The sequence below is a fragment of the Amia ocellicauda genome, chromosome 9 (assembly GCF_036373705.1).
Source record: "Amia ocellicauda isolate fAmiCal2 chromosome 9, fAmiCal2.hap1, whole genome shotgun sequence".
NCBI classification, from domain to species: domain Eukaryota; kingdom Metazoa; phylum Chordata; class Actinopteri; order Amiiformes; family Amiidae; genus Amia; species Amia ocellicauda.
In genome coordinates, this window is record NC_089858.1 from 32382580 (window position 1) to 32654644 (window position 272065).

The 272065-nt window shown below is 41.8% G+C and overlaps 14 protein-coding genes, 2 long non-coding RNA genes and 1 pseudogene across 20 annotated transcripts; 12 read left to right on the forward strand and 5 right to left on the reverse strand.

Moving 5' to 3' along the window:
- Nucleotides 1-4223: 4223 nt before the first annotated feature.
- terfa (telomeric repeat binding factor a) lies at nucleotides 4224-10683 on the forward strand. Of its 2 annotated transcripts, XM_066714117.1 has the most exons (11): nucleotides 4224-4444; nucleotides 4898-4993; nucleotides 5240-5370; nucleotides 5890-5976; nucleotides 6311-6451; nucleotides 6722-6837; nucleotides 6945-7541; nucleotides 7841-7945; nucleotides 8286-8356; nucleotides 9179-9234; nucleotides 10077-10683. In XM_066714117.1, exons 1-11 carry the CDS (start codon nucleotides 4240-4242, stop codon nucleotides 10233-10235), a joined length of 1764 nt encoding a protein of 587 aa, XP_066570214.1. In that variant the 5' UTR covers nucleotides 4224-4239; the 3' UTR covers nucleotides 10236-10683. The 2 variants fall into 2 exon arrangements, with proteins under 2 accessions (XP_066570214.1, XP_066570215.1); XM_066714118.1 differs by lacking the exon at nucleotides 4898-4993.
- Nucleotides 10684-10727: 44 nt separating this feature from the next.
- tmed6 (transmembrane p24 trafficking protein 6) lies at nucleotides 10728-13791 on the forward strand. The gene is made up of 4 exons (XM_066714120.1): nucleotides 10728-11410; nucleotides 12528-12654; nucleotides 12775-12929; nucleotides 13134-13791. Exons 1-4 carry the CDS (start codon nucleotides 11198-11200, stop codon nucleotides 13365-13367), a joined length of 729 nt encoding a protein of 242 aa, XP_066570217.1. The 5' UTR covers nucleotides 10728-11197; the 3' UTR covers nucleotides 13368-13791.
- On the reverse strand, nucleotides 13671-16081 carry nip7 (NIP7 nucleolar pre-rRNA processing protein). Its single transcript, XM_066714122.1, has 5 exons — nucleotides 15935-16081; nucleotides 15603-15689; nucleotides 15154-15292; nucleotides 14597-14737; nucleotides 13671-14104 (listed from the first exon to the last, which is right to left on the reverse strand). Exons 1-5 carry the CDS (start codon nucleotides 15988-15990, stop codon nucleotides 13985-13987), a joined length of 543 nt encoding a protein of 180 aa, XP_066570219.1. The 5' UTR covers nucleotides 15991-16081; the 3' UTR covers nucleotides 13671-13984.
- A 214-nt stretch (nucleotides 16082-16295) lies between these two features.
- On the forward strand, nucleotides 16296-20913 carry cog8 (component of oligomeric golgi complex 8). Its single transcript, XM_066714116.1, has 5 exons — nucleotides 16296-16840; nucleotides 17512-17719; nucleotides 18036-18854; nucleotides 19073-19241; nucleotides 19749-20913. Exons 1-5 carry the CDS (start codon nucleotides 16512-16514, stop codon nucleotides 20039-20041), a joined length of 1818 nt encoding a protein of 605 aa, XP_066570213.1. The 5' UTR covers nucleotides 16296-16511; the 3' UTR covers nucleotides 20042-20913.
- On the reverse strand, nucleotides 20379-25641 carry nob1 (NIN1 (RPN12) binding protein 1 homolog). Its single transcript, XM_066714119.1, has 9 exons — nucleotides 25471-25641; nucleotides 24944-25076; nucleotides 24489-24622; nucleotides 24332-24403; nucleotides 24061-24195; nucleotides 23373-23651; nucleotides 23149-23246; nucleotides 22852-22996; nucleotides 20379-21839 (listed from the first exon to the last, which is right to left on the reverse strand). Exons 1-9 carry the CDS (start codon nucleotides 25537-25539, stop codon nucleotides 21570-21572), a joined length of 1335 nt encoding a protein of 444 aa, XP_066570216.1. The 5' UTR covers nucleotides 25540-25641; the 3' UTR covers nucleotides 20379-21569.
- Nucleotides 25642-25906: 265 nt separating this feature from the next.
- Nucleotides 25907-43943, forward strand: wdr59 (WD repeat domain 59). 2 transcript variants are annotated; one of them, XM_066714114.1, is made up of 27 exons: nucleotides 25907-25977; nucleotides 27297-27346; nucleotides 28195-28330; nucleotides 28858-28943; nucleotides 29574-29654; nucleotides 29830-29867; nucleotides 30024-30112; nucleotides 30559-30675; nucleotides 31465-31542; nucleotides 31997-32153; nucleotides 32617-32696; nucleotides 32994-33132; nucleotides 33518-33648; nucleotides 33750-33914; nucleotides 34100-34195; nucleotides 34746-34902; nucleotides 35390-35459; nucleotides 35729-35882; nucleotides 36673-36729; nucleotides 38016-38149; nucleotides 38618-38699; nucleotides 38907-39019; nucleotides 39374-39524; nucleotides 39705-39777; nucleotides 40587-40710; nucleotides 41893-42035; nucleotides 42393-43943. In XM_066714114.1, the coding sequence occupies exons 1-27, from the start codon at nucleotides 25924-25926 to the stop codon at nucleotides 42626-42628; spliced, it is 2991 nt and encodes a 996-aa protein (XP_066570211.1). In that variant the 5' UTR covers nucleotides 25907-25923; the 3' UTR covers nucleotides 42629-43943. The 2 variants fall into 2 exon arrangements, with proteins under 2 accessions (XP_066570211.1, XP_066570212.1); XM_066714115.1 differs by lacking the exon at nucleotides 36673-36729.
- Nucleotides 43944-44056: 113 nt separating this feature from the next.
- LOC136759219 (cilia- and flagella-associated protein 20) lies at nucleotides 44057-48727 on the forward strand. Its single transcript, XM_066714121.1, has 5 exons — nucleotides 44057-44882; nucleotides 45235-45314; nucleotides 45774-45885; nucleotides 46741-46929; nucleotides 47666-48727. Exons 1-5 carry the CDS (start codon nucleotides 44799-44801, stop codon nucleotides 47780-47782), a joined length of 582 nt encoding a protein of 193 aa, XP_066570218.1. The 5' UTR covers nucleotides 44057-44798; the 3' UTR covers nucleotides 47783-48727.
- Nucleotides 48728-49172: 445 nt separating this feature from the next.
- LOC136759222 (mixed lineage kinase domain-like protein) lies at nucleotides 49173-60961 on the forward strand. Its single transcript, XM_066714123.1, has 11 exons — nucleotides 49173-49277; nucleotides 52240-52689; nucleotides 53909-54004; nucleotides 54507-54678; nucleotides 55479-55579; nucleotides 56372-56507; nucleotides 56956-57040; nucleotides 57906-58045; nucleotides 58452-58501; nucleotides 59124-59264; nucleotides 59772-60961. The coding sequence occupies exons 2-11, from the start codon at nucleotides 52242-52244 to the stop codon at nucleotides 59819-59821; spliced, it is 1419 nt and encodes a 472-aa protein (XP_066570220.1). The 5' UTR covers nucleotides 49173-49277; nucleotides 52240-52241; the 3' UTR covers nucleotides 59822-60961.
- Nucleotides 60962-65597: 4636 nt separating this feature from the next.
- Nucleotides 65598-75620, forward strand: rfwd3 (ring finger and WD repeat domain 3). The gene is made up of 13 exons (XM_066714124.1): nucleotides 65598-65814; nucleotides 67216-67522; nucleotides 68189-68460; nucleotides 69033-69091; nucleotides 69949-70164; nucleotides 70430-70521; nucleotides 71100-71214; nucleotides 71421-71652; nucleotides 72177-72327; nucleotides 72481-72657; nucleotides 72772-72986; nucleotides 73141-73358; nucleotides 74033-75620. The coding sequence occupies exons 2-13, from the start codon at nucleotides 67224-67226 to the stop codon at nucleotides 74174-74176; spliced, it is 2190 nt and encodes a 729-aa protein (XP_066570221.1). The 5' UTR covers nucleotides 65598-65814; nucleotides 67216-67223; the 3' UTR covers nucleotides 74177-75620.
- Nucleotides 75621-84536: 8916 nt separating this feature from the next.
- On the reverse strand, nucleotides 84537-97088 carry LOC136759224 (Golgi apparatus protein 1). The gene is made up of 10 exons (XM_066714125.1): nucleotides 96660-97088; nucleotides 91942-92004; nucleotides 91295-91408; nucleotides 90674-90762; nucleotides 89840-89957; nucleotides 89599-89691; nucleotides 88831-88968; nucleotides 87784-87907; nucleotides 85835-85942; nucleotides 84537-84657 (listed from the first exon to the last, which is right to left on the reverse strand). Exons 1-9 carry the CDS (start codon nucleotides 97086-97088, stop codon nucleotides 85887-85889), a joined length of 1224 nt encoding a protein of 407 aa, XP_066570222.1. The 3' UTR covers nucleotides 84537-84657; nucleotides 85835-85886.
- Nucleotides 97089-97165: 77 nt separating this feature from the next.
- Nucleotides 97166-102081, forward strand: LOC136759225 (uncharacterized). The gene is made up of 3 exons (XR_010820015.1): nucleotides 97166-97251; nucleotides 97985-98144; nucleotides 101768-102081. It is a non-coding gene; the product is annotated as an uncharacterized LOC136759225 (long non-coding RNA).
- A 4815-nt stretch (nucleotides 102082-106896) lies between these two features.
- On the forward strand, nucleotides 106897-163222 carry LOC136759226 (Golgi apparatus protein 1). The gene is made up of 26 exons (XM_066714126.1): nucleotides 106897-107652; nucleotides 138353-138382; nucleotides 140214-140300; nucleotides 141327-141542; nucleotides 142561-142764; nucleotides 143525-143596; nucleotides 143981-144167; nucleotides 144607-144821; nucleotides 145360-145481; nucleotides 146389-146490; nucleotides 147072-147225; nucleotides 148255-148392; nucleotides 148811-148897; nucleotides 149724-149786; nucleotides 150253-150366; nucleotides 150758-150846; nucleotides 151568-151685; nucleotides 152011-152103; nucleotides 152767-152904; nucleotides 154177-154300; nucleotides 154523-154665; nucleotides 155457-155558; nucleotides 155961-156068; nucleotides 157218-157338; nucleotides 157612-157718; nucleotides 158227-163222. The coding sequence occupies exons 1-26, from the start codon at nucleotides 107335-107337 to the stop codon at nucleotides 158392-158394; spliced, it is 3420 nt and encodes a 1139-aa protein (XP_066570223.1). The 5' UTR covers nucleotides 106897-107334; the 3' UTR covers nucleotides 158395-163222.
- Nucleotides 107322-109113, reverse strand: LOC136759228 (uncharacterized). The gene is made up of 2 exons (XR_010820016.1): nucleotides 108019-109113; nucleotides 107322-107705 (listed from the first exon to the last, which is right to left on the reverse strand). It is a non-coding gene; the product is annotated as an uncharacterized LOC136759228 (long non-coding RNA).
- Nucleotides 163223-163372: 150 nt separating the features above from the next.
- On the forward strand, nucleotides 163373-165898 carry LOC136759227 (uncharacterized; annotated as a pseudogene).
- Nucleotides 165899-168516: 2618 nt separating this feature from the next.
- Nucleotides 168517-191827, forward strand: pdpr (pyruvate dehydrogenase phosphatase regulatory subunit). 2 transcript variants are annotated; one of them, XM_066714128.1, is made up of 18 exons: nucleotides 168517-168957; nucleotides 169671-169967; nucleotides 170066-170199; nucleotides 170711-170792; nucleotides 171884-172047; nucleotides 173607-173728; nucleotides 174210-174327; nucleotides 177512-177661; nucleotides 178010-178202; nucleotides 178502-178626; nucleotides 178864-179019; nucleotides 181449-181582; nucleotides 182977-183125; nucleotides 184537-184649; nucleotides 188688-188782; nucleotides 189155-189244; nucleotides 189485-189667; nucleotides 189965-191827. In XM_066714128.1, exons 2-18 carry the CDS (start codon nucleotides 169699-169701, stop codon nucleotides 190355-190357), a joined length of 2670 nt encoding a protein of 889 aa, XP_066570225.1. In that variant the 5' UTR covers nucleotides 168517-168957; nucleotides 169671-169698; the 3' UTR covers nucleotides 190358-191827. The 2 variants fall into 2 exon arrangements, with proteins under 2 accessions (XP_066570225.1, XP_066570224.1); XM_066714127.1 differs by having other exon boundaries at nucleotides 169688-169967.
- A 7105-nt stretch (nucleotides 191828-198932) lies between these two features.
- Nucleotides 198933-215480, reverse strand: LOC136759230 (fibulin-7). Of its 2 annotated transcripts, none has more exons than XM_066714130.1 (8): nucleotides 214989-215480; nucleotides 207737-207893; nucleotides 203484-203654; nucleotides 202826-202951; nucleotides 201594-201731; nucleotides 200962-201099; nucleotides 200546-200681; nucleotides 198933-199976 (listed from the first exon to the last, which is right to left on the reverse strand). In XM_066714130.1, exons 1-8 carry the CDS (start codon nucleotides 215052-215054, stop codon nucleotides 199616-199618), a joined length of 1293 nt encoding a protein of 430 aa, XP_066570227.1. In that variant the 5' UTR covers nucleotides 215055-215480; the 3' UTR covers nucleotides 198933-199615. The 2 variants fall into 2 exon arrangements, with proteins under 2 accessions (XP_066570227.1, XP_066570226.1); XM_066714129.1 differs by having other exon boundaries at nucleotides 201594-201734; nucleotides 214989-215478.
- A 5404-nt stretch (nucleotides 215481-220884) lies between these two features.
- Nucleotides 220885-238990, forward strand: LOC136759232 (C-type lectin domain family 18 member C). The gene is made up of 12 exons (XM_066714131.1): nucleotides 220885-221235; nucleotides 221743-221834; nucleotides 229635-229865; nucleotides 230179-230276; nucleotides 231129-231250; nucleotides 231772-231879; nucleotides 232208-232300; nucleotides 233409-233515; nucleotides 235017-235146; nucleotides 236688-236784; nucleotides 237218-237309; nucleotides 238220-238990. The coding sequence occupies exons 1-12, from the start codon at nucleotides 221091-221093 to the stop codon at nucleotides 238255-238257; spliced, it is 1353 nt and encodes a 450-aa protein (XP_066570228.1). The 5' UTR covers nucleotides 220885-221090; the 3' UTR covers nucleotides 238258-238990.
- The last annotated feature ends 33075 nt before the right edge of the window (nucleotides 238991-272065 follow it).

A 272065-nucleotide genomic window follows, 5' to 3' on the forward strand; every position in this document is an offset into this window, starting at 1 on the left:
ATGTTTACCATTTTCTAGTGGGCAATAATTGAAGATAAGTTGTAAAATCACTGTAAAAATATCTGTATATGTCCTAAAACAAAGGCTTCAAAAGAACATACATTTTAGATTGTTTGTATGCATTGTAAGGATAACAGTGACCAAGAAATGTTCAAACATGCATTTACACACATCGATCAATTGATCAAGATACAGCTGACTACATATTTTGGTTATATATATATAATGTATTGTGGTATAGTCCTTGCGGTACAGTTTGCATTCTTACCCAGTTCCAAACCTATGCACAATACACCCTCGGCCTATATATGAAATATAGATGTTTTTGTTCCTTTGGCCTATATCTCTGTTGTCTAGTTTTGCAGGTGCTGAGTGACACCCTATGGCTTTCTCCACCCAGCACTGGCGTCACTCCTGCTACCCTCAACCTTCTCTCCTTTGTTCTCCCCTTAGCCTCTTTATAGCCTAATTGACCGCGCCTGTGTTTTACAGCAGGTGAGTTGCATGAGGTATCAGGGAGTTTCTGCAGACCGAGGCCCTCAAGAGGGATTATACTGGTACTGCAGGCCTCATAAGGGGAATAGGGCTTTGGACAGGCGTAGGCTGACATACCTCCCTTGTGTCACCAGTCCACACAGTGCACCACAGTATTTAATGTATATGTGATGTACTTTTGACAGTTATTTCAGTTGTAGTCAACATAAATCCACTTTATAGGATCTGCGTACTTGTGTGGATACGAGTTGCTCTGTAAATGGGTTTTATCAATGCATGTTGTCATATGAGTATACAAATATGTTTGAACGTCATTCATACGCTTACGACACCTATGAATATGTAGTCTTTTACACGCATACAAATATTCAATTCTATTGTTTGGCTGCCTATGGACCGATCTCGCTCAGCGCTTTGTATATCTTAGTGGTGCCTAGATGCTGAAATGATGGAGTCAGATAGCTGTTCCACAGGGAAATAAATAGGAATTTCAGGCTTGTTTGGGCTGTTTGTAGCCATGCCAGTTTGAATCAAGGAAATCAGGCTGATGTGACTGCAACATCAGCTGAGGCCAGCTCATCTGTGCAGAGGAACATCGTCTGGGAAATGTTCCATGGTGTCAGTGCCAACTTTATGCCCACACCTGGTTAAAGCTGGGGAAAGAGTGCTGCTGCTGCCAGAAGTGTGAGAAAACCCATGCACCTGCTGCTACAATGGATATAGGTAGGTCTGCTTATAATTTTTGTCTATCTAATGCCCTATTTAATTATCAAGCAAATATAACACTATTTGTACTAATTTAGGGCTTTTCTTTTCAGTAATGTTACTTGTTTGAATTAAATGTGTGTGTGTATATATATATATATATATATATATATATACACTCACCTAAAGGATTATTAGGAACACCTGTTCAATTTCTCATTAATGCAATTATCTAACCAACCAATCACATGGCAGTTGCTTCAATGCATTTAGGGGTGTGGTCCTGGTCAAGACAATCTCCTGAACTCCAAACTGAATGTCTGAATGGGAAAGAAAGGTGATTTAAGCAATTTTGAATACTGCTGCTAGAGCTTTAATAAAACCAAAGAAAGGTGCTTGCATTAATTCTATGTTTGCTTCACTGCACTGGCTTCCAGTAGGCTTTAGGAATATTTTTTTAGTTTTGTTTTTAACATATAAAACACTTGATGCCCCTGATTTTTTAACTGAATTACTCATTGCAGATCAGCCTATGCACCTACTGAGGTCTTCTGACAGGGCCCTACTTTGTGTGCCAAGAATGAAGCACGAAATTAAAGGAAAGGCAGCTATTACAGTGAGGAAAAAAAGTATTTGATCCCCTGCTGATTTTGTACGTTTGCCCACTGACAAAGAAATGATCAGTCTATAATTTTAATGGTAGGTGTATTTTAACAGTGAGAGACAGAATAACAACAAAAAAATCCAGAAAAATGCATTTCAAAAAAGTTATACATTGATTTGCATGTTAATGAGGGAAATAAGTATTTGATCCCCTATCAATCAGCAAGATTTCTGGCTCCCAGGTGTCTTTTATACAGGTAACGAGCTGAGATTAGGAGCACTCTCTTAAAGGGAGTGCTCCTAATCTCAGCTCGTTACCTGTATAAAAGACACCTGTCCACAGAAACAATCAATCAATCAGATTCCAAACTCTCCACCATGGCCAAGACCAAAGAGCTGTCCAAGGATGTCAGGGACAAGATTGTAGACCTACACAAGGCTGGAATGGGCTACAAGACCATCGCCAAGCAGCTTGATGAGAAGGTGACAACAGTTGGTGCGATTATTCGCAGATGGAAGAAACACAAAATAACTGTCAGTCTCCCTCGGTCTGGGGCTCCATGCAAGATCTCACCTCGTGGAGTTTCAATGATCATGAGAACGGTGAGGAATCAGCCCAGAACTACACGGGAGGATCTTGTTAATGATCTCAAGGCAGCTGAGACCATAGTCACCAAGAAAACAATTGGTAACGCACTACGCCGTGAAGGACTGAAATCCTGCAGCACCCGCAAGGTCCCCCTGCTCAAGAAAGCACATGTACAGGCCCGTCTGAAGTTTGCCAACATCTGAATGATTCAGAGGAGAACTGGGTGAAAGTGTTGTGGTCAGATGAGACCAAAATCGAGCTCTTTGGCATCATCTCAACTCGCTGTGTTTGGAGGAGGAGGAATGACCCCAAGAACACCATCCCCACCGTCAAACATGGAGGTGGAAACATTATGCTTTGGGGGTGTTTTTCTGCTAAGGGGACAGGACAACTGCACCGCATCAAAGGGACGATGGACGGGGCCATGTACCGTCAGATCTTGGGCGAGAACCTCCTTCCCTCAGCCAGGGCATTGAAAATGGGTCGTGGATGGGTATTCCAGCATGACAATGACCCAAAACACACAGCCAAGGCAACAAAGGAGTGGCTCAAGAAGAAGCACATTAAGGTCCTGGAGTGGCCTAGCCAGTCTCCAGACCTTAATCCCATAGAAAATCTGTGGAGGGAGCTGAAGGTTCGAGTTGCCAAACGTCAGCCTCGAAACCTTAATGACTTGGAGAGGATCTGCAAAGAGGAGTGGGACAAAATCCCTCCTGAGATGTGTGCAAACCTGGTGGCCAACTACAAGAAACGTCTGACCTCTGTGATTGCCAACAAGGGTTTTGCCACCAAGTACTAAGTCGAAGGGGTCAAATACTTATTTCCCTCATTAACATGCAAATCAATTGATAACTTTTTTGAAATGCGTTTTTCTGGATTTTTTTGTTGTTATTCTGTCTCTCACTGTTAAAATACACCTACCATTAAAATTATAGACTGATCATTTCTTTGTCAGTGGGCAAACGTACAAAATCAGCAGGGGATCAAATACTTTTTTTCCCTCACTGTACTTATAATGCTCCAAGTCTATGGAATTCTTTGTCATGTTTTATTAGAGATGCACCCTTGGTGACTATGTTTAAAGCTGCTTTCACACTATAGACGGAGCGAAAATCAACTGCTTTTACCCGAAGCCGGGGTGAACTCACCCCTGATAGAGACCAGGGTTGAGATTTCCAACCCGTGACGAAGTTCTCACCTCAGGTTGCAACACACTGTTGTGAATCGTAACCCTGTATTGTAAATCAGGGCCAATGTGAATGCAAGTGGGGCTGAACTCAGGGGGTGAGTCACCCTGGGTCCACTCGGTACTCCCTTAAACTGATGGTGTTTCTAATCCTGATAATATATTTTTATATTTTTTAGTTTTCTTTGTCTTTTTCTGTATGTTTTGTTCTCTATCTTAATTGTATTTTAATTATTCAGTTCATTTTATTTTCCAGTAAATTATTATTATTACTACCCAATTTCTTAGCAGACACCCTTATCCGTGGTGACTTACAATTGTTACAACATATCAAATTATTTTTACATGTGAACCCATTTATACAGCTGGGCATTTACTGGAGCAATCTAGGTAGGGTACCTTGCTCAAAGGTACAACAGCAGTGGGGATTGAACCCACCACCCTCCACTCCAGAGTCCAGAGTATTATTATTATTATTAATATTATTATTAATGATGATAAGAATTGAATACAGTAAAAATAAGTCTCTGCGGTTGAACTACCTGACCTCACCATAATGGCCGCCACAGCGCTCCGCGTCGACAAACGCTGTCGCACATCTATGACTTCATTTCCAGTGCGACGTTGTCCCCCGACCTCCCACAAACCCTCTTAAAGAAACATGGCGGAAATTGCTAACAGACAGGATGCTGGGTCTCAAAACAAAACAAGTGATCGCCAGACCTGTACACAAGAGCCCTGGCGGCAGAGTGACCTGGAAAGTGTGGTGACCCGCTGGGTGGTGGATTATTACGTCCACTGCGCGCTCGGGGCTTTTCGCGATGGGCTGTATAAAGACTTCTGCGAGATCAGGGATGTACTGCAGAGTAAGTATTAGAAAGTTTACCTTCGTGTTTTTAGCCGAACTTATTTTCTTCTTCTGCTGTTTCAACATCAAACAAGGCTTTTGCAGGTTAAACAATGTCCAACCGGGTAACGGTTATGTGTTGTGTTTCTCAGGAGGGCGATATTGGTGAATTCCGCGGGAAATGTGCGAGCCGAGACCGTCTCTGCTCACGTGTGGATGTCTCGTGTCATTTACATGTCAATACAATTATGATATGACAAGACCACAACGGTGGCCAAAATGCATGCATTGAGAACAGTGCAGCCCAATCTGTGCACTTTGCTGTCAGAAGTTATGTTTGCAAGTGCAAGGAAGAGAGCTGCTGCTGCTGCTGCGATTGGCACGGTGAAGACGAGTCGTCATACACGGCAGATCGTGGCTGTAATTCAGTGTCAGCTGGTGTATGTTGTGTAACGCGGTGGTGCTGTTGCAGGCTTGCTGGTTCGGCCCGTGGAGAGCTCGGGGGACATGAACACGAAGCTGCGAGTCATGCAGTTCCTGTCCCGGGTTAATGATGGAGAGAAGCTGGGTGAGAAAGTGGTCGCATTCAAACGCCTTGCATGTGGTAATTGAATCTGCTGGTATTCACATGCTCTGATAGGGAGAGACTGAAAGCTTGTGATGTGGCTGATTGTTTGGTCCAGCTGTCGTGCCCTGCAACAATCCAGTCATAGAGAGTAGAGCAAACCACAAAGCTGTACAGCCACAGATGGACATCGTTTAGATTTGGATTTGCGTGTTTGGGTGTGCTCAGTTTCTTCTCTGTTGCCCTCAGGTTATGTGTTTGATGTGGATGGTGCCCTCACTCCCCTGGAGTCGGCCCTGCGCCTGCTAGGCTGCATCGGTGAGGAGGTAGAGATCCCCCAGAAGGACTTGGAGAGGGTCCACAAGTCAGTCAGAGAAATGGTGAGATCCTTTTACATATTTGCAATCTTTATAGGGAACATCTTTTTCCATCTCTCAATCTGGGGAGTAACCATTTGTTACGTGGGCTCTGCCTAATCAAGAAAGCATCTCTTTTCATGCTGTGTGTCCGAGTGCCTGGGACACTATCCCTTTATTGTGATCGGAAGGTGAAAATGAGAACCTTACTGGACCCTGGAGACAAATGTACCTGTCTAGTTGATAAATGTGTTTACAATGAGTACAATGTATTTATTCCAGCAGAATAAAACTGAAGACATGTTTAAGATAGAAGAGACGGATGTCCAAAAAGAATAGCCCTTGGAGCATATGTGGATAGCCAGTGCATAGAAACATAAGACGTTCTCTGCTGTTAGGCAAATATTGCATTTTGGATGTTTGGATTATTATTTATTATTGGCAGATGCCCTTTGCAGGGTGCATTACAGAAGTGTATGGATGGTGAATATGTGCTTACAGACTCATGGAAATGCAACTTTAGGCTTTATTTTTCTATTGCAGGCAGTGACCGTGTGTATTAAACAGAAGGAGTATGAGAAGGCCAGCAGGATACTGACAAGACATTTCCCTAAGGGCGTGAATGCAAAGGTCAGTTCCCTGACCCGAGCAGAGCACTAATAAAGCACACGGACCAGAACTACGTGATTTGTGTTTGACACAAATCCATCATATTAAAATAGACACCCCCAAAAGTAGTGGCTTTGTACAATTGTCCTGTACAACTATTACATATCTGCTTTCTGGAAGACTGCTTGTTACACATAAGTAATAGTTCTCTGCTCATTTCTGCTTGTCACCATTGTTTTAAATCTAGATCAAAGCTTACAATCCCCTTTGGAAATGACTTGCTTATTGGATTTCTAGGTGGTTTCCTGAAGTTGTGCTTGATTTCTAATCTACCTGCTGTGTGTGTGTTGTTCAGAAAGCCCTCTTCATGGGCCTAGTGGACCAGAAGAGCAGTGTCCACTCGGCACTGGAGCAGGTGACCTATGGAGAATTCTGCTTGGAGATGTTCAAGTTCGCAGAGGGTTTACTCGTGGACTCGGAGCCTTTTCTGCACAAGGTTGGTACTTCAGGCATTTAAAATCTGTTTCTTTAAATCAGACTGTCAACCTGACTGGCATCCTTACGGGGAGCAGGTTGTCCAATGTGAGATTGAGAGCTTTCTACTTTCTACTAAGCCCCTCTGTAAAGATTTCACAGCAGTGAGGTTTAAGGGTGATTCTCTGAGCTTTCACTTGTGTAAGTGGAATGAGTTTTTGGAAGCAGCACTGTCATGTTGGAGTGTTTGTTTGACATGGTTGAAAGAAAGTTTTAATTTATACATTTACAGACCGCAGAAAAGATCCTGACCCTTAGGTGCACGTTGGAAGACTGCAGCGCTAAGCCATCGAGAGAGAAAGGGAGGTTCTCGGACGGGCCTGAGAGGACAGTAACTCCTGTCACAAGGTATGCAGATATCTGTTGACTCAGAAGACTGTCTTGCTGTGTGTTTTGACTGACTGCACGGTTTTTGACTGCGAGATCCTCATGTCGTGATGTGTCTCTGATTTAAGGGACCCTCCATGGACCACTTTCAGCCGCTCAGTTCTCGCAGTGGCCTACGCTGCAAAGGCTGAGGAGCTGGGGATCAGTGTGATGTTTGAGGAGCTGGAGCAGACCGACCTGGATCCCCCCCCACCGGATCAGAGGCCCGTTTCCCTTCACCTTTCCCCCTGTCGCAAACTGGGCTCCCCAGCTGGAAAAGGCCCCCACTCTGCTCATCCCAGGCAAAAACCCCACGCAGAGGAAGTCCCAGAGTCCTCCTCAAATTCGGGCATTCTTGGCCCGGTTTCCAGTGCAGACGAGACGGCCCACACACCTGGCGATTCAGGGCCAGCCAGGGCGGCGCCCCACGTAGAGGAAGGGTCTGTTATGAGAGAGAGCCCACAAGCCCCCCAGAGTTCTGACAGCCCCAGAGAGGGGTCCAGGACAGACTCCCCAGCCTCGAGAAAGTGTGCAGTGATCACAGTGGCCCGGCTCATCATGGAGGAGGACAGCACTCAGACTGGGGAGGAGAGTTCAGGCAGCCAGCCGGAGCCCATGAGCCCCCCGTCTCACCACAGCCTGCCCACCCGCAGGCGCCGCAACCGGCTCCTCAGCCCACAGAAAAGGCAAGCCCTCATACCTACAGAAAGACCTCTCTCTGCTATATTTCAGGAATGCTGGGTTCCTGCTTCACACTAGTCTAGCTCTCAGATTCCCCTGAAGAATCATTTGACTTACTTCACTTTCATTAAACATATCCCAGGGCCCACACCCTGGGGACAACAGTAAACTGAAATAAGCACATTCTGGTGAGGTCGATAGGATCTCTCATGATGGCGTTCTGTGGAGGAGGTGTGATGCTGTTTCCTCATTGCTCAAAGTGTGTGGATGGATGGCTGTATGACTGACTCTCTCCTGTCCCCAGGGCCCTTGTGGACTCCAGCCAAGACTCTTCTGATGACTCTGATGAAGCTGTGGAGAAACATATATTTGCTGGTGGCCAGCGTGAGGGCCAGTCCTCCAGGAAAAGGTGAGGCGGCCCAGAGCGGGATAATACGTGGCATTACATTCCTCTGTAATTCGGTCTCTTCATTCAACTGCCAGTTGAAATGTTCCCATAGTTTTCCATTCAGTGTTCCTGGTATTGTAAGGTGTTACGCACCAAGGTCAATTAACTCATTAAGGTAAAAAACTGCTGAATGTAATACTAGTTGCTACCCAGCATTATTTTGAGAAGGGTAGCCTAAAATGTGTGCAAATGCATGTCTGTGAAACCAGCTTGAGGGTCTTTTTTGCAAACAAGGGGTCTCTCTGATGCTTCAAGTAATGGTGGTCTCTGTGCGTCAATTCAAGAGTGTTTTTCTTCTCAGGCGCAGGATATTGGATGTGAAGGAAGAGGAGAAGGACTGCTGGGAAGAAGAAGATTACTTGTTCAGCCGTGGTAAGCGATGCAGTAATCGATGATCATACATTATTCAGTGGCCTGGAGCAGATACCCGCTCTAGTGGAGCCGTGCTGAGTGAGAGCTCCCGAAAATGTGCCCCCGGGAAAATGGTGTCAGACATCTATTCCGGTGGTGAGCGGCCCAAGTATGCTGTACTCCTGCTGAAGGTGTCTACAACCGCACCTGCTTACAATCTGAACGGTCTCGGTTTAGCAAATAAAGGGTTTTTTTCAGTAACTGAGCGATGAGGTGGATGATAAACAACAGGAGGCAATGTGGCTCTCTGGGAACAGGGTTGCCCACCTCTGTCCTAATGGAGGAGGCTGTTCTTAGAAGACAAGTGAAAGCGTTACTCAGTCCCACGCACAGGTCAAGCCAGGGCGCTCAGCCGTGGTGCTATGAGGTGTCAGTAAACGCTCATTGAACAATTAAGTTGTGCAGAATAATTGCAACAGATTTTGGAGTAAGTCAATTGTTGGTACATTTTGTAAATTAAGCTGTATTCTTTGTTGTTCTTATACTTTAGCAAACGTTATGTTTGGAGGAGATTCTGGTGGGGATACAGTATGTTTGTGCGCAGAACACAACACCCTGATTATTAATATTCACCATGCTCAAACCTCCTGACATGCCCACCTAATGGTCAGCGAGGCCGTTCCTCAGACCTGTAGACCTTTGACCTATAGTCACAAACTGGCCATTCCATTGCAGTGGCATGGAAAAGAAATGGCAGAGTGGTCTAGAAAATGGAAAGTGCACTTGCTTTTACCTCTTACATAACAAGTTTCCTTTTTGCATCTTTTGCATGTTCTTTATCAGATGCCAATGGAGCGACTTCAGATGGAGAGAGTGTTATTAGCCGCAGTTCAAAGAAGGTAAGGATTTTTCTCCACCACCTGTACAGAGGTTCTTATGCGTTCTTTCACAACTTGGGTCATTTGTCCAACGTGCAGTACGTGGTTGTTCTGCTCACCATGCCCTAATGAAGTATCTGTAGGCCTGGAGAACACAGGATTTGCCTTTTTCAGCAAGAGAGTCCAGCTCTAATCCAGCTGCTTTTACAAATCTCCCTTAAATCGTCAATATTTAAAGAATTAATTCTGATCAACTAGGATGGAATCATTTTAGTACATTTCAGTAATTTATAGATTACAGATAAATATAATCAGCCCTCTAGGACTAGAACTCCATTAATTATGGAGGTCTTTCTTAATTGATCAATAATGAAAATGTATTCCACTTCTTTATAAATAGTTGCTTAAGGCTGGCCTATAAAACAGATTATTGGGGCTGTAGAGGAACAGGCTATAGGTATGCTTAGTAGAGGGCCACTCCAATACACACTCTGTTACCAACTGCCATCTTTAACTGTAAGGTTGGTCACAATGTTTTAATGCACTAATCAGATTCCCTGGTTAGGGACGCCTCAGTTCACAGCATCCCAGAGCCACTGTGACGTACTGGGCACCAGCAGGTTCATTGTGTCAGCAGTAGCTGGTGGTTGTAATAGGCTGTGAGACTTGATAGCTTGCAGGACGGAGAAGAAGCTGGTGGCAGGTAATTGGGGTGATTTTAAAGTTTGGAATAGGGAATTCCAAACTAATGTGAAAAAATAGGAAAGTAATTGGAGGTTCCTACAAAAATGTTTCCACTTACAATCTATAAAAATCATGAACTCAATGCATCACCAAGTATTCATCTTGTCGCACGACTACAGAGGTGGACCGTGGAGGAGAGTGAGTGGATCAAGGATGGCGTATTAAAATATGGAGAAGGCAACTGGAAGTCAATACAGAAGAACTTCCCCTTCGTGGGGCGGACCACCGTCAATATCAAAGACCGGTGGCGGACCATGAAGAGACTAAAGATGGTGTGAGAGGCCATGGAGGGTCTTCATACAGACCTTCATAGAGACAGTCAGACGGTGCCATCTCCTGTGTCTGGAAAGGCCTTCTTCCAGGGTCCTTCTGAAATCATTTCAGCATTAAAATCACTCGTGTTTTTGTTTAAGACTCAAGATGAGACTTGTCTTCCAGTTTTCTGGTTTATTTACATTTTGTCATGGTTATGTTTATAGTAAAGCTGCATTAAAGCTTTAATGGTGATACAGATTGATTACCTGCAGATATGTTACACGTTTGTATGGATGTCCTTATCCAGCATTGCATTTAAACTAGAAATCCTCCAACACGTAATCTTCTCATTATTTAATATCAACAAGACGAAGGAGTAACAATGTTTTTTTAACTGTAAATGCAGTGGAAGTTTTGAAATTTTTTTACAAACTGTATAAATTAATAAAATGTATTCTGTATATATTCATATACCTGCATCTGAATTGCTTTCTTAAATGTGTGCTATTGGATAACGCATAGCTATAGCATATAGGCAGAGAATAACGTATATATTACAGCTTTCAAAACCTAGCATCATCATCTCAGTGGTACACTGTCCTGTTATGAGTTTTCAGTCTTCATGTGCCATTGAGAACAACTCACTGTTCTTAGTTAAAACCGGGATTGTGAAATGTGTTTTAGGTGAATATGTTTCATGTCAAAATTTCCTCCTGACAAATGTAGTTGTTCTAATCAACTAATGGGCAAGTCAAACTCGGACGCGTTTCAGCTGAGAACGGTGGCAGAATGGCACACGTTCCCACAGCCGGGCTGTCGGTTTATCTCTGAGCTGGGGAGTATGGTCTTATTAGGAAGGGTGGTGAAGGGGAGGTATTGAAAAAGTTAATCATTCCCCAGGGTTTAACACCGTCAGCGTTCAGCTATTAAGTTGAGTAGCTCCTTCACTCTCCTTGTATAGGTGAGGCAGTTTCTGTTGGAGACCATGCTGAAGAGCGGGGTGCTGGGATGTTCTGTGTTTCTTCTGTTGCTGGTCGGAGGTAGAGGGCAGAAGAGCGAGATGCTGGCTTCCCCTGGGGACGAGCCCTTGTTTCGGGGCTCAGACCAGTATGATTTCAGCATAGTGGTGCCAGCCTCTGGCTTGCAGTGCCTCTGGCACTTTGCCCACCAGAGTGGGCGTTTTTACTTCAACTATGAGGTGAGTGGGCTCCCCTAGGCTCTAATGGGGAAACATCCCTCCCCACAATCAAGCCAAAATGATTTACAGGTCTAAGTGTGTGTGTGTGTGTATACACAAAAAAGGGTTTTAGATTTCTGTATAGCAGTAGATCTGGTAAAACATGTATTAGGGGTTAAAGCTTTTGGTTATTTTTGATCTGTATATACTATAGAACGACCAAAACTTTTCCCTCCGAACTTCTGATTGTTTCACCTGTCGTGTTAATCTATACCATGAATGGATTACCCCTCGAATTTAATTGGCATTTTGTTTTTGAAGGAATGTCTGAATGACAAATTATTAGAATTAAATCCCATTAAAGCCCAGATCAAGAAGGAAATTAAAGAGAATTCCTTAAAATAATCCTGTTGTTTCCTCCCCAATTCCCCTGGATTCTTAAAGGTCTCTGACAACTGAAGAATGTAATAAGGTTGTAGTGCAATGAAAACAGCTGCTACCTGTCTCAAATGCTATTGGTTTTCTGTCAATCTTAGCTTTATGGTCTTACAGTAATTTGCATCTGTTTGCTTTGTGTGTATGTTTTAAAAGTGGATTTGCCATACTCTTAATACTTTGATTAAGGGACTGCATGTGCAAAATAAATGATACTTCACAGAAATTAACACTGAACACAGGGATTTTTTTCTTTCATAAAACTAGTGTTTAAATATGTACTTTATAGCAATTGAAATCATTAATCTAAATTACATGGTTTTCCCTATAAGTTTGAGTGATGTAACCCATTGAGGGGAAACTTGAAGAGGGTAACAGAAAATAGTCAGCCCTGGGTGGATGCCTCTTTATGAGCTGTGGGAATCGCACATGTGGTCTGTAGCTGCGCTGGGCAATGCTGCGGTCTTAAGCCGTGCTTGAAAAAATACTCACAGGAGTAAGCGGACGAACACACGATTAAGATCGCAGAACTAAGTAAATAAAAGCGAGATACACATGAATGGTGTTTTAAAGTTGGAATAAATCTTATCTTTTGTGCTTTATCTGTGTTCCAGGCTATCACAGCCTTCCATTAACCATGCACTGAGTTTTCTATACTGCAGGCACAATGTCACAGCAGTTTAATCCAGTGTTTTGTGTGCAGGTCCAGTGGGTAACAGGCATTGGGAAGGACAGACACATCTCTGCCACGGTCAACTCTCCCAGAGGCTTAATACTGGGAAGCTCGCAGGAAGTGAGAGGTCAAATCAACTTCCACACTCAGGAGACTGGTAGGGTCGTCACCCTAAGCTTTAGTATTCAGTAGACCGTATGTTGGCTGGATAATGACATCAGATAGATTTTGGATAGATGTTGACTTCTCGGATCCTTGTCGTGCTCCCTCATTGCAGGTTTTTATCAGATCTGTTTGAACAATTTCCACAACCGGTTTGGGAACATGCAGGTTTTCCTCAATTTCGGGGTGTACTATGACGGCTACGAGGAAATGCAGCAGCAGAAAGACGAGGAGAGAAAGCACCTCAACGACACGCTGGCCACCATTGAGGTCAGAGTTGGCACATTTAAGTTTGCAATAGTATCCAAATTAGTCTCCAATAGTCTACTTGATTGATCAGACTGATGTTTCTATAAATTGGTGAATGTTCAGCCCTGGTCTTGGATAGCCCCAGTCCAGCAGTACCGGTCAGTCTGACACTCCTGTGTCTAACGTGATGAGCTCTTAAAGGAGATGTTCTTTGCTCCCCCCCAGGCAAGCACGGTCAAGGTACAGAGCTACGTCTTCCACATGTGGCGGTACTACAATTTCGCCCGCATGAGGAAAGGGGCCGACTTCTACCTGCTGCTCTCCAACTACAGCTACGTGACGTGGTGGTCGGCCGCCCAGAGCCTGGTCATCGTCGCGGCTGGATACCTGCAGCTGCACTTCCTCAAGCGCCTCTTCCACACCAGGAGCACCACGGACACGAACAAGCCCCGCTGCTGAACTCCAGGACGAGTCCCCCTTCACTCTCGGTCAAACCCTAACGCCGAAGCACATTATAGTGCCCAAGATCTACACAGATTCCTTCAACCAGGTGCTACATGCTTTCACCCTAGCAGTTGACCCCCGACACATTTCCCAAGTGCACTAAAATGCTTGTGTTTCAGAATTAAATAAGCAAACCTAGAGGTTGACCTTTTTCAAAACCACTGTTCTAGAGAAGAAAAGATTGAACCTATGAACCTAGACAGCGCTTACACATTCCCTTTTGGCGATTACTGAATGATGATTGCAAATAAGAACTGCTTATTTAACTCCAAATATGTTTAATATTTTCAATTAACAAGAATAAATGTGATTTACAAAAAACACAAATGCATGTCTTCAACTTTCAGAAACTTTTTTTGTAAGTATTTGTGGCCATTACTGTTGTGGACCTCTGCTGGCAGGGGGGTGGTGGTGGGCTCCGCAGTTCTCGGTCCAGGGATCCTCGCCGATGCAAGGGAAAGGCAGCACTCTGTTTTTCATGTTGCTGAGGGCGTGTGTTTTCGGGAAGGGGCTGCCCCACCCCATCCCTGCTCCTCTGTACAGTCTGTGTTCAAGATGGATGTCGATTTGCTTTATGTGAGTGTGTCCTCGCTCCTTATGTATTCCCCAATGTCCGTCTGGTGGAACACTACAATGGACATGGGATCCACCCGTCGGCACTCCTGCGTGGATTTAGCTGCCACTCCGAATCCCTGCAAAGACACAGACACTGAGATTCACTCCCTTAGCTTAAACAAAACCACACTGTGTGGAGCTCTTCTGCTCTCTATCTGAGGAGTCCTACTATTCCTTTTACATTTGATTTAGGAATGCTCTCTTAAGATTTCACAATTTTGCTCTTTCCTTTTGCTATACTAATCTAGTCAAAAGAACAAGATTTACTTTATTGCATCCAAGACATAGATTTTTTTCTTAATAGAAAGAATAAAGAATATTGTAACATATAGAGGTTAAGATGGGATATTGGAAAGTGTTTCCAACTATGGGTTCAGCATTTCTGAGTTGCAGGAGACGACTCTGAATTGCAACGTGTCCCTAAAGATTGAGAGCCTGGAAATTACCTTACCTTAATTCTTGGTCTTACTATACTTTTTGCATTGCTCTTAATGTAGTGTAGGCCATCTGCCATGGGCTGAATGGGCCTGCAGTTTGGATATGCATCAGAAAATTGGCAAAACCCTTACCAGTGGCACATCTGCCATGGAGTACACCACCACCCCCTGGTATTGGATGGTATTCTCTGTGATCCGGCCCAGGCCTGACTTCAGGATGTGGTTCCCATATAGGAATGACTGCTCTGCTCCGGGCTTCACCCATACCTTGAACTGAACACACACACACAATATGGATATATTATTTAAGTTGGACTTATGTTAAAACACAATAACTCACAGATATGAGGCATTTCTCATTTATGTTTGATGGGGAGGCACAATTAGGCCTAACCTGTAAGCCATAGACCCTGAGAGAGAGATGTTCCACTATAATAATCTGCCATCCTATAGGAGTTTGTTTCTCTCCCCTCTGTGCCTACTGGTTTATTTATTTATTTGTCAGTTTTCAATTTGTAAAGCACTCTGTTGTTATATGCTATACAACATAAAAATGTATTGATTTCAAAATAATGTAGTACATACAACATTACTTGAAAAGTAGGTGTCCTGCTAAATGACTTAATTATACCAGGGAATCATAATTTGTCACGTACAGAAAGTAACTCTTCCCAGTATATGAATTTTACCTTTGCGTAGGGAGCCAGGAAGTCTAAAGCTGTAATGTGCAGGCGAAACTTCTGAGTTTTGGTGAACTTCCCAAAGCATGTTCCCAGAGACACAAGCTTTTCCCGAGAGATGTTTGTTGCCAGTTTAAGGATTTTTTCACTAGAGAACAACAAAAAAAGCTAGTTGCAATGTGTTGAATCTATACATATTTACATGAATGTACACAATATGTATTAAAGGCATTAAAATCGAAGTTCTTCCATGGAAATGACAGTGCTCTTACAGTATATGAAAACTGTAATGTGACATATCCGTGATGTATTAACAGACTAATATGGGATTCCATGAGTGAGTGGTTCCTTTCAAACTACGTATTTTGTGGTGAGCATGATCTCAAAGCGCTTTACAACGGAGCACCAAGTACTACAAGCAAGTCATCAAGCTCTCCGAATACTGATATGCAAGTTACCTTATGTAATACACACGATCGTTGTGCAGTCTGAAGCAATAGGTCCCGTCTGGTCGATCAACCAGGAGCTTAATATTCTCTCCGATACTGCATGGGGATAGAGTATCAAATTAGAACATAACAATGTCTTAATAGCAGGGCACAAATTTAACTAAATTATTGAAAACGCAATCTTGAAATACACTTTCCAGCATGAAATTAGTTGCTTTTAAATAAGGTCAATATAAACCTCACTTTCATGCATGTGCTTAGTTTTCCAGATACTTCGCTATCAAACTATATCTTCAACCCTTAGGGACGAGTTTAGTACTTAAAATATTTAGGTTACTTACTATTTCGAAAGTTTTTCAAACATCGTTTTTGTTTCTTCTTCTGTAAGAGGCCGCATCTTTATATTTTATAATATTCTACGTATGGTTACAAAATGCACTAACCCCAAACACACTGCGCGACAACACGTGGGTAAACTACACCGGAAACAGGAAATTCCAGTAACAGACGAGATCAGTGATTGGTCGCGTTCGTGTAGCGCAGATGTCCGCAGATCTGCGCAGCTCCACCAATGGGATCGGTGAGTTCTGCAGATCTGCGCAGGACTGCCGATATCTGGGCTACAAGAACGCGACCGATCTTAAATCCACTTTTGTAAAGTACAAGAAAATAAAACAGCGACCTCTATAGTTATTTTGTTAATCATGATAGCGATTTAAGCATGTTTTTTTTTTATCTATACACCGTAAATATTTTTTAAAAGAATAACGAGATACGCATTTTATATTCGTGTGTTTTGTTTTACTTATGCGTTTGAGGAGTGCTTACGTGCCACTGTAAATACGTTTCCTCGACGTTGTATTTCAACTTCCTTTTCAATAAAGTTTATTGAAGCCAGGTGAGGTACCCTTCACAAAGATGGCGACCGTGGACGTGGAAGACGAGAGTATCTTGGCTTCAATTTTTAAGGACAGCTTCCCTGACAAGTGGCGGGACAACCCGGACTTCGCGGCGTATTTGTCGGAGCTGAGCTCGTATGGCGTGGAGAAGCTCACCCGGGAGCCGGAGAGGCTGGCGGAGGAGCGGGCGCAGATACTGCAGCAGACCCGGGAGCTGGCCTTCTCCAACTACAAGACGTTCATCCGCACGGCCGACTGCACCAAGGAGATCTACAGAGACTTCGGCCGTGTGGAGGGCAGTGTGTCCCGGCTCCTGGACAAGTTGCCCAGCTTTGGGGAGAAATGCAGGTCGGTGGAAAGACTACGTGCATTTGGCTGCGGGATAAATAGCCCTTCCGCCTGCCTGCTGCACTGTACTGTCATGACGTGTTTGTGTCATTCATTAAACTTCATCCTTGTCGAAACAAGAGAATACAGTGATAAGCATTGTTGATACTAATTCAGTTATATCACTATGTCTGACAAAAACCTTGTATGTTTGATTTTGTTAATATTGAATCTGTGTCTGGCGTTAAATGGAGACGTGTAAGATGGAACAGCTGTGCACCTCAAGTTGTAATGTGTGGTCCATATTTAGTGCCACACTGAGATCGTGCTTAATAAAGACAGCTCTGTGTCCTAATTCATGCACAAGGGAGACTCAATGAAGCTCTATGCAGTTTGTAGTATTTATTAATTGTTTGGAACAGCAGCAATTTAACAGAAACATTATAACATATTTTCACAACATGTTTGCAACTTCCTTGAAGACAAAAAGACAAAAGTTCAGGTCTTGGAACATATTTTAGATTAAAAAAAAAAAAACCAAAAAAAACAGAATTGTAGAGGGAGAGGAGAACATTCTTCAGCCAACCAGTTTCTAGGGTTGAATGTGTCCCTCGGGTTCCTTGGCTTCTTCTCAAAGTGCAGATGAGTCAGTACCAGCTCAGGTGAGATGAGATCCTGTCTGTGTGCCGCAGGGCCTTTGTGACCGAGGCGGAGGAGATCGGCGTCAGTCGGCGGATGAACAGCCTAACTCTGAACCGCCACACCGAGATCCTGGAGATCCTGGAGATCCCGCAGCTCATGGACACCTGCGTCCGCAATGGCTACTACGAGGAGGCGCTGGAGCTGGCCGCCTACGTCAAGCGGCTGGAGAAGAAGCACTCCTCACTGCCCGTCATCCAGGTACCGACACTTACCAGGGCGCTTTAATACAGGATGGGCTTTTGAAATGGCTTTCAAATGGAGAAACATGACTATTATTTTAAAACATATATCTAACAGAACTGATTCACTATGGGAAATAAGAGATACAAAAAAACTCTGTCCTGTGCATAATTATTGAGAAATATGTATCCCATGTACTCGGTAGATAATTTAAGGCTGGTTACTATTTTCTTTAATATGTTCAGTGAAATTTACTGAATTTCTTAAACTCAAACTCTTATCTAAAATCGAGTAGCATGTATTCCAGTGAGTATTTGCTGTCTGCTCTCTCCAGGGCATAGTGCATGAAGTACGCCAGTCTGCCCAGCTCATGCTGAACCAGCTGCTGCAGCAGCTGCGCAGTAATGCCCAGCTGCCAATCTGCCTGCGCGTCATTGGCTACCTGCGGCGGATGGACGTGTTCACAGAGGCCGAGCTGCGGGTGAAGTTCTTGCAGGCGCGGGGCACCTGGCTCCACTCCATCCTGAGCGCTGTCCCTGAAGAGGACCCTTACTTCCACATCACCAAGACCATTGAGGCCTGCCGCGTGCACCTCTTTGACATCATCACCCAGTATCGCGCCATCTTCTCTGACGAGGACCCGCTGCTGCCCCCCGGGGGCCAGGCAGTTAACGAGGGCGCCATCTTCCATGGCTGGGTGGTGCAGAAGGTGTCCGAGTTCCTGGAAACGCTGGACAGGGACCTGCATCGGGGGGTGGGCGGCCGCCTCGACTCGCTCCTAGGCCAGTGCATGTACTTCGGCCTGTCCTTCAGCAGGGTGGGCGCCGATTTCCGTGGTCAGCTGGCACCCATGTTCCAGAGGGTTGCAATAGAGACCTTCTGCAGGGCGGTGGAGGAGGCAGTGGCGAAGTTGCAGGAGGACATGAATCTCTACACTCTGATCTCCATGCCCACCATGATGGGCAGTTCCATCCCCCCTGTGATGCCCAGCACCCAGCCTGGCACCCTACAGCCACCCATGACATTGCTGGACTTCCCTCCGCTGGCCTGTTTCCTCAACAACATCCTGGCAGCCTTCAATGACCTGCGCCTGTGCTGCCCGGTGGCCCTGGCCCAGGATGTGACCCAGTGCCTGGAAGGGGCTCTCCTCAAGGTACTGGAGCTCTCTCCTTTCCCTGTCTCTCTCTCTCTATTTTGCTTTCAATAGCAGGAAAATAATTTGGCAAAAGCACTTCAGCACTTCTCAGACTTAACAAACTAGGTAAACAATTACGACGATGCTGCTAACCCAGGGGTGTTTGCTGTGGGTTGTGAGAAGTGGTGTCCGGGTGTGTGTCTGTGCAGTAATGTGCATCTGTGCTGTGGCTGCAGGTGACCCGGCTCATCCTGGCGTTCCAGCGGGCTGAGGAGACGGCGTTCAGCACCCGGGAGAGGGAGCTGTTCGTTCAGTTCTGCTGCGCCTTCGCCGAGGACATGGTGCCTTTCCTGAATCGCTGCCTGCAGGTCCTCTTCCCCCCGGCCCAGATTGCACTCATACTGGGTAAGCCTTCACCAGGACCATGTCTGTTCACACACCGTGCACACGAATCTGGATCTTGCATCCGCTCTTGCACCTCATTAATCTTCGCTGGACCAATTTATCTTCATTCACACTTATTAAGGTGCCAATGATTGAGAAATCTGTTAAATTAAAGCAAATGGTACATATCTTATCTTTTTAAGTAATTCTAAAGTATTGAAAAACAAATCATTAAATAGCCCAATTTAATAATACATTGTGTTGAGCAAAGTGCTTACATACAGTATTCACATCTTCTGAAATATACTCTATCTGGTTGTACTGGGGAGAGTGGTAGTCCTGTGCTGGACTTCGGCACATCCAGTACCTTATTTGTTATCTGTTACTCGGTTGTCCTGTTCCCAAATAGATTGGAAATAATTTGATAATAATTGCAGCTCTTTTTCAATTCTGTGAAATATATCCTTTTTTATGTACTTCTGTAGATGTACATCACTCAGTTTATATCTGTTTCATCTGTGTGCTTAGGAATCCCACCTACCCAGGTCCACAAGTACAGCTCTCTGGGCTGCATCAATATAAGCACCATCCTGCAGCCTCTGGAGCTCATCCTACCAAAGAAGGAGGTGCTGCCCACGGTGGCAGACTTAGCCAGCGACTTGGACAGCACAGTACCCAGCGACCCCCACATAGAGCCGGCCCCTAGCCCCCGCCAGGATCTGTCCCTCCCGCAGCCAGAGGCACCGCTTTCCCTCTCCATTGCGCCTGGGACAGAGGAGGGGGCGTCACCGCAGACTAGGGCTGAAGCACAGCTCCCATAGAGGCAGCCCACCGCCCTCCTCTCTGAACATCTCATGGGGGTCGTCTCAGATTCTTTAAGGACTCTAGAATACAGTAATTTGTAACCATAACGTCACCTTCTGTGGCTTCACCATGTGGTGTAGCAATGCCTTGATTATTCATACCTGTTTAAAAGACAGATGTTTTTCCTTCATGTCTGATCAGATTCATAAACCAGGCCCCAGTTATATTAGTCTGCAGAAACAAATGTGAATAATATGTTTGAATGTGTAAATACATCAAACAATTTTCATTAGTGGACTATAAGAAATGTTTAAAAGTATATCCTGAATGAAAAAGAATATCGCATTGAAAGAGTTGGGTTCAAATTAACAAGTTTAATAAAAACAACCATAATCTCAAAATACAGGAGGTCCTGGAGGGGCTGCATTTCAGTAGGTTTTATAGTTCTGTTTGAATTGCCAAACACCCTCAATTAATCTCTTTAAGACAACTTGAATGAAAAGCTCAAGTGAAATTAAAGCCTAAAGACATTACAGTCCTCAACATATACATTTAAAAGGCCAGGAACTGGTACTCTAATGTCTACACTAAACAAAGCTGTAATTTGCAAAGGATAAGGCTTAGATGATGTTCATATGAAAATAAATCAATTCCACTGTAGGTTTTAGTATTATTTTATAACAAGTTCAACACTGGTGTCATCACTTTTATTTGGAAGGTTTTATGTGGAAGTTATAGGGTTGAGGATTTTATTTTTATTTCAAGGCAGAGCATGTTCTTTAACTTTATGTTGTTTTTTTTACTGGTAAAAGGTGTAATTTATGTACATATAAATATGGGGGGAAACAGTTGTAAATATGAATAAATTTATTTAACAGTCCAAAGCCAACTGTTCTTGGCCTATTTCAGACAATGTTTGTGCAATATCTGTTTCAACAGTATTGTCTTTGTGTTCAAGGTGTTGTGTGTTTTCATTCTGATTTCAACAGCGAACAGTATCTTGATGTAAGTAGTGCTTTATAAAATAAGCCCCTTTCAGCACGTGCACTCAATATCTAGTAAACATAGCTCGACCATTGTCTGATTAACTGCAAACACCGGCAGGCTGTTAATTATATAAACTATCTATGCAAACCACCCATTTAGTCTCTTAAAAACAAATCGATAATTATAAGCACTTTGGGCAAGGCTTAAAAAGATTTATTGCTTGATAATGTTCGGTCAGAGCAAAGTGCCCAGGCTAATTGATAACACCATTTCCCTTACCCCTTGGATATGCACTTAAAAATGTAGAAACCATAAACATCACTATATTGTTTAGACTTAAAAAATATCCATAGAGTTACCTTGAAATAGGATCTCTACTACTGATGCCCTTTATGTAGCTAGAGATAAATACAATAAGTCTGTTAAATTAATCAGCTGTATTTGGCATCAATTTATTTTTAAACCCAGCTACATTAAGGGTGGTGAAGGAAGCAGTCTCGGCCCTCGACACCCCGACCCTCGGAAGATGCCCCTGATCGTTCATCTTGGGGTTGGTCTTCATCTCTTCTTGACGAATTTTTTCCTGGCCGCGTTGGGGTTGGTCCGGCGGCGCCCCCCCCCGCTGTGGCCATCGCGCAGGTTGAGCCCCGCCGACCGGCTATAGATGTCATTCTCGGCGAAAGGGGAGACGCCGGCAACGTAGTCTGGGTCGAACACGTCCGTCTTCTGCCTCGCCTTGCGGGACAGCCGCTGCTGGGGGAAGTGCTGGTCCTGCACCAGGTGGGGGTTGTTGGCATGTTTGCCTCCTTGTGGCAGGGGCAGGGAGTACTGCAAAAGATGGTAAGGGTGGGTGGGAAGGAGTCAAACGATGCACCAAACTGCAGAGTTCAGCTCACAACACCCCTTTTTCAAGTCACTATGCTATTCAAAATGAATTAACTTATTATTGCATACAGTAATATGGAGGTCCCTCCCTCAGCTTAACAGTTCTAGTTGCAGTAGTTTAGATATTTAAATAATTAAAAGCAATGTGTACCTTGACCCACAGCTCTGCATGTAGGAAAACCAATATACCAATAATTAAAAAATAAGTAATTGCTCCAGTCTTCAATTTTACTAATTATCCCCCCAAAATATTTTAAATTAAAACCTAGTTTTGGGGTAGAGCAGAAAACACAGGACACTGCAGAGCTGCCCATCCCTGCTATAGACAAATTAAAGGGGAACACACAGTTTGCAAAAACATTATTTCTCTAATGCTGGTGGAAAGGAGAAAATACTCTCTCTGCCTTCGCTGTTTTTCCTGCAGCCGTGGGCAAAGCAAGACATGGAAACTATAATTATTATCAAGGAGAGAGACTGTTAAAAGCTAACACTCCGGTTGACTTGGTAATACGTACTCAAATTGACACAAATTGATGACAACACATCCTGAAACCCTAAAAGAGCAAACATGCTGGCTTTTGACATTTGCCATTATTGTTATGTTTTAAAAGTGATTTATATGATAGAAGCAACCAGGAAGAGTGCTACACAGCTTACATTTACACTAAATGTAAAGCTAGACTGAGCTGGTGTTAAGATATGTATTTGTCTTAGGAAAAACTGCAGAACAAAATGCATACTTCTACAGAAAACTACCTGATGTACTGCAATCATACCCCCATTTTAAGATGCTTTTATTAGAACTTGCATAAAAAAGAGATTTAGAATACTCTTTAATTGTAATAAAAATTAGTTGTTTAGTAATACCAAATGGGTCATTCCTTAAGGTGGTATCAGTTTATCAGATTGGATCCTCTCAGTGGCATTAATACCCCACCTCCCCTCTCTGGCTCACCTTCAGTCCCTTGGGGTTCAGCACCTTGGGGTTCTTGGAGAGATGCATCTGCAGACTGCCATCCTCATTGACCGTCACCGCGATCTTCTTCAGGGTCTTATTCCCGCAATGCGGACAGAACACTTTGGTCATGTTCGTTGTGCTCCTAAAAGGACAACAGCATATTGCCATAGTCCATAGTTAGCAGTAGGTATCACTTTTTCACTACACATTGTAAGATGCAAAATGTAGGTAAAAATCAACAACACTGTTTTCCACAATTCCAAACAGTAGAGTAGTTTGCTCAGACACACTCACTTGAAGCAGGCGTGACATCGCAGGATGTAGTTCCTGGCCTGCTTAATAAGCATCCCATTGACTGAGAGCACGTGGAGCCCGATCTGAATGAGGACATTCTGTTTGAAAAGGAAAAAAGATATTGAACACCATAAAATTTCAGGATTTCTTCAGAATTATGTTGTAAAAAACTCATCCTAGATATTGTTGTTTGTTCAAAATAAACAGCCCTAGCAGAGTGTTACCTGCATGGCAAAGTCTGTGGTCAGGCAGCCCACTTTCACATCTGCCGGAGTCTCGCAGGTCCCCATGTCCACCTGGAGCTGTTTGATGTTGCTGGGAGTGATCCAGTCTCCGCCACTTTCATCTTCCTCCTCCTCGCTCCCTCCATATGTATCACCCTCCTCCTCCTCCTCTTCCTCACAGTCCCTGGTGGTCTGAGACTCCAGCCGGGCTTCCTCGCCAGAGAAGACTTTCTCAGTGCCTGCCTTGGAGCCGTCCACGACTGAAACAGCCTCGGTGCCCTGCAGAGAGACGAACAAGTCTCTCAATACCAGAGGCAAAGTGAGCCGAAAACTGAAAACCATTCAAACTGTAACCAAAAAACTGTACAAAACAAAAGTGTTAAGTTCTTTACCAGCACAACACATTTATTTTATATATATGAGGACACTATCGATAATTTAAAATAAACATGCAAGTAAGGAAGTGCAATTTCAGTGCATAACTATATTTCAAACATCTATTTTTTGGCATCCACTTAAATTTGAGTCATACTGGCTTCTTTTTCCTATAAAAAAGCGCACGCACACACACACACACACACAAAGAAGAAGCAATGTTTGCTGACCTCTCACATGCTGCAAGGATATAAAAGCTTTGGCTTTGTGCAGTGCACAGGGTAGGAGATACTGGTGTTATGCCACTACTCACCAGTAACTCCAGCAGCTCGGCCTCAATGCTGGGCAGCGGGTTTCTCCAGAACTGGAAGGTATTGAACTCTGCAGGAGTGGAGCTCTTTGTCCGAGAGGAATTCCCCCGGACTCCAGCTGGCTTCTCTGAAGTCTTCTGCTTCCATTGAGGGAAAAAAATATATTTAAATCAAATTCTTAATTGTGCATTGTTTTAAATCACTGAATCTGGGCTATCCTGTATATCTCCTTAGACTCTAGTTGCATTCTTAATACACCCTACCCTGACTCACCTTTGACGGCAGGTGGAACCCAACGATGTTGACAGGTGCTTCTGGGTGACGCTGAGTGCTGCATACTTTTATCTGATAAGAATAATAAATACATTATCAACTTATATTCTTCATATCAAAGCACCAATAATATGTTTAGGCTCTTTCATCTGCCTACCTTTACTTCTGGTTCTTTCTTCAGGTGTGTCACCCCGACTTGTTCCGATTCCAGCTGGTAAGTCAGGGCCAGAACTTTGATGTCCGTCGCCGAGAGGCTGGGATAGTCCCCAGTCTTCTTGGAGAACTCCGTTACTGGAATAAAGGAAACATATGTTTTATAGAGAAGATATTGGTCTAATTCTTTGATATAGTAAATAACAGTGAAGCATCAAAGTGTAAATATGCCTTTTCCAATTAATTATAAAGTATAGCCATTTACTGTTAATCAAGTGAGATTGTGCTTTACTAATAGTAATCGAATGAGTGTCTTTTGCTATTATTATCTGTTTGCCATAACCACTTTGAAATGGAGTTGTATTTGTACACAGTTCATGGGTCAACATGCAGAACTACATCGTGTAACATGAACAGAAATACATACATACATACATAGATGGATAACTGCAGTCTCACCTATTTTAACAAATTCAGGAAAGGGCTCCTTGAACTGCAGAGTATACGGTAGAAAAGCCAAGCTCTTTCTGGTCTCCTTGTCGCGGATTTCATTCACAACTTCTTTTATTGTGTAAATGTTCTTCCCGATCTCCTAAAATAAGACAAACATATAAAACATTGTATATAAATGTATATGGTCTATTATTAAAGCTGCCTTATTCGATGTGTAACAATTAAGGCAGCAACATTTTATTCGTTTGTCACAATGTAACCAAGAGGCTAAATACTTAGTCCCACGTATTTATCACGAAAGTATGATGCAATGAAATGTATACAGTGTGGTGGAATAACATTGATCATAATGTTTCTCGGCAAAAACACATTTGTGTTGACAGTGATTCTACTGCACAGTGCGACACAAACGGCCACTATTAAATAGATTATGATTTTAACACTCAGGTTTACATATATATATATATATATATATAGAGAGAATATTTTTAAGGGAAAAGGAGACCCGTTGCTCCGATCACTGATTTTCTCACCTGTAGTGGTGCTTTCTTCAAAAAGGCCCCAGCATCAGCAACAACATGCTCCACAGTGGCGGCAGACATCTTGAAAAATACCAATCACAAACCTCTCGAACGATCACTATAGTTCGCGTTCTGGCGGCGCAGATTCCAGCACAGATGCGCAGATCTGCAGAATCCCACAGACGCCATTGGTGGAGCCGAGCAGATCTGCGAACATCTGCGCCACACGCACACGACGTATACTCCAGATGGACTGCCCCCTACTGCCAAAGTGTCGCACTACAGTATTTGTTTATGTATCTTAATTCATTAAAAATATTGAATATAAAATGTCAAACACAACTATATATTTTAGCACATTTGCAAATATCGGCATCCCCCCCAAAAAACAAATGAAACCCCCCACTAAACGTATATGAGGTGACGTCATGGTGTTGTTGTGATGATGCGCAGGACGGAGGCAAGATGGCGGCGCGCTGGAGCAGTGAGAATGTAGTGGTGGAGTTCAGGGACTCGCAGGTACCGGGCGGGTCGGGTACAGGGTCAGGGGGAGCTGGGAGGCGATATCGACATTACTGCTGCAGAATGTGTCAAAGTTATAATTACGACTTCACAAACGAGTGTGGAAAGGATCGCGGCGTCTCCCAGCACTAGTAAACAAAGTTCATATTTTGTGTTTTTCTTGCTACAAACCAACAACAGAAACCGTATTTATATTGTTTAGTAAACGGAGGCGCAATGCCACCCAGATTGGGCTGTTGTCACTGCTGCGTGGAAATGCCGTTAATACACACATACCTTCTCCCCTAACTTACTGCAGTTGTCCTTTAACACCCTGTTCACTTTTGGTAGAGCACCACAGCCTGGACTGCACAGGAAAGGGGTTGACAGTTACCCAACACTGAAGCCTAGACTTCGCTGTAATCGAGTGGAAAGATCTGTTAATAGGGCGAGCCTTGATGCCACTGGACCAGTAAGGAAAATGGGCCGAGTTTCTGCCAGTTCCCAGAGTAGTGATGTCAGATAGGCAGGTCCGCAGAGTATTAAAGTCCTGCTCAACACATAGTTATAGCTGAGTGTCATGGGCATATTGGTGGAAAGAAAGGACATGTGCCCTAAACACCCCCCCTAGCAGTGGCACAAATGTTAACAAGTGGAGGTAATAATGCAGACCCTTGTTGGACTACACGTTTCATTGGCCAGGCTGAAGATTAATAGCATCCCATTGTAATGTGTTCAGGCAGGGCAGAGACGTCCCTTGTCTCTGTACAATTGAAGGGTCAGAATCCAGATTTTATAAGCAGTATTGCAACTCTTGAGCAATGTGCTTTTGTATGAGATTGGGAAAAACGAAATTGAAAAACCTAACTTTGATGTTGGTGTGGAGTTATGAATGGTGCAGTCCGAGTTAGCTTTTACAGTTGAGGGGAAACAAATAGGTTTCAAGTTCTGAGGGAGGATAATAGGAGGTTGACCTCTCTGTTTAACCTGTGTCGAATGTGGGTCACTGTCGCAGGAATTGGGCTTAATCCTGCCATGGATGTCTGAGAGTTCACGTTGTGAATTGTCTGAAGTCTTGATGTTACATGTTTCTATGTAATTAAACTATTAAATAAATGACAAAGTAGACCAGAAAATAAGAAAATCTTAAAAATAACCAATTGAAAATAATGTTACGTGGATGTTTCAGACTCCTGGTGCTTATAGTTTTGTGTATCATTGTATTTATAGTTTGATTTGATCCAGCTAGTTAATATAATTTTACATTTGTATTTAGAAATCCCCATATGCCAGATGTAGTTTTTTTTTTTAAGTTTGTGTCTTTCTTTTATTTTCAGGCCACTGCCATGTCGGTGGATTGTCTTGGCCGCCATGCAGTGCTGTCCGGGTAGGATTTCTAATTAATCACCCAACAAAAGAACATCCCAACAGCCACCGAGTCTCTATGTGAAATGTTTTGCTGGAGATGGGCTGAGCATTCAAACTGCAGCATATTCTAAATGTGGGATTTATGGTCCAATTACTACAATTTTTTAACAGACTGTAATAGAATCATCACTACCGTTTAATGTAATATGTATGTAAAAATAAAACTTACTCAAGGAGTTTTAAAATCATGATTCCAGACATTTTATATTTAAATAAGATTTTTTTGAGTTAATGACAATATGAAAAACACATCAACTAAGAAGTAGCACTGATGCATTTTAATCATGTCATTATGAATTATGTATTATTCTAGACAAATGTATCCAATTAACAATATTGAATAATTAATTAACAATTGAATAATTAATAATATTACAACGCGTAAAGTGTGATGTATTTATTGGTTTTACATGCCCCCAATTGAGACCAGCAGATCTCCTACTTGTTTTGGGAAAAATAAATCATAAACTAAAAATACATATTTTTTTTTACCAAATAACATTATGTCCCCTGACAGGTGAAGTGAATAACACTGATAATCTCGTTATCATGGCACTTGTCAGTGGGTGGGATATATTAGGCAGCAAGTGAACATTTTGTCCTCAAAGTTGATGTGTTAGAAGCAGGAAAAATGGGCAAGCGTAAGGATCTGAGGGACTTTGACAAGGGCCAAAGTGTGATGGCTAGACGACTGGGTCAGAGCATCTCCAAAACTGCAGCTCTTGTGGGGTGTTCCCGGTCTGCAGTGGTCAGTACCTATCAAAAGTGGTCCAAGGAAGACATAACAGGGTTCTGTGTGTGTTTCAGCCGGAGATTCCTGTACATGGTGAACCTGGACACCCCCTTTGAGGCCCTGCGCAAGATCGGGCGCCAGAGCAAGTGGGACGTGGGCACCGTGCAGTGGAACCCCCACGAGTCAGGGGCTTCCTTATTTGCTGCCTCGGTGAGACTCCGCCCACATTCCTGTCAGTAATAAATAAAACGTGATCAGATTACATGTGTATATATATATATATATATATATATATATATATATATATATATATATATATATATATATATATATATATATATATATATATATATATATATATATAATCTCCTTCGAGCAGGTAAACATGATTAAAGATGCTCATTTTATTTTATGGTTTTAACTAATACTTGTATATCCAAAATACAACCAGCAAATTAGTTTCAGCAGAATTTTCCAAGTTGTAAAGGTCTGGCAGAACGTTAAATTGCTTCATATCAGCACGCTGAAGTGAAAATATTAAAACGTGTTAAAAATTCGAGCAATTGAGGGCTTCTGCTCTGGTCATGCATGTTAACTCTCAGGTTGATGCTCTTATGATATCATACATATGAGGTTTTCTTTCAGCCTTTATATAAGTAATGCAGTTGCCTGTTGCTCCATGCTGGACAGGCCTTCCTGGTACACAGGCTGACACTAACAGGTTCTTATTAATGCAGAGCAACCAGCGGGTGGACCTGTACAAGTGGCAGGATGGAGCCGGGGAGATCCACACCTCTCTGCAGGGACATACTCGGGTCATCAGGTACGGAGGGATGGTCTTAAATTCTGCAGGACAATAAAAAGAGTGGCATCATAATGTAAAGTGTTAATGTCTGTGCTCTACAGTTTTACATGCTGTCTTTTATTTAGTTAAAATATTATATGATGATCTACAGGAAATAACATTATATAGCACTACAGTGTAAGATAGATTACGGTCTCCTTGAAATTGAAAATATTTAGTAGGTAATTAGAATGAGTTATAAGTCTACAGGAAACCATTTTAATTTTTTTTGGCATTCTTGGCTTTTTAAGCATAATGTCTGTTAGTGTTATAATCATAGTAATTAGAATGTGTTTGTCTTGTTGTGTGTCTTAAATATCAACACACACAAAAAAAAACTATTCTGCCCCTATACTAAGAATTCAGATGACACTCGCTGAGTATTGAGTTATTTTTGTGGATAGCAATGTAATGATTGTATATAAAATCATTGTTTCATTGCACAGGACATGTTCCATTACGTTATGCCTAAATACAAATACAAGTGTAATACATTTTATAATTAAAAAGCACATTAAAGCCTTATCAACTGCCTTTTGGCAGTCATACAGAGTGCTAAAAAATAAAACTAATCAAATTTGACCATTATATCGTGTCTGTGCCATGCAGTGATCTGGACTGGTCCTGGTTTGAACCCGAGTTCCTTGTGACCAGCTCTGTGGACACCTATATTTATATTTGGGACACCAGGTAAGTGTAGTTTTTCAGTGGAAAATTATGAAATCTGGACATCTTTTGCTTTTGTCACTTAGGAAAAACTATTGAGACCTGAGGCTTGTCACAGTTCTGAAACCTATAACTCTGCTTTCTTGCATTCTCTCACCTCTAACATGGCTAAGATTCATATTTTGCTTTGATTTTTCAGAGACACACGAAAGCCAACAGTGGCTCTTTCTGCAGTGGGTAAGAAATGTTGTGTTCATGCAGTTAATCAGATTGTGATGTATTTCTCCTCTCCTGGGTCGTAATCTCTCTCTTTGTATGTCTTAATTCTGTGTCTCCTATATGATTCTCTTTCTTCTCTGTGATCTCTCTTTCCTCCCCTCTCTCTCTGTGCAGCGGGAGCCTCCCAGGTGAAGTGGAACAAACGCAATCAGTACTGCCTGGCCTCCAGTCATGACGGAGATGTGCGCATCTGGGACAAGAGGGTAAGCCAAGGCAGGCAGCTAGCCTGTCCCTGCAATGCTTTAGCAACAGAAAGTTAATATAAGATTCTACCTATATTTCTTTGAAACATAAAATCAAAACCGGGAAAGGATTGTAGTTTCTCTTGATTCCTGATCTCAAATACTTAATTGTATTAAGTATTAAAACCCACAGTTGGCACAGTTGACCATGAGGATTAAAAAGTGAGTTGAATAAAATTACATGTACATAGAGTAGTGTGAGACTAGTGCTAATCAAGGTCTGTGAAACCAGCTGTTCAGGTTTACTGCAAAAGAGCAGAGCATTGTGTTTTTTTTTTTAAAGGCTTTATAACCTGTATTTCAGTCCTTCAGCAGCAAGAGGCCCTAGTGATGAGCATAAAACTCTCATGTGAAACTAGTAAAGCATGCCTACCTGATGTTCAGTGGTTAGTCTTTTCTTCCCTCAGAAACCCAACACAGCGGTGGAGTATGTGGCCGCCCACCTGTCCAAGATCCACGGCCTGGACTGGCACCCTGACAACGAGTTCATCCTCGCCACCTCCAGCCAGGACAATTCAGTGCGGGTGAGGTTTTAATAAACTACTTCTCAGAAGAATAAATGCACGTTTAGGAGCCGCAGCTAAATCGGAAACACATTGGCAAACGAGACCAATATAGTTGCTTAATTGCCACAACTTGGAGAACAAATGGTTATGGTCCAGAAATACAGCATTGGCTTATGTTTCCACATTTTGACAACCTGAGATTGATAAGTCACTTTCATTATTAACTCAATTTCAATCAATCAATTTTTTTTTAGTATAATGCCCTTCGCATGGTAGCTGTGCCCATTTTAACGCAGCCATCTTTAATGTAAGCATATGTGTTACCATATTTTGACAACCTTTCTATAAAATTAACTGTTGTTATTAAATAGTGCAACTTTAATGCAAACGTAATTAATTCTGCATATGCATACTTTACTTGCTAGCATGTCATAGGAATAATTGAATTAACAAATCCCATATTGTGTATGCTTGGTCACTGTCTTTAAGGTGTTTTTTTTCATTAATGTTTGTGGCAATTAAGGAGTAAATCGTTTGCTTTCCCTTACTGTTATGCATTTGTTTCTGACTGAATGGTTGACTTCAAGCACTGAGTCTGTTCCAAGTTGGAGCTGGCCTGAAAACAGTAAGAAGAATTACTACAGGAATACAACAACAGCTTTTCAAATAATTTATTGATTTTCTAATTTGTGATGTTGATGTCTCGGTACTTTGTGTGCTCTGGATTTCAGAAGGGTCTTTGGGTCTATAAGGCAGAGAGCTGTGTTGTATATTCATGATACTGACTGGCCCTGTCTCTCTCTGCAGTTCTGGGACTACAGACAACCTAGGAAATACCTCAACATCCTGTCCTGCCAGGTTCCTGTGTGGAAAGCCCGATACACAGTGAGTGTCCTCCGCAACGCATGTCCCGGTCCAAGTCCTGGAATGTCCTCCAACACAGGGGTCTCAAACACAGCCGGTTTTTAAGGGTTACCTTTGGAAACATTTCATTTTCATGACTTATGTATGTTTTTTGGTTAATTAATTAATTTAAGCATCAGATCCAGGCATCAGACGTAGATGCCTGTTTAGTTTGCAGTAACCTCCAAAAACTCAAATTGCATAACATGGAACCAAATTATAAGATTGTTATTCTTCAGGGTCACAGTTATTTTAAACCCTTTAAAATCCTGCACAATCAGTTCACTTTTCCAAATACTTGAAAACAACAATTGATTGTATCCAGTATAGACCCAATGGTTCCTCTCCTTCCTCCCTCTCATGAATGTGTAATTTGTGGTGTGGTCTTTCTGTGACCGCCCCTGATCGAGTTCTCCTCTCTCTCATTCCCCCCCAGCCGTTCTCCAGTGGGCTGGTGACGGTCATGGTGCCCCAGCTGCGCAGGGAGAACAGTCTGCTGCTGTGGAGCGCGCTGGACCTGAACGCGCCGGTGCATGCCTTCGTGGGCCACGACGATGTTGTGCTGGAGTTCCAGTGGCGCCGACAGAAGGAGGGTGAGTGGGTCTGCTTCATAGCATTTGCTTGTCCTGCTTGTGTTTGCATTGTTGCCCGTGCATACCATATTTCACATTTGTGTTAAGAATCGACACAGTAAGCAGAATGGAGTCCATCTCTGTGCAATAAAAGTGGTTCACATGATTTATGGATAAACGCACCTCTGAACGTCTCTGAAAGGTCCCACAGCAACTCCGGGATGAATGTGGGGATCAAGGGAGGAGTATAAAAAGATTTGAAAGGCATTGAATATCCCTTGAAGCAAGGTCAAATCAATCATTATGAAGTGGAAGGTGTACGACATCACCCAGAATCTGCCTAGAGCAGGCAATCCTCCCAAACTGAGCAGCCAAGGAAGAAGGGAGTAAACGGAGTATGTATAGGGATCTCATTGGCAGGCATGCCCATACAGGATTAATGTGCTGATGTTAACAAGAATTTACATTTTTTCCTGACCTGCAGGTTCTAAAGACTATCAGCTAGTGACCTGGTCTAGGGATCAGACCCTGAGGATATGGAGGGTAGATTCACAGCTTCAGAGGGTGAGCATTGTGGCCACATTTTAAAGTATGCGATGGTATGGATTTAATTCGATGTGTGTTATAATATAGTGTCCGTTTAAAGTTTAGAATTGTTATAATAATGTATCAATCTATGACTAACCGTATTTAAACACTTTAAAACCTAACCTTCCTTACATTTTAAGACTGTTAAAGTTTTGCTAGTGGTTGCATGTTTCACTCTAAAATGTGGCTCCAGTTTTGATATCTGGTTTCGAACATGGGTTTCATCTTTTATTGAGGGCAGCCTGCAATACTGTGTTTTCTTGTGTCCTGCAGCTTTGTGCCAATGACATCATGGAGGGAGTGGATGAGTTGATGGAGGGGATGACGCTGCTCCCAGAGTCAGACAAGCCCCTGCACTCACAGGACCCCGAGCCCCAGCAGACCCCTGGACATACCACAGAGGAAGACGAGGGTGAGGGAGAGTGGCTGAGAGAGGGGGGCTAAACATAGATGCAGGCAGTGTCCGAGAGCTGCATTATCCTGTCCTACAGTCCAGTGTTACATGTGTATAATATGTAAAATAGCCAGATTAAGTAACTGACAGCTCCAACTGGACTGAAAACCATAGAACAATGTTGCTTCAAGAGCTGAGCTTACATCCCTAACTTAGATGGTAGCAGTGAGCCATTTTGATTAACAATGTTCTGTTTCAAAAATGGTTTAAGTTTGTGTGATTGATTGTAAACCTTTCTGATGTATTCCTCAATTTTGTCTGCAAACTGTGAATCTCTGTAAAGTTATACTGCCTGACTGCAGTAATGCTGCACTGTCCGAACACTTCATTGCTGTGTCCCCAGACCAGCGGGACAGCCTCCAGGTCCGCTTGGTGCCCAACACGACTGCAAAGCAGGACCAGCCGGGCCTGCCACAGATCCTGCAGCAGGAGTTCTCACTGGTCAACCTGCAGATCCGCAATGTCAACGTAGAGGTGAGCGAGAGTTGCTCTTCGGAGAAATGGAAGCGCAGTTTACCAAGGAAAAGGACTTTATTTAGGAAACCCTGAAGTTAAGAGGTTTGTGTTCTGTGTAGATGGATGCAGTGAACCGCAGCTGCTATGTCTCGGCACACTGTGGCAGCCACCGCGTGCGCATGGTGGTGAAGTTCCCAGAGCAGTACCCCAACAACGCTGCTCCCTCCTTCCAGTTCGTCAGCCCCACCACCATCCCCTCCTCAATGAAGACCAAGATTCAGAAGGTATGCCACATTCCCCCTGCCCAGGACCTAAAATTATTAATCATACCCTCAATTAGACTGCCATTTAGATAAAAAAAAAAAAAAAAAAAAAAAAAAAAAACTATATATTTCCAAATGAAGTTTTTCGGTGCCACATTACTGGATTACTGGAACTGGATTTGAGCACCTCGTCTCTGTGGTTTCAGATCCTGACAGACACCTCCCTGCAGAAGGTCAAGAGGAACCAGAACTGCCTGGAGCCCTGTGTGCGGCAGCTGGTGTCCTGCCTGGAGTCCTGTGTGGTGAGAAATGCCCCTTCCAGCCATCTCCTCTTGGTACAGCTTCACCAGGACTCGGAGAACAATGAAAACCCATTTGTTCCTATAACCAGCATCGTTTTCTTAGAGAAGTGTAACTAAGCAAATTGTAATTCTGTTCTTTCCAAAGTGCAATACATTTAACCATTGTGTAATTTATTCTTAGTACTCTGCATGGATTGAAAATTGAGACGTTGTTGTGCAATTTAAGCTTTAATTGTGCCATTATATGATTTCCCTCGCCTATTAACCTATTGCTGTCTGAATGATGAAATGTTTGACCTGTGTGCACCTGAGACTGAAAAGTGTAATTTGCACAAGAGTGCATAAGATTATCCCTCTTGTGGTCAGTCTATAAAGGGTCACTATTGACTTGAAATGTGTCCTGATTTTTATATTGTTTTGCAAAAATTGTTCTCTTACAGCCCTATTTTAATTGAAGAACTATGAAGGAAGTTATATAATAATTCAACAATCTACATTTTTAATCTGTTTCTCCTGATTTATTTCTGTGTGGGATTTGTTTGCTCCACAGACTCAAGAGGATAGCAGCTCTGGCAATCCCTATGTCCTGTCTAATTCGGTGAACCCGACTCTGCCGGCTTTCCCCCGCGTCACTAACACCTATGGGTCTTATCAGGATGCCAACATCCCCTTTCCTCGCACCTCAGGGGCACGCTTCTGTGGGGCAGGTCAGTCGTTCTTGATCTCTTCCTTTTCCTTCTTAGAATTATTAATGAGTTTTTTTTTCTCTTGTTCCTACGTTTGTCACTCTAATTTCTAACATAATATTGAATAAGACGTATTTGTAATAGTCTGTAGCTGACACCATGTCAATGTGTCTTAATAAAATTACTAATTGAGATGATTAATGGAATCCTGAGATTATTAATCGATAAATGGTTTAATTAAAAGACTACAAGATCATCTTGCTTAGGGAGGAATTCAGTGCAGCATTCGAAAGCACATCACATAGCTTTAATGACTGCATAAATGTATCTGGATCAAGAGCTGAATTACAGAAGACTATTTAAAAAGAATCACTTTGTTCTGAGTAAGAGTTTCTTTTAAAGTATACAACAATGTAACATGTTTATTCACATTGGAGATTGAACATTTGAATATGTGAACATACAGCTTTGTTAGCCTGTATCTGATTATATATTTTTTTCTGCACAGGCTATCTGGTGTATTTTACAAGGCCCATCACTATGCATCGGACTGTTTCCCCCAATGAACTTACACCCAGGTAAGACTGACAACATCTCCAAGATCCTCACTGTTCAAACAGGCCTCTGATAATACTCATTCACAAGAGTCTATTTTGTGCTCAGTGTCTGAAGGAACCTTAATCCAAATGCTCTCAAACTTCAGGTCATGCCCCCATTTTCTCCTTTAATTTCTATATTCCTCCCCCCACCCGATCCCCCTACCCACTCATAAAAAAGTACAAATCGATAAATAAACGGTAACCTAACGGACAAAATTGTGTCTGTGACGTGTCATTTCTCCCCCCAGGTCTCTGTCGGCTCTCTCGGCCTATCACAGTGGCGTCATGACGCCCATGAAGATGCGCAGCGAGCCCCAGGGGACCCTGCGACTGTACAGCGGCAGCCCCACGCGCAGCGAGAAAGAGCAAGTCTCCATCAGCTCCTTCTACTACAAGGAACGGGTAAGGCTGGGAGCCTGCTGGGGACCGGGTGCACTGAGGGTTGAAGGGCAAACTCCCTTTCCAGCCCATGAGCCGAGAAACATGGGCATCCTGTTGGGACTTCTGTGTCCACAATTTTATAGTTTGCAAAGAGACATAGATGCCTGTAGAGTTGATCTGGTTTTATAACTGGGATGTGGATTCAGCTATGGCTATAGTCTTGGTAAGGCTGTGCTCAGTCCAGCTGTTCATAATTATTTCACTATAAGTTCATCTGAACCAAAAAGGTTTGGTTTGGAAAGCGGTTCAGCTCATAAATCACATAATCAACTGCTGCTGCCTATAGTATCCGCTGTGCTTTTCTATTCAAACCCAATCTGCTCTTTTACTGACGATTGTCACCTCTTCTCATGTTACTTTAAACATTTTAATCCCCACAGCAATTGATTGGTCGTACCTACAAAAGGGAGCACTTTTTAATTTTTTAAATTGTATTTAATGTGTATCTGCAGTAAATGCCTGGAAAAGAATGAGAAATGCATTTTGCCAGCAGCTAAAGGACAGCTGGTGATTTGTTTCAATTGAAAGCATTCAGGAGACAGAGGCAGCCCCTAATTGTGTGATTTTTAGAACTGCACTGCCGTCAGTTTAAATGTTGGATTGGAGGAAAACGAACCTCTACTTTTTCTGCCTTCTTTTCTGTGCCGTCACTTCCCTGCTTGTCTCTGTGTTGTTAATGGCTCTTTCTGTTTTGTGTTTCTTGTGATGTTGCCTCCATGCTTGTTGCTGTGGGCTGTTCTGTCCCAATCAGAAGCTTCCGTACTCTGGCTCTCGCCGCTGGTCCATTCAGGCCATTCATGACTGCCCGGTACTGATTCCACTCTCTACAACACCCCCGACTCCCTGCACCCCGCATACCTGCTCACAGGACCACACTCTCAACGGCTGTTCACCCACTTAATGCAATGGAAACTGCATGTGCACTGGGGTGCAGGGGCCAATCCAATAAACACCTTAAGTTTATAATTTGGCAGATATTAAACACTTTAAGTGTTAAGGTACTACACAAGGAACACTTAACACTTGGAAGGAACTTGAGGCCCTGAAATCTGTGATCGGTTACTGATGTTTTTATATTGCATATCGGCCTTTCCTGAAAAAGTACCCATTGGCTAAAGGGTAGTAGCACTAGTCTTGCAATATTAAAATATCAGTCTTGCACAAGAAATTGGTGTCAGAAAGACCTTAATGTTGTGATGCATTAACAGTCTTGGTGAAAACAAATATGACCCAAGGGATGTATCTGGGGCATAGATTCTGCTGAAGTGCTTCTCTGTGTGTTTAGTTTTCTCTGTACTAACTCCCCTGTCCCACTGCTGTCAGTGGGCTCTGGACCCTGGTCACTGGGCTTCACTAGGAGGATCCACAGGTGCGAGAAATACTCTTTTCCTCTGCTTTGGTGTTTTTCTAAATATTGAAATGAGGAAGTATGTGTTTTGTGGTTTTAGTCATTTTCACGAGAACTCTTCTGCTTGTGAACAAGAAAACTGTGATGACTAGGAATACATACCCCTTAATTAAGTATATATGTTTGTGTGTATATACATATATATTGTGGTGTATGAGCCATGTCTGGTTTTGGTCATAGCTTTGATTTGCTGTGGTACCTGGTTGTTTAGGAGGATTTAGCAGTCTCATAGTCCGTGTCCCTTCCTGGTTTGGTTTCCAAGGTGGGTTGCCTGGTGGGGTAGGTTGTGTGGAGTTTCTAGTCGATTACTATGTAGTGGCAGTCAAACATTTACACACCCCTTGCCTTAAGTCAACTGGATCTTTAGTTTTCTCTAGGCTGAAGCAGTGTTCAGCAAACTGCAAATATATTGAGATAGCATTGTAGTTTAATGAACAATATTGATTAAGCTAAATCAATAATTTAATCGCTAGTTTCAAATGAAGAGTGTGAACTAGAACTGCTGTGTGTAAGAAAGTGCTGAGGACTAAATACAGGTTAGCTGTTAGCTGCTATATTTCTTCTCCTTGGTCTCATCACCGGCAGATCGGTTCTCCACGGAAGGCACTGTTGGCACCTGACTGGTTAAAATCAAGTTAAACTGTCTTGTGTCTCTGTGTGTGTGTGTGTGTGTGTGCGTGTGTCAGAAATCTCGACGGTGGAAGGGAAAGCGAGAGGGAATGGACTCCAGCAACCGGCCAATCAAGCTGGCAGGAAAAGTCATCATCCAGGAGATCTCCTGCCTGCTCCCGGTGCACAAAACCCTGGGGGAGACGTACATGTAAGGCCTTGTCTCATTCGTGTTTTTGATAGTCCCACCTTCTGGTCCCATTCCCTCAGCCGCAGCAAACTCCTTCATGGTCCTTGATCCCTCTGCACTAGACCTCACTGTCTGCCTCCCCACTGCTCAGCTCCAGCCCCTGGTTCCTCATGCTTGCCTTGTCCCGCAATTTATTTATGACCTTGCACTTCCTGTTTCCTCTTTCCCCTGTAATAACCCTCTTTGCTGTCTTGACTCTTACTATTGGCACAAGCAAGTCGTCCAAGATCTATACATTTTTGTATTTTACTTTTTAATGTATGCATTATTTATATGCAGATTTATCTATTGTACCCTCCCAACATAATCTGCAGTTGTTAACAGCTCTGCTCATTATTCTGACGAGTCTTTTACCAGAAAAGCTATTTGGGAGCACCTATCTCTTTGCCTTCCCCTCCAGTCCTCTACTAAGCATGTCTGTTGTTTCAGCCTGAATGTGAATGACATCCAGGAGACGTGTCAGCGCAATGCGGCCGCAGCTCTGGCAGTGGGACGTCGAGACTTGGCCAAGGTGACCAGCCACAGCTGCCGTACTCTTATTCCGCAGTGCTGGTCTTCAGCCTGGGTCAATTTTTTTTTTTAAAAAAAAGGACATTTGGTCTTTGGGGGCTGAACTATATTCAGTTTATTTGCTCTAAATCGTGTTTACAAAAGTGTACTGCAGTGGCTACAGCATGGCATCAGCCTATTTAAAACGCTGCTGTTCCCCTGTTTGTAGGTGTGGTCCCTGGCTGCCTCCGCCACTGGCAGTGACCTCAGCCCCCTGTTGGACCCTGATGCGGGCACCCCCTGGGCTCGGCACCCCTTTGGACGCCACCTTCTGGAGACACTGTGAGTGTGTGTGCATGACAGACAGAACCACCATCCGACCACAAACCACTGCTCCTGTTCACAGTGCACTAAACGCCAAAAATAGAAAACAGACTTGTCCACACAATGTACAGCAAACAACATTAACTGTTATGTAGTAGTCTATGATAGAAACATATCCAGTTCAGAAATAAGGCAGGTGAAAGACCCCAAATACTTAATTATACATTATAATTATAACATAACTAATTTACATAGTGAAATAGTTTTTTAGTGTGTAACTGCTTTTTAAATGCTACACCAGCATTAAACAGGAAACAAACATGGGCAAACCCTTTGGCCTCTGTATTGCTGAGGAATTCGTTTGTCCCCCAGACTGGCGTATTACAGCAACATGCATGACATCCAGACGCTGGCGATGCTGTGCAGCGTGTTCGAGGCGCAGTGCAGCCCCCAGGACTACTACACCCTTTTTGGACACTTCCCTCACCGCTCCTCTATCTTCGCCCCGCACCACTCCCGATTCGTAAGTGTGCTCTCCATACGCCCAGTCCACCGTGCTGTACGCCCTCGAACTGCATCTCAGACTGACAGAGATACCACGTCATTCCTTTTTTCACTTTAAGTTCTAATAAATGCATTTGCTGGGGGATGTTAGCTGGTGCTGTTACCTCACACCTCTGCTCTTACGATCTCTGTCCCTCAGCCCAGTTACACCTCCTCTGGCTCCTGTTCCAGCGCCTCGGACTCTGGTCTCAACACCAGCGGCTGGAACATAGGTAAGAAAAGGCGACTCTCCAAACCCCACTGTCATGCCTACAGATAACCTGAGATCATTGTAGGCATTGCTGCCAGGTTAAATAAGTGTAGGAACACTTGTGCTATAATGTATTTTATTCATAACATCTTACGGGATCTGTAACCCTGTTCATTGTCAGATGAGGACACAAAGTATACACAAACAAATACCAGTAACGCATTACAGCCACAACTACTCATTTAGCCATGTTTGTTTAGCAATAATATATTTTTGTTTATTGAATAGTGTCCTCATTTTTGCAACATTGCATTTCATACTTATTCAGAAAAAGTAAGTCATAAATGCATACGCTATAGTAATACTCAAATAGACAAAATATGCGCCTCAATTATCCAGAAATAAAACCACATAATTTAATATGAACTTTATTTAGCTTTTATATATATTTAGGAAAAGTAATTGAATTGGAATTATACTAGTCTATTTAGTTTTTTGTTGGAGTATAATTGAAAAGCCATAGACTTGGGGAGGACAGTTGATATTGTTTAAGAGCTTATTATCCTGCTTATCAGCATGTTCTGCTACAACGCATATATAGGAATTTATTATGATACAGTGAAATGACCATTACTCTTGGTAGAAGATCTTGTTCAGTAAGACGACTCTCGGCAGCAATGGTTGTCATTGGATTTTCAGTTCATATTTCATGTGAAGTCTCATACCATTTCTATTGCTCTGTTGAAATCCAGACTGCTTTTACCATTGATACCAATCCCACTTTCCTGGCCAAGCCTGACCTCTCTCCCACTGTCCGTCTGACTCTCGCAGTGGGCCGAGACCCTGAGCATACTGCCCCCTGGGGGGAGTCCTCCCCTGATGACTACCGCTATGGGAACCAGGTGTACACAGACCCCCGAGAGCGGGAGAGGGAGCAGCATGACAAGAACAAACGGTAATGTGGCATCCTGTCTTGCATTGCGGTGTTTCTGGTTTGCTGCTTAACCGGGTATGGTTTAACAATTGACCTTTCACAAAGCCCCGCCCCCAAATGGTGCTTGTCCAATCCTACCTTAGCAACCGGTCACTGCTTGAAGAAGGTCCGTCAAGCTCTCATCATTCAGGCTCACGATGGTGAAATGCTGTGCCAACAACTACAAATCTGACAGCAGGTACCCCAGAAGTTTAGAGGGGGGATATCTTTGCTTTTGTCAACATTTATACATAATTATTCCAACAGTGTTATCTAACGCTGACATTATAGTTATTAGTGCTAATGTGACCATTAATACGACTAAATTGCTACTACTAACGTTAGGTAGATAGCGAGCTACCTGTAAAATTAGCTCGTCGGGGCACTCGTAGGCAGGGGCGTATCTGGGGGGGGGGGGGCTGAGGTGGCCAAGCCCCCCTGAAAAGAGGCTGCTCCCCCCCAACGCCCCTCCTATGAACACCGTCAGCCCCCCCGCCAGCGAGAACAAAACAGCCACCCCCCAGACCCCCCCCACCTGCTAGTGTAAACAACACTCCATCAGAGCGGTGCTGATGGGATGGCCCCCTCAGTTTGCCCTGTGCCCCCACTCGGCCACCCCGTTGAACATTTTCTGGACATGCCGCTGCTCGTTGGCTTAATTTTAACAGGTGACTTTCTGCTGAGGTTGATAGGATGATGCTGACTTACAGAAGATTTCTATAATAGCTGTATAAACAGAACTGACCCGGCAGTGCAAGAGCATGGCTGCTCCACAGGGCTGTGCTGGTCGCATGTTAGGATGAGTTCATGGGGTTTCTCATTCTGATGGAGATCGGTATGCTTGTGCTTCAGTTATTGTTGTGTCCCCTTCCTTGTTGATTTGAATATTCTGAACATATCCTTCCACTGCATATCACAATCCCTTTTGCTTCGATCTGGAGGATATCACGGAGGTATTACTCCAGAAAGAATCGCTTACACTGAGCGGTAACGTGCTGCTTTTCCCCTCCATGCTCAGCTGGCGTAGTTAACAGTAGTTACCGCTTACAGAGCAGCGCAGCTTGACGGGCATAGCAACGGTAACTAAGGTGGGTGGGGCTTTTGCAAAAGGTCAGTTTTCTTCTTTACATTGCCATTGACATCTGCATGTGTGTCTCCTTTCAGGCTTCTGGACCCAGCGAACATCCTGCAGTTTGATGACTTTAAGAAGTCCTATGGCGAGATCCTGTACCGCTGGGGTCTCCGGGAGAAGCGGGCCGAGGTTCTCAAGTTCGCCTCGTGTCCCCCAGAGCCACACAAGGGCATTGGTGAGGACTCCAGTCTGATCTTTAGGTGGAGTAGAGTGTAGGTTGTTGGAGCCTTCAAAGTATGTCTTTTGGTGAGATGTCTTTGACTGCAAGGTCAACAGCTAAAATCCTGGCCTCTGTTACTTACTGTGGATGAGGACTGTGGTTGAACTGGCAGGAATCGAGGATGAATACGATTTTTTTTTTCTTTCTCTTCGAATTGTTCTAGATATTAAATGACACTGAGCATTCAAAATCCACACATTTTTGATAATTTTGACCAGGAGTCCACTCCATGTGTGAAGCTTAAGATTTGGGTGTTGCTCTTTGTGTGTGACTGTCCATCTCTCTTTCTCTCTCTCTCTATCTCATCCTCAGAGTTTGGCGTGTACTGCTGTCACTGCCGCAGCGAGGTGAGGGGGACGCAGTGCGCCGTGTGTAAGCGCCTGACCTTCCAGTGCGCCATCTGTCACGTGGCCGTGCGCGGCTCCTCCAACTTCTGCCTGAGCTGCGGGCACGGCGGGCACACCAGCCACATGATGGAGTGGTTCCGCACCCAGGAGGTGTGCCCGACCGGCTGTGGCTGCCATTGCCTCCTGCAGAGCACCTTCTGAGCCGGACGGAGGACAGACGCCCCCACCCACAGCTGCCTCCAGCACACTGTCTCCAGTGTGTTTCTCCCTCCGTTTCCCAGATTGCACGAGCTGTTCAATGCACCCGTCTCCCATGAAAATGATGACTGTATTGTAAATCTGGAGACCATTATGAGGGCTTTTTGTCTTCCACAACAGAAGTGTCAACCAGTGGGTGCACTACAGGAAAGCCAAGGCATTACTCAATCGTCCATGAGAGGAAACTTAATCCAAGCCTGTTTTAATTCCAGCTGATATAAGGCACTTATTAATATAACCTTGCAACTCCATAGCAGATTGATCCATTTGACTGAAATTAAACCATTAGATGTTTATCTTACAGTATTACCAACCCAGGACTGTAATTTTGAAGCCAATTAATTGCCTGCAAAAAAAGACTGTCTGACAGATCATGAATAATAACTGAGTAATAGCAAAAGATGTTACTTCCGACTGTATTTTGGTACAATAATATTAAGTTTGTCTTCTGTACATCCATTGTAATGTGGTGTGAAAGCCTGAAGCATCGATGTGGAAATTGGGTAGAGACATTCCCAGGCCCTGTTAGGAAGGGAGTTTTAAACTTACGTTGTGCTTATGTTGTGTGAAAGTCCATTATTCCCACTTTAATTGCAGAGAAAATTGCTTACTGGTATTTCTCTTGTCAGACATCATACAAAACTCGAATCACACAACCAGCTGTCTAAACTCATGTTTGATGCACAGATAATACTATGAATACAGGGAAACCGCAGGGTTTACATGACACTGTAATGCAGGATTGATGGTTGCGATAGGAAGCTTCGATTTAGTCAGAAAGAAGAACATATTTTGCAGTTTGTGTCTACTGTGGGTTTGAATTACAAGATCAGGTTTAGGAAGTGGGGTGGGATTAATAACCCAGGCAGCTGTTTGGTCTGTGAAGCATTTCTGTGATCTAGAATGTGTAGGCTTTTGTCTGAGCCAATATAATGGGGAACTAGGAGTGACCTGGCTTCAGCTTCTGTTCTTCATTTCATCATGAGGACAGAGGTTGGACTGTAGCTTTAACACCCATTATGCTTGGTCTGAACTCCTGCTCTGAGCCTGAGCCCAAAGCTGTGCGTGGCGTTTCATTACAGTAAGGGGAATCGCATTTGTACAGGGTTGAATTCACACTAACGCTATGAATGTGAACTTTGTCAAGATTATGTTCAAATGTAAACTTAACCAGTTTGTAAAGGAAAGATGAAATGTATGTATATACACACACACATATATATCAAAATGTTTAAAGAAATAAATGCTTTTCATAATACATTTTTCTTCAACACTCCTTCACAGGGCAGGGTGTGTCCTATAGGCTCCAGTTCATAGCAGTGCTGTTTTCGGTCAACAGTTGCCAGGCAGGGCGCGATCGGCTGAGGACACCTGAGGCGGTGGGGGTGGACGCTGGCTGGGGAAGACTCGGACTTATAGCATTGTAGGGAGGGCTGATGCAGGTGTCACTGGCAGCTCTGCAGCCTCTGTCACCCAGTGAGCCAAGAAATACCCAGGCTGAGGTGAAACCCTCCTAAAACACATGCCGGTGTGCAATCTTTCTGAAATGTTTCTTGCAGGCCTACAAGTAATTTTAAGTAGGTTAAAAAAAAAAGCAACACAAGCCACCAATGGTAACATTTATAGTAATTTACAGATTTGTTATGTGGTTACAATGAAGTGAATATGTAGAAGTATGCTCTCGGGGATTTCCCTGCACTGGGTGTAAGGGTTGCAGTCCCGCTGTGCTGCGGGGATCCCAGCCTGCCGTGCGCCTCGTCTGCTGTTATTGTTCAATAGCTCCTTAGTAACGCGGTTTGTGTGTAAATGTCATTGGCAGACAGTAACTGCGACACCCAACAGTGCTGTGCATTGACGTTGGAGCAGCGAGGGATAGTGTAGGTGCTAACGGCACCAGCCCGCTCGTCCTGGCCGGTTGCGCTGCACAGTCCTGCGAGTTGGAAGGGTTTATTGCATTTAAATGGTCCGTCTGTGGGAATTAAATAACATTTAAGCGGCAGTATATATACATTTTGGCTGTTTGTTCTGAGCTGCACCAGAGAGCAAGATATCGCGGCGAAGCGCTTGTTGCGATCAGGGTCACTTCACCCCGCAGCGCACAGCCAGTCACAGCATGTTCAAAAACACGTTTCAGAGCGGCTTCCTCTCCGTCCTGTACAGCGTCGGCAGCAAACCCCTGCAGATATGGGACAAGAAGGTGAGAGGACATCCGCTGTCCGGTTTTTCAGCCGTTTGACCTTGGTGACCGGCTGACCCAGTGCATGCTCGTTTTGTCGCGTACTCTTCTTTTCACTATGTACTGGTGAATTAGTCGGTAAATGTTCAAATGTTCTGTATTTGTACTGCTGTTAAGTGTAGTCAGCATGGTCTTGCTAATTGCATATGGTTTTCCTGGGGAAGTTTATAACCTCTTTTCCAGCAGTCTACCTGATGTTTATAGGCAACATCAATATGTTATTTGAAATAGTCTGTCCAAGTCTGCTTGCAAGCTCCTCTTGGAGATAAAGGCATCTGCCAAATCCCTAAAAAGTCAGATTTTGTGTTGTTAGGTCCGCAATGGCCACATCAAGAGGATCACGGACAACGACATCCAGTCCCTGGTTCTGGAGATTGAGGGCACTAACGTCAGGTACTACTGGAGACCAACCATTCACCTGGACATTGTCGCTTACTGCATTTGGTTGTATACTTTAACAAAACTAAATTGTTGAATGAACGTATGAGTCACATGTTTGAAAAATGTAATTGCATAACCTGGTGCTTATTGATTACTCACAGGGAGCACACCAGTCAACAGCAGAACCTATTGGGAGCTTTGACACTGTTGGAAACTTACTGAATAACTTGCCTTTGAAATTCTGTATTGAACTAGAGCACTTTATTTCAAAGGATTTATGTTAAAAGATTGTTATATGGTGTATTGCATTGTTTGTGTTTACTCTTATACAAGAAGTAATAACCAACAAATCTTCATGTTTTTTCCAGAGTTTTTTCCAGAGTTGTGCAATGACTTTGACCTTGTTTTCCTGTTTTGCCCCTGTTGAAAATCAAGCCATGTGCTTCTTTTGTTGCTCCTCTTTCCATCCAGTACAACATACATCACGTGCCCTGCAGACCCAAAGAAAACCCTGGGCATCAAGCTGCCCTTCCTGGTGATGATCATCAAGAACCTGAAGAAGTATTTTACCTTCGAGGTCCAGGTCAGAGACTTCTCTCCCCCTTCAGGCACTTCTTCTCACTGTCACAGTCGCGTCACAGCCTTTCCTACCCCACAGGATATATTAAAGGATAAAAGTACATTGCAAGAGAAAGGTATTCAAAAACATATTTCAGTTTTTAGTTCTGCTTTCCTCCTTTCCGTGTAATCTCACAAAAGTGTACATGAAGATGTGGATTGAGTCACAACTTTGACCAACCCAGCAACTGAAAATGAGCAACATTATGCTTTAAGGCAGGGGTGCACAACATGCGCCCAGCAGGCGAGACACTTGAATACATGCTTTGTTAATTGTATTCCTTTCATAAAGTGTGGACTAGACTGTGATTATCAAACAAATACAACATTTAGGCTACCTCGACTCGGTGGTAATATACAGTGAAGCGTATAGGTCGATGAAAGCCTGCGGTTCACCCTGCGATACCAAATTACATTTTAAAAAGTTTAAAACAACCCATTTGTTCTGGGTAAAAACATGCAACGCAATCATCTTGTGTCTGTCTAACAACGCCATGTTGCTGTACCTTTATTCAGTGCAGCAATTACACGCTAATTAGCACTTTGCAGATTGGTCACACCTGCTACATAATGGTAACCCGCCAGGTATTTAAGAACTGGTATGGCAGAGAAGTAAAGTTTCGATTTATTAATTGTTCTTCTAGGGCCTGTAATACAAAAACCAAGAGGTAGTACATTCACTTCTTTGTGTAGATAACCCCACTTATTGTACAATTTATACTTTTTTGAATTATGGAAAACACAGCTGTTATCTGGGGTAACATTAATATAACCACAGAACATGTACATTCACTGTATGGCTGCGTTTGTGTGCCTGCAGGTCCTGGATGAGAAGAATGTGCGCCGGCGGTTCCGTGCCAGCAACTACCAGAGCGCCACGCGGGTCAAGCCCTTCATCTGCACCATGCCCATGCGGCTGGACGACGGCTGGAACCAGATTCAGTTCAACCTGTCCGACTTCACCCGCCGCGCGTATGGCACCAACTACATCGAGACCCTGCGTGTGCAGGTCAGACACAGCACTGTCCCCGGTGCGACTCGCAGCACCTCCAGCCTTGCAATGCAAGTCCTAGGTTTGCTATCGAAGGAGTTTACATGCATTGTTTTTATGCATGTGCACATCCAAAATAAACAGCCACGGAGAAGGACAGGGTCAATCTTAAAAAACACTCCCATTTCATGTGTAAATGCTAATGAGATAATATATGCTTTAGTGACCGCATTTGTGCTGTTTATAGCTCAAAGATCCAAGAGTCTCTTCCATCCTTTTCTTGAAGAGAAGTTTGTTCCATCCTTGCTTTTATAAACAAAAGAGTTGTCTCCTGTTTTTAGTTTTAAAGGCACCTGCTTTTACTTCTCATGTCTTTAACTATAGCACATATTACATCCCCAAAACCGTGCTCTCAGTGCAAACCAGGCTGCTTGGCTGCCTTCATCTTTTGCTCTGAACCAGTGGTCTCTAGCCATATACTCCTAGAGAGACCCAGACAATTGTTCCAAGTAATTTTCAACAGAACTATGAGTCGGGTTAATATTTACTACTTAAGTCAGTCATTGGTTAAACTACCATACGAATCGATGTATAGGTCACACCCTTGCATGAGTCGCCCCCTCTCTGAGAGCACAGTTTCAGGACTACAATGCAATTGAGGCCTTTGAATGAAAACCAGAAGATTTCTCTTTTGATGTACACCGTTCCTGCATTTGCGTTTGTTCGACAACCGTTCTGTGTCTCCTGTCTTTAGATTCATGCCAACTGCCGGATCAGAAGGGTTTATTTCTCTGACCGACTGTACTCGGAAGACGAGCTGCCAGCAGAGTTCAAACTGTACCTCCCAGTCCAGAACAAGTCCAAGGTATGAAGAGGAGGACGGGGAAATAGTGTTACACAACACTTTCAGGATCACGAAGAATACTTTCTACAGGTTTTTGCTTCTGCTATTGTGTGGATATTAAAGTCTAATCCGAAATGTTTCCCCCTTTATTTTCTGTTAGTTTTGTTATTGAAGAGTATACGCATTCTCTGACTGATTTTTCAGTTTCCTTCGTCAGCACTGAGCATGTAACCCACCCCAGTCATCTGCACGAATTACAACCTCGATCAAGAAACGTGTGGAACACGGTCTGCAGATTAGTCTAATTTATACATGTGAAATAAATATTTATATGTTCAGAAAAAAAATATATTTTATTTTTGTATTTATATTGCAGTAGAATTACAAGCATTAGTTGAGGCTTGCTCCACATCAGACACTGCAAGTAAATGTGTTTGTGTCTGTGATGTTTAAAACGCACTGCGTTTACTCGGGTCACTTTACGCCAGAAAAGTTTAGTTCTGTATCATGATTATAGTATTTATTTAGAAACGTACTGATATAGTTTGATAGCTTAGAATTGTCTGTTGGTTATAATATCCAACTTAAAATGTAATCAACCAAAATAGCCTGTATTTTTATTTTAAATTTTTACCTTGAAAATGCAAGCATTGCAAATGTTTTTTACTTTAATTTTGTAGAGAAATGACTGAAAAGACACTCATATGAGAAGATTAGGTGTTGAAACACTAATGAATAAAATGCACATGGTTCCATTTTTTATTTTATTTATTTTTTTAATCTCAGAAAACGATTTCTTGCCAAACCAGTCAGCTGATGTTATGATGGATTACAATGAACAGGTCTGGTGGGGTACCGGGTGATTCCAGCTGGTGAACGTCTACCAATTAATACAATTGTTTTGACATGTTTTCATATATACAGGGATGCTGCACAAGTTTTCAACAGAATCAAATAAATTATATTTCCCTACTTTTGGTGTGCATCTTATTTTTATTAATATTATTTTCATATAAGTTGACCCAAACCAAAACAACACACTTACGTACAGACACAAAGAAAATGAATAGGAAACAGATACAAAACCAAACAAAAAATACAAAGTTTACAGTGACTAATAAAGGCACTCTGCAAAACAAATATGTGCCTCTTTTTAAGGAAGTCATGCAAATCCTACAGCTACTCTTACACATTATCCACTGCAATACTGGTATTAATTAAAGTGAAAGTACAGAGCTGCAGTTGCGCCACAGCACTATTGGACGAGCTGGGAAGTGCCACAATGGCAATGTGGGATTTCTGTGGGAAATCCCAGTGCTGTTGAAGAATGCAGTGACTCATGCAGTATTGGATAAGGACCTGGCCGATGGGCTGCCACTAGGACCTTGGGGAGGGTTTGTAAAAGAGGAGGAGTCTAGGAGGACCAGATGTCTTTTTGGTTTGAAGAAAGCGCAGGTTTCAGTAGAGCTGCAGAAGAGCGAGGAGCAGCATCTTGAGCCGCAGAGCTGAGTTACAACAACAGGTAACTTTTTAAACGAGACTTTACAATGTGTCCAGAAAGAGGTCTAATATAGTATAATATTAATGTACTTTTTGGGTGTATGTAGTCTTAGGTATAGGGGTTTATGGGAATGGATCTTGGAGGATCTCTGTCTGTAGCAGGATCAAATGACGTCAAATACAGAAAGTGAAAGGCACTGGCATGGTGTAACTGACGAAAGGTGTTATCCTATTGTTTGGTGGTGTTTTTTTCCTACACTAAAGGAAAGGATAATACTATGTTCCTGTGTGGAAAGTAAAGTTTACATGTCCTGGAAATGAATCTTCGTGTGATGAATCTAATACAGTGATTACTAAACAGGCAGTGGGGAGCAAAGATAGTCTGTAGCTAATCTGTGCACAGACCCTACCTTAAAGCAGTTACTCTTGACTCTATTAAAGCTGTGCCACTTCTCATAAATCCATCAAATCTGAAGGTATTTGGACATGTTTTATCAAATGCATTTGGAAAACAGTGGATTTCAGTTATGGGTATTCATTTGGATACCTGTACTGTACATGAAACCTATGTAATATTGTTAATTTGTTTGCCCCCCATTTTTGCAGTTGTAGTAATCACATTGATTTTAAGTATCTTTCTGTACTTCCCATTTTTGACGGTTGTCTTGTGATAATCAATGCTTTGTCTCACTTGCTCAGATTGTGTAATTAGGTATATTCTTGTACATGCTTCATGGTGGTTGCACTTTAGCACTTCTCATTTTATGTTTCTCTTGCGTAATAGCTTAGCTGTGATTCTGCTCTTAGCCTGTTGCAATTTGGTACATACTCAGGAAGTGCTGCCTTTTGGATAACTTTTGTATGTTTAAGATAGAGAAGAGAAACTGACAGCAACTTCCTTTAAAATCTCCTTACTCACACTTGAAATAAAGCTATGCAGGCAAATATTTTGAGAGTGTGTTACGTGGCATAATTTTCACCATGTTAACTGCTGATTACAAGTGTGATCATTGGCTGACATTGATATTGATATAATCATGACAGGTATAACTTACTTATGGGAATAAACACCTTCAAGGTAAACATTGACAGACAACCATAAATGAATAATGGCAGATTTAATGAGACTGGGCATATAATAACATCCTATGGCCATTCATTATTCATGGTTTTGGGTAGTTTTTGTGTTTTGTTTGGAAATACCTCATGTGGTGAAGTATTCTGTATGTCCTGTTGCTCTGTGTAGGGTGTGATCCCTGTGTCCAAGATGTGGCTGAATAAAGATGTTGATGTTCTGAGCAGGAATAAGGGAAGTCTGGAACAAACTGCTCAACCATAATGTTTAAGCAGACTCGGGTTTCCTTCAAGAAATGGCTAAATGGAATTCTGCGATTTTTACATTGCATTTAGAACTGCTACATGACCCAGATTTTAGAACATAAGAAAGTTTACAATCAAAAGGAGGCCGTTCGACCCATCGTGCTCGTTTGGTGTCCATTAATAATTGAGTGATCCAAGGATACTATGCAGTCTATTTTTAAATGTTCCCAAATTGTTGGCTTCAACCACATCGCTGGGGAGTTTGTTCAGATTGTGACGCCTCTCTGTGTGAAGACTTGATTCAAGTCCCCACGTAGTCTCCTCTGTTCCAGGGTGAAAAGGTTCAGGTCCTCAGTCTCTCAGTAGGACGTTCCCTTCAGACCTGGAATAAGTCTGGTTGCTCTCCTCTGAACTGCCTCTAGAGCAGCGATATCTTTCTTGAAGTGTCAAGTCTTTAGTCAAGAATTTGCATTTAGTCAAGGCTCCCAGATCAATTCCTTGAACTAGCACCAAGGATAAAGAAGGTCTGAAAGTAGGTACTAGATGAATAGATGGTAACTCAGAACAGGACACACTGGTATCGCTCAAACATTGCACTTGTATAAAACAAATTTAGAATTGATATTTATAATTTTTTATATTTATAGTCTGGATAGTGGACAATAGGTGGCTCCTTCCTTACAAGAAAGGGTGACTAAAACTAAATGAATGACACTTATGTAATTGAAGCTCAAATCCAAATCATGAAGAGGCCATATATGGTCTTAGAATAGCGAGCATTGGATAATTTAACAATCTGACAAGTTGCATTTTACATGCAATACAAAATTAACATAAGGTTAGGGGTAAGGGGATTTGTAAAGAATCCTACATTATCCTCTGCTTGCATGGAAATTAGACCAGACACCAGGGGAATTCCAGTGGGAAACTCCCAGCTAGTGGCAGAAGGAGATTGCTAGCTTTGAACAGGCCTTTGTGGCACTTACTGCACATGACGTTATTTATACCATGGTAGCCTTGGGAGGCTGAAACGTATGACATAAGCCTTAAAAAGAACCCTGTATATACTCTCCTGTTGAACAGTGTAATACATCTCCACATTTTGGTTTTCAATGTGTGGTTTAACCGTTCTATAAATTATGCCATCAGCTTTTTTCGGGTCTAAAATGTTTAATATTATGTGCTAGCATACATTTTTGAGGGGAAAATTTAGATTCTTTCCTATTAGGAGACACTGCTTTGTATTCTTTATGTTCTATTTATTTTAAATGGTTTCTTTAGTTAATAACATGTATTGTTGACTTTTGGATGTGCTCCAAAGATGAAATGCATGTTGTGCAAAATAAATGAGCCTATACCCATCGGCATTTTGATTGTGATGTCTTTGACTCCATATCTAGGTTTCTGATTTGTTCTTTTAAAACATCAGCTTATTCAATTGACATTTATAGTCATGATAATCAGCTTTTATTTTCTAATCAAAATGTAATGTGTTGATTTCTTAATTGTGAATTTGCTTACAATCGAATGAGTGTCTGCAGAGACATTTAGGGCTTAGCAGTGGAAATGCAGGGTGCTAGTCAGGTATACTAATTGATTATAGTTAATATAAAACCTGTTACCAGTTTAATATCGTCCTATCCAACTGTTTCTCTCTGTCACAGACATGGACTTTCTGGAACCAATCCTGGGCATCGCGGAGGCGCTGTATTCTCTTTGCAATGAGGTAAAGGCGAACAAGAAACGTTGCTGTCGGCTAGCAGAGCGGGTACAGACACTAATGGTGCCAGTGAAAGCAATCAAGGTTAGGGGGCCAGGGGGGCTGCCAGAGACTGTGCAGTATGGCCTGAGGGAGCTGAAGGGAACCCTGGAAGCAGCGAAGCAAGTAGTTCAGAAGTACACCTCGAGCAGCTGGCGTAAGAAGATCATCCGAGTCTATGACCTGGAGGAGGAATTCGAAATGCTGAACGAGAGACTCAACGATGCGTGGCAGGTGCTTTCGCTAGCCCTGCAGGCCGACCAGAAACAGAAGCTGGAGAGTGTCTTCAGAGAAGTGACCCGCCAGAGCCAGGACAGCAAGGACAGAGAGGATGACCACAAGGACCTTGAAAGATGTAAGATAGTGAGCACTATCACACACTTACAGTTTAATAGGGGTGGTTTCTGGCCCACTACTATGTCAACTTAAATGAGTAGTTTCATCAATGTAGAAAAAGTGCCAGTGAGACTGAATTGGTGTATAAGCCTTAATGACAGGCCACTTATTCTTTCAATTTAGTCTGAAGATCCCTTTTCTGGGTTGTACCAGCTATGCATAAATACGTCCCAAATTTAATTAATAAAGTCTCTACTAAATTCATAGCTGTTATTAGTTAGTTTATAACTAAATGCTCGCTAGATTCAGTTGCATTACACATAATTATGTTAGAATGTAGTTAGTTTATAACTAGAAGGAGATACAAAGTTGATGTGTTTGTTTCACAGTAGCCAATCCATAGTGAGGATATTGGAGACGACATCAGAATTCGGGGATCGCATTAATAGAAACATTTGATCCCCCCCAAAATAAAATAATTAGATTATCAGAATATAATGGGAAAATTGCTTATTTTCTTTCAGATTTTTTTTATTTAAGAATAAAAAGCTATAATGTAGTTTGATTGCATTAAAACATACAATTAAGCTTTTTTATGTATAATTTGAAACTATTAATATATTAATATATATTATATATTATCCACAATTCTTAAATATGGTTTAATAAAACTTTGCCAGCACAAAATACCATTTGGGTTCAATCAGGGGAAAAAATCAGAGCATTACTGCATAATTTGAAATAATACAATTTTTAGTTTAAAATAAAACTTCTTGCTATACTTCTTGTCAGACTTCAGTCCTGGAGGACCCTTAATTGGTCTAATTAAACCATTAACTGGTTACATTCAAAACTCCTCTCCAGATTCTGAAATCTTCTGTGGATTCAGTGTTTTGAGTAATCAACAAATTGCAAGGTTGCAGCTACACAAATAAATTTTGATTTTTAGACAAGCAGACCTAATTAGGAGCTCCTGTTAGAACAAAAACCAGTAGACACTGTAGCCCCCAGCACTGGCGTCTGATACCCCTGCACTAGCCCTGACCGCCCACTGACTTCCTGTGCATATTTGTGAAGTGTTGTGTGCGGTCTGTGGTCATTGCTTGGCACGCAAGGAGGCGGCACATGCGTCAAATCTGGTGTGAAAGTCTCTTAATCTTAAATACAATAGTCCATAAATTCACACTCGGGGTGGATTAATTCAGCAATTGTGCGATAATGTTGGTGTTCATCCACAGTGCTGTCCATGGCTGAGGAGACGAAGGAGGAGTTGGCCATGGTGCTGGAGACCGTAGACTCCACACACAGAGAGGTGCGGCAGATACTGGAATATTGTGAGTAATAGCACTTTGCAATTGATTTTTCTTTTTAAAATATATTAGGCAGTGATTCCTAAACCAGTCTTAGAGTACCCCCTGCCCTGGTTTCTGTTCCAACAAAGCGCTTAATTTCACCATATATAGTCAATTAAGGATTCAATTAAGCAATTAAAAGCTCAGCTGGACAGGACAACGTCGAGGGACTGACTCTCTTCCTTTCTCCGTCTCCCAGTTCAGGCTGAAGCGCTTTGGGAAGGCAAAAAGTTCTGAGAGTGTTATTTCAGACAGATTTCTGTTTGTGGAATAACATTTTTGTACTTCGGTAGGCATGTCACTTACAATGTATGTATTTTTGTTTTATTAGGTTGTATTATGGCAGTGTGAACTGCGGTTAAAAAAATAAAGATTGAAAGCCTGCCTGCTAACAGTACAGTTCATACAGTACCCTGTGTTGGGTCAGATATACAGTACCTTGTGTTGGCTCGGTTGTCCACTATTGTGTCTTGTGTGTTGGCAGTGAAAAGGCCCAGTATTCACCTCCAGGACATCAGGGAAATCCAGGTAGATGAGCTGACCTACGACACTGAGCCTTTCATGAAAACCAGCAACTCCGTAGTCTACAAGGGAGAGTACAACAAGTTCACTGTGGCCATCAAGAGATACACCTACCCACTGAACACCAACCCACAGTAAGCACTGGAGCAGACGCACATCACAGTCTGGGTGATGGCAAATGCAGGATTATCCACGGACAGATTTAGTTCGCCCTTTCATTTTTCATATTCTGAAATTTAAAGTTGGATGCAGTCATGGAAAATATTGAACTTGATTCATGCAGGACATGAGGGGTTTTTAATTTCTCTTTATTCCTCTCTCTCTCTCTCTCCACTCTTTTGAGTTGTATTTCAGGAATATGTTTTAAACACTTTATGAACAAAAGTAATGGGACAACAGGGATTTTTATGTTGATGGCCTAAAGCTTTAACCTCCCAGATCAAAGTGCTGGGAGTAGACTTGCCTAATTAATGTAGTCATTTGATTAAAATCTTTAGCTGTACCTATTTGTGATGTATACAGTAAATTGAGTTGTAAACATCCATAACAGATTTTAAATCCTCATTATGCGGCTGTAATAAATTCAGAAATTCACATTGTAAATTAGTTTGTTGTTTGGTAATTCGATCAAATAACAATGAAGATGGATTCAAAACAAATGTGCATTTTACAGTCAAATTTGGGGTTGAAATATAGATTTTACCTAGTTATTAACCCTATTTATTTAACTTAGAATACTGTACTTTTTTGTTTTTGGTCATGCTTGAGATCTCTTAAGCTTGACAGAGCTTAGGGCCTCATTATGTCATAATTTGACCCTGTACAATAGGCTGATGAAAGAAACGTTTCTTGTGTTCTTAATCCATTGATTCCATTGTGGCAGAATCATTGTCTGTGGATTCATTAGTAGGTGTGTATAATCTTTGTATCACAGGCAGGTGAGGATGGTCTTCAGTAAGGAAGTGGAGACCATGAAACGCTTCGAGTCGCCCAATATCCTGCGTATGTTTGGGATCTGCGTGTTGAACGAGAACGGTGAGTGAACCCTCCCCCTGTACTGTCATTATGAGCCAGTGATGTCTGTAAGTAAGTTTTATTTTACATACACTGTGTGGAGCGCCGTCTCAGTAGACAGTAGATCAAAAAGTGACATGCTACAAGATAAACTCATGAATACAGTGGTGAGAAATGTTGTGAACCCTAATGATGATAACAGACATTCCATAGTTTTAGCATGATAGCCTTCTTGAATCAAAACCAGTTTTAAGTAAACCATCTTAAATAGGGCCTGAATCAACCAATTCAGTGTCTTTAGAAACAAAACATGTATGAATTAGATAAACCACAAGTAATTAAGAGTTCGGGTTGTCTTTATCTATTATTAGGACTTACATTTAAGATATACAAATATTTTAGGTTTGTAATATGTGAAATATGTAATCCTGAGAGGTTCACAGTCTTTTTCTTACCACTGTAAATCAACAGTTTAAAATGTACAGGCTGCTTATAAATGTAATTGACCTGTGTTGAATCAATTGTATTAAAAATTGCACTGTCAAGCGAATCAGTTCACTTCATTTGAGCTTTGAGCCAAAGGAGCTGCACCATTGCATCTAGTTAACATTAATTAATTATGCAGTCACCGTGCTGACAAAATGTTTCAGAATAGATGATTTATGATCTGTTCCATGGAGTGAAATCAACCTAATCTGGGTTCTAAATAGGTGAAATCAACTGCAATAATGATGGAACTATATCAGGAAGGGTATGTTGAAGTAGCTCATTAGTGTGGGTGTTTCCGTGTTGTGATGGTGTTTGTCTTGACAGGGCCCAACCCAGACTACCTGATTGTAATGGAGTACTGTGAGAGGGGCAGTCTTCGCCAGGTCCTCGATAGGCAGCAGAAGCTGTCGTGGGAGAGGCGGACACAGATGTGCCTGGATGCTGCGCAGGGATTGTACAGGTGAGCCCGTCTGCCTGGGCTGAGAGGTCCTGCACCACAGGAACATTAATTCTGACCAATTAAGGGGGTCATTTAGAGCTCATGTGGAACGAATGCCAAAATACCATTCAACCCTTAAGGATCTGAGTTCTCTTAATTAAACTAGTGACCTGCTTAATTGATTAATTGATGTCTTCTCAGTCTTTGGAAATTGGTGATTTAGAATGAAGTATAAAATCTCTATGAAATGCTTACAAAAGTAAACTGTACTCACTATAGCGAAGTCAGTGTGATGTTTTGATGATTGATTGATTAATTGGCTGATATTGGTATTGGAAGGAATCCATAATTCATAAATGGATAACATCAACATTATTTTGAGCATGAATAATAAAGTTAAGTGCAGCTGGTCTAACGGTCAGCAGGATGAATTGTGATGGTAATCGGTGGCTGTGTGGTTGTGTTGCAGGTTGCACCAGTCAGAGGAGAAGTTTAAAGTCCATGGCTGCATCAGCAGTGGGAAGTTCCTTGTGGATTCTGGGTACAGGGTGAAGGTAGGTCATCCTCTGACCACACTGACTGGCTCCCACCTCCATTGCACTGCAGATATCAGAAATCATTTTTATATTATAAATTATAGGCATAGTTTATTTGCCTAAATGAAGTTTGAACATTTTGGATACAGATCTATCATTGACCATGAAACTTGGAACGTAATACACAACATCATGAATGTAGTTCATAATATGCAGGAATAGCTAAATCACACAATACATGTTATTATCCTTCCCTAGTGGCACAGGGCTGTATAATGTGTGGATATGATCCAGTAACTCTTTCCTGAGTTAGTGACTGGGAATAATTACAGGTACTGGCAACTCTGCTGCCAGTCTGTTAGACAGAGTCAATTGTATGGGACATTTTTACAGTGTACAGTATATTGACATTGTGTTATTGTAGCCAGTCATGTGTGTTGCTAGCTATTTGGGAAATTAGTTATACAGAGCTGATGTTAAAAGCTGTTGTCTTCTATCTATCTAATTGGGCTTCAATAAATTCAAGACGGAAAACAGGAGACACTTCTTCACACAGAGAGTTGTCACAATCTGGAACAGACTCCCCAGCGATGTGGTTGAAGATAAAAATATGGGAACATTTAAAAGGATAGGATAGGATGGGATCCTTGGATCACTCAGTTATTAATGGACACCAAACAAGCACAATGGGTTGAATGGCCTCCTCTCCTTTGTAAACTTTCCTATATTATCCCAGATCATATGATAAAAAAAACGACTATAACTGTAATTTTATGTAATCTGGATTGAAGGAGTAGGAACTTTCTGAGATGCTTGGGGTGAGAAGAGCTCTAGGGGCTGCATTGTTTAATTGAGACTAACGTGGCTGCTCTCCTGTGTCTAGCTGGGTGGGCTTGAGCTGGCTAAGACTGCGACCTCCCTGAGGAAAAACAAGAGCCACTTGTTCAGTTCCCTGCACTACAGCTCTCCACAGCAGCTGGAGAGCATCAACCACATCTACGACAGACCCTGCGAGATCTACAGGTGAGACACTTGGGCACATCATCCTACTTTATGCATTAGAAATGTAAATCATAGGGAACAATGCTTTTGTTTATGTAATTTAGCATTTTCTTATTATCATCCTAATTCTGAATCGTCAATTTGTCAACTTAGCTAGCACTTCATCTTTGTTCAGGAGGAGACAAAGTGAAAAATGTGCATTATTCTCTGCATTGCAAAGCCATTGCTAAGGCCAGCTATAGCATAGGCAGGATGTTACACCAGGGTCTGTGGCTGGGCTGCTGTCTGGAAACACACCTGCAGCATCCCTTTCACAATCTGTAACAGTTTGTACTTAAATGATCAAATGGCACTCATTGGATTTTTAATATAGATTAAAGTGTGTGTATTGAATGTAACCTTACTCTTGTTTACATTTTCTCTGCAGTTTTGGCATTGTCCTTTGGGAAGTGGCAACAAAACAGAAACCCTTTGAAGGTAAGCAAGTGACTGAGCTGCATGGTGTTCATGATGAATGGTCGTAGGGGAGCACATGACCCACACGACTCCCCAGATTGGCCAGGCTCCTGTTTAAAGACAGGAAGCCAGCACACCATGTTTGTTGGGTGTGTAGGAACGGAAGAGTTGGAGAGAAGGAAACAGTTACATGGAGATGACTACACCAGTTACTGGCCTTGTGTTTGGACTTGGACTTTGCATGTTTAGAGAGGGACCAGTAAAGAAGTTTAGTTGGACTCCGTGAGGAGCTAGGGTTCTGTTTTGATGTGTCTGTATGTTTTGAGCACAGAGCACTGTAAAGTAAATTAACTTCCTTGCCCCAGGCACTGTGGTCACCCCCCCAAGTGTGAGGGGGAAAAATATATAATAATAATATGAACTAAGGTTACAGGCCAAAAGATACTTATAAGGGATACAAACATACAAATTTGTTCCCTTTTATATTTTGAGGGGTTGTGTGGGTGCTTCTTTACACTGCTGTATGATGGCTATATAAAGGGATATTGCATCTTGTTTTTGATTGATTAATTAATTAATCAATCATATTGCACTCCCATTACTGACATTAAGGTTCACTGCCTAACCCTGTGCATGTCTCCAGGCTACAACAACACACAGATCTACCAGAAGGTGTGTAAGGAGCGCGATAAGGAGCCCCTCCCCTCAGACTGCCCACAATTCCTGGCTAAGTTGATTGATGCCTGCCGCTCCTATGACCCCTTCCTCAGGCCCACAGCAGGAGGTACAGTATACGGCAACAACCGATGATCTGGACTGCCTACTGGAGACAACTGTAGTGTCGCCTAATTAAGGACACAGTTCAAACAGTTATTGCAATACCATTCAAATGCATTGATGTACAATTCCAATAAACCAGTGCTGGCAGGTCTTTAACCCTAATCCTGGAAATCCCTGAGGAAGCAGGTATTATAGGTCAGCCTTAATCAGCAAAATATGATACCCTGTTTCCACTGTCCACGCTTAGGTGCACCTCGGCATGTCTGTGCCGCACCCGTACATCCAAACATGGCTGCCTGTGCTTTCATTGCATTTTAGTTATGGTACCGTACAGCTGCCCCAGGAAGTGAATGTGAGGCACCAAAGGTCAAAACACATTCTGGGTCACTCTGCATTCTGGGCTTTAGTGTTCAAAAAGTACAGGCTGAAAACAATTCATACATTAAACCTTATAATGCAGTAAACTTTGGACTTTTGCATGTATTTATGGTCTTGCTTTCTCTCCTCACAGTGCTGGTGGACAAGTTGCGGAAGGCAGTGCAGGAGGTGGAGGAAGACTGAGGAATGACGTAGATATCGGCAATAAGGCTTGTCAGAACAGGCCCCCAAGAGAATACCTCTGCAGCGCGTCACACACAGCCAGAGAGGAGTCCCTGCAGAAACAAACTCCCCTCCAGCACTTCGTGTGTGTCGTATGCCACAAACACGACTGCAAACAAATCCTTCCTCAAAAAGCATTTCCTTCCCCAAACATTTTATAACTCATTGTATCATGCTGGTATTGTTTTTATAATTTATTCAACTAAATGAACCAGTAAATATTGCCATTTCAATTGAAGAGTGTGAATACTTCAGACTGCAACTGGATATAATCCCAAAGACTGCATTTAAACAAGTTTTACCTTCATAACTGCATCTGAACCTGTTTAATCTTTCTTACTCGTAAATGGCACTCAGTATTTTTATTAATATGTTCTTCCTCATTGAAAAGATGCTCAGTTCACAGTGAAAAATATATTATGCACAAATAAGAAAAGGTTTTGCTTAGTTTTTTGTGTTCAGAGATTTACATTTTCAAAGGTTAGTAGCATGTTTATTTTGATTTGATCTATGTTTCGGTAATTGATAGGGACTTTAAACCCTTAAATGCTGGATCCCTTTCTGAAATTAACCAAATTTAAATCCCATTAAAAAAAAAACAGAATTTTATTTGTCTGTTTGAGAGTCCTTAGCATTTAATTGAAGTACATTAAAAATCCTTGAAAATAAATATTAATTGTAGTTTCATATGAAAAAGTTTGGTCATGTGGTATAAGCTAAGGAATTGCAAGTTTACACACCACATGGATTCTAGTAACTATGCACAATACACACAGTTTTTTTAGAAGATTTGTCCCAGTACTTATGGTAACATTGTGTTTAACATGGGGTATGCTGGGATAGTTTTATAAAGACCAATGTTACATAATAAGCTAAATTACATAACAGAATATTTATAAAATTATAGGAAATTATAAGCCAGATATTTTCAGGGAGACTTTTTTTTCATGGTGGATAAATTATAGCTAAAATGTGCTGTCAGTTATCCCCACAGATAGATATTTGTTCTTCTTTAATTATTTTTAGGGTATTGTTTACTGACTGGTATTCCCACAGGTTTGCACTTTATTGTAACTATTAAATGCAAAATGTTTTTTATCATTTCTGTGTGCGCTTTTCCTTTTTATGGTGCATCAATGTGATTAACCTTACAGATATCTAGTGTTCATCACTTTATGTTTCCAAAAAGTTATATTTATGGAGTAACCTAAAATACACACACCATTATGACATATTCTAAGGTTTACTCAGTAAAGATTACGCGGTAAGATTGTGATAGTACTGACAAATTGGCACTGGCAATTGATAGATTACAATACTAGGACAAGTTATGACTAGTTTGTTAAAATGTTTTGCCCTGTTGTGGAATTATGCTGTAGCCACGTCCTTATGATACAAAAGGATTGATTGTGGGCATGTTCAGTCAAAGCTTACCATTCTCATTTGGTTCATTTTACATACAGACGGGTGACACAATAAAGGAAAAACCTGAATAATTGAGTGGAGGAACATAAGGAATGCAGATGCCTCCAAAGAGGTGTACTGCATGGTACAATTAAGCAATTAACCCCCTATCATGCTCTGTGGCATGTATACAAATGCTGAGCAGGCCCAGTTGACCTTGATTTTGGAAAAAGATGACAAGAGGAAAGGATCTAAGTGACTTTGAAAGAGGAGTCATTATTGGGGCACGAATGGCAGGAGCTTCAGTCACACAGACACTCAACTGGCTCGTGTTCTCGACAAGGGGGTGAGTGCATGTGTGGGACACCAAGAGAACGGGACAGGCCTGACTGCCGGACCCCTACAGTGAGGGGGTCCGGAGGCTCTGTTATGCTGTGGGGGGCATTTTCCTGGCATGGTTTGGATCCACTTGTCCCCTTAGAGGGAAGGGACACTGCAAATCATTACACAGTTATTCTGAGTGATCACCTTTATCCTATGGTGACACATTTCTCTCCTGATGGGAGTGGTCTCTTCCAGGATGACAATGCCCCATCCACAGGGCACGAGGGCTCACTAAATGGTCTGATGACCACCACCATCATCAAAACACCAAATGAGGGAATATATTTTGGAAGAATGGTGTTCATCCCTCCAGTAGAGTCCAGAGACTCGTAGAATCTGTACCAAGAGCATTGAAGCTGTTCTGCCGGCTCGTGGTGCCCAACACCTTACTGAGACACTTTATGTTGTTTTTTCCTTTAATTTGTCACCCATCTCTATATACCCAACAGCAGTAAGCATAAACCAAAATAACTGACTCAGTATCAGAAATAATATCAACAATTTAAATATTGCTTATGGGGCGTTTCAGAATTAAAAATGGTAACTGAAAGCACAATACAATGCAGGCATGTATTCTCAAAAACGCAGGCCCATTGCCCAGTCGCCTGTAAACATGGCTGTGTGTGTGTGAGTGAGAGAGAGAGTGTGTCAGAGAGAGTGTGTGTGTGTGTGAGAGAGAGAGAGAGAGAGTGTGTCAGAGACAGTGTGTGTGTGTGTGAGAGAGAGAGAGAGAGAGTGTGTCAGAGACAGTGTGTGTGTGTGTGTGAGAGAGAGAGAGTGTGTGTCAGAGACAGTGTGTGTGTGTGTGTGAGTGTGTGTGTGTGAGAGAGAGAGTGTGTCAGAGACAGTGTGTGTGTGTGTGTGTGTGTGAGAGAGAGAGAGAGTGTCAGAGACAGTGTGTGTGTGTGTGTGTGTGTGTGAGAGAGAGAGAGTGTGTCAGAGACAGTGTGTGTGTGTGTTTGTGTGTGTGAGAGAGAGAGTGTGTCAGAGACAGTGTGTGTGTGTGTGTGTGTGTGAGAGAGAGAGAGTGTGTCAGAGACAGTGTGTGTGTGTGTGTGTGAGAGAGAGTGTGTCAGAGACAGTGTGTGTGTGTGTGTGTGTGAGAGAGTGTGTCAGAGAGACAGTGTGTGTGTGAGAGAGAGTGTGTCAGAGACAGTGTGTGTGTGTGTGTGTGTGTGTGAGAGAGAGTGTGTCAGAGACAGTGTGTGTGTGTGTGTGTGTGTGAGAGAGAGAGAGTGTGTCAGAGACAGTGTGTGTGTGTGTGTGTGAGAGAGTGTGTCAGAGACAGTGTGTGTGTGTGTGTGAGAGAGTGTGTCAGAGAGACAGTGTGTGTGTATGAGAGAGAGAGTGTGTGTGTGTGAGAGAGAGTGTGTCAGAGACAGTGTGTGTGTGTGTGTGTGTGTGAGAGAGAGTGTGTCAGAGACAGTGTGTGTGTGTGTGTGTGTGAGAGAGAGAGAGTGTGTCAGAGACAGTGTGTGTGTGTGTGAGAGAGAGTGTGTCAGAGACAGTGTGTGTGTGTGAGAGAGTGTGTCAGAGACAGTGTGTGTGTGTGTGTGTGAGAGAGAGAGTGTGTCAGAGAGACAGTGTGTGTGTGTGTGTGTGAGAGAGAGTGTGTCAGAGACAGTGTGTGTGTGTGTGTGTGAGAGAGAGTGTGTCAGAGACAGTGTGTGTGTGTGAGAGAGAGAGAGAGTGTGTCAGAGACAGTGTGTGTGTGTGTGAGAGAGAGTGTGTCAGAGACAGTGTGTGTGTGTGAGAGAGAGTGTGTCAGAGACAGTGTGTGTGTGTGTGTGTGTGTGTGTGTGAGAGAGAGAGAGAGTGTGTCAGAGACAGTGTGTGTGTGTGTGAGAGAGAGTGTGTCAGGGACAGTGTGTGTGTGTGTGAGAGAGAGAGTGTGTCAGAGACAGTGTGTGTGTGTGTGAGTGTGTGTGTGTGTGAGAGAGAGTGTGTCAGAGACAGTGTGTGTGTGTGTGTGAGTGTGTGTGTGTGAGAGAGTGTGTCAGAGACAGTGTGTGTGTGTGTGTGTGAGAGAGAGTGTGTCAGAGAGACAGTGTGTGTGTGTGTGTGTGTGTGTGAGAGAGAGTGTGTCAGAGACAGTGTGTGTGTGTGTGTGTGAGAGAGAGAGTGTGTCAGAGACAGTGTGTGTGTGTGTGTGTGTGTGTGTGTGTGTGTGTGAGAGAGAGTGTGTCAGAGACAGTGTGTGTGTGTGTGAGAGAGAGAGAGTGTGTCAGAGAGACAGTGTGTGTGTGTGAGAGAGTGTGTCAGAGACAGTGTGTGTGTGTGTGTGTGTGTGTGTGTGTGAGAGAGAGAGTGTGTCAGAGACAGTGTGTGTGTGTGTGTGAGAGAGAGTGTGTCAGAGACAGTGTGTGTGTGTGTGTGTGTGTGAGAGAGAGAGAGAGTGTGTCAGATACAGTGTGTGTGTGTGTGTGTGAGAGAGAGTGTGTCAGAGACAGTGTGTGTGTGTGAGAGAGAGAGTGTGTCAGAGACAGTGTGTGTGTGTGAGAGAGAGTGTGTCAGAGACAGTGTGTGTGTGTGTGTGTGTGTGTGAGAGAGAGAGAGAGTGTGTCAGATACAGTGTGTGTGTGTGTGTGAGAGAGAGTGTGTCAGAGACAGTGTGTGTGTGTGTGTGTGAGAGAGAGAGAGAGAGAGTGTGTCAGAGACAGTGTGTGTGTGTGAGAGAGAGTGTGTCAGAGACAGTGTGTGTGTGTGTGTGTGTGTGTGTGTGTGTGTGTGAGAGAGTGTGTCAGAGACAGTGTGTGTGAGAGAGAGAGTGTGTCAGAGACAGTGTGTGTGTGTGTGAGAGAGAGTGTGTCAGAGACAGTGTGTGTGTGTGTGAGAGAGAGTGTGTCAGAGACAGTGTGTGTGTGTGTGTGTGTGAGAGAGAGAGAGTGTGTCAGAGACAGTGTGTGTGTGTGTGTGTGTGTGAGAGAGTGTGTCAGAGACAGTGTGTGTGTGTGTGTGTGTGTGTGTGTGTGTGAGAGTGTGTCAGAGACAGTGTGTGTGTGTGTGTGTGTGTGTGTGTGTGTGAGAGAGTGTGTCAGAGACAGTGTGTGTGTGTGTGTGTGTGTGTGAGAGAGAGAGAGTGTGTCAGAGACAGTGTGTGTGTGTGTGTGTGTGTGTGAGAGAGAGAGAGTGTGTCAGAGACAGTGTGTGTGTGTGTGTGTGTGAGAGAGAGAGAGAGTGTGTCAGATACAGTGTGTGTGTGTGTGTGAGAGAGAGTGTGTCAGAGACAGTGTGTGTGTGTGAGAGAGAGTGTGTCAGAGACAGTGTGTGTGTGTGTGTGTGAGAGAGAGAGAGAGAGAGTGTGTCAGAGACAGTGTGTGTGTGTGAGAGAGAGTGTGTCAGAGACAGTGTGTGTGTGTGTGTGTGTGTGTGAGAGAGTGTGTCAGAGACAGTGTGTGTGAGAGAGAGAGTGTGTCAGAGACAGTGTGTGTGTGTGTGAGAGAGAGTGTGTCAGAGACAGTGTGTGTGTGTGTGAGAGAGAGTGTGTCAGAGACAGTGTGTGTGTGTGTGAGAGAGAGTGTGTCAGAGACAGTGTGTGTGTGTGTGTGTGTGAGAGAGAGAGAGTGTGTCAGAGACAGTGTGTGTGTGTGTGTGTGAGAGAGTGTGTCAGAGACAGTGTGTGTGTGTGTGTGTGTGTGTGTGTGTGTGTGAGAGTGTGTCAGAGACAGTGTGTGTGTGTGTGTGTGTGTGTGTGTGTGTGAGAGAGAGAGTGTGTCAGAGACAGTGTGTGTGTGTGTGTGTGTGTGAGAGAGAGAGTGTGTGTCAGAGACAGTGTGTGTGTGTGTGTGTGTGTGTGTGTGTGTGTGTGTGTGTGTGAGAGAGAGAGTGTGTCAGAGACAGTGTGTGTGTGTGTGTGTGTGTGAGAGAGAGAGTGTGTGTCAGAGACAGTGTGTGTGTGTGTGTGTGTGTGTTTCAGCTGGTTTGTCATGCACACACGGGCCAATAGAGCCGCGCACGGCGCAGGGGGCGGAGCGCCGCGGCTGGCGGGGAGATTCGGTTCTGTGAAGAGGCGGCTGGACGGTGTGTCTGCACTGACGGGACCGGACACATCGGAACCGCTGTGCATGGGATCCTTCTGAGCTTCAAACCATAACAAATACACAAAGCTACCCTTTAATAACGCAAGTGGAAGGACTTTCGCGGGAGATTTTGACGCAAGACAAAACGTAAATAGACCTGCAATGCTGCTAATATTATAAGTATCTATTGCAGGCACTGGTATTTGTTTGTAGATGAAGTATACTGTTGTATCGGATGTAATGAACAGGCTGTGGAGGAGGCAGACAGCGGCCTTTATTAATAGGTTAACAGGCCGTCATGTAAACAACCGCTCTTCTCAAGCGAAGCCTTTCTCGAGTTCAGCTAATGGAGGATCCCCGGCCTCGAGTAGACGCGCTTACGGCATCGGAGGCCCCTGATCCGGGGAGTCAGGCAAGCTGTGTCCCGCAGTTTTTGCCCCGTGATTGTATGCATTTAGCGCTATACTATAGCTATGTTCTTGAGTTAACTTTTTATACGTAATGTAAATATGAAATTTACAATAACAATTAGAAAGCTAAATACTATTATTTAAAACCTGGTACATCCAGAACAATACCCGTGCGTTGTCATAAGGTTTAAAATGACCAAATTGTTTTGTTTTGGTGTATATACAGTAATGGAAGCTCTGTATATCCTACATGTTGTGGAAACAAAAATATCACGATTAAAATTATCTGAAACGAATGTGACATAAATTGGAGTTGGAGAAATTTTAAAATGCATTTGAATGAAGACGCATCTTTTCCGACAGCACTTGTAATACGAGTCCTCTATCCCTGCTAGAGAGCACTTCTCAGTTTTATCATGCTTCTTGTGTTTTGGATTTGTTTTCCTGCTTGCTCCCTTTCCCGTAGCCCTTGACTGTGACCCTACATCTTGACAGCACTTAGCTTTTACCGTCCAGGATGTAGGGCCTCATTTACTGTACTTGCTTGTTTCAATTATAAATTGGAATTTGTCAAATGTATTTTGAATTGCTGTTTTAGCTGAATTGATTTTGTAATGATTGATGCCTTTTACATAACTGTAGTCTGCCAAAAAAATAAAATAATAATAATAATAATAATAATAATAATGTAGCTTTCGAATTCCTTTCAAGAGATGTTGAAGTAATTTACACATCTCTAAATATTAATTTGTTTTGCTAAAATCTGCAGCGATCACTCATTAATTTGCTTGAATCATACTATTCGCCAGCACCGTTATGTATGATAAAGGATAACTATAATGGTTTCCAAAAGTTGAATATAGCCAAATATTTTTTTTTTAATGAGCTCTCATCATGACGTCATACACGCACTATATAATTTTAGGGACTGCCAACCTGTTACGCACTAGTATAACTACATATAGTTAAACATAACTGGTTTTACTTTTTGCTATTTTTTTTTTTTTTTTTAATTTTCTTTGAGGTGGAGTATTCCTACAAATATGTCTGGTAAGTAATATTTTGACTTTTTCAATAGTATAGTACTGTTAGTTTTGACCACTGCCCCTCTCTCTCCTCCCCTGGTCTCTCTCCTAAGGTGATCTAATGGAGGCAATGGAGGTGGATCTGCAGTTGGGCGGCATAGAGGCTGTAGTGAGGCAGGACGGACATAGTGCCCAGTTCCCCGTAATCATCCCAGACTCCGGGAGCAGCACCGAGGTGGAAGAGGAGGAAGAGGTGCCCCCCAGCCCTGGTCACCAGCAGGGCTTGACCCTGGGGCAATCGCAAGAGAGGATCCAACAGCAGAGGGTGGTCCCCCCCCGGACCAGGTTAGCAAGAAGACGCACCCAGCCAAGCCGCGCCGCTGCTCGGGCCCGTAGAGATGTGACTGCACGACCCCCGAGGTACAGCCTCGCTTTTCTCCATTTCTGGCCTGTATCTTTTCCTTTTCTGTGGTCCAAAACAAATCTCACCTCAACTGAAGAAGTAATCATACCAAATGACAAGAAGATGCCAATGACTTAAAAAGTCGTCCGTCCTTCCTTTTTTATTCCGGAAGTATTCCCTAATTTAAGTACCGTAACACAGTAATAGTCAATATACCAGTTAATGGAATTGCTGCTCTGTTTACTACTGAAGTTTACTCAGCTCTGTGCGTGCTTTTTCTGTGGCCTGTATTTCAGTGCTCATGAAGACATTACTTGACCATGTGTGAAAAAAGGGTGTTTCAGTGTTACAGCTGCACTAAGGGTTTATTGTAATATTTAGCTTTGGTTTATCAGCAGGAGTAAAAATGATTAATTTGGAAGTTTAATTTTATAACTACTGTTGATTATGTACAAGAGATGAAACATGAGAATGTGTGAAGAATTCCTTTTCCCTCCTGCCAGGTGATCTGGGATCTTTCTTTTCCAAGTAAATCAGTATAGATGCTTGCATCTCAGTCAGTGTATTCTGACACTCCAAGAACAACCGCCAAATAACAGTTTAGTGTAACTGTACAGTTTATCTTGGTGACATGAGGTCAGTCTATAAAGATGATCTGTGTGGTGTCTTTGTGCACGTGACAGGTCTGCCCCTCCGCTCCTGCCCTCCCTCGGCTTGCCCCCGCAGTCGCACCAGAGGCTGCTGGAGTTCTTAATGCGAGTGCCGGCCGTCGGTGGAGGTGAGCCCGTCACGGAAAGCACCACTGAGCAGAGCGACTCGGAGGACAGTCTTACTGAGGAGGAGGGAGAGGGGATGCCGGACTCAGGACATGCTGTGATCCCCGCTGTGCCCACCAGCCTGCCAACTGATGCAGGGCCTGGAACTAATGCAGAGCTGGTTGATGCCTCTGCTTCAGGTAACGATGTTAATGTGGAGCGTGATGAGCTGCGCATTTGGTAAAATCCTCTATTCAGTGCAGGATGCATCCCACACCCTGTGTTGAGCTGGGCTCCTATCCTGCCTATAGCCTGGAGTTCCCAGTGTGCGAGTCACTGCTGTCTCCAGTGTTGCCAGTGTGGTGTGCAGGATGAATCCTGGCTTGCATAGAAGTTGTCGGAGTGATCCTCCGTTCTCCACTGACCAGTGACGCCCTGTGGCTTCTCGGGTGCCTGGAGGTTCAGGCTGATAAAGCAGCATGTATATATTTGCTTTAGTCCATTTCTAATCTGTGCTTCAGATCGGTTGTTGTGTGCAGCCCATTGCCACTTAAAAAATCTTAATTGATGTTGCTAACTTTTGTTTCTTGGATCCATTTATAATTTTTTCTGTCTTGTGTTGTATTATTTATGTATGTTTTGTTGTCATTATTCTGAAATGGAGAGTTTGTCTGGAGGCAGAGGTCAAGCCCTGAGTTCCAGCAAGCCTGTGTATTTGGAGAGATACTCCACAATCCCACTGACGTGTGTGTATATGTGTGTTTGTGTGCAGAACCTGCTCCTGCAGTAGAGGAGATGGTGGAGAATGAAGGGGCAGTACAGCACACCGAGGCAAGTCTCCTCAATTTCCCTCTCTACAGCACAGGTCACAGGGCAAGAACTGCAAACTAATGATGTCTTGCAATCTGCTGTCTTACAATTCTGTAGCCGATCACCTAGTAGTACCGATTAACGATCAGTTGTAAGCGGTTATTTCAATGCTTGTGAGTTTCTCGTGACACATTTTTACTGAGAAAGGCAGAATGTGATGGACAGATGTGATGCATGACCTCCCCTCTTTTGTCCAAATGGGCTCTCAGTCCTACTCCCAATAAAGCAGAAACTGGAAACGGGATGTCTGATGTACTTTGAACAGTATTTCCACAATAATCATATTTGAGAACATGGAATTAAAGAATACTAGATTGCTCGCTTCCTTGTCTTCATTCAGTTTTATATTCAAAAGAGACCAGTTTATGGTTAGTGATCTTTCTAACACATTATTTTAATTGCAATTAATAAACTAATTACTACATTGAAAGTTGTAGAAAAGTTTAGGAAAGGGCTATGCTGTGAAAGCTGATTTAGCTTTGAAAGCTGGCTAATCAGTGTTTTTGTGAGTAATGTTATAGAAGAGCAAGGGGTGGTGTTTATTTGCCTGAACCGGTAAGATGAGCTCAGCATAAACCGGGGCAAGAGGCCTGTGTAAATATGTATCTGGAGTAGGAGGCCATGTGCAATATTACCAATTTAGTTTCTTTAAACATCCTTTTCACTTTTACACAATTACAGAACTGATATGTAGCTTTTTTGACTATTTTTCAAAAATAAGACATCTTTATTGTAAATGGTTTATGTAGGTTTTAAAATGAGCCATCCCCTGCACTAACATTATATGTGTTTGTAACTTTTTATTCCTGTCTCTCTAGTCCATATCCTCTACAGCTATCTGTGTGCTCGGGGAGAAGGCACTAACACTCATTGAGAAGGAGGAGGACGGGGCAGAGGGGGAGACCTGCTCTATATGTTTTGAACCTTGGACCTCAGCTGGAGAACACCGGCTGGCTACCCTGCGTTGTGGGCACCTATTCGGGTTCACCTGCATTGACCGCTGGCTCCGCGGGCAGGGGGCCAAGTGCCCACAGGTCAGCACTGAATCCTGCACATAGTGATCTACTCTCCACTAGACTGTGCACTTTGGTTGTTTTAAATATGGAATATCCAATTATTATGTACATTTCACTTGATACATGTAAACTTGTAATCTTTTAAGACTGGGCTGTATTCGACTGTGAACTTTGGAGTATAGCTTGTAGTATATCCAGTATAACATACTGCAGACATTAAGCCCAGACTCTTGTACACATGCCACTGGTTGTCCATTAACCCTGTCTTGCCGTCTCCTTGCAGTGCAATAAGAAGGCGAAGCGCTCTGATATTGTGATGCTATACGCACGCAAGCTGCGAGCCCTGGACAATACGGAGCAGGAGAGAATGAAGAGGTAGTATGCATGTATAAATTACCGCTAGTAAAATGTAACCCATTCATCCTTATTACGTTGTGTGTACAGTTTTAGATGTTTGCCAATTTTAGTCTGTGGTTGCAGACTTGTGCCTAATTTGAATAGTGTTCTGTGGCAACATTCTCCATATTTTTTTATTTTTATTTCTCACAACCTCCTTCAAACTACAGTTTTGCTTTGAATTACAATTACTTGCAAATATCTTATTTATGTCTTGGTATTTATTCATACTTCTCTACTTTTTACTTCTAGTTTTTCTGTATTTCCTACAGAATCTTTCCTCATCTTTGTATTTGAAACAATAGGCACCAGCTCTACTTGTTAAGGTCCTGACAGTAGATCTCAGACTGCCAGATAAAGTGGCTTAAGTTTGTGGATGTCCTGATAGGTCTTGAACATTTGATTGCCAGTGATTATTACTTTCTCTTTTGTAAGTGTGTGTCAGTGTGGTTATTGCGGTTTGGTGCCTTTTTGATAACTTGTCACAAGAACAGCAAGTGTTTTGAACGATGCTTTATAGTACTGACGGATGCCATGGGGCTTTTACGCATCTCCAGATGTCTGGAGCAAGAACAGAATCAACGCAGGAAGGCAGAGTTGGAGTCTGCGCAGTGCCGGCTGCAGCTGCAGGTGCTGACAGATGAGTGTAGCCGGCTGCGCAAACAACTACAGGTATGTGCTTAACTAGGAGGACAGTGTCTCCTGTTCCCACTCAGTAACTCTACATGCATTTGTCTAATTCTGCATTTCCAGTTACTAGTTTAGTCTTAGTGCGTGTTCAGTTTTGAATAACATGCCCTTTCCTGAATGCAGTCAGTAAGCAGACTGACTGTATTGAAGAATGAAACCTAATTCACTGTGCATGTGTTTGTTTTCAGGAGTTGAAGACCTTGATGTCCCAGCCGGGCTGCACCCCCTCTCAGTCTGCCAGGGGCTTTCGCTCAGGCCTGTCCCTCTCTCAGGGTTCCAGCCCGGCTCAGGGGCGGCACTATGCTTTCGCCAAAGCGGTGATGGTGTCTCAGGTGGGGGGCTGTCGTGTGCTGTCCTACTGCGAGCCACTCAGCTGCCTGCTGGCCTCCCAGCCCTCCCCCCAGGCCACACTTGTACCTGGTGAGTCGTCCTCCTTCATCCGTTCAGTCACTGTACCGGGAGTTCCTGTAACTCCTATGAAAGCTCTTACTGCAACTCCTGGATTCGTTTGCTATTTCACTCTTTTGTAGTAATGTTTGTGATGAGCTCATGCAAAGCTGTATAAAGAGGAAATTAATGCCTGGTTACTTTTAATCAGTGGGTCTCTGCAGTCCTACAGCCTGCCCACTGAACATTGATTGGTTTTCTAGCAACATCCCTTTCAGTCATATTTTTCTGTGGCTCAGATGCATTGTGGGAATTGATTGTTCAGCATCAGAACCAGCTATAGCATTAAAGGGTGAATGAGGTGTGAAATTCTTCAGGAGGAAAGAAGAACTTGTTGCAAGGTGTGGAATTATAAGCAAGTAGAAGGAATCTCTAATTCCAATCAGGCATTTAGATTTCCATTTCAGTAGTTGTTACTGACCTGCTTCTTTAAGACTTCTGAAGGCTTATGAGAGACTACACATATTAATCTCTTATTCTCCATCTCCCACTGCCAGGCTGTGGTGTTAAGAAGATCAGCACGGTCAGTATGAAGGCCTGTCAGTACGTCCCCATCCATGCCAAGCAAATCCGCGGCCTGGCCTTCAGCAAGCAGCCCGACAGCCTCTTGCTTTCAGCAGCACTGGACAACACCGTCAAACTCACCAGGTAACGGAGTAGCAAACGGGCCTTGGTCATTCTAACCAGGGCTTCCTGTCTGTGCCTTTAAGTGGGGAGGCTTATCCTGGAATACGGTGCATCTGTTTTTTTCACAACCGTGAATCCATTTGAGTTGTCGGTTTCTTTCTCTCTCCCTTGTAGCCTTATGACAAACACTGTGGTTCAGACCTACAACACAGGCCGGCCAGTGTGGAGCTGCTGCTGGTGTCTGGACAACAACAACTACATCTACGCCGGCCTGAGTAATGGCTCCATCCTGGTCTACGACACCCGGGACACCAGTACCCACCTGCAGGAGCTCAGCCCCCTGGGGTCCAGGTGAGACAGTGCTGGCTGCACTCCCATCTCTTGGTTTCACATCTGATCTTTTCCTCCACCCTGCAGCAGCTGCGGTCATGGCTGTTCTGTGAGATCTGTGGTTTCTCTCCCCAGGTGTCCAGTGGCTTCCATATCCTACGTCCCGCGCGCTGCCTCTGCTGCCTTCCCCTGTGGCGGCCTGATGGCAGGGACCCTGGAGGGGGGCTGTTTTTGGGAGCACGTTGACGGGACATCCTACCGCCCCCACCTCCTCCCACTGGAGACGGGGGGCTGCACTGACATCCAGGTGGAGCCCAGCAGTCGTCACTGCCTGGTGACGTACAGGCCAGGTAAGATCGGATGAAGGCGTCAGCGCTGTTTGTAGTGTTAAAAGGCATTTGAAACGCTGCAGTGCTCAAGGTCAGCTTGGCCAACTGCCCAGAACCCACAGCACAGCCAGCTCCACCGCAGTGACGGCCCGTGCTGCGGCTCCTCTCTCCCCAGGCAAGTCGAACCCCTCGCTGCACTGTGTGCTGATGGAGCTGAGCCGGGCCCCCCAGCAGGACTCGGCCCATGAGCCCACCTGCAGCTGCTACCCCGTCCAGACCTTCAGCGCCGGCACCTCTTGTAAGCTGCTCACGAAGAACGCCGTCTTCGAGAGCCCCGCGCGGGATGGATCCATGCTGGTGTGTGCCGGGGACGAGGCGTCCAACTCCGCCATGGTAAGGGCTGTGGATTCGGCAGAGCAGGGACTTGATCGCTGCCCTACTTCAGTACACGGGGAGCCAGTCGATGTGATCGGCAGCAGCGGTTCTCACCCCTGGCGCTGGAGTAATCCCCTCGGTCTTCTGCTGTGTGTGAATCATTAGCTGAACAATTTCAACAGCCGACCGCATGGCTCTAGGACTAGGGCTGAGAACACAGGGGTGCTCAACTCTGGTCCTGGAGAGACCAAATCCACTTCATCTTCTAGGTCACACTAAATCACCAATTTCTAAACACTGGGAACACACGCGAGTTATTAAGCAAGGGGATTCTTTCCTCAGGAGGCTGCAGGTATTCAGATCATTGCTCCAATAGTTTCTAAAGGACTGATTTCACCACCTGCTTCAGTGATCAGAATGAAATACTTCCAGGTGTTTATAAATTGGTGATACAAGGGTGACCTCTAAAATCTGCTGGACAGGGTCTCTCCAGGACCAGGGCTGGACACCCCTGAGCTATAGGATCTGTGCTTGTTTGTTTTCTGTGGATCATGCTGTAGGTTTGTGCGTTTTATATTGGGGTGAAAAGCTTTCCAAAATATCATTATTCATAAAGTGAATGTATCCTGTTGCACAACCTGATGGTCAGTTTGAAACGAGGCATGTGAACTGAGCCCCCCCTCTCTCCCCAGCTCTGGGATGCCGGCAGTGGGGCTCTGCTTCAGAAACTACAGGCTGACCAGCCGGTGCTCGATATCTGCCCGTTTGAGGTGAACCAGGGCAGCTATCTGGCCTCACTGACAGAGAAGATGGTGAAGATCTACAAGTGGGACTGAGTGTCCAGCGTGATGGACTCGGAGGTGAAGGGCCTGAGGGTTTGATTCCAGGACACGTGGGGGAGAGAGGTTGTGTGCAGTAGGCTATGTGTGAACTTATACACAAGCTCATGGGTTTCCTTGGATATTGAAAGTCCTGTTCACCAAGTTCTGCCCTGGCAGGCATAGATTTCCTTCTCTGAAAGCCAAGACTCTTACTTTTTAAAGACTAATTAAAAAAAAAAATACATATAAATAAAACCTTTTTAATCAGTCAGGTTAAACAGAGAATTTATTTGCAGAATGGTTGGTTGTGGTGGAGGGCAGTGCAGACATTAGGCCGGTGGTCAAGAATCAAAGCAATCTCCCATTTTTAACAGCCGTTATCTCTACAGGAGGTTTGTCTGGCCATTCTCGCTGCAGTGTTTAAAACTGTATTTAGAATCAGAGCGTTCACACAGGAAGATAGCCTGTCCAGTGGTTTACAACAAAATCACAAGTGACATCTCTGAAGGCAGGCTAGTGGGCAGCACGAATGTGCAAGAGGGCAGAGGAATATGGGAATGTTGCAAATCTTGTGTATTTCCTTTTTTTAATTCCGTTATAATGGATGGCCAATGCCTTTATCTGTAATAAATGTATAAATGCATCAGGGAAGGAATTAAACATCTTTATGCAGAATTGATTGTTGCTGCACACTGGAACTCGTATTCCAGAGTCTCATGACTCTTCCACCAGGTGGTGCCATTTTCAATGTGAAACCATGTTGCATTTTTGTGTGATGTCAGCTTGCCAGCATGTGGACTGTTTGTCTCCAGGACTGGATAGCACTTGTGAGGTTTTCAAAAGCAGGAAATTAAATGTGTGGAAAAGTCTGCAAGCCCTGTGATCCAGCATGAGGCCATTCGCAGACACGTTTAATTCTAGTCACAATTTGGGACGTTGCTCAGAAATGTGTGCAAATACCTTCTGTAATCTGTGTGGAGTGGTTGTCATTCCATGGGTAATTTTGTGTTTTGTTCATACGTGACTATATTCCAACACCCACATTCTTCTTAGTTTTTTTTAAATAATTACACTATTCTCCCTAATGTGTAATTCATTAATAATGTCGACAAGCTGGTCTGAAAATCCCTTTTGGCTCCTTAAAATGTACTGAGCACAACCCTGCAGCATGTGAGATAATGTTCTAGGATGGATGCCTTTTCAGATCAGATCATGCAGAATGTTAAAGAGCCACAATATCTTAAGATCTGTAAGTATTTACAACAGGTAAAGTTATGAGAACTACTGTCTTTTGTTATATTTGTTCTATTTATGTGTGTTTTTTAATAGAAAAGTGATGCTGTTCTCAGAATTTCTGCAGGTGTGTATACATATTTCTTTTTCCAGATGGTCTATTACAATTTTTCACAGTTCATTTGTTTAATTTTCATAATAAAACAAATATTTAATTTCCCTTGAATTTCTCAGTTCAGTTTTTGTATGGAGAATAATTCTGACAATTTTCCTCCCCCCATAAATGAATTAAAATGTGAAAGTGCATTTGTTTATTTGACAGGGACAGTGTACATTTAAAATTACTCCTTGCTCAGAGTAGGAGGTAGAAGTTAGTCACAAAGTCTTACACCTACTTTTAGCTGGGATTAGGATCCAATTGTAGGAAAATCTTTTAATAAATTTTCACAACAGTTTAGGTAAGAATATGACTCACTGTGATGTATTTTCTTCATTTTTAAATCACATGTAGACAAGCAGAAGCGAAAAGAGAAATATATACGAATATGCTAAGAAAACCAAATGTATGTTTTCCCCTCATTCTTTCATTACGAGGATGTTAAGGTGCTAGATGGAATTAAAATTCTACATTAATTTCACATTCATAATCACAATCCTAAAATATACATTAAACATCTTAAATTGAACACTTTGCTATTTCAGACACCTTTTCTGTACTGAATTAAATACAAATTAAAGTTAACATGCATTTGTCACCGTACATAGTTTATTATGAATATGCTTTGTATGAGTGGATCATTTTTGATTCATTTACATTTACTCATGTTAAAAATAGTCCTAGAATCGGTGTAATGTAAAACCCTTGATGAATATAGACTAATATTGATTAAATGGGTATAATCATTGATTATGAATGTGGCTTGTTTTGGGGATATTTGCGCACAGTGGTGGGGAAATCAATTAACTGGCTGATGATCTCGGATGCTGTTAATGCCATTATGGTTTGATGGGAAATTGTGCTTATTGAAGCCTTTGCTAATGATCTCAAATCATCACTGCTACATTGTTGCATTTTCCCTGTAGCCAGACACCACAAAATTGTCACCTGTATCTCTGCTGACAGTGCTGCATTTCTGATAGTAGGGGAAGAAACTGCATTTCTGACAAATGCAAATTAACAGAACAAGTAATTTCTTTTTAAATAAGAGAGAATGAGATATTCACTTCACTAGAGTTAATTTGATCCAACGGAGTTCTTCAGTTCAGCTGAGCTTGGCCTTCAAAAACCTCACGGTCTTGACCACCATCCTGCAGTCGCTCGTGTTATGGAGGTGAGAACTGCGCTCCTTGTCCTGCCTCTTGTAGAGGCTGGCGTACACACTCCTGGCCGCCTCCAGTGTGGCACAGAGCTGCTGTTTCTCCTGACTCTGCCGCTCAGACACCAACGCCTGAATTTTCGTCTTCAGGCTGCAGCTGTGCTCTTCTCCTGCAAGCCGGCTGTTCTCTCGTCAGGCTGTCGTGAGAGGAGAGCCTGGACTGAGCAGTGCTCCTTCCCTGCAGCTGCAGAGAGCTGCATGGTCCTCTCTTCATCCAGGGCTGCTGACAGCCTGCAGATCTCAGACTGCTTCTGCTTCTGCTCATTCTCACTGCTGAGCTCCCTGCAGAGAGACTGCTCGGACTTCAGGGCCATCGTCAGGTTGCTCTCCGCCCCCACCCGCTGGCAGATCCTGACGTCCCTGTCCTTTACCTAGCCCGCTAGTTTGTGGCAGTGAGCCCTCTTGGCCTTGACTGCCTTCTCCAGTTGATTGCAGGCATCCTTGACCTTCCTCAGGACCTCAGCCAGCCTGAGTGTCTTGCTGGAGCTGGAGGTTTTCTCAGAGGAAATCTCATTCTTGCTCTTCAGGACCTGGCTGCAAGATTGTTCAATCAATAGTTTTTCCTGCATGCACTGGTTGCTTTCCTCTCCCTCTCCACCGCTAAGGTCAGCCTGGCCACCTTGGACTCCAGCCTCTGCCTTGCCTTCCTTTGACAAGACACTCCCAGCAGCAGCAGGATACAGGCCTCCAGCATGATGCTCCAGAAGAACAAACTTACCCACATCATCTGAACTCTGCTCTTGGTGACACCAGGAAAAGGCAGGAAAAAACTCAATGGGGGGGCTGCCATCTCTCACTGGAGATAATTTACTTGAAGATTCAGGTAAACTTACAGGTTATAGTTTGAAATCAGAGCAGATATTAAGAAAATTACTGTTTTAAGGACCTGATTTTATTTACATATTTGGTTTAATGATAAACTGTTTGGTTTTGTACTGTAAGCATAGTCAATCACTTGCAAGTCTCTTTTGTGTTTTACATCAGAGCACTGTGTATCAGTGTGTCTATATTAGGCAGTTGCTTAAAATAGACACTGATACACAGTGCTCTGATGTAAAAGTCAAATCTTAAATAAAGAAGAGACTTACAAGGAAGACTTAATTATACCATGCATATTAAGCAAGACAAACTTGCTTAATATGCATGGTATAATTAAGTCTTCCTTCCTGACACAATCTACATCAAAATACAATTCACAACAACGATGAAGAGAGAAATCAACCAAAGACTCATTACACATTTGGCACCCATCCTGCCCACGGCACACACACATTCCTCCCTCTGAAATAAAACTAGTAGGGTCACCTCACAGCAATGTTTACTGATCTTTGGGATGATGTCAAATGACTATTTTAAATAAAATATATATAATGTGTATCTCACATGAAAGGAACATGAAACAGGGAAAAGTGCTTCAAGCCGACAGAGGAAAGCACCTTCTGATATTCATACAGAATTATTTTGTTTGCAGGCATCTGTCTCCCAGGGTGTGGAGGTAGAGGCAGCCGTCTCTGAAAAGAAGACTGGACAAACTTGCTGCCACTGCAATGCCAAGGCCAGCAGACATCCTGGGGGAGGAGGGGGAAGGCTGACGGGTACAGAGGATACACCAGCTCCTGCACAGGTATGCTTTGGATAATGTGGAAACCCCTGAAAATGTACGTGTACACGCACGCACACACACACACACCAGAAAGGGTAATGCACTTCTGTAATTTTGTACTGTATTATTACAACTATTGTATTGCTTTTATATCCTGTACGTCAGCTCTGTGTACAGAGAGCAAACGAGCACGTCAGTTAGCCTTAATGAATGAGTTTGCCTGCTTGCATTTATTTACCCAATCTCACTTTCAGTAAAAGGAAAGAAAGAAGCCCTAGCTCCCCAGTCTTGGAGCAGCAGAAGCACAGATGCAGTGCAGACAGGACACACGAGGGCTGATTCACAGATCAGTCCCAAACAAAAGGGCAGGCAGTGGTTTTATATATGTTGAACTAAAAAATACCTACATCTAAATAAGTGTTCTACATCCTACATAGATCTATAACTTGGGAAGAAAAACACAATCAAAACACCAACTAAAATGCATATTGTCAACCAATAATTTTCTATAAAACTCTCTCTCTGTATGGCACATACTGGCATTCGAACTTTAATGCGCTTTACTGGAACTAAAAACAAGTGTAAAATAACTAACCGACTCATATTTATATACATCCCCACCCCCCTGCCACTTCCACAGATGCCTGTATGTACGCTGAAGGAATCTAATTATAAGCATGTGCAAAAACAGTTACTCCCTGAGTTACGGCAGAGCATTTTAGAACATATTGCTCAAAGGGTTAATGGTTAAATGGTCATTTATCCAACAAGCAGCATGAAAATCAGAAACGTTTAATTGATGCTGCTGTCTGTGGTCTTGTGTATCGTCAGCTGCTGATGGGGAGGTATCTCATCTTTTGCTGGAAGACAAAAGGAGAGATTGCGATCAGCTCCAGTAGACTGCCTCACAGTGTACAGTAACAGTAGTTTGTTTCAAGTTATTTTAAGGCAGTAATGTCAAACCTTAAAAAATGAAAAATAAAATAAGTTGTTTTGAGCAATCAATCAATTGCAGATCTGCACACCCAGACTTTTGGTAGATCTAGATATACACACAGTCATGCTTTTTCACATTTATTTTAGTTGATTTAACTTTAAAACATGTATGTATAGAGATTATATTTTGAATGATTATTTTCTAACATATGTGTGACAATAGTTAGCATTACATACATCAGCAACCTGTTGGTTCATCAATTGCTGCAACTACATTATATACAACCTCCACCACTGTTAACGACGCAGTCTGTTTTTGCATTACAGTCACAAACCATTACGTTCCCCCCCTTTACCTGTCCTTGAGTTCGTGTGTAAATGCGCTTGGTGATGCAGCCACGCAGCAGACCAATCAGCAAGAGGATGCACAAGCCTGGCACAATCATGAACAGCATGTAGTTATTTGAGGGAGGGGTCATCACTTGCATGGCCAGGTCTGAGAAACCTTCAGCTGGGGCCACCTGGGAGAGAGGGACAGACAGATTATCTAGGGTACCAGAAAACCATGAATCGAACTGGGCTTAATAAGAAAGATTAACAAAACAGGCTGAAATGGGAGTAGAATGGATTTGAGTGGTGCCGTCTTGGTACAAATGGCAAATATTGAATGTCCATGTGATTCATAGGAACTTATGAAGTGAGGATACAATTGCTGTGCCTGTAATGTGTGTTTACTTGCAGTTATTCCTTTATCAGTTTAAGGGACAGATATGGCACAGTGTATTCAAAGGCATACAGGTTCAATGTGAATAATTAAAAATGAGACTCTCAGGAAACGTGCCATATTTGTCTAAGTAGTATGAACCTATGAGGCACCCATAAATGACAATACACGGTCTTACATTTTCACATGAGTAATCAGAAAACTGTCAACAAGGGTTACATTGAATCGGTTTTTATTCACATTTTGTTGAAGGTAAACTAAGAAAATATATATATACAGTGAGGGAAAAAAGTATTTGATTCCCTGCTGATTTTGTACGTTTGCCCACTGACAAAGAAATGATCAGTCTATAATTTTAATGGTAGGTGTATTTTAACAGTGAGAGACAGAATAACAACACAATCCAGAAAAACGCATTTCAAAAAAGTTATAAATTGATTTGCATGTTAATGAGGGAAATAAGTATTTGACCCCTTCGACTTAGTACTTGGTGGCAAAACCCTTGTTGTCAATCACAGAGGTCAGACGTTTCTTGTAGTTGGCCACCAGGTTTGCACACATCTCAGGAGGGATTTTGTCCCACTCCTCTTTGCAGATCCTCTCCAAGTCATTAAGGTTTAGAGGCTGACGTTTGGCAACTCGAACCTTCAGCTCCCTCCACAGATTTTCTATGGGATTAAGGTCTGGAGACTGGCTAGGCCACTCCAGGACCTTAATGTGCTTCTTCTTGAGCCACTCCTTTGTTGCCTTGGCTGTGTGTTTTGGGTCATTGTCATGCTGGAATACCCATCCACGACCCATTTTCAATGCCCTGGCTGAGGGAAGGAGGTTCTCACCCAAGATTTGACGGTACATGGCCCTGTCCATCATCCCTTTGATGCGGTGCAGTTGTCCTGTCCCCTTAGCAGAAAAACACCCCCAAAGCATAATGTTTCCACCTCCATGTTTGACGGTGGGGATGGTGTTCTTGGGGTCATTCCTCCTCCTCCAAACACGGCGAGTTGAGTTGATGCCAAAGAGCTCGATTTTGGTCTCATCTGACCACAACACTTTCACCCAGTTCTCCTCTGAATCATTCAGATGTTCATTGGCAAACTTCAGACGGGCCTGTACATGTGCTTTCTTGAGCAGGGGGACCTTGCGGGCGCTGCAGGATTTCAGTCCTTCACGGCGTAGTGTGTTACCAATTGTTTTCTTGGTGACTATGGTCCCAGCTGCCTTGAGATCATTAACAAGATCCTCCCGTGTAGTTCTGGGCTGATTCCTCACCGTTCTCATGATCATTGAAACTCCATGAGGTGAGATCTTGCATGGAGCCCCAGACCGAGGGAGACTGACAGTTATTTTGTGTTTCTTCCATTTGCGAATAATCGCACCGTTGTCACCTTCTCACCAAGCTGCTTGGCGATGGTCTTGTAGCCCATTCCAGCCTTGTGTAGGTCTACAATATTGTCCCTGACATCCTTGGACAGCTCTTTGGTCTTGGCCATGGTGGAGAGTTTGGAATCTGATTGATTGATTGCTTCTGTGGACAGGTGTCTTTTATACAGGTAACGAGCTGAGATTAGGAGCACTCCCTTTAAGAGAGTGCTCCTAATCTCAGCTCGTTACCTGTATAAAAGACAGCTGGGAGCCAGAAATCTTGCTGATTGATAGGGGATCAAATACTTATTTCCCTCATTAACATGCAAATCAATTTATAACTTTTTTGAAATGCGTTTTTCTGGATTTTGTTGTTGTTATTCTGTCTCTCACTGTTAAAATACACCTACCATTAAAATTATAGACTGATCATTTCTTTGTCAGTGGGCAAACTTACAAAATCAGCAGGGGATCAAATACTTTTTTCCCCTCACTGTAGATAAAAGTATATGGATTTAAAGTATGAGTGCATTAATGTCAAAGCTATGTTCACAAAGTATTTTGTAATATATAGGATCCGTATTTGTCTCCTAGTCTGGTAAGGGTTGTCTTTCTTTGCAGGTCTATGAAACACTATTTTCTATATTGCCATAATGCCATGTTGTACATGTATTTGTATATAGGCCTACCATGCAATACATTATTATTCAGTTATGTTTTTATTGTTTTTTGTACATTTAATTATTTTGCATTCACAAATACTGTAAGGAGCAAGGTACTTTGTCAAGACAATTTTAGTATGTGTTAACGTTACAAATATTATTCTCAGAAAGGTCCTCAAACTGCTTTTTCATATCATACCAAATAATGCTTAATTATCAAAACATATTTAAAATGCACTTATCTGAAGAAGTATAGAAAGGAGTATACACTCACCTAAAGGATTATTAGGAACACCTGTTCAATTTCTCATTAATGCAATTATCTAACCAACCAATCACATGGCAGTTGCTTCAATGCATTTAGGGGTGTGGTCCTGGTCAAGACAATCTCCTGAACTCCAAACTGAATGTCTGAATGGGAAAGAAAGGTGATTTAAGCAATTTTGAGCGTGGCATGGTTGTTGGTGCCAGACGGGCCGGTCTGAGTATTTCACAATCTGCTCAGTTACTGGGATTTTCACGCACAACCATTTCTAGGGTTTACAAAGAATGGTGTGAAAAGGGAAAAACATCCAGTATGCGGCAGTCCTGTGGGCGAAAATGCCTTGTTGATGCTAGAGGTCAGAGGAGAATGGGCCGACTGATTCAAGCTGATAGAAGAGCAACTTTGACTGAAATAACCACTCGTTACAACCGAGGTATGCAGCAAAGCATTTGTGAAGCCACAACACGTACAACCTTGAGGCGGATGGGCTACAACAGCAGAAGACCCCACCGGGTACCACTCATCTCCACTACAAATAGGAAAAAGAGGCTACAATTTGCACAAGCTCACCAAAATTGGACAGTTGAAGACTGGAAAAATGTCGCCTGGTCTGATGAGTCTCGATTTCTGTTGAGACATTCAGATGGTAGAGTCAGAATTTGGCGTAAACAGAATGAGAACATGGATCCAACATGCCTTGTTACCACTGTGCAGGCTGGTGGTGGTGGTGTAATGGTGTGGGGGATGTTTTCTTGGCACACTTTAGGCCCCTTAGTGCCAATTGGGCATCGTTTAAATGCCACGGCCTACCTGAGCATTGTTTCTGACCATGTCCATCCCTTTATGACCACCATGTACCCATCCTCTGATGGCTTCTTCCAGCAGGATAATGCACCATGTCACAAAGGTCGAATCATTTCCAATTGGTTTCTTGAACATGACAATGAGCTCACTGTACTAAACTGGCCCCCACAGTCACCAGATCTCAACCCAATAGAGCATCTTTGGGATGTGGTGGAACGGGAGCTTCGTGCCCTGGATGTGCATCCCACAAATCTCCATCAACTGCAAGATGCTATCCTATCAATATGGGCCAACATTTCTAAAGAATGCTTTCAGCACCTTGTTGAATCAATGCCACGTAGAATTAAGGCAGTTCTGAAGGTGAAAGGGGGTCAAACACAGTATTAGTATGGTGTTCCTAATAATCCTTTAGGTGAGTGTACATGTTATGAATTAGTTATCACAATTTTGTTTTCATTCCTTCAATACATTGTTTTAACCAATCTATCAGTAATGACTTTCATATTATAGACGTGGAGATTTTGAGTGTTGTTAGTGTTATTTGATTTGTATGCTTCAGAATCCCCAAAACATTAGATTTTCCACTTACATTATTTTATACAGACTTTTCCTTTATGCTCAAGATGTAATGTACAATAACATGACACATGAAATGATGAATTGTAAAATATAGTTTTATAATTCAAATCAGTTATGGATACATGTTTATTTTACTAGCATCCTTGGATTAAACGATGTGGCACTGAAAGTGATGTTTTTTATTTTATTGCCGATTTACATACAAATACAACTGATCCAACAAGTAGACCTCAACAACTCTTTGAGGTGAGGACACATTTGGCACCTTTTTTTTTTTTTTGCAAAATTAAAAAATGAAATATGCAATCTACCTTATTTTCTTTAGTATTTCATAATTTCAGCAAAGAAATTCTAGCAATTCAGATTGTATGTGTGTTAATATACAATATAATGCAATATGTTTATTTTTAGATCCAGTGACTGTGTTCAGATCAATTCAGTCCTATAACAACAGATCTGTATGCTTACCTTGGCAGCGTAACTCCACATGTCGATGCGATCCTGCAGTCTCTTCTTGCACTCCGGCTGTAAACGCACCCGTTTGTCACCCAGTGCCTCCATTAGACACGACATCTCTGAGAGCGAGGGAGAGGGAGAGGGTTAGACACAGAACGGTATTCAAATATCCACTTCCATCTTTACTTTGAGAAATACAGAGAAGGGAAGAGACAGATGTCACTTTAAAATAGCTTGAATTCTGTTCTTTTTGTTCCCTGATTTGAAATTGCCATCATAAGTGGGTGTGTACATGCAGACCTGAGCTGTGGATGCTTTGTACAAATACTGTTTCAATACTGAACAGTTTGTGTGTGTGAAGGGTTAGGGACTCACGGCGGCCTCTGCCCGGTGGAATGGCTGCACAATGGTGTTTGATGTCCAGGGCGCAGGCTGTGTGCAGGACAGGGTCCACGAAAATATCGGCCTTGCTCTCCTTCAGCATGTTCAGCACCTCCTATAAAAACATGCAGGGGAAGCGGCAATTAAAAACACTGATTCACTTGACCAAATGCATGGAAATAAATCTATAAGTGCAGCAGTTATTCATAGCTGACAAATATTCTAGTGAAATGTAGGGTAATCTATGGATGCAAGGAAATACACAGTGAAGCAAAGCTAAAGATTCAAGAAGGAGAACAGAACCACAGAAACAAACATGACGGATGTGCAACAGAACACTTCAGCTGGAAAGTGGTCTTCTGTAGTGGGCAGTGAGTGTGTATGTATGTATATCATTAGCCTATAATCGATCCACTGCCTCAAGAGGTTTCCACTTACTTCGATCTATAGTTTCCCTTTTCCATATAACTCCTGTAAAGTTGATCCTTTCATCTTCCCATCTTTCACATGGTCTTCTAGGTATTTTTTTTTTCATCTCTTCTCTATTTGCTTCCATGGTCCAACAATCTGTTCTTCAATGGCAATGCGTGTACACATTTTTCTTAGTTCTCGGATCCATTCATTTCTTTTTCTTCTTGTTATTCCAATCATATATCTTTCCGTGCTTCCTTATGTCATCTGCAGTTTCAGTATTTTTATATTTTGTTTCAGAGATATGTGAGGACTGGTAGTGTGCATCTCTCTTCAGGCAAATGGATAGATTTATTTTCAAGAGCATGCGGTATGTTCCAAACAACATCTTCCATCTGCAGTCCATCTCATTGCAAACACCAAATAAGTTACAGAAAAAAAAAAAAAAAAAAAATCAAAATTAATGATGGCTAAGAATTTTGTACAGAGAATTTTCCTCATGAACATTATGAGGGGACTTAAAACAAGTCTTAAAAGCTGTGGAAGCTTTTGTTTGATAAACCTAGAGGACTGCTTTAGGATTAACCAACAACAAGGACCTGAGGACAAAATTGGAAGTCAAGAGGAAATACCATTTAAGGTACACTTCATCCAAAGGTTGGGTGGTGTCTGAAACAAGCTTGAAGAAGTTTAGTCCCTGGAATGTGTCAACAAACAGCTGACAGAAGAAGCTACCTATATCCAAAAATGATTTGTAGCCTCTGATATTCTTGTTTATAGCTCAAGATAAATAGATGAAACTGGTTCTTCCCAGTGGAAAAAGTTACTCTCAGCACTGACTGGGAGCAGGATTAAAGAGCGAAAGAGCAGCCGTATAGTACCTTCTTGCAGGCATCATTCCTGATCTTCAGCAGGTTGACCTTCAGACACTCCTCAACTTGGCCTACCTGCTCCTGCACTGCTGCCTCCTCCGCACACAGCTGCGATTTCTGACGAAAAGACACACAGATAAAAATCAGCACCACCATTTTACCTGCTCTACCTAAATATGTGAGAAGCAGCGTCTTGATTTCAAGAGAACTGGTAAATCACATACATTTAGGAAAAGGAAGTATGCAAATGAAGCAGTTCAAATGCCCAACACACTCTGCGTGTTCACTAAATGATAGTAATTTTCACCAATACCAAGTTAGAGAGAATGTTTTAAATTTAACTTGATCATGTAATTAGACCAATAAAGTAGTAGAAAGCTGGGATGAAACAAAACAAACAGTAGAAACAGCTGTCCTCCATAGAATGAGCTTGACAGCCCAACACACATGAAATGGAGGAAGATAGTGATCTTCACTTATAGACGGGTGACAAATTAAAGGAAAAACCTGAATAATTGAGTGGAGGAACATAACGAATGCAGATGCCTCCAAACATGTGAACTGCATGATACAATTAAGCAATTAACACCCTATCATGCTCTGTGGAATGTATACAAATGCGGAGCAGGCCCAGTTGACATACATTTTGGATCAAAATGGCAAGAGGAAAGGATCTGAGTGACTTTGAAAGAGGGGTCATTATTGGGGCATGAATAGCAGGCGCTTCAGTCACAGACTGCTCAACTTGCTAGTGTTTCAGTGGGAACAGTGACTAAAGTTACTTCTGCATTTAGATCTATGGGAAAGACATCAGTAAACAGGGTTGGACATTGTGGTCAAAAGCGCACATTCGCTGACCGTGATGCTCATACATTACTGCGATATGTAAGAAAAAACAGAATAGCAACCCTTTCCAAGGTGACTGAGAATATCAATGCAGGACGTGATCTGACTGTCAGCAAGAACAGTCCGTCGAGAACGACACAGAGGATATTATAGGGGAGGGGAGGGGAGTTTGTTCAGATTGAGACGACGCTCTGTGTGAAGAAGTGTCTCCTGTTTTCCGTTTTGAATGCCTTGAAGCCCGATTTCCATTTGTGTCCCCGGGTGTGTGTGTCCCTGCTGATCTGTTCCAGGGTGAAAAGGTTCAGGTCCTCAGTCTCTCAGTAGGACATTCCCTTCAGACCTGGAATAAGTCTGGTTGCTCTCCTCTGAACTGCCTCTAGAGCAGCGATATCTTTCTTGAAGTGTGGAGCCCAGAACTGTCCACAGTATCCAGATGAGCTCTAACTAGTGCATTGTACAGTCTGAACATCACTGCCCTTGTTCTCAATTCTACACTTTTGACAATATACCCTAACATCCTGTTTGCCTTTTTTATTGCTTCCCCACATTGTTTGGATGGAGAAAGTGAGGAGTCCACGTAGACTCCTAGGTCTCTAGTTCTATTCCTCCCATAGTGTAATTATAGTGGACATTTTTGTTACCTGCATGTAATACCTTGCACTTTTCCACATTGAATTTCATCTGCCAGGTGTTGGCCCACAACTGAATATTATCTAAGTCCCTTTGAATAACCTGTGCTGCCGAGATTGTATCTGCTGAGCCACCTATTTTAGTATCATCATCACATTTGACAAGTTTGCAAACTATCCCAGAGTCCAGATCATTAATATAGATTAGAAAAAGCAAAGGCCCTAGTACTGATCCCTGTGGAACTCCACTAACAACCTCACTCCAGTTAGAAGCAACACCTCTAATCGACACCCTCTGTTTCCTATACATCAACCAGTTCATAATCCATCAACTTACATTACCCTGAATGCCTACAGCTTCCAATTTGAGGATCAGTCCTACTAGGTAAACATTTTAAAAAGCCGGGTTCAAAAAACACTTCTCAGAGAGAGACTGCAAACTATTTGGTAAATCATAAACATGTAAGGGGCTCAAACCCACACCTGTGTTCTGTGTGATCTGGCGCTTGGTGATCATCTGTTTGCACTTGGGGTCCATCATCTCACTGTTTTTGTTCTGCTTAAGGCACTGTAGCATGTACTTCGCATCAGCCTCCGTACAGAAGCGCTGAAACACAAGAGTACAGACACAAAAGCACTTTGTTAATCAATAAGGGACAGAGTCCCTGACAGGGAGCAGCCCTGCCTGATCCCCCTGCACATCAGGAAAGGAGCCAGTGATCTCACCCACACTGTGGATGTCACCGTAGATTAGGGTTGAACCCAAATTTTTACTCGGGATATAATCAACAAAGTTGTACATGACAGATCGGCATCATTAGGATAAAACCGTAGAAAGGAAACATTCAATACTCCCACAGAAACAAAAAGTGTGTCACGAAGCTCAAGTTTAGAATAAATTGAGCAGATTGAAAACATCAACTCAGAACTGAAAAGTCATAAAAATAAAAATAAATAAATTTGATGCATATTCGATGGCCCATCACCCTATTTTTCCGAAAGATCCATCAGCTTGTTGTCATTTACTTCACAATCCAGAACTGTTGCTATTATTTTACATGATTATTTTATTCCAGGCAGTGCCGTGTAGGCTACAGCAGAGTGCAAACTGGTTCTGGGTGGTGAAATAAACTTTTGATGACAACAAACCAATGGATCTTTCGGAAAAATTGGGTGATGGGCCATCAAACATTCATAACATTTTATTTTGTAATGATTTTCATGACTTTTCAGATTTTCTCCATTGACTTCCAGCAAAGCAGAGTTAGTATCCCAGTGACGTCACAGCATAGTTTTCGAGCTCTAATTTCTGGTACATACAATGAGCTGGTCATGAAAAGCTCACTACATGTTTCTACTTATAGAATAACCCGAGAAAATATGGATTTTTGGTGGAGTTCCCCTCTAAGCCTCTGTACAGTCTGGCAGTGAAGTCCAGTAAACCAACCCCCACTCCCCCCAGCAGCATTGGGTAGCAGAGTCAGTCCCCGCATAAACCATGAGCAGAGTCTCCAGCGGGGGTGGGCTCACCTTGATCATCTGCTTGCACACCCTCATGAGAGTGTAGTCCAGTTCGGGGTCCATCATCTCCGTCTCCTGCAGCTTGAACACCCTCTGGTGGCAGCGGGGAAGCAGCTGCTTCTTGTTCTCCTTCAGACACTCGATGACCTGGGGGTTTGGGGGTCCAGAGACAGATCAGCAGGGGCAATGCCAGCACAGGGCCAGCGCAGCTCAGGAACATTCAGAGTATGCCAAGATTGGTCCAAATCAGCAACCATTCAAATCACTCGCTGGTCCCGAGGCAATGAGGCACAGAGCTGCTTGTTATAGAGTCACATGGCACCAAGGAAGCCCATGTTGACTTCAAGCTTCAGTCCAGGACAACACTTGGCCAATTGTAGAACAGCAGCATCATAAGGAGAAAAATGTAGGTCAACTCTTTAACAACTACCAGCCTAAGATTACTGTCCTTAATTACAGAGTTGGGGATCAATTGCTTGTTTAATTCCAATTCCTCCTAAATCAAATAGTCAGCTCCATTTTATAACCTTTTTTGTATTCCTATAAACTGAAACAACCTTAATGGACCCCAGCTCTGCTTCAACATGACATGAACAAGGGAGGCATGTGTTCCCTTTCTGTTCCAGTATCTCCTGGAATTACCCAACCAAACTTATTTAATTTAAGATTTAAATCACTAGTCAGTTACAATCTAGGTGAAAGCAGTCCTGAACAGTGTGCATTATAAAACACTGAGTATCTCCCCATCAGCCTCAAGGTTCAGTGCATTGGTCGTACCTGTGCATTTCCAAAGGCCACATTACGGCAGTGATTCCCAATGTCCTGCTTACAGGACTCATACAGCTCCGGCTGCAGGCGGATATCCTCAGACTGCAGGAACAAACAGATCACATGAGATCCCAGACAAGGGAACCGCCTGTATCGTGTGCTGCACTGACTGTGACTACACTGGACACAGCTCCTGGGGGCAAAGACTGTGTGTGTGCGCGTGTGTGTGATGCACTGAACAGGCCCTCACCATCTCCAGCTCCTCCACACGCAGCTGTTTGCGACACTTCAGAGACACGCGCTGCTCCTTGACTTCCTGCAGAGTGTCATTGCGCACTGTTGTGCTCAGACAGATCACCACATCCACCCTGCAGAGAAAGGCAGCACTGCTAAGGACCAGCACAGCACACAGCAGCACACCTACACACATGGTCTACAACAACTCCTTTTAACAGGCCAGATGTTTGATCCATTTATCTTTTATGTTAAAACTTTAATGGCTTTTATGTCGCATTTAATGCATCCCATTCTGGGGCCCAAATCAGCTGTGGAGGATGACTCACCAGTCTTTAATTTGATTACAGCAGAGTTAAGCCTTGTTATGTATAGAGCAGGATACAAGTCATTTTGCAGTTATGAATAGCAGAACACTTGATGGATTGCAAAGGACATGGTATGGTCCAGAAGTCAGAATCTCGAACAATAAACCCTGGCATTCCTGACATATCGCACTCCGATGGTACACATTAATTGGTGCCTTTCAAGAGCAGACTGACAAACTGAATGACTGAGCACAGTATTTTATTTTTTATTTTTTAGAGAATTTGTAAATAAATTACACAAAGCAGTTCCCTCAGTTCTAGGACTGGCAAACAATGGACAGAGAAGGACAGATTCTCAGCGACAACTACCAGCACTACACAACACAAAGCACAAAGCTGTCCACCTTACCAAGACCCAAACACCGCCCCCCCGTCAGACTGCATACGTGACACAGCGACGCCCGCTGAAGACCACAGTCAGTATAGAGACCCTTAGCTGTGTAATCCAGAGGCTCATCTACCCCGGCTCATTGCACACTTACTTCCTTTTGATGTTGGGGCAGAGCTTGAGCACGTCCTCCTTACAGGCCATCTTGAACTTGTAGGAGAAACGGAAATCCTTCATCTGAATCTAAACAGATAACAGGAGAAAGAGAGGGATCAGATCTGATGAACAAGATGCTTGAAAGTTTTTCACTGTTTTCAGTGTGTGTGTGTGTGTGTGGTATTCCTCTGATTAATTATAAATGGCTTTCTAAAGAACTGATGTATGTTTTCTAAAAAGTGCCTGGACTTTTCTATTCACAAATATATATATATATATATATATATATATATATATATATATATATATATATATATATAATTCCGGGATATTGGCAATAATAACTGAAATGATAGCAACAATACAATAATGTTTTGTTATTCCCTTTTCAAAAGAACACCCTCTGATTTAAAAACACAAATATATAAATATATAAGCAAGGCAGACCATCTCTTTGTTAACAGTTTCTTTCCCCATTTGGCAACATTTGTTGTGGGTCGGTATGATTTTCTCCACATAGTGAATTAATTGATGAATATAACGGACGTAAGGCAGGAGTCGCATGACCTCACGTGACCCATTTATTCATGGCTGCTGGATGAGGTTTGATGAGCCTTACCAGCTGGAAGTGCGTGACGCCCACAGCACACTTCTCATTCATCTCCTTCTGGTGCTTGTTATGCACCAGACACTCCATCAGGTCCCCGGTGTCAATCTGGTTATCAGCCACCTCCTGGGGGAGAGAGTGGATAACCAGACGGTCAAAGATGCCACATTTGGCACTTCCGTTTTATATTCCCCCCCCCACCACCACCATTTATTGCAATGAAACTGGTGGAAATTAATAATTTCAGATGGAAACCCCAGCAGATTCTAGTTATTAAAATTGAGTTCACCAAGTGAACATCAGCAAAAGCCTGCTCAGAGGTAGTAAAGCATTACTACTGGAAGACAATAGTTTTCACTAAGAAATAATGAATAGACTGGCACACTGTACAGGCTTGATACACATGGATTTTCAACTCAGATTTAACTGACTGACTACTTTCAGGGCAGGTACAATTACAGGTATCTATCTTATACAGCCGTGACAACACTGGGAGAAATGGGATGGTAGATTTTCCAAAACACAACCCTCACCTTTAAAACAAAGTGTAATAGTTAACAAGTTCAAGCTGGGGTGGAGGGAGTGAGGAGCTATTATCGGCTACACTGCCTGGTCAGACAAGACTAATGGAGATGGAGAGGGTGTGGGCAGTGACTCACATGGCAATATGCCTGGATGACTGGCTCACAGGCCCGGATCAGCAATGCCTCTATCTGGATGTCCTGTGGGAGGAAAAACGGTCAGTAAACTGCACTTTTCTCCACAAGATTATTATAATTCACGTGTTACGATAATACAAACGTATATGTATATTTAAATATATAGATACTATGTTTTGGGGGGGGATACAAAAAAAAAAAAAACATTGACAACAGCCTGACCCTCAAATCTGGTTCACTGTAACACACATGCCAGGAAAAATTGAAATCTCAGCTGCATCCAACATTAGAGATCCTTCCCAGTCAGATCAGATCAAGTAGCTTGTTTAATGTTTGATGAACTGACAATCCAGGATCTCCTACAGCAGTGCTTCCTTGTGAACAGTAGACCAGGATTAGAGACACACTTTGGTATGTAGCATGGATCTACAATTATGGTCCTATGTCACTATGACAATTGTTCATTTCAGGTTCAACTCTGGGCATTGAGGGCTGCCGTGTATTCAGGCCTTCAAATGATCTCTAAAATTATGGACAGATAGAACCATCCCACCCACCTGCCACCTGCATCCTCCCCCAACTTTGACCCCCCCCCCCTCTTATCCCTCTGTAGTCTGGATAGCAAGTGCAGCTCCAGTCTGCTAATGGGAGTCTGCTGCTCAATATGAAGCTGAATGAAGCAAGGCACCAAGAATGTTTTAACCAAAAAATAATATAAATACGCAGATTCCGTGTTTGCTCACAGATTATTGTACATTTACACTCACCTAAAGGATTATTAGGAACACCTGTTCAATTTCTCATTAATGCAATTATCTAACCAACCAATCACATGGCAGTTGCTTCAATGCATTTAGGGGTGTGGTCCTGGTCAAGACAATCTCCTGAACTCCAAACTGAATGTCTGAATGGGAAAGAAAGGTGATTTAAGCAATTTTGAGCGTGGCATGGTTGTTGGTGCCAGACGGGCCGGTCTGAGTATTTCACAATCTGCTCAGTTACTGGGATTTTCACGCACAACCATTTCTAGGGTTTACAAAGAATGGTGTGAAAAGGGAAAAACATCCAGTATGCGGCAGTCCTGTGGGCGAAAATGCCTTGTTGATGCTAGAGGTCAGAGGAGAATGGGCCGACTGATTCAAGCTGATAGAAGAGCAACTTTGACTGAAATAACCACTCGTTACAACCGAGGTATGCAGCAAAGCATTTGTGAAGCCACAACACGTACAACCTTGAGGCGGATGGGCTACAACAGCAGAAGACCCCACCGGGTACCACTCATCTCCACTACAAATAGGAAAAAGAGGCTACAATTTGCACAAGCTCACCAAAATTGGACAGTTGAAGACTGGAAAAATGTTGCCTGGTCTGATGAGTCTCGATTTCTGTTGAGACATTCAGATGGTAGAGTCAGAATTTGGCGTGAACAGAATGAGAACATGGATCCATCATGCCTTGTTACCACTGTGCAGGCTGGTGGTGGTGGTGTAATGGTGTGGGGGATGTTTTCTTGGCACACTTTAGGCCCCTTAGTGCTCAGTTTGGAGTTCAGGAGATTGTCTTGACCAGGACCACACCCCTAAATGCATTGAAGCAACTGCCATGTGATTGGTTGGTTAGATAATTGCATTAATGAGAAATTGAACAGGTGTTCCTAATAATCCTTTAGGTGAGTGTATATATATATATATATGCATATGTTCAATGTAGTAGCGGCTCATGGCTGTTAACACTGGTGGGGCGATCTCTGAATCGCTAACCATGCCCACTTTTGAAATTGTGCTTTGAATAAAGACATGAAAATGAAATGGAATTCAGGCAAGCAGAGATTGAGTCACACTGAGTTTTAGGCTATAAGAGAAAACACAGTAAATAGCCTACTTGATGTTATATATATGGAAGTGAAGTAGCCAGTTATTAGATCAGCAGGTAATCCGAGAGAGCTGCACGTCCCTACTCCTCCCCAATTGTTATTTTGAGACAGAAAGCAAATGAATGCAAAATGCAAAAACAAGGAAAGATGCATATCCATTACCTTGTATTGAGGAATCTTCGGATGCATTGAGAGAGGCCATTGGCTTTCTACTTTGGATTTGGCCAGTGGCTACAACCAAGTGGCTGTTGCTGACAAAGACTGGTCAAAGACCATTTTTTGTACACCTTTTTGGACTATTTGAATTAAATTGCATACCCTTTGGGTTGTGTAATGCACCTAGGACATTTCAAAGGTTAATGGAGAGAATTTATGTAGAACAGAGTTTCCAGTCTCTGTTACTCTACGTGGATGATGTGGTTTTGTTTTCGTCTAATATAGATCAGCAATTACAGAGACTGGATTTGGTTTTAACATGCTTGAAGACCTATGGTCTGAAAGTTAAACTGAGCAACTGTCGCTTCTTTCAACAGGTGGTCAAATATTTGCGGCACGTGATTTCCAGCCAAGGGGTAGCTACAGACTCAGAAAAGATCAAAGCAGTAGCTGCCTGGAAGAGACCAACTCAGTCAAAGAAACTGCTGTCTTTCCTTTTTGCAAGTTATTATCGTCGATTTGTAGACCTAGCAGCTCAAGGAGTAACTGCTAACAAAGACTGGTAAAAAGTGAAAGTCTCCCTAACAAATTCCTTTTCTCCAACAGTGGACTGTGGACTGTGAGACTGCTTTTGAACAGTTAAAGACCAAGCAGATTTCTGCCCCTGTATTAGCTGATTGTATTAAGCCTTTCTTCCTAGAGGTGGATGCTAGTCACTATGGCTTAGGGGCTGTCCTCTCTCAGGACCATGGCAGTCAAAGAAAACCCATTGCGACAGAGAATAATATGCAGAACTATATTGCAATGAAAGTTCTTGGGTCTTAAATGGGCAGTGACAGAAAAGTTCTGTGATTATTTGATAGTCACTGACAATAATCTATTGAGTCACCATAGCACAGCGTTGGCAGCACACTTGGCTTAATTTGACTTTGATATAGTATACCGACCTGGAATAAATAATGGAAATGCTGATGCTTTGTCTACATAGTATTTAAATATGGAACACATAGCAGGACAATTTGATGCTGAGCATAATGTTCAGGCAGCCCTGGAGAACAGTGTTGATGGCATTCGTTTACCTCCAGCCCTGACCGGAGCTGCCTGTAGCATATTATAACAGGAGATACCACTAGTAGAGGCGACTGCAGAAAGTGTCTCCTTGTTTCCTGAATATTCTATGGAACAGTTGCAGGGAGCTGACACTACCCTTGGACAGTTCCTTTCCTACTGGAAGAGGGGAAAGGTGCCAGAGAAGACATCTGAATCTAAGGGAACAATCTATTGAATCTAAGCTGCTGACACAGTGGGACAAAGTTGCAGTGCTTTGAGGCTGAACTAATCTGGGCTCTGTAAACCCTATGGCATCCAAAAGAGCAGGACTGCCTCATACCACCCTCAAGGGAATGGGCAGTGTGAAAGATTTAATCGCACATTACAAGGTCTGTTACGCACACTGACACCAGAAAGAAAGGGACAATGGACCAAGTGTCTGCCAGAGGTACTGTTCACATACAACACCACGGAAAGTGCGACTACAGGTTATGTTTTTATTGTTTGGGTGAGCACCTACCCTCCCCATAGATCTCTTATTAGGAGGGTGAGAAATGCAGTGTTCAGAAGACCCCCCTAATGACTGGATGGGGAAACATCAAAATACAATGCACATAGCATAAGGGGTGGCAAGAAAGCAAGAAAATAAACAACTTTACAGTCCCCAAATTGCTTGTTTTTATATGATTAATAAAAAAGAACAAAGGAGTGTACTACTCTGGTGTCTTCCTTAGTTAGGACTGTTACTGAACCTATGCAACACAGGGATAACAAAATACTGTGTTCTGTGTAGAGCACCACAGAGCCCAGTTTTCTCGTCACACCATGCACTTGAAAATGTCCTGTTGTATGTTTTCCCCTTCCCCTTGTTTGATGGGTAATGTTAATGTCTGGTCTGTTGGGGCCAAGCTGCTGAATTACCAACTTGTCTTTTATTTGTAGTCCTTCAAATGAAGAAGCTCCACATATAAGAAGAAGTTACACATATAACAGTGCAGCTGCATTGATCGCCATCTTTACAGTCACCTAACCGTGCGGACTGACACAAGAGACTAATGAAGGGCTCAAAGTTGTGCAGTATGAGGGGGACTAATTGTCGTATGTATGCATGTATGCATTGCCATTCAGTCAAAGAATATACTGTTTGGAACTTGTTCTGGTGCAGCACACATACAACCATATATTAAAACAGAGACAGCCCCACATTTCCCATCATTGATTGTCTGCTGGACTGGTGCTTTGAGCTAAAATGTCGCTGTTCACTGGACTGGTGCTGTGCTTTAACCTCATCCGTTTTTGTGCGTGGCGACACCTACAAATATAGCAGGAGTCACACATAAATCCGGTCTCTTCCCATATTGCCCTATGCATACAATTAAATGGTGGATCGGCACAGAATGGAATGCACTGTGCGCAAACCCTACGCAAATCACGCCCTATGTAACTATCTATCTATTTATACATTTATGTATGTATTAATTCAATTATGTATTCTTTTCTTTATTATGCTCGATAGGTAATCTATTAAATACCAGGCAGTTGATGCAGACCACCCAGTCCCCCTCTCTCTGTCTCTATCCCCGCAGGCACACCCTAGCTCTCTGCCCCGGTCCTCTCGTCGCCGCTGACGCCACCTCACCTCTTTCTTGTCCTGCAGACACTCCAGCACGGCCAGGTTGTTGCTCCAGGTGTGCTTGGGGCAGAGCCGGGTCAGGTCCTCCCGACAGGCCTCCTCTTCGGCCAGCTTCCAGCCGGTCGCCCGGCGGGGCTGGGAGGCCGCAGCTGCGGGAGCCATATTTCCACCGATCGGCCCCCCGCCCTGGATTGGATTTTGCAAAGAATTGCCAGCGCCGAGCAGGTTGCCATTGTCCCGGCAGACAGAAGAAGAGATCAAGACGGACATCAACAGCAGGAGCAGCTGAACGCGTCTACACGCCGCCATTTGTGGGAAAGTGTTTCGGGAAGGAAGCTGCAGCAGGAGGGCGGTTTGCAAGAGACGGGCTGGGAGTGCAAAGGCCCTGGACTGTGACCCAGAGATGTCCACCCAGACCCGGACACACTCCCCCATCCGCCTGCATCACAGCCATGCTTCAGACAAACATTAACCCGTTAATTTAATATACAAATGGACATCTCCGGCCAAATAAAGTAATTATTTTTCATGAGAAGGACAATACACAATATCTAGTAAGGCGGCATACTCCAAGAAATATAAAAATCGTACTTTTCTGGTAAGAATAGTTATAAATTGCTGAGATGTACTCACTTTCAGGACTCTTCAGTAATCCTTGCCTTAATCGTATCAGCGTATTTGTATTTTATCTAAAAACAAATCTCACAGGAAACAATTATTAACAATAATAATAATAATAATAATAATAATAATAGCTAGAACATATTTATTCAATTTTGTATTCAGTTTCTACGGTATGCCCTGACTTGCTGTCGCTTCTCCTTCTGCTGAACTGGCCGGGACTGGCATCCCATCATGGCCATTGCTGGCATATCGGCACTACTACCAAATAAATCGGTTAGCTTCCTGCATGTTGCTGCAAGGGACTTTACTTTTCTATTTTAATTTTTCCTCCCCACCGTTAGGGTTTTTGTATTTTTTGCATGATTTCTTACTAGATGTAAGCAATGTCTCGAGGTTATGTCATTGGCAGTCAGTTTTGCCAGATCCTTTAAAAAAAACATCTGTAAAAGATAGGAAAAACCTCTAGATTTGAATCTGAATCCTCCAAATTTATATTTTTTTAAACCTAAATATTGAGCAATGTATAAAGTAAATACATATTTTTTAAATTGCCTTAAGTTTGGGGTTCAAACTGAAAACAGCTCTTACTCTTGTTGTTTGGCAAATAAAACAAAAAATTAGTCATGAATGGAGAATCTCTGGTATGATTTTTCTGATGAGTAGGCAGTGATGAAATATGTGTGTTGTTTGCCCATCATTTACCACAGAATGCTAATAAAATATTGGACTGAGATCAGGAACCATTGGAGGGAGCGCCAGCCGGGAGGGAGTTGCAGTAGTCCAGGCGGGAGAGGACCAGTGACTGGAGTCGAGTAGTCAATGAGGAAGAGTCGGATTTGGCGTATGTTGCTCAGGAAGAATCTACAGGTGCGCGTCAGCGTGGTGATGTGCTGGGTGTAGGAGAGCGCAGGATCGAGGGTGACTCCTAGGTTCTTAGCGGAAGAAGAGGGAAAGAGTGTCCTAGATTCTGAGGGGATTGAGATGGAAAGATTAGCAGAAGATGAAGAGGAGGAGGGAAAGAGAGCAAATCAGATTTGGAGAGGTTGAGCTTGAGGTGGTGTGAGTGCATCCAGGTGGAGATGGCAGACAAACAGGAAGAGATGCAAGAGGGGATGAAGGCGTCAGAAGAGGGAAAAGACAGGAAGATCTGGGCATCATCATCGTAGAAGTGGTAGGAGAAACCATGGGATGCGATGAGGGGGCCCAGGGAGCAAGTGCAGAGAGAACAGGAGCGGGCCCAGGACGGAGCCTTGGGGTACGCCTGTGAGGAGAGGTTGGGGGTTGGATGAGGAACCTCGCCATGTCACTTGGTAGGCCTGGTCGTTGAGGTTGGAGGAGAACCAGGTGAGAGCAGTTCCAGAGATTACAAGGTCAGCGAGGCAGGAGAGGAGGATGGAGTGATCGACGGTGTCAAACGCTGCAGAGAGATCAAGGAGGATGAGGACTGAGGAGAGGGAGGAGAACAAAGTGGAAGTAGCACAGTCAACAGACAGGTGGGAAAAACAGAAAAAAAAGGTAAGAGTGAGAGCAGTGGAGGCAAGGATGGAGGGGGAGATGGAGAGGAGATTATAGCATAAGCTGACAGTGGGAGTTGGAGGGCTGTGGAGGGAAGGGAGAGAAAGGGAGAAGAAGATTAAGTGGTGGTCTGAGATGTCCAGGGGTGTCATGGAGATCGTCCAAGGGGAGCAGCCTCTAGAGAAGATGAGGTCTAGCTGGCGGCCTGCCCTGTGAATGGGGGGAGATGAGGAGAGGGAAAAGTTAAAAGAGTGGGAGGGGTTGGAGAGGTGGATGTTGAAGTCTCCCAGGAGGATGGCAGGTGAGGACAGTGAGGGGAGGGGAGGAGAGAAGGAAGTCCAGTTCATCCAGGAACGAGGTGAGTGGACCAGGAGGGCGGCAGTGAAATAGAAAGAAGAGGTGAGAGGGAGAGGTGAGTTGAACTGTGTGGAATTCAAAGCCGTTAGCTGAGATCGAGGAGAAAAAGCGGGGGACAGAGAAGAGGAGAGAAGGGGAGAGCAGCAGCCCTGTGGGACGGGACAAACAGAGAGGATAGGGCAGCAGGGGGGGTTGAGTTCTCAGGGGAGATCCATGTCTCGGTGAGAGCGAGGAAATCCAGAGATTTATAAGACAGTATTTGAGTGGAAATGTGCAATAAAGTAAGAAAAGAAACAATTCAATTTTTTTTCCAGCAATGGAAAACAGACTCTGATCCAGATGTGGCACCCACTCTGCCCAGAAAACTCTCCTCTGCTCTCTCAGCTGTGGCTTATCAGTTATAGGGCTTTCAGAGGGTCCCTTCGATTGGTGCAAATATTACCAGTCATTTTTGCAATTATTTTAAAATTACAGTTTAGGCCTAAAATCCATTACTGTTTCCGAGATGAGTGAATTTGAATTGAAATGTCATATAGCCTTTGCAATTGTATGTGAACCAAATGTAAAAACACCACTAGACCTACTCACTTGTTAATTCTGCTGTGAGATTCCATTGAAACGTATCTGAAGTGAAGTGCCTGCTACACAAACTGAATTTGTGATCAAGTAGGATCAAGAAATGTGTTTATCAGCCCGGCGTCAGTACCCATGTTGACAGCCCACCGAGGAAGCAAAGGACATTATGCTGAATAAAGCCAATACTGCTGTGTCTGCAAAAGCCAGGGAAGAAGCTTGCCAAACAACAGCAAATAAGTTAAATGCTTAAGTTGATTGTTTTTTAATTGCATCAATGTCAATGACCCCAATATCATATTCATGTATCCCAACTTTGACAGATATTAGAGCTCTGTGCTGGCCAACAGTATAGGCCTACTGTATAGAAATATATATTTATCATTTCGCCAACTATATTATTTCTAGGCTGTTGGAACATGTACTGCAGGGGTGTCCAGCCCTGGTCCTGGAGAGCCCCAATCCAGCAGGTTTTAGCGGTCACCCTTGTATAACCAATTTATAAACACCTGAAGTATTTCATTGTGATCAATGAAGCAGGTGGTGGTAAAATTTGATCAAATCTGCAATGTGCAACGTTGTTTGCAAATATTAATGTATTTAATGTATTTTAAAGTATTATTCTTTGTAAGTACTGTATAGATAATACACTTTTTGGTTAACTGCATTTATAACATTGATTTAACCCTCCTCTTATTCCCATCATTTAGTTGAATGATAAGTGTTGTTGTGGGGATAGGGTGTCATTTTAGAGTGTTGTTAAAACATTGTCAGGGGGACATTTTCTTTTCATTGCACGAAATGCATCAGGGATCAGCCTGTGAATAGAAAGATGCATAATCAGTTCTAGTTTAACACTATATGCTTGAAACCTTGATTTTCAACTGTAGATATGACAACTAAATATCCAGGTTCACACTCACAGACAGTTTCTTATCCAACAATTCCTCTTCCTTCTGCACTTTCCTTTTCTTTAAGGAACTGTAATTCAAATAGGCCTAGCCAGTCATTACATTTCAATAGGCTGTAAGCAAGATCAAACCCAGTAGAGGAATGCACTGGCGAAGCAGCACAGCCAATGCATGACTGCGGCAGGTGGGATTACTGATGTTCAGTCATAATAAATCAACTAAATAAATTATCCCTTGCTGACCGAACCTGTAATGCTCAAATACATAATCTGTATGATTTAAAGAATCTTTAATCTCTAATAATTATTTCAAGCCAAAAAGCTTGCCTTATTAAAATTGATCCCACATCTAGTGGATCTGCAAAGCTGTCATTGTTGGGGGGGGGGGGGGGGGTGCCAGCTATCATTTCATTGGGCAGGATTAAATCCATTCTGTTTCTTACCCAGCAAACTTCACGTTCATCTGCCAGGGAGCGGGTTTAAGATACTGGACATGATGTTCCGATAACACAGCTGGATGATCTTCGAGCTTGCATCGGAGAACGGAAGAGCCTGAGTTTATGGCAATTTATCCGTAAACTTAGCTGGCTAACCTTGTTATCCATGTACAAAGAACAGACCCCAGATAAATCCTGCTCTAGGTCAGGTGCTGTATTATCCGATGACATCCGATGCTATGTGTTTATAATAAGCAGCTTGTGATTTGACAACGCGTACAGTACAAAAACAAACAGTTTATCATTAAACCAAATAGGTAAATATAACAGTATAACAGTCCATATAACAGTAATTTTATTAATATCTGCTCTGATTTCAAACTGTTCAGTGCATCATGCTGGGGACCAGTATTCTCCTGTTGCTAAAAGTATTGTAACGCCCTCTGCTGGTTAGCTTTGGCACTGGTGGCTGCAACCAAATTAGGCCAGAGCAAGACATTCTGGGAAGAGGCAGCCTGACGCGTTCCGGCTGGACAAGGTGGGCCAAGGAGTTTTAATAGTGTTTATAGTTGTATGGGACTTTGGAGTGTGTCTCCTCAACAGGTGAGGTGCTCAGAGATTCCAGTGAACCTAAGAGAGGTAAACATAATCTCATTCTCTCTTTTTAAAAATAAATGACTTGTTCTGTTTGCTTCCAGGCATCGCTTTTGAACAGCTGAACTTTGATCTGGGATCTCCTTTTGTCATGTCAGCATAGCTGCATGTTCAGGCTGAGCTGCAGAGACATCCCACAGAGGATACTGCAACTCTGTAGCATCTGAGCTATGTTTTGAACACTAGATGGCACCATGCAGCAGAGAGTCAGGCATCCCTCAGAAGAAGAGCAGATATCCTGAGAGATATCAGATCGTGTCTGGGGACTACAGATAAAAATGAGCCATTTGGCTTCCTCTGGCACATTTACAGCAATGTTCATAAATGTGCACTATCCCTGTCAAATAAACAAATCGACACAAATACAAGTTAGAACTCCTGTTTTTTTATTTGTGATTCCCCCCTCTGCCCCCTTCCCTTTAGCTCTTACCTGTGTGCATCTTGTCTGCACTTGTTAGCTATTAGAACCAGGATGTATGACTTGTATTTTATATTAACTGTATCCTCAATACAGGCAAACATAAGGCCTATATTTTCTCCTATAGCAGCCTTTCATCCTAGCATTGTCTCTCCTCTGTGCCTAATGGTTTATTTATTTATTGACTTACACACATTCTTTCAATCTATAAAGTGCTCTGTGACTACCGTGAAGGGCGCTATACCAAATAAAAATCAATGGATTGATTGATTAAATTTAAACACATTTATAAGCAATACAGAGTTTTAAAACAAACTCCCCCCCCCCCCCTCCAACACTTTTTATTTAAATATTTGAGCTTGAAAGTAAAGAGTTTGGATTGGAGAGTTGAGGGAGACAGACAGGGCAGTGTTGAACTGGCAGCTCATTCATCAGGTGAGTTGGCAGAATGGTCAGGGGAAAGGCAGAGCAGGTGGCATCAGAGAGTTGGAGGGGGTCAACAGCTTTCAGGTTGTGGAAGGAGATGAGGCGCTGAAGATTAAGGATCTTATGGTCAGAAATTGTGAAAGGGAGGGATAAATATGAGCAAGGTTTAGGCCAGCAGAACAGACAAGATCAAGTATGTATCCCAGGTTGTGGGTGGGAAAATGAATGTGTTGGGTAATATTGAAACAGTCCAGAACTCTTTGCAGACCAACCCGTGTTAAAAGACATGTTCAGTTCACATGTTTCCGTTTTGGTTGTGAGTGAGACTTAATTATCAGATATGAAGCATCCTGGTGCCAGAAGTTACATACAGCACACAGCCCAAGCAGGATTGCAGTTAAAACCACAAAACAAAACCACAAAACAAAAATGTTGGATTGCAAACTAGATAGCTTTAATACAATTCACTGTATGTGATTACTCTTCGTCTTGGCTCGTTTATAACAAGCGACCAGGATAACGCTGTAACCAAAATACACACTGTGCAGGCGTATTTTCGAAGTTATGAAAAAACAAACCACGCATGTGCAAAGAAGACTACAACTTACTCATGAATTACTTGATCGACTATTGTCGTTCTGTAATACATTGTTGAAATCTCAACATATATTTTCAACCTATAAAATAAATATATGGATTACAGACTACAATATATTTAAAATACATTCTATGTATATTTTAAATATACAAAAAGGGGGCAATTATTGCATATGGAATATAGAAAGATCCCACAATTCTACCATATGTCTCCTACAGAATCCACACTGAACTGTTAATCTTTCTGTCGGTCTGTGTTTCTGGCCAAGACACCTACTGAAAATCAATATCCTATCCCTATGGCTCCACAGTTAGAGCTCGAGGTGTATGCAGCACCTGCTCCCTGCTTTTGTGTTTACAATCGATTACAATTTTCAAGTAGCAAACTCCTGAAGGAAGTAACACAATGGCCACACATCTGTTTATTGAAGACATTAAAGGGACCCGTCCCAGAAAGTAAACATCCTACTCAACACAGCAGAGGGGCTGGAGGGGTAACAGTAATGTCAACCAAACAGGTCCTGAAGCCATACTGCAGAATACAAGACCTTTCTGTATTTCAAGTTATAGAAAACTTTTTTCCTTTAACACGATCAACTGAGGTATCCCATTTAAGAGGAAAACATACTACAATAATCTTAAATATACACTCACCTAAAGGATTATTAGGAGCACCTGTTCAATTTCTCATTAATGCAATTATCTAACCAACCAATCACATGGCAGTTGCTTCAATGCATTTAGGGGTGTGGTCCTGGTCAAGACAATCTCCTGAACTCCAAACTGAATGTCTGAATGGGAAAGAAAGGTGATTTAAGCAATTTTGAGCGTGGCATGGTTGTTGGTGCCAGACGGGCCGGTCTGAGTATTTCACAATCTGCTCAGTTACTGGGATTTTCACGCACAACCATTTCTAGGGTTTACAAAGAATGGTGTGAAAAGGGAAAAACATCCAGTATGCGGCAGTCCTGTGGGCGAAAATGCCTTGTTGATGCTAGAGGTCAGAGGAGAATGGGCCGACTGATTCAAGCTGATAGAAGAGCAACTTTGACTGAAATAACCACTCGTTACAACCGAGGTATGCAGCAAAGCATTTGTGAAGCCACAACACGTACAACCTTGAGGCGGATGGGCTACAACAGCAGAAGACCCCACCGGGTACCACTCATCTCCACTACAAATAGGAAAAAGAGGCTACAATTTGCACAAGCTCACCAAAATTGGACAGTTGAAGACTGGAAAAATGTTGCCTGGTCTGATGAGTCTCGATTTCTGTTGAGACATTCAGATGGTAGAGTCAGAATTTGGCGTAAACAGAATGAGAACATGGATCCATCATGCCTTGTTACCACTGTGCAGGCTGGTGGTGGTGGTGTAATGGTGTGGGGGATGTTTTCTTGGCACACTTTAGGCCCCTTAGTGCCAATTGGGCATCGTTTAAATGCCACGGCCTACCTGAGCATTGTTTCTGATCATGTCCATCCCTTTATGACCACCATGTACCCATCCTCTGATGGCTACTTCCAGCAGGATAAAGCACCATGTCACAAAGGTCGAATAATTTCAAATTGGTTTCTTGAACATGACAATGAGTTCACTGTACTAAACTGGCCCCCACAGTCACCAGATCTCAACCCAATAGAGCATCTTTGGGATGTGGTGGAACGGGAGCTTCGTGCCCTGGATGTGCATCCCACAAATCTCCATCAACTGCAAGATGCTATCCTATCAATATGGGCCAACATTTCTAAAGAATGCTTTCAGCACCTTGTTGAATCAATGCCACGTAGAATTAAGGCAGTTCTGAAGGCGAAAGGGGGTCAAACACAGTATTAGTATGGTGTTCCTAATAATCCTTTAGGTGAGTGTATATATATATATATATATATTGTTACCTGATCAAACTTACTCTGAGTTAAAAAACAATTGTGAAGAAGCATTTCATGTAATTTCATCCACAATTTGTATCACAAAATTGTTAGAAATAAATGAATGCAGTGAGCTTTTAACACAATTTTAAGCCTATTTATTTCTATCTAAACAATCAGTGGTAACAAACAGGATCAGCATGATGGTCGGTGCAATGAAACAGAGATTTAAAATCCCTCTATAGTGCAGAATATGAATTCAATAATTAAATGAACCCTATTAACCAAAAATATCCAAAATATTAACATCAAGCCAAACAGCAAAATAAATCTATACATTTTATTAAGGATTTTATGAAGATAGTTTTTAGATTCACAAATACATTCTTCATTTCAGTTCTTTAGGCTTTTCACATTCATGTTCTCAGTTTTTAACAACAGCATGTACTCAATATAATCAATTTTGAGCCTTAAAAACAAACAGAAGATTGCAGTTTATTAATGGTTTCAACAACAATTGTTAACATGAATATTAAACTTTTAAAAATAAACTGCGTTGGAAGCGTAGAAACCCATAGTGCCCACCTATGATTTCCCTGTACAGCAGCCAGTACTATTTATAGACCAGGAATAGATGGGCCACCACCACTTTTTTATATCTAATGGTGAATCAGTACCAGGAAACATTGAGGTCATTAAGATCTACACCTCCCATATGCTGGTTATAACAGTATATGCAGTTTGAATGCAGGATTTTGTCATGAGCATGCTTTTCCCTTTTCTATAATTTGACAGTTATTTCAGAATATCTGTCTTCTAAGTGGGTGGCCACTGTGACAAGATTGTTGTCATTCCCCCTGACAAGCAGTTTTTCTCTTTGTCAGTACTTTCTGAAAATCCTCTGGATTTCTTCTCAGATTCCTTTAATGGTGTGAAAGGGGCATCATACAAACATTTTTTCTCATTGTCCCCGAGCTTCCATACCCACATCTAGTCATCTGCTCTAAAAGTGTCAGTTGACTAACTGCTCTGCACAATTCGTGTTGGCCTCCTTTGGCCTCTTTCATTAATGAGACGTTATTGACCACTGGCCTGCCATTGGCAGGATGTCCTTTGTGTGGTGGACCATCCTTGATACACAGAACACTGGCATGAACACACAAAAGCATTGCAGTTCTTGACACACTCAAACCAGTGCCTGGCACCTACTACCATCCCCCATTCAAAGCACTTACATCTTTGTCTTGCCCATTTACCCTCTGAATGGCACACATACACAATCCATGTCTCAATTTCGTCAAAGCTAAAACTCCTTCTTTAACCCGTCTCCTCCCCTTCCTCTACACTGACTGAAGTGGATTTAACAGGTTACATCAATAAGGGATCATAGCCGTCAGCTGGATTTGCCTCATTGGTCTAGCAGGTGTGACTCAGTGTAACTGCATTATTTGTTTGCATAAATCTACCTCAACAGTCCACCATTACTTATTTTTTCTCACTTGAGTTAACATTCAGTAGGGGAATAAAGGTCTGCTCTCATTTCATGGGGGGGTGAATGTGTTGAGGTGATATGCCGTATAGGTGGAGGGGGTGTGGATTATGTCCTACTCCAGGTTACAATTGACCCGAGGGGTCAGCATTTGCATAAGGTGACAGAAGCATGGTGGTAGCAACCCCCCTGCAGGGAAATGGACCCTGGTGGATACAACTGGGGGGCATAGTCAGCCTGTAAATAGTTATTATCCATTGTAATTTGCCCCTTGAGCCCCTCAGCCCCCTGTGTGTACCTTCGCCTGTCCCACCCAGGCTGTGTCACAATGCATCTATCACAGCCTCCCTGCCTTCCCCCATCTGTGCCTCTCAGTGCGCAGGCTTGTGAGCTCTAGTAAGCAGTTACTAAAATAAAATGGATCAGTCAGTTCTTTGCTGAAGTAAGCTCACAGCACAGTGAACGCGCTACAGTATGTTGTCAAATAGGGGAAGTAAATACCACACCGAAAAGACACGTTGCATTATGCAAATGAATGGATTCACACAAATAACCGCCTAAACATTTTCTTCCAAGCCGTATTAAAATTGGGCAAAACTAAAAACTACATCTACATTTTAATGTGGATGGATTTTGCACAAGCAGCGAGACATAATCGGACTAAATAAATAGATTGGCAGATCAACCATCATCATCTGAGACCTGGGAGAGGGAGCCAGAGAGGAAGAGGAGGGGGAGCAGCCCACACCGCGCACGCCGACGTTTTAAACAGGAGTGGCGTGCGGCCGTCCTGCTCGAGCGATTTCCCCGAAGATGGCGGCGTGTAGACGTGTTCAGCTGCTCCTGCTGTTGATGTCCGTCTTGATCTCTTCTTCTGTCTGCCGGGACGGAAAGCCGCCGAACAATGGCAACCTGCTCGGCGCTGGCAATTCTTTGCAAAATCCAATCCAGGGCGGGGGGCCGATCGGTGGAAATATGGCTCCCGCAGCTGCGGCCTCCCAGCCCCGCCGGGCGACCGGCTGGAAGCTGGCCGAAGAGGAGGCCTGTCGGGAGGACCTGACCCGGCTCTGCCCCAAGCACACCTGGAGCAACAACCTGGCCGTGCTGGAGTGTCTGCAGGACAAGAAAGAGGTGAGGTGGCGTCAGCGGCGACGAGAGGACCGGGGCAGAGAGCTAGGGTGTGCCTGCGGGGATAGAGACAGAGAGAGGGGGACTGGGTGGTCTGCATCAACTGCCTGGTATTCATGCGACGGTGAAAGGACGGACTCATCTGGACACTGCGCTTCCCCGGCACCATACCGACCGCATTGTGCGTTAGAGCCGCCCGAAACAGCGCCGAGACCCCGGCTGTAAATAACAGGCCTGATTAGTAATATAACGCATCGTTGTGCGTGTTGATGGACCGCTGCTGCATACGTATCTTTGTTGCAGTGATCTTTACAAATACCGTGTAAGACCCTTGTTTTATCGGTCGAGTGTGGGGTCGGTAGCGTGTACCTCTGCTGCTATTGTTCAATCGATGTGCCTGTGCATCATGTGTAGAATGAATGAGCATATCGCCACTGGAGAGCTGCGGCAGCCTGTGCGGGATCCACGAGTGTATCGATACTTCTAAGCGTCCGAGCTCGCACTGTCCTCCTTCAGGAACATTCTTACCCACAATACACCACGGCATTCGAATATTCCGTGTTTGACCAAGAGGACGTTACGATCGTTTCCCGCATCTAGTTACACTAAAGCGAAAGATGTATTGCATGTTGTGGGCGCTGCAGCGGAATAACACGGCTGTGCAAGAATGGACCCCCCAGCTCATTTGTTGATTACGTGCGATCATTTATAACATAGGTTTTATAGGACTGCGCTGGACATACGTGCAATTATTTTCCAGGCAACGCGGAGACAACCACTTTAGCTGTTATTTTGTAATGAATGCATAGTGCAAGTGCACAAACTGTTAATTGCTTCAAGTTTTTAGCCACACCAATGCTTTCCTATGTAAATTGGCCTTAATGGATATGACAATCAGTTATTCCATGGTCAAATGGACCCATATCATAGGAATGAAATCTGATGAGTTGACTACACAATTAGTCCACTATTGTTGCTGTGGTGTTTGTGTCCAGCAGCAGTGAGTCACTCTTGTGAGTTTGTTTCCCCCCCCCTTTCTTCTTTGGTCATGAGCAGTTAGTTACACGCGTGACAGAGTGTTTTCGAAGCTCTTGGAGGTCTTGTACAGTGCCAGGCCAGATGACTGGAGAGACCAACTCCACAGGGAGAGGAAATCCTGTTAAGTTTTTAGTCTTTTTCATGTAGGTTACCAAGGTAATGGCATCAAATATAATGAGTGAGCTGTCCACATCGCTGTTTTAATGAGCTGTCCTAGAGGTTTAAGAACAACAGACAAAGACATGCCACTTTCATCGAAAAAAGACAGAAAAAAGCTGTTTTCCAGCGCTTCCCTTGCTTTCCATTTTCCCACAATTTGTGTTTTTACATTTATTGCCTTTATTATGAGAAGTTATGTCAGGGACTCAATGGAGTGAATCAAGTCACAATCGTGTAAAACTTGGTAGTCTCACTAGTGCGGGAGATTGTTTGGATGACCTTGTGCAGTGGTGATCTATTTTTAATTTTTTTCCTTTTTTTTGTGTGTGCGCATGCTAAACTTGGACTGACCACAGCACAGGTCACATTTTGAGTAAAAAAAAAAAAATGCTTGTTATTTTGTGTGCTACACAGAGATCCGTTATTTGTCACAAGATTAAAATACCAACCTCCACCCCTCCCCCAAATGTCTGCAGCTCTGCCACATCGCCACTTCCCGATCTTAAACAAGCGGTTCTCCTGGTCTGTTAAGAGGCTGGAATGTAACTGCCTTCTGGTGAAATGATACAAAAGTAGCAGACCCTCACCTTTTATTTTTTTGGTGGGGGGCTTACAATTATTTGTATGTCATAACACCCCATAAAGACCCTAAAAAACACTGGACATAACATTAATTTCTTTTTAACAATCATCAATGGACTGAGGGATCGTAAGTCCCGCACAGAGCCCAGATTTGTCTCCACCAGATCAAGTGCGCTCTTGCACAAGGAAGATGAATACAGCATCATACACTGCACACGCTATGTAGGGTGGGTGCAAACATGTTTAAAAAGAAACAAAAAGGCATATTTTTCAAGTATTTATTTTTTTAGAATGTGAAATTAAGTTTAGCTTACAGTATAGATTTTCAGCAAAATGCCGTTCTTTTTCTCTCTGTAGTTAACAATGAATTTGCTTATAGCACATATTTTGAAGCAGACGCATGGGCAAAGGTTAAACTTTCAGAGAAGGCACCGCAACCAACAATTTGACAACTTATCTTCTTTTGGGCTCTTTTAGCTTTCATTGAAAATAAATTAGATCACTTTCCTTTGCCTGATAAATAAAAGTACTCAAAATTATCCTTTTTTTCTCCCTATCTGATCACATGTTCCAGCCACCTTCCCCCTCCTCTCTACTAACTGTGCTTCTGCGTTTTCATTAACTGAAGAAGCAATAATACACACACGTGTCTGGCTTCGCCTGCCCCAAGATTGCTGATTTTGCAGCCATGTGTCAATACCTTAAGACAAAGATCTCTTTACAGATCCTCAATGGGATTTGCACTGCGATGGTTTCTGTAAATTGCTGTTCACCTAATTTGTCTGGCTGTTTACTATCCTTTCCATAGCATTTCGAATTTAAACTTATTTAGTAGAACGAAAGGAAATGTCTCCCCTTGGCTGTACATAGACTCGAGCTACATGGGACTAAGTGGTCCTGATTCCGACGTAATTGATATCATTAATTGGAATGTTCTCTCTGCTGAAGGCCCTGATTCTAAACCGGCAATTAAGCTGTCAGATCATTGGGTTGCTGGTTGCGTTTCAGTGCAGAGTTTTGATGCAGTATTGTTTTGCTTAAAATGCAAGGGAAATCAAGTGTTTATCCTCTCCTCTCTTTCAATGTTTGGTCTTTTTATGTTTTCAGGTTCAAGGTATACCTAATGAGCTTGCTTTCCTTTAATGGAAATTTAAGCTAATGCGATGTGAGACTGATTTGCTTAGACCACAGCTTGAGTTCAAACAAAACAATGAGTTTTCAGTGTCATACAATTTGAATGTAAGTGCAACAGTCTGAATGGTTTTCCTGTGTGAGAATTGGCCCTTGTATCTTTGCTGTTTTGTTTCCCCCTTTCACTTTATCAAGACTGATTTGGGCTTGGCTTATTGGCTAAGGGGAAGGTTAGAGAAATGCTCAGATATTTAAAGTTTGCCGTGTAGATAAGCTGAAGCTCTTGTTTGAGGTGTTTTGCCTACATTACTCTGTGGTGTACCAATTAAGAAAATTGGTTAATCGCTGAACTGAAGAAAGCAGCCTGTTTCTGATTCTTCGATGCAGAAGTACAAAACCAAAAAGTTAAATTTCTTTAGCATGCTTTCTGTTAGTTTAAGAATGATAGTAGAGAATGTAAAAACTATTTTTTTTCTTAGAAGATGTCTTTTAATTTCTGAGATTTGTTGAAGTGATCAGTTTTATTTCAATCCCAACTTTGCAATTTCATGTGCATTCTCTGTTTGTATGTGCATTTTATTCCAGGTAATGTTTGTGGGTGTTTTCTGTTAAAGCCAGAAACGTTGCATTCAATTCTATAGAATACGGCAGCAGATCTCAGTGTTTGCTACAGGAAATTTGACGTGTGCGTGCGTGCGTGTGCGAGTGTGTGCGTGTGCGAGTGTGTGCGTGTGCGAGTGTGTGCGTGTGCGAGTGTGTGCGTGTGCGAGTGTGTGCGTGTGTGAGTGTGCGAGTGTGTGAGTGTGTTCCGAGCCAACGGGTGTGAAAGCACCACTGCCCTCGCTTATGCTAAAGTGATCCAGCAACAATGGGTTTTCCATGCCACTGTAATTACCAAGCTAAGTATTTAACTGAAACAATCTTAACATCTGTGCCTGTCTTAAGCAGTTAATAATGCCTATAAATCTTGGTGCTCAGCTTTGTTGTCCTTTCTGCTTTTCTGTGGCACTCCAGCTCTGATCTGGTCAGCTGCTTCCGCTGCAGTGTTATTTGACCGAAATAAATGTTGCATCCTGTAAAGAAATCTATGACAAGATTAAAATCTGGAAATCTACCATACTTTCTGTAGTTCAAAAGATGGATCGGCAACATGCAAGTGTCTTTGATCTGATTTGTGTTCTGATAAGAAGTCATGTAGGACACCAAGACTCAAATTTCTTAAAGTAATTGTATTATTTTAAATGAATCTCTCTATAGGCTTATATAAATTATTTTGTCTCTATAACTTAATTGTACCTTTAATTCCACTTGTCATTTAGCATTAGTAAAAGCATCTAAGGAAATCATTCAAAGGCTGCTAAATTGTGGATAGGTAACTTGACAATGTTTTTCTAGAGCTGAAAACCAGTTAAGCTTTTATGGAATTTATGGTTCAATAACTTATATTTACACAATTCAGACAGGATATCTAAGGTTGTAAAGCTCTAACTTAAGGTATATTGACTAGGCAGTAAACCTAGGAAAGTCTGGTGTTGTAATCTAATATTCTTTTTGTGTCTATCTAGGAAACCTACTGTTACTCTTTAAGCAGGTCTAACTGGCCAAGCTTGTTTACTCAAATCCATTTATTCTAACCGTTCTCTGCCTGTTCTTTGCATATGTTCAGTATTCAACCTGGGAGCCTATTGGCACTCGCTCTGCACGTTAACAGCTTGTGACTAAGCTTTGGGAGAGCTTCTCTCAGGTCTGCATTAGTAAAGCTTTCACCATTGTTGGCGTCAAAGGCTGTCGGGCAGCTGTCAAAAGTGTTATCAATAATTACTGCATATCAATAGCTGATGGTATATTGCAGTATGTTGCAATGTTCAACACAGGCCCCAAAACAAAATGTTTACCAGTCTGTTTTTCACATTTTATTTTGTTTACTTACATTTCCAATTGAAAAAATTCAGCTGCCAGTCAGTTGTTTGTTCAGCTGAGGGATTGGTGAACAAACAGTATTATCCAGATAACGGTTTCTCTGTAGGATGTATTTTTGCACATCTTTCACACAACTGTAACTTGCTGTGAATATGAAATGTGGTGTAGAATGAAATATAAGAAGGAAAAATACATAGGAATTCGCCTCAAGAGTTTAGCCTTTGCTAAACATTGTAATATAAATAGACCATTGATTTGTCGAATATATATATTTTAGATATTATCAATGGTTTGCAGATCATGTGGCAATTGCTTGCATAAAGGCTGTGGCTGTAATGCATGCCTGGCCATAATATTTTATACAAAATAATCACTGAAGTACTTTGGCATGGCGGGCTGCTGAAATTCTCTCTAACTGAAGGGGTCCGGCTTTATTTCCCCAGCAACTGTTTGCTCTATAAAAAGATGTGGTGTATGGGAGTTGCAGTCGTGAAGAGGCCTTTTCACTGTGCTACCCTAGAGCACTTTGGACGTAGGTGGCAAAGGCAGTTTTGCCTCGTTTTAGTTTTCCTTTTTTTGGCCACTGGCAATCTGGCATTTTTCTTGGTTGGGCAGTGTATCAGTCAACAGTCACAGGCTGGTTTTGCACTCATGATGTCAGAAACTGGGTTAAAGCACTTTCCTCCTTGGGACTTCTAAATTGTGAGAGCAGCAATTCTCATTTACCTGAATCTGGCTTGTCATGTCTGAACTGACAGTCACTCTATCACTCCTGTACTCCCTGACTGCCCACCTCTGGGTCTCATGCATGGTTTCAATTAATTGATCCTTCAAAGGGTCAGGTTAATTACATTTCTTAAACTCAACGCATTGAATCGTGTGTCTGTTTGACAATTGCGTGTCCTGCTGTATACGTGCTTGAATTTGATCAGCTCTAATCTGAATGTGTGCTATGCAGACATCCACATTTCTGTTCAAACACACTACCTTACTAGACATGTAGCAGGGTAAGAGGGTGTCCTCTGATTCACTTTGCACTTCCCACCAGCTCAATCCCCAGATCTGCTCTCTGATGCCTGAGCTGTACTTTGCTTTAAACTTTTAAGGGCTGTGCTGCAGATCAGGGGGTCTCAATCTCTGTTCCCAGAGAGCTGCTTAATTAATCTTATTTCATTAATCAATCAATTGCTTTTTCAGTGTCTCATGGTGCATCTTATAGTGCCTGTACCATCACACAGTAGATCCCAAGGTGGACATTGTCTTAAAGATGAACAGTCTGAATGGGGATGCTAGTTAGTGAATAATATGCATCCCTAATCTTTCTAAGTCTAACACCAAAAAAGATGCTTAAGCCCCTTTTGCAGACATTAGTGACCAAATCCTAAATCCAAAAATGCCAGCTTTCCTGTGGGGTCTTAACTTAGACTGGTTTAGTCGTGATAAAATGCACAGATGGCCTTTATGATCTTGACTGTGTGAAGCTCATTGCTGTGGACGTTTCTGTAAAACCTGTGCCATTCAAACCATTAAATTAGAAGAATAAGTCTTCAAAGTTCTCTCTTCAGTAGCGCCTGAGGTTCTCTCTGTGAGGATATAATGACTGGGTGTGCTGTGCAGGACTCTCTGGTGGTTACATCCTGTCAGGGCTTCAGCTGCCACCTCATATTTCTGGACATTTTTAAATGTACAGTAATATATTAAATGTGACTGTTCCAATTATGAGAGATTTAAAGTTTTAATTTGTAAGATAGTGAACTGAGCTGAAGTTTTCTACAATTTGGAACCATTCATCTTTTTCAATTATATAAAAAATTAAACTGCTCTTAGCTTTTTCATGGCTGTTTGTTATGTTCAGGGTTTATGAAGCAGTATACAATGAGGAGGACTCAGATCTCTGCTGTAAAGCACAAGGGGGAAAGGAGCTCCTAAGGACTAGATCTGGCAAAGGCAGCCAACTCTCAGCTTGGTCTAAACTCACATATATGCTGTTGCGCTTGGGTCATTGCACACCAGAGACTACTTTGGCAAAAGTTGCCCGACATATTGGACTTCTAGAAAACCATTAGGCATGGAGGAGAGAAAAACAACAACTCATACAGGATGACAGACTGTTATGTTAGACTGCTATGGCTTAAGGCCTAGTCCTAATGGGTTCCTCCCCTCCAGGCAATGTCAAATAAACAGACAGCACAAAGTTCTTGTATAGTGCTGCTGTGATCTTCTCTCTTCGTTGGCCTCTCTGCCCTCTGTCCCTAATTTTAGGGACTTCTAGGTAGCCAGCATCCTGGGACCAGATTGTTTGATCGGGTGTACATAGGCCTATAAGCTTGCTAAGGTATTTAGGGGCTAACCCATTTAGTGCTTTATAGGCCAATAACAGGATTTTAAAAGGGAAATATGATTTAAAATAGATATGTTTTTTTTTTAATCCTGGTAGCTTCATTTTGAACTAGATAAAGATTACACATGACATAGTTCGGACTGCCCGTGAGGTATTAAATTACAGAAATCAAATCTAGACATGACGGAAGCATGCATTTTGTTTCTTTGTATCCTAAAAACAGAACTTAATTTAGAAATATTTCGGAGCTGAAGGAATGACATTCTGGTCACATCCGTATTACGTGATCTGGATCGTAAATAACACCCAAGTTACGTGCTGATGTTTTAGTACTGCGGTTAAAACCATTAAGGATTAGGCCAGACAGTATTGCATTGCCAGTAAGTTTTGTTGACCCTAATATTAAGAATTTAGCTTAATCAGAATTCCGCACAAGAAAATTGTCATCCATTTTTTTTTTTTTTTTTTTAATATCTCAGAGAGGCAATGACAGGTTATTTATAGCTTTGGTCTTATATGGGTTCATGGATAAATACAGTTGTGCATCGTCAGCATAACTGTGAAAGTTGATTATTGTGCCTATGCGTGATGTTGCCTAGTGGAATATATACAGTGAGAAGAGCATTGGTCCAATGACAGAGCCCTGTGGCACCCCACACTGAACTTCTGATGGATAGGAGTGGTGTTTGTGGGGTTTAAACCAACCAAGAACAAGAGTTGAGAGGCCTGCTTAAGTGTTTTAGGCAGTCTGTCAGGATTTTATGGTTGATTTTGTCAAAGTCGGAGCTTAAGTCTAAAAACAATAATAGATAGGTTTGAAATAAGTCTATAGTTCTTCGGAGTATTGGGATCTAAGTTCAATTGCTTAAGGCAGGGGTGTCATACTCATATTAGGTAGTGGGCCAGATTTGTTCAAATGAGACCTCATGTGGGCCGGATAATTTTTTGCTGAAATCAGTTTGACTCTACACATGGATATTTAGGCTGCTTGCTGATTTTTTGAAATCATTCAAGAAGGCCTACAGATACCAATCATTGCATGGTTGACACATGAAAATAACACACAATGTATTATTACATAAAGCAAAAGCGAGAACTGCAACAAATACTTGTTGAACAGAAAGCATTTTCCTATGCAACATTGACAAGAATACATTTCAAGTAGAAGAGAGAAGTGCAACAAATAGCTGATCGGAAGTGCCATAGAAAGCATGTTTTCTATTAATAATTACATATTGTTTGAATATCTGTTATTCATTAATTATACATTTGAAAGAATGTAGGTTATAGTTCTAAAACGCCAAATGTCTGTCCAGAATAGCTGTACCAATCAATCAGAAATTGCATGTTGGCACATGAAAACACCAAAATGTAAAATTACAAAAAGTAGAAGAGAGAAGTGTAACAAAATTGACTATTATAAGTGCCACAGAAAGCATTTCATACAACTATTAACAACAATAATTACATATTGTGTTTGAATATGTGAGTAATTCATTAACTATAAATTTGTCCAGAAGAGCTGGTTCAGATACTGTGGTTAATGCAGCTGCCCTGTGATCAGTAGATGTAGAGTCCAGTGCACTATAGGGAGGCTGTGACATTTCCTCTTGCTGGTTTGAGCTCAGATTGAGCTGATACAGTGATTACCCGCAAATAAACACGGGTTGGAAAGGAGACTGGAGAGAGCTGGTTTTGGACATGCGTGTGTATGAGCATGCGTGATTCAGGGCCTCAGTGACGCTGGCCGTGGCAGGTGAGGTGCTGCTTTGTGCCAGTGCTGTGAGCCCTGCGAGTGAGACGCAGGTGCAGGGGCGTCGCTGGGCTGCAGGGTTTAGGGGCTGCAGGCCCGAATGTGCTATGAATCTCTGATTTCAATTTGTTTTGCTCCGGTAAGAGCGGTGGGTGCTGATGGTGCTTTCATACGATTGCAAGAAACGCAAGTAGACATCTGTATATAATCGGGCGGCAAAGCGTTATGGTCAATAATTGGAGTATAAATATATTTTTGGAATTGGATCAAAAGACCCGGGATTAAGCCCCGGAAGCCCAGGCCTGACGACGCCAGCTGGCCAGATCCACATGGCACCGAGCGCTTTTACTATAAAAAGTGTATTGATGTTATTTATAGCAGTAATATTAATGTTTTATGGTCATATTTAAATACTCTTTGTGCTATGTACATGTAAATGTTGGATTTGATATTCATGAATAAAACTTTTATTATACGAGGGTTTGCCTGTTAAAGAGCTGTCGGTTACAGTGACCGGCTTTGGCGCTTGTAGATGGTTAGAAATGTCTGCGCTTAATATTAATTAATGTATCATATCATAGAAACCTCTTACTTTGCTTATTACACATATAGATAATAACTGTATGCAAACTTTTGTTTTTTACCCAAAACATCTCAGGCCGGATGAAACCTGCTGGCGGGCGTATCTTTGCCACCCCTGCTTTAAGGAGTGGTTTTAGTAGAGCAATTTTCTGGCACAATGTCAGAAGATGGTGTTTAGTATATTGAGAATGGGATGAACAGTCATAGTTTATTATAGTTTAGTAGGTAAAGGCTCTAGTGAACATGTAGTGGGCTGTAATCTAGAGATTAGAGAGATTATTTATTGATGACTATCAGGGTGAAAGGATTTAAAGGTAGGTATGCATTGTGTAATATTTGAGGACATCAGAGAATGCATGGTAGTGTTTCCAGTGGTTAATTTCTCCTGATATCTCTGATTTCATGATTAGAATAGTAATTGCTACTCAGTAATGGTCTAGTTTAGTAATTGTATATGGAGTGCAATCCAGGCTTATTGGATGGTTCCTCCTGGTGTTTTGAGAATGTTAACCCTAAGGTAATATTGTATTAATACTTTATTTATATGCAAGTACCCGATTATTCGAACAGAGAAGTATTTGACATTTCCATCCCTTTATATAATGTATAAGTGTCCTGTTCAAATAAATGAGGAACCATATTTGTATACAAGTCATGACCTGAACCTTAGCCCATAAAGGCAAAAGGATGTGTTCTCTAAGCAGATGGCATGAAACTTTAATAGTGCTTAGTTACTATCCAAAAAACCTACTTGCATTTAATTTAATTGAACTCCAGAGAAGTGACTACAAATGCTAATCTAGTGTGAAAGTACTTTTTAATTTAGTAAATTGATGGTTTCTTCTTCAGAGAATATTTTTCTTTGCCTTCTAGAACTGGCATGCATTTTGTGGGATGAAATGTCCCCTGAAATGCATGTTGTCAAAGTCAGTTTCCGTTTTTCGCAATTTGGAGGATGTGATGAAGCTGGAACTGCTAACGTGAATTTACCGAAGCCACAGGGTGTCTTGGGAATGAGGAAAACAGAGGATTATCTGGCTACCTTCCACCCATACTGCCACCAAGATTTGAGAATAGCTGGATCCAGTCTATAGGACACATTTTGAAATCTGGGCTAGGGCCTTGTTACTTAAAAACAAATTCCAACGTGCATTTTATTTATTAACAGGAAAGACCATTAATACAGTCCTTCTATGTTTATTCCCAGTTTCCTTCATCTGCATCATCTAAAACTATCCGATTACGTCTGCACGGGGAGGTGGGGGATACTTTTGCTTAATCTGTCAGTTCCAGGAAATGCTCGGGAGGTGTCTGGCAGTCCTAATTTAGGCTATACTCGGCTGTAGAATTTAATTTCAGGGATCAATATCCCTGATTCTGCTCCTAGGTATGTGATGTGACTCAGTGTAACACAAAAATCAACATAGCCAAGAATTGTTTAGCTGCCCTTGTCAGCAGCCCGCTCTTAAATCTGATCCAGCAGCATTTTTTGGTCTCTTTCTCTTGTTACAAAATGAGCCATTTGCTTTTCTGCTTGAACACAAACACCCTGACCTGTTGTGTTTAATATAATTATCTATCAGCCAGGTCCAGATAACAGAATTTAAAGGCCTTTGTAAGTGTAGATATTAAATTGCATTCAAATAAGGAGATGATCGATGGGAAGGGAACTCGTCTCGTTCCCTGTACTGGAGAAAGATTGCCAGACGAGGCCTCATTTATCAAAAATCAGCTTCGACCCACATGAGGAGCCCGCAGTCAAATAAGGATTACAATTTTGGTAAAGCAGAATGCATAAGATAATTGCTTTGTGTTTTTATTTTGTTGATCTGATTTTATTAAAAGAAACCTAGCCAGAACACATTTCCTACTGATAATAACTGTATTCAATTTTATGCATCAAGTCATTGCCAGGCAATGTTGGAAGAGATTAATATAGTGGTGTAGAGTTGTAGTGTTGTGCTATTCGGTGTGCAGTCCGAGTATCGAGCAAGTGTTATTCACTTAAGAAATGTTTGCAGCATTCAAAGTGCAGTTTAAACCCTGGCTTTGTATTCTGAGATAAAGGTATGTCACTACGTAGTATTTTTTTCCACCTAAAAATGTAACCTCTTGATTTCAATACTAACTTTACAACATGGCAACATCACTGAGAAATTACATGAAATATGCTTTGTTGAAAAAGAAAAAGTAAAGCAAAAGAAGTATTGTGCAAATTACTGCTTGGATATTACTGTAATAATAATGTACTGGGGTCAGTCTCTTAAAGAACAGGAAACCCAAGGGCAGTACCATGATCATTTTAAATAACTTGTGATGGTTCTAGAATGTATTCTTTAGAATAGTCTAACTTAATAGGTTAATAATTGTATTTAGTGTATGGGTGTGAGCATAACCTGCTTCTCCAACACTAATTGCTACGATATGTCTGTTGTATAAAACGCAGCAGATATGCTGTAGTGTCTTTTATGGTAATGCTACATGTCTTTAGAGGGGAGTGTAAATTAAGCTATCTAGGCTGTCATTTATGATGGATCATGTTTTAATGTAATATTGCATTGCTAATATAAAACCACTGTTTATTTAAACATCTAATTGATTAACTGAAACCGGTCCAAAGCCAGGCCTCCATAGTCTAGTAGGTCCTGCTTGTTTAGTTTTAAAACATTCTTGGTTTGGAATGTGAAGTGAAATCTATAATTTACTCTGAAATGCAAAAACACTTGTTTCTTTTAATAGTGATCTGGAAAGGATGCCCCAAAAGGGATGGAGATAAGTAGACCGGACTATTTCAACATTCCCCTGAATTCCAGATCTATCTCATTGCAATCTAGCCAATTCAGTAACACCATTTTTCCAATTCCAGATCCAGAATTGATTGGGAATTGATCCAGACTCTGATTCACATGTTCCTTTCTGTGATGGTGACTGAAGCTGAAAGCAGGAGGAGGCTGCAAGACTTTGTATTGATTAACCAGTAATAACCAAAATGAGGCAAACTGATTCTCCTGATCTGACTCAGGGTTTATCTGCCTCTCTCTCTCTCAGTAGGGAAACTTTCCCCTCATTTCTTTCCACACAGTGCAGATTAATCAATATAAACTCTTGCAGTTCTGTTCAATTATGAATCCCCTCAATCAGTGCATCTTACAAAAAAACACTGTCCAAATTGTCAAATAAGATTTTTGTGCTCAATGACAATCACTGCATTCATTGTCAGCATAGTGTTGATGGATTACAGTCATTAAATGTGGGTTGTGGTGAATAGCAGGATCCTGATTCACCCCCCTGCTCCCCACTCTTTTATTTTTTGTCCAGCTGACTGATCCTTATTGGATTGGTGGTGTTAGTTCTGGGCTGCACTACAAACAATAATTTAAAGGAAAACTAAAATAAAAAGCAGATACAGAAATGCTTTGCATTACCATGATCTTTAAACTTTTTAGTGTTTAACAAATCTTCTCCAAAACGATAATATCTGTTATGTAATGGAGTACTCTGATGTTCTTCTAGTGTCAGACTACGAGAATTTTAGTGTTTAGTAATCGTTCTTGGCCTGTTATCTGTGGAAAACACAGTTGAGCACCAAACAGAGCTACTAGCCTGGCTTTGCTAAGCACACCTGTAGTACAGTTCAAAGTTGACCCAAGAACTCACAGAAATCCTGAACCTCAGATCAGAGAGAAACCCACCACAGCTGCTGGAATCCATAGGACATATTTCGAACTCCAAATATCAAAGATCGCAACACTTTTGATGTACTTTATTATATGTACAGTGAGGGGGGGAAAAAAGTATTTGATCCCCTGCTTATTTTGTACATTTGCCCACTGACAAAGAAATGATCAGTCTATAATTTTAATGGTAGGTGTATTTTAACAGTGAGTGACAGAATAACAACAACAAAATCCAGAAAAACGCATTTCAAAAAAGTTATGAATTGATTTGCATGTTAATGAGTGAAATAAGTATTTGACCCCTTCGACTTAGTACTTGGTGGCAAAACCCTTGTTGGCAATCACAGAGGTCAGACGTTTCTTGTAGTTGGCCACCAGGTTTGCACACATCTCAGGAGGGATTTTGTCCCACTCCTCTTTGCAGATCCTCTCCAAGTCATTAAGGTTTCGAGGCTGACGTTTGGCAACTCGAACCTTCAGCTCCCTCCACAGATTTTCTATGGGATTAAGGTCTGGAGACTGGCTAGGCCACTCCAGGACCTTAATGTGCTTCTTCTTGAGCCACTCCTTTGTTGCCTTGGCTGTGTGTTTTGGGTCATTGTCATGCTGGAATACCCATCCACGACCCATTTTCAATGCCCTGGCTGAGGGAAGGAGGTTCTCACCCAAGATTTGACGGTACATGGCCCCATCCATCGTCCCTTTGATGCGGTGCAGTTGTCCTGTCCCCTTAGCAGATAAACACCCCCAAAGCATAATGTTTGACGGTGGGGATGGTGTTCTTGGGGTCATAGGCAGCATTCCTCCTCCTCCAAACACGGCGAGTTGAGTTGATGCCAAAGAGCTCGATTTTTGTCTCATCTGACCACAACACTTTCACCCAGTTCTCCTCTGAATCATTCAGATGTACAGGCCCGTCTGAAGTTTGCCAATGAACATGTGCTTTCTTGAGCAGGGGGACCTTGCGGGCGTTGCAGGATTTCAGTCCTTCACGGCGTAGTGTGTTACCAATTGTTTTCTTGGTGACTATGGTCCCACCTGCCTTGAGATCATTAACAAGATCCTCCCGTGTAGTTTTGGGCTGATTCCTCACCGTTCTCATGATCATTGAAACTCCACGAGGTGAGATCTTGCATGGAGCCCCAGACTGAGGGAGACTGACAGTTATTTTGTGTTTCTTCCATTTGCGAATAATCGCACCAGCTGTTGTCACCTTCTCACCAAGCTGCTTGGCGATGGTCTTGTAGCCCATTCCAGCCTTGTGTAGGTCTACAATCTTGTCCCTGACATCCTTGGACAGCTCTTTGGTCTTGGCCGTGTTGGAGAGTTTGGAATCTGATTGATTGATTGCTTCTGTGGACAGGTGTCTTTTATACAGGTAACGAGCTGAGATTAGGAGCACTGCCTTTAAGAGAGTGCTCCTAATCTCAGCTCGTTACCTGTATAAAAGACACCTGGGAGCCAGAAATCTTGCTGATTGATAGGGGATCAAATACTTATTTCCCTCATTAATATGCAAATCAATGTATAACTTTTTTGAAATGCATTTTTCTGGATTTTTTTGTTATTCTGTCTCTCACTGTTAAAATACGCCTACCATTAAAATTATAGACTGATCATTTCTTTGTCAGTGGGCAAACATACAAAATCAGCAGGGGATCAAATACTTTTTTCCCCTCACTGTATGTGTGATAAACCTATTTCAGGTTGTAAATCTCAATATTGATAACCAATGCATATGACGATATCCTGTTGATTAGACATCCTACTGAATGTTCTTAGCTATAACAGCATTTTTAGACTTGTGAAACCGCAGATTCAGGCATTTGAAATGGGTGTTGTTTTAATTGGATTCCCCATTGAACCATGCTGCTAAACTGATTACAGACAGACAAGATCGGTGATGGAATTGCTGTACTTATAACCAGTTTTTTCTTTTTTTTTTAATTATATTAGAAATTATTGGCTGAAAAGGGTTAAAAGTACTTTCAAAGACCATATAGAAGTAATTTAGGTCAATATTAATAAATCCATGCATCAAAGTATGTGTTTATTGGCAGACACCCTTATCCAGGGTGACTGAGCAGTACAATACAAAATTCCTATCAAATATAATACAAAGAGATTAAAATTCACAGAAAAGCATACCTAATGTAACTGTAATTTGTTTGTTTTAGCAGAAGATAATTGTTTTCATTCCTGGCATGCGTATCGTCAAAACTTCAGGTCTCCTTTTTAGCTACGTATGTTTATGAACTTGTGCCTTCTAAAATCTGGGAACAGGGACTTTGAAAATTTGAGGTGCCCCTGGGCCACCCTAGTACGTGTAAACTGGGTCTAAGATTTAAAGTCTTATTGTCGTCCTCAGGTTTTCCATCCTTAAATTGTTGTTTAGACCCAGACAGTCCTTGCTGTGCTAGAAACCCTTCTGAAAAAAAATCCTGGTGCACTTTAAGACTGTCCCACTCTTTTGAGAGGCTGTACCTGCGGTAATTGCAAGATCATTGGAAGAATAACACGTGGTTACATTGTAGTTCTGCCCCAAGATTATTTTATATATTTTTTTCCCTGCTCCAGGAAACTCATGCTTTGTCCTTTCAATGAGTCGTGCTGTAAGACGCTGCGAAGTGTCTGTGCTTGAAAACTAAAACCAAGAATAATCTTTTACAGGGTTGCCTTTGCAGGGTAGCCACATAGCTCTTTACCGATTGAAAACAAACAAACCATAAATAATAAAATAAACCATTAGGCACTGAAGAGAGAAACTCCTATGGATGGCACATTGTTGTAGGAGAAAATAGATGTTAGTGAGTCCTTGAATTAAGGCCTAGGCCTAATGGTTGCCTCCCCTCCAGGCAGTATAATTTATACAGTAGCAAGATCATAATTTTCTTCAACAGTGCTGCTGGCTGTGGTCTACCCTCTGGTGGGGGCCCCTCTATGGCTCTCAGGGGGTGGGTGGAACATCAGTCCTTGGGTGGCGATGACCCATCAGCCCTCCAGGGATAGAGACAGGCTGCCTTGTCTGCCTCAGAGGGGGCTATTGCTGGAAGACAGAGAAAATTGTGCTTTGATAGTAAACGGCAATAAATTGTACATTGCATGTCCATGGCACACCGGCGGCACTATGTGTTACGGTGACTAGAAAAACAGACTAGAAAGATGAGTCTTCAGCTTTGATTTAAAGGCTGAGACGCAGGCTGGGAGATTTATTCCACAGTTTCAGGGCTCTATAACTAAATGCTCTGCCACTTGTGGTTTTCTTGTATATTTTTGGGAACACCAGATATCGGGCTTCCTGGGATCACAATGGCTGACAAGCAGTGGATTCGATACAATTTTTTTTAAATCTGTCCCTTTAGTGCTTTCAATGCTAATCGGAGGACTTGAAATTCTGTAGCGCACTGAGAGCCAGTGAATATTGTAGAGAGAAGTTGATGGGTTTTTTTTGTTTTAGTTAAGAGCCTTGCAGCAGCATTATAAGTAAACTGAAGTCCAGAAATAGCTCTGTTTCAGCAATTCCATGATAGTGATCCTGGCCAAGAGGGGAAAAAAAAATGCGTAGCCTAGATCAACAGAAATCTTTCTCAGTTTTTACTAAAAGGTGTAGATTTGTGCATGCTGTATTATTTTGGTTCACTTTGTGCTTTTTTTTAATATTACAGCCATTTAAAGTAACCGTTGAAAAACACAAAAGCAATATTTACATAAGTCAAATTTTCATACATTTTTAGGTTTCAATTTTATGTTAATGGTTTTATATTTAGTGTAAATATGTGCAATTTGAACTCTATGGGTATGTAATGGAAAGATAACACTACATTATGCTGATAAAAGGAAACGATGTTACAGCAGTTTAAAATGGTGATTTATAAATAATGCTAATGTCAAATCCATAACATTTTCATGGTAAAGTTGTATACTACCATGTATTTTCAAACTTTCTCTGCAAAACTACCATTTGTTAATAAAAAAACAGCCAAATTAATGTTTTGGACCTGATCGGCATTATGGATGTGACAGTGTCCTAAAGTAATACTAAGCCTAATGAGATGGGATTGCAAATAATGTCTTATGATGTAAATGCAAAATACATATTAAAATCACTAATAGTAGCTCATTTTCAAGCCATACTTGATATAATCTATCACACTAGAAAATCCTGCCAGTCATTTGAATAGGGGGGTTATTTATTTTTATTTTTTCTCATCTGATTATGCATCTGCTTGTGTCAACACTACTTATTTGATATCGTGGTATAGCACTTCATGAATAAAAAAAATGTGTGGAAAAAGTGTCAAAAACGAATATAATCCGCATGAGGCATAATTTGAAATGTTGTTGAATGTTTATTAGATCACCCAAACACGTTCCTTAAAACTGAAAATACATGCAATCTTATCTTTAATAAAATAATTTCACTTCACTTTACATCTTGACAATTTAGGAAATTTTTGTATTTATTTTAAATTTGCAAAAACATCAACAATATGCTTGCAACCGTTTTTTTTTGCTTCGGTTTTCTAGTACTTGTAAAGCTACTTTGATTCCCAATAGTGGTTACAGAAACTGAAGTTCATCTCGGTGGCTGTGGGGCATTTCACTGCACAAAAGAACTATATGAGACAAAGGGATTGGAGGGACAGCCCCAGATCTCTGGTGTCTCTGATTGACATACCATTTACTGCCTGCCCTTCTCTTTCGGGTGCAAGAGAAAGCAATTGTGTGGTTTCGTGCTGCAGAAACGGGAAGTTGTAGTGGCTCTCCCGATTTTGCTTTATCTGTCTCAGTCTCTCTCAGCGGCCGTGAGACATTGACTGTAAGTGTCAGTTAGCATCCGACCTTATCTCATGTGTCTTGACAGAGTCTTGCTTGTGAAGCGCACACACCAATGCTGGTGTTGCTTCCCCCTGCTTTCTTCCTTTTTTCAATCCTCTGCCTTAATCGCCAGCAGCCTAGTATTATCTCAAGTTCATTGACCTAGGCAGGCATGATGTTTTCAGCAGCTTCATAGAATCGTTTCCTTCCCATTTTAGTTTAAATAAAATATATAATTAGCTAAAACTATTTGAATTAAATGCTATGTAGGCCTAATAATGGTTCTATAATGGTTACTTAACACTTAAAATTATGACCCACTTATTTTTCATAGCATAGCTTTTTTCCTGAGACTTCATACTTCCATATTGTGTGGTGGGGGGTGTATGGTCTCATGACTAATGCTTTCCATTGTGTTTACTTCAGGTATATTACATATACAGTACTATACAAAAGTGTTAGGCAGGTGTGAAAAAATGCTGTAAAGTGCTTTCAAAAATAGACATGTTAATAGATTATATTTATCAATAAACTAAATGCAAAGTGAGTGATCTCAAGAAAAATCGAAATCAAATCCATATTTGGTGTGACCACCCTTTGCCTTTTTTTTTTTTTAGGCATATAGTCAGGTGTCTGATTAAACAATTATACCAAACAGGTGCTAATCATCAATTCAATATGTAGGTTGAAGCACAATCATTAACTGAAACAGAAACAGCTGTGTAGGAGGAATAAAACTGGGTGAGGAACAGCCAAACTCAGCTAACAAGGTGAGGCTGCTGAAGACAGTTTACTGTCAAAAGTCACACACCATGGCAAGACTGAGCACAGCAACAAGACACAAGCTAGTTATACTGCATCAGCAAGCTCTCTCCCAGGCAGACATTTCAAGGCAGACAGGGGTTTCCAGATGTGCTGTCCAAGCTCTTTTGAAGAAGCACAAAGAAACGGGCAACGTTGAGGACCGTAGACGCAGTGGTTGGCCAAGGAAACTTACTGCAGCAGATGAAAGACGCATCATGCTTGCTTCCCTTTGCAATCGGATGTTGTCCAACAGTGCCATCAGCTCAGAATTGGCAGAAAACAGTGGGACCCTGGTACACCCATCTACTGTCTGTAGAAGTCTGATCAGAAGTGGCCTTCATGGAACACTTGCAGCCAAAAAGCCATTCCGCCTACGAGGCAACAAGGCCAAGCGACTCAACTATGCACGAAAACACAGGAACTGGGGTCCAGGAAAATGGCAGCAGATACTCTGGACTGATGAGTCAAAATTTGAATATTTTAAATATCTGTAGCAGAAGGCAGTTTGTTCACTGAAGAGCTGGAGAGAGGTACACAAATGAGTGTCTGCAGGCAACAGTGAAGCATGGTGGAGGTTCCTTGCAAGTTTGGGGCTGCATTTCTACAAATGGTGATTTGGTCAGAATGAATGGTCTCCTCAATGCATGATGGATAAGTACAGGCAGATACTTATCCATAATGCAATACCATCAGCGAGGCATCTGATTGGCCCCAAATTTATTTTGCAGCATGACAACGACCCCAAACTTACAGCGACAGTCATTAAGAACTATCTTCAGCGTAAAGAAGAACAAGGAGTCCTGGAAGTGATGGTATGGCCCCCACAGAGCCCTGATCTCAACATCATCGAGTCTGTCTGGGATTACATGGCGAGAGAGAAGCAACTGAGGCTGCCTAAATCCATAGAAGAACTGTGGTTAGTTCTCCAAGATGTTTGGGCCAACCTACCTGCTGAGGTCCTTCAAAAACTGTGTGCAAGTGTACCTAGAAGAATTGATGCTGTTTTGAAGGCAAAGGGTGGTCACACCAAATATGGATTTGGTGTAGATTTTTCTTCTGTTCACTCACTTTGCATTTAGTTAATTGATAAATATAACATAACGTCTACTTTTGAAAGCATTCTTACTTTACAGCATTTTTTCACACCTGCCTAAAACCTTTGCACAGTACTGTATTTACACCACAAACACTTTTGCCAGCTCAAAATGCATCCTAAAGTATCAGTGGTAGGAAAATGTATAATTAGACGTGAGTAGTAGTTATTAAAGAAATTAGTCTTCGGCCTGGATTTAAAGGTTTTGATGGGGTGGGGCTTCCTTTGCTTGGGGTGGCAGATTGTTCCACAGTAGTGAGACCTGCTGGTGTGTAGATGTTTAAAAATGTGCTCTGCTACATGGCGACTAGCCCATGTAAAGCTTTAAATGTAAGCAGGAAATGTCTTCTACTGGGAGCCAAGTAGAGTAAGAATCATAAATAACTTCCTGTGATTCACAGACCGATGTTGTCTCTGTTTTTTTTTTGGCCAGAGCAGCTGTTGAATACAGTTGGCTGAAGTCTGTTATATTAAATAAAAATAATTATTATTGAGCTTATAGTCCAGGCAGTGTGTGATTGGGTGCTGTCATGTTGAGTGGTTTTCAATTGTCACTCAGCAGTGACCCCTGTGGCTTACTGTGTTCTGATGTAGTCTTCTCAGCGAGTGTTGTAGCAGTCCTCCCTACAATGCTATAGGGCTGACGTGGTACGAGGAGAAGCAGGTGGCTTAACTGCTCATTTTGGACAGTGATTCTCTATTTTCTGCAATAGTTCATTGAAGTTCGGTCAGTGAAGTGGATTTTTGAATTGGCAATTTCATATCGGAGGTTATAAATCTCTAGATATAATTTGTAATTTTTTTTTTCACCTCCATTTGTTCTAAATATTTTGCATCAGATCTAGTAAAATGAGAACAGTAAACTGATTCAAATGGAACAGCTGTTGCCTATGGGCTTTTCACCCAATTTTACTAATATTGGGAGAAAACTGTAGAAAAGTGCTGGATTGCATCATGCTTTGAGGAGCCAAGTGAACAAAAAGATGTGAATTTAGAGTCCCTTTCTGCAGTTCTGATTTAAGATTTTGTCTTTCACAATAAGGTGGCATACTGTAGAATAATTGGGCGACGCAGTTTAAAAAGATAAATCTTGGCCAAGTGTTATTTAAAGGCTGTATTGCTGCTTCTTGAGCATTACAAACCAAAGGCCTGCTCTGTAGTTTAATGAGTAGCATCTGCATTTTACACTGAAGGTGCTTCTTGTGTTTAAATGCATCATTATTGATTTGCTACTGAGAATACAGGCCCTCTGGCCTGGGGAGGGCAGCTAAACATCAACCACAGAAACCGAACGTGTCCTTGTCAGTTATCCATAGATATGGAGAGAGAACCCCTTTTTGAACAGAAGGGCATTTCTGAATAAAAACAGACTTAGGTTGTATTGCATGCTATTTCTATCATTTAAAAAAAAATGCATTACAGGCTTAAATGTAACTACTTCTACAACAGCACAGTGGAGGTGCTTTCAGGAAGGGACAGTCTGGTGAGGTGGCACAGCAAGTGTTTAACATAAAGGAATGTGACTCGATTGACCTAAAATGCATGTCCCTTGCCAGCGTTCTCAAAGCTTTTTAGAGACCGAGAACCTACATGTTTTAATGGAGAAATGGTCAATATTTTTCCAGCCCATGCAGCAGAACAATACTTTCAACAGTATGCCATGTAACATGTATATTTATTCATCTGTGTAAAAGTGGCATCTGTGCTCCATTCACTTGTGAACAATTTGAGAATCCTCGCTTTAATTCCCTTATTAAAAAGCAAAACCAAATAAGCACACCTACAACTTAGACAAGTATCTATCATATTATAAACATGGCCTAATTTAAATTATGAATGTTGTACTACTTCTTTTAGGAAGAAATCTGAGGCTCAGCAGCTATATTTTACAGCTGTACTTTTTCATAGCTTTGAAAGGTACTTTTGTACACAATTCAACATCTCTCAATTGCTTTATTGATGCTTCAGTAACTCATAGATACCCCATGCCTTTTCATCAACCTTATAGAGGAAATAAGACTAGTTTCATGCCATGAACAAATATTGAATAATTACTACAGCTGTCAATGTATTATGAAATGATGCCTTGGGTCATATTGTATTCACAAAAAGTATCCCATAATGCACTTTGGCTTTTGGACTGATGTAAATGGACTTGGGAAGGAAGGGTGTATTTACATTATTGCAGTATCGCTGTAATGTCTATCTAATGTCTAGGCTATCCAAAGTTGCTTTCAATGTATGCACCAAATTACAAGCCCTTTGTTGCACTTAAGTGATCTTCATGTGATTTATTGGATTTTATTCAGATGTCTCCTCAAAGATTCATGTGATCCCAAAACTGAAGTTTGAGGTGTTTCTCCCTTGTACTGTAGACCTCTTAAGCAGGATCGCCTTCAGAACACACTAGGGCTGTGCGATATGACGATATATATCGTATGACGATAGAAAAACGTCTATCGTTTCATATTATGCTCTATCGTTTATATCGTGGTGTCGCAAATTGCAATCTTTACGGCAGTATTTTTCGTCATTAGGACGCTTTGCGTTCTTCCCGGTTCTTCCACACGTGCTGGATGCAGGTAGAAATGAGCACCAGAAACACAGACGGACATGAGAGAGAGAAGTGACACGATAACCAGCACAACCAGAGACACTGTAATGCGCAGGCGCACACGCTGCGCCCCCCTCTCGTCGCCGGGCTGAACTGGATCTGCAGGCACCGCCACCCCCGCTAATATAGACTGATATCATTTGTATAAAATTAATAATAACGTTTGTTTGCATTTTAATACATTGGAAAGCAATGCAAACACATGCAGAAAGTATCATTTTCTTTTTATTAAGATGAAGTTGTTCAACAGTTGTAGTATAATAATAATAATAACTATTTTGTATTAACAACGTGCTGTATTTGTAAGTAGAATCGAGACGCGACAGTCAGGAGAAACGTCTGTCCAGCAGATGTTAATGCGCCGCTATAGACCCGGCTGCGCTCAATCTGCCTGAATCTGGACCTTTACTGCGCATGTGCTGCGTGATCACTGTTACTGGTGTTATTGTGGTTGTGTGACAGTAAGTCATGCTGTGTATGTATATTTGTGCTCTGAGGAAGAGAAGTCGAAACGCGTAAGCATTGTGATGTTCACTTTTCTCTAATAAATAATTTGAGACATCGGTGAATATGGACTGTTTTTAGACGGGAGCTGCTGTACCATACTAATATAATATAAGATTTATTAAAACTACTGTAACGCCAGCTATTTTAACGTGTGTGTGTGTGTGTGTGTGTGTGTGTGTGTGTGTGTGTGTATGTGTATATATATATATATATATGTGTATATGTATGTATGTGTATATATATATATATATATATACACTCACCTAAAGGATTATTAGGAACACCTGTTCAATTTCTCATTAATGCAATTATCTAACCAACCAATCACATGGCAGTTGCTTCAGTGCATTTAGGGGTGTGGTCCTGGTCAAGACAATCTCCTGAACTCCAAACTGAATGTCTGAATGGGAAAGAAAGGTGATTTAAGCAATTTTGAGCGTGGCATGGTTGTTGGTGCCAGACGGGCCGGTCTGAGTATTTCACAATCTGCTCAGTTACTGGGATTTTCACGCACAACCATTTCTAGGGTTTACAAAGAATGGTGTGAAAAGGGAAAAACATCCAGTATGCGGCAGTCCTGTGGGCGAAAATGCCTTGTTGATGCTAGAGGTCAGAGGAGAATGGGCCGACTGATTCAAGCTGATAGAAGAGCAACTTTGACTGAAATAACCACTCGTTACAACCGAGGTATGCAGCAAAGCATTTGTAAAGCCACAACACGTACAACCTTGAGGCGGATGGGCTACAACAGCAGAAGACCCCACCGGGTACCATTCATCTCCACTACAAATAGGAAAAAGAGGCTACAATTTGCACCAAAATTGGACAGTTGAAGACTGGAAAAATGTTGCCTGGTCTGATGAGTCTCGATTTCTGTTGAGACATTCAGATGGTAGAGTCAGAATTTGGCGTAAACAGAATGAGAACATGGATCCATCATGCCTTGTTACCACTGTGCAGGCTGTTGGTGGTGGTGTAATGGTGTGGGGGATGTTTTCTTGGCACACTTTAGGCCCCTTAGTGCCAATTGGGCATCATTTAAATGCCACGGCCTACCTGAGCATTGTTTCTGACCATGTCCATTCCTTTATGACCACCATGTACCCATCCTCTGATGGCTACTTCCAGCAGGATAATGCACCATGTCACAAAGGTCGAATCATTTCAAATTGGTTTCTTGAACATGACAATGTGTTCACTATACTAAACTGGCCCCCACAGTCACCAGATCTCAACCCAATAGAGCATCTTTGGGATGTGGTGGAACGGGAGCTTCGTGCCCTGGATGTGCATCCCACAAATCTCCATCAACTGCAAGATGCTATCCTATCAATATGGGCCAACATTTCTAAAGAATGCTTTCAGCACCTTGTTGAATCAATGCCACGTAGAATTAAGGCAGTTCTGAAGGCGAAAGGGGGTCAAACACAGTATTAGTATGGTGTTCCTAATAATCCTTTAGGTGATTGTATATATTATATATGTATATATATAATATATTTTTATATATAATGTGTGTGTGTGTGTGTGTGTGTGTGTGTAATATCTATATATATACATCTATATATATATATATATATATATATATATATATATATATCCCATAACATAACGCGTAATAGTAATCACACAACACTTGCCCTGTAATGTGTTGCATTCTGCATATATTTACCATGACAGCCTGTATGTAGTATTTGTTAGTTTTGCTTATTGAAGGATTAACAAAATACTTGTAGTTTGAATGTCTTTGGTCTTGTTTTTATCCATCAAGCCACAAAATAAGAAATATCGAGAGATGTATCGTGTATCGCCCAGACTACTAAAAATTATGAGATTATTTTTAAGTCATATCGCCCAGCCCTAGAACAGACATTTCTGGAATTCATTTGTATACCTTCCCAGCTGTACCTTTTAAAAGATCATAAGAAAATGTTATGAAATATTTCACGCAACCCATCATATCCTAATCCATCATATTCAGTATTGTATGGTTAACATACTGTGAAAGTAATGCCATTGATAGTGCTACATTTATTAAAGTTTTTGGTATGAAATATTCATTCTGGGGTTTACGGTATTAAATATGCAAGCTGTGAAATAGGGTCATTCAGCGGTACGGAGCTCTGTTCATGTATTTTATTCTAATGTGTATGTGTTCACTGAAAGGTCCAGACTGTGTCTCTCCCCAAGGCCTCAAGAGACGGTCTGATGGTAGCTTCATGCGGCCCGTGTCACCTGACTCTCATTTACCCCTCAAACTTTGGCATTTCTCCAGCAGACGCACGGGATATCAGACCTCAGCCTAGATGTCCAGCCCCAGAACCAAATGCAGGCCGACGCCCTGAAAGTGAGTCCAGTGGCTTTCTGACTTAAACTAGCATGTCAGGCTGAGAACTAGGGATGTGCATGAAGAATATTTTGACTATCGATAATTCCACAGCTGTTGTCAACTACTATTCGGATAGTCTTCCCCTGCCCCCCCCTCCCATTCAACATTAAATGACCATAAGATTACCCGTCAACTCTCGTGCATCTCGTGTCTCATCTTTTTTAAGCAGGTGATGTTTATTCCGTTATTGTCACAAGCTTTTCTGATGATTACCATTTCAAATTAACTATAAAGGTTGTGACTTTTTTTATTTTATAAAGGAATACTTGCTTATACAATATGGGCGTCTCCAGAAAATTACAGCTGAGTTGACGTGTGCATAAGAACTGAATATTTTGCAATTACATCTGTAACCTGACCAACCAGTGTTTTTTCAATTTTCACTCAATTAATAGTTGGGACCTTTACATCATCATAATGGCGAAATTCAAAATTTATTAGACAATCTACCCAATTTATACAATCCACTTAAGTACATTTCTTTTCCTACGTTTCCAAACCACACTGAACATCAAATTGGAAGCATACCTGTGCTTAGATTTCCAGTGGAGAGGGGGAAAAAAAGCTTATAGCAGGCAATAGCGGGGGGTTTGGCTTGTTAGATGGGTTAACATTGTAGATTTGTTGGCAGTTTAATAGCACTGCACATATTTTACTTAAGTGTTTTAATTTACTTTGTCAAAGTATTTCCATGCAAATTTTTCTGTGAAGAAGCTATTGTTAGCCAAGGTCCATTCCTGTTCAGTCAATCACAGAAAATCTGCCGTCAATCTTCATTATCATTACATAGAGCCAATCAATAGAATAGGCTCTAACAATATAATAAATATATAGATTTTAATTAACTTTCAAAAGTTGGATTCACTTGTCAATAGTGGCAATCGTTAATTAATAGTTGGTCTCATCCTTAGTGAGAACAACGAGACATTGGGTGTGGGGGGAGGCAAGTATAGCCATTATTTTACACTTAAGTGGTAAAGCAGTACGTTGTTTTTTTTCCTGCAATAAAAAAAGCGGATCCTGCACTTACCATAAGATGTCAAAGTCTGGGAACCCTAGCCTTTTCCAGCCTGAAGTGCTTATCATAATGGAGTGGCTCGGAAGGGCTACCTTTGTAGCCCATGCTGATAAATCATACCACTCTTTGATTCAGTGCTAGGCCCTAAATGTGGAGACCCTAGTATATCTGCCATGCACTCGCATTGCATGGTTGGATGCTGAGCGCAGTGTTGTGGCACGTCTTGAAAGCCACCTGATGACACTTGACTGCTGGTCAACTCCCTCTTTCCTGGAGTAAATTGCCGACCACAGGAGGAGTAAGGCCAACCCAGCCCTTAGGGGGAAATCCAACGCATGAGGGTGTGGAATTAAACCGCACCCTCTGTTGTGACCTAGTCTTTAAAAATAAAATGAACACTCATAACTCCCAATCGCACATCCCCGTGCACAGAACTACAGCAATGGTCCTGCCGTGGTATCATGTCAACCATCTGTAGACATCTGTTATTACAGGACAGGGGATATAATCTGTCATGTTTGTCAGACCTATTTTTCCTGAGTTGTTTTAAGTGTATTAAATCTAGCAAAATCCCCTCAGGCTCCAGCGTCCGCGGAAATTGTATACCAGCCACTTTCAAGGGCTTGCACCAGCTGTTCGTGAGACAAATTCCTCTCGGCCTCTTGTTTGTAGTGCTCTGTGCTGAATGTGGTTTTGTTTTGTGGTCCTCTAGGAATAAACTCTACCATATTAGTGTGTTTGTCCTCTCTGGGTCAGAGCATTGTATGTGGTCATAATTATAATAGATCAATAGCAAGGTGGTGTTATTGAAAAATGTAACGTGTACAGTTCTACATTTCTAGCATCTGTGATGCAACCAGTAGAATTGAGAATTTCTTAATCTCAACAGGATAGACATAGTGCTATGAAAAGCACACAATCTTAAAACAATTATGCCTAATATTTCCAGTGTGTAAATGGAGGTGTCTTTCAGTAAAAAAAAAAAAAAAAAAGTGAATAAAGGATGTACAGTATTGCTCACTTTGCTTTAATTGAGTATTGTCATAACAAGGCTGCCAACTGCTAGATCCAATGATGAAAGCTTGGCCTTTAGATTTTGCATATTGATGTGGTTTGTGCTTTACTGTAACAGTCTGGCCTTCAGAGGGAGACACTCTGCTTTCTGACAGAGCGGACAGCCCAGCTGGGATAGTTATCTGAGAGGAGCTTTGTACACTGGGGTATTTTAAAGGTCTTATTTGATGACTCAAGGTGTTTCAACTCTTTAACATTTTATCTTCTGAAGCAGCAAATAGTCTGAACATTTTAATCTGAAAATTAATTATGTACCTATCTTTTCATTGGCTTTCCTAATTGCCTATTAGGAAATTGCTAATTCCTTTTTTTTTTTTTTTTTTTTAGGACAAATGGAGGCAAACTACATTAAATGTTGAGTGCATTTTGTATTGCGCACTCAGCCTGTATTCAGGATTAGTGGTGACGACTTTGTCCGCTTGCAGTTTTCTGAAAGCCTTTTTTTCCTCGGGAGGCCTCACTGGAGAGAGGTTAATTTAATTCCTGGCATCATTTATTGTTCCAAGCCTTGCAGGAAGACTGTGCAGTGTCATTATATGAACATCATTTCCAACTACATTTGCAGTGTCTGCCTAAGCAAGAGGAGGAGGGGTAATTTAGTCTAGCCTGTGCAGATTTATTTTTAACAGACCCCCTTAAAAAAAAAAAAAAAAAAAGAAACCAAATCCACCAGACATTAAAAGTGAATTGTTTTGTTACAGAGTACAACTGGAGCTTGTGTGTGCTTTCTGACTTGGACCAGGGAGTTTCTTCTCAGTGTCATGACCTTTCATATTTTTCTTCTGAATCATTCCAGTCCATAACAATATGAACATCACCATTATTTTCATAGTTAAAAAGAAATTGTTCTCAAGTAGCCTATATAACGTGGATGGCCGTGACACCATTCAAACCTGCCAATACCATATGGAGTGTGTGTGGGATAATAGTCTGGCAGTAAATGTAAGACTACTTAATTCAGTGCTCAAGTACAGCGAAATGGACAGTAACACTCAAGCAGTAAAATACTCTAAATTACCACTCTCTCAAAGTCTTAAACTGTCAGAGATTGGAAGCTATAAACCTCACCGTGTAGTCTTTCTCCAGGACTAGGGGAGAGCTCTTCATCCATTATCTTTGATCGGTTTGCCTTGGAGAGCAGGGTTAGAGAGGGGTGGAGGTCCAAGTGAACCACAGTGCTTAGTCATCACACGTAGTATTGTCTTCTCTCTATGCATCAATCTGTGCAGTCAATTCTGTTCTTTATCTACTCGTGTATTAACTGTACCATTCAGTTGTGGCCTTTCAGACCCAAGCGATCTGCAGTTTCTCAACTGCCTCTTGCTTTTTTGATTCTCGGTTTAAATCTTTCCAACAGATGCAAATGTTTTTGATGTCTCCAACCCCACCATCCTGATCCATTTTGCTGGGGTGCAGAGCTATTGATTTTTGAACTATTGATTTGGAGTGTGATTTGCATTTATTAGTGTCCTAGACACTGATTTAAATGTTAGGTGAGGTTATCCAGCGTGCATGCTTGATGTTATCTCTTAATACTTGCTTGGCCACATCAGGTGTGTTGAAATTCCCAGTATTTAAAATTACTTCTGCCGTCTTGTCATATGGATTTTTTTAATGTATTTTTTGTCCTTGTGAACATTCCGATCATAAAGTTCTTCTGAATAGAATGACTCCATGTTATAAACTCAGATGTGATCAGCACATAATCTTAAACCCTTGTCCTCCATAATTTGTTTGCTTACCGATGAGGTGTCTGTGTGTTTACCAGACCCAGGCCTTTGATTAATGTGCTGTGATCAGCTGTTTGTAATACACAATGTCAACAGTGAGTCCCTGTGGACTGGGTGGACCAGCACTAGTCAATGCATGTCTGTACTGAACAAAGACAATCATGCAGTAATACGTATGCAGTTTGTTGAACTAGACTAGAATTGCTATTTTGTCTTTTTCTTTCATTAGCAGATGGTGTAATAATGTGCAATTCAATAGACTAGAGATCCCATTGCCCCTCTACCTCAGCATGAAGGTTAAAAAATAAACCCAGAGAGAAGCGTTCCTTATAGTTAAAAATGTATACTGGTTTCCTTTTTATTACAAATATCTTTCATTGAAACCATGCTATTCTTCTAAATTTAAATATCTAGAACATTCTGATAATAAAAACTAGCATAATATAATTATGTACCACAGTATTATTGATTGTTCCGATTTGCAGGTAGTGGTTTCATTTTGATTTTCTCGTTACGTAATCCTCTCGGATGTCTGTGGAGGTGCATAATCACTTGAGTTTTATTCCTTCAGACTACATCTCTTATTCATGGAAATCTAAATTGAAATAGTAATTTGCTTTTTGAGTCTTGTTTTATTTGTCAGAGATGTTTTATATCATTTGCCAAGTACCTTTTGAAGGAAGAATGAAGCAAACAAATTAATTTTTCAGTTCAGCTAATAATTTCAGAGATTGTCAATTGATGACTCTCACTGGAGCTAAAGTGTATTATAGAGGTCTGGTGGCATTCAGGTTGCATATTCTAAATGTGCCTGGTGATAATAACAGAGCTGTACAATGTATACCTTTGAAGACTCGAGTAGTAGGCCTTAAAGGATAAACTTGCACAGATTGTCTTTATTCCGTGCACGCAGTGTTCCGGATTAGTTTTTTCTCAAGGGACTGCTTGAACTTCGAGCTACATAGAAAGGCTCACCTTGAATCTGTGTGATTCGAGTGAATTAAAATGTGCCTCTCTGTGCCCTGCTAGGATGACATGGATGGTTTTGTGTAGCAGCATGTCTGAGACCTTGAAAAATCCTGTTTCAGCTGAAGCACCCGGAGCTGGAAGTGTTATGTTAAAAGGGCTCTTCAAGTGATAGTGGACACCCATCCTTATATCAGAGATTGGAGTCCACATGGTACAGCTAATTTGGCCTTATTGCAGATGTCTCAGTGGTGGTTATATGAATTCCTTTGTTTCTAAGTGGACATAATTAAGTTATTGCTCTTAATTAAATTTAATGACTTCAGTTACTTCAATGAATGACCTCTCGCTGACCGAGATCTCCCCCTCCAATTTAAAGACAGAGATGGAAGGTACATAATTTCTTCTCAATATTTGGGGAGAATAAGGCAATACTGCAACCTCCTGGAATTCAGTATCGCCCAATACTTAACCTCTGACAGATTTTTGTTTTCCTTTTCCTTACAGGAATCTGAGATTGCTGCGGACTGCAACCACGTAAGTAGTTTTCTTTATTTGGGGCTAAACCAGGAGTAGGCGATTTTTTTTTTTTTTTTTTTTAGTGTATACCCCAATCGTAAGGGGACAATTATCACACACAATCCTCCAAAATGCACACTGACTGGCTATCCACACATTTACCTTGCTGTCCTTGCCAAGCAGCTCTGGTGCAGCTCTCGCTGAATTAGTGCCAACATCAAAGGCACACTAATGAATGGGAAGTCCCTGTTGGCAGTGCTGGCCAATTACACTCTACTATGTGAAGAATCCTGCTTATAATGGCCTATGGTACAGCCCAGATTTAGGGGATAGTGGCTACCAGTTTCTGTGTGTATTTTGGGGTAACACTAGCAAAGGGTATACAGTTTGATATTTTGTTCAGCAACCAGGAAATCTGAATAGGAAAAATATTTGATATAAGCGCTCGGTAGCAAATCCATTTTAGCTTGGTATTGCTTTTGTAGAGCGTTGCTCTGTTGAATCGCATCTTTTCCCTTTTTGACTGTCTGAAATTACCAACCATATCTTGCCACACTTATTACAACTCACTCTTTTCTGATTGCTCTCTCCCTTTGTTGCTGTAAAGCCTGTGATTTATTCATCCCCAGACTTCTCTGAGTAGTTTTCCAAATCTGTGCTATAAGCTGGCTAGTAAACTGTACAATGCGCCTGTAATAAAATGCTGTGGGTTTAGATGCCTGCTTGACTGAAAATAGTCTTGATTGTATTGGCAGAATGATAGTCTGGAGGAGGGGTGTTTAGTTATTATTTATTTCTTAGCAGATGCCCTTATCCAGGGCGACTTACAAAATATAAGTGCAATACAAAGTGCAAAAATACAGTGCACTGCTATAGGGGGGGAGAGTTGCTACTGCGGTTGGCAGCTGTGGTGGCGCACTGTCCATTTCTCCTAAAACTTAACCACTGAATTCAAACATGCTTATAGGGTAATCCCTTTATTTTTCCTTACAATTTACAATAATGAGCATAAATTCCTTCATAATTAACATATGAATACCACAGGACTAACACACGAATGCCTCATGCATTTAATCTTACAATTAATTACATGTATAACCGTATGTTTGCATGCACAAAAGCAAGCAGACATCTTTAAAATGGTGGCACTGGACTCCAGAGTTTCCAAACCAGTTGAACCGTGACATGGAAAAATTACAAGCACGTTAAACAGTCCAGGCAACACATAATGCATAACCTGGTGATTCATGAAACTTTGGCCTTTGCTCTTTTAAAAAGTTACCAAGGACTGTTTTGAATTTTATTTTTCTTCCCTGAAAAAACTTTTAGCTTCAGTTTTATTCTTATCTATATGGTCCATATCCATAAAATGCCTTTCCTGAACCTTTACAGCTTTCTATAACTGAAAATTACACCGTTATAATATTGCACATCTTTCAGGATATTTATGCTGTAGTTTTACAGGCATCTCAAACTCCGTTCCTTGAGGACAGGAGTGTCTTCTGGTTTTCAGTTATTTTATTTTGTGGCCTTTTATAATTGAAGGGCTGAAATATGGAGAGAAGTATTTAATGAAGTATTTAATGAAGTTAATCAGCTAATTGGACCAATTAAATTGTGGATTACTGGGACACTGCAGCCCTCCAGGAATTAAGCTTCATATCCCTCCTTTAAAAGTTTGCTTTTCCATTTTCCAAAGGAAAAGCTGTAAGAAGTTGTCCCTGTTGGGGAAAACCTTTATACAACCCTGTATGTACTTAATTTCAATGGTGTGGGCAGGCAGTGCATTCTGTCATCGCTTGAAAGCCACTGAGAGCCTTGTTTTCCTATCTCTCCCCCCCACCTGCAGCTGTTATGGAATTACAAGCTTAACCTAACAACAGACCCCAAGTTTGAATCCGTGGCAGTGGAAGTGTGTAAGAGCACAATTTCAGAGGTGAGTGGGAGTGTTTTTAAACTGTTGTGATCACAGCTGAGAACCATGAGCAGCTTTTACCAGTTATACAGTGCAGAGAAACGAAATATTTCATTACAGAAGAAGAGGAGGAGAAAAATATCAGTGAAAGCAATAATGCATGAACACTTGTGTTGGTCCCAATAAAGCATACTTTTTTAGGATGTATGCCACAGTGTTCAAAGATTTCCCCGTCTTTCATTGCATGACTACCGTGCACAGTCTGTGTGCACTAAACGTTTATAAGAAGCAATTTATTGGTGCTCTGTTGCTATGGGCAGTGCTATAACCAACAGCAGCCTTTTTACAGACACCTCTATAGTACATAACATATTCTTATCAGATATATTTAAACCGTTATTGGTTCCACTCTAACCATGTAAATGGTTAATATTTGCTGGTGTGACAATCACATTTAAATAATGGCCTGTATGACTCCTATTTGACCACAACATGGTTGAGATTCACCCCCAGAGTTCGACAGTGTTGGATAAGGTCTACTTTCTTCCAGCAAGAAAACATGGTTTGTTTTGTGTCCATGGTCTTGAAATATAGTTTAATATTAGGCTTAAAGTGTATATAATAAAAACAATTAAATAAAACAATTGGCATATACCTTGTTTGTTTTTTACAGCAGAGTAGTCCTGCAGGAAAAACTACCTGCTGTTAAGATTTACCCTCGGCTGTGTATAGCTCTATTAGCGTGTGCTGGCAGTGTGCACAACTATTTTAATGTGCACACAAATGGCTCCATTAGGAACGGGGGTGGGGGGGTATCATTTATCATTCTACAATCAGAAAGCCTGGACTTTCCTTTAACATTTAGTTATTGTTAATACAGATTTGTTTTTACCCACCCATGTATTTTGTAAAGCACACATTCATACACCCTCAGTAGCCATTGGACCGGGTCAGTTCTGCAGTTCGGCCCGGTTCACTGCAGCTCTGTCCTGGGTCTGTGAGCTGGGTGGCAGTTTCTTTAGGTTGTTTGTCTGTGTGCCGGGGCAGATTAAAGAGTGTGCTGAAGAGGAGCGGGGGAAGGGCTATCTGGTGTCCTGTCTGGTGGACCACCGGGGCAACATCACAGAGTACCAATGCCACCAGTACATCACCAAGATGACCACCATCATCTTCAGTGACTACCGGCTCATCTGCGGCTTCATGGACAAGTGCCGGGAAGACATCAACACCCTGCGCTGTGGGAGCATCAGCCTCGGGGAGAAGGTGAGGGCCACACGGCTGCCTTCCCCCCCCATCCTGCCCCCGTCCCTCAGTCTGTGGAAAGGAACAACCCCCCCTTTAGTCTTATCTTAATTACACTCTTTGTGACAAGATATTAATTTAACCTTAATGGAAACTGATCTGAGATCTTTCTTTATTAGGCATTAGGCACTATGATTGTCCATTGAACTTTTTAGATTTGCCTTTAAATCCTGAAATCTAATTTGGACTGAGATGCATTTGGAATACAACAGGAAAGCAACTCCAAGCCTATTAATTCCTTTGTATTTGTTGGCCCGTTACAAGAGCTTTTAGAAACTGTCCTGCACAAAATGTTGCCTAACCAGTTAAGCAAATAGCCTGCCTCTCTGTGGTCCAAACCAGCTCCCCTCTGTACATTTACAAATGTATCAAAAGGTTTTGTTTTTTCCACCGTCTGCAGTGGTGGATTAAACTTCTGCTTTTTCCCAGGACAGAACAGTGTCATTGTTTATGATTTGACGGTTGTCCCGCCACACAATGAGGTCAAACTGTTTAAATGGAAGGATCTCACACCATTATCTCTTGATGGTTTGTGTGTACTGTCGCCAGAACACGTGCCTTCATTCTAGTTTATTTTATTTTCCTCCTCCCCTCAGTTGTCTGTGTAAAAGAGTAGGACCTTCTATATTCTTTCCTAACTCTTCAAACGCTGTTTGTGAGATTGCAGACTCCCCCTACTTTGTTACAGAACTTTTTGTTGAAGTCTCTGGGCGTCAGGGTAGAGCAGGTCTCCTAGGTGCCTTTTAGTACCAAGGGCCCATGTAATAAAGGGACTCCATGTTTAATGCACCTCTGCCCTCCATCCCCACCCCTGCCATGTACTTCACAGCTGCTCAGTGTTGTAATGTGAGGCTTGTGTGATGCTAAGTGCATTTTGTTTTTAATAGTATTTTAAATTCCTATAAACACCGTAAGACCAATTGGCCACATTGTCCCCCCTCCACCTGACCTGGATAACGAATGTCTCTCTCTTGTCCAGGACATCCACTCTCAGGGGGAGGTGATCGCGTGCCTGGAGAAGGGGCTGGTGAACGAGGCAGAGCAGCAGGAGGGCCGGCACATCATAAAGGACGAGTGCAAGAAGGCCATCCTACGTGTGGCCGAGCTCTCCTCCGATGACTTCCACCTGGACCGCTATCTCTACTTCTCCTGCCGTGAAGACCGGGAGCGCTTCTGCGAGAATGTATGTGTCTGTCTTCATAGCTGCGTCGTAGTGAGAGACTGCTTGTGTGCTGCTGGGGGCTTTATTTAGTGGTTTCCTTTGGTCTGATCACTGTTCCTCTCAATGGGGGTCGTCTGCTTGCCTGTAGACCACCGGTGGTAGCTCACACCATAAACTGCTTACATTTGAAGACTAAATTAGGGAAATCTGTGGTGGGGGGTGTGTTGGTGATGAAGGGAGAGCAGAGGAGAGAACGATGTTTTTTTTTTCCTGCCAAGCTCCCAGGTGCTGAATGGGTCTCAGTAACTTGTTGACTTCACACTTTCTCTGTTGCCCCTTTTTAAATCAAAATAACTTTAAATCATTACCCGTTACATCCCGTAATAGTATATTGGCACAAAACTGCTGTTCTGATGAGATGTAGGCCCTGGTGGTCTAAGGAGCAGATGAGGGCCGATTTGACTGTGTGAAGAGATTTGATGCATGTTATCTTGTCTGTGTGCGAGTCAATCCAGAAAGGATTTGTAATAGGAATACACCCCTTTCTCAAACATCCCTTCTGAACTCCAGACTCTTTGAATAAACTTATTTGATTTATTCTCTTTACTATTGCCGTCTGCAAATAGATGGAATTAGACAGTGAGAAGAGTCTACCCTTGCCACAAAATCCATCCCTTGATCAGTTTTCACTGTCAAACACCTCTTCCCTGATTTTGAACCCTTATTGTGCTGACCGGCAGTTTCTGTGTGTGTGGAGTGTGAACTGTTCTCTGCGTTTCAGACCCAGGCAGGTGAAGGCCGAGTCTACAAATGTCTCTTCAACCACAAGTTTGAGGAGGCCATGTCTGAGAAGGTGAGTGGAAACCGATTCTACTGAAAGGATTTTATAGTTCGAGAGGAGGGCTTTACAGGATGTACCACTCTGCAGCCTTCAGCACATTAGATCTTATGTTGGATATGAAATGGACCTCGGTAGGCTGTAAAATCCTGCTCCTGCTCTAATCGAACTTTTACAAATATGTCCTTACCTGAATTATATCAACCTCTGTAAGCTGAGCTGAAAATTTTAAGTTAAAATAAGACCATCATTAGTTCAGTTAATGGTTCAATTAAGAGACTGATGGGAAAGGAAAAACCCAGGACCAGGATTCTAAGCCACTGGTCAAGATTTGCAGAGATCAAGCAACGTGTGCTAGATGTTCTGGGAATCTGTTCTTACTCTGATGGGTCTCCACAGTGCAGAGACGCCCTGACCACACGGCAGAAGCTGATCGCCCAGGACTACAAGGTGAGCTACTCATTGGCCAAGGCCTGCAAGGTGGATCTGCGCAAGTACCGGTGCAACGTGGACAGCAACCTCCCACGGGCAAGAGAAGCCCGACTCTCGTACCTTCTGCTGTGTCTGGAGTCGGCCGTACACAGAGGTGAGTGCAGGACTGGGCTCGGCTTGGGCACAAGATGCCATTACCTTTATGAAATGACCTTGAGTACCGCACTTTTGCCCTGGATGCTGCAGTAAAACCCTGAGTGTATCAATGCAGTTCTCATTGCAGTGGTTTTGGCTGCATCCTTTGTTACGGTTTTACATGAACATGAGCATTAAACCCGTGCGAATGTGGATGTGTGTTTAGTTGCAGGTTAAGAGGCTTTTTTTTTTTTTTTTTTTTTTTTTTTTTTTTTTTACAATATTGGTCTAAACAATTGAACAAAGTAAACAAATAAACAAAGTAATTGGTACTAGATTACGCCAGGATGCAGAGTACAACCTAAAATCATAAAATTAGTTGAAAAGCAGAGTTTGAACATGTAGGCTATATGGTGGTGTTGGATCTCAGTCCAGCCCTGCTCTGATTGTTGCCTCAGGAAGGACCGTGAGCGGGGAGTGTCAGGGTGAGATGCTGGACTACCGGCGGATGCTAATGGAGGATTTCTCCCTGAGTCCTGAGATCGTGCTGCACTGCCGGGGCGAGATCGAGAGCCACTGTTCTGGCCTGCACCGCAAGGGCCGCACCCTGCACTGCCTCATGAGGGTGGGACGAGGGGACAAGGGCAACCTGGAGCCCATGTGCCAGCAAGCGGTAAGAGCACCCAGTGTGTCAGTTATACAGCTGCCTTACAGATGTCCAGCTTCACTCCTGGGTCAGGTGTCCATATGACTCCATGGTTATGAGGACACTTTGAGACAGGATTGGATTTAAAAATGACTTTCAAACATTTAACTTTAGACATTTGTTACTTTATTACACCAGTTACCATTATGAATAAAGCTTGGCATTAAATTTGTATTGTACATTTATTCATTATTCTTTTTATTTCAGTAATTGGTCTTTACATTTCTGATCTGATCAGCATGTAGTCATTCATCTACAGCTCTTTGCTGCTTCCCATTGTATTGAAAACCCTTGTCAGTTCTTATTTATTGTGTCACGTCTGGGAGTGTTTAATAGTGTCTGCTACAATAGATGAGGGTTGGCTGGGGTCAAGTACCTGAGCTGGTAGGGGTCCCCCAGGTGCACAGCTGTGTAACCGCACTGCACAAAGTACAACCCTGTAGCCAAGGTGCTGCAGATTTTATAGGAGCCATTTAAATCGTAATCATTTTTTCTCCACCCACAGCTCCAGACGCTGATCCAGGAGACTGACCCCGGTGCCGATTACAGGATTGACCGGGCCTTGAATGAAGCCTGCGAGTCTGTCATCCAGACTGCCTGTAAACACATCCGCAATGGGGACCCCATGTGAGTGCATGAACCCCCTGATCCAACAAGCGAAGTCTTCACTCGGCTGACCTAGAAAGAGAGAAAAACAATACTTCTAATTTTACAGGATCGAAAAATGTATCCAGTTAGAGATATTGAAATACAGCTGTAAATGTCCCATTGTGGTTCACATTAATATTGTCTCTTTGCTGCATTCCTCTTATCCCAACCCTTACATGAAGCAGTAGTTTAGATGTACTTTTGCCGTCTCTCCCTACCCAACACTTTGCCCCTGTGGCTGCCGGTGCCTCTTCCACAAATCTGAGAGTGTCTATGTACCAGAGGAAATCTGTTCTTGCACAGTCCCCAGTAATGACAGGGACACACCGTGCTTTTTTGAGTGCGGTGTGTCAAGATAACACCTCTCTGGAGAGGAATAATGAGACTGGGGGAGGCTTTGCTTTGAATTTAACCTCTGCTCTTCCATCAAAAGAGCTTCTTTCATCTTCTCCTCACGGTCTCAGCCATTAATTAGTCCCGCAAGCTGCACTTTTTCAAACACGTTTAAATGTCTTACTGAGGGCTGTGGGATGAGATCTGGTGCCTGGCTTTTGGTTGTGAAGCAAAGAAACCTGCTGCTGATTCACAGTAGACAGGATGCATTTTGGCTCACCTGAAGGAGGAGTGTCAAACTCTATTCCTGGCGGGGGGCTTCAGAGTCTTTCAGTTTTCAACCCAACTGTACTAGAAAAATTACTACATTCATTTAACTTTCGTTTTATGTGTTTATGAGAGCAGTTAAATTGATGCAGACACTGGCTTGGTTATTTCAAGTGCATGAGCCCTTCAGATCAGTATCAGTCCACTGGATGGTTGTTGGGGGGGTTTTGTATAACTGCCGCGTGTGTGATGTGATCTGTGCTGTCTCACCCCCCTCTCCCCGCAGGATCCTGTCCTGTCTGATGGAGCACCTCTACACTGAGAAGATGGTGGAGGACTGTGAGCATCGGTTGCTGGAGCTGCAGTACTTCATCTCACGGGACTGGAAGTAAGTGGGTTTTTCCTGTTCTGTACTCCTCCCCCCTGGCATGTTAACTCCTCTCAGTGGTTCCCTTTTCAAGTCAGTGCGCCCTCTTGAATGCTAGAAACGGGGCTTTTTAACCTTTCTACAGCCTCACCAATATGCTCTTGCTTAGTTACAAATGATTGTGATGAGTTTGTAAATGTTTTTGTCTACTTTTGGTTGATAGGCAAGTGACAGACGGTAACTTTTGCCTCTTTGATCTACCCAGTTCACTAGTGTGTAGTGCCGTTTCTCCAATAGTAATCTCAGCAAAGATGTAATACTTCATTTACACATTCATTTTCACTTTCAGGACAACTTAAAAATACTTTCCGGTCTCTTAGTTTCTGTGGGGCTGCATGGTCATATTGGCTTAAATACTAGAACATTCTTCAAATTGTTTTAATCTCATACCAAATCGTTTTTAAGAGTGCTTTAGGGCCTGCAGGTTATTGAAAACATTCAAGATGTGATCTAGTTTTAAGTTAGAATGAATCCTCTCTTGTGCCAATTAATAACTGCACTGTGTGGACAGTGTGACCCAGACTGCCCTTTCTCTGTCCCAGGCTGGACCCCATCCTGTACAGGAAGTGCCAAGGCGACGCTGCCCGGCTGTGCCACGCCCACGGATGGAATGAGACCAGTGAGATGATGCCACCTGGGGCCATATTCTCCTGCTTGTACCGCCATGCATACCGCACTGAGGCACAGGGGAGACGGGTATGGTACAGTGATTGGTGTTTGGGTGGGGCAGTGCATGACTTGAGTACCATACCCTACACACAAACTTCTCCCAAACTACAGCTCCTTTCTTTCTGGTAACTAGGAAACGAGGGTCTGTATCAGATGGTCATCTGGTTTTAACTCCGTCTCTGCTCTAATTAATCAGTTATTTAGGTCAGCACTAATTTGCCACTATATGATGTTACTTTTAGTAAATTTCAGTGAAACCATGCTTTAAACACTAGAAGCATCTTGTCAAGATGAACATAATCTTCTAAACCTCCAGGATCAATTACTGTAATGCTTTGCTAGCTGGGGTGTCTAACAACATCCTCCCCAAACTGCTACCAAACTCGAAATCACATCACTCCTGTCCTGGAAGCCCTGCACTGGCTGCCTATCAAGTTTAGAATTGATTTTAACATTTTAATGCGGATGTGTAAGGTTCTTAACGAGCTAGCTCCGTCTTATCTGTCAGATCTTTTATCTATGTACATTCCCACTCACAGTCTTCAGTCTGCTGACTTTAGACTGCTGTGTGTCCTGCCTGAACTATATGGGTGAAGGGGCTTTCTGTTGCTATGCCCCCAAATTATGGACCTCTATTCCATTAGAAATCAGGGTTTCAGCTGCTTTGTGTGTTTTTTATAGCTAATTTAAACATGTTCTTATGATTTATTGTGACTTATGATTAGTCTGTTTTTCATGATTTGCCTTTTGGTATGTATGTTGGTTATTTTATGTATTTTACTGTGGTGAGCTTTGAGATTGCTTTTAAGGGCACTATTTAAAATAGTTTATTAAAACCAAGGCTCAACACCCCTGCCTGTACACAGCTGTTTTTAATAGTTGGATTAGTCTTCATAGCCCATTCTGAGGCCTGCATGTCTTAATATCAGAAATCCCTTAGTTTATCTTGAGACTGAAGTTTCAGTGGACTGAGTTCTTCAACTGTAGGTTCTTGTTAGTGTGAGTGTCTATTTTACCCCTGTGCAATCTTCTCTTTTCTATCCTCACTGTTGCTAGCTGTCAAGAGACTGCAAAGTAGAGGTCCAACGAATATTGCACCAGCGTGCCCTGGATGTGAAACTGGACCCTGCACTGCAGGAGCGCTGCATGACTGACCTGGGCAAGTGGTGCAGCGAGAAGACCGAGGCTGGCCAGGTACCCAGTACAGCAGCTGTATAGATTCCACTGACCCAAGGTTTTATTACAGACAGATATGTTTGTGGCTGACCTTCCTAGCTGTCAAATTGCACCTATATGAAATTAATTCTGTTTTACTTTTTATGAGGGCTTATACAATAACTGAGGTAATTTAAAATTGGAAGGTCAGTTGCTTGTTTGGTATACTGTGAAAATCAAACCATACTGTGGTAAGAAATTAGAGGAGACTGATTCCCCTGGCAAGAGAGAAGGGAGGAATTCTTATCCTGACCATGTTTTCAGGCTTTATCTAGCTCTAAACAGATGGAATCGTTTCCCATCTTTTCCCCCTCATAGTGCTGATTAAGATGAGATCTGGTAATCGTGTTGGTGGCTGTGATGGTATTAATCTCTGCTCTCTGCTCTCTGCTCTCAGGAACTGGAGTGCCTTCAGGACCACCTTGAGGACCTGGTGACTGAGTGCAGGGATGTAGTCGGCAACCTAACAGAGCTGGAGTCTGAGGTAGGGGCCTGGTCCTCTGAGGCTGGGGAGGGAAAGGAGGGAGTCTGCTCAACTCAGATCCTATACACCAGTGGTCTACACCAGTGGTCTGCACCCTAGGTCCTAGAGGCCCCAATCCAGTTTCACAGGCCACCATAGATTATCTGGGAGCAGCTATTGAGAAATAAATGTTTATTTAGGGTCTGGTCTGGGCTGAAAAGTACTCAAATGTGTTTTTTTTTTAAATTAGTGTGGGTTGATGTTTTGGTCACAGTTTCATAAATTACAATACATACAATTGATACAATACATTGGAAACTTTATATTCTGGTCAATATAACAAGTGATAAATTCTGAATACACGGCAGCCCTCAGTGACCAGAGTTGAACCTGAAATGAATAATTGCATAATTTATAAATAACACGTTCAAATAAAGAACATGTTTTTCCAGTCCTTTTTATAATTGATTGAAGAGTGACATAGGACCATAATTGTAGACCCATACTACACACCAAATGTGTCTCCAATCCTGGTCTACTGTTCATAAGGAAGCACTGCTGTAGGAGATCCTGGATTGTCACTTAATCCAACAATAAGCAAGCTGCTTGATCTGATCTGACAGGGAAGGATCTCTAATGTTGTAGGCAGCTCAGATTTCAGTTATAATGCTATTTTCCCTGACGTGTGTTACAGTGAAGCAGATTTGAGGTCAGTCAGTGTTCCTTTATACAAAAATATAAATTTTATCTATAGATTTAAATAATACAAAGTTGTTTATCTTAACACATGAACTATAATAATCTTGTGGAGAAAAGTGCAGTTTACTGACCGTTTTTCCTCCCACAGGACATCCAGATAGAGGCATTGCTGATCCGGGCCTGTGAGCCAGTCATCCAGGCATATTGCCATGTGAGTCACTGCCCACACCCTCTCCATCTCCATTAGTCTTGTCTGACCAGGCAGTGTAGCCGATAATAGCTCCTCACTCCCTCCACCCCAGCTTGAACTTGTTAACTATTACACTTTGTTTTAAAGGTGAGGGTTGTGTTTTGGAAAATCTACCATCCCATTTCTCCCAGTGTTGTCACGACTATATAAGATAGATACCTGTAATTGTACCTGCCCTGAAAGCTGACTCCGCTCATCTGGAATAAAGACCAGAAGTCAATCGGTTAAACTTTAACTATTTTTTCTATTGTCTTTGACCTTTGAGCAGGCTTTTACTGATTGGTGAACTTAATTTTAATAAGTTGACAATATTAGCTTTTCCATTCCAAGCCATTATTTTTAATCTGAAATGATTAATTACCATTCATTAAACGGAAGTGCCAAATTTGGCATCTTTGACTGTCTGGTTATCCACTCTCTCCCCCAGGAGGTGGCTGATAACCAGATTGACACCGGGGACCTGATGGAGTGTCTGGTGCATAACAAGCACCAGAAGGAGATGAATGAGAAGTGTGCTGTGGGCGTCACGCACTTCCAGCTGGTAAGGCTCGTCAAACCTCATCCAGCAGCCATGAATAAATGGGTCACGTGAGGTCATGCGACTCCTGCCTTACGTCCGTTATATTCATCAATTAATTCACTATGTGGAGAAAATCATACCGGCCCACAACAAATGTTGCCAAATGGGGGAAAAAGGGTTAAGAGATTTTTTTTTTTTTTTTTTTAATCTCTGCAGTTTTTAAATTAGAGGGTGGAGCATTGCTCTTTTGAATTATGAAAAACTAGAAAACATTCTTGTTGCTATTATTTCGGTTATTATCCCGGAACTGAAGAAATAATCGCACACGCGCGCACTGAAAACAGTGAGAAACTTTTAAGCCTCTTGTTCATCAGTTCTGATCCCTCTCTCTCTCATCTCGTTATCTGTTTAGATTCAGATGAAGGATTTCCGTTTCTCCTACAAGTTCAAGATGGCCTGTAAGGAGGACGTGCTCAAGCTCTGCCCCAACATCAAAAGGAAGTAAGTGTGCAATGAGCCGGGGTAGATGAGCCTCTGGATTACACAGCTAAGGGTCTCTATACTGACTGTGGTCTTCAGCGGGCGTCGCTGTGTCACGTATGCAGTCTGACGGGGGGGCGGTGTTTGGGTCTTGGTAAGGTGGACAGCTTTGTGCTTTGTGTTGTGTAGTGCTGGTAGTTGTCGCTGAGAATCTGTCCTTCTCTGTCCATTGTTTGCCAGTCCTAGATCTGAGGGAACTGCTTTGTGTAATTTATTTACAAATTCTCTTAAAAAAAAAAAAAAAAAAAAAATACTGTGCTCAGTCATTCAGTTTGTCAGTCTGCTCTTGAAAGGCACCAATTAATGTGTACCATCGGAGTGCGATATATCAGGAATGCCAGGGTTTATTGTTCGAGATTCTGACTTCTGGACCATACCATGTCCTTTGCAATCCATCAAGTGTTCTGCTATTCATAACTGCAAAATGACTTGTATCCTGCTCTATACATAACAAGGCTTAACTCTGCTGTAATCAAATTAAAGACTGGTGAGTCATCCTCCACAGCTGATTTGGGCCCCAGAATGGGATGCATTAAATGCGACATAAAAGCCATTAAAGTTTTAACATAAAAGATAAATGGATCAAACATCTGGCCTGTTAAAAGGAGTTGTTGTAGACCATGTGTGTAGGTGTGCTGCTGTGTGCTGTGCTGGTCCTTAGCAGTGCTGCCTTTCTCTGCAGGGTGGATGTGGTGATCTGTCTGAGCACAACAGTGCGCAATGACACTCTGCAGGAAGTCAAGGAGCAGCGCGTGTCTCTGAAGTGTCGCAAACAGCTGCGTGTGGAGGAGCTGGAGATGGTGAGGGCCTGTTCAGTGCATCACACACACACGCGCACACACACAAACACACAGTCTTTGTCCCCATTTCCTCTTCTTCTACAGATCAGTTCCCTTAGGGGTCCATCTGCGCAGGGTTTCTCTCTTCTCTTGCCCAACAGTTCTGGTATGATCTGCCCTATGTGGGCTGCACAGGGTCTTGTCATTTTGACTCTTTTGAAAATGCTTTTTTAGATTGCCCCTCTGGACCATTCGGAGCTGTGTCCAGTGTAGTCACAGTCCGTGCAGGACACGATACAGGCGGTTCCCTTGTCTGGGATCTCATGTGATCTGTTTGTTTCTGCAGTCTGAGGATATCCGCCTGGAGCCGGAGCTGTATGAGTCCTGTAAGCAGGACATTGGGAAGCACTGCCCTAATGTGGCCTTTGGAAACGCACAGGTACGACCAACACACTGAACCTTGAGGCTGATGGGGAGATACTCAGTGTTTTATAATGCACACTGTTCAGGACTGCTTTCACCTAGATTGTAACTGACTAGTAATTTACAAATGGATGTAAGGGGACCTTGGATGCCACCAAATTTTATTGTAAAGTGGTTTTTTTTTAATCCAGTTTCTATTAAATGCGTTTGGTTTGGTAATTTCTGGAGATAGTGGAACAGAGAATAAGGATGCCTCCCGTGTTTCAATGCAGTTCATGTTATGTTGAAGTGAATAAGTAGAGAGAGGGTCCATTTTAGTTTGTTTATTGAGCAAAAATAGTTATAGAATGGAATTGACTATTTGATTTAGGAGGAATTGGAATTTAAGGACAATTAACCTTAGGCTGGTAGTTGACCTACATTTTTCTCCTTATGATGCTGCTGTTCTACAATTGGCCAAGTGTTGTCCTGGACTGAAGCTTGAAGTCAACATGGGCTTCCTTGGTGCCATGTGACTCTATAACAAGCAGCTCTGTGCCTCATTGCCTCGGGACCAGCGAGTGATTTGAATGGTTGCTGATTTGGACCAATCTTGGCATACTCTGAATGTTCCTGAGCTGCGCTGGCCCTGTGCTGGCATTGCCCCTGCTGATCTGTCTCTGGACCCCCAAACCCCCAGGTCATCGAGTGTCTGAAGGAGAACAAGAAGCAGCTGCTTCCCCGCTGCCACCAGAGGGTGTTCAAGCTGCAGGAGACGGAGATGATGGACCCCGAACTGGACTACACTCTCATGAGGGTGTGCAAGCAGATGATCAAGGTGAGCCCACCCCCGCTGGAGACTCTGCTCATGGTTTATGCGGGGACTGACTCTGCTACCCAATGCTGCTGGGGGGACTTAATTTATTAAATTCAGGTTGGTAACTCTGGGTTGACATGACCTGCTGTTTTGAAGGCAAAGGGTGGTCAGCGCAAACATTGATTTGATGTAGATTTTTCTTCTGTTCACTCGGTTTGCATTTAGTTAATTGATAAATATAATCTATTTTTGAAAGCATTCTTGCGTTACAGCATTTTTTCACACCTGCCTAAAACTTTTGCACAGTAATGTCACTATTGAACAGGAGATGTTGCGGTCTATAGTGCAGGTTTTATACACAGTTTTATCTATATCCCCATTCACACTGAATACTTTTTGGTGGCATTTTGTTGGCGGCAAGGTCTGTGTGAATGGGTTTTGACACCAGCAATTTTCCACCTCGGGACCTAGTCTAAATGCCAGCAGTTTTCCAACAACGGGTCTGTGTGAATGGAGCAGGAAAACGAATGCTGCCAAATCACACATCACGTTCTTGTATTGTCAACGCAGTGTGTCTGCTAACTGATGTAACTAATCAGAACAGGGGTGCATTTTCACGTTATGACCACAACAAGGCTAAGCCACCTTTGAATGAGAACTTGTGACCGTAACAAAAAATGGACCGGGTTGTTAGAAATGACGACAGTTGAAAATAATGTATTCGCACTAATTGAGTGCTATTGATGAACCAAAAGGTTGGTGACATATGTAATGCTAACTATTGACTCACATATCAGAAATTATATACCAATAAATCATGCAAAATATAATCTCTCTGCAGGTAAACATGTTAGACTGCATTACAGTGTACACTGACGATAGTTTAGAGTTATTTAAGACAGTAATGTCAAACTTAAAATAAGTTGTTTTGAGCAATCAATCGATTGCAGATATGCACACCCAGACTTTTGGTAGATAATACACATAATGTCATGTAGCAAAGTTAAATGAGAAAAAAACAATATGTCAAGACCCACACAATGCCTCTCATTACGCGACCATGAACTGAGAGCCAAGTCTCATACTGGATTCACTGGTTCAAATGATCTGTGAGTGCTGGGTCCAGTAACCACACCACAAAAACACAACCATATGACCTGATGAACTGGTCAGAGCGCGAAAACGCACCTAGATTAAAGTATCGTTTGTGTTTCCCTCCAGACTATTTGTTCTTGGTAGTGAGTTTTTTAAACTTAATATCGATTAACAGTGTTTTTGTGTCTAATATTTCAGCGCTTCTGTACGGAGGCTGATGCGAAGAACATGCTACAGTGTCTTAAGCAGAACAAAAACAGTGAGCTGATGGACCCCAAGTGCAAACAAATGATCACCAAGCGCCAGATCACACAGAACACAGGTGCGGGTTTGAGCCCCTTACATGTCTACGAGTTTGCAGTCTCTCTCGTCCTCGGTGAAGTGCATTTTGTACCTTGCTTTTTGAAATGGTTTACCCAGTTGGTAGTGATTGGACTAGAAGCAGAATGGACTTGTGAGTTGTTTCAATGCTGTGCGGGTGGTAAAGTATGGTTTCAGTTAACTTATTTCTTGAGTTGCCTGTCTATCTCTCTTTCTCTCTCAGATTACCGGCTGAACCCTGTGCTGAGGAAGGCCTGCAAGGCGGACATCCCCAAGTTCTGCCAGAGCGTCCTGAACAAGGCCACCGATGACAGTGAGCTGGAGGGCCAGGTTGTCTCCTGCCTCAAACTCAAGTATGCCGACCAGGTGAGGGCGCTTGGCACTGGACACTCTTTAGGGCGTTCTTGACACCTGTTCCATGGGAACCAATGTCCTGCTGGTTTTTGATCCAGCCCAACTCTAAATTGATACCTTATTCCCTTTTGTTTTTGTGGGGGGGAATTCAAAGGTCTGATATTTTGGATTTTAACTTGAAATACCCAACTGTTTAAAATAATCAAAACGCTCATTGATATGTCATTGATAATGTAGAACACAAACCAGCAGGGACAGGGGTACCCAGAAACATGGTGGAGAACCATTGCCTTAGGTCCTGCTGTGGGCAAGGGTTTGGGAAACCTTGATTCATACGAGAGCCACAAGACCTACACTTAGTTAGGATTATTTTGGGAAGGGATTCTTCTCCTCATGCATTCAGACACAGGTGATGGTAACCCTGACCCATCCTGATGCCCAGTAACTTATGATTTATATTCTCGCCAAGCACCATGCTCCCAGATTGAATTTGAACATATTCCTAATTGGACCTTGGACACCCTGGTTATTTTCAACTCTTCAGGAGTTTAGGATTTAAGGATCTAAGTAATTTATTGCAAGATCTTAGTCTGCAAGTTTGTAGAAGTTGAAATGCAATTCAGAAATGTCTAATGGAGTGCATGATTTGTTTAGTAGACCAGAAGATGTTGGGGTCTCCAAAGACCAGGAATAGCAAGCCTGTGTCTAAGGACTCCTCTTTCCCATTCTGATCCAAATCTCTATCATTAATGGCCAATGCTGTGGAGGTGCACGTTTCTGACGCGCCCTCTTTCCCACTGCAGCGTCTCTCCCCAGACTGTGAGGATCAGATCAGAGTCATCCTGCAGGAGTCGGCCCTGGACTACAGGCTCGACCCACAGCTCCAAGTGCACTGCACAGATGAGGTGAGTCCTGAATTGGAACATCAGGGATCTCCCATTTGGACAGGAACGGCATTTTCAGAGAGGCAGGTTAGAACATCGATGTAGAATAAAGAGATAACGTATATGTGAAGATCACTACCTTCCTTCATGTCATGTGTTGGGCTGTTAAGCTCATTCCATATATAAATTGCCTTGCTGAAAAGATTTAAAGACACAAGATTATACACTTGGTATCGGCCAGGTGAAAATTACTATCATTAAGTGAACACGCAGAGGGTGTTGGGCGTTTGGACTCCTTTATTTGCGTACTTCCTTTTCCTAATTGTATTCGATTTGCCAGTTCTCAAGTCGCTGCTTCTCACATATTTAGGTAGAGCAGGTAAAATGGTGGTGCTGATTTTTATCTGTGTGTCTTTTTGTCAGATTTCGCGGCTGTGTGCGGAGGAGGCAGCAGCGCAGGAGCAGGCAGGCCAAGTTGAGGAGTGTCTGAAGGTCAACCTGCTGAAGATCAGGAATGATGCCTGCAAGAAGGTACTATACGACTGCTCTTTCGCTCTTTAATCCTGCTCCCAGTCAGTTTTAAGAGTCACTTTCAATTTTTCATCTGGGGAAAAAAGTTTCATCTATTCGTCTTGTGTTGTAAATAAGAATATCAGAGGCTACAAATAGGCTACACTTTAATTGCATTTCCTCTTGATTTTCATTTTTGTCCAAGTCCTTTTTTCCTTTGTTAATCCTGAAGCAGTCCTCTGGGTTGTTCAAACAAAATCCTTAGTGATTTCTCAAGACTTGTCCTCTCCTCTCATCTATTCCTTATGAAAAATTTCAATTTGTACATTGATTGTGTGCCATTTAATACATTTATTTCTTTGGTATTTGTTGTTCCCCCTAGACTGTCATGACACAAGTTTACATTACACTGGTTCTCTGCTGTATACCAAGTAAATCAATCTAAGTGATTATAGTTTACTGCCCTTATGCATGATCGATGTCTACCTTGCACAACAAATCAGTGCAGATGGAGATATTCTGGAAAAAAAATTGTACATATGGATGATATTGTTTGGAAGAAACCGCCTGCTCTTGAAAGGAAATCTACCCATTTTCCTGAAGAGATGTATACTACCAGTGTTCACTTATGGCTCTGAAACCCAGTCACTAAATACAAAAATACTGAAACTTCAGATGACACAAGGAAGCACGGAAAGATGTATGATAGAATAGAACAAATAAATGAATGAATCCTGAGAACAAATAAAAATGTGACTATTGAATGTGCACTTTATCATTGAAGAACAGTTTGATGGACATGTAGGTTATCGATTTTGCAGGTGTTACATGGAAAAGGGAAGCTATAGATCAAAGCAAGTGGAATTCTCTTGAGGCAATGGATTGATTATATGCTAATAATATACATACATACACACTCGCTTCCCACTACCATTTTCCAAGCACCTTCAGCTGAAGTGTTCTGTTGCACATCTGTCATGTTTGTTTCTGTGGTTCTGTTCTCCTTCTTGAATCTTTAGCTTTGCTTCACTGTATTTCCTTGCATCCATAGATTACCCTACATTTCACTAGAATATTTGTCAGCTATGAATAACTGCTGCACTTATTTCCTTGCATTTGGTCAAGTGAATCAGTGTTTTTAATTGCCGCTTCCCCTGCATGTTTTTATAGGAGGTGCTGAACATGCTGAAGGAGAGCAAGGCCGATATTTTCGTGGACCCTGTCCTGCACACAGCCTGCGCCCTGGACATCAAACACCATTGTGCAGCCATTCCACCGGGCAGAGGCCGCCGTGAGTCCCTAACCCTTCACACACAAACTGTTCAGTATTGAAACAGTATTTGTACAAAGCATCCACAGCTCAGGTCTGCATGTACACACCCACTTATGATGGCAATTTCAAATCAGGGAACAAAAAGAACAGAATTCAAGCTATTTTAAAGTGACATCTGTCTCTCCCCTTCTCTGTATTTCTCAAAGTAAAGATGGAAGTGGATGTTTGAATATCTCTATTGTTTCATTGGCCACCGTTCTGCCTCTCACCCTCTCTTGCTCTTGCTCTCAGAGATGTCGTGTCTAATGGAGGCACTGGGTGACAAACGGGTGCGTTTACAGCCGGAGTGCAAGAAGAGACTGCAGGATCGCATCGACATGTGGAGTTACGCTGCCAAGGTAAGCATACAGATCTGTTGTTATGGGACTGAACACATTCACTTGAGTTTCTTCTTGTAGTTAATATACAATGCAATATTTGTTTTTGGCTCCAAGTAAACACACTCCATTTTCAGGCACAACAACTGTATCATCAGTTCCTAAGTTCAAGTGAATCACATGGACATTCAGTGTTTGCCATTTGTACCAAGATGGCACCAGTCCAATCCATTTCCCCAAAACAATTATTCATCAAATCTAATAAAGAAGGTTGGAAAGAAATGTTTATAGCTCTTAAGAACAGCTCAATGTTGCATAATTGTTTTTATGGATTTGCAACATTGTTTATCCCCCCTACAGAACAAAACATTTGTTTCAACTGGCCCCCAGCTAGTGACTACTCTGTGAGATTAAGGGGTGGTCCTTACTCCCCTTCAGCCCGTCTTGTTCATCTTTCTTTCTTAGCCCAGTGTGTTCGATTTAATGGTTTTCTGGTACCCTAGATAATCTCAGTCTCTCTCTCCCCTAGGTTGCCCCAGCTGAAGGTTTCTCAGACCTGGCCATGCAAGTGATGATCTCCCCCTCCAAGAACTACATCCTGTTCATGATTGCACTGGGCGTCTGCATGCTCTTCCTAATTGGTCTGCTCTGTGGCCGCATCACCAAGCGCATTACACGGGAACTCAAGGACAGGTAGAGGGGGGCAGACGGCACACTCGCCATACCGGCTGTTCTCTCTCTCTCTCTCTCTCTCTCTCTCTCTCTCTCCCCACCCCCTGCTCTCCTCCCCTAACCCCATCCCTTGGGAGAGCATCACACAAGTCTGTCACCCCGTGTCATCTGCGCCAGGCTGGGACCACCACCACCACGCCACCCCCCACCTCCATCCCCTCCCTCCCCATTCCTTGTCTGTCCGTCCTTGATTTTAACACACACGCGCGCAACCCCCATTCCTTTTCTGACCGTGATGCTGGACCACACCAGAACTCCCCCCCCCATCCTTCCCACCTCCACCATTCTCCCGGGGAGCAGGCAGGACCCTACCTGGTCTCTCAGGAGAATTCTGTAGTGACCTGTAGCCCTTTTTTTTTTGTTCATTTTCCCCTCCCATCCACCATTGTGTATATCTGAATTGCTACAGCCCTTCTGTTTCTAAGGACGTCTACCTGGCCACTCCAGCAGTTCATGATGCGAAGATAAGACTCATTTTAGGATTATTTTGTTTTTAATTTTTGGAGTAGTTTGGTTTTGCATGTAACCTTTTTTTTTTTTTTTTTTTTTTTTTTTTTTCTTTCCTCTATTTTGTCTCATTTCCCATGCCGAATTACTGTTTTTTTTTAGTTGGGGGGTTGTTTGTGTAAGGGGTTTAGTACATACAAAGCAACTCATACGTTGTGCAAACTTACTCCTGTATTTTTTTGGGCTGTGTGGGTGGTGTGACTTACAGGGCTAATGTAAAGATATGGGTATTGTTTTGTGGGAGGGTGGAATAATGAGTTTTGTGTTCATTTGGGATGAATTGCTATAGCTTTGCTGTTTGGCTTAAAACTTTTGCTAAACATCCCCCCCCCCTCTAGTTTGCCATTCGCATCGTTTTACAGGAGTTAGGTGGTTGTTTATTAATTTTTAAATATATAATTTCCCCTCTCCCCCAGTGATTGCCTGACATGGCCAAGTGTCATGGGAAATGTGACTGTTCTCATCTGAGCCAGTGCAAGGTAGATGAGTGGATTTGTGTTGGGGGAGTAGCCGAAATCCATGTAGGTCTGCCATTCTGATTTATCAATGGAATAAATGCCCTCTCTTCTGAAGCCCAGAAACATTTGAAAGAGCTGTGTTTGGCCGCTCTGAATGTTGTTCCCAGTTGCTGTGTGGGTTACTAAAGGGATACGGCCATTAAACCACCTCTCGCGCTCCCAAACTGCGAAGATCAGATTGCTTTGAAAGACACTTTGAGACCCTGCAGATGTCAATCCAGAGCAATGTCCCAGTCGAACTTCTCTGGCCTCCAAGACTAACCCCCTGTACATATCTCTCCCTTCTGCCACCTCCCTCTTTTCTTTGCTGTAATGCAGAAAACCAGACTGTTTAATGCCATTTAACAGGGAAAGTGGCCTAGCTGGTTCACTAGTTCCTATGATCCAGTGTGGACATATTGTACAACATGTGTACACAAACCATGCAAACTTGGCTGCCTTGTCCTGTCCGGTAGGGTCTTGGTATGTGAAAGGAGGATAGGGTGGGGGAGCTGAACAATCAGAGACTCCTGCATTGTAATAGAGATGACCTACCCAGGATCAAGAAGGCAATATCTTCTGTGCTGATCAGTTCCATTTAACCATTTTGTGCTTTGCAAGCTTCATATGGGGACGATAGAGAAAACAAGTCTTTATGTGGGGATCATTCATGCATGGTAGAGTCCCACTCCCACATTTTTTTTTTTTGTTGTTGTTTTTTTTTAAAGAGGGGGAATAAAAAGCTGTCTGGATTCAGTGTTTGACCTGCCCTTGTATTTCATTGGGGATGTGAGAGGGTAGGTCTTGTGTATTTGCCTGGTAGAAAGCTTAGACGAACACATGCTGCATCTTAAGCAGAGGGTGTATATATACTGAGAGAGAGAGTGTGTCCGCGTGTACGATTGTGTGTGTGTAAAATCAACGTTTCAAAAAGCTGCATTGGAGGATTTTATAACTATTTCTGAATGCTAATGAAATCATTGCACTTTTTTTTTTGGGTCATAGCCTTATTTATTGTTAACTAATGGTTGGAGTTTTTTCTTTTTTTCTTTTTCCCTTGTTCTGTTGCCTTTTCTCTGTGGTTGGCCTAGAGGCAGCTGCTTCTTTGGATTCAAAAATGATGGCAGGGTGGTGAGGATTGGGATTGTGAGGGGTTTTTTTTCCCTTTTTTTTTTTTTTTTTTTTAATATAGCATGGTGCATTACTGGGGACTTGGTGGGGGGTATGCTGGTCAGTGACTAGAAGGATGTTGCCGGGCTCAAACATGCAGTATCTTAATATTGATGTTAATGTTGATCTTCAGTGCTGCGTCATTGTGCCTCTTTTCTAGACCTCTTCTTACAGTCGGGATTGGTGGAATGCAGGGGGTCTTCTGTTGGCCTTGTGTGAAAGACTTATCTCCATGGCTACCAGTTCCCTTTGATCTTCCAGAGTTCGGAAGCCAAAGGGAACTAAATCCAGCAAATACGATTCATTTCATGGAAGAGATCGTTTTTTATTTATTTTCCTTAGCTCACTTAGGGGTGCAGATGGGTCTCAACTTCACAACAGCTACAACCGTACAAAGCTAGAGGAATTCTGAAACTGTTTTGAACGCTCACACCTAGGATTGGTGCCGCATTTGATCCTCTTACATTTTAGGATTTCAAAGTATTTGAAGTGAGTTTTTCCTGTATATCTGTATAAATAATATATACATACATTTAAAATACAAAATATATAAATCGGTGTCTGCTATTGGCACACTGTGCTACCGTACCAGGTTTAAAACTAGGCATGACTGAACACTCCCAGGAGATTGTGTTTTTTGCAGCAGTTCACTCTTCATTTCATCAAGGGAATGAATTGGCTCCTTGCTTTCACTGTAAACTGTAGTAGGAGTGTTATTGCTAGGTGTCCCAGACTGTAGATGCTGGTGTAGTGGTTGCCCACATCAGTTCCTTCTTTGACGAGTCTCTTTAAATTCCAATGTCTTGTGGTGGATCTCGGTGTCAATAGAACATGTATGAATATGCATCCAGCTGTAGATATCCTGGTCACACATTCACTTAAAATGGACACATTTAATTGACTTAACCAAAGCCTGTGATTTTCTTGGTCGGCTATGATTAACTGATGCTCATGCTTTCTGTATTGAGAAGATCCCAGGCTGAAGGCAGCGCAGTACACTGGACATGTTACATGCAAACTGGTGAACCATAGCCATGTGCACCCGTACTCTAATGGTAAGACCGACTGAACCTTCTGTGAAACTTTTTTAGATTTCCTGGACGCTGCAATTCTTGGATTATGCAAGTAAAGGAGTCGATTGCCCGTTTCATTATGCCTTCAACTGTAATGCAAAGCTTGTTGACAAAATGTGATTCATATCAATACACTATAGGTAATCGGTGACAGTAATCGGGAAAAGCTTGCCCTTGGGGAAGGGAGTCTAGGGCCAATGCTAGACCCCTCTCTGCAGTATATAAAATTGTCGTTACAGGGAACAGAATGCATACAGCAGTTTCAGGAACATTGGCCAGGTTTACTATTTCTCAGGAGAGGAGAGTGCAGACATCTTGTAGACTTTTAAACTAGAATGAAAATGTGCATATCACTGTGTTGACTCCTGACTTGTACTGTGATCACGTGGTTGCATTCCCTGTGTGTTATGGGTCAGTTATATTTGCAAAAGGCAACGTCAAGTTCACAATCGGATTAGCTAAACCAAGTGCACTACCTTAGCTGTCTCAATGCCGGGTTTTGTTGACTCTGAACATAGCATTAAAACTGGAAGGCCTTTTTCAGAACTGGCGTGGTGTTGGATTTGGCAGTTGTGAGCGTTTCTTAAGTGAAGGTGATGTTGTATATGGGGCAGTGAGATTGTATCCAGTAGGAGGGAGAAAACAACGCATTATTCAAGAGCTTCAATTTATCCCTCAACCCCAGCAGGATGTCAGTTTCTTGTATATATTGGTATAAGGTAGAAAACATCAAGATCTTAGTTTTTCCTGTTTTTGCATTTAGACCTCTTTACTTGATCTAGATTTCTACTTATTTACTAGCCAGCACACTCTTGGGTCCCCTACCCCAATTCCACCATCTCTCACTCCTGAGTTGTCCAGCTCAGGTCTAGAGAGCTTTCTGAACATTAGCCTGTTCTCCCTCACTATCCTTTGTGACGCTGCCTGGACTATCCATCTATAGAAGCCTGTGACTGGCACTACAAGACTCTTAATTTGACAAACCGCCCCCCCCCAATGATGGCTATTGATGGCACGGCACGGCACCTCCCATTGCCCGTTACACTCCTACTGTACAATTCTGCCGCTTCAAAGCGGATGTGGGGTTTTGGTAAGGGGGTCAATTGCAGCAACAAACTGGGAATGGGTGGAGGGGGAGGTGGGGGCTTAAAGAAAAGACTGTGAATCGAATCTAGGAAATTCTTGTCCAAGTGGAGAGGTCAATCTTTGCTTCAAACAAGACTTTCTCTGCCCTCATGTACAGACCGCATTGAATACCATCAGTCATTCTACAGTTCAGTAGTTCCTGTCTTTTTGTCAGTTTGAAGTGAGATTTTGCTCAAATTTAAACAAATTAAAATAATAATGATAATAAATAAAGCAGTTTTGTAATTATTTTTCTCTGTGTATAAAGTCATGGATGTGCTATTCTTTCTGTTCTTTGATTATGCCATGTAATATTGAGATGTGACATTAACATCATGTGCATTTTTTTTTTTTGTGTGTGTTCTGTACAGATGAAAATGGGACAATTTATTAATAAAAAAAAACGGTCTGCAGGTTTTTATATCTTGGCTTCCCTTGGTTATTTCTGTATTTGTCTGGAAAGGTACAACTTTTGTTTTTGTTTCAGTGATTCAGTGACTGCAGTCTAACACTTTGCTTTGGGGGATGAAATCCATTATTTACAACATCTTTTTCTAATGTGAGAAACTGAACCTTAGATTCTACCCATTTCAAGCCTGCATTCTAGGGCTGCCTTCAGCCCCAATTACCCATTGAGATGCAAAGACAGATGAAGCATTTCAATTTTCTTCTGTCACTGAAATCCTTTTAACTTTTTTTTTCCAAGCCAGACTGATTTTCATGATGTAGTTTGCTTGCATGACTTTGTACATAAACACCTCATGAACACAGTGATCACTGATTTATTGGTTGTCTGGCTGCAATGACGATTTGTGCTTTAATTGAATCCAAAAGAAATAGGTTTAATTATTTTAATTTATACTCTCCCAACTTGGAATTGCTTAGCTTGATGAGGAAAGCCCTCTGAAAGGTGTGTGCTGCAAAGCCATCCACTTGTTTACACACACTTAACTATGCAGGTGGACTGTGCCCAGGAAGCCACAGTGTTGGTGGTGGTGGTTGTTGTGTACCAAGCCAAGGAAGTAGTGCTCAGCCAAATCTACACCTCCCTGTGGTGATTCCTGGTCACAGTTGGCTATAACAATCCAAATTAGAAACATGACACACATTATAGACAAAGTGAAAGTAAAATGTATTGATGGGCAGTCTTCAATATTGGGTGTAACAGCCCTGGCCAAATGTTATGCATACAATACAGAAACAATGCACACATATGATGGCTTTGATTGCAATATAACTACAAAAGTAACTAACAGTTTTGAAAAGTCCAGTGGATCAAATTCTCTTTTAAGTGGTGCCAGATGGTAATGTTAATATTGGCGTTATTTGGGTATGATTTTATTTCAGTTTAAGTGCATATTTCAAAATTTGACCTGTCTGAGATTCTCCCAGGTTCCGGAGATCAAATTTCAATCTTTCCGAACTAAAATTTCTCCTTAAAAAAACAAACCTATTTTTTGCACATGATTTTCAGATCAGATTATAACAACACATACCATCATCTCGAAAGGATTATTTTCTGAGGAAAAACATGGTAAGTTCTAAGTGTACCATCATTTATTTGGGAACTCCAAGTCCTCACTTGAATGAGCATCTAATCAACTCACAGATCTTAGATCGGTCACCACTGGATGGCCAGATAAGCCAGCAGAGCAGTCGCCTAGCTCAGCTCAGCTACGTTTTTTACTTGTTTACTAGTTTAGTTCAGATACATTGATTGTTTACGTAGTTACCTGTTTAGCTAAAAGTTTTTTTTATATATTTATATATATGCTCAGCAAAAAAAGAAACTTGTCTTTTTCAGGACACTATTTTAAAGAATTTTGTAAAAATCCAAATAACTTTACAGATCTTTATTGTAAAGGGTTTAAACAATGTTTTCCATGCTTGTTCAATGAACCATAAACAATTAATGAACATGCACCTGTGGAACGGTTGTTAAGACACTAACAGCTTACAGACGGTAGGCAATTAAGGTCACAATTATAAAAACTTAGTAAATTAAAGAGATCTTTCTACTGACTGAAAAACAGAGAAAGATGCCCAGGGTCCCTGCTCATCTGTGTGACCGTGCCTGAGGCTTGAGGACTGCAGATGTGGCCAGGGCAATAAACTGCAACGTCCGTAGTGAGACGCCTAAGACAGCACTACAGGGAGACAGGAAGGACAGCTGATCGTCCTCGCAGTGGCAGACCACGTGTAACAACACCTGCACAGGATCGGTACGGCCGAATATCACACCTGCGGGACAGGTACAGGATGCAACAACAACTGCCCGAGTTACACCAGGAACACACAATCCCTCCATCAGTGCTCAGACTGTCCACAATAAGCTGAGAGAGGCTGGACTGAGGGCTTGTAGGCCTGTTGTAAGGCAGGTCCTTACCAGACATCACCGGCAACAACGTCGCCTATGGGCACAAACCCACCTTCACTGGACCAGACGGGTGATGGTTGGACTCGCGTTTAGGAATCAGCGTTACATCGAGGCCTGTACTCTGGAGCGGGATCGAGGTGGAGGGTCCGTCGTGGTCTGGGGCAGTGTCTCACTGCATCATCGGACTGAGCTTGTTGTCATTGCAGGCAACCTCAATACAGGGAAGACATCCTCCTCCCTCATGTGGTACCCTTCCTGCAGGCTTGTCCTGACATGCCCCTCTAACATGACAATGCCACCAGCCATACTGCTCGTTCTGTGTGTGATTTCCTGCAAGTCAGTGTTCTGCCATGGCCAGCAAAGAGCCCGGATCTCAATCCCATTGAGCACGTCTGGGACCTGTTGGACAGGAGGGTGAGGGCTAGGGCCATTCCCCCCAGAAATGTCCAGGAACTTGCAAGTGCCTTGGTGGAAGAGTGGGGTAACATCTCACAGCAAGAACTGGTAAATCTGGAGCCGTCCATGAGGAGGAGATGCACTGCAGGACTTAATGCAGCTGGTGACCACACCAGATACTGAATGTTACTTTTGATTTTGACCCCCCCTTTGTTCAGGGACACATTATTCCATTTCTGTTAGTCACATGTCTGTGAAACTTGTTCAGTTTGTTTTAGTTGTTGAATCTTTTTATGTTCATACAAATATTATGTTAAGTTTGCTGAAAATAAAAGTAGTTGAAAGTGAGAAGATGTTTCTTTTTTGCTGAGTTTATATTGTTTACTGTATGTCTTGTATACACTTGTGTAAATTTGAATTTGTAAAATGTATTATGCCTTGAATTGCACTGTATTATTGCACTTTGTTTTGTAAATTTCCCTGGACAAGGGCGTCTGCTAAGAAATAATAATAAGATAATAGATTTCCATATAAATGAGTTTTCAAAATAATGTGACTGGATCAAAGGTGTGGGCCATTGGTGACACCTAAAGATTGGAATTATGATAGGCTGGACTAATCTACAATTTGGGTCTGAAATCCCAGGTCCTGGAGAGCAACAGGGGCTTCTGGTTTCCACTTTCCAACTCTGCTGTCCATTGCACACACAATCGGGATGTATGTAGCCATAAGTGTGAGTATTGAAATGAGAAAAGAGGCTCATTCTGAAGAGCCCAAGTGGATTGTGGAATTCCAAGTGTACTAAAAGAAATGTAAAGGTAGGTTTATTTTCCTCTACATGGATTCCAGTTCAGTAAACCTTACCTTTGCTCTTTAGCTAAAGCAGCTGGTGAGGCTAATACTACTGGGGAGCCGGGGTATTTGCCTGTCTACTTCTGTGCTCTTTAAACAAATTAGATCTGACAAACTATTTTGTTCTTCACAAGGTGAAATCTTTTCTGTGTATTCTTCTTGACATTGAGCCTCCAATTATAGCCCTCTGAAAGACACCTGACCTTGTTTTGTTTTTTTGGATGAGAGGAGAAGGCACTTGGATAAGCTGGTTGAAGATTTAATTCAACATGGGTATAATTTGTGGTTCTCTGCAGTGATTTTTGTGTGAAATTATTACACATTTGGCCACTGTAGTAAATTGTAAGAGGATATGTGATCGTAGCATTTGCAGAAGCAGTACAGACGTGCTGGATTTGTAGATCTGTAGAAATGCAACTAACTAAAAATGCTGGTGATCATTAGATGGAGTCTATAATTAAAAATGCATGAATTAAATTCAAGTTCTTGCTGGGCAAATTGTTTTAAAATAAGGGGCTGTAGTGTTTGAAACTACTTTCTATAATGATGTTAATGACTGCATCCAGATTGTTCTCTTCATCAAAGGGACTGCATTTGGATCTCCATAAACAATGGAAACTTATGAATTGGTTCAAAGGTGAAGAGCAGATGAGATGAGAAGGACACGCCAAATGCGTTTAAGTGGAAGAATGCCAACGACATTGAATACATTTAAGCAGAGACCTTGGACTACAGTGCTAGCCTCTAACACCCGTTTGTTACCATTAAAGCTATATACACCGATCAGCCATAACATTATGACCACCTGCCTAATATTGTGTAGGTCCCCCTTTTGCAGCCAAAACAGCCCTGACCCGTCGAGGCATGGACTCCACTAGACCTCTGAAGGTGAGCTGTGGTATCTGGCACCAAGACGTTAGCAGTTGCGAGGTGGGGCCTCCATGGATTGGACTTGTTTGTCCAGCACATCCCACAGATGCTCGATTGGATTGAGATCTGGGGAATTTGGAAGCCAAGCCAACACCTTGAACTCGTGATTCATCAGACCGGGCCACCTTCTTCCACTGCTCCGTGGTCCAGTTCTGATGCTCACATGCCCATTGTAGGCGCTTTCGGTAGTGGACAGGGGTCAGCATGGGCACCCTGACTGGTCTGCAGCTATGCAGCCTTATAAGCAACAAACTGCGATGCACTGTGTGTTCTGACACCTTTCTATCAGAACCAGCATTAACTTTTTCAGCAATTTGAGCTACAGTAGCTCGTCTGTTGGATCGGACCACACGGGCCAGCCTTCGCTCCCCACGTGCATCAATGAGCCTTGGCCGCCCATGACCCTGTCGCCGGTTCACCGCTTTTCCTTCCTTGGACCACTTTTGATAGGTACTGACCACTGCAGACCGGGAACACCCCACAAGAGCTGCAGTTTTGGAGATGCTCTGACCCAGTCGTCTAGCCATCACAATTTGGCCCTGGTCAAAGTCGCTCAGATCCTTACGCTTGCCCATTTTTCCTGCTTCTAACACATCAACTTTGAGGACAAAATGTTCACTTGCTGCCTAATATATCCCACCCACTGACAGGTGCCGTGATAATGAGATTATCAGTGTTATTCACTTCATCTGTCAGTGGTCATAATGTTATGGCTGACCGGTGTATATTGTTATAGTAAGACTATACAATTCTGTCAAATAGAGCCCTGGAAAAAAACACTTACAAAATAAAACAATGCAATCACTACCAATACTAACGCCACTGTAAAATGACCATATTGTAAATAGAATTTAACATATGTGCTATTATATTGTAAACGGCCTACCTTAAAAGCCAACTTAACATTTAAAAAGTTTCTCGTAAGGATGCAATTATTTTGAATGGGAAATTACATTTGCACGGATTTCTGCTCTTTATGTATTCTGTCTGGTTGCATGAATGATTGAAAACTGCGCTCTCTAGTTCCTTCTGACGTCATCGGGATGTTTTGAAAACAAAGTCAGGTGGGCACGCCGTCCGGGGTCAGAGGGGGTGTGGCCCGGCAGCCGCTGCTCTGATTGGTCAGATGTGAGAGGGTCGCGTTCGTGTTGACGCAGAATTGTAGGCTCGCCGGCGACGTGACGACACTGCGAGGGAGGCCTGTTGGACCGGAGTCGAGCCTTCCCCGTCAGCACTGAACTCCCGGCCTCCGCAGAGCAGGGGCTGTCGTACGCGAGGCCCGGGGATTTAGCTCTGCCTGTAGGCCGACAGAGGGGGTGGGGAGCTGGGTTCATATGTGATCTGTGAAACTGACGAGCAAGGAAAGTAAATGAGAGCTTGCACAGTTGGGGTGTTTTGTGAAGGCGGGGGAGACTGCAGGGACAAGCTGTGCGGAGACGAGGCAAAGGCCGGTGGAGGAGATTCCCAAAACAGCTGAACAGATGGGGTTCAGCTGTTAAAGATCGCGGATCTAAGGTTAAACAGTAGATTGAGGAGGTGTGGTCCTTTTTGGTGGCACAATTGCGGATACCAAGGCGGCCACTTCCAGACTCTCTAAACTGGTAAGTCAGCGCTAGTGTATATGCAGCAAAATACAAATACTGTAAAGCAAACTTTAAAGTACGTAATTTTGAGACGCACAACACATGCATATTGTGGGTAATATTAGTACCCCCGAGGGTAAGCCTACCATTTCTAACTACTGTCTGCAGTGTGTTTGCCTCAGTCATTGGGTGTCTGAGTTTACTTCGGTGGGGTCATCCTAAACTACTTGGTGACCTTTATTTGTCCTGTTGTGGTTCATATTAACATTTATGATCTGCTTCTGACAGCGGTCTTTGTTTTGTGACTCGATTAAACGTCTGCCTTTGATCGCGGAGAGCAGCTGATCATTACACTCATTTCTTAAGCTGTTGTGAGTCCGTTTGTTTGTTATAATATTGCTGTCGCTGTATTGCTCGATTTGCATTCTTCCTGAAGGCACCTTGGTTTCTGTAAACGTACACCTTTAAATCTAGAAATAAACCAATACCATTGTTACAAACATTCCCAGAAAGATTCATTGTTTTACTGGGCAGTTATTTCAGGGAGACACTGAACAGCACCGAGTTTGTACTGTGGGATTTATTCATGGGACTAATACATTTGAAAAAATCCAGGCAAGAAGAGGTTTTGCAGAACAAACACTAACCCAGAATCCCAGTCAGAGACCTAATAAATAATACACATATATTGAGAAGATCTGGTCTGAGTGTTTTTGTGCTAACTGTGCCAGTGCTGTGCCCTGTGCAGGGGGCAGTGCCATGCGTGGCTGTGTGCGGAGCTCCAGGGCCCTCTCCCCTGCCCTGCTCCCCAGGCTTGTGTTTGATGCCCGAAGGTGGGGGGTGCTGCCAGGCCTGCGGGGACTGTGGGGGTCGCCCAGGAGCCTGGCCTCCGCTGGGGAGCCTTCCCCAACCCCCCTGCCCGCACAGGCCCGTGTAGTGATCTGTGGAGGGGGCATCGTGGGCACGTCGGTGGCCTACCATCTGGCCAAGCTGGGTTGGAAGGATGTTGTGCTGCTGGAGCAGGGAAGGTAAGAGTAGAAAAGGGAGGGAGAGTCCATGCAGTGAAGCTGCATTTTCATAAATATAGAAACGTGTTGACACTAATGCCCTGTGTTTGTGTGTGCAGACTGGGTGCAGGGACCACCCGACTGTGCGCTGGCATCGTCAGCACGGTCAAGCACATCGCCATTGAGAGCAAGATGGCCAACTACTCCAATACGCTGTACCAGCAACTGGAGGAGGAGACCGGGGTTAAGACAGGTTGGTGCCTATACGTCTGATCTGTTATCCCTCACATACACCTAGTCTAGACAACCATTTCTCATACTATCTTCTTCCAGAACAGAGTCACACTGTACTGGAGCCTAAACCTAAATTATAAGTTAGAGGCCTGTTCAGGAGATACAAATATGATGTGCTATTTTTGATAGAAATGACAATAACCTGGGTTGGGTTCTATTTGCACTTGGGGCAGGACAGGTGCATAGATCCAAATCAGTACATTTTTACTTAGAGTGCGGAGAAGTCATCCCCCCCAGCTGTGCTGCAGAATGAGTCTTGACCGAGCAACTAGGAATAATTAAATTACTCACTGAAGAGAATAGGACATGATTTTGTGCATATACACAAGTTTTACTCACTTGTGCTTTACAAAAGTGTCTACCAGAGCCAACATTGCTGGGAATCTGGGTAATGCAGCATCTGTATGCTTTATGGAAGTGCGCAGCAGAGTTAGGTGGCTAGGGGATTGAACTCAGTGGCTCTTTTCCAGGCTATGTGAAGACTGGCTCTCTGTGCCTGGCCCAGAATCAGGACCGCTTTATCTCGCTGAAACGCCTGGCCTCCCGCCTCAAGTGAGTATCGTAATTCCCTTTAATGCATTGAGTGTTACTGCCTGGAACTGAGATTGCAGTGTTACTGTATGGGCGTGATGGTATTGTGCTGGCAGTTTGATAGTGCATAGTGTTTTTTTATTGTCTGAATTTGACTTGTTAGAGGGGGATTGTCAAAGTTAGTGATCCCAGAATATCTATCTATCTATTTATTTATTTATGTAGTTAAATGACACAAACTCCTATTTGGGCATTTGCCACAAGTTTGATACACCTGCTCATTCAGTATCTCACATGGGTTTGATTAGTAGAAGTCATTGTTTCATAATATACTGATATAATTAGTGAGAATATAATGTCAGTTGGGTAAATTGTGTAATTAAACACATTATCCATTGTGTATATATAAGAGAAAATAAAGTGTACAGTGAGACCATATCACTACAGGAGTAAACTTTGGAAGCAGCTGTACAGACTGAGTAAGGGAGCTGGGAAATGTGAGTTATTTTGCTCTCTGTTCCCTGAGAATGATGAGCCTGATAATGGCTTTTAATTTTCTTCCCAGTTCATTAATTTTAGCGTTTTTTTATTTTATTTTCAGTGACCAGTAGGTTATTTTGATAGTTTCCTTAGCAAATTGTTGTTTTCACACTGCTATAAATATGTGTTTAGTGCATTTAATGACTTGAAAATTTGTATTTATATTCCATTTACATGTCTATTACTCCAATTGCAGCCCTTGAGAGCCCAATTCTTAATAAAACCAAATGTGGCAGGAGGCATCAAAATCGCTTTTGTGCCCTAACATGCCAGCCTTGACGTCACCATGACAAAAAGCTGGCACAAATCTGAAACTGAACTTTGACACAAAATGCTCATTTCTGTGCCTGATTAAAAATAAAAAAATAAAAATCAGCTGTCTCTGATATTTGCTTATTCTCGCTTTGCCAAGGGAAGGATCAGAACGAAATCTCATACTTGGGTGTTTGTGTGACGAGTCGTGGAGTGGGATTTCACTGTACTGTTTTCACGGGGGGGGGTTATGTGATTGTGTTTGCGATCGAACTGCTGCTGCGCTATATCATCACAGAACTTCCTCTATCCATTGCCAGGCTGTTAGGGATCCAGTGTGATGTCATCACTCCCAAGCAGGTGTTGGCACTCCACCCACTGGTCAATATTCATGACCTGGTCGGAGCGGTGCATCTTCCAGGAGATGCTGTGGTCTCGCCCCCTGACCTCAACCATGCCCTGGCAGTGGCGGCCGCCCAGCACGGTGAGGACGGGCTGATACAGGCAGAGTTTCTTATACTGTACCGGTACCATCCGACGACCATGTTTAACTATTCAGTTTCAGTTAGGGGTGTAACAGTATGATATTTTCACGGTTATGGTAACTGTTACAAAAAATATCACTGTATATGGTGTATTGCTAATATTATTAGCAATTTAATTTGTAATGTTTTAAATATGTTTGATAAACACACAGACATATTTTAGTTTTTTATTTTAGATATCTTCAACTTTATTTATCTTGAACTTTAGGACATCTCTTAATCAGGCGAGACAACAAAAAAATAATGTAATGCAATATCTTGAATGAGAAAATGGCAATGCTATGACAACTGTTTTTGTCTGTTTTTACATCCGAGGTGCACCGTCAAACCGTTACATCCCTAGTTTCAGTGTTTCTCTGTGGGTTGTAAATTATAAAGCTGTAAAGTATTCACACCCTTCATTTGAAACAATTATTCTGGGATTTATTTTGTTTAATCAATTTTATTCATCAAACCATAAAATAATTCAAAATAATCCGGAGAAAGAGATGTGGGATCGATTTAAAGGGAGTTTTTAGGAGCAGCTGCAAAGAGGACCATTCATGGGGCCATCCCACTAAGTAAGTAAGAAGTACCAGCATTTTTTTGCTTGCAGAACAATGGATAACAAGAATCACATGCTGTCCTGTGGAAGTCTGGTCCTCTCTGCCTGGCATATATGGTCAAGCATGAGCAAACTTAAGACATATGTAAAGTTTTATATTTGGGGGGCTCCTGTGATGTACTACCCCAAAATTGCGGACAAAAACTGGTTCTTCTCTAACCCCGTTCTTCTAGGTATCAAGGTTGAACTCTAGTACAGGACAGTAGCACAATAAAGAAGTGACCTCGTTCACAGACATACGATTTGCTGAATATTGATTCAGCCTAAAAGAAATGGTAAAAATTATACTTGTCTGATTTCTGTGGAGTGGCAGTGAAAATCTGTGTAAATCGGACATTGTATGTCAAAAAAATGTATTGCAAGTCGCCCTGTATAAGGATACATACATACATACATACATACATACACTTTAATCACAGAATAAGGTGGTTTTAAATGAACGGTGTGATTACTTTCAACTGCAGCTCTATACTATTCACAATCATGTGCCACTAAAGTCATGCACCAGTTTGTATTGTTTGTAGGTTTACACATACAAAATTTGGGATACTGATGTGCAAAACATGCTCCTTTTGAAGAATTCAGTTTTCTTACCAGGTGAATCAATATCCCAGAATTTCTCTCTTCAGACTCCTGCAGCTGTTCACATGTGTTAAATGCCTCAGGCACTGTCACTGCATACCCCTCCCACAGAAACACCTTTTAAAAAGTCCCCTTATGGTTTTTGGAAACACTATTGTGAGGCTGAAATGAATTATACGCCCTCCCCCTTTTCGGGGGTAGTTTAAATCATGCTTGTTGAAGCTTGTCACTGACTGGGTGCTCCAAGTTGAAGACTGTTTGGTAGGTTTGCTAATGTGACTCATTTCTGCCTTTTCTGTCTCGACTCTGCAGGTGTGCAGATCCACGAGCGCACCGGTGTCAACCATGTACTGGTGCAGAAGGGTCATGTGACCGGTGTGGAGACGGACCGCGGGCCCATCGAGTGTGACTACTTTGTGAACTGTGCAGGACAGGTGGGTGGGTGGATACTGAGCCCTGTACCTTCACATGTGCTTAAATACGTCTTGCATCACTCACACAGATTTTAACCCCCGAGCAGAAGAGCGATGGGACTGCATGTTTATAATCTCTACAAGGAGGGCTGTCAAACTAATTTCCCATTTACTTAATTGGTCTGATTTTCTGATTAACTGGACTTCTCTGCAGGCTTCAAATAAAGTTACACATAGTTTGCCTAGAATTAGAACAGTCTTTTAAGCCCTCAACTGTAGACCTTAAAATAATGTACAGTATGTGACTGATTAACTAAAATGAAAATTGAAAGTTTTAACTAGAAATTAATAAAGCTATATTGGCTAATATATTCATGCAGAATTTCTATTCTTCATGTAAAGACCGTTGACATTGGCCTATAGGTCAGGAAGTGGATATTGTATCAGTAGTGCCAGTGTATTTCCTCTGTCACTCCTGTGATGGCCTGTCTTGTGTTGGCAGTGGGCGTACGAGTTGGGCCAGGCCAGCGAGGAGATGGTGTCTGTGCCCTTGCATGCCTGTGAGCATTTCTACCTCCTCACAAAACCCCTGTCCCAGCCCCTGCAGCCACACACTCCAGGTAAGATTGGGCTACAGCCCCCTGCAGGAACACAGAGAGGGAGGTCTGGGAGAAAAAGAGGAGGAGAGAACCTCTGTTCTGTACAGTGTGCAGGGAATATAGAAATGGGAAGATTTTTTACAATCATTACAATCACTTTATACTCCCATATAATGAATGAGAGAATGCATGCCTCCTCGGAAACATGTATTTAAAGTCTTGCACTGTTTTTCCTACTGCATGCTGGGTATGCCCACAACCCAGGTAATACACCAACCCAGTCTGAGAATTTGTTGCAGCTGTAATTGCTAGGAATCTGAATTTGCGAGACCCTAAATGGCCAAAAGGAGTTGCTCTTGTTTGATATGAGAAGTCCCTTGTTGATTTCAGCCCACTGAACCCTGGATCAAAAGTGTCCACTGCACCCTGGGAACTACAGGCTTACAAAGACTGCACCATAGCTGTGATTCTTACACCACGTTCTTACTACTTGAAGATGTAGTTTATAATATTATAGTTTCCATAGATAACATGCAAGTGTTTTGGTGTCTGTGGCATTCTATCCTGAGGTGACTGTTCCAGCTATAAAGAAAAAAAAAAAAAACTAAATTATACTTTTTGCCTGTTGAAATACCCATTTTATAGTCAACTGTAAATACATTTTAGGAGACCCTGTTTAGCACATAAGGAACCCTCTCTAATGCTCTTGTGACACACAGATTGCTTTTTGTTTGAGAAGAAATATCCGCTTTACAGCTGGAGCTTTTAGATTGTCTGAATACATATATACAGACAGGTGACGAATTAAATGGAAAAACCAACATAAAGTGTCTCAGTAAGGTGCTGGGCACCACGATCCGCCAGAACAGCTTCAATGCTCTTGGCACAGATTCTACAAGTCTCTGGACTCTACTGGAGGGATGAACACAATTCTTCCAAAAGATATTCCCTCATTTGGGGTTTTGATGATGGTGGTAGAGAGCGCTGTCTAACACATCGGTCCAAAATCTCCCATAGGTGTTCAATTGGGTTGTGATCTGGTGACTGCGAAGGCCATAGCATATGATTCACATCATTTTCATACTCATCACACCATTCAGTGACCCTCGTGCCCTGTGGATGGGGCATTGTCATCCTGCAAGAGACCACTCCTATCAGGAGAGAAATGTGTCACCATAGGATAAAGGTGATCACTCAGAATAACTTTTGCCTCGGTTCCACTGGCATAAGCGTCCGTGCCGTGCCATGCCGTGCCGGACGCATCCGTCCTCAGATGCGTTCCAGAGCTTTTTTTGCAAAACCAGGCCATTGTGAAGTCCGTCCCTCTGATGAGAGGAGCAGCGACTGTGGGTTTGGTCCATTTCGTTTTAAAAACGGAGACAGAGAACAACACTGCGAGCGACACAGCCTGACATGGAGAGGACTTGTGTGTCTGTTTTATTATTTGTGCTTTACATGATTTTAAACAGCGTAATAAATACACGTTTCTGTTAAGAGATGTTGGGAAGAGCTAAACGTGTAGACAATATTATATTCAGACAAGCACATCCCCATAAGAATACGTTTCCATGTGCAACAATAATACTAAATAGCGAATGTATTGTTATTATTATCATCATAATTTGTGCTAGTATATATGTATTTTAAACGGCACAGTGTGACTCCCTTAATTTATTACTCTTACTACAGATTTGTAACTGCAAACGATACCTTTTGCCGTATTATTTATAATTTACTTATCAGACATCCTTAACCAAGGCAAGTTACAGTTGAAACAAAATACACACGTTTCACGATTAATCATCCAGATACAATATAGCAGGTTATAATTGAACTAAAGTGTGCACGTCTCAGTCATGGCGTTTATGGACGCATTTATTAAACCAGTCCTTATGTTTTAGAGGGAAACCCAGATCTGCTGTATTTATTTATTCATTAATTTAACTGAATCGTGTTCGCCTTCACACTGACTGTCTCTGCGGATTGTCCTGCACACCATTCACAAAGCACAGCCTGAACACCGGCCAGTTATTCATAAAATATTAAGAATATTGGCTACTACCGCTCTGATTATTATCCTTCAGTTTATTTTAACTAGTCAGGCACTGCACCGGTCCTGTTAAATCAAAGTTTTTAATGCACTCGGATATTAACTGTAAGCAGTCATTGTCTCTGTACGTGGATTTCACTCCATGCTGCTAATAAACTTGTAATTTCTTCGTGATCGCACACAGCACTTGAGATTATATCTTCCGACACAATGTAACTGATCTCCTCCCTGTGTCTCAAGTCAAACACACACCTCCAATTCTGAAAGCGAATCATGTTCTCAGTGGGCGGGACGGACGCTTACGGACACGTCTAGCACCAGCAAGTTAACCGTCCACAAAGCACAATGCCAGTGGAAACGGGGCATTAGTAATGATTTGCAGTGACCCTTCCCTCTAAGGGGACAAGTGGGCCCAAACCATGCCAGGAAAATGCCCCGCACAGCATAACAGAGCCTCCGGACCCCCTCACTGTAGGGGTCAAGCAGTCAGGCCTGTACCATTCTCTTGGTGTCCCACACATGCACTCGCCTACTGACTCGCCTAAGAAATCAACTAGCAAGTTGACCGTCTTTGTGACTGAAGCTCCTGCCATTCGTGCCCCAATAATGACTCCTCTTTCAAAGTCACTTAGATCCTTTCCTCTTGCCATCTTGATCCAAAATGTATGTCAACTGGTCCTGCTCAGCATTTGTATACATGCCACAGAGCATGATATGATGCTAATTGCTTAATTGTATAATGCAGTTCACCTGTTTGGAGGCATCTGCATTCCTTATGTTCCTCCACTAATTTATTCAGGTTTTTTCCTTTAATTTGTCACCTGTCTGTATGTCTGTCTGTCTGTCTATACACATCTACATCTCTATCTGCTTTATTCTCAACTTGGTGTATTTTACACTGCACTACATTGCATTTACTGTACTTGATGATAATGACTCAAGTTGCCATGGGGAAGACAAATCCAGTGATTTTTAGTTTTTCAACTATCCAGGAAGTAACAAATAACATTAATAACGTGATCCTCCAAACAAAATGTCTGTTGCATATATGACTACATTTTTTTCTTCCCAGTTCATACAGTTAACATTACATCCAAGTAAAAGACTGTATCTGTGAGTTCTGTTCTCTGTCTGTCTGTGTGCGTTTGCCTGCAGTGGTAATGGACTTGGATGGGCGCATCTATGTGCGTGCTTGGCAGGGGGGAGTGCTGTCAGGGGGCTTTGAGAAGAACCCCAAACCCATCTTCACAGAAGGCAGGAACCAGCTGGAGATCCAAGGCATGCAGGAGGACTGGGACCACTTTGGTATGTGCTTGTAGGACTGGAATGCTGGTCTCATGTCACATGTGGCTCGCTTGACTCATTTTGTACTTTATACTGTAGTTTTTTGCCATCCCATACACTGACATGGACATTTTGTAGTAGGAAATAAAAGCATTAACATTTAGGGGTTTGGAGAAATCATACTACTGGTTCAAGGAAATGCTTTATTTTTGATATTTTTAACAGTGCACTTGGTTATTTCTTAAGTTTTTATTTATGGACCAATTTGACTTCTCCTCCTGAAATGTTCAGATGTACAGTGTATATCCAGTCTGGTGTTGCCAGAGCAGTTGAGTTTCCTGAGTGATGTTTGCATTGATGTGCCCACAGAGCCCATGCTGAGTGCCCTCCTGCGCCGCATGCCCAGCCTGGACTCCTGTGAAATCCACCAACTTGTCAACTGCCCCGAGTCCTTCACCCCAGACATGCGCTGCCTGATGGGAGAGACGCCCAGCGTGCATGGCTACTTTGTCCTGGTTGGGATGAACTCCTCTGGGCTGTCCTTTGCTGGTGGGGCTGGAAAGTGAGTATGTAACACAGTGAAGTGCAGTGGCTCATGGGAGTTCTAATCACTGAACACTTTGTATTGCTTGGTCTCTAATTTCCAATAAATTCCAAATCATATAAGCAAAAGAGGGAACATGTGAACAGAGGTCTTGGTCTATGATATAATTGGAAATTATGTAATTGCTGGTAGGTTGGACTTTGGAAACTGAGTTCTGTAATGTTTAGCTCAAACTAAATCTTGCGAGTGCCATGAGCTTTCTAGGTATCTGAACCATGCGTGTGTGTTATTTGCTCTGTATCCAATCTGGTCCTTAGGTACCTGGCTGAGTGGATGACATATGGATACCCCTCTGACAACGTGTGGCCCCTGGACATCAAGCGCTTCGGGAACCTGCAGAGCAGCCGCACTTTCCTGCGCCACCGTGTCATGGAGGTCATGCGTGAGTTGATAGAGACCGTATTCACCAGCGGTGGGGTGGGGATGGGGAAGCACTAATCATGAAACTTGAGTCAAGTAAGATCTCAAACTTTTCGATCTTAATAGACATTACAGTACTAAGCTGAAGGCATGTGTTCAGTATAGTATAGTCAGTGAAGCAAAGAAAATTGTAAGATCTAAATCAGCTGCAAAGCCCCTATTTGTGTGTGTGTATTTATTTGTTGTATGTATTGTACAGCCCTGCTCTATGAGCTGAAGGTGCCTCGCTGGGACTTCCAGACGGGTCGGCAGTTACGTACCTCCCCCCTGTATGACCGACTGGACACACAGGGCGCCCGCTGGATGGAGAAGCACGGTTTTGAGAGGGCCAAGTACTTTGTCCCATCTGGGAAGGGTGAGGAATACTGCAGCTTTAGTCCACCTTCACTTTTTATTCCACCCAGAGATTAGGACATATGGCCATGCTTAGACTCCCCCTCTCTTATCTCACCTATGACAGGATTTCATTCATTAGTGAATAGGCTTCAGCAAAAACAGTGTAGTGCTATACTATCTATAATAGGAAAAATAAAGCTCTGGAATAGATATGAGGCCAATTTCCCTCTCTCTCTTCCTTGAATGCAGCCTGTCAGCCATTTTTTCATATTAGCATTCTCTGAACAAATATTTGGTGTTGCAATGTGTTCTTCAAACGGACATTTGTCTGATCAGTGAAGACCCAACAGTTTTGAACTCTTTTACAAGTGAAATTGAATATTGAATATCTCTTAGCACCTTCAAACTCTTTCCATCTTTGAAACAAGTTGTCTTCCAGAGAGAGCTTCTTGGCTGGCATTCAATATCATTGATATGTTAAGTGAACTTGGGTTTACGAGAGAGAGAACCTAACAAGCTTTTATTTCCTGTTTAGATTTTTAAGAACGAATTGTAAAAGGTTCATTGTGTGTCATTTGTAATCATTTGTAGGGACATGTGAGAGGCATTTTATGAGAAAATTCCTGGTATAAATTATACCATTATACAGTGAGGGGGAAAAAAGTATTTGATCCCCTGCTGATTTTGTGCGTTTGCCCACTGACAAAGAAATGATCAGTCTATAATTTTAATGGTAGGTGTATTTTAACAGTGAGAGACAGAATAACAACAACAAAATCCAGAAAAACGCATTTCAAAAAAGTTATACATTGATTTGCATGTTAATGAGGGAAATAAGTATTTGACCCCTTCGACTTAGTACTTGGTGGCAAAACCCTTGTTGGCAATCACAGAGGTCAGACGTTTCTTGTAGTTGGCCACCAGGTTTGCACACATCTCGGGAGGGATTTTGTCCCACTCCTCTTTGCAGATCCTCTCCAAGTCATTAAGGTTTCGAGGCTGACGTTTGGCAACTCGAATCTTCAGCTCCCTCCACAGATTTTCTATGGGATTATGGTCTGGAGACTGGCTAGGCCACTCCAGGACCTTAATATGCTTCTTCTTGAGCCACTCCTTTGTTGCCTTGGCTGTGTGTTTTGGGTCATTGTCATGCTGGAATACCCATCCACGACCCATTTTCAATGCCCTGGTTAAGAGAAGGAGGTTCTCACCCAAGATTTGACGGTACATGGCAGACGGGCCTGTACATGTGCTTTCTTGAGCAGGGGGACCTTGTGGACGCTGCAGGATTTCAGTCCTTCACGGCGTAGTGTGTTACCAATTGTTTTCTTGGTGACTATGGTCCCAGCTGCCTTGAGATCATGAACAAGATCCTCCCGTGTAGTTCTGGGCTGATTCCTCACCGTTCTCATGATCATTGAAACTCCACGAGGTGAGATCTTGCATGGAGCCCCAGACCGAGGGAGACTGACAGTTATTTTGTGTTTCTTCCATTTGCGAATAATCGCACCAACTGTTGTCACCTTCTCACAAGCTACTTGGCGATGGTCTTGTAGCCCATTCCAGCCTTGTGTAGGTCTACAATCTTGTCCCTGACATCCTTGGACAGCTCTTTGGTCTTGGCCATGGTGGAGAGTTTGGAATCTGATTGATTGATTGCTTCTGTGGACAGGTGTCTTTTATACAGGTAACGAGCTGAGATTAGGAGCACTCCCTTTAAGAGAGTGCTCCTAATCTCAGCTCGTTACCTGTATAAAAGACACCTGGGAGCCAGAAATCTTGCTGATTGATAGGGGATCAAATACTTATTTCCCTCATTAACATGCAAATCAATGTATAACTTTTTTGAAATGCGTTTTTCTGGATTGTTTTGTTGTTATTCTGTCTCTCACTGTTAAAATACACCTACCATTAAAATTATAGACTGATCATTTCTTTGTCAGTGGGCAAACGTACAAAATCAGCAGGGGATCAAATACTTTTTTCCCTCACTGCAATTATTAAGCTCCTAAAGCACCAGTCCATTAAAACATGTATCATTTTAATCTCTTAAGTTTCCAAAAGAAAAGTAGACCGTAAGCATTGTTTTACTGTTTTCTGGAGCTGAAGTGTTCTAAGATGGGGACACTGTAGTGACAGTAAAGTGTTAACTGCTGTGATTTGGATGGTGGGTGCCTTGACATTCAAGATACACCACATTATTTATCTGAGAGTGGCCAAACCTGCTTCCCAACATGTGTACCCGGGTGGTGACTGGTAACAACATTTATATGAACAATTTTGAAAATAACTTGCTCTTCCAATTTAAATATGGGCCACCACAAAACATTTGTTTCCTCCCTGACTATAGGTGTCACCCCATACTCCTGGGCTGTGTAGATGGTATAATTAAAATCCCAGTAATTAAAGTAATACTGATTTGTGCTCCTATCTGTTCCCTCTTTGCAGACCTGCTGGCCCTGGATCAGAGTAAGACCTTCTATAAGCCCGACTGGTTTGATATTGTGGGCGCGGAGGTGAAGTGCTGCAAGGAGGCTGTGTGTGTTATCGACATGTCCTCCTTCACCAAGTTTGAGCTCAGTGTGAGTTAAGCCATTCATTCCAGTCTTGTAGTAATGCAACTGGGAAGAGTGCTCTGCAGTTGTAAACAACCTTTGACAGTTTTTGAAGATGCATTGAAATGGGCTTGCTAAACACAGCGAGAGAGAGAGAAGCAGGTTTTTATTGATCTGGAAGAGATCCTCTGTATTGACATGGTTGATACCATTCATAATTTTGAATACCTGGATCAAGTCCTCCCGTAGTCTTCTCTGTACGGGGCTGAAGGAATTAATTTTCTTCAGTCTGTCCAAATACGACATTCCCCTCTGGAGTTAGTCAGGTTACTTTCCTCTGAACTGCCTCCAGAACAGTAATATTGTTCTTGTAGTGCGGTGATCAGAATTGAACACAGTATTCCAGAAGATCTCTAAGTAGGGCATTGTAGAGATTTAACATTGCTTCTCATGCTTTAAATTCTACACTTAACAATTTATCCAAGTTTTTTTGCCTTCTTATTGCTTCCCAATGCTATGTAGAGTCATCACTTTCTCCACCTGGACAAACTCCCAGATATTGTTTCCTCTATTTCTATATATTTTTGGTTGCTATTTTTATTCCCTACATGCAATGCCGTACATTTACCCACAGTACATTTAATTTGCTAGGTGTTAGTCCTTAATTGAATATTGTCCAAGTATATCTATAAATGCAGACATCTGTACGAGGGAGGAATGATGCATCATTTTTTAAATGTTTCTCCATCACAGTCTCCAAGAATACACTTTACATTTAGATGTTCCTCTGATTTTGTTTTTCTCATGATCTTACAAATAATAAGCCTTACCGCTATTGATCTGTAATTCCCTTGTTCAGTTTTGTCCCCTTTCTTGTGGATAGGTATCACATTAGCATATTCCAATTCATAGGTACAAGCCCTGCTTTGATAGTCCGTTTTAATATTTTATTTAGAGGTCTGTGAATAACCTCCCTCATTTCCTTGAGTAAAATTTGAAATATACCATACCAGAATGTGGTTTGAGTCCACATTCACATTGTAGTGAGGATTAATGTAGCTGTACCTGGTATCACTGCAACTAGGGAGTGTCCAGTCTTGTACCAAGCTGAGGAAACTGTGTCTGACTTGAGCTCATACAACCCCAGCAGTGCCCAGCCAATTCCAAAAACCCTGTAGGGAATCCCAGACATAATCCGCTCTGGCAGTCCAAACTGGAACCATCACTGACTGGACTATGGGGCTTTACCTGTATTGAAAACATGGAAGAATGTGCAGCACAGTTTTGTATAGAAAGCCTTTTTAATTGAATTTAATGTAATCAATTACCCTTAATGTACATTGGGTGGAACAGTCCAACCTTTGGTTTTTGTGACTGCTTGTTTGAGAGTATATTTATACTATCCATTATTCTTCTGCCAGTCTACAGGAGACCAGGCCCTGGAGCTGCTCCAGCGCCTCTGTGCCAACGACCTTGATGTTCCAGTGGGGCACATCGTCCATACGGGCATGCTGAATGAGCGCGGTGGATACGAGAACGACTGCAGTGTGGTGCGGCTCAACAAGAACAGGTGAGGGAGGACGGGGAGGGAGTTAAGGAAGACGGCGATGAGAGTCTGGGTGGAGAAGGTGAAGAGCAGAAGGTTACAGGGAGGGAGAAGGAGAGAAGGCTGTGGACTGTGGTTAGAGTGAGGACAGGAAAGGGGGCTGTGGGCAGGGGAAGGGGTTTAGATGGAGAGAGAGAAGGGGCTGTGGGCAGAGGCATGGAAGGAGAAGGAGAGTTCCCTGCCTCTCCCTGCAGGGCAGATTAAGGTAATGGTTGACTATAGTACAGGGGTGGACAAATCGCTTCTATGTGTAGTAGTCCAGTGGGCTACCAAAAAGTAAACTATAGTAGCCCTCCACAGATTTTGGTAGCCCACACTTTTCATTTCCATTTAACAATAAATAAATTGTGGATAGATCTAATTTCAAGGTGGTAAAAGGTTCAGAACAGAAAAACTCAAACACTCACAAGCAAATAAACTATAAATGTATTTTTTTTGGTTGAAAAATTCCACATTTACATTGTCATATAAACTTGACAACAACATACCCCTGACATAAAAAATATAAATTAAGTGAAAGTAATATGTTATGCCTAGATAGAAAGTCCTGTTCATTGCTTTGTCTGTCCTACATATGTTATGTAAATCTAAAATACACGTTTTTTTTAAAACAAATTATATTGTTTTGTAAGTTTAATTGTAAATTTAAAATATAGACCCTAGTAGTAGCTCATAAAGTAATTAAATTTGGCATAGTTTTATTTCTGATGCATTGGTCGGTGTTAATAAGTTAAGGACTCTCATCTGGAAAGAGAAATGCTCTCCTTCTCAATGTCGGCACTCATCCCTACATAGATAGACTACAGTTACCCTACTGCTGGTGTTTTTTTTTAGGTTAAATTGAAATTGTGAAAATGCATCTGGGTGTGTTGATTTTCCTCCTTTTGAAGAGCGATCTGTCCTGAAAGTCAGCTCAAGATTGATCAGCCTCGAACCAGCTTCACAAATGATATTCCTTACAAGAGGTGAACTGTGGATTCAGTGTAAATCAGCGCAACTGCAGAGATTAAATAACAAACATCTGTTAATTCACTTTATGAGGTGGCAGATGTTTACAGTGTCAATATTGAATAACCAAATGCATTACAATGTGTGGTGAAGTATTCTCGTGTTAAAAAATTGTGGTGGTGATCCTATATAACTGATCTTGAAATCTGCTTCATGATTAGTTAATTGCAAACCAATGTAACTTTTTTTTTGTGTGTCTAATGCAGGAAATCTAGAAAACCTAACCCTCAAAGACTGGATTTTAAGCACACCTATATAGGTTCTAGGGAAAATGTACTTCAGTCTCTTTCAGTGCTGTTGTGTGGTCTGGTGTTTGAGTGTTTAGAAGAGCCTCAGTCCAGCTCTCCTTTGCTCCTCTCGCCCCCAGTTTCTTCATCATCTCTCCCACTGATCAGCAGGTGCACTGCTGGGCCTGGATCAAGAAGCATATGCCCAGTGACCCCCAACTGCACCTGGAGGACGTGACCTGGAAATACACAGGTAAGACCAGCCACAAGAGCACACAACCACTGTTTGCACCCAGATGAGAGCCAGGAGTGCAGAATAAGAGCAAGAATGAGATTAACAGCTTCATAATTAGACAAATTATCAAATTAAATCCATAAATATAATGAGGAATATATAATACAGTGGGGGAAAAAGGTATTTGATCCCCTGTTGATTTTGTGCGTTTGCCCACTGACAAAGAAATGATCAGTCTATAATTTTAATGGTAGGTGTATTTTAACAGTGAGAGACAGAATAACAACCAAAAAATCCAGAAAAATGCATTTCAAAAAAGTTATAAATTGATTTGCATGTTAATGATGGAAATAAGTATTTGACCCCTTCGACTTAGTACTTGGTGGCAAAACCCTTGTTGGCAATCACAGAGGTCAGACGTTTCTTGTAGTTGGCCACCAGGTTTGCACACATCTCAGGAGGGATTTTGTCCCACTCCCCTTTGCAGATCCTATCCAAGTCATTAAGGTTTCGAGGCTGACGTTTGGCAACTCGAACCTTCAGCTCCCTCCACAGATTTTCTATGGGATTAAGGTCTGGAGACTGGCTAGGCCACTCCAGGACCTTAATGTGCTTCTTCTTGAGCCACTCCTTTGTTGCCTTGGCTGTGTGTTTTGGGTCATTGTCATGCTGGAATACCCATCCACGACCCATTTTCAATGCCCTGGCTGAGGGAAGGAGGTTCTCACCCAAGATTTGACGGTACATGGCCCCGTCCATCGTCCCTTTGATGCGGTGCAGTTGTCCTGTCCCCTTAGCAGAAAAACACCCCCAAAGCATAATGTTTCCACCTCCATGTTTGACGGTGGGGATGGTGTTCTTGGGGTCATTCCTCCTCGTCCAAACACGGCGAGTTGAGTTGATGCCAAAGAGCTCGATTTTGGTCTCATCTGACCACAACACTTTCACCCAGTTCTCCTCTGAATCATTCAGATGTTCATTGGCAAACTTCAGACGGGCCTGTACATGTGCTTTCTTGAGCAGGGGGACCTTGCGGGCGCTGCAGGATTTCAGTCCTTTACGGCGTAGTGTGTTACCAATTGTTTTCTTGGTGACTATGGTCCCAGCTGCCTTGAGATCATTAACAAGATCCTCCCGTGTAGTTCTGGGCTGATTCCTCACCGTTCTCATGATCATTGAAACTCCACGAGGTGAGATCTTGCATGGAGCCCCAGACCGAGGGAGACTGACAGTTATTTTGTGTTTCTTCCATTTGCGAATAATCGCACCAACTGTTGTCACCTTCTCACCAAGCTGCTTGGCGATGGTCTTGTAGCCCATTCCAGCCTTGTGTAGGTCTACAATCTTGTCCCTGACATCCTTGGACAGCTCTTTGGTCTTGGCCATGGTGGAGAGTTTGGAATCTGATTGATTGATTGCTTCTGTGGACAGGTGTCTTTTATACAGGTAACGAGCTGAGATTAGGAGCACTGCCTTTAAGAGAGTGCTCCTAATCTCAGCTCGTTACCTGTATAAAAGACACCTGGGAGCCAGAAATCTTGCAGATTGATAGGGGATCAAATACTTATTTCCCTCATTAACATGCAAATCAATGTATAACTTTTTTGAAATGCGTTTTTCTGGATTTTTTTGTTATTATGTCTCTCACTGTTAAAATACACCTACCATTAAAATTATAGACTGATCATTTCTTTGTCAGTGGGCAAACGTACAAAATCAGCAGGGGATCAAATACTTTTTTCCCCTCACTGTATATACACTCACATATACATACTGTGCCCTCCAGATATATTCATACCATTGAATACATAGGAAACATAGACCCCTTTAACATTTGAGATTTAGGCCGGCCCAGGGCCGCCTTCACTCATGTGAACGGGGTCATAGTTTTAAAGCGGGTGAAAACTAGTTCAGCTTTTTGACCCGCCTAAATCTTTTGAGGGGCCAAAAGGCGACCTGACTGAATGTGAACGCTCCGGGCCCTGGGCCGCGTGGAAAGTGTCAGTGCATGACGCAACTCAAGCCCCACCCCCAGAGACTCGGTGTCTGAGTCAGAGACGCCGCTTCTCGCCAACGCAGAATAAACATAGGCACCAGAACAGCTTACACCACTGCACAAGATGCACAGTATTGTCTCTGTATTGTTTGAATGTCTTCTCAATCTATAGCCTTAAATGTACAGATACATTTTGCTACCTCACATCTTTACATATATTTAAAAGTATAGGCTAAATGAGTTATAATGTAAACCGTTCAAACTACTCTGTCAATTAAAATAAAAGTGTGTGTAGCTGGTAAAATGCTATTGTTTTTTCTTGTACTAAGTATGATTGAAGTCTGAAATTTAACAGTATGCATTTTACACCTGAAAATTGCATTGTGAAATTGTGAACGGGACCAGGTAACTTTATTCACTTATCCAAATGATATAACTTTTACTGAAGCAGGTTTCCATTCAAATAAATGTATTTTAAAACGAGACCAACTGTTTACTATCCAATCCGAAATGCGATTTATATTGAGCTGAGCAGTACAATTACAAATGCCGACGTTGGAAGTAACAACTGGGACGATGCAGAAATTAAAGCACTGTTTACAATGTGGATGGAATATAAACCAAAGGAAGTGTACGAGCGCTGTGAGTTCATGACTATAGAAGCGATCCATTAAAAGGAAAAGGAAAATAAAAATGCAAAGATCAGACTTTAAAAATGACAACAAACACAGCGGAGTCCAGAGAAAAGGTTGCACGTTTTTCCGAGAAACTCTGTAGAAACACTGAGCAGCAGCTTGGACTGCATGGGACATATCGACCTGCAGCAAACCGCACTGAAGAGACTTCTGGAGTACTACTGTAATATATGTGCTGTATCTGTCTGTGTATGTAATAGACATTTTCAGATTATAAATCTCAATAGGCTATTGATAACTAATGCATACGATTTCTTGTGATTTAATGTAGATGTTCTACTAAATGTGCTTTGCTTTCGGGTGAATTGTATAACCGCACTTTTAGACTTGCAGAACCGAAGATAGACATTTGAAAAGGGAAATATATTAATTCAATTACCCATTGAACCAGCACATTTTTACATTTATATTAGAAAGCTTCAGCTGCAAAGGGTTAATTTTACTTTCAAAGAAAATATAGAACCGATCAATAGCCTATATGTATATATATCAATATTAATAAATCGATTATAAATACATCGCATACACCTGTAAGCAGACCTAGTGTCACACGTAACTGGTTTGTTTGAGCAGATTTAATTCCCGGCATGCATTTTCTTTAGACCTCCTTTTCAGCTGCATAGGTGAACACACTTCGGTCTCCTAAAGCCTCAACTTTGAACAGGGTCACTTTTTTTTTTTTTTTTTTTTTTAAAGAATGTCTAAATTTGAGGCAGCCCGGGGCCGGCCTAATAAGTGTGAACGGGGTCATAAACATCATTGGATTAAGTGTCCTGCTGAAAAGAGCCAAGTAATACATTAACTTCATTCCAGAAGTCACAAGGGTCACATTTATTCACACCTGTAAATTCCTTTAAATACAATTCAACAAACAAATCTACAACATTCTGCTCTTGTGACATTCAGTGGATGCTTTCCATGGAAATTGAAATGCAAACATTTGAAACTACCATTTGACATTGCCTGCATGAATGGGGCATTCATGGCCAGGTTGCAAGCTCTGATTTAAAAAAGATTTTTCTGTGATTTAAAATGTATTGTTAAAACGTTAAGTTGAACAAAATGTGTTTTATTCAGATCTTAACCATTTTAATTGAGGTTGGAGTCCAAAAAAACATTAATATGTTGACACAAAACCACTATTGCACCTTTTTATTGCATGTTTTTATATGTATATAATTTTAGCCTACAATCCAGAAAGTATACTCAGTGGTAACCTAAACATTCAAAATGCATACATTTAAAAAATATTAATCTACAAAATAAACGAAATTCTCTGAATCAGCCGAACCTATAATTCTGTGTTTTTCTGTGACAAATGGATTTCTGTAAATCTTGCTCATCACTAACTTTCTATCTTTGCAGCACTGAATCTGATTGGCCCACGGGCCATGGACGTCCTCTCTGAACTCTCCTATGTCTCCATGACCCCAGACCACTTCCCCTCTCTCTTCTGTAAGGTACTGTCCCCTCACCAATGTCTTTGTCTCTCACGCTGTTATATGCTCTAGGTGAATAAAGGTATGGAGAGAAGCTTATCTAAGAGCTAAGTGCCTTTGTAACATCACTATTTTCACAGCTATAGAATATTTAAATGGTTTTAAACAAATACCCTTTCTATATCATTTTCTGCATTTGTAGGCAGTGGATTTAAGAAATAAATAAACAGTAGTTTTTACAATATTGCCATTTTGGATCAGCTCAGATTGTTCTATAGCCTGTATGCATCTGGTCTCCAAACGCAGCAGTACGTCTGGAAGCTCTTGTGCCACTCAGGAGCTCCTCTCGCAGGTCTGTTACTCACTGTGCAGTCTTTGTCCTCACACCTTTAGGAGATGAGTGTGGGCTATGCCAATGGCATCCGCGTGATGAGCATGACGCACACCGGAGAGCCCGGCTTCATGCTGTATATCCCCATTGAGGTGAGCATCTGATGTGAGGAGGACTGCTAATCAGCCAGTTCCAGATTATTAATTAATCAATGGAAAATGTCCAGGAAATGATCCAAACTCTGCATGTGATTTCACATGAGGTCATCCCCTGTTTTGTGATTATCTGATGCATTTCTTCAATCGAGTCATCTTGTAGTCATACTCTTTATTTTAGCCTTGGCCTTCTGCAATCTTTCTCTCTGACTCTCTCTCTCTCTCTCTCTGTGTCAGTATGCTCTGCACGTGTACAACGAGGTGATGTCTGTTGGGCAGAAGTACGGAGTGAGGAACTCCGGCTACTACGCCCTGCGCAGCCTGCGCATCGAGAAGTTCTTTGCTTTCTGGGGTCAGGACCTGGACACCTTCACCACCCCCCTGGAGTGCGGCCGAGAGTTCAGGGTCAAATTTGACAAGGTGAGAGGCATCGCGGAACAAAAGTAGACGTATATCAGACTCTTCCCTTTCTCTTACTGTTCTCTTCTCACCCCTTGCCTTTTCTCTCAATCTCCTGCAGTCTCTATTCATACATCACTCTCCCCCCATCTCTTTTCTTTCATTCTCTCTGTCCTATTCAGTCTCCCCACTTCTCACTGCAGAGATGGAGAGAGGAACTTCATTGCAGAATTGAAGTCTTCCGGTTTCCTAGGGAAGGCTCTGGTCAATGAGCCTGTATTGTGGTTGACCCTCGCCCTGTCTCTCTCTCTCTCTCAGGACACCAATTTCCTGGGTCGGGAGGCTCTCTTGCGGCAGCGGCAGGAAGGGGCGACGCGGCGCTTCATCATGCTGGTGCTCGAGGACCATGATGCCGAGCTGGACCTGTGGCCCTGGTGGGGGGAGCCCATCTACCGCAACAGCCAGCTGGTGGGGGCAACCACCAGTAGCGCCTACAGTTACACCCTGGAGCGCCACGTCTGCCTGGGGTTCGTCTCTCCAGGGCCGGCCACTGTCATCACACCGGACTTCATCAACCGCGGCGACTACGAGGTGGACATCGCCGGGCAGAGGTACCCGGCAAAGGCCAAGCTGTACCCCTTCAGCTCTCTCTTTGCCCAACAGCGCCGCCGGAAGGACGAGATGGAGCTCAGCAGCTTTCAGGGCAAGTGAGACTGGGGCTGCTGGGAAGGTGCAGTGACTCCTCTCCACCTCATTCATCCCCTGCCCCCTCCCCCCACTATCTCAGTGAATAAACCGTGATCCACAGCATCACTCCATCGCCGCCGATATAAACACTCTGGTCTCCAAACCAAAACCAGCCGATATCCATTGAGCTTCTTTAAATCCCATCCTGCGTGCCGTGGTCTGCAGCCACTCTCACTCAGGCAAGACCACGTTCTCATGCACTTCAAATCACCTTGAGGATAAAAGTCACTTTAAAACCCAAAAAACATTCTTGTCCTCCTTGAGTGAATTAAATCGAATGTTCTTGAACTGTAAAAAAATTGACCGAAACCTTTTTGAAAAACTTAAAAAAAAAAAAAAAAAAAAAAACTCTAGTAGCCAATGGTCCTACCTCTCTGCAGTGGGGGTCGCACACAGACGGGAGTCGTACTGTTTGGTACTGCATGTTTTCATTTAGTTTTCAAAAGCTGTTCATCCAAAAATAGGGTACCAATGAATCGAATCAGTTTGATTTTGAAAGCCTGTCCAGTGCTAATGAGAACAGATTTGCCTTTTATCTGTTGATGTATTTATTTTGGTACTGCACCTGTACAATTGTAATGGATGGTTTCAGAGTTTGGGAGAGTGTGCTTTACCTTCTGTAGAGCTTGAAACATGTCTGTCTCTATCCCACCCCTTCACAAATACTTCCCAAAAGGAAACTGGTAACAGCAGAGGCTTCCACCTGCATCCCTCATGAGTACATTACTTTTTTTGGATAACATTAGGGCTGTTCTGTATTTATAAAAGGCTTTTTTTCTTTCGGTGGGGTGGGTTTTTAATTTTTTTTGAAGTCTGTACTATTCTGCTTTGACACCAGCCAAAATTTCTGGGAATCCAGCCTTACCTGGATTGAAGTGGTTTACATGTTTGGATTATGGGGAACCTGTAGAACACTACGGAAGAGTTTCTCAGGCACTGATGTGTCTCTTCTTTGTGCACCTTTAGTCGCTGAATCTCCAGACCTTCTGTAATTCTCTAGTGGATGTTTAAGGTTTTATACTGTGATCTTGCCAGCGCTGCACAGAGCACGCCAGCTGAAGAACAATCAGATGTGGCGAAGAGCATTGTAAATATGGATGTGCACAATCTTGATTATAAACCTATCCTCATGTCACCGGGTAGGCAGGGTCACTTTATCACCTATGTTTGTTACTAATGGAACATTTTCAGAATTATTAAATTGTATCTGTGCATATGTAGGTCTCTACCCTTTGTCATGGCTGATTTTTGTAGAGCAACAGAGACAATCCTCTGCAATCTTTAACACTGCAATTTGACATTTCACACTTTATAGTGTTTTGTAATTCTTGCTCCACCCAGTAAGACCATATTAAGGATTGACTCTTAATGTGGATCATTGCAACTCTATACTGTGTGGAATCCCAACATGTATTCTTTCCAAAACCTTTGTATTATGTGTTTGTAAAGGAAAAACTCCTTGCAGCTTGATCAGCCTAAAACATTCAGATATTTTTTCAGAGAAACATTTTGTCTTTAAAGAGAGGGCAAATGTGACGTTTGAACTGCAGGTGTAAACACTCCAGAAAAACTGACAATATTTGCAATTGTGTTTATCACTGTAGTGTGTTCAGGTTTTACTCCTAGACAGTGGAAGAGGAACTGCACTTAATCAAGGTGATGCTTCAATACCATATGCACACTCCAGTCTCCAGACCTTGGCTGTCCGAGGATCTATAGCATCTGGGCTGACTCCTGACAATCTGCAGTTTCCCCAATGCTTGAATTAAATGTATAGCATGGTTACAGTACCACAAATGTCTCAACAATTTGCCCAGTGGAATTAAGAATCTCTTATTGTCCTCAGTACATTGTCAAATGGAAACGTTTCTGACCCAGAGTTGTTTTCTTCTCCATACTGCTGTACTTGTATAGTGTGTTTGATGGATACATAATACAATTAGAACAATCTTTATAACAGATGCCGTGATCTGAAATAGTAGGTTGGGTTTCTCATTCTCATAGGGGCTGGCAGCAAATTATCCAGGTCCAAAGGTAGAAATCCAACTTCTGTGAAGCCTTTATTTTATTGTAACTCTTTGATGGTCCATCAGACAAGGTGGTGATTCCATATCAGATTCATGCATCTCAACCACAGGACCTCCAGTGTGGTCACTGTTCATTTGATGTTGTTAGACATCAGTGATGAGGACAAGCTGACAAACGGTTCCAATATATTGATGAATATTAACCTCAGAACAATTTTCCCTTTCCTCTCTGCTACAAAATGTAAAAAGAAAAACTTTCATTCTTTCAGAGACGAGGTTTGGCTTTTCTTGACAACGATGTAATGTTGATCTTAACACTATTTTCTTTTAGCTTACTTTTGGATTGATCAATTCCAGTCTTGGCAACTGCATCACATACCAACTGCTAATTGTACATATCCAAATGGCCTTTTTGGGATAAGTTTCCAAAATGTGGCACACAGATGCAGAAAGACCAGGAAAACCATTGATTGTTTACATGTTAGCTAAAAGCAAAGATTTGAATTGGCTAAAATGTTTTCTTCAGGTTTCTGCAGTTCGTTGGAAGGAGAGTTCTAGAACTATTGATTGATTTGCCCATGTGTGTGATTTGTGCAAGATGTTTCTTTAATCTATCATTTGATTTATATTTTTTTTCAACAGAGATTTGTGTCAGTGCTTTATGCACTTCCTCCGGAATGGCCTCTATCGTAAAATGGAAAGGGTTTTGACAGTTATGACATTGTGCACTACAGTTGATGAATGGGGGACATTCAAAGTATTTGTACAGACCATCAGTTTCAGTACATATATATGTGTGTATTATACATTAACTTTGTAGATTGTATTATTTCCTGTCCCCTTTGTTTTATGTGAACAGTGCACTCTTGTTTGTATCTGAACCAAAGGCACAATAGATGTATACAGACCCTGTTATCCCCTGGTGGTTGTGAGATTGTGTGTAACTACAGTACAATGGGTGTGTGTTTGTGTGACTGTGTACGTGTGTGATGCACATTTGTGGGGATACATAGATATGTACCACGTTTCTCTTTCTCGTAATGGTGATGTGTGTCAAAGAATACAGAGTAACATCCTCTGTCTGTTTCCCTATGGATTTGAGTTAGATTTGCTATACTTACGAGACATCTCATAGGTTGGGGTTGTCCATACCTGTTCCTGGGTAGTCTTTTTTTGCACATTTTATAGATGTTCCTAAATCGACAGTCTCCAAACCTGGTTCTAGATGGCCACAATCCAGCATAGGTCACTCTTAAATCATCAGTTTATAATGAATAGGTTGTTTGGACATTTTCAGTAATTTACAGGTGGTTAAAAAAAAAAAAAACTTTCTTCATCCCCTCTTGCACCACAGTTCGTTTCCTGTACATTTTCTTTATGTAACTTGTCTTTTTTTAACTGAATTTCAACATTATATAATAATAAATAAATACCAATGAGAAGATGATTATCATAAGATTTTTTGGAAATGTCTTGTTTTGCAAAATACTCCCCACCTTTTATTAACTGCTTTTTCACTTTATGTAGACATGTTAAGAATCTGCATCATCTTCTCAAAACTAGATTTCTAGGGACTTAAGGGTGACCTATTAAAAACAAAAATGGATTGGGTCTTTGCAGGACCACAACTCTATATCACTAGCTAAGGACTTGGATGAAATCATAATTTGATTTAAGCCAAATGCATGTACAAGTCTCTCACATTCTGTATTAGTGTTGCAGAAAGTGATGATACTGCTGTTTGGGAGGTGATCACAGCATGACACTGAGGACATTGATCCTAAAAATTGAAGTATATTGTCCAGAGTGTTTTGATCAGTCAGTACTGTGGGAAGAAATTAGGGAAACTGATTCCATTGGCAAGAGAGGATAGGAATTAGTCACATGACCTGGTTTTCAAGGTTTACCTGCCTCTCACTGGGTGAATCAGTTTCCTTTATTATATATTTATTTTCATACATTGCTGCTGGATCATTACAATCTTGAAGGTGATCTTTAATTGGGTGCCAGTCAACGTCGTTAATGTCACACATTTTAGAAAACATCTTCAGAATAGTATAAATAGTTCTGTACAGCACTAGTATTAGTATTAAAATAATTCTTAAATTATTGACTTTAGTGCAATGTTTGGTTTGTACATTTTGATTTTATAAAATTATTAACCATTTTGAAATGTCCTATATAGAGAAGAAAAATGTTTTTTTGGGTGGGTAGTTGTTAAAGATGGCAGCGATCACATATCTTGAGTGTAGCCCAGAAAAAGTTGTGACTTGTATGTCACAAAGAGAGGTTTTGTTGAAATGTTTCTGTTGGTTTGTCTTCTGTAGGGGATATGAATTAAAGCAGTCATCACAGCCTGGTCCTGATGTGCACTTTATGGAAGCGAGTGCCTTATGAACCAACACACATCTTAGATACTCTCAATGACCCAGTACAGCAGTGATAGTCTAGCGTTTTATTTTGCTAGCGCCAGTCCTATTGGATAGCCGAAACACATTGTAGAAAGAAGCCTGAAACCATTGTTTAAAACCTTTCTTATGCTCTTTACCAATTTACCATGACGCTGTCTGACTCAATCTAGCTGCTTAGACTAAATGTATGCACCTTAATTTACCCCACCCTTGCCTTTTAAACCAGTAGAAACCTGTATTTATTAGAGGGGTTTGCCGTACTCCTCTGTGTTTCTGGAGTGGAGTGTGCGAGAGACTGACCTGAATGCTTTCCAGTGCTGTCGAGGTGTCAGTGGGTTTAGGCATTGATTTGTCTTGACACCTTGAGTCTCCCCTCTCCCCGAAATGTCTTGATGTACGCTCTGTATTTATACAATGTATTGTATATGTGTTGGCTTTTTAATTTGTATTTTAAATAAATACATTTTTAAAGTACAAAAGAAGTGTGACCGAGTCAAAACTGCTTCAAGACAGTGGATCGCCTCTGAGGAAAGCCCCAGATGCCATCACCCTTCTGGTTGAGTGAGCCACCATTCCAACAGGTGGCTTATAGACTTCCCAATGAGGCTGACGAGCTGACCAGGTGTGGGCCAAAGTTGTTCTGCTAGGCAGTGGAGACTCGACTATTTCGTACCACCTTCATTATTGTTGTATACTCACTAACGCATGGCATCCGGAGCTGCAGCAGAAAGTGCAAAAGGCAAAAAAAAAAACACTCTGAGCTCCAGGCATCAGTCCACATGCTTCTGATGCCCGAGCAGTTGAACCCTGTGCCTCAGCCTCTGCTGGAGGCGTCTGCGGTCAGGACCAGGCGCTTCCACCACGGGAAATGTGGCGCAATTTCAGCTGTTGAATACTTTTGGAAACTGAAAGAGAACACCAATTTTATTTATTTATTTATTTTAATTTGTTACAAAACTGCTGGGAACTAGGTTCAAATCTGGCCTTGGATGTCTGCCAGTGTGGATTCTCTGTGTCCCAACGTGGGTTTTCTCAAGGGGGCATCAATTTCCTCCCATTCCCCAAACCAATGCTGCTTACGTGTCGTGTGAGTATAGTATGTGTTTGTGCTACTGTGTGATCGGCTGGCTTCTTCACACTATAACAAAGATGCGATAGCGAAATAAAAATGGTTAATGTATTTTCATTTCGTTTCTCTACAATGTACCAGGCTAGGCTCAAGTGGTACTGTTGTACCTAAAATTAGTTGCTGGATGGAGAGATCTTCAGTTTACTCCCACATCTCAGTTAGAAGCTTCAGTGTAGAATATAGAGGTGTCAGTAGAAATACTCCAAACGTCAGTGTGAAACATTTACTAGCCTTGAAATGGATCAAACTCGGAAGAAAGTTCTCCCCAGTGTGAACACTAGATGGCTATGTTCCCTCATGGTTCTCTGCAGTGCAGTAGTCGCAGCAGTCTCAGAGAAGTCTTCAAACATTACGGTCGTATTTTCAGCCCAGTTTAAAGGCAATAGATTTAAATACATACATATGTAATGGAGCTAGCAGTGTTTTGAAACTCTGTTTTATACTCCAGACTAGTTTGGACAATTTATTTTAATGTAAGTGCATATGTACTAGTACCAATCATCAATTAAATTAAATATTTCTTGATAAAGGATAATTTGTTAAACTAATTGCCTGTAGTAGTAGTATTTGTACCATTGTGCTTACAATTGCAACTGTATGATGATGATAATGATGATGTCTCAGACTCCTTTAGCCAAAGCAACTTGCATTCAAACTCACAGGGAACTGTAAAAGGTATATACTACACAAGTTGTGCACACTCTCCGCTATAGAGTGTTTAGAAGTAACCCACCACACCCACATGTCCACACAGTCATCTGTAACACAGGAGGCCACAGGGCAGTGTTACCTGTTTAGAAAGCTGGGGGTGGGCACAGGCAGGCCTTTGTAACCCAAGCTTTCCTCCTGACAAGGCCCTCTTTGTGGCAAAATGTCGATGTCCCCGGCTCAGGGCCAGTGCCAGGGCTTCCGGAGCCAGTGCCAGAAGACGCACAGACACAGACGCACGCTCATACACAGCCAAGGTGGCAGCATGTGACTTATGACTTTAAACAGTGTAGTTTCTTTCAAATTGCCGGGGTTTGGGTGGGTGGAATCTCATCTCAGTCCTTCAGTCCTTCTATTTGATCAAAACTTCAGTCAACTTTTGGGGTGGTCGAGTATGAATGTAAAATCTCCTATCCCTAATTGTGGGCCTGATTTATGCATGTATTTGTTTATTTAATTACTTTTATATTTCTCATTAATTAATTCTTCTTAAGTTAGACTACTGCTCCACAGATCAAGTTCCAGTAGTGGATGGTATTTGCTTGAATGCCTCCAGTGAGATGGTGTTCTCTTACGTCTTTAAGGTAATTAAAAAAAACTCACAATAGTATCCTGGTCTATTTTCCCCACACTGAAGAATTTCCTGCCTGCTGTTACACTGATTTCTGTAACACATGTGGCTGTACACTGTATCCTAATTGTGCTCAGTTTTTAAGCACTTCAGTTAATTATATAATGGCAATATCATTACAGTGACACCATCATTAAATGCGTAGCTGCCCCCATTATGTCTGTAGCTGCAGCTGCTTAATCAATGTCAGTAAATACAATGACTAATTGAGATAATTAAAAGAATGGGCAGATTATTAATCAATTAGTGGTTTAATTAAGATGTGGTGGGAAGAATAAAGTGCAGCCGAAGGATACAGGTCACTTGAAACGCAGGGCCCTGGCTGTAATGGATGTTGTCAATGCGATGACTTGAGTAGGTCTTTACAGTACAGTAAGCTTGATACAAGCATGTAGTTTAAGGGATTTAAGTGAAGTGTCTGAAGAACAAAGAACTAGGATGTCTGACCTCCCTCCGATGTACAGGGCATGACTGTAAGGATGACTTCATAATGTGTTTTTTTAATGTTCCAAACTCTGGTCAGTGGTTTGGAGTCCAAGAGGAGAGGGGATTGTGAAGAATTGCACAACCACTCTCTAAACGTTGCGTGCCACTGGAACTGCAGAAACCAGAGGCACGCTGGTTCTGAAGTTCTGTCCCGAGTGGATAATGATGTGCATATGTGCCAGTCTTTTTGTACTCCCAGTCCTCTAAGTTGGTCTGTGGCCTCCCGTGTCAGTCAGATTCAAGGGCCCCATCTGTGTCCCGGCCTGCTCTCGGACATGGAGAAGCCCAGACGAGCCCAGACTACTGGGTTCACAGAATGAGTCACTGCTGCGCACATGCCAACGTATTAGCGCTTGTGTTTAACCACTGGGCTGCACCACCTCCTCTGTCATTCGGCTCTATTTTTAGCTCTCTGTTCCTGCCTTTCCAGCTGCCCCCCTACACCCCTAGATTTCCATGGCAATGTGGTGAGTGGCTTGTTAGAAATCTCTCCTCTCCTAAAGACTCGCACCTAAGATCATCATTTTTTTGGAGTGTTGGGTACTTCACTATATAGGCCTATTTTCCTCTTTTTTTTGTATGTGTGTGTACCTTTTCCTTTTTTCCTAGCCACACCACTGGGATCAATGGATGAATAGTAACTGCAGATGGAAATCCCCTACGCTGTCTGACACTGAGGTGACACATTTCACCCCTGGTCTCCAAAACGGCTTGCATGCTATAGCCACCCTAGAGAAAGGGCTGCAGCACTATGTTGTATACTGAAACAGGCAGAGAGGTAGGGAGGAGATGGTCTTCGAGTAGTGGAGAGGCTCCTCATTTCACTATAAAACACTGATATTTAAAGAAGTACAAATGCTATAATTGGATAACATGAACATTTACAGGAGGACGCACAACCACAAATAATTGGAAAACCCCTCTGTGAAAGTCTCTAATCTAGTCAAATTGCTCAACCTGGTTACAATTTCATCTTCAGCTACTAAAAATTGTATAAGGACTTTTAATTGCTCTTACAGAACTTTGTTCAATGTATAAAGGCATGTTCTTTAAGTCTGCCTGCATTATGTATTACCTGGACTAGTGATTTGCAATATGTTCAACGCCACTCGCTTCCAAATGAAGATGATGCAAAGACTTCAAGAAATAGCCCTAGAAAATAAGCTTTACTAAATAAAAAGCACACTGATGCTTCCTAGAACATTACAATACATATCAACTGTAAACTTTGTTATTGTCGCCGATACAAATGGTAAACCTACAACCATTACAATTCTAAAAAATAAGTCGTATAAAAACAGTTTGGCAACAAGCTTAGAAGACCTGGACATTGTCAAAGCCCCACGTTGTCCCGAGCTGCGGTTGACTGTTTTATTACAGATTAATATATGTTTTTGTCTCGATTACAAGCTTTTAAATTTGGTTTATTTAGAGTGCATCATGTTGTTTGTCATTGTAGATTTCATCGTTATGATTTTGGCAATATATTAGTAGTGCCACACTAGTATAACTTGTATAACAAGCCCCACATTCACTGCATGAAGACAGTCATTGGCCACATCCTAGATAAAACACTCTTGAAGTAGCCAGAGACCAGGGAGATAAAGATTATGCTTACGGCTGCAGTCGTGCTGTGGTTGGTACCAGTCTTTAGTCTCATGCTACAGTCTTGAGATATGTTATGTATATCAATTTGCAATCTGTAACTGTAGAAGAACTGTAGAAGAAATTTAAAGTTTAAATAATGGGTTAATATTCTTGTGAGCAGAAAGGGACACTATAGCTCTTATGGTGTTGCGATGAGTGCATGCCACGTGAGTCTGTCTGGGTCTAGAAGTCATACTGCGAGACGAAGAGGGTCACCTTGGTGACGTAGCGGCCAAGCACGGCCCTCCTCTCCAGCTCGCTCATCTCCATCTCGGCCTCCAGCGTGGCAGGGCCCTGCACTGGGCTAACCAGGAGCAGCTGCCCGGTGAGGCGGTCAGAGCGCTGCACGGTGAAATGGCGCCGTCCACGCCCTCCCAGCAGCCCAAACCTCAGACTGTCCCCCAGCACCCGCGCCGCAGACAGCCGGAACAGCACACGTGGTGTGGTCAGGTTCGACACCAGGGAGAGGTAGCTGAAGGAGACTGAGGAGGGAGCCTGGGCACAGGCCTTGTTGTCCACAGGGCAGGGGTTGCGCTCACACCGCCTGAGAGAGGGAGAGAGAGAGAGAGAGAGAGAGAGAGAGGTGTAAGCGTAAGCCTGTAGGATTCATATTAAGCCTTTTATTGTCAAAGACATAACATTACTATCTCCAGACCTCTGACTGAACAGATATTATTGAATTGTCTCCCAATGTAACATCAGCATCCAGGTGACCAGAAAGAGAAATGGTTAAGATAGTTTTTCTTGAAACTGAATAAGCATTTTTTGTCGTTATGCACTCTCATTGAGTTTTAATGCTTTTTAAAAATGCCACAATTATTTCTGCCAGTTTTTCACTAAGATTTTGAATGAACAATTACTGAATTTGGATGATTGATGCTTGTTCTTCTCCAGGAGGGAGAGGACAAAGCTTGAGTAGCAGTTAGGATCAGAGATCTGCTTCCTCTGGGCTACAGCAGGCATCCCCATCCTATTTTATTGTTTCAGAAAAATAAGGTGTAGATCTCAACGTTGGAAGGCCTCGACAGATCCCCACTTGCACACTGCATGATACGGGACATGACGAAAAGGGAAGGCCCAGCAGTGTCTTGTGAGGGGGGCAGACGCACTCACAGCGGGGAGGTCTTGACATAGGTGGCATTGCGGGAGCGGGGGCACTCGGGTTGCACGCACTGGAAGCCCCCGTGGGTGTTCACACACACGGCCTCCTGGCTGCAGTTGTGCTGACGGGTGGTGCACTCGTCCACATCTGCACTTGTTCAATACAGAGAAATGGGTAAAGAAAGGTAAACATTTCATTAGATGGCTTTGAACTAAATCCCCTGTTGTGTTCAAGTTCAAACCTAAACTGTATGAGGCATTGGAAAGGCAACAACTAGGCAAACAATGCATTAGGTTGGGCTGTGAAAGGAGTGTAGTTGACAACCCAGGTCTATAATTTTAGTTTAATGCAGTTTTATTTAGTAATTTAGGGAAACCGACACCTCATTGTGTGCTCCCTCTGAAGGCCCCCCGCAGTGAGTACTGACCTTTGCAGTTGCGCTGGTCAGGGGTGAGGTTGTAGCCGGGGGGGCAGGTGCAGCGGTAGGAGCCAGGCGTATTGCCACAGGCGTGCGCACACAGGCGCCCCCTCCTCCCCGTGTGGAAAAGCTCACACTCATCAATGTCTGAAACACACACACACTTAAAGAGCTGGGATGCCGACACTGTGCTGTAAGGGGCAGCTTTTGGGTAAGCACTTAAATTAATACTTTATTAGCGACACTGAGCTATGGCTCTTAATGACAGAACTATGGCTAGTCTCCATTTTGGGTTTACACCTTCTGATGTAGCTGAACTGGCAGAGCAGTTTCTGAAATTTCCACTTTACCTTCACCATGCTGTGCACGATGCTGTTGGCACAGAAACAGAGAGACACTCTATAGGCGGTGCAAATTAAGTATCTAAATTACAGGTTTTTATCTAATGGAAAACTGCAAAGACAGTGGCTTATATATTGTGACTAGTAAAAGCTAAAATGTCCCAAACTGCTATACAATGGGTGATGTATTTACACTGCTATATATGACATTTCATGTTTTTAAATGTCATTCAGAAAGAAAAATGCTAACGTATATAAAACCAAATCATTATTGTGATGATTATGGTGGTTGTTACTCACCCCTGCAAAGGCTGTTGTCCCGGCCAGCGATGGTGAATCCCGCCTCACAGGTGCAGTGTGTGGAGCCCTGGAGCTGTGTGCACCGAGACGGCCGGACATGTGGGGAGGAGGAGGAGGAGTTCGTCAGCGTGCTCCAATCTGCTGAGAGGCAAGAAAGCAGGGCCAGGACCGTCCAGATAAGAGCCCATGGTTTACCACACACATGCATACATTAAAATCAAACTTTGACCCAACTACAAAGCACAGGTATACCTCGCTTTACACGGGAGATTCAGAACAATTTGTGCTAAACAGGGTCATAACTAACACAAAACTGAATGAATGTGCTGTTAATCAGAATTTGGTTTGATAAATGAATAATACAAATAATTAACTCAATAAACTCAACATATGAAATGGATTTTTAATTTTAACCTGCTGAAGTTCCTGGCTCCTGCTTGAGGCTGTTTTGCATCATTGGACATTTATTTAAACCATGATTTGGGACCATTAAAATATTTCTTAAAAATAACAGAACAGATAATGTTAATAAGGATCAAAAAATAAAGTAAACAGATCTACGGGTGCCAATACATTATTCAAGCGCAGGGATAGTCAGTCTGACTGCAGAGACCATATGTTTTGTCTGATTTGTGACTCACTGTGGATTTGAATAATTGATACATTAAATATTTTTTTAAATTTTAAAGTTTAAAATTTCATAAATTTGTACTATAATGAATCTGTGCAGAGCAGGGTCATGCAAAGCAGTGTATACTTAAACCTAGGACTCCACAAAATTAGAACTTTGACTTATCTGCATAATGCAATTATACCCTATCATGTTTTTATTCCTATGTATTAGAAAATGGCTTCTGGCTTTTCACGTTTTTTAAGTTGTGATTTACACGTAGGTCACATCTTTGATTTTGTATTAGTACCATTGCTTGATGATGGCTTGAATTGAGGTTGAAATCTATAGTATTTTTTGTTTTTATAGTATAGTATCTTTTATCTTCTATGTACATCACAATGAAAGAAAGATACAGTAGGTATCTAATACCTACTCTTTACGGTCCCAAAATATGAAAATACATAGTAGAGCATTCAGACTTCTAATAAACCCCCTCCAGGTGACAATTCATCTGCATACCCTGCCCCTGTCATCAATTCTCTAGCACACCCCCCCTGTCGACCATTCGCAAGTGACCCTGCCCCTCTAATGTCCTGAGGACGGGCCTGGTTGTACCTACAGGTGTGTACCGGATTCTGGCAGTTGGGACCAGTCCAACTTTTGGGACACATGCAGACATAATGGTTCACTTCGTCCACACAAGTCCCTCCGTTCAGACAGGGCATCTGTGCACATTCGTTTATATCTAAAGAAATGGACAGAGTTGAGAGACTAAGGAATTGCAAAGATATTATGCATTCGACATTGCGGAGTACATTTATATGCAAAATCTTAGCACAAGGAAATGGAAATTCTGCTCTCATCTCTCAAGCTGACAAACACATTTGATTTTTGCCAGAGCACTGACAGCTTACATTCTTAAACTGGTTGTCTCCTTTGAGGATTGACTTCACTGTGATGTCCTTAAAATGAATAAACTGCAATCTCAGTTGTGTCACACACACAGAAGGTAAAAGGCCTTGAAAACTGAAAGAAAGCATTGATCTTTATCCTCTGAACCATTTACTCCTTCAAAGGGAAAACAGTTACATCATTAAGTCACAAACACTTCAGTTAAGATGCTTTTCATCTAAAAGCTGGTGGAAAAAGGTTAACATTTGACGGGAAAAATGGGTGAAAATGACTACAGGACTACAGACATGAGAGTGAAAATAAAAGGCTATTCAGGCAGGAGCTGATCAGATCAGACTCTGATTTTTGCCAGCCCTTGGACTCACTCTTGCAGGTGGGCTGCTGGCCACTCCAGCTCAGGGAGTCCTGACACACTCTGCTCTCTGAGCCCACCAGATCGAACCCCAGCTCACACAGGAAGTGCACTTCATGGCCCACGGCTGTCAGCTTTCCCAGTTTCCTGCCGTGGCTAGGCGGCTCTAGCTTGGGGCAGGTCGCTGTGAATCGTGAGAACAAAGCTCTTGGATGACTGGTGATACACACTCACTGAGTACATCACAAAAAGTTTAAATCAGTTAATACATACACTATTCACATATGACTAAATCATCATTGTACACTATATACTGCTGTTTAAGATGCTTCACCTCAGCAGACAAAAGCCAGATCCCTTAATAAACTGAGAGCTGCAGACCATTTTTCATTGGCTGGACAGACAATCAATCAACAATTGTGGGCTGTCCTGTGATGAGAAACACCAATAAAAAACTGTGTAAGCTCAGATAATAGCACTCAAATCTGAACCACCTAATCAGAACAGGCAAGCAAAGTGTAAAAAGAGCTTATGAGCTAATCTGAATCAAGGTTTGTCATCGGTTCACAAATTATTTGCAAAGATTCAACAGGTTCAGAAGAGTGTCAAATTATAGAAGTTATTTTCTCTTTGAGCTTTATAATTGAAAATGTTCATTGAGTAATTTTAATTTTACCACTGCTGCTTTAAAATATATCCACTTTTCTACTGTTGGCTATCTTGAATCACATTTTTATGGAAGGTAATAGTAGATTACATTGCATATAGTCCTTGTCTCTGCAGTCTGAAGTATCCCAATGAACTGGGATCAAACTGACTAAATAACATCCTACTTGATGACACTAAAACTACGAAAGCAGAATCTAAAGTACAACAGGTTCTAATTCATTCTTAACCCTAGTGATATTGCCACCATTTGTATACAGATGTGTAGAACATCAACATTACAAATCAAGTGAACAACCAGTATCTTAAAAAAGAAAGTCTACACCCCCAAAATGTTTTGTCATCTTTTGTTGCCTTATAGTCTGGAATTAAAATATATACAGTACTGTGCAAAATTGAAAGGCAGGTGTGAAAAAATGCTGTAAAGTAAGAATGCTTTGAAAAATAGACATGTTAATGGATTATATTTATCAATTAACTAAAAGCAAAGTGAGTGAACAGATGAAAAATCTACATCAAATCAATATTTGGTGTGACCACCCTTTGCCTTCAAAACAGCATCAGTTCTTCTAGGTTCACTTGCACACAGTTTGTGAAGGAACTCGGCAGGTAGGTTGGCCCAAACATCTTGGAGAACTAACCACAGTTCTTCTGTGGATTTAGGCAGCCTCAGCTGCTTCTCTCTCTTCATGTAATCCCAGACAGACTCGATGATGTTGAGATCAGGGCTCTGTGGGGGCCATACCATCACTAAGTAAGCATGATGTGTCTTTATCTGCTGCAGTTTCCTTGGCTGACCACTGTGTCTACAGTCCTCAGTGTTGCCCGTTTCTTTGTGCTTCTTCAAAAGAGCTTGGACAGCACATCTGGAAACCCCTGTCTGCCTTGAAATGTCTGCCTGGGAGAGACCTTGCTGATGCAGTAGAACTACCTTGTGTCTTGTTGCTGTGCTCAGTCTTGCCATGGTGTATGACTTTTGACAGTAAACTGTCTTCAGCAGCCTCACCTTGTTAGCTGAGTTTGGCTGTTCCTCACCCAGTTTTATTCCTCCTACACAGCTGTTTCTGTTTCAGTTAATTATTGTGTTTCAACCTACATGTTGAATTGATGATCATTAGCACCTGTTTGGTATAATTGTTCAGTCATACACCTGACTATATGCCTACAAAATCCCTAACTGTATGCAAGTGTACCTAGAAGAATTGATGCTAGAAGGCAAAGGGTGGTCACACCAAATATGGATTTGATTTAGATTTGTCTTCTGTTCACTCATTTTACGTTAATAGATTATATTGATAAATATAATCTATTAACGTCTATTTTTGAAAGAATACTTTACAGCATTGTTTCACATTGTATCCACACATCCTACCACACAGCGTCAAGTGAAAACAATATTCTAGATGTGTAGACAATTGATTAAAAGTAAAAACTGTAATAGGTTGGAAGGATAAGTGTCCACCAACCTTGTTATAGCAGTCATACAATTACCAATTGTCTTCAAAATCACAAAGTGACCTCCACCTGTGTTAAATTCACATGATTTCAGGATAAATTAAGCAGTTCCTGTAGGTTCCTTCTGCTTGGTAGTGTAAAATCAAATCAAAGGCCTTGATGATGATTATTAAGAAGTATAAGGTGTATAGCACCTTCAAGACCCTACCTAGATCTGGCTGTGCCTCCAAATTGAATAACAACGGCTCAGAGAGCCTACCACAAGGCCAATGGCAACTTTGCAAGATCTACAGGCTTTTATGGTTAAGACTGGTCATTGTGTGTATGTGACAACAATATTCCAAGCACTCCACATCTGGCAAGTGTGCTAAGCTGGGAAGAAGGAACCTATTACTCAAGAAAGTCCACACTGAATCCCGTTTGAAGTATGCAAAACAAACAAAAAAAACAACCACAGTAGATTCTGTTGCCATGTGGCAAACAAACTGTGGTCAGACAAAACTAAATTGGAACTTTTTGGCATAAATGGAAAGCTTTTAACTGAAAATGACCCAAAGCACACAGCCAAAACTACATTGGAGTGGCTAAGGAACAAAATCATAAATATGCTTGAGTGGCCCATTCAGAGCTGCAACCTAAATTCATTCAAACAATTGTGGCAAGCAGTGGCGGCTGGCCAATAGAGGGCGCTAGGGCGCCGCCCCCCCTGAGCCACACACACGCACACAAAATAAAAATAAAAAAAATAATACATTTATTTAAATTGATATAATATGATATGATATGATATGGTAGAAAATCATCTGTGCAAAATATATACTTTCCCTACATGTCCCGCCTCTGCCTGTCCGCATGTCTGAAGTTCAGCTTTGGGGCAATAGAGAGGATCGCCCACAGGAGGCGGGTCTATGTAGCAATTTAGCCAATTGCTGGTTCAAGATATGAACATATTCAAGATAGGACATAAAATTTTGCCAATCAGCATCCTCAAATCTAATCCGAAAAGGGTAATTATTTTATCTCCCATAACGAGTCACTGCTGAAGTCAGGACTAGTCTGTAGGGAGGCCATCTTAACTACATGACAATGGCGAGCGTAATTATCACTGCTTCCAGACCCAACCCTAACTCTGTAAAATCTTTCTTCCAAAGTCCGTTTGAGAGGAGAACTTTGGTGGAAAAAGTAGAGGTGAAAGAGCCGGGCCAGATCAGCCTGACCTCGCAATCAGACAGCAGGCAAGCGAAAAAGAGAAGCTGCACACGCGAGGCATCTCTCGTAGATAGTACCAGAAAGGCCTGGCTGTGTGGGTGTGGGTGCAGTTATGCTAATGCATTATTTTGCTTTCCGTGCTTGCTTTTTAAAACAAAGGGGACAGATCCAGCATGGACAGCTACGGGAGTGAGATCTGAAGCACCTGTCTGAAAAAGTAAGGAAACACGGGAACACCAGGGCACACATGGGTCATTCTGTCAAGCCAGCCATATTCCGTGTTCCACAGAAGAAAGTCATACAGTTTTGGAATAACATGAGGGTGAGTGAATGATGACAAAATTGTCATTTTTGGGTGAACTGTCCCTTTAACTGTTTTTCTTAAACTTTGTCTTTAACTGTTTTACATTAAATCATATTGGGATGGTTGCTGAAGTTGTTGTATGTGGTACAGCCCTACCTAGAAAATTTTCCACCAGCCGCCACTGGTCTCAAGACTTGAAGATTTCTGTCTACCAATAAATAGTGCTCGAACTGTTTTGAAAATAATGGTAAAATATTGCCAAATCTAGTTGTGCAAATTTGGTAGAGACCTATCATAACAGACTCACAGCTGCAAAAGGTGCTTCCACCAAGTCAACTCAGGGGTGTGGAGACTATGAACAATTATGAAATTTCATTTTTGCATTTTTAATATATCAGTAGTTTTTCAAAATACAGACTAGTCTCCCCTTGTGTGGAGTATGGTGTGTAGATAAGGGGAACAAATCCTCACTGAAATGCATGAAAAAGTTCAAGGGGTGTGGACTTTCTATAGGCACTGTATGTATCTATGTTGGTCCTTTTCTGTTTATAGGAATGTTCATATAACATTCTCTTTAGCAGTCTGCTTTTCTCTCTCTTTTATCTTTTTAGACTTCATCCCTTGGGACTCACCGTTGGCCTTGCTGGCCTGCCTGAGGATGGTGCTCTGGAGGTGATTGAGCTTTTTCCTCAGGGTGCGCAGGCTCTGCAGATAGGAGGCCTCCTGAGCAGACAGCAGCTTTTGGACGTGCCTTAAAGAGGTTGACAAGTCCTGCTGGCTCGGGCAGTCCTGTGGAAAAGCACAGCTCAGGGCCTGCAGAGACTGATGCCAGTTCCTCACCTATGCCAACACTATGCCACCTAAGTCTATCCCCCTAAGGTACCTTTTACTTATTGTGAAAAACTGTTCATCCTGGATCAGACCTGGTGTTTGAAGTTGCTGCTAAATCAATAACAAATGGATAATAAAAGACAGTGATCAAATTGTAAAGAGATGGTGAGGAAAGTACTAACACTTGTGACATAGTGAGGGTGCGTGCATCTTGAAGTCCTGAGGACCAGTGTTTGAATCCCACTTTGACGCACACTAACAGCTCCCATTACAATTGGTCCCATCTCCAAGTAAATTACTGTAGTATGTTAACCAGGTGCTCAATGCAATGTGTCTCCTTGCCAACTCTTCCTCACTGGTGCTTGTTTATTGTTTAATGCAAGCCTTATCTGACTTGGGGGGAATGCAATATAATGCTTTGGAAAAACATATCTTTACAACCCAACAAAAGAGCTAAATCTTTTGGTTTAGCAGTAGTGCCTACATCTAAGTTGAATCCTGCCTTCAACATACACCAGCAGCTCCCATTAGAGCAGTGGTTCTCAACCCTGGTCCTGGGGACCTCCTACCTGGCTGGTTTTTGTTCCAACCAGGCTCTCAATTACTTAATTGAACCTTTAATTGAAGTAATAATTTCCTAAACAGAAGGGTTTTTAAGTTAAGTATAAAATTGCATAAGGAACTTTATTAAGAAACCATCTTTTTATCAGTTACACAATCTGAAGAGTCAAATGTAATCAAATTATTACTTTAAGGGCACAATTAAGTAATTGAGAGCTTGGTTGGAACAAAAACCAGCAGGGTAGTGGGTCCCCAGGACCAGGGTTGAGAACCACTGCATTAGAGAACTAATTCCTTGAAGATCTATTTCTGAAATAAAAATGCTTTAAATTACTGTTATGTTTGAACATACACATTTACGTCAAATCCTCAGCAAAACAGATATATTCATATTATAAAATACAGTGCTCTATATCAGGGGTGTCCGACTCCAATTATGATTATTATGATATCTATACAGACATGATTTTGTAGTAACTTTGTTTCTTCAGTTATTAATACGACTTATTCTTGTTAGCTGCTATTTTATATACAGAATTAACATCTGAGGGAATTCATTACATGTTCACATTCTCATTGTCCTTTTTGAAATGGTACCAAATGTGCACATTATATATTTAAATGACATGTACGTTATTCCAATAAATGCTTCTGATTTGTGTAGGTTGTATGTGAAAAAGTGGAATTTGTTTGTTTGTTTGGAACATATATAGATAGATAGTCCGCTTGAATTGTTTACACATTTTGTCTGTGCCTCAAAGTACATCATGCTTTAAATGAGGCATTTTCCCCACTTATGTATGCACCATACTCCACACTGTAAAGGGGAAAATGTTTTCATTTGGGGAAATAAATTATATATTTAAAATACAAAATTGAATAAGTATCCACCCCTCTGAGTTAATACTTAGTGGAAGCACTTTTGGCAGCAATTACAGCTGTGAGTTTCTTGGGGTCAGTCTCTTCCAGGTTTGCACATCTGGATTGTGCAATTTTCGCCCATTCTTCTTGACAAAAGCTTCTTGTGTTCAAACTCTGTCAAGTATGATGGGGATTGTTGGTGGACAGAAATCTTCAAGTCTTGCCACATAGGACATTCTAGGTCATTGTCCTACTGTAAGGTAAATCTCCATCCTAGTCTTAGGTCCTTTGCAGACTGAGACAGGTTTTCCCAAGGATTCAAACCACAGAATCTTTTCCACACCTTTTTGCAAATTCCATTTGGGATTTTATATGGGACTCCTGCTTCTTGCCACTCTTCCATAGAGGCCAGATTTTTTGAGTACCTGAGCTATTGTTGCCACATGGATAGTTTCTCTTATCTCAGCCATGGAACTCTTTCAGAGTTGTCATTGTTCCCTTGGTGGCTTCTCTGTCTAAAGCCCTTTTTACCGGGCTGCTCAGTTTGGGAGGACGGCTGCTCTAAGCCGATTCCAGGTGGTGCAGTATACCTTCCACTTATTAATGATTGACTTGACTGTGCTCCATGGGGTATTCAATGCTTTTGAAATCTTTTTATACTCATCCCTTGATGTGTGCCTTTCCACAAATTTATCCCATTGGTTTGTAAGCTTCATTTTTACTTTTGGACCACACAGAGACAGGTGTATTTATTCTGAAACTACTCACAAACACTTTTATTGTGAACCACTGCACACAGATGGACACCTTTCAACTTATTGTGTGAATTCTGAAGGCAATTAGTTGCACCTGAGCTTAACTAGGAGTGTCATAGCAAAAAGTCCAAGGTGGGTGAATACTTCCTATTGCCACTGTATTTAATCACACATCCATTCTATTCAGTAGTATTACATGTAATGTATAAATAAATTAAAAGTTCACCAATAACACATATATAATTTGTAAACAGAAGAGTTTTCTTTTATTTATTTTTGTAAGAGATGAAAAATACTGAAATTGTAAAATTAATGTAGTGACATATTTCAGCAGTACAGTCAGTACATAAATGCAACGTAAATAAAAAAAAACATTAAATGCATTATATTATACAATTGAATTTAAGCATTTATTTCTAACCCGTTTTTTTTTTCATGGATTCACATTGTTCTGTAAAAACTTGCCCACAGGAAGAAAGATGTCTTTCAACATCAACAGAATTGGTAACTGAGAAATAATGTTGGCACTTCTTGTTATATTGGGAAATCATTTTTCAGCTTTAATCCACAATTAATTCAAATACATTCCACTTCCATTGTTTCAGCATATGGTAGGCATTTGTCCATTTCTCATTTACAGTATGCATCAAACCCTGGAATTTAGTCTAACGGGTGGGTTTTAGGTTTTATCTACAATTTTGGAGCTGGTTGAAAAAAACATGGTTTCTTTTGCATTAATGTTGTAGTACGTTGTCTAACTCTTTCCACTTATCATTTCCCCCCTATAATATTACCACTATTCCTAATAATGAACCTTGACCAATAACAAGCTAAACAAAGCATGTTTTTTCGGGTTTTCGCACTGCCTAGACTGTTACCACTACTTGGTTAATTCATCCCAGGAGTGTCAGTACTTAGGCCAGCTGTGTTCCTGCTTGGCAGTGTTATGTCAGCTCTCCGAGCAAACACTGAAACCCAGGTCACACAAGGTCTGGAGGAGGGAGTGAGTCTCCCCTCTCTGTCATTGGCTAACAGCCTTCAGGGAGGGGATACCAAAAGATTTGCACTGTTTTTATTTAATCTAGAAGAAAATGTGTCATTCACGTGCGTGGTTTTAATTCACTTCTTAGGAATTACGTAAATCAATATTTATACTATACTATATTTATACTGTCTTCATACTAACACCAAATGGTCTCAAAATGGAAAAATCTAAATAAAAAACAGAATTCTGTCAGGTAAAATATATTGAATATGATATGAGCTGCGTGATTGTGATTGGAGTATTGATTAGCAACTAGCAATTCCAGGTATACATTAATTTTAATTTCAAAACAAAAATGTATAAACTGATTGTATAGCCAAAGACTAAAGTAAAATAATCTACCTTGCTTTGACTATGACAGTTACAGATTATTCTACAAATTAATCTGGTTAGAGAAACTGAATTGATGGCGGCTCTTTAGATTTCAGTGTGATCTGATTGGAAGTATCTGTGCTTCACCTTCCAGGGCCGGACCTTTGAGTTCAGTGTCCCCCCATTCAGCCTGTCGCTAAGTCCCCACACCTTCTGAAAGTGCATGGACACCATCTTGGCTTCGAGGCACGCAGATCCTAAATTATCTGGATGACTGCTTGATTTGTGCACAGTCCAATTTCCTTTTGCCTCCTCTGCCTTCATCCTCTTCAGGCCTTGTTCAATGACGCATGTCCTCCTTTATGCTTTTCTTTCAATTTTGCTCCTTCCAGTTGTTCCGGCGAAAATCAGGAGGCGGGGGGCAACAGTGCTTCCTTTAGCTACTCAGTGCACTTGGAGACAGTGGTAGTCACCTCTGGTGTTGTTACTTGTTGGGGATCCATGACAGACTCAGCTGATAGCTACAGTGCATACGGAAAGTATTCACAGCGCTTCACTTTTTCCACATTTTGTTATGTTACAGCCTTATTCCAAAATGGATTAAATTCATTATTTTCCTCAAAATTCTACAAACAATACCCCATAATGACAACGTGAAAGAAGTTTGTTTGAAATCTTTGCACATTTATTAAAAATATTTTTTTTTAAAAAGCACATGTACATAAGTATTCACAGCCTTTGCTCAATACTTTGTTGAAGCACCTTTGGCACCAATTACAGCCTCAAGTCTTTTGGAGTATGATGCTACAAGCTTGGCACACCTATTTTTGGTCAGTTTCTCCCATTTTTCTTTGCAGGACCTCTCAAGCTCCATCAGGTTGGATGGGGAGCGTCGGTGCACAGCCATTTTCAAATCTCTCCAGAGATGTTCAAGTCTGGGCTCTGGCTGGGCCACTCAAGGACATTCACAGAGTTGTCCTGTAGCCACTCCTTTATTATCTTGGCTGTGTGCTTAGGGTCGTTGTCCTGTTTGAAGATGAACCTTCGCCCCAGTCTGAGGTCCAGAGCGCTCTGGAGCAGGTTTTCATCAAGGATGTCTCTGTACATTGCTGCATTCATCTTTCCTTTGATCCTGACTAGTCTCCCAGTTCCTGCCACTGAAAAACATCCCCACAGCATGATGCTGCCAACACCATGCTTCACTGTAGGGATGGTACCGGCCAGGTGATGAGCGGTGCCTGGTTTCCTCCAGACATGACGCTTGCCATTCAGGCCAAAGAGTTCAAATTTTGTTTCTCATGGTCAGAGAGTCCTTCAGGTGCCTTTTGCAAACTCCAGGCGGGCCGTCATGTGCCTTTTACAGAGGAGTGGCTTCTGTCTGGCCACTCTACCATACAGGCCTGATTGGTGGAGTGCTGCAGAGATGGTTGTTCTTCTGGAAGGTTCTCCTCTCTCCACAGAGACACACTGGAGCTCTGTCAGAGTGACCATCAGGTTCTTGGTCACCTCCCTGACTAAGGCCCTTCTCCCCCGATCGCTCAGTTTGGCCGGGCGGCCAGTTCTAGGAAGAGTCCTGGTGGTTCCAAACTTCTTCCATTTACGGATGATGGAGGCCACTGTGCTCATTGGGACCTTCAGTGATGCAGAAATCTTTCTGTAGCCTTCCCCCAGATCTGCGCCTCGATACAATCCTGTCTCAGAGGTCTACAGACAATTCCTTGGACTTTTTTTGTTTTTTATTTTTAATACATTTGCAAAGATTTCTAACAAACTTCTTTCACGTTGTCATTATGGGGTATTGTTTGTAGAATTTTGAGGAAAATAATGAATTTAATCCATTTTGGAATAAGGCTGTGACATAACAAAATGTGGAAAAAGTGAAGCGCTGTGAATACTTTCTGGATGCACTGTATTGCACCTGAACCCGAAGATGCTGCCCCTGAGTGGGAGCGTCTATCAGCCCTAGGGTCGTCCCCCATGTGTGCCCAGAGTGGCACGCAGAGTCATTTATGTTGACATGTCAAGTGAATGGTTATCTGTGTTTTTGTTTGTTTGTTTTGCCAACCCGCCCTTCAGTTAACCGAGCTGATTGGCACATTAGAAAACTAGTCAGGATGGATGGAAGTAAAGTAACTGTGCAGCGCTAACTAGGCACATGCACAGATAGACCCCTGGGGGGACTTGAGCCCCTGCCCTTTTCCACCGTCAGTGGCCCCCCTGGCGCTAACAATACTATCTGAATATTCATGTTTTAATGTTATGATGACTATTTTAATACCTGATGTCCAATTAAAACCAGTTGAAAACAAATCTTGTTTAAATTAATGCATGAAAGGTTTAAAATGTTGTCTATACCTGTTGTCTCTTGCTAATGACCATAAATTATTACATAATCCCAAAACATTGTATATTATATATATGTATAAGAACAAAAACACTTAAATTATTGAAGAAACAATACTTAAATAGTATATTATTTATACTGTGTTATAAAAAGTATGTTTCCAAAATGTATTGTGATCAAACTATGTAATATCTATACACTATTTTAGTTTTTCTGTTACCATTTACATAATTTGTGTATCAGTGGTTTATTCACAATAAGGTTTTGCTTTAACTTCCTTTATAATAACCCTGAACATATAAAAAAACACTTATCTTAATTATAATGTATTAATTCATACTGAAAAAACAGTATTAAAAATAAGTACAGTTAAAACAAACAATAAGTACGTATGCATCATAAGTATTTAGCATAATTTATCTGTACATATAGTATACACAAGTATGGTTAAAGTGTACATATGTGCATAACTGTACATCTTTTTCCATAAAGCATAAGTGAGTTTGTTTTCATATTCCTGCTGAAGCAGTTATGGATTTTATGTCCAGTGGCACAGACCTCGATTAGCATTAGCCCAGCACTACTTTACCTAAATGATGATGATGATGATTATTATTATTATTATTATTATTATTATTATTATTATTATTATTATTATTATTATTATTATTATTTATTTCTTAGCAGACACCCTTGTCCAGGGTGACTTACAAAATATAAGAGCAATACAAAGTGCAGTAATACAGTGCAGTTCAGGCATAATACATTTTACAAATTCCAAATTGACATTGAGTAGTGCATGACTAGTGCTAATCTGCATCTGTGAAACCAGCCCTTATACTCGCAATTGAAACCTCATTTGTGAAATACATTTATCTATTAAACTTAAATAACTAGCCTAAGACTTTTTAAATGTTTACGAATAACCATGTGAAGTCATGTAAAGACTGCTGTGAATGACTCCATAAATGAACACATACATAACTGTAAAAACGTTATTGATAGATACGTGCTTGCCAATTGCTAATCTTAATACATACAGTAATTTAATTTACTTATGTTTACATTCAGAATGTTCTCTTTACCGTTTTCTTGTTTTTCTCGCCAGGTCGTCGTGACTTCAATCCAAATTGAATAATAATAGTAATTGCACTATTAAAGCGCAGATAACTCACCTGCTGAGAAGAGATGTGCATCAGACAGAGAGAGAGGCTCACCATGACAACCTGTCTCCAGAACATCTTGACAGGAATCCACGGACGGGCTTCTGCTGATGTCTTCAACAGCCAACTATCTCACTCAATTGAACTGATTTCTCCTCTTGCTGCTATCCCAATGATATAGGTTTCACTTTAACATTAAAAAAAGTCTTGTTGGCTGAACAGACTACGTCTATTACCTTCACATAGCCAAAGCTTGATCGGGACTAAAATAACGTCAGCATCTTGCACGGCTGTTGAGCTACACAGTGGCTGTTTTTTCCTGCTGTTTCCCCCCTCTTTTGGAAAGCACACGCAAAATTTCTCTCCTCATAAAAGCCGCCCCGTTGTGGTATTTTTAAGTTAAAGAGGAAAAACAAAACCCACCACTCGTTGAACAGTGTTTCTCCTGTGGTTGCATAAAAACCAAAAAAGCTCTGTTGATCTTTAAATAATTTCCTTTTTAAGTGTTTTTAAAATTATGTTTTACTTTATTATACATGGGAATGGTATGATATATTACTAAACCTCTCAGCTACAGTAAGTTGTTAAACTACTGAAAGGCAGGTTTGACTTGTAGTGTCCAAGTCAGTGTGCGTTTGGCGTCTCTTTCCTGATAAATGACGTCACCTTTGAATTGAAACAGGGTTGTATTCATCGCCTGTAGTCGTTAAGTGCAAGAGATGTAGCTCTGTGCACCGTGGACAAGCAGTCTTAACAAGTTTTTCCCCAAACTTGTAACATGCTCGCCACTAGTACTGTAAAAATCATATTGATCCACAAGAAAACATTGTAAAAGTGACGTTACTGTAACAAGTAAATGACCATTAATGAAAGACCAGGATTGAATAAAGTTTTGGCTTGTGATTTTGAACCTCGAGACATCTCTGTTCAGATTATTGGTTATTTATTTTATCTGAGCACTGAGTGAAATGACAGACTACTGCTCTGCTCTGAACTGGGTGTGGGCCTTTGTGGGCCTGGGACCCGGTCATTTATAGACAGATTTAAATAGGTTCACTTGAGTTTCTTAGTGATGGCTCTGAGATGTGACTGTACACAGTGTGGTGCTGTCATTCCAGTGAGATTCATGTTGCATGTGGTCTGTTCTGTAGTCATTTTAAACATCTTGTGGTGAGCAAACACCGCTTCAGCATATTTCCATCATCCAGTAAATCTGGGAGCTCCGTGTGTTTCTACTGGCATCTAACCTTAAGGATATTCACAGAGTCCCCCTATGTGTTTGATGTTTTTACATTAGTAAATTACTGATGCCCCCTAGCCTCTTGGTGCTGATTTTCACCTCTACAAAATTAAAATTGTACGATGTACTTGTAAGATCTCATGTAGAATAACATGTTGAGAATTCTGATTATGCTGCTACGAAGAGGACCTTGCTGCATTGGAGAGAGTTCAGAGAAGTGTGACTGAAGAGAAAAACGAATTTGTGGTAATAAGGATGGGGGATATTCATAGATCTCTCTATCTGTGGGTTTGTGAGTCTGGCTACTGTGTTGAAGTATGTGTGTGGGTCATTGGTAGGTGACTCGGATACTTTTTGTAGTAGTAGTAGGCTGACTATATTTCTACTTTGACACTTCCCTTCCATGTAATCTGGACAACTTATCCAGTAGTTTTCCATTTATGTTCAAGTTTATGACAGTTGATGGAAGGGTGTTATTTAATTCTTTAATATGCTTTTGTTTTTGTTGCCATGTTGCCTCACCTTATGACTACAGTTTTGCATTTGCTGTAGAATTTGAATAATGAACATAAGCACATTTCACCAGACAGTACAAAGCCAACATTTTAATTGATGTTTCTGTCTGTATGGTGTGCAGGTCTATTTTGGACGTCAGAGTGAAATCTACATTCATGTTAGTATATAATAAATTCCATACATATTTGCTTGCATTAAATAACACTAGACTCTCCTGAGAGTAAACAGACTTCCATGTAGTCTACAATACTGGGCACTGTGTACTGTCCTGAATGTAAAATATCAGCCTTCCTGATCACAGTGCACAGGGTAGATGGAAATATTCTGCCCTCTACTGGGCAAAACTGTAACTGGTTATACTGTAATGCTTGGACACATTTACTACTGTTTTAGTACTACAGTTGGATTATATGATAGAAAATGGCAATAAACCAAAAGGGAAGGTCCCACTAAGACTGATTGTTGAATTAACAATTGTGCAAATAAGTGTTGCCCACGTGCAAAAGGGGTTCACACTCATGGGAGTAATTTTTAGATGTGGCCAAATGTTTTAATTTTGTTTGACATGATTTACTCAACTTTACTCAGAGTTTGGCATATTTTGTGGAGAGTTGTGCTAACTGAAATGTGCTTAGCATTTGCATTGTGTGTGAAAGCAATGAGAAAACTTTGTGTTTTGCCAAATACAATACCGTTGTGCTCATTAGGTTATTATGGAGATCAAGTTGACCCCGGTTTGCATTAAAAGTGTCTTAGTAATCGAGAAAAACTGTAATTGTTTTGAAAAGGTGAATTCTGTTTGAACAAATGTGCTCAAGCAATTTAAAGAAACTGTAATGCACTGATTTTATACTAATGTATGTCTGGCTTCTCCCAATTGACTTGAACCCTAAATTGAGCTTGAGGTCCTTGTCCTCGTATAACACAAGGTGGTGTAGTCATCCACTATTGCAGATGGTGTAAATACCTGCTACACAAGTCCCAGTTTGTCCGCCTCCATCTCCACACACCAGTTCCCATTTATCAACAACATGCTCATCCCCAGTGCCATCAATTTAACTTGGGGTTAAGGTGAATCAATAAACCAGTCATTACAGCCTGTTCATGTTCTCTGTAAACTTTATTCTTCCCAAATGTTGTATGCTGCTTTTAGTGACTTGTTCAACGGTATTCTTACGATAATCAACAGATATCTGTCTACAGGGAAATTTCCAGCTGCTTTTAAGGCAGGCCTGTTGAAGCCATTGTTTAAAAAAACTAATTTAGATAGTCCAGTTATCACCAGTGCCAGAGATTCAGGCTTATATTGATAATAGAGGGGATTTGTCTTTGTTCCCTTTAGTTTTTCTCTGTTTAATATCAATATTGGTTGTGGAGTGTTCTGGGGAAGATTGGGGTTCTTTAACCTTGATTTAGTTGTTTGTGTGTGTTTGGTTAATTGCTTTTGTTTTAATTTCTAAGCTTGGTTTGAGTTCTGTGGCAATGAGCCACACCTGCATGAATTCGGACGTTGCTCCACTCTGACTGCTGACTCACACCCACAACTGTTCCCTCTTCCCACTGGCTATATAAAGGCTGGGGGAAAGCTACCCAACAAAGAGTTCACAGACAGGGAAGGTAAGCAGCATGCAAGAGGGAAAGTAAAGAGCCAAGTTGGACAGTGAAGGCGGCCTGCAGGAGAAGTGGGGGAGCTATTATTATTATTATTTATCTCTTAGCAGATGCCCTTATCCAGGGTGACTTACAAAATATAAGCACAATACAAAGTGCAAAAGCTATGCTTAACCAGGGAGGTTGTGGCTGTAAAGAGTAAGTTATGTGCTTAGTGATGGTGGCTGTGTATGACCAAACCAAGGCAAGAGGAACCTGAGGGATGACCTCGTTTGTCACGTCTTCAGTACTGCTGAGATTCTGCTTCTCTCTATTTTTGAAAGAGACTGTTAAAGAGAAGAGTTCATAACCGTGCGTATTTGTGTATTTTTGTGGTCTTGCTGTGCAGCTGTGGCGGGGTCCTCACTGTAGCTGACTTCATGTCTTGGGTCCAGTGCTGCATCTGTGGAGAGAAGCTAAACCATGCGGTGAGAGGGATGTGGATTGCCTAAATCTGAGTGAAAGCCATGTGAAGTCCAACTGCTCAACCAAACCCCCTAAGACTGTTGTGCTCCCTCTTTCTTGGAGGAATTGATCCTGGGTCTGGGGGGCAGCCAGGAAACCCCAGCAAGTGACACTGCTGCCGAGGGGGAGCTGCGAACCCACCGAGCTGCAGATGGATTGACGCAAGAACGGTGGACACTGTGCTAAACAGGAGGAACCAGAGACCTGTTGATAAGCAGAAGCTATTACACCCCCCTACCCTCCCCCTCCCCTATTTTTGTACTGGGGTGTAAAAGCCGGACACAATAACCACAGAGAGTCTCGGGTTCCAGCAGTGTGCGGGCTTTATTGTGGTTAGCTCAATAGTCCAACAGAATAAACCCAAAGGGGAATCAAGGCAAACGATTACACACACGAGCAAACAAACAGGGTGCTCCAGGCAGTCAATAGGTAGGCGCGCCAGTCCTCCTGCACAATGGTCAGCTCTCTCACACTCAGGGAAGGAGACAGACTAAACAGCTGACGCACAGCTGCTGCTGACGACACAATTGCCTCAGTGCTCATTGTCTGCAGCAGTGAGCCCGCAGCCTGTTTGTGAGGCAGCGGACAGCACGGCTGCAGCACATGAGTACCTAATTAGAGTGCGTCGGCATGTAGCTGTGCAGTGACAGACAGCAACCTGTCACATGGGGGTTACATTTACTTTTAGGATTTTAGCTTTGGTTCCTTTTCTTGTGTTTAGTGTTAAGGTCTGCCTACTACTCTAACAGATGCATAAGAATAACCTGCTATCTTTTTAACACAATAGCTACAGTCACTAAAGCAGGTAGAGCCTTCGGAGGTCATCACACTAGTCAAGACACAGTAGTCTAAAGGGAAAAAGCTCTTTCTCACTCAGCCAGCAAAGCTGTCACAGCTCGAATGTTTCCCAGTTCTTTCAGCTCCTGGCTGCTTTCCCTGCACCCCCTGTTCCATCCACTGTTAAAGCCAGACACAAAAATCACAATTAGCCCTCATTAACTACTGTGACATGTGCATATGTAAATACGTTTGGGGGGAGGGCACTTGACATTGATTTTTGTTAATGGACAATAGACAGGGAGCTGAGTGTGAGCCCCAGTCTGGTTCTGAGGAGATGGGTTGTGTGTGAAAGTTTTTAATATATATTGCATGCAAGTGTGTGTAAGATGGTCACTTTGTTAATTTTATATTATGTTTCTGTGTAGTATTATTTCGTTAGGTTTATTATTATTGCATTACTATTGCAAAATCATAGGTAATCCAATGCATTGTCTTTCAATGTAATGTACTTTAAACTTTTCCCTTTATTTGCCAAATTCGCAATACATGTTGACGTTTACACTGCCACCAAAAGAGCTATCCATTCAAAAGTCAAAAAAACTAAAGTTTAAAAAGCTTGTAATAATACTTATGCATTCTACACACTTTAGCCTTTATTTTTAATCCATATGGTTGAGATGTAGCCTACATTGCACCACCGAAACTCAAACTACCAATAACACAGTAGTTAAGCAATGCGATGTGCCAGTGATTGTTGTCGGCGAACCAATTCCAAGTAAAGACCAATATAATACAAATGCACAAGTTCACACAAAGCTTAGGATCGCGGCCATCACTGTATCCAAATCACACAATGGGGCACCAGACAGTGCGCATTCGCAGAGAGAGAGAGAGAGAGAGAGAGAGAGAGAGAGAGGGAGAGAGAGAGAGAGAGAGAGAGAGAGAGAGAGAGAGGGGGAGAGAGAGAGAGAGAGAGAGACACACACACACACAGAGAGAGAGAGAGAGAGAGAGGGAGACAGAGAGAGGGAGAGAGAGAGAGAGAGAGACACACAGAGAGAGAGAGAGGGGGGGGGAGAGAGAGAGAGAGAGAGAGGGGGAGAGAGAGTGAGAGAGAGAGAGAGAGAGAGAGAGGGGGAGAGAGAGTGAGAGAGAGAGAGAGAGGGAGAGAGAGTGAGAGAGACACAGAGAGAGAGAGAGGGGGAGAGAGAGAGAGAGAGAGACACACAGAGAGAGAGAGAGAGAGGGGGAGAGAGAGAGAGAGAGAGAGAGGGGGAGAGAGACACAGAGAGAGAGAGAGAGAGAGAGACACAGAGAGAGAGAGAGAGAGAGAGAGAGAGAGAGAGAGAGGGAGAGAGAGACACAGAGAGAGAGAGAGAGAGAGAGAGGGAGAGAGAGACACAGAGAGAGAGAGAGAGAGAGAGACAGAGAGAGAGAGACACAGAGACAGAGAGACTGTGCGGATGCTGTGGGCTTGCTGTTCAGTCATGGGCGCTGTGGACAGGCTGTCTCTGCGCTGCGCGGTTTGCCTGTGTTTGTCGCTGCATCTCTCTCAGGGGAGCTGGGCGGCGCAGGGCAAACGGGACCATGCAAACCCACCTGTAGGAGGTAAGGAAGGAAATATTTAAATTACTCTTTAAACTAATTTTAAAACGTAATTGCCGTAGGTTCTCATTTACATCTGTGCTTATCCGTATTATATTACTAGTACACAATAATATGAATAATAGAAATACGCTTATTAATGTTTTATTACAAATATAAATGTAGGTTTTGCGATTTACATTAGGTTTCTATTGTAGTGTACATTTGGGGAAGTAGCCTATGGGTATTATTTTGTAAAGCGACAAAATTGTGATGAACAAAAAACCTTGTGTTAGTTTTTGAACTATACATTCTTAACATTGTCTGCGTCGGTACTTCTTGACACGTTTGAAAAATGGCACAGGATTTGGATTAAGTTAGAAACTTCCCAGGTAAAAGCCCTCCGTCAGAGCGACACAGTGAGGCGCATGCGCTGTGACGTCGCGACACTTTGTTTTGTCCTTCGGTCCCCGGCGGCCGTTGCCATGGTGACGGGTCCTCGCTGTAACGCGCGCGCTCGCTGTGTTGCAGGTCGCGGGGACAGAGCGCGCTTCCACACCGCCGCGCTGCACGACCGGCTGCGCAGCCGGGTCTCCCCCATGGCAGCAAACATGCAGAAAATGGTGCGTGTCTTTACCTTTGTTTCATACAGTGGCCCTGAAGAGCAAATTGAGGTTTTAAAAGAGGTGTGCATCATTTACAAATCTCTTGGCAATATTAAAAAAGAAAACAAAAGTGTGCATCATTTACAAAGCTGGTGGTGAAATGTTTTATATATATATATATATAAAGCTCTGTGCATCCTTTACAAAACGTCTGAAATAAAACTCACTACACCTCTTTTAATTTAAATTTTCCATTTTAGGGCCACCATAGTTTTATATATGTGTTTGTGTGTTGTCAGTTTAATCTGTGTTGTGAGCACATTTGCTTAAGTACAGTGTAACTCTTGAGTCAAGTGATAGTGTACCTTGTATGTTTGTTTACACTCTTTGTAAAGAAAATATTGCACATGGCTGGACTACAGTATGCTGTGAATTAGCGATGAGAGAACTGAATTGTTATAATTCAATTCAACTGCTATGCCCTAGATGTCCCCGCAGCCTCACAATTTATAGTAATTTAATTCACAATAAAAAATATCTACAAATTGCCCTTTGACTTATTAATTAAGCAGACTGCATGGCCACCTTGTCGGTGGAGGACTGAAGTGCAGCCTTCAAAAGCAGGTCTCATAAAACACAGGGTCCTATTTATAAGTATAATTAATCATTACATTTTACCTTCACAAACAATTGTACCCTGAAATGAATACCAGTGCAGAGATGAAATAATGCCTTTCGACTGATGTCACTTAGGTAATTTCACATATGCAGGATCAGTGTGGTGTAGTTGTTAGGGCTCTGGACTCATGAGTGGAGTTCAATCCCAGGTGGGAGACATTGTTGTTGTATCCTTGAGCAAGGTCCTTTACCTAGATTGCTTCAGAATAAACCCAGCTGTACAAATGGCTAATTGTATGTAAAAATAAAGTGATATAGTGTAACAATTGTAAGTCCCCCTGGATAAGGGTGTCTGCTAAGAAATATAATAGTGGCTAGCAGGGAATTATACCTGTATCTGTGTTATCTTCATTCAAATGAAATGGAAAGGAGGCATGTGCAGAGAGCTGCTGTCTCAAGAGCTCACTGCATTCTCGATTGTTAATTTGTGACTACAAATACGTGTGACTGCTTGCCTGAGGCTGTCCAGACAGGAGTTTAACATTAGACATTAATATAAGGTTGTGGTTAGATATTTTCTGTTGGTCCGCCTTAAAACACTCCACTCACTGGTAGGTAAATTATTAAGACACACTCCAAAAATTAAATAAAGGCAAATAACAATTTGCTTCTTGACCATGTTCAAAATCATCCACTTCAGACAGAACTTTATTTATTATTACTCAGTTGAAAAAAAGTGAAAAATGTACACAAGTGAACTCAGACATGAAAACAAATGAGAAAATAGGATGTAAATATAACCATACATTTTCCAATCCTACTAATGAATAGCTCTACAGTGAGTCCTCCACTCTTAGCTGTATTTCACTGAGCCATTCACTTCCAATCCCAACCACTCTGAACATGATTTTTCTGTATTGTGTTGAAAAGGTGGTTTCCCAGAATTAAAAACAGTGAGTTTCCTCATTGAGCAGCATTTGATTGCACTTCCCACACAGCTGCTTTATCAAGACCTTCCTGAGGGCAATAAAAACATTCTGCCATAGATCAACAGTGTGGCCAGATTGTCCTTCAGTGAAGTAAAACGAATTACAGGGATTACAGAACGTTTTTGCACAGTTTTTTTTTAAAACCAACAAATATTTCACACCGCTATCTGATGTTAGTGAACCATATGGTAATACAAGCACTTTGTATGTAAATGCTTTCTTCAGGCAGTCGATGAGTTTTTTTTAGTCAGTACCTTTTCGAAAGGCACAACAAATTATGGTACAAAGGTAAAATAAAAATGTTCAGATTTTAGATGTTTTTAGATTTTAAAATGATTAGGGACAACCTGTATAGTCTGTTGGCAGACATAAAATAATCATTATATTTGAAATTTCAACCATTACCACACAGCTTTTCTTATATATTTACAATGGAATAAAAAGAGAAACAGTAGTGATCAGTGAAGTTCAAGCTCATGTCAATAATAGCTGTTAAGATTGTAAATTGATTCATATAATACTATTAATGTTAGACACCCACAGTATTGGCCTTTTAATCCAATTCCTCTTATAGAACAAGTAGTACAAAAACACCACTTTAAACAGTTCAGTTCTGCTACATATTACATTTACCAAACTGAAGACAGTACAGCTGTAGTTCAAGCTACTGTATCTCAAAGGATTACACTGTCATGCCTTATTAACACATAACTTTATGTAATAAGTATTACAAAATAATTAAAAGATTAAATGATTAAATAATCATACTCTAGCACAGGGAAGTGATACCTTTTTTGTCTGGAGTGCCCAAAGTCTGGTTTGTTTAATATATATATGTCACTAAGTGCCAAGGGTGCTTTAAAGTTTATCCAGCAACTTTGTTTTACAAAAGTTTAAATGGCAACTTTTTAAAACAATATTTATATCTAATTTTTGTTATATGTTATTAAGCAAACACGCCAACAAAACAAACAGCAATTCACAATACAATATAATTACAAACACCGTGGACATAGAGCCCCTCCATTCACCCCTCAGCCCACTGCATCCGCTGCTAACCTCCCCCCACCTTGAACCGCCTCATCCTTCTGTGGTCTGAGAGCATGTGAGCTCTAGTCTACTACTGGGACGTCTGCTGCGCAATATAAAGCTGAATAAAGCGAGGCACCAAGAACATTCTGACCCAAAAAGATCAGATTTCCTGCAGTGTTATTTAGATTCTCTATATCTATTATTAGGACTTAGATGAAGATCACATTTTAGGTCAGATTAATGCCGGAATGCAAATAATTCTAAAGGCTTCACATACTTTCTCTACTTACTCTAAGGCGAAGTTGAATACATATTTTATTTCAGCTGTTTCCACATTTTCTCATTGACACCAATGTTTATCAGAGACCTCCAGATGTGCTGGGCCAGTGGATTTGTGTTTATTTCTTTTGTGAATGATTAACAGGTTAATGAACCTCTGTAGGCTGAAAGTGGTTCAATCTGAACAAAGTTTATTTTTCCATGTAATAATTAGCACGTTCCTTAAACCAAGATAAGAGTAGTGTGTTGGCTTTCCAGACCGCTCATTGGGCCTAAGTTATGGGGAAGTACTTGTCGTCATCGGCGACCTTGCTCACTTCTAGAGTCTCCCAGTTTCCCAGGATCCTACCCACTGGCTATCTTTAAGCTCCTCCCCTGCATCCTTGGCAGCTCTTCCATCAAGCCAGCCAACATGCCATCCAGAGTGAGGTCACTCACAAGATCCATAAGCACAGACGGTCTCAGTTTGACCTCCCACTCTTGCTTGCCATCATATGAACCATAAACACCAGAAGATGAGGTCAGCTATGAAGGGCGCCGCCATCCAGATCACCCTGTCTGTCAGCCTGAAGAGGAAGAAACAGAATATGTACACAGATGCCTTGCAGCAGCAAGGGGACAAGAATTGCATCCAGGCACTGGAGGAAAATGCTAGGATTTAGTGACATCAGATCATGAAATACACGTCCTGTGGTGAACTAGTCACCCAATCTGATAGACTACATGATGGAAAGGTGCATGAGCATCTTACACCCTTAGGTAGCAGTTCAGACACCTCAGATTCAAGATGGTGTGGAACCTGCTGCCCATCCAGGAAGTATTCAGAATAATAAGCCTCCTGTAGGTACACAGAAAGTCACAGACACCGAGCCCCAAGCTGTAGCAATGTAATAATCAAAATGCTTTCTTGTTTATGTTGTAAGCTAGACACTATGCACCCGGTAGCCACCAACTTTAAGTCGTAAGACCAAGGCCTGTGAAAAGGTGTAGAGTTTTATTTTGTAAGCAATGCAGAAAAAGCAGAGCAGTACTCACCTTCCCAAATGGTCAATGGCAAAAGTACTATGTAGATGAGCCAGTGAAGGGGGAAGCTCTGAGTGTTCACCTCTTCCCATCATATACAGCAATGTCCCATAGTCTCCTTTGGGAGCTATTTTTGAACTGCAAACTGGGCTTCATTGCATATGTTCTGCAATTTTACAGGCTTGACATCACAGGACCGACCTTTTCCATTGGTGCTGCTGTACTGGGTGCGGTTGAGCATCATCACCCTCTGTAGGGTCCCTGATCCTGGCTATGTTGAGCTCCAGCTCTATATGTGTTTTCTCCTAATAATATCCTTGTGTTTCAGTTGACCCCCCTATAGGTACCTGCTCTTGATCACGTCCTTGTCGCAGTGATTGCTTTGTATCCGAGTTGGCCGCAGGCCTCGGCTGCCTCAATTCTGTCGATTGTCCTCCCTCACAACCACTGGGGTACATAGTTCCTTGGAGCTATTTTCGACTTGAAAGATAAGTTACATCGTGGTTATCTGAAAAAGAAACCATGTTATCTGAAAAAGAAACAAGCTCCCGAAGTTGCCAGGTTGCTCGTAAGGGTTTGGGTTATGGCAAAAGAGAAACTGCAGTCTGTGTGCTGTCTAGATGAGCAATGACATTGGGGAAAATAATCTACTGACAGCACAGGGGCCTTTCAGCTGCTTTAGTCCCATTGTGTGCAGCAATGCCCCATAGTCAGATTTTCTTAAATAATATGTACCAGTGTGTTTAGGCTATAAATCGTTAAACAGAAACAAACCCCTAAGCTATGTGTGATCAGGTTTGATCATTCGCAAAAGCTACTGAACAGGAATATATCATTTATTATTATTAGCCTATTATTTGTCATGTTCATCAACTATCATCAATGCTGTTTGAATGACAATTGGAAGACTTCATCTCCAAACAGAATATGTGAATTATCTCTGAAGAGGTTTATGTAATAGTAGAAAAAGTCTAGTCAAACAGCACATTGCAGTTTTTTTTTTATGAGTTGTAAGACCAGTAGAAGATGCAATGATAATCAATTGCTTTTAAAAGTATCCTCTAAATGAGAAAAATGTAGGTTTGTGTTCAGAGCTCCAAATAATGTTACAGCTGTAAGATTAATAAGTGACTCGTATATCTACATTGTGGGAAGTAATGTATTATTCATATATTTTTTTTAATTTTCAAATTTAAAAATGCCTTGCAGTGGCATTTTAAACTTACAGAAGTTAGTTAGTTAAGCTTCTCCATACTACTACATTGCAGTAATCTAATCTTGATATGATGAAGGCATGTATTCATCTTCAAGCATCTGAGATAGATAGATAGATGTATCTGAGATAGGGCAAATGTCTTGGTTTCATAATATTTAGAAAGAAAGAGGCTTTAGATATACAAATCAGAGGAAGGGTCTGAATCTAAAATCACACCCAAATTTTGTGTTATTGCTATGGGGCTGATTTTAGAGCCATCTATATTGGAAAGATGTCTGTGTACTTTTGGCTTGAAGTATATTGGGTTTTAACAATAAAGTCTCTGTCTCAAGAATGACAGAGTTCTGAAGGGCGAGGGGTGTTGAACGCTAAGTCGTGGGCTTTGACACAGTCCCCATGTTTCTCTGAGTAGAAGACAGCATGGCTGTCACTGGATCCTGCCAGGACCCTTCACTTTCCCAGCCATGCACTATTCTCAAGCTGGAGAAATTGGAAGTGTGTCAGGAAGCCGGCTGGGAGAGACTGTCCAAGGACATCAGGCTGGAGATACGATGACTCACGTTCACTCGCCAAACCTCACGTGGGTCACATATTGCGCAGTCGAAATGTGACATAAAATTACCTTGTTTTTTTCCACACTTCACTTGACCATCAGTGCACAAATCAAGCTCAGTCTAATTGATCTAAATAGCAAGCATGACATTTACCACGGACAACAGATACACTGGTTACTAATAACATTGTCATACAAAGGCCCTTTCTTTGGGAATGAAGCCTTGGCAGTACATTTTGACAGGTGCACATAGTTGAGATCAACTATATGTAGCAGGAGAATCATGCCCTGGGCTTACAGTTAAATTGGATTTTCGTCCCATGTGCTGGTATGAGACCCATTTCGAGACCGTAGCCAGGACTGCTGTTTTCAGTGTTATCCTTGGCATGGCTTAATATCGGAGTGATTCATCCCTTGGCTGACCCAGTTGAAAAGCTCTTTTCCCCCTTGCTACACTAGACTTGTTTTGAAAGCACATGGAGTTTGCAATGCAACCTTGAAATGTGCAGGAATGGGAATTTCACTTAGCTGTTTATTAATTCCTGCCTTCTGAGCATTATCACTTCTACCTCCTCCTCCTCCTCCTCCTCTTCAATATAAATACATAACAAAAAAATCCTCCTCCCATGATTAGGATGGCAAATTCAGCCATATCTGAAAACTGTAGGGGTTATTCAACTCAAATATTCAGATCATTAAAATTGAATGAAAAATAAAGTGTCAACCTTTTTTTTTAAGTTTTATTTGTATTAAAGTTATGCCACGTACTTATAATCCTGAACTCCAAAAATGAATAGCATTCTATCATTTTATTGGAAGGATTTGTCTAAAGAGATCAAGTGAAGCAGTTGTGACTTACTCAGCATTTTACAAGACATAAAGTGGTGGTAATGTATCCTGCAACCTCTCAGTTTATGAAACGTAAGCTTAAAAGCTCTTGCCATTAATTGCAGTGCTAGTTCGTAATGTAAGAATTGTGATGGTTGGAATAGTCTGAAATGTCCCCTTTAGGACCTTGAGTGTGTCCCTAGGCATTAACTGAAGGTCTGTATTCTGCACTGACACAGTCTTGAGAAAACCTGTTTGTGTGTTTGTGTGTCTGTGTGCCGTCTCTGCAGTGCATTCTCAGTGAGCATCTGAGGGTGAGAGAGAGCACAGATTATTCTCATGGCAAGGGCAGTGGATTCTCAGCACATGGGCCCCTAACAGCTGAGCCTGTAGGCTGTTGGCTTGTAGTCCTGATCCTTTCTCACTGCTAATTTTGGCAATGGGAACAAAAATAAGGTAACAAGATGCTGGGACAGGTGAAGCAGAAATGTCGTGCATGTCCCATTCTATTACCGCCATGTCAGGAAATGGGAGCTTGGTAAAATCCCCTGAGACTTTTTTGTTCCCTAGCACACCCCCTCAGAGAGTCGTGTCAGAATGGTGCATCCTCTGGTGTCTTTGCTCGGCAGAGTTACCTCACTAGCTTGGTATTTTGTAATTTAGAAGGGGCTGCCTGCTGGATTCCTTGATTTCCTTCTAAGCTATGACCTCCCACGCTACTCCATTAACATGCAATTACAGTGCTAAGCCATTTACCTCATTCACAGTTCCCATAATTGGAAGGAATACACATTTATTAAAGCAACAAAAACTTAGTCTCTGTGTTACTGTTATTGTACTACTATACTAGATTAATTTCTGTTAAATTGCACAGGATCCCATTCATCTGATAAGTGAGAATGTAAAAAACATGTACAAAGAAACTAAGTTTTCCTATTCCATGAAAGCATCCACACTGCTATGTACAATATGTCAGTACTACTTTGGGGCAAAATGCCCCCAAAATATTAAAAATATTATTGCCAAAGTAAGTACATTTAGTTATATAGGGATGTGGGGAGGGGGGAATATTTCTATGGAACCAGGCTGGAGTAAATAAAGTAATGGAGAGATTGTGAAACCAGAAGGTAAAGACAGAAAGTGTGGGTCTCAAAATTCTAAGAACCTGCCTTACAATACAAGGAGAGGAAACTGATTCAGAGATGTTAAGCATCATACAGTATAAACCATTGTTATTGGAGTAATTCCCCTGTATTTCTATCTGTATCACACTCATTCAGGAGTGGAGTGAGAAGCTCGCACTGTTAGCCCAGGAAAAGGCCGTGTCCTGCCCTCTAGACTCCGCCCAGGATCTGGGTCACTCAGGCCACATTGGCTGGAACATCCACAGCTCCGCCCCCAGCTCCGCCTCTATCGCTGAGGTCATAAACACATGGTTCCAGGAGAACCAGAACTACGACTACCTGAGTGGCTATTGTGCAGAGAACAGCACATGTCATCACTACACACAGGTGAGAGAATAGTCGTTTATTTCTATTATATCTATTATAGCCAAATAAATAGATATCTAATAGATAGTTGTTAATGTACTTTTAACAGAAGTCATATACACTTCCATCAATAAAACACAGTGAAAGTGCATTATTGATCAATAACTTAATACATATCATATCCTGATTTAGTTCAAGCTTTTCTCGTTCTTATACTGTACTCTCTCTCTCACATTCACACTCTTCTCATCCCTGTTCTCTCCTTCTCTCCCCACTCTCTCTCTCAATCATTTTCTCTCTTCACTCTCTTTCTCTCCCCCTCTCTTTCATGTAGCTCGTGTGGGCCACTTCTAGTCGGGTGGGCTGTGCTCAGCATGCTTGTCAGAGAGGGGGATTGTGGCAGGAGGTATTTGTCTGTGCATATTCACCAGGGTGAGTCTGAGAGCAATTGTCTTCACTGCACTGTAAGTCTGTGGCACATCACTAACAAAATCATTATACAATAATACTATGCTCCAGTGCATCTTCATAATGCCATTGTGTCAAGTTAACACAGTTGGTGCAGTCCTAAGAGCCATGTAACTGTTTTTGCAAGTACTGATATTGTGTACTGATGTAGGGTATGGACAGGTATGGACACCCCCTGAAACATTGTCACATACCCACTATATTGTCTGTGTGGAACGCTTTCTTAAACCTCTAAGAAGGACCTAAAGAGCATTTCGTATTGTCTAGATTGGATTAACAATTATTGCAATTAGATTAAGTTTGTCTGAGATCCTCTTAGCATTTCCACATTTCCAGCATATGACTTTCTAAATCTGTGTGTTTAATCTAATTTTATGGCAATCCATTTTAACATTTAATCCTCATTTTCCGATACCAGGAATGCTGGTTAGCGCTCTAACTATAGACCCTAAATCTAAGACCCTGAGACCCTAAAACCCTGAGTTTTAGGATTGACACCATCATATGAATTCAGATAAACCATGACTGTCTTGCTACAGTTATTTCTGCAGTCAGAATACAGCTGCCCTATTGATAGTATTTGTCCTATAGTGCTCTGTTACACACTTCTCTTACAAATGTTTTTCCCTACACTGTCAATTGATAACATGTCGTGGTCATAGTTCCCTGCTATATATATTTTTTGTAGCAAAAAGGTAGTCTAACTGAAGGGACTCCCTGAGGTGTGCCGGAGAGGTTTTCATGTGAGATGCTCTGTGTGTTTTTTGTGACTTATGTGTGCTTGTCAGTGTAAACATCGGTGTGTGCTTTATTAAGGGGGAACTGGGAGGTGAATGGCAGGATGGTGGTCCCCTACAAGGCCGGAGTTTACTGCTCCCTCTGCACTGCTAACAAGTCTGGCTGTTACCGTCTGTGGGACCATGTGGGCGGACTGTGTGGTGAGACATTTGCCTTACATTCGGTGGTAACCCAATGCAAGACTTTCCAGTTCAGTAGTGGTAGTTAATTTTGATCAAACCCTCTGGTGGAACAGGTCACAGATGTATTTAAGAAAAGCAGAAGCTTTTGCTTTGCCCAAGGTCCCCTTTTTAATGGAGAATGCTTGTTTTCCTTCTCTTCTAACCCCTCACAACTCAAATGTAGGTGTAGCAATGTCTCCTCTAAGTCAGCGATGGAAAAATATAAAATGCTCTTCTATTTAAATCTGCACAGGAAAATGGCTACTTTATTCCTCTATGTATTTTCATGATTAAACACAGTTCTTGTGGCCCATAGAGGTACTTCTATTAAACACCCCGCCTAACTGTGAAAATAACATGGTAAACAAATTGGAAGCAGAAAAGAGCCAATACGACCTGCAAAGGATTTTGGTGTAACCTGCCACTTTAAAAAACTGAGTTTTGTTCAGACTCTAATGGGTGCAGCAATTGAGACTGCCTATCTATGTGTCTGGTTTTAGAGACCCCTCAAAACCCTTGCCGGATGAGCTGCGGTGCGCATGGGCACCTCAATGTCTCCTCCTGCCAGTGCCAGTGCCACCCTGGGTTCACCGGCCGCTTCTGCCAAGGTGAGAGTCAGTGAGCTGCCCCTCTATCCAACCCCTCTCCCTATCAGAATACTTCTGAATAAGATACGTTTATGATCAGGAGTTTCCCTGTGCTGTTATAGCCATTGAAATGCACGATTTGTCGGGACCGGTCCTGTGTGTTGCAGTGTGCAGTGCCGGTGCCTGTTTGCAATGCCGCTGTGAGTTGAGATGGATGTCTGTTGCTGTGTTAGTACAGTCACGAGGATTAGTCCAGCCCTGCACATTGCAAACTGAGCGGATTTTGTCATGCAATGTGCAGCGTGTGCTGCATTGAGTCCCACAGTGTTGACTGTGCCCTGTGTTGCAGTGCGGTGCAGTGTGCAGTGCGTACACGGTCGGTACAAAGAAGAGGAGTGTTCCTGTGTCTGTGACAAGGGGTACGGAGGAGCCCAGTGTGCAGGTGAGGGAAGTAGAGCAGCCAGGATCAGTGGCTCAGCACTCACTCTTTGGCAAGTGTTCATCTGCAATAGTGTGTCCAATCTGATGAACGGCGAATGGTTATAGTGTGTTCCTCAGGGAGGAAACCCTGATCAACTCCTCTGTTTCAGTCAACCAACCCTGCTCCTGAATCTGATTCAGTCCAGTGTAGCTCACCCATAAATCAATAACTAATATACAGTAGTGCCATAAATATTTGGACAGTGACACAATTGTCATCATTTTGTCTCTGTACACCACCACAATGGATATGAAAGGAAACAATGAAGATGCTTTAAGTGTAGACTTTCATCTTTAATTTGAGGGTAGTTACAATCCAAATTGGGTGAATGGTGTAGGAATTACACCCATTTCTAGATGTGGTCCCCCAATTTTTGGGGCTCAAAAGTATTTGGACAAACTAACATAATCATTAATTAAATTGTGAGTTTCAATACTTGGTTGCAAATCCTTTGCAGTCAATGACTGCCTGAAGTCAGGGACCCATAAACATCACCAGATGCTGGGTTTCTTCCCTGGTGATGCTCTGCCAGGCCTGGACTGCAGCTGTCTTTAGTTCAAATCCATTGTGGTGGCATACAGAGCCAAAATGATGACAATTATGTCACTGTCCAAATATTTATGGACCTAACTGTATGTCCCTATACAGTTTATCATCAATTAAGCAAGTAATTTGTTCAGTTAAGGTACTTGAGAGCAGCAGATGACTAAATTTAGTAAATCGTAAATCATAAATTAATGATTTAAGTGTGACATAGAAAACCTACTGAACTGGGGCTCTCTAGGGATGTGGGCAGAGACCCCTGTTGCTGATCAGAAGTGTGAGCCCATGTTCTGTGTATTCCATGGTTTTTACAAGTTGTGTTCATTACATCATAGTCTTATTGTTCTGGCAAATTCTTTATCTGCTCTTCTCTCTGTGGGATTCAGTAAAGAACAAAATCAAGCTTAAGCAAGTGTTAGAAACAAGCACTCATTTAAAGTTTTGCCTTTCTCTTTAAATTAAGAAACAGTCTAACCATGATGCAGGAATTATGTTTAAGGAAGTTTAAACCCCTTGTTCTGTTCAGAGAAGCTGCAGTTCCCGTTCCACAGCTGTGATGTGCGCATCGACGGGGAGTGTTTCATGGTGTCCCCAGAGGCTGATACCTACTATGGAGCCAAGGTCAGATGCCAGGTGAGACACAGAAGAAGGTAGTACGGGCAATATTATATTCCTCAATTAAAACAGTGGTGGGCATAGCAGTAAGCTTTGCCTTCAGAACTTTTGTGCTTCACTAACATTTTTACCAGGTTTCTATTGAAAAGATGTAGCAATAAGTAATGTTGTTGCCACATTTCCATTTTTAGATAGGAATCCTCAATACAAAATAAAGACATGATCAAAGCATTTATATTGGTCAGCTTTTCTGTTGTATTTACCAGAGTTCGGTTGAAGTGCAAACCTAGTGGAGGAAGGCATGTAGACTCATAAGCAAAATCATTATAAGGGCAATTTCATCATCCATTCTGTAGGATAGAGGTTCCCAACCCTGGTCCTGGGGACCCCCTGCCCTGGTAGTTTTCATTCAAACTGAGCTCTCAGTTACTTAATTGAACCTTAATTGAAGTAACAATCTGCTTAGATTTGACTTATTAAATTGTGTAATAAAGGGGTTGCATCTTTAATAAGTTCTTTATGGAATTCTATACTTAACTTAAAACCCCTATAGTTTAAAATAAATAAAAGGTTCTGATTTAGGAAATTATTAGTTCAATTAAGGGTTCGATTAAGTATTCTAGGCAGGGCATCCTCTGCTCTCCACAGAAAAAGGAGGCAGATGAAAAGCCATCAGCAGACTGACTGATTGAATTATCTGTCAGGTTTACTGTCCCTATACTTACTATTTTAGTCTAGAGAAGAGGCAGGGTTTAAGAGCAGATAAGGATGACTCTGTTTGTTTACAATTGAGAAAAAAGAGCTCCTGCCTGTCCCCATCAGAAGGCTGAGAATAAAGGTTATCACGCAGCTCTTGTACATCACGAGTAGGATGGCCTACGCAACAAAACCGCAGTATAGCCGGGAACACAGAACACAAATTCAGCGGGGGGGGCCTGGCTGGGGCCAGTTGTAATAGGGGGGCCATCAATTTCTCTGCGGTGCTGGAATGGGGGGGGGGTGTTTTGTCCACAGTGATAATGGGGGGTTGTGCTGACAGTGTTTTGTCTGCAGTGCTAGTTAGGTGGGCCATAGGGGGGCCCAAGCTTGCTGTCACAGGGGCACTGGCCCCCCTGCCCCCAACTCAGAACCGCCCCTGCTCAGAGAAAAGTTTGCTTCCTTTCTTGTATTAAACCTCTGAAGTCATAGACAGTGGTTTCACTTAACCGAAGAAGCTAATGGGCTTCTTGCATCATACTGATAGAGCATATTTGCTTTGACATAAAAACACAGGATCTCCCACGTGAGAAGCATTTCCCATAGCTTTGTTGACTGTTTTCTCTTTAAAAGAAAAAAGAAAAACAGGTTTGCAACTTGAAAGAACAAAATCTACTGTAGAAAAAGCACTGGCCTTACAATTAGCAATTGGCTAATTAACAATGTTTTGAGTCAGAACTCGGCCTCGGTATGTGTGTTACAATGCTAAACACTCCTGCGGTGTGTGAGGGTGTAACCCTCCTGTGTCTTTGCTCTTCCTTAGGAGAAAGGAGGAATTCTGGCTCTCATTCACAACCAGAAGGTACAGGACATCCTTGCATTTTACCTCAGTCAACTGGAGACGACCAATGAGGTCACGGACCCTGACTTTGAAACGCGGAACTTCTGGATAGGTGACAAAAGACTCAGTTAGAATTGCCGAATCACCAATAAAAGCCTGCCCTCAAAGGATAGGTTTTTGTTAGGATGGCTTACTTTGCATTCACTATTACAATTTGATTCCCTACCTTCCATTAAAGCTGTAATTAAGGGTTATTCAACGTCCATTTATCAATTAAATCACGGATTAGATTATGAATCGTGTATTCATTGATCATTATTTTCCCTTACAGAGACTCTTTAAACCATAAATTAGAAACAAGTCTCCACCAAAAACAAAAACAACCACATTTTAAACCATATCTTAAGTAGCTAAAGTAAGGTGGTATGTGGTAATTAAGAACTAACTGAAAATAAGTAGCTGTATATGTCAACCTTAAAGCACCACAGATATTGAAAATGCAATTAATTGGCATTACTGTATTGCACAGATTGTAAAATAAATTGCAATGAGACTAATTGTAATTATATTGTAAATATAATCAACAACCAATTTAATCTTCACAGCACATAAATCATGTTAGCAATATAAATAAATATTAATAATCAATAATTAGGATTATAATATAATTTGATATAATATAATATAAATCATAGATTACCTAAAGTGGCATCAGTTAATAGAATTGTACAATAATTACAATAATTTCATAATTATATAATTGTCTGTTAATATACAGGTAAATTTAATTATTACAGCATAGCATTCCTATTGAGAACATCATTTACAATTAATTAAGACAATGATGAAATTCTAACATTAAGATATGATTTTGACATCACAATTCGTTTAAAAAAATGGCATAGGCACAATTATTTTTTAAATTAAAAAAATGATTGTCCTTATTTCTTGTTCAATCTCTCAGGTTGTATAGTATGAAAATACATAAATGTAGACTAACACTACAATAATGTCTGGTCTCGTTTCTCACCTTCCTGTGCACTTTAAACTGCAATGCACCTGTTAGAAGAATGAATTAGTCAGTCAGTATGTCATTTTGTCATTTCATAGATTGCTGAGCAATTGTATTTAGATAATCTATCTTTAATTGAGAAATGGACATGGATGAATTATGCTAATTAAAGCTTTAAAGGTATTCGGGGACGGCAGAAAGTAAGCATGAGTGCCTATAGTCTAAACAGCACTGGTTTACGTCTGATTACGTCATTAATTATTATGACCAGCATTCCTCATTGGGTAGTGCACTATTGGCCAAGCACTGCCCATAATTGTATACTGCTTTTGTTTTCACTGTGGTCTCAAATTGTGAAAAAAAGCAGATGGCTTGGTTGTGCAGATTTCAGGCAATACATGAATTAGCTGCCTGCACCTCTCTCGTAGAATGGTCTGTGCAATCCCACAATGGGGAGATATTATTGAGCAAGGAGAAAGCAGTATGTAGTAAGCAGTGAGTGAATACTGGACAGGCCTTCTTGTGCCTCCTGTGAAAAAGGTGTCCCCTCAGGCACGGTGTTCAATCCAAGCTAAATTTTCTGTTGCTCGGTTGCATTAACAGGATTAGAGCAGGTGTGTCACTGTGTCTCTCTCGCCCAGGTCTGACATATAAAATGTCAAAGGATTCCTTTCGCTGGGATTCAGGGGAGAAACCAAGATTCACCAGCTTTGCTTTTGGTCAACCGGATAACCATGGGTGAGTGAGGGGGCCTGTGGCTGTTTAGAACTGGGATGAGAATGAAGCATAAGAGAAGGGGTATATAATCTGGGGATTGCAAGAACTGTGAATTGGTTTTATTTCAGGTGAAAATATATAAATAATTCCAAAATAAGCTAATTTGTCTAGTGTATTAGTTGTCTGGGTGCCTGCTTCAGCACCCCCCCAAAAAGGCAAACCACAACCCCTTTAAGGCACTTAACAGAGTTCAGAAAATGTAAACTTCTGTATAATAAAATCACTGTATTTTATAACTGGGTTAGACTTAAGTGTTTTACTGAATTATCGGACTATAGAATATTGTTGATGCTTCTTTTATGGCTATCATAAGAAACTGTGTAAAATAGCATTCATTTACAATGCAGTTAGATGCAATACTCACCCCTCACCACATGATGTCTCTCTATTTCAGCTTTGGGAACTGTGTTGAGTTGCAGGCTGCTAGTGCCTTCAACTGGAATGACCAGCGCTGTAAAACACGCAACAGATACATCTGCCAGTTTGGTGAGTGTGCGTTACACTTACTACTGACCAAGCACTGCATATGATGTGATAAATCCATTGTGCCAATAGTTGATAGAGCAACAACCTAAAACTAGCTTGATGTTCTTGAGACTGGGATGGGGCAGAGGTTTCACTGGGGTTTTCAAGTGGGCACCTTCCCTCACAGATATTTCGTTAATGAGTTAACAACATCTGGCTTCTCATCTGGAATCTGTTCTCTTTACCCAGAGCCACTGGCTGCCCCTTGCAGCACCTTCTCACTGTGCATTGACAGATTGGCATCACATTTGGAGAAATCAGATGCTCCTTAATCTGGTTCAGTTTACACACTCTGGGAAGCATCTGACCTTTCAGAGGAGATTGTGTGTAACTGAGCTAAATGCATTTGCCAGATTAAGGAATATGTTGTGGAGATCTCTCTCCTCCCTCTTTTTGACTGGATTTGGTGCCAGATCATGCTTGTGTGCTCCTGGAAGCCTGGAATTCATGCTTCTTGCACCGTATCAACAAGCGGGTTTCCATCCAGATAGCTTGACATCCTTTGAGCTTTGATGCTGGAGAATATCGTACCCTCTACATTTACCAGGCAGATAGGGCAGAATTGGCTGATAGAAAAGGACTTTTTTCTTTTGGAATCAGTACTCCGCCTGCTCTGTGCCAATATCAATACAATACAAAGTCAATACACTGATAGCAAACAATCTTAATTAATTCACGATGCAGTTATTCCTCCAAAACAGTCTGATTAATAATAATAGATAATCAGCGTAGCTATAGAGAGCAAAATGACCAATTTATGCCAGCTGAAGTATAAAGAAAAACAAGAGAGGGCTTATTATAGTCTGTGTGAATCTGGCAGCGGGTCCGAGTCCAAGGTGTGGAGTCACTGTTGCCCTGTGTGTGTCCACAGCCCAAGAGCACATCGCCCTCTGGGCAGTCGGCTGGTGAGGCCTTGAAGACTGCAGCTGAAGACCCAAATCCCTGGGAGGCAGCGTGGGGACATCTCATCACAGCTCATGTGTTACAGGTGCATTGTGTATAAAGCACCAACGCAGAGCACTACAGCTGAGAGAAGCTGCCACAGTGTGTGTTCACTTCCCATGGACCTGTTCTCCAGCATCGTCATAGTTCTCAACCTTTAAAGAGGTTTACTTGTAGTCTACCATGGTAAAACCACACTGCAGTGTAGGAAATCAATATTAATGTCAACGCATGAAGAGGTGTAGTAGAGTAAACTATGATAAAAGCATGGAAACCCTGGGCACAGCAAAGTGAATGCCTGATACAACTACCTGAAAACTGCAAAATTGCAATGTATATTTACTGCAGTAAACTTACATAAAGGCTGTGCCGTCGCTAATAACGAGCACAGACCCACTTCTCTGCCTGAATCATGCCAAGTTCGAGCAATTTGGGTCAGGAGAAAAATCCCTCCTCAGCTTTCCCCTGCGTCTTCCTTGAGTTTTAAACATACTGTGTTCAGGGGACCCAACTTGACTCTGTTCTGTTCTTTACACACACATGAATATCAGTAGAGCCAGATAAATGCATTGCTGTCGAATGAATAGCCGCACTAATCCAGAGCCGTTGACCTGAGCAGTGTCCCTCTCAGAGGACATGGGGGGTCTTGGAGGTCTGCCAGGGAAGGGGAAGCTGTGATGGCACTGGAGTGTGTGGCAGTGGGCAGCAAACAATGTCAAACAGTAGGCACACACTAATCATAAGCTTTATAGTGGTAAGAAATTAGCCTAAAACATGCTCATCAAAATTAATATTATATCAATATTATATTAATACAATAATACCTATATATTTTCTGTTTAAAGAAAACATTTTTCTATTTTCACAAGCAATGTTTTGATCCTGGTAGATCGTTTTTCGACGTTTAAAGATTCTTGATTCTTGATCATTGATTCTGGAATTCTGGGACGTGGAACACATTACGTTTTGGATCACATTACAAATCTAATGTCGTGGCATCTGACACAGCTCCTAGCTGGGCCAAATCAAAAATACCTTAGAGCTTGACATTTTAAAGCTTGACATGCTTATAAATGTATATATATATTAATTGGGTTCTCACCAGCTAATAAACATTCTATTTTTAATTGTATATATATTAATGTTTTTTATAGTTTGTATATGAACTGTTTCACGATCACAGTCATCAACAGGCAAAGCAGATGAAATGGCCTGGATCTGTGATGTTAGTAGATACGTATTGTACACCAGAAGAATTAGGCATCTTGTTCGAGAATATTGCATTTGATCGCATATAGATCTTTTGTAACTGTACAAAAATAAATTTGATTCTATATAGCACATCTCCAGTGTATTTTTATTCCTAATCGTCATTATCTGTGTGCACAGAGACTGAAAAGGTAACATGATAACTCTAGCAGGACCAAGATGACCTGTGACCTGCAGACAGTGTCCTGTAGTGAACTGTGTGTGTCAGTGTGTCTGTGCGCACAATGACACCTGTAATGTGGTTTCAGAAGCCAAGCAGTGGCTGCACCGGAATTAAGACTTGAAAATACTTAGGAGGGTTAAATAATGGGATGGTTTTGGAAAAGAACAAACAAACTACACAATGTCTGCATGTCTGCTTTTGATCTCTGTTAAAATGAAAGGCCATATGCTCCCAAGTGGCACATCCAGTGAGAGCGTAGGGAACATCCTGTAGGTTGGATGTGTTGGTCACCAGTCTAGCCTCTGCCCATTGGCATCTTCCACAGAATCTGTTCTCATGTGAGTAGAGAACAAGGTGAGGTTTGCATGGATATCCCACAGCCATGACTGGTTCAACTTGTATCCTGCATTCACAAAAGTATTTGGACAAGTCAAATTGAATCTATTGAAAACAAGCTGATGCATTCTTTGGCATGAAAAGCATTCCAGTGTATGAATGCAAATGGTTATTAATGTACTTCTGTTTTAATTTCAGAACCTTTCAGAGACAATGTGTGCGTCCATTAACCGGATCTTGAATATAGAGAACCCTATTACCAAGTTGTGAATATGTAGTCCCACAAAGTCATATATTATTATTATTATTATTATTATTATTATTATTATTATTATTATTATTATTGTTATGTTGTTATTATTATTATTATTATTATTATTATTATTTTTTTTTATTTTTTTTTAATATTGTTTGTGGATCACAACCAGAGCTATAATTGAGGAATGTATTTGTGCTTATGGACCCAACATTAGGCAGAATCTATTCCTTCAACATGTTTAATGTTCCACAAGTAGCTCCCCAGCATGAAACTGTTGTGCTTTAAAAGGGGACCTAAAAGGGTTTTGGGGACTTTCTTTAATATAATAGATAGCCAGCCCAGGAATGTTCACGAAGTAATTTAGGACACTAAACTGTGTCATAGGGGACACCAGTTTGGGTGTCTATTCCCAGTTCCACAAATTGCTCCACAGCATGAAACTAAAGTAGGCTTAAAGGGACCCTTTCTCAATAGGACCTAAAATGATTCTGGGGACTTTATTTTAAGCATCATCAAGCAAGCATTGGAAAGTTAATCTCTCATTAATAGAGCAAAAGGAAACAATAGGGACAACCGTTTGGGTGTCTATTCCCAGTTCCAGAAATGTTTCCCCAGCATGAAACTATGGTAGCACTATTGTACCTCAGTGTAACACCCACTGCCCAACCATCCCCAAGTTCACCACCAGAGGTCACTATTTCCTCAGCATCCACTGTCTTCTCTCAGATCTCTGTCTCCATGTACCTGATAATTAAATGATCCTACCTGTGTAATTGACTCATCACTAGGGATGGAGTTCGAGACCCGGTTCTACTACGGACTCGGTTCCAAATTTCTCAAAACCCGAAGATCAATAAGGTCCGAGCTTATCGATACTGCTATCAAGACTAGTGGGTAATATAATGTAATGTTAACTTATGTCTCGAGAGACAAGAGTCATGTCATTTAAATCAAATCACTGGTGCACAAACATACATCGATTGTCTAATAAAATTACAAAATTCAATTGAATTGCCTTCCAACCACCTTATAACTAAACGAAGAAGAATTGAATTGCGTCAGGCCTGGCCTAAGTCACTTCATTTCTCATTTTGTTGCTTGCTAGGATGGCTGAACATACTAAGCAGTCAAAGGCTTGGCTACATTTTAATAAAGCCAAAGATAAGGAGGAAGAGACATGTAATTTATGTTCGAAGGTAATTTCTTGCAAGGGGGACACTACAGCAATCATTAAGCACCTCAACGTTGTGCATCAGTTAAAGGGAAAATGCAGAACCTTCAACTGTGTTCGAGTCGCAACGGTGCCAACCCCGGCTGCCGTTGCAGGACAATCATCCTCCTCCACCCAAGGTGTGCATGGTGAGCGCACCCCAACTTCGTAGCAAGTCTCCATCATTGACAATAATAAGCCAGTTCAGGGCTCTACAGTGCAACTATTTCACTCGCATATGCCCCTAAAATTAGATACGTGCGTGAACCGGAAAAATAATTTACAAGCACAGTGTGTGAAGAGCTGTGAAGAAGATCTGTCGATTCTTTTTTCTTTTTGTTGTGTAAAGCATAATATTTATTTTATTTATGTATATTATTTATTTTCTTTGTTGTTGGAAAAAACGTGTTGGACATTTTGCTGCTGATATATTATTTTACTGTTCTCATAGTTATAAGTTATGTTGAAATCAGAAATTAAAGACTCACAGTTTTTGCAATAATAGCAATAACAGTTCTGTTAAGAATTTATTGTCGTCTCGTCTTTCCACCAAATAATAGAAAAGTATCGATAGTGGTATCGATAAAGACTCGGATCGTTAAGCAATCTCGAAAATGGTATCAATAACAATAAAAATTAACGATCCCCATCCCTACTCATCACCACATCTGTCTGCTCATCAACACTAGTATTTATTCATCATTGTTCCAACCACCTGATGCGAAGTCTAGTTTCCCTCTCCAGCAACTTTATTGAGTGTTTCAGGACCTGTGTTTAGCTTCTCTGTTATTGACCTTTGCCTTTCCTATTTCGACCATTGTCTCTCAGATTACTCTCTCTGCCTTGTTCCCATAATTGACTGACCTCCTGCCTGTTTCCTTGACATCGCCTATTGCCTGACCTCTACTGCTCCTGTTGCCGGCCACGACCCATTGTTTGTCTGGCCTCTCTGTTTTGCTCCACGCCTGGGTTCTGGTTTGTAATATTCAGGTGTGGGCCGACACCTGGCAGATTAAATTCAATGTGGACAAGTGCAAGATATTACATGCAGGTAATACAAATGTCCACTATAATTACACTGTGGGAGGAATATAACTAGATGAAGTAACACATGAGAAAGACCTAGGAGTCTATGTGGACTCACTTTCTCCATCCAAACAATGTGGGGAAGCAATAAAAAAGGCAAACAGGATGTTAGGGTATATTGTCAAAAGTATAGAATTGAGAACAAGGGCAGTGATGTTAAGACTGTACAATGCACTAGTTAGAGCTCATCTGGATACTGTGGACAGTTCTGGGCTCCACATTTCAAGAGAGATATTGCTGCTCTGGAGGCAGTTCAGAGGAGAGCAACCAGACTTATTCCAGGTCTGAAGGGAATGTCCTACTGAGAGACTGAGGACCTGAACCTTTTCACCCTGGAACAGAGGAGACTACGTGGGGACTTGATCCAAGTCTTCAAAATCATGAAAGGCATCGACCACATCAAACCAGAGGAGCTTTTCCAGATCAGCAGGGACACACGCACCCGGGGACACAAATGGAAATTGGGCTTCAAGGCATTCAAGACAGAAAACAGGAGACACTTCTTCACACAGAGCGGCGTCACTACTTGGAACAAACTCCCCAGCGATGTGGTTGAAGCGACAATTTGGGAACATTTAATAACAGAACGTTATTAATGGACACCAAACGAGCACGATGGGTCGAATGGCCTCCTCTCAATTGTAAACTTTCTTATGTTCTTATACAGCTTTTCACATATCTGTAATTTTAATTTAAACATCCAATCCAGTACAGATTATCTCTAGTATAAATGCATTGGTGAGAATGAAGGTTGCCTGCCTAACTGAAGCTCTTCCCACTCTGAGTGCAGCTGTGTGGTTTCTCTCCTGTGTGAATGCGCTGGTGAGTTGTCAAATTTGTTGCACGAGTGAAGCACTTCCCACATAGGGTGCAGTAAGTGCACTCTTTTCCTTGTAAGATTGCACTGGTGTTTTTTTAAGCTTCCAAAGCTCCTATACAGTGAGGGGGAAAAAGTATTTGATCCCCTGCTGATTTTGTACATTTGCCCACTGACAAAGAAATGATTAGTCTATAATTTTAATGGTAGGTGTATTTTAACAGTGAGAGACAGAATAACAATTAATTGTTAATGTTAATGATCTCAAGGCAGCTGGGACCATAGTCACCAAGAAAACAATTGGTAACACACTATGCCGTGAAGGACTGAAATCCTGCAGCGCCCGCAAGGTCCCCCTGCTCAAGAAAGCACATGTACAGGCCCGTCTGAAGTTTGCCAATGAACATCTGAATGATTCAGAGGAGAACTGGGTGAAAGTGTTGTGGTCAGATGAGACCAAAATCGAGCTCTTTGGCATCAACTCAACTCGCTGTGTTTGGAGGAGGAGGAATGACCCCAAGAACACCATCCCCACCGTCAAACATGGAGGTGGAAACATTATGCTTTGGGGGTGTTTTTCTGCTAAGGGGACAGGACAACTGCACCGCATCAAAGGGACGATGGACGGGGCCATGTACCGTCAAATCTTGGGTGAGAACCTCCTTCCCTCAGCCAGGGCATTGAAAATGGGTCATGGATGGTATTCCAGCATGACAATGACCCAAAACACACAGCCAAGGCAACAAAGGAGTGGCTCAAGAAGAAGCACATTAAGGTGCTGGAGTGGCCTAGCCAGTCTCCAGACCTTAATCCCATAGAAAATCTGTGGAGGGAGCTGAAGGTTCGAGTTGCCAAACGTCAGCCTCGCAACCTTAATGACTTGGAGAGGATCTGCAAAGAGGAGTGGGACAAAATCCCTCCTGAGATGTGTGCAAACCTGGTGGACAACTACAAGAAACGTCTGACCTCTGTGATTGCCAACAAGGGTTTTGCCACCAAGTACTAAGTCGAAGGGGTCAAATACTTATTTCCCTCATTAACATGCAAATCAATTTATAAGTTTTTTGAAATGCGTTTCTCTGGATTTTGTTGTTGTTATTCTGTCTCTCACTGTTAAAATACACCTACCATTAAAATTATAGACTGATCATTTCTTTGTCAGTGGGCAAACGCACAAAATCAGCAGGGGATCAAATACTTTTTTCCCTCACTGTATCAAGAGCAATCCATCTGTGCTGTGAGAGGCTCATCTGTGGTGTTTCCCTGTTCTTATAGATACCCTGCCAAATTTAAAGAGGTCACACAAGTGATGTGGTGTCAGGATCGTGAAAAGTGCATTGATACCTCATATGGGTATCACAGTGGAGGGAGTTCTATTAGTCCTGAATACAGTCACAGAGCAGAGTACCTGGGGGATAAAGAGAAGGACTGCACTTTGAAGATAAAGGACGTAAAAACAGCTGACAGTGCTAAATGGACTGGTGACCCTGGAGTGGCTCTTTCTGTCTCTGGTAAGATTGGTGATTCTTTTAAACCAAAGTCTGATTTATTTATTTAAGACATAATTCAAGTTACTATTGTAAAGGACTGAGAAGATATGATATATCACATTAGAACTCTGTATAGACTTTTTTTTAGACTTGCTGTCCTGTGCTCTCTACCTGCTGTACTTACCTGTGTGTATCCAGCCAGGCTGGGTTTCCTAGCACCTGCGCAACCCCCTTGTTCCCTCTGTGCGTCTCCACACATGCAGTCCTTGAAAGCATAGTTTTAAGTGCACAAAACTAGAGAAAATTCCTGTTTATTTCATGTCAGAGCAGATCTAAATTTAACTTATTTTTTAGAGCCCACTTGGAATGAAATACAGCAGAACTATGTGGTGAAAGCCTAAACATTTTATTTGAAATAAAACAACAATAATAATAGTAATAAGAAGTAATAATTCAGAAGTGTACTCGGCCATCTTGTGGACATTTTGGAACATGTTTTGTTGCATCTGTTTATCTATCCGTTCAGTTGACAGTGCAATGATACAACGATTTAGTTCCCCCTACTTGCAGTAATTGGAAATTGTAGCTCTTTTTTCTCCCTGGTGTCCATTTAATTTAGCGCCTTTGACTTTGGTAAGTGAATTGAGAACGACTACATCATTGAGTTAAGGCAGCGGGCAAACACATGCGAGTTTAGGTCGTTTTTGTCGGAGGCACTCAGAGACAGGTTTGTCTGTGTCCTAAAGTCCATACAGAAGAGGTTATTATCTGAAAAGGATGTAACTTTTGCCTCTGCTACTGAAATGGCTTTAGCAATGGGGATGGCTGCTAAGGATTCTCAGGAATGTGAGGGGAAGACAATGGCACAGTCGTGTAAAGTAGATAAGGTCTGGACGGAGACACAGCACAGCACAAGTAAACGGGCTCATATCAAACAAACCGCACCCTCTGGAGGTCGAGCGTCAGCAGTGGGGGAAATGCGAACAAGCAACACAGGATAAGTGCTGCAGATGTGGAGGAAAGCACAATGTTAGTTATTGCCATTTTAAAACAGGACAGTGCCACAAATGTAAGAAGATTGGTCACATTGCACGCAGCTGCAAAAGTAGGAGAGATGTTGGAATGACACACATTGTGAGGGAAGAACAGGAAGCTAATGACAGCAGCAGTTTAGAACTGTTCTCAGTGTACACAGCCAGTGAAGGAGAAAGGGGAAACTCCATTGCATTGTGTTTAGAAGATAAACCTGTAAAAATGCAGCTGGACACAGGAGCAACTGTAAGCATTGTTCCAGATACACTGTACCAGAAGGCATTGTCCCACAGGCCACCAAGAAATAGTCCATTGCAGTTAAAGGCATACTCGAGAGAGAAAATACCAATCCTGGGACAGATTCATGTTAGAGTGAAATGCAATGGCCAGTCTGCAGTTTTGCCACTCATAGTAGTAGACGGGTGATAGACCTGCACTGCTGGGGAGGAACTGGCTTCAAAACATAAAACTAAACTTGTCAAGTATGTTTCATTGTGAAGAGAGGCCGTATAGGTGGGCATTCAGAGCGAGCGACTATCTGTTTTTTTATTTCTTTTTATAATTTTTTTCCATCCCGCCCCTCAATTGTCTAACCTGATTGTCACTTTAGCGAACCAGTCAGTGTATTTGGTGATGACACCGCCATGTTATTGTCTGAATATTCATGTTTTAGGGTGGCTTCTTGTGCGCACATTTTCGCAGTTATACGCAGAATTGCAGAATCCTCCTCTCCCATTGGACAGGATCCTCGCAGAACTGCGAAAATGTGCGCTACACGAACGAGATGTTAATGTTATGGTGCGGCGCTGGGAGCAGGAAGATGACAAAGACTAAAGTCTGTGCTGTTGTGATGAATTGTGTCAGCAATGGACTTGAACATGGGGAGGGGGGGAAATCATTTTGTTTACCGTTATCTCCTGTATCAAATGGAGAAAAGGCCTCAAGCATTCATATTTAACACTCCGACAATTTAAAAACTTCATAAAGTAGGAAAAAGAAAGCGGTAAATTCACAGAAATAAATAAATTATGCCTTTGATTTGTAGAGTACATTTGTGCACATTCATACTGATGGTAAATTGATACCACTGCCTTATTTTTGTCTTAAAACATAAGTGCCACACAATGTATATTAATCTACCCATTTTAGTTATTTTATACAATGTAAAAGCAGTAGATATTAAGTAAATATGCGCTGAATAAAACGAAGGTGCATTGGTAATGATTGAGAGGAAGTGCAGACAAAACACAAAGCAATATGAAGGGTTACCAATGCAGCCAAATGAACAAACTTCTGCTTTTCTATGTAACGGCAGGGCAATGGGAGAATCTGAGGGACTTTGTTTTTGGGCTAGACTGTGATTTTAATGGGGTTTTTAAATGTACTTTAGCATTATAATCCTCAAACTTAATGTGTGATGAAATGTGATTAATGCATTTGACTGCACTGTAGCAATACTGCAACATTTAAATACTGCAACATTTAAATAAAAAATGTAGCTGTTACATCTGCTCTCCACACTTCCCCAGTTCGCCTACAGAGGTCATCATCACCAGAACTGTAACCCTGTCTCTCTCATTCCCAGCACAATGATCCATCACCCAATTAACATTCGTCAGCAGCATGTGCACATTCCCTGTCCCCTGCTTCCCTCTGTTCTGTATTTAAACCCTATGTTAGTGTAATTCTATGCTAAATCTTGTCAGCTTTCCTGCATTTCTAAGTGTTCCTCCTGTTTTCTGATCTCACATTTTTCTGTTCTTTTTTTACGCCCCGTGTTTTTGACTCCTGCATTGCCCTCTGACTGTCTGTACGCCTGATCGATCGACCTACTGCCTGTGACCCATACTACTGCTTTTGCCTTGCCCCTATTGCCTTGTTTGCCAGCTCTTTGACCTGGACTGTTTAACACCTGCTTCTTCCCGTACTTGAGTCCACTACTTCTATGGCTGTTTGCACAGACAGATGTGACAGTAGCAATACTGCAACATTTAAATTATGTATTCATTGTATGATGCACTTATTCTTTAATGTTATGACAGGCTTTGGCATGGTGTTCCACTATATACAGTTAAGATTAATTTAATTTGAATGAGGATTAAAGATTCTCATTGTGCAAAATAAAAAGGGACATATTCATAAATGATAAAGCTAGTGAAATGCTATTACTATTGCTTTTTATATTTGTAAATTGACTAATCTGTGAGCAAAAATGGAACCTGCATATTTTTGGGAAGAATATGTGGCTGGCTTCATTCAGCTTCATACTCTGCAGCAGACTCCCATTAGCAGACTGGAGCTGCACTTGCTCTCCAGACTACAGAGGGATAAGGTGGGGGGAGGTTGGCAGTGGATGCAGGTGGCTGGTGGATTGTCCTCTCTGTCCATACTTTTTAGATTTGTTTTGTATTCCGGTTTGTTTTGCTAGCATGTTTGCTTAATAACTTAATTACAACAACAAAAAAAAATGTATTGTTAAACAAAATGCCGTTTAGCCCCTGTTTAAACGTTTATGTCCCTAATTTATTATTGGCACCCTTTGGCACATGACAAAGTATACAAACCAGACTTTGGGCACTCCAGACGAAAAAGGTTCGCCATCCCTGGTTTAGAGCATCTTTTTTTGCTTCCATCCACAATTCGTAGATCGACATTTTTTTCTTTTTTTTGAGAATTGTGGATTGGGATCCCAATCTTGGGATTGTGCTGTCTCGTAGGCTGTCCGTTATTTGTCCCTATTTTAATTTATGCATGAAATTCAAACAGAAATGGCTTTAGAACTGTCGCTATTTCAATCTGGAAGTTTGATTGATTGCTCCTAATTTCAGGAAAAGGTGTAAATAATCATAAAAAAATCCTTAAATCGTTCTAAAAAGCAACTCTTTGAGTAGGGCCTGCTGTTCGTCTGAGGAAATGCAGAGAGACATGCCACTGTAGCTGGAAGTGCAATGTCACCTCACTGCCAGAAGCCACTTTACAGTTTGGTTTGATTCATATCATTGTTTAATTATTTACAAACCAGAAGCACTTTTATTATTAATACAAAAGTGTACATATATTGACGTGGATCGACATTGAAAAGCGTACACATATGTGTCAAAATACAATATATCGAAAAGCTGTAGGTGATTGGTTAAAGGGTTAATTGCATTATTGTTTAATTAATGATCTCATTGCAAATAGAATTATTGTGTCATGAAATGTCGATAGCGACATGAACACTGTTGTGTGTTTTTAAACAGGCATACATTCATAAAATAAACTAGTTACCAACGGCAGCTCCTGGGGTCTCTTTGTGTCCGCTGCTCCGCTCTCCTATCCCGTCTCCTAGTCCTCTCAAAGGCCGCCCGTCCGCTCTGGAACTCCGGCTCCACTCGCCCCGCCCCGCCACCCAGCCCTGCTTCCCCGAGCTCCCGCAGTCTCCACCTCAGCGACTCGTTCTCTTGCTGACTTCGGCTCATCTCCTCTCGGTGGCCTCTGCCATCACCTTCCGCACCTCAAACTGCGTGTTTTGCATCAGCTCAGTCAGAGCCCAGGACAGGCGCTGTCTGAACCACTTGGCAAGAGCCATGCTTCTGTCTCCTGGTCAGTAAACACTGTTAAGTCCCTGAAATCAAACGCTGATACCCCAATGAAACGAATAATGGAGGACCAGGGACAGAAAAAGCAGTTGGTTTTTCAAATCAGCATCCTGCGTGTGTTTTATAAAACCGTAAGAACCCAGGCTGGCTCTGCGTATCACTTGCAACATGCAGTGCCAGCCTGGGTTCTTATGGAATTCAATTCCTGCTCTTCTACCTCTCTTTCAGCTCTTATTTGTACTTCGCTTCCTCTCTCTACCTCCTGGTTTAGTTGCAATCCTGTTGTCAAAAATTCTCTTAAAATCTGGGCTCTCAATGCTTTCTCCTATTGCTATGAATCATTATTTTATACCCTCTCTAAATTATCCTGCTTTTTCTAATTGGCATAGAAGGGGTTTGAAGTGTTTAAAAGATCTGTTTATGGAGAATATTTTTTGCTCATTTGAACAGCTTTCTCAGAAATATGACATTCCTAAATCACATTTTTTTTTAGGTATTTACAAATCAGACACTTTGTGCGCAGTCAGGTGACCCAATTCCCTGTGTTATCTCCTAATTCCCCCATTGATTTTATTCTCAGACTTGATCCAACAGGTAAAGGCATCCTATCAAAATTATGTAACCATATATCTAATTTGCATTGTCCCTCATTATCTATATTAAGGGCTACCTGGGAACAGGACCTTGACTTGACTTTTACAGATGACACCTGGGAGTCCATTCTTCATAGAGTACACTCTTCCTCTATCTGTGCCCGACACGCTTTGATTCAGTTTAAGGTTCTTCATCGTACTCACTTGTGTAAAGCTAAACTTGCTAAAATCTATCCTGAGCTTGATCCAACGTGTGATCAATGCAAACAGGCTCATGCTTCATTGATTCATATGTTCTGGTCATGTCCCAAATTAGGTGTATTTTGGAATTCAGTTTTTGATCCCTCAGCATTGATAGCAATATTTGGAATTCCTCCAGACAATCTCCATTTATCTAAGACCCAGTGCAGCACCATGGCCTTTGCATCATTGTTAGTGCGCCGCTTTATTTTATTTAACTGGAAGCAGGCAGCCCCACCATCCCATGCTCAATGGATCAGAGACTTAATGTTCTTTCTTAAACTGGAGAAAATTAGGTACACGGTAATGGGATCTGTTGAAAGGTTCTCCATTGCTTGGCAACCCTTAATTTTGTATTTTGAAAACTGGAAGCCCCTAACTCCTTTGTAGTTGTTGTATTACTTTTTAAGATACTGACACCATTTTCCTTTTTTTTTTTAATTATATATATAAGAATACACTCACCTAAAGGATTATTAGGAACACCTGTTCAATTTCTCATTAATGCAATTATCTAACCAACCAATCACATGGCAGTTGCTTCAATGCATTTAGGGGTGTGGTCCTGGTCAAGACAATCTCCTGAACTCCAAACTGAATGTCTGAATGGGAAAGAAAGGTGATTTAAGCAATTTTGAGCGTGGCATGGTTGTTGGTGCCAGACGGGCCGGTCTGAGTATTTCACAATCTGCTCAGTTACTGGGATTTTCACGCACAACCATTTCTAGGGTTTACAAAGAATGGTGTGAAAAGGGAAAAACATCCAGTATGCGGCAGTCCTGTGGGCGAAAATGCCTTGTTGATGCTAGAGGTCAGAGGAGAATGGGCCGACTGATTCAAGCTGATAGAAGAGCAACTTTGACTGAAATAAGCACTCGTTACAACCGAGGTATGCAGCAAAGCATTTGTGAAGCCACAACACGTACAACCTTGAGGCGGATGGGCTACAACAGCAGAAGACCCCACCGGGTACCACTCATCTCCACTACAAATAGGAAAAAGAGGCTACAATTTGCACAAGCTCACCAAAATTGGACAGTTGAAGACTGGAAAAATGTTGCCTGGTCTGATGAGTCTCGATTTCTGTTGAGACATTCAGATGGTAGAGTCAGAATTTTCGGATCATATCGGTCATCTTTGCACAGCTGCATGTCCGGACTCGAACATCGCCAACAAGGACACATCACTGCCATAATCCCTTTCAAATGACACGCCAGTCTTTAGCCTTATCGCCGGGTTATTTTTCATTGAGCACGGACGGCAGCAGTGACACGACAACCAGTCAACTGTATCCAGTTGTAGACACTGAGATATTATGACGGGTCTCTGAAAAATCGTAACGCAATAACTATCGCTACCAGCAATAGTATGGTGTTTGGCTGTGATCTGCTTAAAAAAATGCACAAGCTACCAATATACAAATAAGTGGAATTTAATACCAAAACTACATTAATACAGTAAATACCAACATACAGATCAGGAGGTCCTTACCTTTTTTTATATATATAAAAGACTTAAGTCCAATGTTTGTGTATACCAATGCAATAGATTAATGTATGTTGTATGGAAGAGTATTTGAAATGCATTTGGTATACTCAAATTTTGTTTGTTATTTTTGATAAAGTTTGGAGGTTGAATATTTCAGTCCAGAATTGATTCTTCCTTAGGTGAGCACCTAGCAGTACCTGATCATGAAAAAAAAAATAGCGCACACCAAGTAATCTTTTTACTGGTCAGGTGCTACTATTTTTTACGGCATGTGCTACTATTTTCCACATTGAAACTTGGCATCTCTGCTTTACAGTTATGAGCTCCAGGTCTGGTGAGCACTGTGTTGAAAGCTCAGTGAGAGTTAACCATAATGCAGACCCTCTGCCACCACGTTCACCTGATGTGTTAGTAAACAAATCGGGGGCTAAGTTGAGAAAAAGTCCGTATCCAGTAATGAACGAACTTCCAAAAGTACTTGACGACCACACTGTATGAGCGACAGTGCAGCATGTACAAAAATACAAACAACACAAACAATAATAAGCAAAAAACGACGTAGTGATTGCGGAGCCATTGTCAGTGCGCACAAACAAATTTATTAGAATGTTTTGATCCTGGCCCAGACAGACAGAATCTGTGATCTGTTAACACGTCTGAGTCCTGCGTCAGCACTGTGTTCTCCACAGGTGAGCTACAGATGCACTGCATCTACACTGCATCCACCTTCCCAACCATTCAACAGCATCATCCTGCCCCCGTCATAGTTCTCAACCTTTAAAGATGTTTACTTGTAGTCTACCATGGTAAAACCACACTGCAGTGTAGGAAATCAATATTAATGTCAACGCATGAAGAGGTGTAGTAGAGTAAACTATGATAAAAACATGGAAACCCTGGGCACAGCAAAGTGAATGCCTGATACAACTTTTCCGTCCTTGGACCACTTTTGATAGGTACTGACCACTGCAGACCGGGAACACCCCACAAGAGCTGCAGTTTTGGAGATGCTCTGACCCAGTCGTCTAGCCATCACAATTTGGCCCTTGTCAAAGCCGCTCAGATCCTTACGCTGCCCATTTTTCCTGCTTCTAACACATCAACTTTGAGGACAAAATGTTCACTTGCTGCCTAATATATCCCACCCACTGACAGGTGCCATGATAACGAGATTATCAGTGTTATTCACTTCACCTGTCAGTGGTCATAATGTTATGACTGATCGGTGTATATATATTAATTTAGTTCTCATCAGCTAATAAACTTGCTATTTTATATTTTTTATATATTGTTTTTATAGTTTGTATCTGAACTGTTTCACGATCACAGTCAACAGCAGGCAAAGCAGATGAAATGGCCTGTATCTGTGATTTTAGTAGATATGTAATGTACATCAGGAGAATTAGGCATATTGTTACATAATATTGCATTTCATAAATATGATTCTCCAGTGTGTTTTTTTCCCTAATCGTCATTATCTGTGTGCACAGAGACTGAAAAGGTAACATGATAACTCTAGCAGGACCAAGATGACCTGTGACCTGCAGACAGTGTCCTGTAGTGAACTGTGTGTGTCAGTGTGTCTGTGCGCACAATGACACCTGTAATGTGGTTTCAGAAGTGGCTGCACCGGAATTAAGACTTGAAAATACTTAGGAGGGTTAAATAAATGGGATGGTTATGGAATAGAACAAACAAACTACACAATGTCTGCATGTCTGCTTTTGTCTTCTCTTTAGAATTACAGGGCATGTGTGTAGGGGGCGTCCTATAGGTTGGATGTGTTGGCTTCTCCAAACACAAGTGACTTCTGTTGCATCTCAGAACACTGCAGCTTTGTGATCTTAGCTATTTAAATGGCATCAAATTATGTTGGTGTTGTAGATGGGGTGTGCAAATTCTGGGCTTGCACTGCAAAATAAAGCTGATGGCTTTGAAAATGGGAGGGAAATAAATAGAGATTACAATTTTGAGAAATAATACAAATCCTTCTTGAAGAAACCATTACTGTTGCAAAAGTAGCTGAAGACAAACTAGCACTAGCCCTTACTAGACTGATACACCAGATTCTGTGACCCCCATCGCATGTATTCTCTTGAAGGCCAACCAGTAGTTACAGGCAGATGAAAAGGGTATTTCTCTTAATGCACAGTTTGCATTTCCTGAATAAAAAATAGATTTGCAGTTTGCATTTTTTGACTGGAGCTGACGGCATCTATTCTGTTCCCCAAAGAGGTTGTCTAACTGCAATTGCTTTCCACTTAGGATCCTTGAATATCCAAGGCAGATCCAGGGTTCACAAAAACATCTCTCTGTACTTTTGCACTTCTGTAAACTGTAGATAATAAGCACCATTTAGACCCCCCCCAATCAATTATTCTCTTTACTTCTGTAGTCTTCCACCCCCACCATTTTTATGATAACCCTTATCTTACCAGCCATGCCAGTTTCCCAGATAGAAAATAATAAATGACTGCAGATAATACTTAGTCTAGATGTGCTTTACATTGGCCTGCTGCCTGCATTGGATGAAGTATTATTTGGCAGACTTGCCTCCTGTACAGTGTGCAAAATGCCTCACACTTTCACAGACTCACAGCCTGTCTCTCATTCTCTTCACACGATTTCAGACATTATAGCTGCTGCTCGTCCTTTACCGAATCACAACGTGTAAAGAAATACATGGATCTGATGGCACTTTGTGTAAGCATAGCCACACTGTACATGAATGCAGTTTTAAAGTGAACATATATAAAGCACTCTTTAAAATACAAACTGAGTGACTGATTGCTAATCGATATATGTGCCATACTCAAATTCCTTGAGTCACGCTGATATTTAGCATTTACGACAGACAAATGGGATTGTATTGTAGGTTTTATTTCCTCCTAAGCTGGTCTGGTATGACAATGTGTGACAGGGTTATGTAAACCTATAAGCAGTGACAGTGGATCTGTGATACAGATTTGGGTTTCAGTTTTAGTGGTGTGCAAGACTTTACTTCGGTCTGCAGTAGATGTGTGTGTGTTGGGGGGTTATTCTACACTGACAAATCCGCAGGTTCAGATGGAACCTTGGCTCATTTCCATGACAATGGCAGCTAATTCAACTGTCACCTCTCCCTCCTAACACTCTGTAATCCCTGGCGCAGTGCTCTCTTATCAGCGGCGCTGGGAAGCAGAGCGAGCAGCCCGGCCCGCCAAATTACCACAATCAGCACTTCTATTGTGCAGCCCTTTCTCACTGCTGCGCTGATGCTCAGCCCTGGCACTGAACTGTGCAGAGCTACTGCTGTCAACCACACACACACACACCTTCCTCAGAATCTGCTCTTATTTGAGTAGAGAAGGTGAGGTTTCCTGCATTCACAAAAGTATTTGGACAACAGTCAAATTTAGTATATTGAAAACAACGTCATGAGAACAAGCTTTTGGATTCTTTGAGATGAAAAGCATTCCAGTATATGAATGCAAACAGTTATTAAAGTACTTTTAATTTCAGAAGCGTTCATAGACAATGTGTGCGTCCATTAACCGGATCTCTTATATAGAGAAACCTTTTACCAAGTTGTGAATAGGTAGTCCCACAAAGTCATACAGTATTATTATTATTATTATTATTATTATTTGTAGTATTATTTTTAATATTAGAAGTGGATCTCAACTAGAGCTATAACTGAGAAATGTATTTTAATCAGTGGTTTTGAACACAAGATTAGGCAGAAATCATTCCTTCAAAATGTTGTGCTTTGTGGTCGTTTGATGCTTCACTTGACATAAAATAAAAGTAAATGAAGTATAGATGAGGCATGTGAGTTTGGGTTAAGGCATACTATTTGGTAATTAAATATGTACATTATGTACATTAGGTAATAGTAGAGAAAGTGTTGGTCCTCTAGCATCAATAATTTTTTTTAAAGGTTTGGACACCTCAAGGGCCAGACAAAGTCACAGCGACTGCTTGCTATTTTTCCATGACTCCCTCCTGATAAAACCTTGTAAAATGCGGATTAGAGATTATTGGGGGGGGGAGATGTGACAGTAGAATTAGTTGGCATTGTCATGCTAATGGAGGTGATATTTTTCACTTTGGTTGGACACAGGCAATGCATTGTATGGGAATGCAATTTCTCAGCTCGCAGTGATTGGAAAGGGGGATGGCAATTAGGATCCTCTTTGAAAAACGAATGTCCCTAAATGACTTTCCATTCAAGCGAGAAGAGGGGGGCTGAGAAGCAATTAATGTGTGTGTGCTAGACATGATACTCTGGGGAAGTGCACCGTCCTGTTATTTAAAGATCCACTGTTGGTATTTGACCTGTACTACGATGACTGTCTCTTCATTCTCATCATAGCCCTTGTTTTAGTTTTTTTTTTCCTGCTGTTGTCTGACCTTCCCGTGATGGTATGGAACTGTTTAATCTTGTTTAAGCCAGTAGATTTATTTTTTTACAAAGCAAATCTCTCTCGTATTTTATCTTTATGGAAACACTTTCCCTGAAACAAGAAGCATGGGGGGGATTCTATGGGGCTCAGCTGGTAATGTCAGAGTATAGTTCTAGCCATACAGTCCAAAGTACCAAATACTTTTTAATGGTACTGTATTAGTTTTTCTGTATTCTGAATCAAGTGCAAAGTTCTTAATTTAGTTCCTGAGCTGAAGGAGTGACACATTTATAATGTATGTATCAACAGAAGGGTCTGGAACAAAGATAACCCCCTAAATTATGTGTATGTGTTTTGGGACTAAGGATAAAGTCATCAATGTTCAAGCTGGACAATATTGCATTGCTGATAGGTTTTTTTACCCCTAATAATAAAACATCTGTTTCTTCACCAGTTCTTTCTCAGAGAGGCACAGAAACAAGTTACTTATAGATATGGTATCATAAGGATTCATAGATAAATACAGTTTGCATATTGATGGCACAGTAGCTGATATTGCGCCTCTACAATAATATTGACTGGACAGAGTCCTGTGGCACTCTGCGTGTTACCTTGGATAAATATGAAGGGTTATCTTTTAATTAGTCTGCAAATATTGAAATCTATTTGTTAAACAGGATTTAAATCAAGCTAGAACATGACTTGAAAGACCTACTAATGTCCTGTTTCCCCTGGTGGTAACAGTCAACCACATCTGTAACAATGTGCCTTTTCACTGCTGAAGCAGCCTTGGACAGCGTTCCTGGCCTGCTTTGCTATCTCCTACCAGAAGCGTCCAGTAGTGGCCAACCCAAACATAAAGGAAATGGGGGTTTGAATTTGCAGACTGACAGTAAAAAGAGACACACATAATATGGCTGATCTCTGTTGTGTTTTCATGCTAGTTAAACTAAACAAAATGTATTAAAGGCAAATGTACATTCTGTGAAACTTGCACCACTAGCATTAAAGTGTTATCAATTAATTATAAATAACATATGAGAAACCAGCCAATCACAGAGCAGCATATCAAAAATTCATATACGTTTTATCATGTGTATAAAGTATAACAAGGATTAATGCTATTTCATATAAATATATATTTTTGCTCAGTGCTCACTTGTTTTACAGGATTAGTGCTATTATTATTAGACAGCATGTTACACTTGCTTTCTTTCTCCTATTGCAGTACTTATTCTTATGTATTTAGTTATTTCCATCACCACTAATTGTACGTTACATCTGTTTGGAAGATTGAAGTTGATAACAGTTAATGAAAAAAGGGCAGTTGAGAGAAAGCTTCGTATCAGCTGCCTAGCCAAATCTGGTTCCTTTTCAGATAACATGAAAGCACATCAGCCTAAACAAATATGACTGTCAAAACCACAAACACAAAAATCATTAATATGCCTCCTTTCTGATAAATAAGTAGTAGCAGGTAACATTGCAGTCTCTGATTCCAAGCTCAGATCTGTTGTTAATTTTCTCTGAAGTGTGCTGCTTGTAGACTTTGAATTGCGTAATTTATCAGCTTGTCATTAAAAGACAAGAAAGCATGGGGCGGCAGGAGAACAGTATATTAGATAAATCAGGTGCACTGGCCCTAATAAAGACAGTTTTGCTAGCCTTATCCAGAATTAACCAGTTGTTAACCAGGTTGCATGGTTGATGCTCAGCCTAGATTTTCCTGAACCCCTGAATCCCTAATCCCTAATCTAACTGATCAACAATTTCAGCCTAAATATATGGAACAAAGAATCCAGAAGGCTTAGGGTTTGTAAAGTAAGGGAAATAAATCATTTTAAATTATTTAATGCAATTTAAAGTATTAATTTCACTCTTTGTATAGTTATTTTGGTCTAAAAAATGTATTGTAGTAAATCTGAATGTTTTGCAGTTTACCCATTGGTTTACCCATTGGTTATAACATTCTTGGCTTTGCTCTGGGTTACTAAGGATTGTAAGATTATTTACTATAGTTCTAAGTGCTTTACCAGGATTTATCTTTGCTTTCCTACACTTTAGTTTTACCATGGTATACTACAGTAAAAATGTATAAGGATAAATCAAAGCTTCAGAGCACTGATATAATGAACTAGGTAGGCAAGACTAATGGTGTACTTGGACATTACTGAGTATTTAATCTTTGAAAGGGAGTTACACAGTATAACAGCCATTGCAGTGAGACAGACAAGACTCACTGTTCCTTCCACGGAAAGTGTCATCCTCATAAGAGCTTTACATTTGATGTTGAGGTGTTTGAGGGTGCATGAAATAAAGGAACAAATAAATGAAGGTGAGAGAGTGAGTGTAAGAGGGAAAGAGAGAGAGTCTCTCAAGGACGTCATATCTTAATTAAAAATGACAGCTTTAATTAAAATGTAATCATTTTATTCGTTTTCTAATTAAAACGGAGGCAGCTCATAGTTTGTCTCATTAACTTCAAAGAGCCGAGCAAGGCTGGCTGCTGTTTTTTTTATCAGGCAGGATAATAGCAGATGTATTCTCTGGGCAAGACGAGGAGACAGGAACTGAGGATTATGATCTAGCAGGGATCCAGCTGCTCTCACAGGGTCGAGTTTTCCAGGCTGGGCCAGGGTTGAATGAAGAAGGGATGGCTGGGGGACATTGTGTGGGTGTAGGAACCCATTTTTAATAATAGCTGATCCTTTTCCAAACATCAAGAGTCACACTCTATCTTTAATTAATCTGAAACGATATATGAATTTTCTCTAGACTTCATAGATATATATTTCTGTAGGTTTTGACATGACTTTCAGTGCAACCTTCCAGTAATTGGAGTTTATCCAAATATGCATATTTTAATTTTAAAGTGGGATTGGTACTTATACCGATTGCAAGGATTGGAAATTGCCAATTGTTAATAACCTGTGCAGATCAGTGCTACAACCCTTATGATGAAACAGATATTGAGAGGCAGAGACTTCAATATGCTCAACTAGCTGCTGAAGTGAACAATGAGGATGGAAAGTCTGGGTTTACGCAGTAGAAGTGGGCTGTCAAGGATTTGTAGCACACCCTACAACTTGGTAGTGGTCAAGGGTTGTACAGCATAGTCACGAACTTATAAGCAGAAGGGAGGAACAGCAACTGGCTGTGGTTGAGCCCAAAAACTCTTATTAGGGTCCTCAAGCACTATAGGAAAGAAAGTTAAGCTGATGCATGGGTAAGTGGGGCAGAGCTGAGTGGGGGACGAAGGGGGGTGGTACTGGGAGGCCAGAATCACAGTTAAGCCCTCTTGAGGTGTCATGGGCTAGTCGACTAAACACCAAGGACGGAAGGTGCCCAGTTGATGTCCCCCGAGATGTACCCCATTTAGCTTAATCCAGATGGTTTGCTGATGCACCAGGGAGACCACACTATGGTTGTTTCCTGGATTTATATCACAGCTAGAGTTATTGAAGCAGATAACCTAGTATCCTTCAAGAAATACCTGCATGAGATCCTCAGATCAATAAGTAGCAATTCGGACAATGAGCAAGACTGGCCAAATGGTCTCCACTCATTTGTAAATTTTCTTGTAATCTTATCTTTGTATGTGTCCAGGATAGATTTTCCTTAATTCATGCAATTCACAAGCACAATTAATAAACTGAAAGATCATAAGGGGAAGCAGTGCAACCCTGCCAGCATGAGAGACAGAGAGAGTGCAGACATTTTCACACTCACAACGTGACTGCCAGCTTCCTTAGGAGCCTGCAGCCAAAATCAGTTGGCTGCAAACAGGATTATTAGAATGGGATTTAGGACAGATTAAATTGTCAAACAAAAACCTCCCTTTGATTTCACTAAAGCATACTAGACCAGGGCTTGAAAACTGGGGCCTGTGCTACATTTTTCAAACGCTGGCCACCAGACATCATACTTCTGACACATTTGACTGATTCTCCACTTAATTTTAGTTTCTTTCTTGACTGATCCAGTAACATGTAGACAGAATGGTCTTTGATGTACATATCCACCACAGAACAAGTGACCTTCAGTGCCACCTTGTTTCAGTATGTTGGACAGCATTCAATGCATCAAAGGCAAAGAGAAATGACACAATAAAACACCTTCAAAGCATCTGAACTTTACAAAAGCTAGTTACTAAAGCCATGCATAACTATTTTTGTATGAATTTGAAATTGACAACTATTTTTCCTTTTATATCCTTCCAGATTTTTTATATCCTCCTAGCATCTGAACTTTACAAAAGCTAGTCACTAAAGCCATGCATAACTATTTTTGTATACATTTGAAATTGACAACTTTTTGTCCTTTTATATCCTCCCAGATTTTTGAATCACCAAGTGTCAATCAACATAGCTTACAACTCCCATACCAAAGCAGAAGGGATGTAGACAGATGACACACCCACGCTTGCTTCAAAATGTGTGCTTCCAAGCATTCATATGAATCCATGACACAGGTGCCATTGTTTTTTCTATAGACAAGTGTGATTATCCTACTGCACTGTCCTCCCATTCACCTGCTTTCACTCTCACTGATTTATACATCATGTTCTATTTTTGTCCAGGTCACCACCTGGTTCTACATGCTTCAGAGGTATCATGGTGCCCCTAATGACCCCAAGGCAGTCATTTGTCTCCATTGGCAAGGATTGTTGGCTGGGTATTAGTGCTTGATACCATGAGTTTTCATGAATAGCAATTTGCAGATCGTGGTTTTCTATCTAATTAAGTTGTGACTATAAAGCTATGTGTAGAGAGTGGTTATCAGGGCACATGGAGAGTCCTATTTGTTTTGTTTGGGGGTGGTAATAATTGGAAAGAAAAAGGCAAATTGAGAGGTTAAGAGGGACCCTTCTCTTCATTTTCTAAAAGGGCAGCATGCTGGCTGGCAAACCATCAGGACTGGCTTGATTCTGGTAGTAATTATCCCTTTGTACCAAAGATTTATATTTTGTTGTTTCTCAGTGTTTATTTGTATTTATTTATTTCCTTGTTTTTAATAATATAAATGTTTTATTATAGTCTTTCATGTCTCTATTAAGTAAAGCATTGTGTGGACTACAATTGTACTGGACTGAATTGTACTTTTGTGCTGTGATTAACTTATTTGTGGTGTTAGCTAGATGTATATGAATTACTTATTGTTTATTTATAGCTTATCCCATTGTGGCTGAGAACTGTCAGGTGCAGCCTTTACTGCAGCACTTGCTCCTGGCGCTACACTGCCCCAAACATAGCTCAAAATAAGTCCTCCAGGCTCCTGGGGGCTAGTCAAGGGTAAGGGTAAGTCATCCTCCTCTCCATATTGCTTCTCCTTGACCTGGTCTGGCTGTGCTGGCTATTCTGGCTCCCGAGTGTCCAGTTGAAGCATTGCACTAGCCCACTGCTCTGGGGATGCAAAGGGGTGCTCTGGATCTTATGCTCCCCCAGGTTCTGGCACATCCCGAAGATCTGATACTATAAGTTACTCCACTGGTCACTGTGCAGCTCCTGGATCCCCCAGGCCAGGGGGTGTTAACCCCCTCTAGCATCAGTGATGGTGGTGGTGCTTTGATGAAGTCCATAGCAACCAGAATAAAGTTTGCTGGCCTCTGTCCTTGGAAAGGACACTTCAACCCCCACCCACTCCGTGAGAGCTCCCACGTGGTATTACTGTAGTAGGGGGACTCATCAGTGGTCATGGATTTTAATTTGGTATGGTGCCCTTAGCAAGGTAGCTGCAGAGCACTTAACAGATTAAAACAATTAATATAAGGTGTAGAAATAACCCATTAGGCATGGAGAAGACAAAAATCAAAACTTCTATAGCAGCATAAAGATCAGAACATTCTTAAATTGTGCTGCTGCAGCTTATAAGGACTAGAAAAATTAGAAAAAGGTGAGTCTTCGGTCATGATTTAAAGGTTGAGAAGATCATTCCATAATTTAGGGGGCCTATTACTAAAAGATCTGCCACCTGTGTTTTTTGTTTGTTTGTTTTTTATGTATTTTTGGGATCACCACTTCACCAGCTTCCTGGGATCACAGTGGCTGACCTGGAGTATATTCAATAAGTGGTTCCTTTAAATAGGGGTTTGCCAGCCTTTTTAGTGCTTTAAATCCCAAGAGGAGGACTTTAAAATCTGTCCTGTAGTGTACTGGGAGGTTAATACCGGGGTGATGTGTTCATGTTACTTTGTTTTGGGCAAGGCCCTTGCAGAAGCATTTCAAATTAAAAGTGCAGACATAATTAAACTTGTGCTACCTGGCAGAATGGCATTATAGTAATCAGATCTAGATTCAACAAAAATGTGTATCCATTTCTCAGTGTCATGTACTGAAAGATATTGTCTTAATTTAGCAATATGTCTGTATTGGTGCAAAGATAATCTCAAAACATTCTGAGTTATGGATTGCAGATGACTTTCAAGTTCCACCTCATCTCCTTAGGGGTGAAGTTAAATTGTTAATTCGCTGATAGGATCAAAGAATGACTATTTAGATTCTCATCCCTCAAAATTAAGATTTCTGTTTTAGCGAAGTTTAACATCAATGAACATCATCACCCCTGGCTGGCCTCTGAAAATTCAGTGGACCACCAGCTGGGGGGACCCTCAACCTATGGTGTAAGACCCCATCCCTCATGGTCAAGACATCCCACTGTGCACAGAGCACCTTGACTGCTTTGGAATGGAAGCCAAGGGTCTCCTGAGGTGACCTACTCCCCTCTGCCCTCCAGCAGAGAACTGGCACAATCGCAGGGTCTTCAACCTGCTGGAGAGCCAGGTCCGCAGGTCCACCCCAAGGACCCCCAAGCACACACAGCTGGTGCACCTATCCTTTCATCAAGGGAGCTACTGAACTATTTTCCTCCATCCAGATGTGCAGCAGAACTCCACAGAGCAGGAGTGATGCGAATGAGCATCTTCATTCTGATGGAACCTCTCTGCCCAGTGCTCCAGATTAATAGAGCTACAGGACATCTGTCCCTCTGGCTCCATGAAGTTTAGCAGCCAAGTCAGAACAGCGTAGTCCATCCACAGCAATAACCTTGTGCCATATAGGTAGGGGCAGAAATGGTGGATGGCTAAAACACCTGGAGCCTGGAGCTAAAATAGATCACCTCACCCCCCTCCGGCTCCTCCTGTGACAGCATGTTCTCAACCCCTATGTCAGTTCAAGATTAAGAGGGTTCTGGGGATCAGGATGGGAGTCCAGGCCAGGCATCCCAATATTGGGTGAAGGTGGCATTGCATTTTGGTCCATACTCAAAGCAGCATAGTGCAGCGGTCCAGTTGCCTGATGATACTTGTGCAATTGGCCACGAACATCCTGTTGTAGGATGCAAGATGCAAGGTAGTCCTCTGAAAACACAACCATGATATGTAGGTTACCATATTACCCTACTAATACTAGCTCAGATCAGCAATGAAGTTGATCTGCATGAATTCCCTTTGAGGCTGTTTCATTTTATAGAAGATATATGTCTAGTATTAAAAAGGTAAACAGAGAACATGCAATTGGAAAGGATAGAATAGAGAAAAGATGGATTGATGAGATTATTTGATTAAAAGTGAGAAAATTATTCTTCACACAAACACATGCTTCTGAGGCACAAAGCATGTGTTTCAGTATGGCAAGGCACTGTCAGATTATGCAACCCATTTGATCTGAATGGGTGTCAGGGTCCCATAGATTTCACAGGTTCTTAAAATCAGTTCAAAGGGCACAAGAAGATAAATATTTATTTTCAGATAAAACAAAGTACACTTAAAAAAAGAAAGGTGTTTCTGAGATTAAGGTTCTTGTTCACATAAATACAATCAATATGTTGCACAGGTACACTCTACTTAAACTTCTAATTACATAATTAAATACACCAGAGACAAGCATTAAAACAACTAACAAATATTTATTTAGAAGACAATTAGGACAGATCTCTTGAAAAATACTTTTAAGAGTAGTAGGTGGCAATCATATGCACAGATGTACAGTGAGGGAAAAAAGTATTTGATCCCCTGCTGATTTTGTACGTTTGCCCACTGACAAAGAAATGATCAGTCTATAATTTTAATGGTAGGTGTATTTTAACAGTGAGAGACAGAATAACAACAAAAAAATCCAGAAAAACGCATTTCAAAAAAGTTATAAATTGATTTGTATGTTAATGAGGGAAATAAGTATTTGATCCCCTATCAATTAGCAAGATTTCTGGCTCCCAGCTGTCTTTTATACAGGTAACGAGCTGAGATTAGGAGCACTCTCTTAAAGGGAGTGCTCCTAATCTCAGCTCGTTACCTGTATAAAAGACACCTGTCCACAGAAGCAATCAATCAATCAGATTCCAAACTCTCCACCATGGCCAAGACCAAAGAGCTGTCCAAGGATGTCAGGGACAAGATTGTAGACCTACACAAGGCTGGAATGGGCTACAAGCCCATCGCCAAGCAGCTTGATGAGAAGGTGACAACAGCTGGTGCGATTATTCGCAAATGGAAGAAACACAAAATAACTGTCAGTCTCCCTTGGTCTGGGGCTCCATGCAAGATCTCACCTCGTGGAGTTTCAATGATCATGAGAACGGTGAGGAATCAGCCCAGAACTACACGGGAGGATCTTGTTAACGATCTCAAGGCAGCTGGGACCATAGTCACCAAGAAAACAATTGGTAACACACTACGCCGTGAAGGACTGAAATCCTGCAGCGCCCGCAAGGTCCCCCTGCTCAAGAAAGCACATGTACAGGCCCATCTGAAGTTTGCCAATGAACATCTGAATGATTCAGAGGAGAACTGGGTGAAAGTGTTGTGGTCAGATGAGACCAAAATCGAGCTCTTTGGCATCAACTCAACTCGCCGTGTTTGGACGAGGAGGAATGACCCCAAGAACACCATCCCCACCGTCAAACATGGAGGTGGAAACATTATGCTTTGGGGGTGTTTTTCTGCTAAGGGGACAGGACAACTGCACCGCATCAAAGGGACGATGGACCGTCATGTACCGTCAAATCTTGGGTGAGAACCTCCTTCCCTCAGCCAGGGCATTGAAAATGGGTCGTGGATGGGTATTCCAGCATGACAATGACCCAAAACACACAGCCAAGGCAACAAAGGAGTGGCTCAAGAAGAAGCACATTAAGGTCCTGGAGTGGCCTAGCCAGTCTCCAGACCTTAATCCCATAGAAAATCTGTGGAGGGAGCTGAAGGTTCCAGTTGCCAAACGTCAGCATCAAAACCTTAATGACTTGGAGAGGATCTGCAAAGAGGAGTGGGACAAAATCCCTCCTGAGATGTGTGCAAACCTGGTGGCCAACTACAAGAAACGTTTGACCTCTGTGATTGCCAACAAGGGTTTTGCCACCAAGTACTAAGTCGAAGGGGTCAAATACTTATTTCCCTCATTAACATGCAAATCAATTTATAAGTTTTTTGAAATGCGTTTTTCTGGATTTTTTTGTTGTTGTTCTGTCTCTCACTGTTAAAATACACCTACCATTAAAATTATAGACTGATCATTTCTTTGTCATTGGGCAAACGTACAAAATCAACAGGGGATCAAATACTTTTTTCCCTCACTGTAAGTTGCAATCAAAAGCACCAAATAGGTTATATTGCCGAATCACAAATTGTGCACAATTGTTAACAAATGTAAGTAATAAATACTCAAAAGTACAAAAATCAATGATAACTCAAATGACAAAAAAGTAAAGCTCAATTATATAACAAATCCAATAAAAAATGCAAATCAATCAAGAAATGAAAACCAATTAAATAATTTCAAATTAGAAACTAAAGTGAAAATCAAGTGAATTAAAACCATGACATTTCAAATTAAGTCTGCAAAACAAAAGGACTATTGCATTATTTGTTTTGTTTTAAAGTAAGGATTAAGCTACAATTATTTGTCTCTTTAGTTTTGGATTAAGGAACTCTCCCCAAGCCTGTTAACAGCTTGATTCGGCTACAGGCTCTGGAATTCCTTAGGGGGGCTGGTGTGATGACTATGCTACTGGAGGATAATTTAGGATGCTTTAATAATTACCAAACGTCAAGACATAAAGAGCAGGGAGAGACGCAATCTGCTCTGACGGTCAAAGGAGTCAAATCAGGCATACATAAAGGACAGAGTACATCCAGCCTGCAACACAGCCGGGGAACTCAACCTGCAATGACAATTCAGGTCGCAACACACATAACAGTGCAGCGCTCAATACATCCAACACACAGAGAGCAGGGAGAACCTCCTGCTCAGACATTTCAGTACTGTCAAACATAAGGTTTGTAGCCTGTAAAAGCGCATCAGTGCAGGGAAAACCGCAGACGGGGCCATCTCGAAAGAGCATCCATGAAGCAGCCATAACACGTGTGGAATGCAGCGCTAGTCGATCTGACACTTGATGGCGGGCTGCCTTTCAAGCCACGGCAATGGCATCCACAATGCAGTAAAACAGGTGATGTTTCGATAAAGCCTGTCCCAAAACATGAGAATGATGAATAATAAATTAGAGACTTTTTCTAAGCAGCTCAATTTGTTTTTTCTCTTCTTTCCTGGTGTTGGATAGACTTACTTCCTTTGTGATGCGTGAATACTGTTATTTTTTTGGGGAGTGGCTTACCTTATTCAATATAACAATATAGATTAATTTGATGTGTACTTATTTAGAGTGTAGCTAAATATCTAATATATGTTGTTCCTGTGATATTCTTTTGGTAGAATTGTTTTCTCTTTGTAGTGTCTTCACTGCTTGCAATATTAGCTCTAATAATGTAATAACAATGTAATAAGTTATATTATGTTGTGGTATGTAGTGTGTGTTTGTGTGTGTGTGTGTGTGTGTGTGTGTGGGGGGGGGGGTATGTGTGTGTGCATACACTGTATTCTGTATCAGTGTGTGCCTCCCTGTGTGTGTAATCACGTTTTCTTAAGAGCTCTTTGAGAAATAACCTTTTAACTGAAATTCAAAGCTTAGGATTTTCACATCTCAAGAGATGCTAATTAGTTTCTAATGGTAGCAGCAAATTGTACTGATAAGGCGCCAAATTTCATCCACCCACTTTAGGAAAACAATTTTCCTGCTGATTATATTAGTAGGTTGAGGGTCTCTCTACTAATGAGAAAAGTCTGCTTCTTCCAAAGGAATATCTCAATTCAGAATCAGACCATTATGGCTGCAGTGAGATTTAAATATATACTTACTCTTATTTATCAAACACAATGTCTCCTGCCAAAATACTGGCTTGTTGTCAGGATAATATATATATATATATATATATATATTTAAATCACTAAATCCCAGGCTATCACACCTTCACTTCTGCCAGACTGTAGTTGAATAACTATTATTTTAATTTGGATGCATATTATTATTTTTTCCATTATTTCAAATTCCCATTTGATTCTTCTAATTTATGCTTCAGTGTAGATCAATTGTTATTCAGTCTGTCTGGTTACCACAGTACTGCGGCTGGGGAAGCAGTGGCAAAACACTATATCCCTGGGGTCTAGAAGAAATCAGTCGACAGTGGATATCATTTTAAAATGTAAATTTTCCCATCCATATTTATTTATTCTCCAGAACACTGGTCTCCATTCCTGGTCCCAAACAGCCACAATCCTGTACATTTTGTAGATCACCCTAAATCACCATGGTTAAAGGAACATAGTTATTGATTGAAGAAAATCATGTTAAAATCAAAGGAATTCTGAGCTTTGAGGACTGAGGGGTATTCAGGTGTTTACTTAAATTACTCATTCAATTAAATTACTCATTACTCCTGCTTAGTTGATCAAATTGATGATTTAAATGGTGATCTGTCAAGCCTGCTGGATTGGGGCTCATCCAGACTACGCTTTAGTGTGTGTATGTGTTTTAATAATCTGGGCTCAGTTCAATTCAGTTGTGCTAATCTGGGGTCAATTAAACATATTTGTGAAGCCCCAGATAACAAAAGCGTGCAGTTGCAGAGAGTGAGGAAAATAAAACAGCTTCCATTTTACACTGTGAGCAAACTCCATCTTATGGGTTTTCAGACAATGTATTCATACTCAGCACAGGTGAGCTCTGTTCATGTAGAGCAACATTCGAGCATGTTTAATAGGAGAGTTTAATTGTTAATTTATAAAAACTGAACAAATCTGAGCAATTGATGAATTTATTCATTTTTTTATTTAGAAATTGGCATTTAAATTCCTGGAAGGCTCTGGTGGGACATATTGACATTGCAAATGATCTCTAAATACCATGATTGGACAAAATACCTTTTAATTAAGCAGTGGACATTTTTATGTATTTTGTAAAGGATGATTTAATGGTGGCTAACTCAATCTTTTGTAACAAACTTTTTTATACAGTTACCAATGCAAATAACTCAAACATGAGTCTACATTATGTGAGAGAACAATGTTGAATTGGGCCCTAGGGTAAGGGTTGGGATTTTGATATCAGAGTTTAAAATATGAGCATTCCATCCATTTGATAAAGTGTCTTAATTGATTGAAACAAAAGGTGTCAAGTTTTATTTTAAAATAACAGATAAATAGTATATATCTGAAGGAGAAATATACTCGGATTAGTAAACTACAATGTGGCTGTGTGTACAACAGCCTGACCCACCACTCATCCATCATCAGGAAACTTGATCAAAGCAGTCTGAGGGTCAGTTCGAAATCAGGTAGTGAGAAATCATCCACTCTGGTGTTCTAGCTCTTGAACTCCAATCGAATTCTCATTGATCATGATTACTTATTTCCATATACTGATTGCTCCCTGAGCCCAGAAACAAATTAGAGTACGCATTTGATATTGAAAAATCTGATCTTAGGGACATAATTGCAGCTCTTTTGCAGAAAGTGTCTGCTGCACAGAAGAAATAAAAAATGAAAACAGAAAAGTGACAATGATAATGTATGAGCTTTGAGTTGCTGGCAAAGCATGTGCAATTCGGAGGTGCAGTGGTGCAGTTAAAGAGAAGATTAATATGTCAGGCAGGAGTAATACCTCCATGAACACGCGCCTGGGTGTCTGCAGTGCTGGGCAGCTGTAGTCGGCGGGCTGGCTGGCTCTGTTCTGACAAGCTCCTCGATTGGAACTGATTTCACTGCTGATGAGGATGGATGTCTTCAGACTGAGCAGCCGATATTTTGCTGTCATCCCTCTGTGCTAGCTCTCCCTTTACTTCTCCACTGTGCTACCATTCTCCCCAGCCTTTGGATAATTTCCCTCTTCTCTTCTCATTTATTGTTTGTTTCATTTTCTTTTCTTGCGATTTCATTAATCTTTCACGAGACTTTTCAAATAATGGCCTGTGATCTGTTTCTACAACTGACTGAATAGTGCTATAGCTAGAATAGAAGTTTAAAGGGGCACTAGCGTGGTTCCTAAAAGGATGGCTATCTTTCAAGTCGAGAATGCTACCCAAAGGGCCAGGGGTTAAGCCAGTTACGAAGGAACCTCAGACAAAACATTTGACTCTCAAGGCTGCCGAGAGGTCAGTCCACGTGTCATACAAGTAGCCCTTCCTATTTCCTGTTTGTATATATTGCCCTGTGTGGACTGATTCTTTCTCTTTGCCATTTCTTTTGGACCTCAACCTGACATGAGAAAGACCTTTCCTAATTATTTTTATTCTTAGTTTACATATTACTGTAATTAAAATTGTTATTAATACTGTTCACAATATTATTACTTTGCGATTGTACTGACTGTTTCCTCCAGTTATTCTTTCAGTTTACTTCTGATTTTACTTTGGTGAAATAAAGTTATTACTGGATATATATGTATATTATTATATATATCTACAGTTGCATATATACATAACTTGTAGTGTATATTGTATGGTTGCTGTGATATATTTTCCGTTCAGGGCTTCTTTCAACAGCTATAAACAAATGGGAAGCACAAGAATAAGTCTCCTTTTAGTGCTACAGGAAGCCTCTGTTATTGTGTGTTGGTTGGTGCAGAGCTTACAGTGTTGAGACATCCCACTGGTCTCACCAAACCCCTTGTGGAGGCATCTCAGTTGGTGCTACTTCTGGAGGAGAAGTATACCAACATGTGGTAGATGTGCATTATACTTGTCAGCCCTTTTGGATCAACCTACTTATGTGAGTCTCTCAAATGAAGATCATAAAGTCCAAGTACAGATCTATTATGATAGATGACCACCTAGCGGCCTGCCTGAGGCTTGCAACCAGCTGCTACTGCTGCCCTGACTACGAGAACATGCCTCCTCTCAATGCCAGCGGCCACACTAGGGTGGGAAATGAATTTATTTTACATTTTCCAATATGGAAAGCATATTATTGGTCCACTGTATTATGAAAGTGGAGACCTTTCACTTGATGTGTGGGTATCAACTGGGTGTCATAGTGATAGGCCCACACTCAGTGCTGAGTTTCAGTTTCACACATTTTGTTTCAGGACTGGGCATTTCCTAACTGGGACTGGCAGATCTCATCAGGCTGGCAATTGAAAATGTAGATCTCATGTAAAAAACAATTACTTTGGGCACCCCTGCTATGTAAAGAATATAACTCTGATTTTTGATTAGAGATTAATCTAATACTGTAGTTTTTTTCTTTAACCCCTTTACATCTCATATAAGTGGACATATATTTTGTAAGTCGCCCTGGATAAGGGCATCTGATAAGAAAGAAAGAAATTAATTAATTAATAATAATAATAATAATAATAATAATAATAATAATAATAATAATCCTGTAGGGGGAAAAAAAAATATCTTAATTATTTTCCTTCAGTGTCCCAGACCACAATAGGTCAAACAGTCCATCTCAAGTCCAATCTTTGTGGTGGTCTAGAACTTCTCTCTAAGCTGGTACAGTATCCTGCATCAAGACCTTCACTGGACACCCGTGTATTTGGCGGATGAGATGACATAGGAGACTCACCTGTGACAGGCTGTATTGTCACATGAAGATGCATCCATTTCCAACATGTACATTGTCTTTCAATAACTGTTGTTTCACAATAACAAAATGTCTCTTCAAAGTGTTGAGTAGGTTGTATAAATCAAGGGAAAGAAATACAATTTAAATGCATCAGAATTTCACAAGAATATGTGAAAAAGTCTTAGGGGTGTGAATGCCTCCTATAGTCATTGTTTATATACCATTCACCTACCCTGGGGGACAGGGAGGGACAATGCATCTCTGGGCAGTACATATATAGTGATATCCTATTGGGCTGAGAGGCAGGGAGACCGCCTGGAGATAGCTGGGGGGAAGTACCTGACCCACCCTCTTCCCCATGAATGGCTCCATACCTTTGTCAAGCAGGAAGCATCAGGTCTCCTGGTGTGAAGTAGGAGGATCACCCAAGAGTATGATTGTGAATGAGAGAGAAACACAGGGAGAGATAGAATCAGCGAGAGAAGATTGTGTATGGTAATGAACTTTGCTACTGAAATTGATTAGAGCTTTTGATTTCAGATTTGGACTGGTTGCTGAGAGTGTTTGTTGTGTGTGGAAAGGGGGAAATGGCGGGGAAGAGCGCAAAATGTTAAAAAAGCATCTGTTGTTTTGGGTTATCTTTCAGTACTGCACATGCAAACCAATTACACACAAAGAAAAGGGAATCTGTTTTATTAATAATATAATCTGCTTAAAAATAGATAAAGGGATCACTTTAACTAAAATGAAGAGATTAAAAAGGCAAAAACATGGACCACATTATTCTCTCTCTCTTTTTGTATACCTCTTTATTGTTATCTGTCAAATTGTCTTGAATTGTCAGAACTAATGATTCAAACTGAGTCTCGAGCTGGTTATGACAGAATCGACTGGACTGGAGTCACTACTCCGCTTTGACTGGACTC

Bases quoted from the DNA above. Each gene is read 5' to 3' on its own strand.
- wdr59 (XM_066714114.1), top strand. From the start codon at position 25,924: ATGGCGGCGCGCTGGAGCAGTGAGAATGTAGTGGTGGAGTTCAGGGAC. The intron at 25,978-27,296 runs GTACCGGGCGGG...TTTTATTTTCAG, and splicing joins TGGAGTTCAGGGACTCGCAG to GCCACTGCCATGTCGGTGGA. The intron at 39,778-40,586 runs GTAAGAAAAGGC...TGACTCTCGCAG, and splicing joins CACCAGCGGCTGGAACATAG to TGGGCCGAGACCCTGAGCAT.
- tmed6 (XM_066714120.1), top strand. From the start codon at position 11,198: ATGCTGAAGAGCGGGGTGCTGGGATGTTCTGTGTTTCTTCTGTTGCTG. The intron at 11,411-12,527 runs GTGAGTGGGCTC...TTTTGTGTGCAG, and splicing joins GTTTTTACTTCAACTATGAG to GTCCAGTGGGTAACAGGCAT. The intron at 12,655-12,774 runs GTAGGGTCGTCA...CCCTCATTGCAG, and splicing joins CTTCCACACTCAGGAGACTG to GTTTTTATCAGATCTGTTTG.
- LOC136759230 (XM_066714129.1), bottom strand. From the start codon at position 215,054: ATGTTCTGGAGACAGGTTGTCATGGTGAGCCTCTCTCTCTGTCTGATG. The intron at 207,894-214,988 runs GTGAGTTATCTG...GCTTTTCCACAG, and splicing joins TGCACATCTCTTCTCAGCAG to GACTGCCCGAGCCAGCAGGA. The intron at 203,655-207,736 runs GTGAGTCCCAAG...CACGATTCACAG, and splicing joins GCAGGCCAGCAAGGCCAACG to CGACCTGCCCCAAGCTAGAG.
- nob1 (XM_066714119.1), bottom strand. From the start codon at position 25,539: ATGTCTGCCGCCACTGTGGAGCATGTTGTTGCTGATGCTGGGGCCTTT. The intron at 24,196-24,331 runs GTGAGTCAGGGT...CAATGGAAGCAG, and splicing joins GGTTCCACCTGCCGTCAAAG to AAGACTTCAGAGAAGCCAGC. The intron at 23,247-23,372 runs GTAACACTCTGC...CTTTTCAAACAG, and splicing joins CCACAGACTTTGCCATGCAG to AATGTCCTCATTCAGATCGG.
- LOC136759224 (XM_066714125.1), bottom strand. From the start codon at position 97,088: ATGGGGGAGTGTGTCCGGGTCTGGGTGGACATCTCTGGGTCACAGTCC. The intron at 91,409-91,941 runs GTGAGTCACTGC...TCTCTCCCCCAG, and splicing joins TCATCCAGGCATATTGCCAT to GAGGTGGCTGATAACCAGAT. The intron at 89,958-90,673 runs GTAAGTGTGCAA...CTTTCTCTGCAG, and splicing joins TGCCCCAACATCAAAAGGAA to GGTGGATGTGGTGATCTGTC.
- LOC136759226 (XM_066714126.1), top strand. From the start codon at position 107,335: ATGGCGGCGTGTAGACGTGTTCAGCTGCTCCTGCTGTTGATGTCCGTC. The intron at 152,905-154,176 runs GTGAGCCCACCC...CTAATATTTCAG, and splicing joins TGTGCAAGCAGATGATCAAG to CGCTTCTGTACGGAGGCTGA. The intron at 154,666-155,456 runs GTGAGGGCGCTT...TTCCCACTGCAG, and splicing joins AACTCAAGTATGCCGACCAG to CGTCTCTCCCCAGACTGTGA.
- LOC136759219 (XM_066714121.1), top strand. From the start codon at position 44,799: ATGTTCAAAAACACGTTTCAGAGCGGCTTCCTCTCCGTCCTGTACAGC. The intron at 45,886-46,740 runs GTCAGAGACTTC...GTGTGCCTGCAG, and splicing joins ATTTTACCTTCGAGGTCCAG to GTCCTGGATGAGAAGAATGT. The intron at 46,930-47,665 runs GTCAGACACAGC...TCCTGTCTTTAG, and splicing joins TCGAGACCCTGCGTGTGCAG to ATTCATGCCAACTGCCGGAT.
- rfwd3 (XM_066714124.1), top strand. From the start codon at position 67,224: ATGGAGGCAATGGAGGTGGATCTGCAGTTGGGCGGCATAGAGGCTGTA. The intron at 70,522-71,099 runs GTAGTATGCATG...ACGCATCTCCAG, and splicing joins GAGCAGGAGAGAATGAAGAG to ATGTCTGGAGCAAGAACAGA. The intron at 73,359-74,032 runs GTAAGGGCTGTG...CTCTCTCCCCAG, and splicing joins AGGCGTCCAACTCCGCCATG to CTCTGGGATGCCGGCAGTGG.
- pdpr (XM_066714128.1), top strand. From the start codon at position 169,699: ATGCGTGGCTGTGTGCGGAGCTCCAGGGCCCTCTCCCCTGCCCTGCTC. The intron at 177,662-178,009 runs GTATGTGCTTGT...ATGTGCCCACAG, and splicing joins GGAGGACTGGGACCACTTTG to AGCCCATGCTGAGTGCCCTC. The intron at 188,783-189,154 runs GTACTGTCCCCT...TCACACCTTTAG, and splicing joins TCCCCTCTCTCTTCTGTAAG to GAGATGAGTGTGGGCTATGC.
- nip7 (XM_066714122.1), bottom strand. From the start codon at position 15,990: ATGCGGCCTCTTACAGAAGAAGAAACAAAAACGATGTTTGAAAAACTT. The intron at 14,738-15,153 runs GTAAAATTCATA...GTGTGTGTTCAG, and splicing joins TCCTGGCTCCCTACGCAAAG to TTCAAGGTATGGGTGAAGCC. The intron at 14,105-14,596 runs GTAAGGGTTTTG...GTGTCTTTGCAG, and splicing joins CCATGGCAGATGTGCCACTG to GGATTCGGAGTGGCAGCTAA.
- terfa (XM_066714117.1), top strand. From the start codon at position 4,240: ATGGCGGAAATTGCTAACAGACAGGATGCTGGGTCTCAAAACAAAACA. The intron at 4,445-4,897 runs GTAAGTATTAGA...GTGCTGTTGCAG, and splicing joins GATCAGGGATGTACTGCAGA to GCTTGCTGGTTCGGCCCGTG. The intron at 5,977-6,310 runs GTCAGTTCCCTG...TGTGTTGTTCAG, and splicing joins CTAAGGGCGTGAATGCAAAG to AAAGCCCTCTTCATGGGCCT.
- LOC136759232 (XM_066714131.1), top strand. From the start codon at position 221,091: ATGCTGTGGGCTTGCTGTTCAGTCATGGGCGCTGTGGACAGGCTGTCT. The intron at 221,835-229,634 runs GTGCGTGTCTTT...ACACTCATTCAG, and splicing joins CAGCAAACATGCAGAAAATG to GAGTGGAGTGAGAAGCTCGC. The intron at 233,516-235,016 runs GTGAGACACAGA...GCTCTTCCTTAG, and splicing joins GAGCCAAGGTCAGATGCCAG to GAGAAAGGAGGAATTCTGGC.
- cog8 (XM_066714116.1), top strand. From the start codon at position 16,512: ATGGCGACCGTGGACGTGGAAGACGAGAGTATCTTGGCTTCAATTTTT. The intron at 17,720-18,035 runs GTACCGACACTT...TGCTCTCTCCAG, and splicing joins CCTCACTGCCCGTCATCCAG to GGCATAGTGCATGAAGTACG. The intron at 18,855-19,072 runs GTACTGGAGCTC...CTGTGGCTGCAG, and splicing joins TGGAAGGGGCTCTCCTCAAG to GTGACCCGGCTCATCCTGGC.
- LOC136759222 (XM_066714123.1), top strand. From the start codon at position 52,242: ATGGACTTTCTGGAACCAATCCTGGGCATCGCGGAGGCGCTGTATTCT. The intron at 55,580-56,371 runs GTGAGTGAACCC...TTGTCTTGACAG, and splicing joins CTGCGTGTTGAACGAGAACG to GGCCCAACCCAGACTACCTG. The intron at 56,508-56,955 runs GTGAGCCCGTCT...GTTGTGTTGCAG, and splicing joins GCTGCGCAGGGATTGTACAG to GTTGCACCAGTCAGAGGAGA.